The 288358-nt window shown below is 35.2% G+C and overlaps 2 protein-coding genes across 6 annotated transcripts; one reads left to right on the top strand and one right to left on the bottom strand.

Annotated features, from left to right (window-relative positions):
- Positions 1-13958: 13958 nt before the first annotated feature.
- On the bottom strand, positions 13959-186616 carry LOC149785160 (low-density lipoprotein receptor-related protein 4-like). The gene is made up of 36 exons (XM_089978939.1): positions 186484-186616; positions 127711-127848; positions 91518-91637; positions 88102-88215; positions 85961-86074; positions 81745-81867; positions 80696-80824; positions 75721-75837; positions 74424-74540; positions 72581-72832; positions 71765-71995; positions 69493-69649; positions 66034-66251; positions 64611-64787; positions 63354-63479; positions 61516-61724; positions 59610-59797; positions 54706-54913; positions 53305-53494; positions 51246-51377; positions 50524-50661; positions 49778-50036; positions 48429-48588; positions 46177-46402; positions 44219-44356; positions 43047-43224; positions 42231-42343; positions 40047-40152; positions 36011-36105; positions 34649-34797; positions 31992-32136; positions 29923-30039; positions 28331-28471; positions 23489-23579; positions 21723-21867; positions 13959-21002 (listed from the first exon to the last, which is right to left on the bottom strand). Exons 1-36 carry the CDS (start codon positions 186527-186529, stop codon positions 20874-20876), a joined length of 5436 nt encoding a protein of 1811 aa, XP_089835065.1. The 5' UTR covers positions 186530-186616; the 3' UTR covers positions 13959-20873.
- A 34246-nt stretch (positions 186617-220862) lies between these two features.
- Positions 220863-281668, top strand: LOC149785161 (centriolar satellite-associated tubulin polyglutamylase complex regulator 1-like). Of its 5 annotated transcripts, none has more exons than XM_089978943.1 (11): positions 220863-221271; positions 222425-222527; positions 223433-223563; positions 225048-225132; positions 230173-230258; positions 237942-238134; positions 247933-248042; positions 252563-252617; positions 262230-262343; positions 269184-269216; positions 278523-278660. In XM_089978943.1, exons 1-10 carry the CDS (start codon positions 221214-221216, stop codon positions 269194-269196), a joined length of 948 nt encoding a protein of 315 aa, XP_089835069.1. In that variant the 5' UTR covers positions 220863-221213; the 3' UTR covers positions 269197-269216; positions 278523-278660. The 5 variants fall into 5 exon arrangements, with proteins under 5 accessions (XP_089835069.1, XP_089835070.1, XP_089835066.1 ...); XM_089978944.1 differs by lacking the exon at positions 262230-262343 and adding an exon at positions 265098-265199; XM_089978940.1 differs by lacking the exons at positions 262230-262343; positions 269184-269216 and adding an exon at positions 265098-265199 and having other exon boundaries at positions 278523-281668.
- Positions 281669-288358: the final 6690 nt, after the last annotated feature.

Genomic DNA, 288358 nt, shown 5'->3' on the forward strand with positions numbered 1-288358 from the left:
CACATCTACAGAAGGATTCTTAGCCTTGCAACACATTGCACTGTCCTTATCGAATACAGCCCAGGATTATATCTATCTTTCCATCCAGCATCAGTCTGGGTGTTATAAACATTAATGGACCAACATCAGATTTGGGTGTATAAACATTAATGGACCAGCATCAAATTTGGGTGTTATAAACATGAATGGACCAGCATCAGTCTTGGTTGTTATAAACATTAATGGACCAGTATCAGTTTTGGGTGTTATAAACATGAATGAACTGGCATCAGTTTTGGGTGTTCTAAACATTAATGGACCATCATCAAATTTGGGTGTTATAAACATTAATGGACCAGTATCAAATTTGGGTGTATAAACATTAATGGACCAGTATCAAATTTGGGTGTATAAACATTAATGGACCAGAATCAGTTTTGGGTGTTATAAACATGAATGAACTGGCATCAGATTTGGGTGTTATAAACATTAATGGACCAACATCAGTTTTGGGTGTTTTAAACATTAATAGACCAGCATCAAATTTGGGCATTATAAACATTAGTGGACCAGCATCAGTTTTGGGTGTTATAAACATTAATGGACCAGCATCAGTTTTGGGTGTTACAAACATTAATAGACTGGCATCAGTTTTGGGTGTCACTGGACAACAAATTTTTACAAAAGTCATGTTACTGAAATAAAATTAGTCAATTCTTATCAATTTTTATGTGCTGAACACGAATATGACAGTCAAATTGCAAAATTGGCTCTAGTTTTTTTGTAATCTGCAAGAAATTAATGTTTACATAACGAAATGCATTCCAATAGTAAAAGGTCAGCTGTAATAGCCTACCTATAAAAAATCAAGTCATTGACTACATCTTAGATTTCTTCGCCTGTCTCTTGTACAGCTGTTCGGGAGCATCTCTGAGGAGTGTCCAGCAGTAGTCAGCCAGCATTGTAGTGGACCATTTTCCCTGGTATCTTTGTTCCATTGTTGCGATATCTTGATGAAAACGTTCGCCGTGTTCATCACTAACAATACCACAGTTGCTAGGAAAGAAATCCAAATGGGAATGAAGGAAGTGAATCTTTAGAGACATATTGCAGCCAAGTTTCTTATACTTCATCAACATGTCTTCTACTAGTTCCTTATAGTTTTCTGCCCTAACATTTCCGAGGAAGTTTGTAGAAACTAGGCGAAAAGCATTCCATGCTTGTTTCGCGTCACCTTCCAGCAAGTTGTTGAACCGGTCATCTTTGAAAAGCTCTCGAATCTGAGGACCCACAAAAACTCCCTCTTTAATCTTTGCTTCGCTGAGTCGAGGGAATTTTTCATGCAGGTATCGGAATGCTGGCAAAGTCCGGTCAATGGCTTTCACGAAGTTCTTCATCAAACCTAGTTTGATGTGAAGGGGTGGTAGCAAGATTTTCTGAGCCTCAACCAGAGCTGGGTGTTGGATATTCTTCTCTCCAATGGCTACATTCTGCCTGTGAGTCCATTCCTTCCTCATGTAGTGCATTTCCCTTGCTCGGCTATCCCACTCGCATAAGAAACACATGTATTTTGTATATCCTTGCTGCAGTCCCATTAAAAGGGCAACTACCTTCAAATCACCACAGAGGTGCCAGCTGTACTTGTTATACTCAATGGAATTCAGTAGCTGCCTTAAGTTATCGTATGTCTCTTTCATGTGGACAGCATACGCTACTGGAATAGATGGAAGAATGTTTCCATTGTGCAAAAGCACAGCCTTGAGACTCAGTTTCGAAGAGTCCACAAATAGTCTCCATTCTTGTGGGTCATGAGTGATTTTTAAAGCATTCATGAGGCCCTCAATATCGGAACAGAATATCAGATTACTTTCCTTTCTGAAGAAAGGCTCCAATTGCTGGTGGCGCTTTCGATATGCAGTAATTGTGACATCTTCCTCTAGAAGATTCCATTGTTGGAGTCTTGATCCTAGCAATTCTGCCTTGTTCTTTGATAAGTCCAAATCACGAATCAGGTCATTTAGTTCTTCCTGTGTTATTCTGTGTGGGGTTGATGATGCACCACAGTGAAAATCTGGATCACTGCATGCTGATGGACCAGGAGAAGAACAGGTCGACTCACCTTTGTCTTCGTCAGATGAATCAAGAGAATATTCTGCTGGAGGTTCTGGAATAGGAAGTCCCTCACCATGTGGAACTGGTCTCAATGCAGACGGAATGTTTGGGTAGACTATTCTCGACTTCTTTCGCTTCGTTATTCCGCCGGAAAGAGGAGGAACCAAGCAGAAGTAACAGTCATTTAGGTGGTTGCTTGGCTCTCTCCACACCATTGGGACTGCAAACGGCATTGATGACCTTTTGCAATTCAACCACTGTGAAAGCTGTGTTGTACATGTAGCACAGCATATATGCGGAGCCCAAGGCTTGTCTTGGTCACCAACCTTGCATCCGAAGTAAAGATGATATGCCTTCTTCACTTGAGAATTGATACTTTTCTTCTGGTTGGCAAATGTCACTTCCCCACAAATATAGCAAAAATTGTCCGCGGTATTAACACACTTTCGAGGCATTACTGTTCTTTATTGTACGTAAATGGATAAAATAATAAGTTTTATGTAACAGTAGCTTGAACTGTCTCGCACAACGTCTAAAATATTTTAAATGCTGAACCTATCTGATTGGGCTTTATATAGTACACTGCTTACGTCAGCTTCAGCAGCCGCCTGGCATTAGTATAATAGGCCTACACATGTATAGTACACTGCTGACGTCAACTTACTTCAGCAGCCGCATGGCATTAGTATTGCATTGCATCAGAAAATGATGCAATCAACTGTGGATGATGTGAGCATGATGGTATTATGCAATGTTACATCATTATTCCGGATGTTGCTGCAGTCCTACTGGAGAAATTTACACAGTGAAACATAGAAAATGAGGTATATGAATATCTTCAAAACGAGAGCCAATACAAATTTTTCACGGTTATATTCGTGTTCGGCACACCAAAATACTACAGATTAGGGCCTTTTCAAGTCAGTAATGATTTCACTGTTGACCAGTGTGTTATAAAGATTAATGGACCAGCATCAGTCTTGGGTGTTATAAACATTAATGGACCAGCATCAGTCTTGGGTTTTATAAACATTAATGGAACAGCATTGGTTTTGGGTGTTATAAAGATTAATGGACCAGCATCAGTCTTGGGTGTTATAAAGATTAATGGACCAGCATCAGTCTTGGGTGTTATAAACATTAATGGACCAGCATCAAATTTGGGTGTATAAACATTAATGGACCAGCATCAGTCTTGAGTGTTATAACCATTAATGGACCAGCATCAGTCTTGGGTGTTATAAACATTAATGGACCAGCATCAAATTTGGGTGTATAAACATTAATGGACCAGCATCAAATTTGGGTGTTATAAACATGAATGGACCAGCATCAAATTTGGGTGTTATAAAGATTAATGGACCAGCATCAGTCTTGGGTGTTATAAACATTAATGGACCAGCATCAAATTTGGGTGTATAAACATTAATGGACCAGCATCAGTTTTGGGTGTTATAAACATTAATGGACCAGCATCAAATTTGGGTGTTATAAACATGAATGGACCAGCATCAGTCTTGGGTGTATAAACATTAATGGACCAGTATCAGTTTTGGGTGTTATAAACATTAATGGACCAGCATCAAATTTGGGTGTTATAAACATGAATGGACCAGCATCAAATTTGGGTGTTATAAACATTAATGGACCAGCATCAGTCTTGGGTGTTATAAACATTAATGGACCAGCATCAAATTTGGGTGTATAAACATTAATGGACCAGCATCAGTTTTGGGTGTTATAAACATTAATGGACCAGCATCGAATTTGGGTGTTATAAACATGAATGGACCAGCATCAAATTTGGGTGTATAAACATTAATGGACCAGCATCAGTTTTGGGTGTTATAAACATGAATGGACCAGCATCAAATTTGGGTGTTATAAACATGAATGGACCAGCATCAGTCTTGGGTGTTATAAACATGAATGGACCAGCATCAGTCCTGGGTGTTATAAACATGAATGGACCAGCATCAGTTTTGGGTGTTATAAACATGAATGGACCAGCATCAGTCTTGGGTGTTATAAACATTAATGGACCAGCATCAAATTTGGGTGTATAAACATTAATGGACCAGCATCAAATTTGGTGGTTATAAACATGAATGGACCAGCATCAAATCTGGGTGTTATAAACATTAATGGACCAGCATCAGTCTTGGGTGTTATAAACATTAACGGACCAGCATCAAATTTGGGTGTATAAACATTAATGGACCAGCATCAGTTTTGGGCGTTATAAACATTAATGGACCAGCATCAAATTTGGGTGTTATAACCATTAATGGACCAGCATCAGTTTTGGGCGTTATAAACATGAATGGACCAGCATCAAATTTGGGTGTATAAACATTAATGGACCAGCATCAGTTTTGGGCGTTATAAACATGAATGGACCAGCATCAAATTTGGGTGTTATAAACATGAATGGACCAGCATCAGTCTTGGGTGTATAAACATTAATGGACCAGTATCAGTTTTGGGTGTTATAAACATTAATGGACCAGCATCAAATTTGGGTGTTATAAGCATTAATGGACCAGCATCAAATTTGGGTGTATAAACATTAATGGACCAGCATCAGTCTTGGGTGTTATAAACATTAATGGACCAGCATCAAATTTGGGTGTATAAACATTAATGGACCAGCATCAGTTTTGGGTGTTATAAACATTATTGGACCAGCATCAAATTTGGGTGTTATAAACATGAATGGACCAGCATCAGTCTTGGGTGTTATAAACATGAATGGACCAGCATCAAATTTGGGTGTTGTAAACATGAATGGACCAGCATCAGTCTTGGGTGTTATAAACATGAATGGACCAGCATCAGTCCTGGGTGTTATAAACATGAATGGACCAGCATCAGTTTTGGGTGTTATAAACATGAATGGACCAGCATCAAATTTGGGTGTTATAAACATGAATGGACCAGCATCAGTCTTGGGTGTATAAACATTAATGGACCAGCATCAGTCTTGGGTGTTATAAACATGAATGGACCAGCATCAGTCTTGGGTGTTATAAACATAAATGGACCAGCATCAGTTTTGGGTGTTATAAACATGAATGCACCAACATCAAATTTGGGTGTTATAAACATTAATGCACCAACATCAAATTTGGGTGACATACTCTTGAATGAACTGGCATCAGTTTTGGGTGATATATACATGAATGGACTGGCATAAGATTTGGTACTGTAGGTCATATGGGGAAATGGAAAACAGCAAGTGAAATGTGGATCAAGAGGTTAGAGTTCTAGAGGTGACATTCATCACTCTTTGGACTGTAAACTGAGATTTTTTTGTGTATGCTCATAGGAAAGCATGGACGGCTTAGTCCTGTTCCTAAATGTGCATTCCATATTAGTTGAAGAAATTTAAAATAAAGTTGGCCTACATATAGGACCCTATCGTAGACTTTTTTCTTCAGATACTTTAGCAGATTATGATTACCTTTGGAGAACTACTTCTACCCACAAATCCAGCCATCTCAAGCTAATCATTTCAATTAAGAAAGCTAAGAATGTCTTGCCCAAATAGGTGGCACTTAAATAGTTATCTCCCTTGATGCAAGCATTGGCACCAAATTCAATGAATACTTAAGTTACTACTTTCACTTGTGCCAGATAGCAAGTTCTCTCCTGACAAGCAGCCTTGCAATCCATCTATGTTATTTTTGGAAGTTATTCTGCCACAAAGCAAATATTTTTCTCATCAGAGGGAAGTATACTCCATCTATAATTTTCATGACCATTTCTTTTGATTACAGACTTTTCTGTCATTTGTATTAAAAAAATATGTAACTTTGTCATGAACACAGATATAAGCACCTGTTGTACACACTGCTTGGGTCAGTAGTGCATCCTCTCACGTTGGTGTAGCTTTATTTTATGTGCAGGTACTGTGTGTACTACAGACAACTCTAAGTACAGTAAAACCTGTTATGAAAGACTGCCCCTTCTGCCAACCAAAAGCAGTCTCTCAAGACAGGTGGTCTCTCATAAAAGGTGTGTGAAAATGGACTGGTTTTCAGGGTCAATAGTTAGCATTGTTGAAAAATAAATAATACCCATACTCACTGTACATGTATCATATCCTTTATTCATAAATCTTGTTAAATATTGCATGCATTCCTCTCAAAATATCTTTATATAATAAAGATATACATCTATCAAACAACGAGAATAAAATTTATATTTCAGCATCACATTAATATGTACAAAAAATGAACAGTTAGATATGATGTATATATCTTATTCTATACACTTATTCACTTGTTTTTTAAGAAATCCATTATACTTCTTTGTTGACATGTTTTACTCAGCTGTTTGGCCTGAACATGTATCTCAATTATTGCCTTTTCCTGAATCAACTTTCCACTTACTGGTATGTTTTTACTCCTTGCAACACAAAACCACTCCCATACTCACTTGTTCAGATCTCCGTAAACTGTCCGTCATGCCGTGGCATATTTCCTCTGTGCTTGTGCACCTTTCTGCCATTCATTTCTAATGGACTCCTTGTCTTTGATTACATTTTGAACTTGCGTTTTACCAACGCTTAAGCTGACTGCTTTTTGCGAGCAGTCTCCCCTTTTTCATTTCTTTCAATGACATTAATCCTTTCTTCCAGTGTTAAAATGTTTCTTTTTTTCAGCGGAGGTTCTGCCATTGTTATTAGTGTTGACATTATAAAGACTATCAGTTTTGATCAGGTTTTGGGGAAATGTGGAATAAATATATATTATGTACCAATGAATGAAACCAAAAGACATAATTAACTCATCAATAAACAATACATTTATTCTGAGACAAAGTTTAAATCAACAGCGTTATAGCTCGATAAACAATGGTTGCGACCATCTGCACCCAGGTAAACAGATGGTGGCTTGGTGAAACACTAACAAAAGAAATAAAAATTAATTTAAACAAAATCCGGAAATGATTCTCACTTACCAGTATTAAAGACAATGAGCTCATTCACCCTCCAGGCATTATGAATTAACTGGAAAGACAAACGATGTACTCAAACGTACACTGAAGTCCTGTCAAATGATTTCTCACTGGGACATGAGGACTACCGGCATTTTGTGAGTTTTCATAAAGATAAAGAAAAAATACAAACCTCTAAATTGACTGCGTATATCCATCATTACTCCCTTTGATGTTACTGTTACTGGCTATTCACAGGACTTCGGCACTACAATGGCGGTTAGTGACATGTACTTTAGCCTGGTTTACTGCAGTTTACAAATGACACCGTACGATGGAGTTGTAAATTTCACAAAACTGGTACTGTAGCAAGACAAATTCTTTTTAATTACTTTATTAGAGCAATCTTTACTATTTATGCAATCTTTGTTACAAAGGATTAAATGATGGTTAGAGGTGTTTATCTCGATTTATGGTTGTTCAGCTATAGTGTTATTTAATGTGCACTTTGTTTGTATACTACATTTATCCCGAGCTCTAGTGTTTACAAAGGATTAAGTTAAGGTCAGTGGTGTCAATCTGTTTTGTTTTTTTGGCTATGCAGTCGTTCATAGCAGTGTCAAAATGCATATTTTGCCAAGAAGTAGCTGGTCATGTTCAGCAGGTGGTCATTCATAACAGAGCGTTTATATAGTAAAATCGATCCGTGCATTACGATTGTGGTCAGAAATGACAGGTGGTTGCTCATAGCAGAGGTCACTCATGACAGGTTTTACTGTAGTAAATTATTGTATAATTTCTGCTGCAGTCAGGTACATAGTTATCTATAAATTGTTTTTAGTCCCAGCATCCACTTCATAGATCCTAAAAGTGAAGCTTTGGTGATTTTACCTGTATAGGCAGCCTATTTGTCCTTTCCTACCAGTAAGTTTATATCGGAATTTATTTTGTAACATAATCTTTAAGTATTAATAGCCATGCTTCAGTACTTTATCTGTATTGGCTGCCATGTGGGCCCTTCCTACAGACCTATTTTCATGTTGTGTATAGCACTGTATGGAACCTCTCCGGTGGCCTAGTGGTTAGAGTGGTTCATGGGTTTGATGCCTGGCTGAATCATACCAAAGACTTATAAAAAAAATGGTACTAACGGCTGCCTCGCTTGGCGCTCAGCATTGAGAGGTTCTAGGACTGATCAGACTGGTGTCAGGATAATGTGACTGGGTGGGACATCATGCTACATGTCTGCAGCATGATGCCCCACTGCTAGACATCACTATTAAATGCCACACTGCAGACATCGTAGCGATATGACTGAATTTATTCTTAATGCTACGTTAAAAATCCAAATCACACACGCACATAGCACTGTATGTTCACTCTCCGAGTTCATAAACGAGGACATGTGCCTGGCTACACCTGTACATATTGTCTTCTCTGTGTTTGTTGAAGCGTAAGCTGTGTAAACATTGCAAACACAGAACGACAACCACTGTACAAGTCTAGCTTGCTCCAGTTGCCACTCCATGAACACACATCATTTATGAACCACTTGGACCAAAGGTCAGTGGGCTGCAGGACTAGGGGCACAAAAGGGACATGTGCAGAAATTCACCTTCAGGGATAAAGATGCCATTGGAGTACTTACTGACATCACTTGGTGAATTATTGACTTTTCAAAGAATTCTAATCAGCCACAAAGTGATACAAGTTCCCTTGAATAGTGACAGCAACAACTCCACCCTCACTACCTCAACATAACACACTTTTTTTGATGGAACCAACAGACCTAATGCCACATAGGTTCATTGGTCAGTCTTTACTGACTACATTTCAACAAGATCAATTTCAAATCAAGCCACATCATGTAGAGTTGCACATAAGAAGTATGCTTTCATTCTGTGGATCAAATATCCCTTAGCCCAACCCAACATAAGGAAGTGGACAACATCGTGCAAGATGAACTGGCACTGTTCTATCGCAACTGGACTCTGCCATGTCTCAGATTGCAACAGGTCATCACCAGTCAGTCTTACCCTTTAAGCCAAAAGATGGTAGATCTTTGTCCACTTTGCCTACTCTGTACTACATAGGAATAATAATGGACCATTTCCACAAGTCACTTCATGTGCCAGTGCTCATTTCAGTGCCCGAGTACACACAGAAGGTTGATTCACTTAATTCTTATACCTTTGGGACTCAAAGGGTTCAGTTATTGATCATTTGGAAATGACTACCGGTATATCTCATTCAGGACCTTGTGAAAACATCTTGGGCTGCCCTTTTAGGCAGTCTTCATCAGCTACATCTCAGATTGCACAGGAGGCATTGACATTGAGATGACAAAGTATGTTCACAATCTCCATATTCTTTGCAAGATCTCTCTACGACAAAAGAATACTGGCTTCTGTGTGTCAATCAAAGAAGTCTTTTGCTTGTTGCCATCCTCCTCCTTCGTCATCAACAGTCTAAAGTTCTACCATCAGTTGACTTACTAAGAAGGACAAGCTGGCATCTAAATTGCTACCCACAGTCTGGTTGTTTTGAGCTGCTTACACACAACTTAAATGTCAACAGATTCTTTGATTACATTTTAGCAGGAGGCTTTATAAGACCTACAGTCCAGCGTTTCCATGGACATCCCAGCAGTAGAGACATTCCAGCCTTGGGTATGTCAAAACCCTACTTAGTATGCATGGACTGAAAGTCTTCTGATGACACACAACAGTTGATGTGGAATGGCATAGCAGTGGGCTCTTTTATGTATATTTCATTTCTATTGTGTTTAATTTTTGTCCATGATGGAATGGCATAGCAGTGGGTTCTGTTACATATATTGTGTGCTTAATTTTTGTCCATGATTATGGTTTGTGTCTGATTTTTGTCATCATTCTAAGAAGTAAGCAAGACGTTTAATTAAATTTGAGTTCAAGACCTTACCTTGTTTAGGTCAATAAGAGAGGAATCATTTTTTTAAATTATTCATTGGAATTATAAAGTGTTCATTGACTGTTTGGAATAAAACGCTCTAGTTTAATTACTTGTATTGTGATGATGTTTTGGATAACATAATTGTTTTATATCAAGACGATAGGTACATCTGCACATTCAAGATTATTGGAATTCTTTCAAAACATTCTATTTTTTGGACTTGTAATATAACATTTAGGATTATTTGGGGTTTCAAAGTGCTATAAGTCTTTGACTTTTTACTTTTTGTTCTAAGGTGTTGCATGTTTAGTCTCAGATAAACAGTAACACAAGAAAGAGTGAAAACTAGCTTTGAGAATTTAACAAATTATTTATTTCCCTGGAAATATACTGAAAAATGAAAAAATAAGAACTTAGTTTTAAGAATCAAATCCAAAAGTAATCCAAGAATAATCCACAAATAAAATCTAAGAAGTCCTAATATTGAAATGTTCTAATGAATTAGAGTCCCAACGAAGAATCCAAGATTGAAGGCGATAATGTATGCTGTATCCTGTTCAATGTCTACAGTTCCTTGTGGAAACACAAAGAATACTCCTTCGGTTTTGGAAATCCAAATAAATTTTTTTAAGAAATGTCTTTGTTCAAGAATTCTGTATGAGCACAAAAATATTTCCGGAGAAACAAATTAATCTTTTATAATCCAATTAATCTGAAGAAAACTTAACATATAACTCGAAAACTGGCTACAACAGAAGGAAACAACTTGACATCAAGCGTTTCTAAGCCCAGACTGTGAGATCTTTCTCAAAGCATCACTATTATAACTAATGCGCAATTTTGGAAATGCCTAATTGCAAAATAGAGGATCATGTGATCATGTTTACATATAAAAAATCAAGTGGCCCCAGTATGACCTTGATAAGAACCAATCATTTTACTTGGAGACAAAAGTTGTTTACTTCACTAAAACTATTTACATGCCTAGGGTCACCTATTCAATACAGCCTCGATCTCACTCTTATTATTCCCACAATAAAAATAAATTAAGAAAAGAACTTGTTCATGTGGCTGTTACTAATTTTGAAGTAAGGTCAGGAACTAGGTCAGCTTTAAGTGTTTACCAAAAAAACTGTCAAAGGTCAAACTATTTTCTGGAAAACAAATCCAAATCAGGTAAACAAGATTATATTATAATAGCATGTAATAGAATATAAAACAATTCAACCTGACAAACAATAAAATTAAAATAAATATAAATTAACTCAGATATGTGTAACAAAGGAAATAATCATTTGATGAATTTGACTAAATTTGTTGGTTTTGCTTCTTTCTGCTACTTATAGACCATAGAGTCTTAACAGTTCTCTGTTGGACTTGGTCTCAGTGGTAAATTCCAACAAGCAAAAAACAAAACCATTTATCTCCCACATTAAATCCCACAGGGCACTTGTGTATACCAACATCCTCGAGATTAAAGCCATATTGAAACCATTTCATTGGTTGCATGGGGAGCTACATGGAAAGGGCATTCTCATTCTGTCCATAAATTGGAATGGTGTGAATACATACCCTTAGCAGTGATATAAACAAAATCGTAGCCCAATGCTCTGGGCCTCTCTAATTTCAGACTGGGCCCATACTATATTCTAAATGAGGTGCCTGTTGGGCTTGTCGAAACACATCTTATTTGCCTATCAAACTTTGGATCACGCTGAAGAACCAATTTTCAGTAATCATCAAAAATATTTAAAAAACAATTTTTAGAACATGCCTGTTACATGTAGCATGTATAAATGGTAATCATGGTTGGAAAAATTACCTTTGAGCAGTATAAACAGCGGCAATTAAAAGGCAAAGAGTCGGGTATAAACATATCACTTAATTGGCTGACAATAGCTGTGCGATATTTGAAGACTACAGTGGGTGAGCCCATTGTGTTAATTTGCATAGGTAAGATCAGGAAGTAGAACAACCCTATATAGAAAAATAAAGAGATGCTAGATGCATGTAGAAGGAGAAACGTTATTACATATAATTGCCTTGAATGAGAATGTTTAAGCCCCATGTATTATAAATTTTTGACAAGTTTGTGAAAAACAATGTTTCTTTGAAGTTGGATTTTTACTACATATGAAGATTTCTATTGTCAGAATAGTGTTTACGTGGGAGTTGTTCTTGAAGCAGATTTATGAATCAATTAGCTATCAGTAAAGCACCCCCCCCCCACAACAAAAATTTCAACTCCTGGTTGACAGATTTTTACTTTGTGAAGCATGCCAGCAAAAAAATAAGGGGAAGGGGGCCAATTAATTATTTGTGCCTACTGCAAACATCAACATAAGTCAACTTGGTTCTGACCAGGATTTGCTCTAAGAATCCAGGAGTCTCTTCTGTTCAGGGACTTGCATTACCTTCAAACCCTATACTGAACACAATTGAATTCATATTTGAACTGTAGCAATAGCAATGTTGTGTGACAAAGTCACCAGCCCAGGGCCTGTGTCTAAAACAAAAGTTTTTGAGTACAGCTTAGCTCCAACTCTCCAGTTCCAAATACAGAAATCAAGAGAATCGGTGTTGCCTCATCCTGATTGCTTTACTGAAATGGGAAAAATCATGGATAAATGATCAAAGTGAAAATCCCATGTATTTTATCATCTATTCAAGCAACCATGATGGCTGGTGTTTCATTCCAATCCAAAGTTGTCTGGATCATATTAAACATGTCCTCCACAACAAACAGTTCTCTTAGTAAGTGGTAGGAAAAAAAAATCACTCGAGCAAGAAGGCCTTTCACATTGAAAGTATACATGGAGAAATGGAGAATTTTCTCACAATGGTGAGTGTTAACAAAGTTAACCTCCGAAGTCATCAATAGCTCACTTCCTACTTTGGCTCAATGACAATAACAACTACAATCACAATAAAAGGTTACCATTGCACAATCTTACGACATGCTGCATCATCATGTTGGACAATACATAAAGACCTATCTGATTTTCTGTCAGATTTTAATTTCACACATCCAAAGGCGTTGGCTCTGTGCCCAACGTGAAATGTATCCTGTTTGTATCCAGGCTGAATAAGATGCAGTTTGAAGCACTCAAAGGATTCATTTGTTCACCTCATGTAAGACCTGCTTCCTACATTATCTATTGATAGCAGGAAGAATCAGTGAAAATGCTTGCCTTGTTGGTTGGCCCAAGCTACGTAACAGTTCCAGTGGAATGGGTAAGTGGAACTCGTGACAGCCCCTGCTGAGAACAGGCTGACACTAATGGGAAAGCATTTTTTGTGGTGAAATCTTTTTTCCATACTGGATCTTTCATCGCAAGGTTGTCTGCAGGACCTAGTAATAGTTCTTAAGTGGTACCTGAAAAGAACTGAGCCAGTGCATCTCAAAGATGGCAAGGACAACTCTGTCTATTGCTGTCAATGGCTTGCTGATTCCTTGCTAACTTGGTATTTCACTGGCTACATACTGTGCAGTGACTGCATGAAGTGAACATGCCTCACATCAATTTCAAGAACAACACAAGCCAGAAAGACCAACTCATAAATATATCCATATCTTTAATTACTGACAATACAGAATAGCTATAAAAAAAGTCATACCAGGGGCCAGTATATGGAACTGTCCCCTGCCACCTATGTGAGCAGGTAACTTGTAGTATTTTTAGTTCAAAAGGATAGCCAGGGAGGAATGGATTTGTGAAGTAGTAATTGTTTCAAGGTATTACGATCTGGTTTTATCAAAGTAACCTAGTTTACTAGGAAAGAAAATTGGTTTTCATGATTAATTTAAATAAAAACTAATACAAATATTTTTGTAAAGCTCAACTTTACTGAACCTGAAAAGCAGTATATAAAAAACTTTGAGCTTAATCTAGGGTGTTGATGGATGTATGGACAAACAAGCACATGGACAATGAAATGACTGCTGCCAAGCTTCTGCCAAGACAAGCTTGATCATAAAAGGTAAAACAAGAAAATACTTATTGATGTTTTATTGAATCACAGCTTAAAATTGTACAGGAAGAAGACAAAATGTCAAGTACAGTGCACATGAAGTTAATTGCTTGTACATGCTTTGGATGTTAAACATTTAGTATGCAGTTAATGAAGATGATGCAATGCAAGTCTATTTACTACTTGCAAGATGAAAAAAGTTATTATCAATGAGAGCCTGTACAAGAAAGCTCCCCAACGTGGTTGTTTGTTTTGTTTTTTGTGGAGAAAACTTAAGGTGAACAAGGTGAAATTTACAGTTTTATAGAAATGTCTTTTCTGCACTTCAGAAACAGTATGACTAGTTGATGTTACAACAGAAGAGTGTGATGGAAAGATTTTTTTAACAAATCATGAACACTGATGTAGCTTGGTAAATAATAAGAAAATGCTATGGTAACCAGAAAGTTGTAAATTATAATTCATAATAATGGAACATCTAGATTCAGTGGTAAATTGAACTGTATGAATTATCAATAGAGATTTGGATGCATACAATCACAGCTGTAACAGGTTCTATTAATTAATGTTTGTAAATTAGTTGTTCTAATTTTGGAGAGAATTTGTCTATTACAGCAGTTTCAAAACCACCTATATGGACAATGTCCATATACAAGGCAAGACAAATATAACAATAAGCTGACCATGGCTCACGTGTTAAGCCCAGCCATGTGCTATATTCCAAATATAAATGAGTGGGTTTAAAATGGTACTGAATAAGTCAATCTATGGAATGGACAGATGTACGAATATGTACGCAGACATCAGAGTTATCACTGTTAAAATTCCACCTTGAAAAGAAAAAAAAGAATTACTTTTCCATAAATAAATTTTAACATCATTTATTTGTAACAAATTTAGCAAATCTTGGAAAATTACTAACAGTCATTTTTGTTGTTGTAACCCTATGAACAGATAATGGATACTCTCATACAAAGCTTTGTTGACACGAGATGAATTTGATTGCCTATTTTGAAACATTGGGAGACTCAAAGTGCAGATATAACAAAATCTCTTCTAACAGTGAGGGATATTTAAAAAGAATTGTAGACAGAACACCAATATCAGCGTTTCCTTAAAAATAATAATATCCAAGTCCATGCAACAGCATCGTGGCCACTAATATATAAATCTGATGACAAACTTTCAAAATGTCTGTCTGGATATTGGTCAATATTTATAACACATTTCATCAAATGATTCTGGCCTTAATGAAGATTATTTCACTCGCTAAATTTGCCACAATTTTAAGATTATTAATGTTTTTTACAAAGATTCATCTGTTGAATAATATCAGTCAATACAAACTGGGTAAAAGAAGCATTCATATTGTTATGATAGATCTTTGCTGTGTATGAAAATACACCCTTCTGTAAATAGCACAGACCCAGCTCTGCCATTATGCAGTCAGCCAGGCCTTCAGATTCTATGCTGTTCACATGATATCGTATGTGAAATTAACAGCAGACCCAGATCTGTTGGCACATCTGGACATGTACTTTTTGAAAGTGGATGCAAATTACAGATGAGCAAATCAGACATATCACAGAAAGGCAGAAAAGCAACTGAGGTAGAAGAGAAGATATACAAATTCCTCTTTTTTTATTTGATGAAAAGAACGTGTAGCACCCAATTCTTGGGTTTGTTGTGTAGTAAGACTGTATAGTAGTTTATAAATATTTCCCTAAAATTCAACAGAAAATCTATGATATAAGTTTATCTCAGATATAAAAGTTGTATTCAGAACCATCATGTGCTTCCAGTAATTCGGAATACTATTTTCTGTCCATATATCAAACATTGGGTTTTTATTATCACAAAAGGTCTCTAAAAGAGGAGACACTTGAAGGAAATTAGTATTATTGGGTTCAGCCCAAACAAAAATGTCCTGAAGAAAGAAACCATTATACTCAAACCTTCTTGAACTACAATACCTAATTTGATAATAATATATGATAATAATATATGTTTGTTTCATTCAAAGGCAATCTCGGAATTAATATTTATTTTTTCTTTAATATTTGTAAATATAATAGTTACACCACTGGCTCAGATCAATTGCAAAACATCAAAGCTTAAAAAAAATTCACCTGGAAATATTTCAGTAGAGAGATGCAGCATAAAAAGGGGAAAATGGAGAAATTGGTGAACAAAAAGACTTAAGCAATCAATAATACCATACTAAACTATAAAACTTAGTCCAAGGCTAAAGTAATCAATAATACCATACTAAACTATGGAACTATTCATACATTATGCAAAAGGAAAGTGATCTAATCAACACAAACTTGATTATGAGTACCATAAACATGTTATATGCCCACCTTATGTTCATTATTCCTCTATGTAGAAAACTTAAATTTTATCTGTAGAAACCATCCTTCTATTTTCAGTCACATTGACCCAAAAATGGATAGGTTTCTTCCTCACCATAACTGCAAGCCTTCAACAAACTTTTGTCTTTCAGTTCCAAAATGGCTTCTTCCTTATGCTAAGTGCAAGCCAGCCACACGATTTGAGGTATTTGATGTAAAACTAATGTTACTGTGTGTGCAAACCTTTTTTCTTCAGTGACCTTGACCTTTCAACTACAAAATAAATTCAATTTTCCTTAACCCAAGTGCAAGCTATCCATAAAGTTTGGCACCCATAGATGATGGGTAACAGGTTATTGTGCAGAAACCATTTTCTCCTTCAATCCCAGTAACCTTGACCCCAAAATCAATAGGGTTCTTCCTGACCCTAATTACAAACTTTGGCTACTGTAGTTGGCGCAGAAACCATTTTTCTTCTTTTAGTCAGTGACCTTGACTTTATTTTTACCTCCAAATTCTTCCCTACTCAAATTACGTGCAATCAATAAAGTCTGGTAAATGTTAATTGTGGGGAGCTAAAGTTATTGAGCAGAAGGGAAATGTAATGGACAGGAAACAGAAAAATGGATGAAAGTCTTTCACCAAGAGGAAATCAATTTATATCTGAGAATTGCCTTAAAAAACATACTGTGTGATTTCACAGGGCATCTTTTAATAAATACTGTACATGATTATGCAATAGCCGCTTTTGAATGCATTTCCAAGGTGATTTCTGCTCACTGGTACCGATCACAGCTTTTGTATGACTTTCATGTTCCTGTTTGCTGAGTATATGATTCACAGGGAGTAAAAAAGACCCAACACATAAGACCTAAGTTAAAAGTCATATGGAATGGCCAACCTGTATTTTATGATGCAAAATGTTCAATGAAAGGAAAGTATTTTTTTCCCACAGTGAAAAGAAATGTAAAACTTTTTTTCACAGTTGTAACCCCAAAAAACTTGAGACCTACATCTGCTGGCTATCTATCGACATAAAATTATTGTAGCTATGCAAACTGCGATAGACACTAAAAACTGGAAGGTATATATTCTAGACATCATTAAAAAGCAAGAATAAAACCTGTATCTACATATGCTACAAAATCTATATATATACTAAGTACAATATTTTGAAAGATTAATGAAAAGTAGCACCCGTTTTTCTGGAACTTGTAAAACTTAAATCGTATATTAGCATTTAAGTACATGCAAAGCATTACAGATTGGGATATGGCAAATATATAGATTCCAGACTGATTACATTAAACAGATACTTCATTTGAAATAATATCAATCAACCAAATGGCACACTGTTCATGTGCCTTATGGTTAGTTTCAATGACACTTTGAAAAACAGAAGCTAGTTAATTAGGTAAAAGTATACAAAGTCGGCCAATAGAAAAAAGCAACTTTTGCTTTAATGCCAGATATAAGTAGGTAAACCTCTTTGTAAAATGTATGTTACTAACAACGGGCTAAAATGATGCATGTTCAAACCCTTTGGGCTTTAAAATTACATGCGATATTTTCACTGTAAATCTAAATACAGAATTAACAGATTTGGTCATAAAGAATAATTATTTACAAATTACACAAACTATTAAAATTAAAAAAAAAAAACTTGATTCAATGCTTTGTATTTAGCGACTTATGTAAATAATGAAAAGCAATGACTTGCTAGATTCTAATGAATGTGTAAAATTCAGCAGGATGGAAAACAAATTTGCATACTGTAGGATTGTATTTGCCATTAGGTAAATTGTCTTTAATAATTTTCAATTGGTACCTTTATCAACCTTTTGCTTAATTTGATAATCTAAGATCTTTTCTGTAGTCAGCATTCAGATAGGTAATAAAATCATATTAGTCATTTCTTGGTATAAAATTTACATTTCTTGGTACAAAACAATAATGCATGAAAACCACACTATAAACAAGACCTATCTTTGTTTAATTTTAATATCCCCAACACCACCATCCCACATTTCCAGTTCTAGATGCTGAAATCACATAAGTATTCCATAGCTAGAACCCTAAAAATGTGACCTATAGCATCTACAACTGACAACTACATTCTAAGTTTCTAAAACAAAGCATCCTAACGTGTTTTTGTAATAGTTGTCCAAGATCTGAACAGGTATCCTTAAGTATTTTCAACAACATGTAACTTTTGACCAGAGAAATTAAACTTGTATCATTTGGATTAGATAAACAAGATCACAAAACATTACTAACATAGATCAACTACCTATCATAACATGCATGAATTAAAAAAACTGCAAATACAGATGTTGCATTTACTACTGTGAATTGATAACAAATTTGCAGGACAAATTTTTGTGGATTTCAGGGTTCCTACAACCACAAGTTTAAACAAGACACAAAGTTCTTTCTGTGGAAACAGTAGGAACCATTGCTTATTCCTCAAATTTAAGTGTGAAGGAAAATGTAATATTTTGTAAAACCATAAAAATTGTTGCCCATGAAAATTCACAATATATTTTGGATGTTACTAAGACAAACCTTGCAAACACAACCTTGGAAACTAAAAACTTTCTAGCACGACCATGGAGATCTAAGTTTGTTCAAACTAATGAGGTAGAATTGTTTGTTGGGGTTTTGGGGGGGATATAATTTCGGTATTTATTTCCTCTTACATCTTTATACATTATAAACACAAAAGATATAGGTGTAAATGGTTAACTTTACGTCAAAAAGGAAATTTAACTGCAATGGTTAAAAAGCATGCTAATTCCTTCTGATATCTTTTTAAAATGTGAATGTTTCTGTTTAAACTTTGTTAAAATCTTTCTTGTCTGAAAACCCCATATTTACTGACATAAATTGCATAATTTAAAAATAATTCCATTCTAAAAGTATAACCATCATAAAACTTGGTACATGTATTATCTGCTGTCTCTCCCCCCACCCATAAATATGTAGAATGACATTATCACAATGTACTAACATAAGGATTCTAGTGAGGGAAATTGGGATGGGTTATTCTCTGATCCTGTGGAAAATAAATAAACACTGGAGTTCCCACAGGAATGTTGGGGTTTTTTTTGCAGTTTATCTAATGATACATATTTTGTGGAAACTCATTATGTGTGTGGAAACTCATGTGTGCCATTTCTAATTTGAAATTCTCTCATCTGAGAAATGATCACCACAACCCATTTACTCAATTTAGAAACTGTAACTAATATATCTGAGGTCCTCATTTGTTCAATGTACCCAGGATCTTCAAAATGTAGGCATAGCCCTATTTTGCAGTGTAATTAAAATGCAAGAATACATGAATTTTTACAATGAAATATAATAATATAAAAATGTTTCAATTAGTTTAAAAATATCTAAGCTATGTTTCAAAGATCATAATGCATGTGAAACAATGTATTCATGTGGCATTCACACAAGTTACTTGCATCTGCATTCGGTTAAAAAATATGATAAGCAATAAAGATCCAGTGCAAATAGTAATATTCAAAACTGCACCTTTTTTTTATATATGGAATCCATATGTTTATGAAATTCATCAGTCTCTTTCAAATATCTTTCATCTGATTGAGCTCTGCAAGTCATGATTTCACATAGCAGTGCCTTCACATGGCAAGTCATTACATGCCAAAACTTCACATAGCAACTCTTCACATTTGAAATGGATCCAAAATTCACTTATACAGCAACTGCCTTTTTATTTTCCCCCTGTGTGAAACGAAACATCCTTGCTATACCATTCTGTACTGTAATTTAAATTAGGCAACTACACACTGATAAACATAATGTGGGTATCACCAGCTCAGTCAAGAAACAATATGTATTGAAACAGATACCATTGTGTCAGCTGTCCTGAAGATCATTTCCATGAGATACTATAATATCAATCTTGAAATATTAAGAAAAACGAATATGGTCAATATTGTTTTCATCTGCAAAATAATAACTTTTGCTCTGAATGCAGAAGTGACTGAAGAGATCTGAAGATTCACTTTTATGGCAAGTGCACAACACCCTGGGAATATGTACTTTATAACCTTACTTTTTTATTAATATAATTCGATTTTATCATACAAGTTTCTGTATACTTGGGTCGAGATATGATATATCACCAAAAAAATATCACAATATCCATTATGTATTGCTACATCACCAGCAATTATACTTGTATCATTTTAACAGATTATTCATATTTGTACAGATATGGCATACTCGAGTGCTGGTTACATGGAAATCTACTTGGTCTTGATACATGATCCAAATGAGCATATATATTCCATCTCCTTTCTGGTATGGCCAAGCTGATGAATATCATTGTGGTAGGAAACCCATTACAATGTACACTCCTGGCTCACTTCTGAGAATAAGACATCTCCATACCGGTCCATGGGTGCTTCAGATTAAACTCTCCATCTTTAAAACAGGCCAGCATTCTTCGGTGTGCTTACCAGTCTATATTGAATAACCATGCCCTCATCAGATACTCACAGTTCACATATTTTTATTAATATTACTGATCTGATATTTTGTGCAAGGCTTGTTTCATATCGGAAGGCACTCTTTTAATCTACCTGGTGAAGGTCTGCTACCTGAACTTTTAAATAGTGCCTCCATTTCAGAGTCTGTTAAAGTCTCATCTACTGAAGGGGAGTTTGAAATTAAAACTCTCTCCTGTAAAAAATAAAATAAATAGAAGTGTAAAAATATTATTGATAAAATTACATTACATAAGTAAGATTTGTGACATACCAAGTCATGGAATTTTAGATTTTTAATATATTTAGCCGTAGCTGATTATCAATGAATCATAGTTCACTTCTAGACATAGTGCTCTGCTAGTGATAGTAAAAAAAATAATTTAACAATTATTTTTTAAGTTATTTTCTTTTCCACTTGAGAAGGAAGGAAAACTGTTATATCCTGAAATATTTATTCAAGGAACACAGCTCTCAACATGGCTTTGCTAGACTGGTACAATAAGTTGTTTCTTTACCTAAATATAACTGAATTATTCATAGGTTTCATATTGTTATCTGCTGGTTTTTATTATGTTTGCAAATATACCACTTTGAAATCTTCCTTTACTGGTATACAATTAAATGCCTAAAAGACAGTTGTGAAAGAAAACTCATCTTGAAAACAAGTTACAGAAATAATTTCAATTTCTTTTCTACAATGAAAGTCAGACTTCATCTTACAATAACCTATTATTGACAATTCTCGGTAAATCAGAATGCCCGGTTACCCATCCAACACTGGTTCTTTTTCCTAGTTAATATCACTTTCTCACTAGTAAACCTATATTTATAGTGAACTGAATAAGAAATACTAAATTAAATTAAAGTCGCAGTTTATTTCGGATCAGAAATATTTTGGGTCATTTTTACTTACAGATTTTTTACTAAATCTAAAAATGTGCCACTCCCTGGGTGGCCTGTCAGAGTTAATAGTTTCCGTACTAGTTTGTTGATAACTTGGATTTGAAAATGAGGTAAGTGCACTGAGCTCTTCCCCTGAATAATGTTTTCTCTTTTGCCTGAAAAAAACAACAAAAAATATTTCATACATCAAAATCTTATTTCAATATATCTTACATATAAAATCTGTAATACATGACGAATAATTTTTAACAAATTTCTGTCTGGGTAGGCTAAAGATTAAATTTATAAATCTGAAATGAAATGTTTGCAAGTTTAGGATTCTATTTACCATATGTTCATGTACATCAAGTTACAGTTAGTACTCTCAAGGACAATCTTGTTTTCCTAAGTACAAAGATACCTCAAACACTTTAACCGAATATGAAATAATGATCTGATATCAACATGTGAAATATCAACAATACTAAGCATCATAAAAATGATATAAAATAAAAAAGGATTACAATGACTTTACAAGCCCACTGAATTTTGTTTTGACAATAGGAATGAATTTCTTATCGGTAGCTGTACACTTTAGATGATCTAGCATAAAACCCTACTGTATATACCCACGTGCAAGTTGGATCCAATTGCAAACAACATGGACCTTGATCTGCTGCTGAATAATATGTCTGTATGTCTGGGTCTATGTTGTTGTTTCTATTAATTAGTTCCAGCAAACAACACAGACATAAATCTACTGGCACATTATGAGCTGGCAGATCTGGGTCTATGTTGTTGGTTCTGTTGATTAGTCCTAGCAAATAACACAGACATAGATCTACTGGCATATTATGAGATGGCAGATCTGCATCTATGATGTTGGTTCTATTAATTAGTCCTAACAAACAACACAGACATAGATCTACTGGCACATTATGAGCTGGCAGATCTGGGTGTATGTTTCTGGTTCTTTCGATTAGTCCTAGCAAACAACACATAGATCTACTGCAACATTATGAGATGGCAGATCTGCATCTATGATGTTGGTTCTATTAATTAGTCCTAGCAAACAACACAGACATAGATCTACTGGCACATTATGAGCTGGCAGATCTGGGTCTATGTTTTTGGTTCTGTTGATTAGTCCAATCAAACAACACAGACCCAGATCTACTGGCACATTATGAGATGGCAGATCAGGGTCTATGTTCTTTGTTATGTTGATCAGTCCTAGCAAACAAGACAGACATAGATCTAATGGCACACAATGAGATGGTAGATCTGGGTCTGTGTTGTTTGTTCTGTTGATTAGTCCTTGCAAACAACACAGACCCAGATCTACTGGCACATTATGAGAGGGCAGATCAGGGTTTATGTTGTGTGCAGTTTGATCTGACTTTTATGTCAGTATTAACAGCATTTATCATATATCACTTGCCTCAATTTTATTTTGTAACAACTGTCCATCAAGTTGCCAATGCCAATGGTAGCATGTTAAGTTTGCAAAATTTATCTGGTAATCCTTACCTGTGTGCATCTGAATGTATTAAACTCATAATACAATATGCCATTCACTGCTAGCAGATTGTGACATATAGTATGTCTGAAAAGAAGTGTAATTTTAAAAAATCACTCAGACTAGTAATTCTGGTTAAATGATACAGTATGGAATATTAATTTAAAAAGTGTTACATGGTAAGATAATGGAACCTTATAAAACAGATCTTCCCCTGGTTGAAATAAATTTTCCAAAACATAAAATGAATTTATAATATGAAAGCTAAATTAACTTACCGTCTCCATATAAGAATGATGAGTACTAGACCTGCTAAAGCTACGACTATAACCACCGCCAAGGCTATATATGCTCCTTTTGAGGGGGTACCTGAAATGTACAAGTAATTACCAAAAATAAGGTCAAGCATGTTGCTGAATGATTGTCAGATTCATAATGATTCATCCAATGATAAGAAAAATCCATCAGAGTTTATCAAGAAAAGCAAATGAAATTAACAAAAACTTTACTGCAAATATTCTGCGACCATAACTCAAAGATAAAACAGGGTAAGAGTGTATGCTGCAGAATGAATTATCTCAGCTTCAAAGTGTCTCATCACCAGCAAGAAAAATCTATCAATGGGTTAAAGAAATACAAAATAAGAAACCTTTGACCAAAACCTTAATGCGATTTTCCATGACGGTGACCCTGACACAGACCTGCCAACTCTGACAAGATCGTCTCATTAAGGCAGTTGAATTTTTCTGTAAGTTTGACCAGTTTTCGGTTAGTTATAACAAATATCATAAACTGCTGTTGTAAAGCTGGAAAACATATTTAAAAGTTCCGTGCTCGAAACATGCAGCAACGATAAGCATTATGTTCAACTGATGTTTGTAAAGTACACATAGATCTTATTTACATCTAGTACATTTGTACAAACTTCAGTTCCAAACCCTATGCAGCTCAAGGTTTGTTGCTATCTCTCACCTTGATATAATTCTTGGAATTTTTTCCCATTTCACACGACGACAATTATATCTACCACCACAAGACTAGTATTAACAAGTGATGTCCAATAAATGTAATTGTGTCCCTTCCTGCTTTTATACACAAGAATCTGAATATTCCATTTTATTCTGTGCTGATTATTGACACTTTTTAAGAGGCTTATTTTCTGATATTTCTTCGACATGCATCACTTGTTGGACACCATTTTTGAAAAAATTCTATAATCAGCAGAAGCTTTGCATGAAAAATGTGTACTTAAAGCGTCTGAGGTACTACTGTAAAGCTAGTCTGGTTCCCTGACTAATTCTACTAATTCAAAAATAAAACCTGGGTCCAAATTAAACATGAAGGGATCAAATATAGGGATTTTTTGGCAGCAATAATTTTTCCATAGTTTTTGCGTTTTGTCCATTATGTTTGTAATATAAGGGTCGTTTTCATAAGAGTTATGGCAAAATCGTAAGGGTTGGCAGATCTGCTGAGAGCAAGGTCAAAGGGGCAAGCATTCATGTCACCAAATGAACTATATCAGCTTCATAATGATTCATTCTGCATATTAAGAAATTCCAGCAAGGAGTTTGGAAAAATGTATGCAAATAGTTTTTTATATATAACAAAAGCATTAACACAAATTTACTATGTGACCTTGATCCCAAGGACATAATTACTAATGCCAAATATGATGAGAATCTATCAAAGAAAACTGAGTAAATGAAAAAACCTGAACCAAAACCCTAATGCAAAGTGTCTATGACTGTAACCTTGATGCTAAGTTAAAAAGAAGGACAGAGCATATCATTCAGTGAATTGTCTTACCTTCATAATAATTAAATTCATGCTAAGTTTGATGTGAATCTATCAAGAGATTTAGGAAATCTATGCAAATGAAAACCTTTTAACACAAACCCTAAACTATTGACAATGATGATGCCACTGCCATCACTGTCTGAGAAGTCATATCTTGCTTTCCACTAAAATGTAGCAACTTGTTCATTTTCAATCAAGACAGAACACTATCCCAATTTGCCAGTTACCACTAAAATGTAGCAACTCTTTCATTTTCAATCAAGACAGAACACTATCCCAATTTGCCAGTTACCACTAAAATGTAGCAACTCTTTCATTTTCAATCAAGACAGAACACTATTCCAATTTGCCAGTTACCACTAAAATGTAGCAACTCTTTCATTTTCAATCAAGACAGAACACTATCCCAATTTGCCAGTTACCACTAAAATGTAGCAACCCTTTCATTTTCAATCAAGACAGAACACTATTCCAATTTGCCAGTTACCACTAAAATGTAGCAACTCTTTCATTTTCAATCAAGACAGAACACTATCCCAATTTGCCAGTTACCACTAAAATGTAGCAACTCTTTCATTTTCAATCAAGACAGAACACTATTCCAATTTGCCAGTTACCACTAAAATGTAGCAACTCTTTCATTTTCAATCAAGACAGAACACTATCCCAATTTGCCAGTTACCACTAAAATGTAGCAACCCTTTCATTTTCAATCAAGACAGAACACTATTCCAATTTGCCAGTTACCACTAAAATGTAGCAACTCTTTCATTTTCAATCAAGACAGAACACTATTCCAATTTGCCAGTTACCGCTAAAATGTAGCAACTCTTTTATTCTCAATCAAGACAGAACATTATTCCAATTTGTCAGTTACCACTAAAATGTAGCAACTCTTTCATTCTCAATCAAGACAGAACACTGATCCAATTTGCCAATTACCACTAAAATGTAGCAACTCTTTCATTCTCAATCAAGACAGAACACTGATCCAATTTGCCAATTACCACTAAAATGTAGCAATTCTTTCACTCTCAATCAAGACAGAACACTGATCCAATTTGCCAATTACCACTAAAATGTAGCAACTCTTTCATTTTCAATCAAGACAGAGCACGGATCCAATTTGCCAATTACCACTAAGTACCTACATCATTGTACACTGTTATGTATATTCGATTTAATTTATATCTGATTTAATTGTTGTAAGTTTTAAAATCTTTCTAATATTTAATTTTATCATATGTCAAAATAATGTAGCTCTGTTTACTAGGAACTCATACTTTTTCCAGAAAATAGTTTGCCCTTGACTGTTCATTTCTGTAAACATAAGGCTGACCTGGTTCCCAACCTTAATTCAAATTAGTAACAGTCACGTCAACAAGCTCTCTTTTTAATTCATTTTATTGTGGGAGTAATGAGAGTGAGATCGAGGCTGTATTGGATATGTGATCCTTGGCTTGTAAATAGTTTTTAGTGAAGTAAACAACTAATCTAACACTAGCTCCATGTGACTTGCCAATTACCAATAAGCACCTACATCACTGTACACATATTTCAGTCAAGACACTAAGACTAATCTAACACTAGCTCCATATGAGTTCCCAAATACAATCAAGCATCTACATCAATGTACACTGTACATCTCAGTCAAGACACAAAACACTGATCCAACATTAGCTCCATATCAATTGTAAATTGCCACCAAGCACCTACACTACTATACACACATGCAATTTTCTTCCGCTCAAAAAGTATGCACTTTAACTTAAAGTTATGGGTTACTGGCTTACTGAAGTAGAGTTATCTCTATCAACCAATTAAAGAAACCTCTTTTTATGATGTTTCTGATATTAGCATCTAAAAAATGTGCCAAAGATTATCACATTGTGCACAATTTAATACTAAAGACATCTAATTCTAACTGATCAGAAAAAGTTTCATTATATATATATATATATATATATATATATATATATATATATATATATATAAAAATTATAAAATAAACAATACCAACACGTAGAATGTGTGACCGGTTTCGCTTTAATGCTTCATCAGACTGAATTCAAACTGAATTCAATATCTTGCTTACGTCATTAAATATGTTGTTTCTAAGTGATGAATGAAATAAACAATATGACATAAACAAGATGACGTCATAGTTTACATTTTTAACGTAATCATCTTATACTTTAACGAATAATTTACATGGAGATGTGCATATACAGCAAAGATTAATGATATCTTAATACATAAAAATATATAAAACTGGATCTTAAAGATACATATATCTCTACTGATAACTATATAAAAATTTAAAGAAACCTCTTTTTATGATGTTTCTGATATTAGCATCTAAAAAATGTGCCAATGATTATCACATTGTGCACAATTTAATACTAAAGACATCTAATTCTAATTTATATATATATATATATATATATATATATATATATATATATATATATATATATATATATATATACACACACACACACACACACACACACACCAAGTGTCAAACAAATATAAATAACAGATTTTAGTTTTGCTCCAAAAATTAAGTGTGAATGATGGATGGATGGACAAAAACAAAAAATATTAAAACTAAAGAATTCCAAATGGAAAAAGACAGAAAAAGACCAAAATCTAACATGTCTTTAATGTTTCAAAGTGATACAGTGAATGATTTTGGAGTTCTTCTGCAGAAATAAGTGTGAATGATGAATGCATGGATGGATAAACAATCAGATTTAAAAATTAAAAATAATGGACTGAAGAATTCTGAACAGAAAAAAACTGTATCCACTCTGCTGCTGTAATATATGTACAAGATGTGATAAAGATATCTTTGGTTTTGAAGATTTGCCCAGAAAATGAGAGTGTGGATAATGGCTAACGATGGAAAGACAGACAAAAACAATAAAAATATTAAAAATGAAGAAATGTTAATGGCAAAGGGCACATCTGGATCCCAGTCTAACATGTGCACCAAATTTCACAGATAAATCTTTAATGGTTTATGAGTTGTGCTCAGGAAACAAGAAGTGGGACAGACTGATGGACAAAAGGACAGACAGATGTAATTCTCTTCTATATCCAAACAAAACATGCCATACTTATTAGAGTTATGTAGTCTCTCATTCAAATCATACACACAGTGTATGAAGTAGGTTTTACCTCTACTTCAGTGATGGTTATTATCTTGAACCACAAAGGGTAAGTCACAGTTTGAAGGGAGTGGGGTGGCAAGACTCAAATCCCCAGGCCTTTTCTAATATAACAAGTCTGTGCCCGAGTATGTATACTTGACTTACCTGACTGTTGTTTATTTTCTTGCTGTTCTTTTGTAGTACACAGCTCGAGTTCCTCCTCCTGGGGAGTACACATAAATGGGGGCCATTTAGGACTAGCCCCAGGAGGCTGATTGGTTGGAACAAAATTTCCATCGGTTGGAACTGAAAAATTTAGAAAAGACCTATGGTGAAATCTCATTTCTATAAAGGTCATCAACGAGACTTCCCTGATTGGGTCTTTATATAGGGGTGTGTCGGAAATTATCTTTTTATGCAGTTAATTATGTACTGATTAATAAACATAATAAAATGGACTTCTTGCACCTGACTTTCACAGGTTTTTATTCATATGTGATTGCAACAGTAGAATTGAATGCATGTGTCATTATGTTTCACACATAGAGATACAACCTAATGTAAAATCCAAAGGCAAAATTTACTGCTCTTTGCTATTATTTTTAAAAGGTATGATCTCAAAGATGTTATTACCATTCACATGACAGACTTTAAATAAAAATTATATAATACAGATGTAAAATACTATTCATCTTGATTTGCTGTCGTCATCTGTGCTGTTGCCACAACTGGATTATTGAGAGGTCACACTCACTTTAACTCCACCCTGCTTGTTTATCTGACAGAAGCACTTTTGTTATCAAATAATCAGAAAACATCCTTGTAAAAGAGAGTCAAGCACATCGGGGAAGGCACATGAATGTTCAAAAGTGTGGGCAAGACATAGATGATTATATAAAAAGTCTTGTCTACAAAAGACACTAACATGATGAGTTTTCCAGTGGATATGTAAAGAATTAGCAAACTGCATGTAACAGAAATAAATCCTCATTTTCTGAACTAGACACATCAGGGAAGGCACATGTGCCCTGAAAAAAGGCAATACACAGGTGTATATAAAACAGATTAATCTGTTACATTTTTCCCACATTATTTCTCCAGCTCATCTGATGTGTTTACTGCTACTTTAATGGAGTTCCATTTCTGTACAGCACTTTCTTTTGTAGGTAATTTGTAAATATTTATTCACTTTGTGACTGATCATGTAAAAGAACAAATATAAATAATTGTTTCTTCTGTTAAAATATTTGCCAAGTTCTTAAGATAGATAAACTGTCTGGTTGCAAATCTTTTCCTTGAAGGATGAATTTTAACAGCACTTTGAAGACATCAATAAATGTATCATGACATGGAAATGGGGGGCTATGTGCCTTTCAGAAGGACATACTAAGGCAGACAACTTTAGCTGAACTGGTATGGTACTGACCAATCAATCAGATGTCTAATGCAATACCAACTTGTATATTGCTTCCTTTTGAAACATTTGAGCAGACCATATATAATTGTTTACAAGACCAACTGCAAATTTCAACGCTGACTCTCATCTGCTACTGCATATTGCAATTGCTCATCTGGGTCTGTGTTGTTTATTAGGAATAATCAGCAGACAAAACAACAAAGACCCTTATCCACTGGCACATGATGTGTCAGCAGGTCAGAGTCAATGTTGTTTACAGCTGGACTCGACATACAAGTGAGTATATATGCTTTTAAACTGTTTAGAATCCCAAACGAGGCAACAAAACAGGAAAGCTCACCTTGAAAGCAAGGTCTGTTGGGGTCAGGCACATCAGGACAGGCACATGTATGCCCTGTGGGGTTGGCAAAACACAGATGTGTACAGCCACCATTTCTATCTGAACAATCATTCATACCTACAATGGCAAAAAAATGAGGTAGTATTGAATGATGAGTGTTTCAATTAAAAGTCTGGAAAATAAGCAAATAAACTATTAATTCTAGGCACCATCCACAAAAGTCATGATTTGATCATGCCAATAACAATAAGGTATATATATCAATCATCACATCAGAATTATACCATAAGCATACCTGAACCAAATACATGCACACAGAAAATAAGGACATTTCCATCAGCATAGTCAAACAATAAATGTTTATGTCCATTAAAAACACTGTAAGTAAATGAGTGATTGGTATTCAGTGTAGACCCAAGAAAAAATATATTCATATACATGTCCAATTCAACAGCAAACAAAATAGACACAGATCTGTCATTTCATAAAGTGCAATCGGCAAAGACCCAGATCTGCCAGTGCATAAAACAATGGCAGATCTGGGTTTGTGAAGCTTGCACATGGACTTGACTTATAAAGAAGTATGTATGGTAATGCATTATGTATTCCTTCAAAGAAAGGCAAAATAATAAAAGTCATGAATACTAATCTTGTCACTATTTTCTACCATCATGACCAGCAAAGTAAAATGCTGATTTTGTTTTTTCTTTAAAGTGTTTGTGTGATGAGTAGATCATGTTCCAGTCTGACTCTAAATCTTTAACTTGAAAACGGCAAAATTTAACTAGCTTTCACCTCAATCAAATTAAACTTCTGACATCCTCATCATTAGACAGGTAGCTAGATTACTACTGGACTAGATTTTTTTTTGTAAAACATGTATGCCCACAATGATAAAAATGTCAAAGTACTACAATGTTAAAATAGTTAAAAAAATGCAGAACAATGCATTAATGGTATGAAAAACTAATAAGTCCATTTTCATATGCACTCAAACATACATGATACACTTTATTTGTCTACTAAAATTACTATTTGCTTTTATAATAAAACATTTAACTCTAAAAAGATCATAAAATGTTTACAAGGCTTAAACATATAGTAATGCATGAAAATTTAATCAGGTCATCTACATATAAATACAAATTTACCAACAAACTTACCTATATACTTGCTTACAAGTTAAAATGGCACACAACAAACATACCAACGTGCCACTGAATACTGCACCTGCAGATCAGGTTCTATCTTGTTTGTTCTACTAATTACTCCTAATAAACTGCACAGACCCATATCTTCTGGCATATTATGGGACAACAGACCTGGGTCTGTGCAGTTTGCAAATGGACTTGACTTATAAGTGACTATATACAATACCTGATGTGGTTTTTGTTTATTTGTGTTAAGAAAGTTTCCTTCTAAAAATGTATGTTCATAAAGTTCAAAATATTCTAAAATAATTTGAAAAACTGGAGGAATGAAAGGAAAATGTAATGAGATCATCTACATATGCATATAAATATGGTAGCTAAATTGCATTCGTTAGAGTTGAATGGATTTTGTGCAATCTTTCTAATAGAATTCTCAGGACAGACAGACACATGGATTGAGGAAGTTGGAACAGATAGAAATGTTAAGATACCTCTACTGCAAACATTTGGGGCATAAACAAAACGAATACAGTAACTCACACAGTTTTCATGCATAACGTTTACCAAATCTAATGAGAAAACTCTTCCGCAAAACTTCTATTACTTTCGCTGCAGCATAATTCTATCATATACATGTATATTGTGTCCACGAGAACATGTCCAAAATTATTTTATTATAAATACATGTTAAATTTACAGATTGGAGAAAATATAATGATAAACTTTACCTTTAATTATCATCAATTTGTAACAAAGAGCATAAAAGATAAAAAGTGGATATACAGAGTTATTTCAACACCAGGACCATTTTTCAAAATATGTTCTCATTTAAAGCCAGCAAGCACACTGCACCTTTAAATAACAAACAAACAATTTCATTCTTGTCTGCCATTGGATTCAAATGAATAATATTCTCACCAATTTGTCTGGAGGGTGTGACCACCTCAATGTCCATTAATCCTTCCAGAAACCTCTGTATTATGATAGCATCTTTCCCTGTGTTTTTGTTGGCCCGCTGAATTACTTCTGTCTGCCAGTCAGTCCAGAAAATGTAGTCACCAAACTGAAATCATCATGATAGTGATGAACAGTTACAAATGAGCTCCGACACTAATTAAATAAATTGCTGTTTACTGTTTTCAAAGATTTAACAGAACATGAAAAGTTAAGATTTCAAACACTGTCACAAAGAAAACTGTGAATGATCACTGCACAGAATGTAGTATTGAGTGTTCTGCCACTTAGCAAACTATCAGAGATGATGTCAGGATTTTATGTCCAGAGGGAAGCTCCCCCCTTGTTAATCAAATATGGGGGAGGTTTTAAAAAAAGGTGAAGGAGGCAATAGCTATGGTTAAATATTTACCTAACAATTCAATATCCATCTTTCTTTCTGTTCCATTCTGTGTGAACTATATTAAAATCAAAATCTTTATAGATGCCCCCTCTAGTTGTACAAGCATTAATCTGTTGATTTTTTTCTCAGCTTAATCTGTTCCACATCTCTGTATGAATACTGTACTGTGCTGACTGAAGAGGCATATACACAGCTGGCTTACTCAGCTTGAACAAGTTGGGAAATTGTTCTTTATGGTTGTTATGTACAATTTTTTGTCCATAGCTCACAGGTATTGTCTTTTGGATACTTCTGCTCCAAAACAAAGATTTTTCACTAACATGAGCTCAGCCAAAATTTACTTTCTTAAATCAGTGCTTTGCTGACTATCTTATCTGCTCCATAATGACAAAATAGGGTTTGAAGTCATTCAGTGCTATTATGTCCTTTATAAGATGGAGATATTTTGATCAAATAAATATCTTTACTTTTTACTTTTATTTTTGATTCTATCTGTTCAATTTATTTTGAACCTTATAGGGTTATATAATTTTGTAGCACAAGACCCCACAGGGCTAAATTATTTTTTTTAAAAAAAAGAAATGAAAATTGCACTCAACTTTTGAATTGTCTAATTTTAATTAGGATTGATATTCTGCTTTTCTTCATACAATTTCTAAATACTGCTGAAAAAGGGTCCGTTTTTTCCATCAATTAGATACATTGGACTCATATTCAACATCTTTTTTTTTGTCAAAATCACTCACTGATATCTTCATTAACACTTTCCCAGCTCAAAGAATCATATAGTTCATAACTTCAAAAAATTGTTTTCATCATCATCATCATCCGCCATTATTTGCCTGACGAGATCGTCATATGAAGATGCACCACATTGAAAATCAGCCATTTTGGTGTTCTAGGTAACCCATATTTTAAACATGCATTTGAAAAACTTCTTTGATGCAAATTCAAACTATGACAGAATGCCTGTTTCAAGGTCCAACATGCCAATCAAATTTACTTTTAACAACCATTCATGTTAAGTCGAAAAACCCAGATGTTTCAAATGTCACAAAATGAACTACGATACCTCTGCCAATGGTGTGACATTTGTTGCAACAAGCACTTTAAGTGTTAACAGTTAAATAAAAATTGTATACTGCACAGAGTGCACCACTTTAAATTAATTGTTCTCACACATCATTACTCTCTATGTGCACCAATTTGAACACATTTTCCCTGATTCCCACATTCACATGTCCAGGAAGCATCGATGAACAATGGATGCTCATTCATTCATTGTCAAGTGTTCTTCCACAAAGCAAACTATGAATGATCATGCCACAGAATTCACTGTCCTGCTTTTTCAGAGATATTGGTTGGAAAAATCATTAACACTGTGTTGATGCTAATGACACATGCTCACCACCTCACATTTTTATTCAGTAAAGGCAAGAAAATAAATTATACAGTCAATTAATTAAAAGTATAAAATCAGGAATGATTTCTAATATAAATACCTTGAATAGACGATCTCCCTTTTACAAATGCTGTGTATGAGATCACAGATTAGAACAAATTGGAAAGAAAATATATGAAAAAACTGCAAATATACATAAATAACAACCTGCAATTCCCTTATTTTTAAAATATTCAGAAAATATAAATGAAATGAAAGTAGCAATGATTAAAATAGTGTGGACCCCATTTATAAGAAATTAAGTTGTTGTAAATAGATTTAATTCCGACATACAAATTTTCCTGTTTTCTAGGAGTTCATTTGAAACAAGTTCGTATTATTAAACTGTAATGGAATATTTTGCTTGTTGTTAACAATAAAATACCAAACTTTTTTAATATCTTTGGAAGCTGCAGTAGATCAATTGGCAGAGCATCATACTAGTAACCCAAGGTCATGGATTCGATATCTGCCAAGCTGGCTACCTTGATATGTCCTTGGGAAAGGCACTTACCATCTCTTTCCTTGGCATGCTAGATTGAGTCAATACTGTATTAAAAGCGCCATTAAAACCCACAAAAACAACAAAATATTCCTACCATTATTGATATGACTATAACTGCTAAAGGTTCTCTGGCATCATTTTATGTGCCCAATGTTGAAGCCACATCTACTTTTTTTGCTGCAATGCAAAATAAACATAATGTAACCGTTTGCCTTCGCTTTTTCCTTCCTCTACCAACCAACCTACAAAAGAATAAGACCTAGAACTCTTACCACAGTTAGTCCAAAGGGGTGAGCCACATGGTCTATGAGTGTTACTCTGTTCTTTCCATTCAAGTCTAATGTTTCAATCTTGTCCAACTTTGCATCCACCCAGTACAGTCGCTTGGCCTGATAGTCAATGGACAGACCATTGGGAAAACCTAAGATGAAGGAAGAAAAGCATTTAAAATAGAAACAATAGTCCAAATGATACTCTACTGGGCGAAAAAGAATTTCAAAGAATTCAAGATAAGACCATTTCTTCCTTTTAACTATCAGGTGTTGAACCATTTCTGATATTCTTCAGCAATAACAAGATTTTCAAAACTGCTGCTGTGATACATGTATTGGATGTCAGCTTGGCACCATTTTCATTTAGGACAAAGTGGATATTACAAGAAGTCTTTTGGTAGTGACAAGATTTTTAAGACGGTTGACATGGCATCCATATTGGAAGTATGACTGCACCATTTTCATTTGCAACCAAATTGATATCATAAGACCACTGGTGAAAACCCCATTTTGATATAGCCATTAATTGGGGAGAAGATGTAAAAAAAATTTCATGATATGACATTCCATTCAGGAGTAGCAAAAACAAAATTTTAAAGATGGCTGCTATGGCATTCAGGAGTGGAAGTGATAACAACTGCCTTCAACATGAATGACATGGCCAAACTTGTGCTTTTGGACAATAGATGACAAACAATTGGCAACAGACTATCTCATAAGCTCTTCTGGTCTATGACCAGTAGAGCTGAAAACCTTAAATTTATCATGTCAATAAATTTTTTATCAATACTGCCATACCAACCTACCAATGAACCCTCATCCCCTATCCTATGTTATCCTGAACTTTTGGACAATATACCTTTAAGAATAGTTCTAATCTATTAATGTACTAATCACGATAACAGTCTAATGGTATATAAAGCAACAGTGTAATGCCTCTTAAAAAAGCAATAAGGTTTGAAATGGAAGCTGGATGCGTAATGTCCAGACAAACAAATAATATCTTGGTGATTGATTATTTTTATAATTTGCTACAGCTGTCACTGGCAAAACAAAACAGATTACTTAAAGTTTGACAAGGATATTCCAAGACTCTCGACTCTCAAACTTGATGGAATGAAAAAAAAATCTATTTTTCAAAGTACACGCAAGATGGCAAACAATAAAGCATGCAAATAATTTATTGAAAAATGTGTAAAACTTAAAACAACAAACTGGGTATAATTCAAAACTGATGAGAATGTTATGGGAAATTAAGTAATGAATATGAGATCTGGGACTAATGAAACCACAGGATTTTAGAAAACAAGGCACAGTTTTCTCAAGTTCCATTATATGAAAAATTCTTATAAGTATTCTTACCAAGGTCAGTGTCAACAATAACTTTTCTATTGGAGCCATCTAGGAAAGCTTTTTCAATCTTTGGCACAACTCCCCAGTCTGTCCAGAACATTAAACTGAAAAGACATAGAGTATGGATAACATGAAGACTCTATTCAAGTGACTGTGTACATGTCTCTAGTTACAATCTCAGGCCTTAAAAAGTAATGCTGAATGTAAAATATGAAGCAAACCATCTTGTGTGCATCCTTTGGTGTGTAAATTGTCATGGTTTTGTTAAAACTGACATATCTGTTGGCAAGGCTGGTGCTGGATTTAAAAAAGTTGTTGCCAAAAAAAAATTACCAACCTCAATATTTTGTCGGCAATTTTATTTTAAAAAATATCACCATTTTCATAATACAGTACTATCCGTTTATCTCAACATACATGGGACCAAGCCAATATTGCCAACATAAGTAGATGTTTACGTAAGTTGGGGGGGTCTGAAAATAAATTGAATTTTCACATACTAGTGGAATTTTTAAGAGATGACCTGTTGTCAGTGACATGAATTTTACACCGGGGGAAAAAAAAAGGAAATTTTGATTAAAGAAGGACAACTAACCTGAAATATATTTTTTTATCGACAACTTATGTTTGTGTAGTACACTCCACAGTGTGTTAAATAATATACATGCATATGAAATATCCATGAATTCGAGTATTAGATCATGTTAGAAAATTTCTGTATCAGTCAAATCCCATTAGAAAATACAACTAAAACATATATATATATATATATATATATATATATATATATATATATATATATATATATAAAGGTATTCCTCGTTTGATCTATTTTCCATTGTCAATAAACACATTTCATGAAACAATTCATTCTGATATTTATTTTCCTAGTAGCACGTGGCTGCATAGTTGTTTATATGCTACATGTATATGTACTTAAATTGGCCTAGATTTTGGTCAGCCAGAGAAAACTACCATGATGTAGAGGCTACCAAAGGGAATGAGGCTATTCATAGGGAAATGACACTATGTGAACAAATTAAAAGGTTTAACATTCTTGCGAGATGTCCCATCTTCATTTAACTTGATGGCCAGATATATATTGTTTCAAAATATTGGAACCTTAATTTGGGTCTTATGCTGCCACTGGTAGATATTGTATGCATGACTTTGTTTTTGCTTTAACAGGAAACTTTCATGGCATAATAAAAATGTTCCAATCACTTTTATTTAAGTTTATTGCTGTCTTCCTTCTCCTTAAAGGCCCTTTCTGAAGGACCAAACAAATGCCTGTTTGTTATTACCACGGCAACATCAAATAATTGCAAAACACTGATGGAGACAGAATGTTTTTTCATATGCTTAGTACTTATACAAAATGAAAGATGCTTCAATGGTAATCAGTTTTCTTTGAAGTTTAAGCAAAACTATTTTTTCTGGTATGTTTTTCAACAAGAAAAATAAATTGCACCTGACTGGTAGATTGGTTCCTGTCTTTAGAGGTGGTCAATTGTAGCTAGTCAGGTAGCCTGATTATTTGGGTTATATTACAGCAAAGAGTATTAAGGCCAGACATCAACATAAGCGGATTATAATATAACAATGCCGAGTAAGGGTGGTTTGTCAATATGAACAAAGGATTTGTTTATGTAACAATAGATTCCAGTGCAATTTTATATCCAAATTTGTGGCTTCCTGTCATGGTGCCTTTGAATATCTCAACTCCAAACCCAAGACTGTATATATACCATTTTCAACAGCCAAAAATGTTGTTGCGTTTCAGTAAAAGCAGAACAGCTTGCCATGGGTCATGAAATCTGTGGTTAATGCAACCACAAAATCCTTTACAAAAATTGAACTAAATGAAAGAAGTGAATATACAGATCTTTGCCTGAAGCATAGGCCATATGACAAAACTGACGGTGAAACATGGATTGCAAATATTTTGAGGTCAAAGATACTTATACTCTAGCTGTGCCATGGTATAAATGCAATGATTTATCCAAGAGTTTAACACACACACGAATTCCATCTCATTTTTAAAAGGGTCATTTTCAATTTTTGAGGATAGGGCAATTTTTATATGAGAACATTATCTAGTAATAGACCCCTTATACATCTCTTCCTCAATAACTCACAATTAGATAACTTTCAAAATCCCCTTATAATGTGGTGTCAGGCATGGTTCCAATCTTTTTCAAGAAAATACCAAAAGAATTGGCCCCTACTTGTTAAACATGATGAAAAACCGGTAAATGAAGTTTGATATTTTGCTCATTTTATTGTTGAAAATGGCAGCTAGTGCCTGAAAATTGGAATCAACATTAAGAAATAAATACTATAAAAGTTTTGGCAAGTGAAATTCATTTCTTAGTTCCATCTTTTAATTCAGTTTCATTGTAATCATCACAAATGTGACATGCCCTCTTCTATTCCAACATGAAAAGTGACAACCTACTGTAACAGCTATGTCTGCAAGCGTTTCTGTGTAAATCCAATTAAGCATTGACCATGTTTTTATAGTAAAACAGTTTCAATGATGATAGTTGTTGTTTCACAAATTAAATGTCCATAGTTTCTGAAAAAAGGAAATCTTATTTTGATATGAATCAGCAATAGCACTCAAATATATCCATATTCACATGCAAAAATCATGTGATGCATGTTCAAAGTAATATTTTTAACAATCATTCATATGTTAGTTGTCTTTAAAATAATGGTAATTTATACAGAAAAGAAAACAACTTCATTAGAAAATGCATTTTACTGACAATTCCCAGTTCAATCATAAAATAGTACTGAACCATGAAAAAGTCGCACACACTCGTGCATACACACAACTTTCTCACTGTCCATGTCCAGCCAACTGGCATCCTCTTTTCAATTTTTCATAGGTCCCTCAGAATCATTATGCTGAAAACAGGGATTTCTTAAATTAAGAGGGGATTTATCTCATGTCACAGATAAAACACTGTAAGCTCCAATTTGCCTACTAACGATTATTTCATTCTTCTACAGTAATTAGGAAACTTGTAAAAACAACCATAACTCTGAATTTTGTTTTAAAATTATTTTGTTATCTGCAGTTAGACAGGCATATATATTCAATGCATCACAGCACAGAATCGCAGAATAAAATATTATAGCATAAATATTGATATGCCAATATAACACGAAATAACATCTCACCATAACTGTATCACAATATCTAATCTCAAAAACTATATTACATTATGAATGTTGGCATGTCTTACAGTCTGAAATAACAGGTCACCATCATAATTTCATAATATCTCACCTCAAAAACTTTAATGATATCATAAATAGTGTATGTCCTACACTGTGAAATAACATCTCACCATGTTACTTTGCAAAACATTTGAGATACAGTCTTTGCACATTTATGATTAAAAAGATATCTTCCATGTTTATGTTGATCAAGAGTCTATGCACTTTCATGATCACAAAATCTCTCATGTTTATGTTGAGTAACAGTCTTTGCACATTATGAAGAAAAGAAGTCTAACTGATGTCCATGTAAGAAATTGTCTTTGCAATTTCATGATTTCAAAAGAAATCTCGATTCATGTTCATGCTGAGAAAAAGTCTTTGCACTTTCACAATAAAAAAAAATCTCATATTTCATGCTGAGAAAGCATCTTTGCATTATTATGAAAAGGAAATCTAATGTTCTTGTTGACAAATACTGTCTTTTGCACTTTTATCATTAAAAACAAATCTCACTTGTGTTTATGTATGCCACTTACAGCAAGCTGCTTGTGGCCATGTTATTATGAAACTCCTTTCATAAATGTTATTTCCAATGACCACCCATAACAGACCTTGGGAATTTTCTTGGGCAACTGGCCATGAAGCTAGGAATCATCATCTTGGGAACAAAAATAAACCAACTGATTTTATCATTTTCTGGAGTAAATTTCTAATACCTGGACTTCTGCTGATTCAGGATATATGTTTAATTGGGACACAGACACATTACTGGCTTCAATGAAGCCCTTATACGAAATGGATCCCTATATCGTACCCTTTCTTGGGATAGAGGGCAATGGCTCTTGGTTGATCCAGATCCTCCTTCACCAGGACTTTGCGGCAGGACCCATCTAACCATGCCACTTCAATAACATCTCGACCTGAAAAAAATGAGCAGAGAAATATAGTTTTACTACAACTAATTTAAACAACTACTGTTTTGACAAAAGATCATAAATGAGCACACTGTATTCAGCATCGTGAAAATTAAACCCATTTTATCTGACAATCAAGATTTACTGATTTTCATGATTTTTTTTTTAATATTAGCAAAATTAAATTGTCTTTAATCTTTTTTTTTAAATTATAAAAACAGCTAAACTAATAGTAATTTTATAACCACTGAGTATTATTTGATTTCTTAATATTTTCCATCATTTTCTTGATCCAATGTGAAAGCAACCATTTAAAAATTTCAACCAAACTATGTTGATATAATTCGATCTAACAAGACTTGTCAACATATAAGAATCATGGTTCCCACGCTTTTCTAAATATAAATTTCCAGGTCTTTTCCAGGATTTTCCCAGGATGAAAATAATTTGTTCATGGTTAACAAATGACCATTACTGAATGGAATTAAAGAACATTTTGGATTATAAAACATGCATTTTCCAAATCTGAAGATGTTTCTCTTTCAAGACTACAAAACATCTAAGTCAGAAAAGATGATCATGTAGAAAACCACAAGATGAGTCACATGAAACAAATTTGACTATATTCCCATAAGTTGGCATTTAAAGCCATTTCAATGTACAGAATACAAATTCTAACTTTACTTTGCTGACCTGCATTATGTTGCTAAATGGAAACAACATAATGAGCATATATTATTTTGCTTCCTTTCAAACCTTTAATTCTTAAGAATTCAAGAGAAATATGTGTGCATGTTATACAAAGCAAAGATTTCCTATCACAGTATGGAAAAAACCCAACAAATGCAAAATATTATAATCTTATCTTGTAATGAAAAAAGTTAACCCTGAATTTATGTGTGTCAATAAAATCTCAAACAAGATTTTTCAACCAACCTAAACTTCTTTAGACAATTTGGTTAAAAATTCCATTGTTTAAAGACATTTACAAATGGGTTGATTTAAATTTAACAAAAAACCTTCAAAATTATATATTGTTGTATAAACAAGGACTGAATTTTCTGTAAAATCAACTTGTCTTCTTGTAGTTTAATAAACCAGTCCCAAACCTGTACTGACACAAGGGCTTTTATCGTTTCTTAATACATAACAAAAGGGATGACAATTTCCAATTTCTCCTGCATTCCATTTAAGATCTGAAACCAATGCTTCAAGCTACATGCCACTGTGTAATAGTTTCGCACCTAAGTTCAGCACAGAGATTTAAAATTTTTCTAATTCGGATTTCCGCCGAATATTCCAACCCCATTTTTCACATTTGGACATCTTGGATGGAGTGTGGGTTCAGAGCAATTACATAACAAAAATTTGGAATCTGCCGCCATCGTAAGATAGCTTACCAGTGGACTTAGCAAATTTAAACTAGGTTATATCGACTTATAACTGAATGAATTAATAGTCACATGACTTCACAAATCTCAAACAACAACATCCGAAGTCCAATAGTCACGTGATATCAACAACAAACTCCTTTTTAATGTTGCTGTACAAAATTTCAATTATATTAAATGAAAGTCTGATACCAAGCATTGTTTAAAAAATTATAATTCTACCACATATAAGATTACGTCTCCACATACAAGAAAGCATAATGCTCTGAAAAAGAGTTTCTAGACATACTTTATAACTTCTTGTTTCACTCAAATGATTTCATCTGAAACAACGGAAAACTCTCCATGTGACGGGCATCAGATAAATTCTACAGATCTGACCAATGATACCTTAGGATCTAAACTGAGAGACAGATTTAGTCTCACAATATTTTCAGTCCGGTCTTTTTTATCACAGGACTATTATTGACTGAATGTAATGTAATGCATGACTGTTAATGTTTTCTTGAAAGAAGAATGCCATAATTCAATTAAATGAGCTCAGTTTTTACCCCTTCTGAATGAAGCATGACCCCGCTAAAGCAGCACACACAAATGACCAGAGGTCAAAGGAATAATCATGTAATAGGGGAATCATGAGAAAGCGTCAAAATTGTACTGACTGGTAGACACGTCATGATTCAGCTGTATTACCTGTATCAGTCCAGTAGAGGTTCCTGGCAATCCAGTCTACTGCCAATCCATCGGTTGTGGACAGATTGTGAGACACAATAGTCTCCATGTCCGTGCCATTAAGGTTTGCTCGTCTGCAATACAAACGTATTATGGTTAGCCAACTTCAACTGATACTGTAATAAAACTGTTGCCTTCTCAAGAAAAAAGCGGTTCCTGTTTTATGATGCCCCCTTTCAATTCAGGACACACCTAATAAGAGGCCAATTGCCCTGCATCATAGCATATTGTTACCATTTTGTTCCCTTGCAAGAGACCATCCTTCTAATGAGGTCATACTAATATCAATGAATGGGTTGTCTGTTAAGCAAGGGACTCTGTGCATGATGTATTGATATTTAAAGCTATTAGTTAAACAAGTTTCTTAAAGAAAATGTTAATTTTGCAGGTCTGCAGTTCTTTATTTGCTTGACTGTATAAATTTCTTTTTGGACAGTTTTCAATTTACTAATTACAATATTTTAATTAACTTTCATTTACTTCTGCTTTAAGTACATTTAGTCAATATCAATGATATCAATATTTTCAGTGGATGAAATCCTCAGTAAAAAGACTGCATATCAAATACTTCTAAATCTCTAAAACCATCTTCCTAAGGAAACTCAAAGAGACAAGCCACTTTAACTGAACAATAACGTATACTATGATCAAAACGAACTAACATCCCATCTACAAGAGCTAACAACATTTTGGATTTACTTTGCACCACTTTTCTTGCCGAAGGTAGTTTTACTGTTGTGTGTAATGTATATTCAAAGAAGACAACTGAATCTTTACCTAATAACATCCAACTGTACATCAGTGAAATAGAGTTTTCTGTCCCTGTAGTCATAGTCAAGAGCAATGACATTGTGAAGGTCATTCAGTGGCAAAAAGACATCTGTGTGGTCAGGCATACTGAGGGAAATGCGTCGTATGCTGTTTCGACTGGCAAATAACAGGTACTCCTCGGGCACTATGGTGCGGAAAAAAAATGATTCCATTAAGACTGAAAGAAAGATGATCATTTTCTACCCAAAACATGTCAGAACTTATTGAACTCTTACAGTGGCACTATGGTGGATAGAAAATGATTCCACTAAGATTGAAAGAAAGATGATCATTTTCTACCCAAAACTTGTCAGAACTTATTGAACTCTTATACTGGCACTGTGGTGGGAAAAAATGATTCCATTAAGATTGAAAGACTGATGATCATTTTCTACCCAAAACTTGTCAGAACTTACTGAACTCTTACACTGCTTGTTATCATGATATTATTCAATTACGTTTTAAAGTAAAACACTCAAAATTAAAATCCTCAAATTTCAGTCCTGTCTAAAAAAAAGGGCGAGACAGATCAGTTAAAATACACTTCATCAATCTAAACAAAGCCTTGCCAAAAATTTCTAATTGTAATCTTTCTGTTTGAAAACATGCATTTCCAATAAACTTTCATCAAGCGCATAAATGTAGTAGAAAATGGGATATATATAGCTATGGTCAATGCTAAGTGCAACACCACAGCACTGAACTAAACAATTAGTTGTTCACTTTGTGATTAAAGTTTGTTTCAACTTTTATGGTCAATGCGAAGTGAAACACTATTGCACTGAACAAAAAAAAATAATTGTTCACTTTGAAATTTGTTTCAGCTTTGACAAGTCCTAATAACACAATGTAGATCAAACATGGGTAACTTTCTGCAGGGCACAGGCCAGATAAATGATTTTTAAAGCCACAATCAATGGACAAAACCAGGTCAATGGCTTGATCTGGCCTGCTGACCTATCTTGCCCACCCCTGATGTACATGGATATACAACTGGTGTTTATTTCCTTTCAATAGCATGCACTTACTAAAGCTAAAAAGGGTCACAGAATAAGAGTATTTTATAAATAATTATAACTAGGCCATCACAAATGACAGATTTATCCTCTGTCATGCATCAACCTCTGAACGGTACTCACTTGATTCACATGTCCTCTGGTCTGTACGGAGCTGTAACCCTGTGGGACAGGCACAACTTGTACCATATGGATTGGGTAGGCACATATGACTACAGCCACCATTGTTCTTAGCACACTTGTTTACAATCCTGGCACTCACTGATATGAACAAAGTGAGAAAAGCTTAAATTTTAATTTTTATCCAAAACTTAACAAGACTGTCATCTGCAGTTTCTAAAAAAAGCCTTACCAACAAATGATGTACCTTCAAAAGCCAATTTACTACTTTCACTCAATAATACAATGCATGTGGGATATCAGTCTAGGAATTCATAAGCTAATTTACTGTTTTTAATTGATAATACAATGCATGTGGGGTATCAGTCTAGGAATTCATAAGCTAATTTACTATTTTTAATTGATAATACAATGCATGGGGGGTATCAGTCTAGGAATTCATAAGCTAATTTACTATTTTTAATTGATAATACAATGCATGTGGAGTATCAGTCTAGGAATTTATAAGCTAATTTACTATTTTTAATTGATAATACAATGCATGTGGAGTATTAGTCTAGGAATTTATAAGCTAATTTACTATTTTTAATTGATAATACAATGCATGTGGAGTATCAGTCTAGGAATTTATAAGCTAATTTACTATTTTTAATTGATAATACAATGCATGTGGAGTATTAGTCTAGGAATTTATAAGCTAATTTACTATTTTTAATTGATAATACAATGCATGTGGAGTATTAGTCTAGGAATTTATAAGCTAATTTACTATTTTTAATTGATAATACAATGCATGGGGGGGTATCAGTCTAGGAATTCATAAGCTAATTTACTATTTTTAATTGATAATACAATGCATGTGGAGTATTAGTCTAGGAATTTATAAGCTAATTTACTATTTTTAATTGATAATACAATGCATGCTGGGTATCAGTCTAGGAATTCATAAGCTAATTTACTATTTTTAATTGATAATACAATGCATGTGGAGTATTAGTCTAGGAATTCATAAGCTAATTTACTATTTTTAATTGATAATACAATGCATGTGGAGTATTAGTCTAGGAATTCATAAGCTAATTTACTATTTTTAATTGATAATACAATGCATGTGGAGTATTAGTCTAGGAATTCATAAGCTAATTTACTATTTTTAATTGATAATACAATGCATGTGGAGTATTAGTCTAGGAATTCATAAGCTAATTTACTATTTTTAATTGATAATACAATGCATGTGGAGTATTAGTCTAGGAATTCATAAGCTCATTTACTATTTTTAATTGATAACACAATGGACATGCAGCATCAGTCTAGGATTTCATGCATACAACTGTGAATCTATGATACTCAATTGATTAAAAGTGAGTTATGAGCCAATATGACATCTGTTTCTGACAATGTCATTCACATTGCTTTAGAGCTGAAACAAATCTAATTAACAAGTTAGCTACATTGTCTTTTTCATGAGGAGATATGGATTTGGTGTTATTAATAGTTTCCTTTCCTTAATTGACCCAAAGAAGTACCTGTGGTCAGCATGACTGACTGTTGAGTCTACTAGAGGTGTCACTACCCACTAAAATTCATATATTTAAATACATATTTTCTGTTCAAATATTTGTGAACAATTATTCTAATTTGAATATTCAGTTATTCATCTCAGCTCTAAACTGCTTATATTACTTTTAAGTATATTATCATGCTGAGATTCACAGATGTAAAAGTAAAATAGTGAAATGACCTAGATCTAACATTACATTCTATTAGATACTTTTTTCATGTGTTTGTTTAGTGTATAACATCATTCATGGCATTATGACACGATATCACACTTTTTATAAAATAAGAAAAACAATATGGATTACTTTTACTATTTTGTTGTCTAGTATATTTCATATGTTAAAAAAAACTTATATTTTTTCATATTATCTTGGTAAATCATTAGAGTAATTACTTACCAAAATCATCCATTTGCACAGCATGAATGTCCATCAGCCCTGACAGCTTTTTCTGGACTGGTTCTTTAGACTCCTCCCCAGTGTATTTATTGGCCTGAAAAATGGAGGTCTTCTCCCAGTCTGTCCAGAAAATGTAATCCTTCCATACAGCTAGACCATAAGGATGAATGACTGAGGACACCAACACTTTACGATTTCTCCCAAATAAGTTACATGTCTCTATTTTCTGAAACGAAAAGAAGGAACAACATAGCAATGGATTGACAAATTACGATGCACATGAACTATTGAGAATGAAACTGTTTACTGTTACATCTAAGTCTTAAAATATAAGACATGAGATATAAATATCTCTTGAGCTTACAAATCAAATCCAAATTAAATGAAAAATGTTCATTAGCATCTCCATATTATTCCACCCCCACCGCCAAACCCCATGTCTAGTAAGGGAATACATTAGTGATGTTAATGCTTGCCTAAAAGTGGACTGTAATATCACTGCATTTTAACAATATCCTTACCAAGTGCCAAGGCCAAGGTTACAGCTCATGAAAAATTCCTTTCTTTTCTTCTTCTCAATCGACCATTACCATCAGACCATTGCTATTTATATCTGACAAACATGCATTGATCGAAATGGACTTATCTTAAGGACACAGTTGATTACAGTAAAAATGCTACTCTGTATTAACATCCTGTATTGCAGTGAACTGGAAACAGATTTACTTTGTCCAGGGGCAAGTCTAAAGTTCATATTATTTTGCTCATATCATCATCCTGCCAAATCTTGCAACAGTAGTAAAAAAAACCACTAACAGAATGAGTGATATTTAAAACAAACAAAAATAAATGCAACAACTTTGATAGCATATGATTGCAAATCTCCAGGCTTTTCAATACACCAAACTCCCCTACCATAGGCAGTGATAAAGGAGTCAAAAACTTTAATGTGCAATATATTTTGTATATGTTTTTTTTTAATATGGATGTGTATATAATACTGTGATGATGTGGTAAGGGACAGCTGGACAGATGGAGGGTATCACAATATCTCCACTGCAAATTTAAAAAAACTGAGCCCATTAATAAAATCTTATGATGGTTTTTACAAGTTGAGCATTCCTGAGAATTAAATTTTAAAACATAATGTGCCTATTTAATGGACAATTTCTGAGAATGAAATTATAAAACATTGTACATATTTAACTATATATTCCAGCCGTCTCTCAAACCTTACAGATGACAGTACCCAAAAGACTAAACTTAAAATTACAGTATTTCGCACACGGTATCTTATGTCAGATGTACCATACATGCTGGCCTATAGGTCAATTCCAACTGCAAACTACACAAACCCTGAACTACCATCCTGATCTATACTGTATAGATCCATGGCACACTGAATCAACTTATAAGCAAGCATCAACAGTACCAGAGAGTAACTCTGTAATACACAAGATACTCTTTGGCAATTTGCACAAGTGACTGACAAAATGTGGGTTATGTGTGTAAATTTTATTAGTGCTGATTAATTTCCAATGCACTCGAATTCATTATGAGTTTTCTATTAAATGCATATACATGCACAAGAATCACTTTTGTCTTGCCCATGTTCAAATAAAGTTTTAGTGGATTACTTTGTCTAGCCTATGTTCAAATATTTTAGTTGACTGCTTTGCCTTGCCCATGATTGTTCTTTGATGTTTGTTATATCATTCAGAAACTTTATCGAAAAGTTTTACACAAAGTCTTCAGTTTGTTAATGACAACGACAACACTGCATTTCAGAGAAGAGATACCTATGTTTTGCTCTCAGCTTTTTCAGACCTTAGATACATAGAACTATGTACATTTTGAATTTTTGCTTATGGAGACTCAGCATACATTAAACTACATACACATTTTGATTGTTTTGATTTCTGCTCTCTGCTAATTCAGACCAGGCATACTTAAAACTACATCTGTTTTGATTTAGCATGGGGATATGTGTCAAGGCCATCAGACAAAATGTGTTCTTATGCCATATCAATCAAGCCCTTTCTCCTAGTTCAGTAAAAAGTATGAATGCAACTATATAACTTTCACATACACCCTCTTTTAGATTCAGTGCATCTAATATAAACATTCAGACATTACCGAAAACTATTAGTTCAAGTCTGGATGTGTGATACGGAAATGCATACTGAACATCCATATCAAATGCCAAATCAACAATGCAAGATATAATGGTTATGAAATAAAATAAATTATACCTCAGTCCTGGCATCTGCCCATATCAGTCGATCTGGCTTGTCAACTACGAGTCCATTTGGCCAGCCAAGATCTTCCATCACAATAACAGTCCGTTCCTGCCCATCCAAATAGGAGCGTTCAATTTTTGGAAACTTACCCCAGTCAGTCCAAAACAGGTACCTGTAAAGAAATTGAAAGTTTATGTAGAGTCCATCTTCCAAATTATAAAATAAACTGTGAAATGTTGGTCTTGGTACAACATAAATACAACAACTCTAACAAAAGTTAGTCTTACTGATTTTCCAGCTGCATGTGTACTTTGTCAAATCACTCCATTGTATCATCCAAGATATGTTCAATCCGTACATTTAACTTTTCTGGAAATTCCACCATAATGTTCTTCCAAATTAATTCCTAGGCCTTTTCTTTACATCGTTTCTTATGAAAGTTTGAATAGTCCATGTTAGTTGCCCTGTGAGGTCTGCATTCTCATTGAGGATGTCAATTAACAAAATCATCTATATCAGATTTCAAACTCATCTTAAACTTTTCCAGAGTCTCAATTTCCTCAAGTGTGGTTGCCTTTTTTCATAACTCCTGCTGTGTTTCCTTTTTCTGTCTTTCCTCATCAAGGTGCATCTCATAACTATTTCTTGCAGTTACTGCCAAATCTAACAGCACCTTTGAAATTGATACATTCTGAACCCCATCAAAGGTTCAATCAAAACTCTGTGCAACCAATTGTTTTATTTGCATATTTTCAAGATTTAATTCTGTTGACAGCAAAATCTATAATCCATAATGACTTAGCCTTGTTATGACACAAGCAAACATTAATAATAATTTAAATAAGTACAGAAAACAAAACACAATAGTAACAAGACACATATTAGCAAAATTAAAGGACTTTTCATGGGTTGTCAATGCAAATTTAAGGAGTTTTCAAGAGCTTTTTCCACTTTGTCTAATTCTCAAGGGTTTCTCAAGACCAGACATCGAATTCAAGGGTTTTGCAAGACCAGTGTAAACCACAAAACATTGAGAATAATTATTTTATATTGGCAGTTCAAAGAAAGAAAATCCTGTGTTACAAGGTCTAACTTAGCAATAGCAGTGCAGCACTTTGATCTAATTAACCTTTTGTAAATAAAAACATTCTCAGCCAAAAAATTAAGAAGACAAGTAGTCTTCAAAAGAATTAATTTTTAATGTAGATATATGAGAGGTATAGACCTGAATCTCTCCATCTCAAATCATTTTAAGTGTCTTAATTCTGAGTATAAAGAAAACTGATCTGGTTACCCTGCCAGATTTGGGTACCATGACGTTATATCCAGAAAAATCCTCAGCTAATCTGATGACTACTAACCCTGCCTCATAATAAACAGCTATAGCTCTGGGTTTGTCAAGATCCTCCCAGAACAGGATCTTCCTCATGGATCCATCCAAGTTGGCCACCTCAATCCGATTCAGGCCTGTATCCGTCCAATAGACTTTTCGTCCAATGTAGTCCACTGCCATGCCATCGGGAGTGTCCAGTCCATTACCTATCACAGTCTCTACCTGTGACCCGTCCAGATTAGCTCGCATAATTTTGTCCAAAACTGTATCTGTCCAGTAAACCTTCCCTGGAATTGAGTGTGTGTATTGTCATGAAACTAAACTTATGCAGCAAAGACAAACTATAATATCCAGATCATATTCTTGCCATCCAATTACCAAATCTTATTTCTACCATCCAACTGATCAAACTATATTCTTTCCATCTAGATCCAATCTTACTCTTACCATAAAATAAAAAGAAATTATTCTTTCCATAAAATTATCAAATCTTGTTCTTACCAACCAAATATAAAATCTTATTCTTACCATCCAAATATAAAATCTTATTCTTACCATCCAAATATAAAATCTTATTTTTACCATCCAAATGTCATATCTTATTCTTACCATCCAAATATCAAATCTTATTCTTACCATCCAAATATCAATTCTTATTCTTACCATCCAAATATCAAATCTTATTCTTACCATCGAAATCATCAAACTTTATTCTGACCATCCAAATGATCAAACCTTACTTTTACCATCTAAATTATCAAATCTCATTTTTACCTTCCAGATTATCCACACTCAAAGCTATTGCATTTCTCAATTCTCTGATAGGCAAAACCACACTGGCATAGTAGGAGACATCCAGAGATATTTTCCTGATGTCAGTTCGTCGGGCAAATATCAGGAAGTTGGTCATATCTGATAAAAATGGAAATGGAAGTAGTCAAGAAAATGTATACCTGCAACATTAAAAAAGGATAATGTCGAATATATAAGGCATAGCAATCATATACAACAGTCATTTTAATCTCCTAAACAGGTGTCTACATGCAAGCACACAGACACCTGTACTATTGTGGACATAAGCTAATGGAAATGCATACCGACGCTCCACCCACCACCCCAACACTCAATTATATGAATATGGCATTAGTTATCCATCCAGATGATGATGATGTAGAGTATTAAAATTAGGACAACTTTATGACACTGCCTAAAACTCAAAGCAAATGGCCAAGTCTGCTTTTTAATATCATAAATGTTGCTTGTTAAAGTGGAAGATAAAGAAGGCTATTATGAGTACTTTACAAAGCATTTAAACAATAACAGTTTACAACCTAACACAACAAAGAATAATATCACAAGGATATACTAACTTGGATGTTAACATTTGACTGTCTTCCTGGTATTATTTTCTGGCATACTTTTTTACAAGTACAATTCCGTCTGGTTGCTGATTATTATTCAGGTGTTATTCTGTACGTGCATGAGGGAAACCTTACCTTTCTGACAAGTCTTTCCGTCTTCCATCATTAATACTCCTGTGGGACAGGCACAGGTGTGACCACGGGGTAGGGGTGCTAGCAGGCACAGGTGACTACACTGTCCGTTGTTAATCTCACAGATGGTTGAGACTATAATATGAATTACACATTTAACACAACTTTTGCAACAAAGAGTTAGTAATTCTTTTCATACTGGATACATTTTTTCACCATTCTCTATTCATTACATTCATTCATTTTGACCAATAATGGAGATATTTAATAAATGAACAGATATCATTATAACCAAGCTTTTTACATGCTGAAGACCAAAGCAATGCATTTTTACCCAGAATAACCTGTGAACTATTGTAAATGGACATATCTCTGTGTTGAAAGTGGAGACTGGTCATTTATGCGAGACGCCCCAAGAAATAGCTCATACACAATTTTCTGAAAAAGCAATTATTAACTGTTTGTTTTAGCCAGTATTCTGAAATACCAGTATTTATTCCCCATTACATTTTTGAAAACTTATTACTAAGATTAGATGTTGCAGAATAACTCTTGAGTAATGTGACACATTTTGTTTATACACCTCTGCCTCAATAACTCACACACAACATAGTCCAAAAATGAAAAATAGACTACAGCATAAAGTAGGGCATGAATTACCGAGGGACCTCTGAAAATTAAAGATAAAGGACATCAACAGTAAGGGGTTGAATACTCATTTATTAATTGTACTGCAAATAATTTTCAATAAACAGATTTTACTAATTAAGTTCTTCATAATTTTTTTTCTGTATAAACTACCTTTATTTTCAATATATTCTATCTCTCAAAGATCGGTTTTCATCCACTCATATTTGTACCAGTGAAAATATTGAGTATTACACCACCACGTTTTGCATGTGAATGTGGCTTACATTCTAGTGGTACTGTAGATTCAGAATAAGACTATTTTTTTTATAAAAAGAGTGATATTTATTTTGAGAAACAAAAATGTTGCAAACTAGAGATTTTACAATAAAACTGTTATATTAGTAAAATACTGATGCTGTGATTTGTTTGCAAGTTATAGAAAAATTTCTGCTGATACTTGAGTAAACCTCGAAGTGGCTATTCAGGTATTTTGAGTTTACTATAAACTTTGGAACTTTTGCTTTTCCATAATGAACCCTACCTTTCATGCACTTAGTACAACTTAAGCTTTTATCTATGTTATTGCTGATCACATTAGCAAATGAATATGATAAACCACTGAATATGGTTAGTTACATTAATTGTTACAAGTACTGACAGTGTTTTTGTATTAGATTAGTTAATTGAAATGGGTCGACTTAACACACAACTGTGACAACTAGCTCTAACATGTGTGAGATTTGCATGCCTTTTAACTTTTTTGGTCTACCTCTTTTACTTGATTCAATACAAAAGACTAATTAACATGATAATACAATGCAGGTCAACTTTTAATTAATTCTAACACTATAACTAACACTTCTGCAAGTCAAAGCTCAGAGTACAAGCAGTATTAAGTTAGGTTCTTAAAGAAATGCTGTGGGCATCGCTGTGGTGGTTGTCTGACAATTTTCACATGTGAATGCAACTGGGCACATTTATGATGATTAAACCGAATTATAAGATAAAGCATGAATTTCAATTTATAACTTAATCTGCCACTAGACATTACCGACACTGTAACAGATTGATATTTCATCATATGCTGTTATATGCAGTATACTGAAAACTGCTTTTTTTTAAATAACAGAAAATTTTACCAAATAGTCAATTTTTATTACAGTTGATGAATAATTTTAAATCAAATTCTGGGGCACTAAGCACAGCTTTGGACAGTAAAATGAGCTCTATTTAAAGGTTTCATCTACCAATGTTGATTGTGATTTTCTTTTCACATTCAACAAATAGGGGCCATATTTTTTAGCATTTTCTGACAGACAGAAAAAAAAATGGGTCCACACCTTTACCCCATGTTGGAAGTGGATAAATAAAGCTGTGTCTGCATTAAATCAAATTGTTCATTTTTGCTGTAAGTATCACATAGCAATCTTACTTGGCTGTCGGTGTCTATGGAAGACTCTGATATCCATTACATGGCCAAGGTTACTCTGCAGAGTTTCACGGCCAGAGCCATTTTTCTTGTTGGCGGAGTGAATTCCCTTAGTCATCCAATCTGTCCAGTACAGCTTATCCTCATACAAGGTTAGACCAAATGGACGTGGCAGATCCACTGCTATAACAACCTGAATTTGAGAAACACAAATAATCATTCTACTATAACATTTTATCTGGTCAATGTTTTTGAAGCTATCACTTCCTACAATGTATATACCTGACTAATCACTGAATTACATATCTTATCAGTCTCCTTATTTTTAATTAAAATTGCTGCAAGTGGACTCAGTGCTGATTCTAATTTACACAAACCAAAGTCCTCAGCACCCCCTCCAAAACCCAGTCCATTACAAAAACTAAATGCTTTGACTGCTAAACCAATGGGTAAATCACCATTTCTATTAAAACTAATCTACTACCTTCACCTGAGCGTAATATTTTGTTACTATATCACACAAAATACAGCTTGCAAAGTTCCAGCTTGAAAAAGTGTAATCTGTTGCCCATGGTTAACAACGGACTCAAATCTTTGGGCTAAGAAACTATTTCCCAGTGCCAGAATGAGACTAATTGGTGGGAAGAAGGGAGAGGTATGTACAGAGGTAAAAATGTATTATGTTTAACAATCATTTTTACTTACCATTTGTGCTAAATAATATAAATCAAAAGAAACACTTAAGTTTATGAAAATATCTAAATATTTCTAAGCCTGATTCAGCAAACTTGTTGTATTAATTTGTTTTCTCAAAAGAGTGTGACTTCAAAAAAAGGTTACTACTGAAAACTTGTGACATATATCGAGTTGCTAGTCCTATCTTCCTACATTTACAGAACGAAATATGAAATGAATTTGTTTAATTTTACTAGTAATCAGCCTCTAAACCTCAAAGAATAATAATTGGCTCATAGCTAGGGTACAGATGCAGGCAATTTCACTTGATTTTTCGAGCTTGATGTGTACATTTTCAGCAGGAATCTCATAGACTGAATCATAACTGCAAGCATAAATATTCAATAAACTGACACAAAAGTGGATCAAAAGGCAAGAAATGTACTCGTTTAAATTGTCTTACATTGCTCTTTGAACAGAAAAAGACACAACAGATGATTCTGTACTTAAAATACGACAGGCAATAAGGCACCTATTTTACCTGATTTGCACCTTGGGTGGACCCTGGTTGACAGTATAAGGTTGATTGTATTTTTCAAATTGTTTTTTTATGTCATTCACCTCAAAGACCATCTAAGACAAACATACATAGGAGCCACAGAAGTTTGAGTTTCTAGAATTTGCATAAATTAAATTAAATCCGATTTAAAGTAAAGTGTGTTCACTCACTTTGCGATCCTTCCCATCCTGTGTACTTGATTCTATATGGTTTTTCCCAGCATCAGTCCAGTATAGCCTAGGTGTAGACTCCTTGTAGTCTATTGCTAGTCCATTTGGCCATTTCAAATTCTCACTGATCAGGACAGTTTTCATCAGGCCATCCATCCCTGCCTTCTCGATCTTAGCATTCTTACCCCAGTCAGTCCAGAACATGTATCTACACACAGAAGAAATATCAGGTTATCATAGAGCGGAATCTACCTATTTGTTGATGAAACAGACTAAACATTCTGAACACACATAACTACAAGCCAGAATACTAAGCATCAAATTTGTTATAAGGACACTATCAACCATACCTGCCAAAACCACAAGAGGTAATATAAATGGACAAAAAGCTTAATCTAAGCACAGAGTGCAAACTGCCTATTACACATCATAATTACAAAAATGATATTAAACATGTACATTGATTTTCTTTAATCTGTTAATAACGTGCATATTATTTTGTTTCAAGTTCTTGTCACAAACTGGCCTAAATTCAAGCTAATTAGTACAAGAACTCAGACACATTTACAAAGTCTATTAATAACACACACTGTATCTAGAATACACGTGAAATGTTCCATTGCAACTGATTATAAATCAACTCAACAAATCTTGTAACACATGCTTATGTCCTGAACATGAGCCCTGTATTCCATTGCTGATGTATTCTTCTTTTAAATTTCTGAAGCTCTCTAAATATTTCTTATATTCAAGCAGATTCTCTCCTTAAACATTATTCACACTCATTTAACATTCATGAATGTTAAATAGATGTCCTTCTTAACATTCTGTCTAATACCGGTAACTATCATGATTATTTCAGTTTACAAAAGAATGCTGCCATCTTGATTCTGTCTAATAACTATCACGTTTATGTCAGTTTACAAAACAACACTTCCATCTCACTGCGACATTCATAATTTGTTGTTGTTGTTGATGTTGTAGGGTTTAACACCATTTTTCAGCACATGATAGGCTATAAATGGCAGCCAGTATTAATGGTGGAGGAAGAACCCGAGAAAACCCTGGAAAGAACCACTGACCCATGAGAAGCTACTGGCAAGCTTTCTCACATACCCATACTAGTCAAATCCGAGACTCAAACCCACGCAGACAGAGGTGAGATGGCAGTGATTTGTAATGGAGAGCCCTTTAGACCACTCAGGGCCCCTCCATTCATAATCTGATTTGGGGCAAAATAGTACTGTCTTTCAGTACTAATATGTCTCAGGCTACAAGTGACTCAAACTATGAGGTACAGACAGATAAGTCAACAAAAAATTCTCAACACCCTAGATCACTCACCCTACTAACATCTGCCGAATACTAAATAGTCAAATACATGTCAGAAGTTGACTAAGAAAGCTGGCACAGAGGAATACTGTTTGTATACGATTTCACAATATTGTTGCATATGTATTTTCTATCTCCATCAATATTTTACGGTACATGAAAATAATTTGTCCAATAATGAAACATATTTATACCAGGATGCTGTCAAAAGTAGTAAAATTCCAATGAACAGCTTTGCAAGATAAAAATTTCCGTATTTTTCTGTTTTAGTAATTTCTGCCAGATTTGATGGTGGATAGGCAACACTAGCATAATTATAAATCCCATTCTGCTAAGGTACTTTCTGTCAAATCTTGACAAATTCTGTCAAGTGTTTTTGTGGAAATATTTTTTCTTCAAGGTTTTATATTTTACTAAGGTGGGCCTAAAAGATGGCAGATCAACATCCATTGCATATACTATAAAGCTCTTGGTGCCATGATGTTTTCTGTCCAATTTTGGTTCAGAAATGTTCAGTCGTTTTTGGAAAGTCATTTTAACTTTTAACTTTAATAATGATGGCAAAATTTATGAGTCAATTGATGTAATTCATTAAAATGTACAAATCCATTATGATTATTTCAATCCAATTTTGTTAGGCACTTTTTAAGAAGCTGTTATTAGGTTTCTTTATTTTAAGTAACAGCAGTCATATCCAAAGAATGATCAGCCATCATTTGTACGAATTTGAAAACCTGCCATGCAAATATGCACTTGATCAACTTTCAGAAAAATGTTTTAATCATTTTTGTTTAGAAAGATGAATTTTAAAGGTTGTTTTATAACTAGTAACCACAGCCATATTTATTATGAAATGGTATAATTTGTACAAAAATGAAGACCCTTTATGCCTGAATGCTAATCTCAAATTCAGTCCAATTCAGATGACCAGATCTGATAGCATCCTGGCATAAATGGCTTTCATTTTTGTACAAATGAATCTGGTCAAATTATACTGACAGCAGCATATAGCCAGTATTGATTAAACATGCCATCAAACATATACATAAAAGACCATTCTTTTTTAGGGGATTTTTAGAAGAACTTATTTAAAGGTTTTTCTATTTTAAATAATGGTAGCTATTTCTGATGACAGACCAGCATCATTTCTATAAATCTGAAAGCCCTTCATCCCTGGATGTTATCAAATTTGGTGAAATTACAATTAGTGCTATCTGAGAAATTACGGAAAGTTTTTATTTATTTTTAGCAATGGCAGCTACATTTGACAGCAGACTGGCATTATCTGTACAAAAAATAAAAGTCCTTAATGTAAGCATAATTTCTGGTAAATTTAGTCAAAAAATAAAAGCCCTTAATGTAAGCATGATTTCTAGTAAATTTAGTCAAAAACTAAAAGTCCTTAATGTAAGCATGATTTCTGGTAAATTTAGTCAAAAAATAAAAGTCCTTCATGTAAGCATGATTTCTAGTAAATTTAGTCAAAAACTAAAAGTCCTTAACCCTTTACCTCATAGAGCATAGTGACAAAGTGCAGCACGCTATAAATAGAACACCTGTTACCTAGCAGACCGCATCCGCATAGGCATGCCTGTGAATTGTTAAGCAATGTAGTGGTGTTACGTTTAACAGCAGTTTTAACCATTTTACGTTTAAGGTAGACGTCTATTATATATGGAAAAATTGAAGAGTAAAGTCCGATTCTTATAGCTGTGTAATTATTTTTCACAGAAGAATATTTAATGTGCTTTAAAATCGAGAGAGAACTCATTCACCGTCATGTCCGTGAGGCCGCGTGACCGACCGTAGCTGCCATTTCCCATACTCGAAATTTACACGTTTTTCGTCTGCGTCTACATCACTAAGTCATCTGAATTTGATAATCAATAAAAACTAATTGCTGCTTACATAAATATCATAGCCTTTACCAAAGTTATTGAATCTTTCGTGGTTGAGATTCTACTCGTGAAAACTTCGTAAGTACTGAATGAAATCCTGCCTGTGAACTGTTAAGCAATTTAGTGTATGTTACGATTAACAACAATTTTAACCATTTTACATTTTTGGTGCACATATATTATATGTGGAAAAATTTAAGAGTAATGTCCGATTGTTACAGCTTTGTAATTATTTTCCACAGAAGAATTTTTTTATGTGCTTCGAAATCTTGAGAGAACTCGTTCACCGTCATGTCAGTGAGGCCGCGTGACCAACCGTAGTTGCCATTTCCGATACTCGAAATTTACAAGGTTTTCGTGTGCGTCTATATCACTAAGTCATCTGAATTTGATAATTTATAAAAACTAATTGCTGCCTACATTAATATCAGAGCCTTTACCTAATTTATTGAATCTTTCGTGGTTGTTATTCTAATCGTGAAAACTTCGTACGTACTGAATGAAATCCGCGGCTGCCATTTTGGAGAGTGGAGATTACGACCCAGTTACTTTAAATAGCAGATATCGACCAGTGCATGAATAGCGACCACGTGATCTGACGTAATTGTCATTCACAAAAATGAATGTAGTATGTAATAGGGGGGTTTTCCCCGAAGGTGGCGCTACGAAAACTATCTCAAAATGGCTGATGTTTACAGCAGGCGTCAAAAGGCGCTTCTATGCGAATCTTGCAGAGGCGTCAAAAGGCGCTTCCATGCGAATGGAGTAGAGGCGTCCAAAGACGCTTGTATGAGGTAAAGGGTTAATGTAAGCATGATTTCTGGTAAATTTAGTCAAAAAATAAAAGTCCTTAATGTAAGCATGATTTCTGGTAAATTTAGTCAAAAAATAAAAGTCCTTCATGTAAGCATGATTTCTGGTAAATTTAGTCAAAAAATAAAAGTCCTTAATGTAAGCATGATTTCTGGTAAATTTAGTCAAAATAAACTGCTTTAGCTTTATAAAGATTTATCCCAAGTATGAAAAAAATTCATCATGGGGTTTACGCAGTACAAGCAAATGAAAAAAAAATGGACCAAAACCTTAATGTTAATTTTCTGTGACTGTTTTCTAGACTCCAAAGTCAGAAGTGCTAGTGACCATGCTGTAGAATAAATTGTCTTTGTTTCATAAAAATTTGCATTAAGTATGATGACAATTAGGTGGCTGAACATGAGTTGCATGTAAATGATAAACTGTAACCGAAACCATAATTTTTTTTAAACAATGGCAACATTGATGGTAAATTGCTGCTATGTCTCACTTCACAACCAAATCTGCCTCTAATGTGAACTGTATTCAGTAACAGTCCACTCTGAGCAGAAAATTCATCACAGGCTCCGAAACACTGCAGAAAAATAGATCTATTATGCAACCATCTTTCTTCAGTGACCATTTTTCTCACTTTCCAGAGGAGGCTGCTTAAGACAGCTTTGATTGTATCTAATACTTTAGCAGTGCCTTGAGTCTTACCCTGAGATGGGATCGACAATGATATCGCAAGGTTGGCAGTGCCTCAAGTCTTACCATGAGATGGGATCAACAATGATATCGCGAGGTTGGCAGTGCCTCGAGTCTTACCCTGAGATGGGATCCACAATGATATCGCGAGGTTGGCAGTGCCTTGAGTCTTACCCTGAGATGGGATCCACAATGATATCACGAGGTTGGTCAAGGTCCTCCCAGATGAGTATGGACCGCATGCTGCCGTCCAGGTTGGCAACTTCAATCAAGTTCATTTCATCTTCTGTCCAGTAGATCTTTCGACTGCCCCAGTCAAGCGATAGCCCAGCTGGACTGTCCAAGCTTGACCCAACAATAATCTGTTACAAAAATAAAACTTGTTTCATTCTATATAACTTAACTCATATTCTCCAAAGCATTTGAGCATGAAACTCTAAATGAGCCTTAAGAACTCTATGTCTCATCACTGCAAGGTCTAGCAAAAGAAATCTACCTAACTGAAATTAAACAGGCAAGATGAACACATCAAACTACATATGATAATTGCTGTTGCTCAAATTCTCAATAAAGTCATCAGTAACTTGACAGCAGCATGATGTCCTCTACATAAGATCCATAATGATTGGCAACAGCAACTCCTCCCAGCATGAAGAAGGAATGTGAGCATCGAAAATTATGAACCTGGCTACTTGAACATTTATCCAACAATTCATTTTAAGCATTAAACCTGACAGATTCAAAATGATTTTTGGTTGAAATGTGCTTCCAACAGACTTCTTTCTTTTCCTCAGTGTACTATGCTAAGTCCATCAAGAAAAGACAGCAAAGGCATGATTGTCTTGCGTTGATGTCTTCTACATCCCATTTTGAATTTCTGTCAAGACAGTAAATCAAGTTGCTTTTGTAAAATTAATGTCTAACATGCTTAAGCATTAATATTCCATTCATACTGAAGTTTACCACTTGGAAAACTTCAAACATTCATAACACAAAATTGAGAACGTATACTCTCTTCAGTCTCACTTTGCATAATATTATGAAACAACTTATTTAGTGAATTTCTGTTTCATTGGTTTAACGTAACACATTTTCTTCAGTCCTTTTTAATTTCACATTAGTTTTATACTTCACTAATTCCTTCAATGCATGGTATGTGGCCAATACAAAATGCCAAGCAAATTGATACCCACAAATAATGCATATGCTCATGGACAAGTCCAACTGCAAACTGCACATACCCAGATCTGCCATTGCATAATGTGCAAGCAGATCTGTGTCTGTGAAACTTGTTAGGACTAATGGCAGATCTGGGTCTATACTGTTTGTAGTTTGACCCAAGTTATGAGTGAATATATACAGTCAAATAACATTCACTTATTTACCACATTGCATAAAGGCTTCTGTGTGTATCAACTACTTTACATTTTAACTTGTATTTGGTTAACAGTTACCTATAGAGCTTTGCATTTTATTTATTACCAACTTAACAATTTAGCAAATGAAAATCTGAATGTATAAGAAGACGCCATTGTTATTTCTGCTTGTCAATGTCAGCTGATTGCTTCTTCTTAATTTTGCTAGACTGGTCTTTACTAAAAGTGTCATGAACCAACCAATTATAGCTAGGAACCAGTCAACTTATAGCAAGAGTTAAGGGTTAAGTGGACACCATGTCTCACTGTAAGAACAGTACCATGATATAAATTAAATAATTATAAAATATGAATATAAAATTGTTACCATACACAAAAAGGAAGAAAATTCTATCATAACCCAGAAAGCAATACCATTTTCTCACCATCTCCTTACAGAGGAAAGAAAATGAAAGTACTTCAGAATGGAAGGCTGTTTATGTCTATTGCTAACACATATCAAGTCTGTGCATAATCAATTGTAAGTACAGAAAAATCTGTCGGAACAAAACAGTCTAGGGATCTCAAAATCTCTGCATCAGGAGTTATTATCTACAGATTAATTTATTTACACAAATTTTAGAAATGATCTATTTAGGAAGTATACTTTATCTGAAGAGTCCACCAAAGAAGGTTTTATTATACCAGTGATTAAACATAGTTACCTCTTCATTGCTCCCATCCCACTTGGCTCGACTGATAGTGTTGGCTCCCACATCTGTCCAATATATTGTATCATTTGTGCTGTCGAAGTCCACTGCAACTGTGCTCTCAATGTTACTCAGTGGAATCACGACATCAGACTGATCAGGACTATTCAGAGTGATCCGCCTCACATCAGATCGAGTCGTAAATAACAAGAACAGGTCAATGTCTGAAAATGAGATTAAAAGACCAGTATTCAGAAAAGTGCTGACTTCAGGAAGGCATGGAGCATTGTCTATTTTTTCCTACTTCCCTTTTTATTTAATGTGGCTTGTGTTAATGATCCATTTCTTGTGCTGCAGCCAAATAACTCTCATCCTATGCAGTCACAAGTATTTTAATCTCTGTACAAGATTTAAACCTTCAAAGTATGTCACTGACTTTTAAAATACTGATTTGTCAGATTCCATCGGCAAAGCATCAAAAGTAAAGCCACATGTCTGGTTTATAGAGCTGTGATATTTAATTTATTGTTTTAAAACCATGTTTTTTTTAATCATGCGTACAAATGAATAGCATCAATCACAATTAGCTAATAAGCAGATAAACAGTCTTATTTTAAAAAACAGAAAACAAACAAATTGCAAAGCATACAAGCTGAGATTATTTATAACTGAAATGAATTTCGTCAAAAAGTGCAAATCTTGCTCACAAAACACTTGAAATCTTGATGACATAAACCAACTAAGTTTGATCAGAATCGGATCAGAAATAGTTACTAAAAAGCTTAGCCAATCAGGAATCGGATCAGAAATAGTTACTAAAAAGCTTACCCAATCATTTGTATGCTCACCTCATTAATATGTGTTGATCTCGACTCATTAATTGAATTTATCCAAGATATTGAAGATACAATCTTACCTTGCAAGACTGATCAATGTATTATCAGAAAAATGACTTCTAGAGTGGCAACATGATCAGCCAATAGATGCAAGGTTAACTCATTATTATGCATGGACCTTGCTCATTATCAGTTTCATCTGTAATCTGGATCATTTAAACATACATAAATATATATTTCAAGTCTGATCAAAATTGGATAACAAATATGGCCTCCACAGTGGAAACAAGTTCAGCCAATCAGATGCAGCATCACCTCATTAGAGTGGTAACAAGCTCAGCCAATCAGATGCAGCATCACCTCATTAGAGTGGTAACAAGCTCAGCCAATTAGATGCAGCATCACCTCATTAGAGTGGTAACAAGCTCAGCCAATCAGATGCAGCATCACCCCATTAATATACATCAATTCGCTCTTTAATGAACTTGTGAAGGATCATGATGATACAATCCAAGCCTGAGCAATGTTGTTATCTTTCATTGCAATATCCATTCTTCATATACAGCCGGATGTGCATCCACCAAAAACATACCAATTTGGGAAGTATCACTGTGATTACTTCTGAATCTTTTTCAATGAATCTAAGATATTTGACTTACATCAGAAATGCAAAAGTTCAATGGCATTTAGTGAGCTTGGAGACAATGGAAACAAAGGAATCAATAGCAACAAGGGAAACCACAAGCAATGTACACACAACACTTATCAGCAGATCTTGACTGAAGATCTGCATGTACATACCAAATCTGATAAATACAAATTCAGAATTCAGAAGCTGGAAAGCACCAGGCACTTTTACACAAGAAATGCAAGCTATGTTGTGGACTATCCATCACATGTTTTTATATTATCATACAACAGCAAAAATTTTATGTTTACTTCAAGTTTCAGTATCTGTTGCAAGATGGCCATTTTAAATGAGAACATAAAAACAATGTTTATTTATTAAAAACTTACTTTCAATGCATGTTTTCTTGTCCTCCTTCAGATGCAATCCTGTGGGACAGGCACAACTATAGGATCTTGAGTTAGGAAGACACAGGTGACTGCAACCACCATTATTTCTCCCACAGTGATTTCTTGCTGCAATGAAACATTTTGTATAATTTTGCATAATTGCTGAGTCATTTGTGGACTAATGACAGGTACAGCAGTCCTGAATCAACTTTTGCTGTTTTGCCCTACAGCAAACTGATGCAGTCAACCTAGGTACAATGTAGTTCCAACATCTGTTGTAGATGAACCTGCACTAGACTGGTATCCAATTCATGAAGTCTACTCCATGTCACTTCCTGCCATAACAGTTGGGATATGCCCTGGTTTTATGATATACCAGTATGCTGGGAAAAACTTCAACCTTCACTTACTTAAAGTTCATGCACACAACGTGAAAAATTAACATGCCTGCCCACCGGTCACTCCAAGTTAATGCTGGAAATATATTTATTTTCAACAGTATCAATTTGGTAGTTTTAAAAAAATGACATTTTTTTGGTACTTCATGAATTTGAGATGAGTTCCTGTTATCTCCACAGAAGCATCATTGTTCACTGGGTCTTTAATTTCATGTTTTGGGGCAATGATAAAGTCAATGAAACTAGGCACCCCATGAAAAAATAGTGAATTTTCAGTATATTGCAAGTTCCAATGGACCACTGCCCAACACTACTGCTGACTAGGTACAAGTCATCACATAATAACAGTATGCTCCAAGTTCCATAGGACTACTGCCCAACACTACAGTTAGCTGGGTGCAAGTCACTGCATAATAACAGCTGCACTAACAGCTTGTTGGAATATTCAGGCCTAATGCTCCCACACCTACAGTACAAGTCATACAGGCCATGTAAGCAGGTGATAGTGACCATTTCTGTTATGGGTGTAACTTTTTGAGAATTTGATTACACATACTTTGAAATGGAGATTATTAAGTTTATTTGGCTGCTCAAATATAAAGATTGCTTGCAACATCATTATCATATATACTCAATTACAGGTCGACTGCCTTACCTCCCCCCACCAATCCCCCACCCGTTTTTTTTAAGGCTGTAAAAAGCTAATTTCTCTTTGACCCTCCTGTAAATCAGGTATAATTTTGCAAGTCAGATCCAGCATAACGGGTCATCAATGAGTCAAAGCTGCACCTTGGAAAAATAACCTGGAATTTTAAATTCTCATGCCTCAGTCCTGAATGGCAATCAATAATCTACATACCTGGTGGCTGCCTCTGTGGATGAAGAGTGTGGATATCCATAGGGAAATGAAGTCGGCTGCTCACTGTTTCCACATCATTCCCTGTGAATTTGTTCGCTTTATTGATACTCTTTGTGTGCCAGTCTGTCCAATATAATTCATCCTCAAACAAGGTCAGTGCAAATGGATGAGGTAGACCTGTATGGAAAGTAAACTCAGTTATACACCAGTTACTACAATACCAAAAACCATGATGTAAAGTGTAAGCAATACAACTAGAGCAGTATTAGGTGGCAATATGACTTTTATACAACAAGTTCTAATGCATAAAAAAATAACCAGTCATAACACATGACTGCTATGAGAGTGCCAAAAATGAAGATTAACAACTTTAAAATTCATCTTTATTCATTAAAATTTTTTATTGACACAGTTTTTAACAGATGCAGTTCACTAATAAAATGCCCCACCTTAGAAACTGAAAAATCATTTTATGAAAATGCAGAGCAAGAATTTCCCCTCTGTGTGAAATCACTGTCTCCAAGTTAGATAACTCCATCGTGTCCACCAGAGATACCAAAATTCTGATGGCTCTGGCTTGTCATTTTGTCTCAGAAATTATCAAGGTAGCTAGATATTTGTGATAAAATTATTTAAAGGAGGCTTGGAATAAAAAAGAAAACTTAATATACCGAATTATGAAACATATCAGAAAATGTGTAATGTTCTTTTTTTAACAGATTTGCTACTGCTTCAGTTTTTGTTTTATTATTATAATTATAAAAATTATTCTAAATTATTATAAAATTCCAAACTTAACTAGTTTCCTATCAAGCTCTTTATTTATATATTTTCTTTCAGAAAATTATCCTAAGGAATTTCACATAACAAGAGTATTTTATTCCACTCTACTGTTTTTGAAAATTTGTCATTGACAACTGACTTACTAGCTTGAAAACACATTCAATTTAATTTACTTGTATTTCTGATCAAGTGCAACAGTAAAGTGTTAATTGATCGATCTTTGTCCAAGTCCTGAAGAGTGATAATAAAAGTCAGCTGTTGATACTAGTATCCTTTCTCTGTTTAAGTAGGGCCAAGATTACACATATTTTGTTCCAAAGTCTGATATTTGCTGACACACTGACAAAACAATATAGTTAAAAAAACACATGGCAATATCTACAGTACAGATCATCAGGCAGTTGTTCAATTAAAGGGTTCTGAAAATAAGCTTTCACACCTTAGTCTTGTAATATGTAGCTATTGTGCTTGAACAGTTGGCAAAACATAATGACCAAATGAAATAATTATGAGCACATTTATGTCAAATTCCTAGAGTGTCAAGTTAGCAAATGGTCATTTGAAATCGTGTGTAGTCAAGTCCAACAAATATGGCCATTTGGACTCTCTGCTGCTGGTTACAATCCTATTAATCACTCACCCTGGCTGATGACCGTTCTACGATTTTTTCCATCCAGTCCAGCACATTCTATGACATGGTGCTTGGCATCTGCCCAGTACAGTTTGTCAGCAGCATAATCCAGGGTCAGACCATTTGGCCAGAAAAGGGATGTGTTAGCAATGGTGCTTCTTTCTGATCCATCCATACTGCTTCTCTCTATCTTTGGAACACTTCCCCAGTCTGTCCAAAATATGGCTCTGGAAAAAAGTTAAAAGTATTGATCATTCTATCATAGTTCCTATTTCATCAACTATAAAGTAAAACCAAGTCAACAAAACTGCGAGTTTTACCATGAAACCTATCCTAGCAGATACCTCCATATAAAGATCACCAACTTATAATGAACAATGATGCAACTACTTTCTTCCTAACATTTTAACCTCTTTATAAAGGAAAGCTGCCAATAAAGGACAAATAACCTGAGGTTGTGATTCGCTGCAATCTGAAAAAAAATGCAATGCTCTTTTACTAATTCCAAATTTTGCTGGCAGACCTATAAAAAAACCTCAAACGTATTCTGCAGACTTAAAATGCTGAAAAATTTGCCTAATGCATCTACCTGCATGTCTTATGAGGCAACTAATGGAGGCAACCATTATGTCCCAAGGCATGACCTGTGATTCTCTAAATGAGAAGATCTAGGATTGTTTTCAAAATGTGTATTTTATATTTTAAAAAAGTATACTTAACATTTTAAGGATTTTACTCTTTTTGATTATGTTTTGGTTTTGTGGAGACATAAACTCACTCAGCAATGTTAAGCCTAGATGTGCAACATCAACCCTATACATTTACATACATACAAATCAAAATCCCCAACATATGAATATTTTATTGCACTTTTATGACACAGCCAGATAGAACTATGATATTTCATTATGTATAACACATCCCAAAATACCAAAAAGTGTAGACCCAGAACTCCCCTTGCACAATGCAACAGGCCCCTATTTCAGAAAAATTCTCAAACATTTCTCCTCAGTTGGAGACTTAAATTATGCTTACTTGAAACAAAATCAAGATTTTTGTCTGAAATAGAGAACGTGGATAAGACTGCAAAATCACATTTTAGATTTAAATTTAATACACAGAAACCATTTTAATCATGAAAAGAATTAAGAAATTCCTCAAACGTGAGGAGATTCTCAAAATTTCCTCAGAAAAGACAAGACTCCTTTACAGATAATTCAATATTTTTTATGACTGTTCAGTGGGAAAAAAACATCAGTTTTAATAAACAAATAAAGGTTATACAAAAATCTCAATTTGCGAATAAATGTTGAGATGTTAAGTGAAACTGGTCCAAAAGATTAGGTTGTATTTTGTCCATTTCACGTACGAGTACAAGTAAACACTCAAGACCCTGATATGCCATCACATTACAGGACTACAAATTAATCCATGCTGTTCACAGTTAGGTAAATCTAGTAAAAAAATGTATAGCAGATATTATTTGCAGACTGGTGATTTTGTTGTTATTGTTGTTTAAAAGTAGGGAATTTCAATTTTGGCTAGTAATATTTTTGTTGGCTGTGGACTTGTACAGGTTGTAATATTTAATGTGGCACATTCTGTTGGAATTTTATTTCATTATTTCACTCTGAGATAGCTAATGCACCAAAATTTCTTCACAAAAAAATTTTTCCACTATACACCACAGTATAAAAATTCCTGCTATAACATTCCCACTATACACCAGTTAAATCCTGCTATACAAATAGTTTATAAAATTCTCACCACATACTACAGCATTAAAAATTCCAACTATAAACTACAATATTAAAAATTCCCACTACACACTGCAGTGTTAAAATTCCCAATATACTTAACACTATAAAAATTCCCAACACATGTATGCACTGAAAATGCCCACTATACACTACAATTGTTATGGGTTTAGGTTCGAATAATCAGTAACACAAGAAAGAGTGAAAACAACAAGCTTTGAAAAATATAACAAATAATTTATTTCCCTGGAAAAATACTGCAAAAATTAAAAAATATGAGAACTTACAGTTTCCAGAATCAAATCCAAAAATAATACAAGATTAATCTACGAATCAAATTTTTTGAAGTCCTAATATTAAAATGTTCGAATGATTCCAAGTTTGAGTCCTGAGGAAGAATCAAAGATGGAAGGCAATGACATATGCTGTAGTCTGTACTGTGTTGACATCTACAGTTCCTTGTACAAACACAATAATGTGTCCTCCGGTTTTAGAATCCAAATAAAATTTTCAAGAAATGTACTTGTTCAAGAGTTCTGTATGAATACAACAATATTTCCAGAGAAACGAATTAATCTTTTAGAGTCCAAATAATCTGAAGGAAAATTAACATATAACTCAAAAACTCCAAAATTGCAATACTTCAATACTTGTCACAAAAGAAGAAAACAACTTGACATCAAGTGTTTAAAAGGCCAGACTCTGAGATCTCTCTCTCTAAACATCACCATTAATACTAAGTATTTTGCAACTTCAGAAATGCCTAATTGCAAAAGAGAGGATGACATGATCATGTTTACATGTAAAAGTCACACAGCTCCTGCGTGTCCTTGATAAGAACCAATCATTTTACTCAGAGAAAAATTGTTTACTTGACCCTCAATCAAGGCCAGGAACTATGTCAAAAATAGAAACAAGTGTTTCTATTATTAGGTATCTAAGGAAAACTCAGGTCAAACTTGAATTTTCTGGAAAATATCAAATTTTTAGTAAACAAAATTACATTATATTGACAGGTAAAGAAAATAAAAAGACTCTAAAACCCACAAACAATCAAATCAAATCAAACACAACTTAAATCAAATATAAATTAAATCGAATATATGTAACACAGTATTAAAATTCTTGCACTACAGCATTAAAAATTCCCACTATACAATAAAGTGTTATAGGAATTTCATCATTTATTTTTTTTTAAGGAAAACTCCATTTTGACATCAATGTGTGCCTTTCCAATATTAGTTGTGGGTTGCATTTAGTTGGTTGGTTGTTTGGTTATTTGTGGATTTTATGGCACATCAGCACTGGATGGCTATACTGCATCACTGAAAAGATTCTATGATACAAAATGTATATATCATACTTGTTTATTCGCAACGAGCAAGAATAATACAAAAGCACAATGGCGATTGGTCGGTTGATTGTGGATTTTATAGTACAGCAGCACTTTAAGGCTCTATAGCAGCTGTATCTTAGTAGATGCAACTAACAATGAGGGTAAATGTGCCCATAGAGTCAATAGTTTAATGTAATATATTATATCTTAATACTTGTCATCAATTAATCAAACTACATGCAAATTTTTTAATTTAATGATCTCGTTAATAATGACAACAAGCATTTGCCATCAAATTCTTTAACAAAAAGCCATCTCAAAATAAACAGGAAATAATTATCAATTAAATTTGTGCAAATAACTTGTTGCACTCACCCTTGTCCTGGATGAAGGACAATGGCTCTGGGTTTTTCCAGCCGTTCCCATATTAGCACTTTTCGCATGTTTCCCTCCAGGTCTGTTACTTCTATCCTGGATGTCCCAGAGTCTGTCCAAAACAGTTTTTCATGGATCCAGTCCACCGCTAAACCACCTGTCAACAGTTAAGATCTGTAGCATGATTCTTGTTCAGATATCCAAGGCACGGAAACATTTTTGCACCCTCTTGATAAATTATGGCAGATAGTCTGCATACAAATTTCACAAAATAGTTTCACATATCAAACTTTAGAATTAAACCTTAACAAAAGGATATTAAAGGCACCATGTCTCTTACTTTCTCTGTATCATCAATGCTAGTATTAAACAGGGTCTTAGCTGAATTGGGAGCACAACAGTTCAGTTGGTAGAATGTAAGATTCTTAATCTAAGGGTTGTGAGTTTGACACCCGAGTTTGACACCCAACCATGCAAGCCTTGGTTGGCTGGCTTAGTATGTCCTTGGAAAAGGTACTTAGCTCCCATTATTTCCACAGCATGATATAGGCAATAATGAGCAAAGAATTACCATTAAAACCACCACCAAAATTGAAGTTACCTAAAGAATTGGAGCACATAGTCTTCTATAATTTGTGTGCTATATTGCAGTTTATCTCGTGCTAGCATGTTTGCACAAGAATGTCAAATACATATTTTTAAATTAAGACCTTGTTTCGAGATAAGACCTTGCTTAAGAGACATGACCTTGTTTTGGTGACAAGACCTTGTTTATAGATAAAACCTAGCTTCAGAGACATGACCTTATTTTGATGACAAGACCTTGTTTGTTGATAAGACCTAGTTTCAGAGACATGACCTTGTTTTTGGTGACAAGATCTTGTTTATAGATAAAACCTAGCTTCAGAGACATGACCTTGTTTTGGTGACAAGACCTTGTTTATAGATAAAACCTAGCTTCAGAGACATGACCTTGTTTTGGTGACAAGACCTTGTTTATAGATAAAACCTAGTTTCAGAAGCATGATTTTATTTTGATGACAGGACCTTGTTTATTGATAAGACCTAGTTTCAGAGACATGACCTTGTTCTGATGACAAGACCTTGTTTATAGACAAGTCTTTGTTCAAAAAACGAGACATTATTTTTTTTAAAAAGACCATGTTTGGAGTTAATATCTTTTTTTGGAGATAAAATCTTGTTTAGAGACAAGACCTGCTTCTGAGATAAGACCTTGCATCAAGACAAGACCTTGTTATTGAGATAAAACCTTGTTTATACATAAGTCTTTGTTTCAAAAACAATACCTTTCTTGGAAGATAAGATTATGTTTTGGAGACAAGACCTGGATTTTAATTGAAGCCATTTTTTGGATATAAATCCTTGTTTAGAGATAAGACCATGATTCTTAGACAAGACCATGTTTTGGAGGTAAGACCAGTTAGTACCTGTTTTGGAGAGGGACCTTGTTTAGATACAAGACCTTGTTTCACACAAGAGACCTTGTTTTGGAGATGAGACATTTTTTAGATAAGGCCTAGTTTGGAGACAAGACTTTGGAAGCATGCATATATGTGTTTATTTGTATCATAAAGTGTTCACATTTAGCTGCAGCGTTACTTCACCTTACCATACTGAAGCCATAATGAGACACAGAACAGAAAATTCATTGAACAATATCTTTGGGAAATATATCTGTACAATGTATGATAGACTACACCTAAAACTTGTATTACTTAAGACATAAAAATTTATGAAGGCAAACAATTTATTCTACATCTATCATCCTTCTACATACCTGATAAATTACACTGTAAACATTCTGACTTGCATCATTTAAAGTACATAAAAACATGCTAGGAAATGAGTGTTTCTTTCTATCCCTTATTTAAAAGGTCACCCCTCTCAAATGACCACTTTTGGATCATCCCTTAAGTGGTCTCTAAACAGAGGTTTTTACTGTGAAAACACTACACTTTCATGGACACTGACTGTAACATCAAGGACACTTGATCATTTTTAAATTTGGACAAAAGATACAAAATATTAATTTTCCATATTAGTATAAGAACAAAACCACTTCATGAACATGGAATGTTCAACATGTCATCCAACATGATTAAAAAAACAGGTACTTCAAAATCTGGATTTGAGAGGGAAATTTTATCTTTCCAAACAATAGGCTTTTGATGCATTCTTATAAGTTCAGACCATCTTTCAAAGAGAGCTTTCTGTACAGAATAACAACATAAACAAGAAATCAGGTCATTACCTGGACTTTCCAATCCAAATTTAACAACCTCCTTAATCTCACTCCCATTCAGATATGCCCTTTTAATCTTGTCTAGGGTTACATCTGACCAGTACACATAGCCCTTGTCATGGTGGAAGTCCAGGGCTATAGCATTCTCCAGTCCCTGAAGGATGGAATCATACTCAGATCTGTCTGGAAGAACGCGTCGGATGTCCACACGGTTGGCAAATATTAGGTACGCCTTCTCTCCTGTACCAACAAAAACAAATTACAAGATATCAATATTGTTACATGACTGTGTGAATTATGAATAACAATAATCAAATAAAAATGTGATCAAGTTGGTTGAGCTGGACCGTTATATCAGTCACATGGCAGAGTAACAAGCTAGTTACAGATGATCCCTAGCAACAGGCTAATTACAAATGATCCCTTGAAACAGGCTAGATAAAGATGATCCCAAGCAACAGGCTAGTTACAGATGATCTCTAGAAACAGTCTAGTTGCAGATGATCCCTAGAAATAAGTTAGTTACAGATGATCTCTAGCAATAGGCTAGTTACAGATGATCCCTAGCACCAGGCTAGTTACAGATGATCCGTAGCAATAGGTTATTACAGAGCAATGATAAAACTTGTGCAAACAGATGGAAGGACAGCAGATGATGGACACATTTATGCTCTATAACAAGTAGAGCTAAAATGATCTAACAAACTCATAATGTGCCTACTACATGTTTAACAATCCTCTGTGTAAATAACTGAAATTTCAGCCCAGAAACCATTTTGCTTCTTTCTGTCAAGAATGACCTTTAACCCCAAAATCGGCAGCTACCTATTGCCTTGCATCCTCTTCCATCCGGCTTGAGTGTGTACCCTGCTGCACAGGAACAGTCATATGACCCAGGAACATTTTTACAGATCTGACTGCAGGTTCCAACCACTGAACACTCATCAAAGTCCTCACATGTCTTCCCATCATCCCCAAGTAGGTAACCACGGGGACAGATGCACTTGGCCCCAATTTTTGTCTGCTGGCAGGTATGTGAGCATCCACCATTATCTGAACCACAACTGGCAGCAAGGTCTGGAAAGGTTACATCAAGATAAAATTTGGACATTCTAACTAAAAGCAACTTTATATTTTTAAAGGTGGATTTGATTTTGATTTCTCAACAAAGAAAACAATTGGAAACAATATATATAAATGTATGTGTATGTGTGTGTGTGTGTGTGTGTGTGCTCATATCTGGAATATTATAGTTTTCCTAAAAGAAACTGATCTCCTTAGTGTAAATGATTATTTTCACTTTTCAGACATGTTTCCTGGGGTTATATTGGCTCAGTAAAATCTCCAAAACATTTAATAATTTGCTGATGACAACCCAAACTAACTATACCAGATTTAGCGGTTATTTCTGCCATTTCAACTGGCTAGACTGGTTCCTCCTTATTGTACTCAAATTTTTAGTGTATACAAGTTTTTAAGAACAAACCCTGAAGAAGCTGAATAACAACGGAATTTAACTCTTGAATAATCAAATAATGCAGCATCCTGACATGCTGATGAATATTGTTGCAAGTACAATCTTCTAAATAGGGTACTGTACTAAAAATAGGACTCACTATAAGGTCCTTCATGATAAAGACAGTTCCTGTTAAAAGGATCCTATTTCATTAAGTTGAAACAAAATTAAATGTATGTGTGTGTGTGTGTTTTCTGGATTTTTTCATGTAGCTTTAACAATTTTTCAGACATATCGCTACGATGTCTGCAGTGTGGCAGTTTATAGTGATGTAATGCACTGGGGCATCATGCCGCAGATATGCAGCATGATGTCCCACCCAGTCACATTATCCTGACACCAGGCCGACCAGTCCTAACACTAACCTCTTAATGATGAGCACCAAGCGAAGCAGCTGTTAGTACCATTTTTGTAAGTCTTTGGTATGACTTGGCCGGGGATTGAACCCACAATCTCCCACATACGAGGAGAATGCTTGAACCACTAGGCCACCAAAGTGGTTATTAAATGTAATGTTCTTCATTATAAGGCAGTCTTACTATAATGCAGTATACTCTATAGCTCCTATGGAAAACATTATACTGAGGGAGTGCTAAATCATGAACTTCATTATATGGCAGTCTCACTATATGGCAGTATACTCTATAGCTCCCATAGACAGTGTTATAATGAGGAAGTGCTGTATCATCTACTTTATTATAACGCAGTATCCTCTAAGGCTCCCATGGACAATGTTATAATGAGTACTGTATTGACAACATGAGCTTAGCCATACAATGTCAAGAGTACTGCCCTGTAGAAGACTGCCTCTTCACCTAACCTCAATATGATGTCCTTCCTCTATAAATGATAAGGAAACTTGGTGTTATGTCCCCACTGTATAATGCTGCCAGTCTTGGTGTATGATCAAATATCTCTGTCTATAAAGCTGCCACTCTTATGTTCTGTTCTTTTTCTTATGTCTATAAAGCCAATAGACATGGTGTATATTCCTATATTTATGTCCATCAAAATTCCAGTCCTGGTGTATGTTCCCATACACATCTATAAAGATGCCAATCTTGGTATATATTCTGACATAACATACAAATTCAATCTTTAAACTGACTTGAATCACAATTTTAATGCCACTGTACATAAATTTGTACTTACGACAATTTGTCTCATCTGAGTTGTCTCCGCAGTCATTTTTCATGTCACACACTTTCATATTACCGATACACTGTCCATTGTTACAGTGATACTGGCCTGAAGAACAGGTGCTGGAACCTGCAAGATCAAGAAATAATTATTGCTGTACTTTGTTATAATGTCATCAGTGACATTATAAATAGCTAACTGACTGAATTCACCTGTATAATTGTGACAGTGATTCACTTGGTGTTTATTTTTCAGTTCTTTTAATTCTTAGTAAAAAAAAATACAATAGTTCAATATTACTATCAACAGCCATCTCTTATCTGTGTCTGATCCTTCCAACTCTTATTCACAATTATATTTTACCTCCCTTTAACAGCCTGCTCCCTTATTTGTTTCATCTTGTACAAGGCTGATGAAGATTGGTTTTAAAATACTATACACTGTAGTAAAATACCATACAATGTTGTTAAATATGTAGCAAAGTCCTATACACTATAGTAAAATATAAAACAATGTGGTAAAAAACATACAATTTAGCAAAACACTAAAATACTATACATTGTAGTAAAATACTATACATTGTAGTACAAAATACTATATACTGTAGTAAAATAATAAACACAAGTAAAATACTATGCATTGTAGAAAAATACAATACACTGTAGCAAAATACATACAATTTAGCAAAACACTATAAGTTGTATCAAAATAACAGACACTGTAGTAAAATACTATACACTGTAGTAAAATACAATACATTGTAGTAAAATACTATATACTATAGTAAAATACAATACATTGTAGTAAAATACTATATACTATAGTAAAATACAATATATATAGATGTAATTTATGTTCTGAACAGCATGAAAACATTTGTAAATGATTCTACAAATGCAGCATTTGAGGATTTATAAGTAAGTTTAATAATGTGATCAAAGTATACTAAATGCTTAAAAAGTTTTGAACAAGTTAACTCTCGAGAATAAATATTTATAAATAATAGTGCTTTGTATAAAAATAAACAGGTGTTAACTTTTCACTCACTAATGTCAAAAAGTCTCAGTTTAAGAGATACCTGCATGTCTGTATGTTTGCACTATAACTTTATTCTTTACTACTATTCAAAATGCATCAGTTTCCAACATGTATTTTGAATCACTCTACAAAATCAATGTATCCAATTAACTCTGTAATCTCTGTCTTAATTTCCAGCAGGATTAAAGTGGGGGCAGGTGGTGTGTAGGTGGTAGGATTTGCCCCCTCCCCCAAAAAAAAGAATTATATGAATCCCTGTACAACTACTGACCACATCCAATTTCATCGCTGTTGTCAGAGCAGTCATTGTCCCCATCACACTGCCATTTCTTGCTGATACAGTACCCATTGTTACACTGAAACTGGTCATGTAAGCATCCATTGTATGCTGAAATACACCAATTCAGAATATAAACGTTATGTCACAAATATATCAAGTGTAAGCTGTGAATGTAAACTGGTACATCAAAAGTATAACTAAACTATTAGCCATGGTAGTAAACTGGTATAGTAAAAGTATATGAACTATTAGCCATGATAGTAAACTGGTACCTCAAAAGTATAACTATTAGCCATGGTAGTAAACTGGTATAGTAAAAGTATATCAACTATTAGTCATGGTTGTAAACTGGTACATCAAAAGAATAACTATTACCCATGGTTGTAAACTGGTATAGTAAAAATATATCAACTATTAGCCATGGTAGTAAACTGGTATTATAGTAAAAGTATATCAACTATTAGCCATGGTTGTAAACTGGTACCTCAAAAGTATAACTATTAGCCATGGTTGTAAAATGGAATCTCAGAAGTATAACTATTAGCCATGGTAGTAAACTGGTATAGTAAAAGTATATCAACTATTAGCCATGGTTGTAAACTGGTACATCAAAAGTATAACTATTACCCATGGTTGTAAACTGGTATAGTAAAATTATATCAACTATTAGCCATGGTTGTAAACTGGTACCTCAAAAGTATAATTATTAGCCATGGTTGTAAACTGGTATAGTAAAATTATATCAACTATTAGCCATGGTTGTAAACTGGTACCTCAAAAGTATAACTATTAGCCATGGTTGTAAACTGGAATCTCAAAAGTATAACTATTAGCCATGGTAGTATACTGGTATAGTAAAAGTATATCAACTATTAGCCATGGTTGTAAACTGGTACCTCAAAAGTATAATTATTAGCCATGGTTGTAAACTGGTATAGTAAAATTATATCAACTATTAGCCATGGTTGTAAACTGGTACCTCAAAAGTATAACTATTAGCCATGGTTGTAAACTGGTACCTCAAAAGTATAACTATTAGCCATGGTTGTAAACTGGAATCTCAAAAGTATAACTATTAGCCATGGTAGTATACTGGTATAGTAAAAGTATATCAACTATTAGCCATGGTTGTAAACTGGTACCTCAAAAGTATAATTATTAGCCATGGTTGTAAACTGGTATAGTAAAATTATATCAACTATTAGCTATGGTTGTAAACTGGTACCTCAAAAGTATAACTATTAGCCATGGTTGTAAACTGGAATCTCAAAAGTATAACTATTAGCCATGGTTGCAAACTGGTATAGTAAAAGTATATCAATTATTAGCCATGGTTGTAAACTGGTACCTCAAAAGTATAATTATTAGCCATGGTAGTAAACTGGTATAGTAAAATTATATCAACTATTAGCCATGGTTGTAAACTGGTACATCAAAAGAATAACTATTACCCATGGTTGTAAACTGGTATAGTAAAAGTATATCAACTATTAGCCATGGTAGTAAACTGGTATTATAGTAAAAGTATATCAACTATTAGCCATGGTTGTAAACTGGTACCTCAAAAGTATAACTATTAGCCATGGTAGTAAACTGGTATAGTAAAAGTATATGAACTATTAGCCATGGTTGTAAAATGGAATCTCAAAAGTATAACTATTACCCATGGTAGTAAACTGGTATAGTAAAAGTATATCAACTATTACCCATGGTTATAAACTGGTACCTCAAAAGTATAACTATTAGCCATGGTTGTAAACTGGAATCTCAAAAGTATAACTATTAGCCATGGTAGTAAACTGGTATAGTAAAAGTATATCAACTATTAGCCATGGTTGTAAACTGGTACCTCAAAAGTATAATTATTAGCCATGGTAGTAAACTGGTATAGTAAAAGTACATCAACTCTTAGCCATGGTTGTAAACTGGTGCCTCAAAAGTATAATTATTAGCCATGGTAGAAAACTGGTACCTCAAAGTATAACTATTAGCCATGGTAGTAAACTGGTATAGTAAAAGTATATCAACTCTTAGCCATGGTTGTAAACTGGTACCTCAAACATATAACTATTAGCCATGGTAGTAAACTGGTATAGTAAAAGTATTATCAACTATTAGCCATGGTTGTAAACTGGTACCTCAAAAGTATAACTATTAGCCATGGTAGTAAACTGGTATATTAAAAGTATATAAACTATTAGCCATGGTTGTAAACTGGTATCTCCAAAGTATATAAAGCCATGGTTGTAAACTGGTATAGTAAAAGTATATCAACTATTAGCCATAGTTGTAAACTGGGATCTCAAGAGTATGTAAAGCCATGGTTGTAAACAGGTATCTCAAAAGTATATCAACTATAGGCTATAGTTGTAAACTGGTATCTCAAAAGTATATAAAGCCATGGTTGTAAACTGGTATGTCAAAAGTACATCAACTATAGGCTATAGTTGTAAACTGGTACATCAGAAGTTTACAAACTATAAATCATGGTTGTAAACTGGTGTATCAAAAGTATATAAAGCCATGGTTGTAAACTGGTGTATCAAAAGTTTATAAAGCCATGGTTGTAAACTTGTGTATCAAAAGTTTATAAAGCCATGGTTGTAAACTGGTATGTCAAAAGTACATCAACTATAGGCTATAGTTGTAAACTGGTACATCAAAAGTTTATCAACTATAAACCAAGGTTATAAGTAGTGTAATCAACACATGCCTTGTAATGGAAAGGCTAAATTCACAACAAAAATTCAGAATTAACTTTTCACGAGAAACTTTTGGAAAACAAGACCTATGACTTAAAGACTATATCAAAGATTCAAGTTCAAGATCTCATTTGTACTCTTCATGAGATACTTAGATATCTGAGACAAATTTCTATTTGTCTATTTGTTTTTTTACCTTGATTTCTGGCTCTTAAATATTACAACACACAACATACACAACTGTCTCATTTCTTACAAAAATTTCTTGAGAAATTCAAATAAAAGCAAAATCATTGTATAGAAAATACATGATTATATTTAAACAAGCTCGGTTTGGTGTTTTAAAGCACATCAACAGATAAAGCAGTGTTTTATCTACCCATGCGTCATGCGTCAAATATGTCGACTTTTCCAATTTGACACACAAAAATCATTGCTGGTACATAAATTGACGCACTCCAATGTTATGTTTTGCCTATTAACAAAAAACAAAGGTTCAGTCTAAAAATCGTCGCCAGTATGTAAATTGACGCACCCCAATATTATGTTTTGCTGATTAACATAAAATTAAGGCTTGGTCTAACTACTTTAATGGCTAGATTACAATTCTCCCAAACAGGGAAACGTGCACATCAGTTTCTTACGCTAATGTTATCATAATACATAGGGTTACAACTGAGTGTGGAGCCTGGAGCTGACCTTATGTGAACTGTAACTGTCACATCATTTGAAGCAACAGGATGTTAGAACTGTATAATCACTCCATCCAAGAAAGAGGCGGGGAAAACAAACGTGTGATTTTAAAGTGATTCTCACAAGAAATTATTATTTTTTGCACGTTTGTTATGCAATGAAGCAACAATTTCCATTCACTCAGTTGTATGCCTTGCACTGTTCGAAGATCTGTTAGCGTTCCACTGAAAATGACGTCCAACGCAAAAATATTAAAATAGATTTGAAACAAATGAAATTATCTTTTAGACCATGTTTATGACTGATGATGATAATAGTATTGTTACTGAACTAGTGAAGCCTTCGTCATCCAAAGATGAGGTAACAACTACTCGTAAGATAAAACATAATTTGTGCAGCAATAGTTGAAAACACAGTGGGAATGTTTTCAAAAAGAAGTTAAGTCAAGTGAAGAATGTGACTGAAGATGCCTGTATGTATTGTCATATATGAACATAGGCTAAAAAAAACTTCATCACAAATGTGCAAAAAACAATAACTTTTATATCAGTAGACTGGCAAGGCATGCTGGGTTGCCAGAACACAAACTGCTGATTGAAGGGCCACAACACCAGGCAGATTTGAATGAAGGTTTACAAAAACATTCTTCCAAATAAGACATAGCAGTGAAAATGCAACTTAAGTGTGTACATTGGCTGAGTGTGGAAGGCATCCCTTTTATAAATACAAATCTCTACTTAATTTAATACATGACAACGGCTGAAGAAATCGATGCCATTGGCATTTTGAAGAATTCTGTCAATCAGTATGACTTTACTACCTATTCAGTGTTACTGGAGAGCCAATCAAACGTTGAGGATAGTCTTATACGTGACCTGCAAAATTCGTCATTTGTGACAGCAGTGGCAGATGAAAGCGCTGACATAGCCAACAATAAATGCCTTGTCATTCATATAAGCTCAGATTATTTCTAATGATATGAAACCATCAACAACAATTTTTTAAAATATATGTAACATTATGTAACTAATATTTTTGTTGTGTATTTAAACAATATAATTTTTTTTTAAACTACTGAAAACTGATCATTGGCTTAAATAAGACTCACAGGTTTGGATTTTGACTCACTGTTTTTTGCCTTGATGAGTCAAACGACTTACATGAAGCCATTTGTAGATAAAACACTCTAAAGGTTATATTGTGATAAAAATTACTGTTAACAAATCCAAAGTTCTAACTCTTGAGCCCTTGTTACTCTGTCGAATAAGAATATTCAAAGAATTTGCAAAACTTTACCATGTACACCAGATTTGTGATGGACTTTGTACATTAGTTTACTGCATGTACACCAGTTATGAGACATGTAATAGAATTATAACAATAACTGTAAATAAACTAGCAACATGTACAAAAAATGAGATATGTAATACAATTTTAAGAATGACTATAAATAAACTAACAGTAAGTACAACAAGTGTGAGATATGTGGTGGAGTTATAAGAATAATTGCAAAACAACTCAGCAGCATATGAGGTGTGAGATACATGAGGGAGCTTTAAGAATAAACTCACAGCAGTTTGTCTCATCCGATTTGTCATCACAATCTGGTTCCATGTCACATCTCCATGTCTCATTGATACACACACCATAGTTACACTGGAATTCCCCCTTCTTACAGTTATGATGTCCTGTAGGTTTGTCTGGAATGAAAAGTCATAGAATACAAATAAATATCTTTAGTGTTTGCTCCCAGGATCTTTCATTGTTCCTTGCATAACCAAAAATGTTGGGTGATATTATTTTCATCTTTCTGAACAGGAATTCTTCAATTTGAAAACTACATTCAACAGAATTTACTTGTAGCTTAATCCTACTGTGTACAACATTCAAAACAGTGTTGACAGTCTCTCTTGGAAACAAAATAACCCCACTGTTCAACCTAACATGTAAATGCATTATATAGGACAATCCAGAAAGTTTCTGGACACTGTCAAGCACTTATTAGGTGTTGTTAAGTACATGCAGAACCTTATAAGCTTTTTGCTATGTAATATCATGTCACAGCAGGTCTATCGTGACACACCACTACAGGCAATCATGTCACATAATATGAAGTATTTATCTGCAATTAAATTGATTTTTCAAAAATCCACCTTATGGTTTCTCCAGAAATGTATTCACTTAAATTATATGAAAAGAAATTTAAATACGATTAACAATGTTGTAAATGGGAGGAGAGATATATAATAAATAATAAAATTTGTACAGTTAAATGTTGTAGTCTTGCCTGAAGCACCTGGCACTCACAGGCTCTCTCCTATGTACTTGTCTTACCAACAATATGCAACAGTACAAATACTATAATCTTTCAGTATTTCCTTGGTTTCATAAATTTTTACTACTTAAAACTGCAACTGACTGCTGAAAAATAATACCAAATCAAATCAATATAAACTACAGCTACCTCCTGACAGTAAGTAGCATATGCCACCCGAGACTCAGATGAAAGGAGACAACATTTCATTACTGTAGCCAGATGAGCAAAGGAACACATTACTTCATTAAAATAGTGCATATGGTTGACATAAATTCCATCTAAAAAAAAAGACCAGACTCTTACCACATCTTTCATCTTCACCATCTTCACAGTCCACCACTCCATCACAAACTTTCTTGGACGGTATACAAATGTGCTGCTGCAGGCACAGAAACTCACCTTCCTGGCATGGAATTTTATCTTGGTCTGCAAAACAAGTAAAATTGATGATGAATTCATTTATTTTTGTCAGCATAAATTTTCAAGGTCTTGCATAAAAAAAGGCTACAATGTTTAGCAATATTTCAAAGAAATGCACACTAAACAAAATGATGCCATTCAATCAACCTTATCTTAAACTTATCCTTTCTGCAAATCTGCAAGCTGGGCTTACAGCTAATAAATATTTATATGCAAGCCACTTAAAGTATGCACACTGTACCTCACTCAGCTTGCGATTGTTTTATTTGCTTAACATCTTTTGAACCACTCATTATGACTGGCTAAATTTGTAAGACCTGTCTTTGTTTAACGCATCTGACAATTCATGCAAAACATCCTTAGGATCATCAAAAACATTGTTTTGCACTGCTACATATATGTAAAAAATGAAAATAATTATAAATGCAACCAGTTGCACTGCCAGATACACTCCCTCAACATGTTGTAGCCTATGCCAAGAAATTACATTTTTGCTGGGACCTAAATTTGTGGACTGGAGGTCAACAGAAATATAACTGTTTACTGAACTTTATATTCATGGTTTGTAACAAACAAAATAATATGAAGGTTTTTTTTCCCTTGAAAAATTGGGAATTCACTTTATTACATCCATTGATCTGCTTGTGACTAACCTGTCACCAATTGTTGACTAATTACAAACCACCTGACCTGTCACCAATTGCTGACTAATTACAAACCATCTGACCTGTCACCAATTGTTGATTAATTACAAACCATCTGACCTGTCACCAATTGTTGACTAATTACAAACCACCTGACCTGTCACCAATTGTTGACTAATTACAAACCACCTGACCTGTCATCAATTGTTGACTAATTACAAACCATCTGACCTGTCACCAATTGTTGACTAATTACAAATCATCTGACCTGTCACCAATTGTTGACTAATTACAAACCATCTGACCTGTCACCAACTGTTGACTAATTACAAATCATCTGACCTGTCACCAATTGTTGACTAATTACAAACCATCTGACCTGTCACCAATTGTTGACTAATTACAAACCACCTGACCTGTCATCAATTGTTGACTAATTACAAACCACCTGACCTGTCACCAATTGTTGACTAATTACAAACCACCTGACCTGTCACCAATTGTTGACTAATTACAAACCATCTGACCTGTCACCAATTGTTGATTAATTACAAACCATCTGACCTGTCACCAATTGTTGATTAATTACAAACCATCTGACCTGTCACCAATTGTTGACTAATTACAAATCATCTGACCTGTCACCAATTGCTGACTAATTACAAACCATCTGACACTTATGATGCAACTGCACCTCTACTGGTTAGAGCGTCTGCCTCAGATGTGGGAGGTTGTGGGTTAAAAACCGGCCAAGTGATACCAAATGCTTACAAAAATGGTACTAACAGCTGCCTTGCTAGGCGCTCGGCATTAAGAGGTTAGTGTTAGAACTGGTTGGCCTGGTGTCAGGATAATGTGACTGGGCGGGACATCATGCTACATGTCTGCGGCATGATGCCCCCGTGCTAGACATCACTATAAACTGTCACAATGCAGACACTGTAGCGATATGACTGAAAAATTGTTAAAGCTATATTAAAAATCCTAATCACACACACACACACACACACCTCTACTGCTTTCTTGTTTGTGCCAGTCTCACTGACTAAACACTGACACCTGGACGATGTTTTGCTATGTACCATGTACAAAGTCATTTTGCTCCAACTTTTTTCTTTTCCTTACCAATTTTGGCAAACTTTTTATGTATGCAAATTTTCACACCAAAATCTTAATTTTTAAAGAAGCTGAGTAAGTTAAACAGAGCTGATGGTCTGCTAAAAAAACTCCAAGATAAAATTTGGTTTATTGAACCATAATATCATACAATAGTGACTCACTGGATGACAACTGTCATCTATCAGAGAAAACATTACTCAGACCAGCCAACCCTAACAAGACCTTCTCAGTAAGGCAGCCGATTTTTTTCCGTAAGTTAGATTCATTTTCAGTAAGATGTAACGAAATATCATGTCCTGCTATTGTCAAGCTGGAAAATGTGCATTTATAAGTCCAGACATATGATTCAAGACAGTCCCACAATGTAAGACACCTCCCAATATTTTTGTTTTTGGGGTTAGCATCTTACGGTCATAAAAATGCACATTCTAATATTGACTAATGTCCAAAAAGAGAAGTAAAATTTTCAGGAATATCTCACACATTTGGCAGCCCATATTGAAGCTTTTCTATAGATTAAAGTCATATTGCCTTAGTCAGACTTTACTTATTCTGATGTCTTTTTTTCTAATAAATTCAAATTCTCACAGAAGCAAATGGACATGTTTTCAAGTTCCGTTGACCTACATTTCAGTTGGCTGAAATGCAATGGAAGATAGTTTCATTTTGTTCAAGATACTTATCATCCTTTTAAAAAAATAAACAAAAGCTTGATCAAGCAGATGTTTTGCATCATAAAATACACACAGTTTAAAGTGTTTAAGGTAGTCTGGTAAAGTTTCCCTGACCAATTCCACTGTATCTAATATGAAACCCAATCTGAATCAAACAAGGATAAGATAGTATCAGGATTTTACCATAAACAATTTTATTTCCATAATCTGGGATTTTATTTCCTTAAGGGTCATTTCCATGATATTTACTACAAAATTGTAATGGTAGGCAGGTCTGAGTACTGCAGATCTAATTTATGTCAATCATTATTTTACCAGATACAACAGCATTGAAAAACCTAATTTTATGCAAATCTGCTATGTTGTCAGATTATATCCATCTTATACTCATGTGCTGGCTGTTTAAACTTTATTAGGTTTTTTGTCTTTTTCATCTTCTGTGTTTGTTCACTGGATGCCATTTTTAGAAACTGTTATACAAGCAACAACAAGATAATGCAGGCATTTTGCATGAAAAATATGTGCAGTTTAAAGCATCGTTTCTTGTATTCTTCTAAAGTTTGAATGGTTCCCTTATGAACTCCAATGGAATTTAACATGAAACCCAGATCAAGTTCAAATACTGACAAAATAATATATGACTGTAACAATTATAGTTTCATGAATTTTACTTTTTTTATTCCACAGGCCCGTAATGCAAGGGTCATCTCAGAAAGACTAACAGTCAAATAGTAAGGGTTGGCAGGTTTGTGTCATAAAAGACACCAGTTCTGCGGATCTAATTTAACATGTTATGTTGTGAGAGAAAAGAGTACTGCAGATCTAGTTGGTCAAATCTGTCATAAAAAACAAGTACTGCAGATCTAATTTGTCAATCTGTGTTGTAAAAGACAAGAGTACCACAGAACTAATTTGCCAATCTATGTTGTAAAAGACAAGAGTACCAAAGAACTAATTTGCCAATCTATGTTGTAAAAGACAAGAGTACCACAGAACTAATTTGTCAATCTGTGTTGTAAAAGACAAGAGTACCACAGAACTAATTTGCCAATCTATGTTGTAAAAGACAAGAGTACCACAGAACTAATTTGTCAATCTATGTTGTAAAAGACAAGAGTACCACAGAACTAATTTGCCAATCTATGTTGTAAAAGACAAGAGTACCACAGAACTAATTTGCCAATCTATATCTTAAAAGATTAGTGCAATCTAATTTGTCATAATTTTATATCAATCAATGTTGTGAGAGACTACAGTATTGAAGATCACATTTTATTTCAATGTATGGTGTGAAAGACAAAACTGCTGCAGATTTAATTTTATTTCAATCTCTAATGTGAGAGATGACAGTACTGTAGACATAACGCTGTCATCACTAAATTCTACCCAATATATGTTATCCAGACTTGATGTCAAAATCAATATCTCAGATCCTATGATATTTATATTTCTGTGATAGTCTTGCTGAATTAGATAAAATGTTTAGCTTGTTAATATTTTATACTTGACATTATGTCTTGATGCAGATATGTAGTATGATAGAGACATCTCAAATCCTGAACACTGGAAATTAAATTCTAATATCTGGTTTAGTGTGCAACTTCAAACCTGGCATTCAAACCAGTCTGGTATTCAAACTAGTCTGGATTAGAACAAACATACCACATCCTTGTTCATCTGACAAATCTGCACAGTCTGGATCTTTGTCACAGACCCAGAACTGCTCGATACACATTCCATCGCCACACTGGAACTGACCCTGATTGCAGCTGTGCTCTGAAAACAAATACAGATATGAAAGGAAACCTCACAACCATGCTTTGAGTGAGGACATGTGGTAGATGTGAACATGATTTCATTACTTTCACCTTGCGCCAATTATTATTGTCAATTTTAAATATTTTTCCATGAAAATGTTAAATTTTTCCCTGAAAATTTTCAGCCTGAGATTCTAATGGAATAGTATAACATTTATCAGTGTATATTTTGACAGTGTCATAATCCCTAGCATCAATATTTGTCTATACTTTTAATGGTCTTATTTACCCCTTTGTATCATATGACTACATTGCTATTTAGGCTCATTATTCCATATACATTTTTTATACTACACATGTATGTATAATAACATCTCATGATCTCACATTATCTCATGACAACATGTGATGTAAATGGACAACATCTGAGGCATCCAAATGTATTTACAGTTTCTTTGATGTGCCTTCATAGTCCATAAAACTGAAAACATCTTAAAAGGACAGGACAAATTTAAACATATCACAGTTTACTTGATTTGCATAACAGGTATGAACTTGGTCATCATGCACATTTAAGAATTTCTTTACGTTTTATACTTTTTATTAATCTTTATCATCACTTTTTATGTGCATCTTACACGAGAGGCTGTCCTTTGGAACAGCCATAACAGGAATCCAGTCTAATAATAGTAACTATGTGCCTTCTATGGATGAATTGGTGCAATGGCTAAGGTCAACACTAGAATTCTGTGTACATCATGTCATCATGACTGGTTAAATGCAGGTGGCAGCCAATTAAATATTTTCCATGGCTGTTGAATCTACTGATTAACACCTGCATGGTAATTCATCCAAAGTGAGTTTTTGTGAACTTTTTAAGTTAAAAAATGTTTAATCTCACTTTATAAAATTGTGGAAAAATGCAGCAGAAATCAGACCAGCTCAAACTGCCTGGAAATCCAATAATTTGGACAAAACTAACTTGATCAGACTGGCACCATATCCATTTAGAACGAACTCAACATCATAAGAAACCTTTTGGTGAAAGACCAGACATTTAGGAGAAATAATGATGGTCATATTGGAAGTCACATTGATACCATTTTTACTTATGACAAACCCAACATGATAGGAAGTCTTTTCATGAAAACCCCATGCTAAAATCACCATTCATTCTTGAGTAATGATAACAAGATTTTACAAATAATTTGCCGAGTAGTCTAAGAGGTTAACCTTTACAAATCAGTGAATGTTCACCTTTGTTGTGCGAGTTCTAGTCTCAGTTTGGCCAATGTGGATATAAAAGAAACCTTGATAGTAGCTTCCCATGGGTCAGTGGTTTTTCCAAGGTTTTGCCTAAGTTCTTCCTCCACCAAATAAACTGGCCACCATGTATAGCCTATCATGTGCTGAAAACGGTGTTAAACCCACAAAACATGAACCACACTCATATGACATGACCAATACATTCATCATCTGGGTTACGTAAGTAATTTAACCACATATGAGAACAATTCCGAATCAACCCAAACAAATATTACAGCAGCAATATATGACTTGAGTCGGTCATAAATATCTGATAATAAGGTCTGAAAGATTTCACAAAAATCAGAAAGCCAGGGATGACTTAGCACTAAATGCCAATCTTTTACATTTATATTTTGATGTTTGAGGTATAAGGACTACTGTTCAGATCTGAAGGCTTTGGACTGGATATGGTCATTAATATGACATGAATCAGAATTAACTGCAACAGAAGTCTCCAGATCTGAGCCCTGTGGGAAGCACAACCAGAATTAACTGCAACAGAAGTCTCCAGATCAAAGCCCTGTGGGAAGCACAACCAGAATTAACTGCAACAGAAGTCTCCTGATCAGAGCCCTGTGGGAATCACAACCAGAATTAACTGCAACAGAAGTCTCCAGACCAGAGCCCTGTGGGACTCACATACAATTTTATAAAGTTTTGGATCTTGGCCCTACATGCAAGAAGTATCAATGTTAAGTATTAGTTTCCATGTCCATAATCTTCACAAAAGCTACTTACGACAGTTTTCATCAGACATGTCTGCACAATCGTCATCTCCATCACATCTCCATTTGGCAAGCACACACTTCCCATTATTACATTTGAATTCATCTCTGCTGCAGTTCTTAGGGGCTGTGATGACATGAAAAGGAGACAATGCTATTTCTGGGTGACCACAAACATTTCATGAAAATAAAATAAATTTTCAACCAAATTCCATAAAAAATCCAAAATTAAACAAAATTACCATAAATGGTACAAAATATACCCACTATGTCAAATTATTTTGCAGAAACCATTTTTTTTCTTTTAGTACAAGCGATCTTGACCTCTGACCCCTTGTGTTTCTTATCTCAAATGCAAGCCATCCACAAAGTCTAGCAGTGATTTGTGGCATAGGTTTTATGTCATTTCTTGGAGTCCCAAAGCCCTTGACCAAGAACCTTTTACACCCCAAAGTCAATAGTTATTTTCTTTGTCTCAAAATGCATGCCATCTGTTAGGTTTTGCGGAAATCATTCTTCCTTCATGCGATTTCAGTGACATTGACCTCTGATTCCAAAATAAATGCCTTCCTCATCTCAAATTCAAGACATAATGAAGGTCTGGACAAAGAAGATGATAATGAAATAACCATATTGAATGGAAACCATTTTCTTCTTCGAGTTACTGTGCTCTTGCTCTCTGATCTTTCGACTCCAAAAAATGTGCTGTACTTATCATAAATGCAAACCATTTACTCAGTTTGGTCAAGGTATCAAGTACACAAGTCAAATTAATGTATGTAAAGTTATCCTTTTGTCAGTCCCTATAACCTTTGACCTTCTGAACCCAAACTCAAGAGGTTTTTTCCCTGCCCCAAATGGGCTACTGTACTTACAAAGTTTCAAAATGGCAGTTGGTAGAGAACTCAAAATATTGTGTAGAAATAAAATAGAGAACAGATGTAAAGACTGAGAGAAAGACAAACAGACAGATAACATCATAACATTACACGGTCTGCTGTATGGCAGGCGTATATAAGAATTTAAATGCCACTGCATGTAAAATTCATTTTCTTTTAAGAACAGTTGGGCAAAGCAAATTCATCTACTCTGAAAACAGATAATATTTAATGTAACCTGCTGTTTAGAGGTACTTTAAAATCACAACCTACATGTAATTCAAATCTAAACACATTTTCATATGTACTGGCTATTAACATTTCTGAAAAGTGTTTTTTTAAAAATCCATAAATTTCAAAATGACCAGAAATATCTGCAAAAATACCAAACCCATTGTAAATGTGCAAATAAGGCGAATTTATAAAAAAAATCAACTGGTGTAGCTACCTTGATATATTAAACAACTTCAAGAAATGTGAGATTAATATCAGGTTTCATTATAACAGACACTGTAACCACAATGCAAAATATGGACCAGGTTTCATTATAACAGACACTGTAACCACAATGCAAAATATGGACCAGGTTTCATTACAGCAGACACTGTAACCACAATGCAAAATATGGACCAGGTTTCATTATAACAGACACTGTAACCACAATGCAAAATATGGACCAGGTTTCATTTTAAGTCACAGTAACGAGGAGATCTAGATCAGGTTTTGTTATAACAGACACTTTAACAAGGAGATCTAGATCAGGTTTTGTTATAACAGACACTGTAAACACAATGGAACCTAGATCAGGTCATTAAAACTGACACTGCAACCACAATGTAAGCTTCAGATCAGCTTCTGTTATAACAGGGTGAGATCAAGATCTGGTTTTGTTGTAACAGGCACTGTAACCAGAATGAGATCTAGATCAAGTTTCTTTCTGAAAGACACTCAAACCATGAAACAAGTTCGAGATCTGGAATAGACAGTGTAACCACAAAGTGAGATCAAGATCTGGTTTTGCTATAAAAGGCACTGTAACCAGAATGAGATCTAGATCAAGTTTCATTATAACAAACACTGTAACGACAATAAAACCTTGATAAGGTTTTATCATTACAGACACTGCAATTACAATGCGTGATCTAGATCAGGTTTAATTATATCTGACACTGTAACCACAATGAAATCTAGATCAGGTGTCATTATATCTAACAATGTAACCACAATGAAATCTAGATCAGGCGTCATTATATCTAACACTGTAACCACAAGAAAATCTATATCAGGTGTCATTATATCTAACAATGTAACCACAATGAAATCTAGATCAGGTGTTATTATATCTAACACTATAACCACAATGAAATCTAGATCAGGTGTCATTATCTCTAACATTGTAACCACAATGAAATCTAGATCAGGTGTAATTATATCTAACACTGTAGCCACACTGAAATCTATATCAGGTGTCATTATATCTAACAATGTAACCACAATGAAATCTAGATCAGGTGTCATTATATCTAACACTGTAACCACAATGAAATCTAGATCAGGTGTCATTATATCTAACATTGTAACCACAATGAAATCTAGATCTGAGGTGTCATTATATCTAACACTGTAACCACAATGAAATCTAGACCAGGTGTCATTATATCTAACACTGTAACCACAATGAAATTTAGATCAGGTGTCATTATATCTAACGCTGTAACCACAGTGAAATCTAGATCAGGTGTCGTTATATCTAACACTATAACCACAATGAAATCTAGATCAGGTGTCATAATCACAGACTTTGTAAACACTATGAGATCCAGATCAGGTTCCATGATAATAGAAACTGTAACCACAATGACATCTAGATCAGATGTCATTAATACGGACACTATAACCATAATGAGATCTGTACCAGGTATCGTTATGACAAGACACTGTAACCACAAAATGATCCAGAGTAGTTCTTGTTATTACAGACTCTGCAACCACTATGAGATCTGGGTTTGGTTTTGATACAAAAGACAATGTAAATACAATGAGATCAGGTTTTATTATAACAGACAATTTAACTACAAAGCAAAACTGTTACATAATGCAAGATTACAAGAATTATCAGTCATATCTTTTTGGAATCACAATTTCCTTTCCTATTAAGTGTTGGCATTCTTGTAAGAACACTCAAAAGTAAAATGTTGCTAGGTCTAAGTGGTTTACATGACTGGTACAAGTGTCTATTCCTCGTCATCTGCCAAAATTCCATCTCACTCAAAATTATTGTTTCATAAAAAGTTATTATTTTCTAACTGAATTTTTTTACAAGGCATTTTTATTTTTATATAACTGTCCTGAATTTCATTACCAGAACTAAAGTCTAGACTTTGAAGTCCTGATCCAATTATATGCTTGGCTCAAATTTAGGTTGGACATAAACTGACCAATCAAATGTCTCAAATCCCTACAGTCCTGATCCAATAAATAATAATGAATTTCAATCAGGTAGTTCAATCCATTATTGACCTAACTGAAAGATAATTCATTATGTACTTACGACACATCAGTTCATCACTGTCATCACCGCAGTCATTGTCTCCATCACAAACCCACTCCAGTCGTGCACAGTGCTGGTTCCAGCATGTAAAGTGGTCAGCTGGACATTGTGGAGAGTGTCCTGAAGCAAACAAAACAAAGCTCTGAACATCTAACATATCCAATACAACTGTTAGCTACTGGGTCACTCTATGTAAAATTCTGCCACTGAAAACAAAGGGTAAATTTGTTTAACATAGGAGAATTATATAATGAAGAAATAAAGGTAGATCTTGAAAATATGATGCATGATTTTTCAACTGAATTTTGGGTGTAATTGTTTAGAAATTAGCATGTATCCATACTTGTGCAACATAGTATAGACTATCCCCTGGGCAAGGTTCTTTACTCTAAAAATGCCTTGACACTAAAATAATATGCATCTGTTGCTATGCCATAAAACACCAAAACCAAATCAAATCAAATATTCTAATGGTATTTAATACATCTCTGTACTACAGCATACAATCAAATAATGGATGGTTCACAACAAAATTAATAAATTAACAAGTTAACCAAATGTAAATGAAAAAATACAATGCTCATTGTTAAACACGTGATTAATTGTTCTTTATCCAGTATTCAAATATTCAAATTAACAAGGTTCCTTTTACGGTCTGGATGACATGTCATAGAGAAGTTTTAAATAAAAGGAACAACAAAGGTTGCAGGTTCAATACTATTTGCTGCAGTATCATCAAAACATTTTCTCAATGAACTCTGAAGTAATAAATTATTCAGACAAAATCTAATTATGAAATACAGCAATCCCTCATAATAAGACCTTTCATTATAATGTCATTCCTTTTATAAAGATGGCATATCCATGCATCCTGTTAAATTATTTAGTAGTTAAATATATATAATGTACTACAATGTAAGGCAGTCTCACTATGATGTGGTATACTCTATGGCTCCAATGGACAGTGTTATACTCAGGAAGTACTTTATGTATAATGCAATTCATTATAAGATCGTCTCACTATAAGGTGATATATTCCATGGCTACAAAAAGATAGCTATAATGAGGTAAAATTATATTAAAATAACTAGACTTTTGGCATTTTATGTGCGATGTAAATCAGCATTTCCTGTCTCCAAAACTAATTTCTGAGGAATCTACATTAAGCAACAGCAAATAATTACAAGCTTGACTACAAACTGAGGAATGTTTAATTGACTGAGTTTTTCTTGAAGATAATTACTGCATGCCAAATAGAAATAGAATATTTAGTTGTAGCTATTTTAAGATGAAAATAATTTCTTTATGAGACTTCATTAATCTTCTTTCTAAAATGTTTCCTGATCAGTAGGCCACACAATAAAGAACTTACGGCTAGACATAGGATTTATCAGCAGGCCATACAATAAAACCTATGACTGACAATAGAATTGATCAGTAGGCCACACAATAAAACCGATGACTGGCAATAGAATTGATCAGTAGGCCACACAGTAAACAACTTATGGCCAGATATAGGATTTATCAGTAGGCCACACAATAAAACCTTTGACTGGCAACAGGATTAATCAGTAGGCCACACAATAAAACAACTTATGGCTGGCATTAAGTAGGCCACTAAAGTGTACCATTAATTTTGATTACACAGTAAATTAACAGAAAGCTTGCACCACACACAGGAATCTGGAAACTGGTACAAGTGACTACTGTTAATTTGACTTCATAGCAATGTATCTTTTTACATCCCTCTTTTTTCCATCTCCAGAAGAAGAAGAAGAAAAAATTGGCAATGAGTTATATCTTGCTAAACTTTCTCTGCATGTCCTCCAGAAATCAAATCCAACTTATTTTTGACAGAGAATCAGTAATAATTGGAAACTTTTTATCTGTCTGAATATGTACAGTGAGCCAGAGCCTGAGGAAACCAACAAGAAAATCAAACTTTGTTCATCACATGCCAGTTTCATTCGAGAAAACAAAAGGTAAAAAAAACTCCAACAAAATGGGAGAAAAAAAGAGAGTGCTGACCTGAAACAAAGCACCAATTTTCTGATCCATCAATACATCAGTTTATCAAGTTATTTCCCAGATAATATATCAGCATAAAAAGTCTCCTAACAGACACAACACTGCATATAATGGCATAACTTGCCACTCCATATGTTTCTTGTATGATCAGACAGAAGTAAGTATAAACATTAATGACTTTTTCACAGGATTGGATGTTCTGTTTCTTTTCTAGGTGAGAGTAAGAATGCAATAAAAAAAGTTATCATTATCATCTACAGCAAGCACCATTCTACAAAAGCTTTTTGTTGAACAAAAATCTCATTTGTGCTGGGAGACAGGCAGATATATATTGCCTCTTTTTACCAGCAAGTTCTTTTCAAGAAACTTCTTGGAGGGTACAGTCAATTATCCAAATTACACAAAGATATCATCCATTCAAATAAAACATGGCAAAAAAATTATTTACAGACACATTCCACAACATATTCACTGAAAGACTGACCCAGCACTACGTTTTGCTGTCATCACTGTACTAATTAATTTTCTTATAAAAATTCCTTAATTTTTCTGAATTTTTATGAAATCTAGTGCATCAGTTCATGTTATGTTACTATTTATGATACAATACACATGTACACAAGCATCCCTAAAAAGAACTCATGCATTAATGCCTGGAAAAAAATTCCAGGAATGCAAAACAATAATTTTGTTCTGTCCTTTTATTCTTTTTAATTACTGAGTACTGCAACCATCTCTGGTATTCTTGAGAAACTTAAACATGTTCACAAGATACCTCTAAGCGCAATGTAAATTTTGTTATAGCATTTTACACTGAGGTCATGAACTGAAACTCACTGAACACTGACGCGATATACCTGCATGTCTAGTTTGGTTAAATGTTTAATTGATATTTTGGAGGGTAAAAAGTTATTCCTGTTGCATATTTGAAGTATTCATCAGTTATATGAAAAAACTGAGTTTCATAATAATCCATTATACTTGTACTATCATGTGAACAAGCACTGCAGCTAAAATCCATGTCATGACCTTTTGACCTTAAAATCCATGTCAAAGTGCTGACTATTAACATGTTCATTTAAATGCTACTGTATAAAAGGTCTGGTAATAATCCACTTCAATATGTACAAGAAAATTCCAAACAATGACCTCAGATTTGATCTAAAGGTGAATTAGGTTTGGTTTTTAAAACTCCACAAAGTAGAGATATGTTGGCATTTGATCAGTGCCATTTTCATTCAAAACAAATGAAATATTGCAAGAGTGTTTTAGTGTAAACCCATTCAATCACAGTAGTGATAACAATATTTTTTATACAATGGTGCCATGTCAGAGGGCACATGCACACCACCTTGATTCAGAACTTGATACATATTACCATACTAGTATGTTAACAAGACCATCCATTCAGAAGAAGTAGCCATATACAGGTAATGATTTTCCACATGGCCATCAAAGCAGCCATTTTAGAAGATAGAACAGCATTGTTTTCATTTAGGACCAACTAGACACTGTAGCAAGACTTTAGTGAAAACCATGTCCATATGACTATATATATAAAGGATTGGCAATATCATGGTTTTCAAGATGGCCAACATGGAGAGTAGCATTGTTTATATTTAAGACTAACTACACATCAATAGAAGTCTTTTGACAAAATCCCATTGTTGATATGGTCATCCATTCAGGAGGAGTAGCAATAAAAAGATTTTCAAGATGATCATGGTTGTCAAATTGGTACCCTTTTCATTTAGGACCAACTAGACAGCAAATGAAAACCCCATATTAGGACAACAGGATGCAATAACAGATACATAATTCAATTTTTCTTGTTACCCTTTGTGTAGCCATTTTTGACAGGATCATGTACAGACCATTCACTGAGCATTGTGGAACCAAAACACTTTGTGATGGTCAAATGGACACCATGTTCCATTTTTGAATTAATATCATTCAGTATTACTATATAAATGAAACCAATACTGCTATATAAGTGAAAATCAATAATACATACATCTTACTTGTGGACAAAACACACATGTACAGAATTCAATTTTTTAATACACAATCTATACATTAATTAGTGTTAAAATAATAAACCGATCACCGACTGTAATAGATCCATATATCAATCATATTTGTTTATATGTTGATTCTCTTTTGATTACTCCTTGAAGTTACCTGTTCTGACTAGTTCCATTTAGGAACAATTCATTTTTTTATATTCGTTGTTTAACCATGTGTGCATCAGTCTGTTCAATCAATTGTTGAATTAAATGTGCATGAGTATGGTGTCAGATTCATTCATCACACAATTACAGCAAATAAAAAAACTCATTCATTAAATTTCATTCAACGTCTTTGCTAAATCTAATTTCAAACCAGCTTCATCCTGTTACAACTGAATTGCTGATTTCATTTAGGCATCTTATGCTTCTTAATTAAAAATAATTATCATGGAAATTTAAACATCTGAACTGGATAAATTAACATCAACTAAAATACTGAAAAGTACCGCTTAAATACTCTCAAGCAGCTAATCTGAAGGTTGTTTTGGGAACAGTGCAGTGCTTATATATTCCAAGAATTCACATTCCACAAAAATATAGAAGAAGCCAAGCTTAAGTACCAATCAAAACATTCTTTTAAACCCTGCCTCAATTATCTTAAATTTTCTTTCATATTACTGAAATCTAAGTGAAATTTTCCTGCACTGCAAAAGTTTTGAATATCTGAGACGATTTATCTTTCATTTCCCCATCACTTAAGCAATGTGCAATAAATCACATGTGAAAACCAGGCAACTGAACTGTCAGAGAGGATTTTCATCTAAAACTGCAGCTACTTTATCAAGATTGGCAAAGAATAAGAGATAATTGGAAAACGTTGCAACGGATATGATATTTTACATTGGAGATAAGATCTTGTAACATTTCACATCAGTCTACTTGCCAACACATGTGCCAGAATGTAGGATCAAGAGTAGTGTAAATGGCATAGTAAAAACTTGCATAGTTTTACATCATGGGCTATAGAAGATAATGTTTGACTTGATTCAAACAATATTCACTAATGGATCATGGTAACCTTCACAATGGCCTTGTCACCTGAAACACTACTGGCTCCTTTCTTCCCCTAAAAGGCAAACTATTATGTTAAGAAGTTTAGGGAAAGAAACTGGTATCGAATACAAGCTGAAATGTAAAATATATTTTCTCTATTAGGCTCAATATGACCTTGATCTTTTAAATATCTTGTCTAAACATCAACAGCTTATTTCCTTTCCATAACAGGTCGAGAAAACTTGGAATACTTGGTGCCAATATGTCATTAGTAAACTAAATTATTATATACACAAAATGTTTATGTTATGTGAAAATGACATAGTGGTGTTAACCTTTTGACCCACAAATCAACAAGATCTTCCAGCCCAATTTCATGCCATCAAAATTTGGTACAAATCTCTGGTCTTCAAGACTTCTGTACAGAATATTTTGTTCTTCTCTAGTTCTTGTGTAGTTTTTGTGACCTTGACCTCTGATCCTTTGACCCCAAAAATTAATATATTTATTTCTTGTCCTAAGTACATGCCAACTATAAAGATGTCTAGAGACAAGTTCTTTTTCAGAAACCACACTTAAATCCTTTGTGACATTGACCCTTTGACCATTTTAACTACAATCAAAATTTATATTTTACCCAGATGGAACCATCCACCGAATTTGGCGAAAGTATGTGATCTACAACTGAAATCATTATGCAGACATCCAATTTTCTTATGTTCCTTGAATCACCATGATCTTGATATTTGACCTTTCAACCCCAAAATTGAAAGGATTCTTCCTTGACCCTAGTGCAATCCATCCACAATGTTTGGTCCTGGTATGTTGTTTAAAACTACTTAACACATGGAAACCCCAAAACAGATTCAGAGAGAAGGACTGACAGGCATTACTAATATATCACAAATTGATGATAATCTCTAACTAATGCTAAGCAATAATCATTCAAACCTATATAGAAAGATTTTCCAAAAACTATTTTTAAAAGTAAGCCTGGAATGATAATTTTGTTCAAATAAAATAAAAATGATGACAGCAGATTTTCCATTCATGTAATATTTCATACAACTGACCAGATGTACTAAAAAATTTAAAGCCATCTCTAATAAAAAACCAATGGCAGAATACATGATTAGACCATAGGTTTTTCTTTTTCAGTCAAGGTTTTTCTTAGAGCAATATTTATTTATTCAAGTGCAATGCATTTCCTATTACACCATTATGGGTGAGGGTGTGGATAAGAAATCTATCTTGCCAGACACAAGTTTAAAGAGGGAAGAGGAAATTTACTTTGGCAAACAAACTGTTTATAGAAATGATGCAGGCCAAGTCAGCATTCTTTCAAATTTGGTTTTCCTTCATGCCCCATTTACTTAAATGCATTTCCATCTCATCTTAGCATGATCAAGAGGCACTGCAGGAATCAGATACTCAAACCAAAGAATGATTTCAACTCTACTGTACACATCAGTTCCATACCAAATTGCTTAAATTGTCAACAGGTAGAACTAATGCCACAGAAGCCTGCAGTTCATAAATTATTACATTGGGGGATAAAGAACACAACATTTACTGGAGGCTAGAAACTTCAAACTTTACCTTTTATTTGCTCTCAGTGTCATTTTCACATTAAATGGAAAATGATACTGCATGCTCCCTTCAGCAATGGTTTACCCTCTTTCAAGGGATCTGATATGTATGGGTGTGTTGTATAAACCTGCATGATGCAAGCAGAAGCAGAATGCCTCTGAAGAACTATTTGTTTCTAAATGCTCCATTTCATTTTAAACTCATCATGGCCACAAATCATCATGACAAGATGATAGAATTTAGATGAGGAACTAAAAAACATTTCCAAATGGGAAAGTAGCAAAAAGATGTGTGATTCTGAATTTCTGAATGCACTAGATTTCTCTGGAAATGATGTTTGTATTTCTGCATATGCACCATTACCAGCACATCTAAATGTGTATTCCAGTTAATTAGATATCCCCAATGCATTTTCCAGTTAATTAGATATCCCCAATGTATTGAGAGGGCATGCATTGCAATATGATAGACCAGGAAGAAAAACTGTAATTTAGTTGGTAAATATTTATACATTTCTAGGTTTTTAAAAAAATTCAATATTTGTAAATGTAATTATCCACCTAGTTCTGTATCTATCCTGGCAGCATGCACTGTTGATGGCTGCATACAATAAAATTATTAGCAACTTCGGAAATATTCTAGTAGGTAGGTAGGTAGGTAGGTAGGTAGGTACATATGCACTAATTAAAAATGACATGCCTAAATTTTGATGTAAAACATAAACTGCATTATTTTGGTGGAGCTGTGGTAATTTTGTTGGTAAACCATTGGATTCATAATGCACATGTCACTGGTTAGGCATCCACCCAGGCTAACCCTGGTCTGACTACATAAGCATCCTCTGGGAAAAGCACTTAGCTCCCATTTCCCTTTCCCAACCATGATATAGCCAATAATGTGTTAAAAGTGCTATGAAAACCAACATACATACATTATTTGGGGGCTATGTGTGTGTATCAAATATAGATACTGTCAAAACTCATTAAAATATAACCGCCTCCTCCTGCCCCTAAAAAATGTCCCAATCTGTTTTGACTTGATTACCTCCTGCCCCTATAAATGCCCCAATCTGTTTTAACTAGATTACCTCCTGCCCCTATAAATGCCCCAATCTGTTTTAACTAGATTACCTCCTACCTTATAGGCATGAATAATTAGGTGTCACAATTAATCAGAGAACTTGGCAATATAAATTTACTCTCAGAGCGACAAAAGCCCTCTTTTTCTACATCTGAAAAATGAGAGAGAGACCTACAGATTAGAGCAGTCAAAGCTGCAAACAGGTCAAGCATTGCTTACACTGACAATCAGCAAGTGAAAAGTGAGCCAGGAGGATATCCCATAATGTTACTCCCCGACTAAATACACATCAAGATTTACAGGCAACAATGCAACCAAAATGAGATGATATCTAAGGAGACAAATGCAGTTTATGCACAGATGATCGAACACACACATGTGGACAAATAATCAGTTATCATTTGGGTATCACTTTATGTCTGAAAAGAACAGAGCAGTGATTTCCCTTGATATGTAGGGACGTGATGTGTGAAATGCTCTCTTGGATTTGTTGGCTACAAAATGGAACCCAAGTGTCCAAAAAAAAAAGGAAACCTAATGACAGCGGAAATCATAGCTTAGAATTCAGGGGTATAAAAAGATACCTCTAAACTCAAAATTATAAAATGGCAATTTCGAGGGATAGTGCTGCTTAATTTAAAGAATTCCTATGCAACACAAAATTCTATCTAATTTAGGCCCTAAAATATGTTGTTGCTCATACCATGCTCAATAACTCTTTGACCCTTTTAGATGCAGTAATTTGTGATTGGACCACTCATCTGCTTAGGGAAACATAGGTCTGATTTATAAACAAACAATGTTTCTGTTAAAATCAATCAGAAGATCTGATCTATAATTTGTCGAGCAAACTATTAACTGGTTTCAACTCAATCTAACTAAAATCAAGACAGACACTGCAAAGAGGTAATGTTCTGAGACTCCTCAATATACCAATCAAACTACAAACATCACATTTATAAAAGTGAAGAATACTATTTAGAATGTAACATTTCAAAATGATCATCAACTCTAGCATGAAATGCAACACTTTATCTGATAGGTTACTAAAAATAAGTGGACTGGGAATTCCCAAGGTCGCAAGAGCATGAACCTATATTGGTGTCTGTGAGGTCTACTAATTATAAGGTTGAATTCAACTAATACTAGTACTTGAACTTATCTCTTCAAATTGAAATTCTGATGGCAATAATAATAATAATAATAATAATAATAATAATAATAATGCTTTATTTACAGAGGGTGACTCATTAGTCAAGGACTATTCTCCCTTGAGGCCCTTGTCTGAGTTCCACTACTGAGTTACATGAAAATGTCTGCATGCATCAGGTGTATGTTTTGTTAAGGTGACCTCTATATGATTACCTGTTGTCTGCAGAAAATGAGGCAGCAGTAACAAGAACCTAATCAGGTCACTCACTGCATATAAATATCAAATTTGGTCTTGTTTGGCTTAATAATTCTTCAGCTTTCTTGCTAACAAGAAAGTGTGCTGGGCAGATAGCACAAAACCAATAAGTCTCCCACCCTTGGGAGGGAAGTTATAAACATGCCTTCTAAATTTCTTATTTCATCTGTCTACCTCAAGATGTTTTTGCTTAATCATGCAAATGTTTCTCTGCAAAAAAGTCCAAATAATTTAACAAATGTTAAGAAAAAATTAAAAATTGCAATGAGCTGAACATCGTTCATGTTCATAAACTGACAAATATACTTGCAAAAAATGTCATTATGTTGGGGAGTGGTTGTTTCATAATCTTACAAATTTATGAAATCAAGATTCTGAGACCTGCTACACAAAGTGGGGAAAAAAGCCTTGAGGAAAGAATTGTTAATGTAGTATAAAATTTTGATCATAGTTTAATTCAATTAATATCAACAATTCATACATTATGAAAATGGTGTGATTTTGGTGGCTGTTTTTAAAAAATAGAATATAAAACATTCCAACACAACAATAATGCTGATTTTTTTTACTGTTTTATTTCATATGGGATTAAAACCAATGCTATACATATTGGCTTACACTGCAAATAACAAAAACCCTGATCTGCCATTGCAAAATGGTCTATATTGATTATTCTAATGTGTGCTCCTAACAAACTGCACAGACCAAGATCTGCTGGCACATTAAGGGTCTGTGCATTTTGCAACTGGACTGGACTTAAAAGTAACAGCTATTACCATTATTTGTCAACAGCATCTTGAATGCTGTGGCATATTATAATGGCACCTCTAATATTTTATAGAGTTTTGCTTATGTCAATAACATAATCAGAAGGCTACAGTGATAAAAAAAAATTACCTGAAGGCTGCATACAAAAAAATCAAAGGTTCTCCATCCACTGATAAATAAATTACCAGCAGGATGCATAAAAGAATTTTGGTTCTCCTAAGAAAGCATATAACTGCAGCTGACAGATTATGGATTCTGAAATCTTTTAGGATGTAAAGCCAGCATCAAGTATGCAGAGCTTGGAACTTGTAAAAACCAGTAAAAATGCTATCAAAATGTGAAGGAAAAGTCTTGGCATGATCAAGAAGACAATCTCAAGAAGCTCCAGGCTACCATACAAATCAGAGACTGACGCTGAAAGCCCACTCAGATGGCAGGACAGCTTCAATAATCTTTACAAATTTCTTGAAAGCTTGTCCAAAAAAAAATTGCTCTTTCTCTTCAAGGTCCAACATAATTTTGTGCCCAGAATCAAGATGCTGCCAAAATGCTGGGTTGGGCTACCATATATTAAAGCCACCTAGTCCTGTGGGCTACTGCATAATATCATGAAGTGTTCTATATATTTTTTCAGAAAGATCCTAACAAAACTCTTTCCTAAGTTAAATAATGACACTTAATAAGATAAAAATTATAGTCTTAAAGTTTAAATGTCACATATTCAAGTGGGAATCTGTTCTGGAAGAAGGACCTGATATTTTGAGTAACAACCAAATGGATGATAATATAAGCAATCATTATTTATTATATCCCTTTGATGTTTTTAATACCCTGGAGTGTTCCAAATAGCTATCTGTATGCGAAAGTTGATATGGTTTATTGCATCTTTGACAAACAATATCGTCTACTTGACCAATGTGTCAGTGGCAGAGAATAGCCACGGAATTCAGCAATTGCTATTGCAACAACAATGTATAAAAATTTAAAACTTTGCAAAGAAACTATATATTTTTTAAAATAATAATCACTCACCCAACAAGCTTGAATCAAGAATAAGAATTACGTTCTAAATGATTCAAATCCAATTTATTTCAGTACACCAGATGAAAACTATATAAATTCAATTGATGCAATGAAGCAAAAAAGTAAGTTTAAAAGAAAGGATATTTATGAGAAAGTCAAAACTTGTGTAAAATATTTTCAAAATAAGAGGGTTCCCAGTATCTTCTCTTATTAAACAAAAGTACGCAAATTCATCGAGGACTAGCAGTCAGTTATCTGCCCTTGAATATTCAGAGGCATGCCACTGCTACTGGTCCAGCAGCTGATATACACAGATATAAATGTATGTCCAAAGTATGTTTTGTTACCAATCACGAAATCAAAATTTGGTTTGATAACGATTCCTCAGTTGAGTGAAGATTTAAGGGGAAAGATTTATATATTAAATGCGTTTCTTGGCACGTGTCGATGTACAATGTCATTCATGAAAGCAAAAGTATCATTTCTTCAGAAACGGGTGATTTTATGATCCTAATGTGGTTCCATGATGAAGCGCACTAACCATTATACCTCAGCCAATGGGTCTAATTTGTAAGAAAGTATAATTTTACCTCCATAACCTGAAATATCAAAGACTTAAAACTTATTTATACTCTTTGAGTGAACGTGTCATGTTTTACTTCAGCTGGACTTCAAAGTTATGCCAGCAAAATATTCCACATGTAAGTGAATTTATTTTTCCCATCAAGCTCTCTTTTAATTTTTTACATTTTTATTCAGATGTACTTATTACACTCACAATCAATTATAAATCAATATTTAATCATTTACTGACTTCCACAATTTTCAAATTTTACTCTTTGGGCTGGACCTATCATTTTTTCAATATGAACTCTTGTCCTACTTATTTTTCTGTCATTTAACCCAGGCACAAAATAACACACATTTGGTATAATTAAAGACATTTTAATCTCACAATTCACCTGATTGATTTGAAAATAAAACTCACATTGTGGAACTCAAATGTACATATTAGTCTAAGTATTAAATAAAATTTCACCACTTTGAAGGCCATATTTAAAACTCAACAGTAAATGTACACTTCCCTAAGAAGAGTTTTTCCTTGATTAAAATGATGACTATCTTTTTCAAATTCAATGAAAACTTACATAGAAATGTACTTGGTGTGCACCGCCAATTAACCTTCAAGTCAAGGACATAAGTATATTTACATTTACAGGAATGAAACATTCATAACTGAAATGGTCATAAAGTTGAAATGTTTTTTTTAGTCACATTTCAGATCTTAGTTTCTCGATAAACAGTATTCAAAGTGAATGATATTGCATAACCAATATATTCTGAATTCAAATATTAGAACTAAAGAATGAATGTTTTAATCATGTTTATTTCCAGCCATGTTTAGATTGACCAGACAGCCTTTGGTCTGTTCAAATTCTGATAGAATGATATCTGACATAACGAGAATGGAGTTAATGATCTGTTCCCAGTAGGACAAATGACAGAAAATTTAGGTTGTCTCTGTTATTTTGCAAGGGGAAACAGCTCCATGGACGTATCCACAGAAGTATCCACTGATGTATCCATGTACCTACTAATCCAAGTATCTACGCACTTACGTATCCACCTACCCACACAAAGTTTGAGGGCTGAAAAGAGGCGAGACAGTAGGGAGGTCAGAAAAGAGAAAAAGCGAAAGGACCTAGAGGAACCACCAGGGTGAAGTTGGAGTGGACCAGAATAAGCAGGTTATGAAGTTGTACAAGGCAGTTACTTCAATCGTTCACTCGATTATATGATTAACTAATTCTATCATTTAAAATGGATCAGCTATTTAGATAAATATATTTGTGTTTGATATTCGGTGAAAGATTTATTCCAAAAAGACGTATATCTTCCTAATGTATTATCCCAATTGTTTATGTAATTGATTAAATTTTTGTTTTTCGATGTATGGGGGCTCGTGTCATTCTGTATTATAAATCTTCTCATATCTCTATTCATTCCATCTATAAGTTTCACCCTTTATTTTAATATTTACTTGATCTGGGCAACAATACCGAGGGCGATCACCCTCTAGATAACGATAGCCAAATAAAGCGGACACCTGGTAAGAAGGTATAACCTCATAATACCACACCACCAGTAGCAACCGCTACACTGAACATTTTGCTCTGTGTGTGTGTGTGTGTGTGTGTGTGTGTGTGTGTGTGTGTGTGTGTGTGTGTGTGTGTGTGTGTGTGTGTGTGTGTGTGTGTGTGTGTGTGTGTGTGTGTGTGTGTGTGTGTGTGTGTGTGTGTGTGTGTGTGTGTGAGAGAGAGAGAGAGAGAGAGAGATTTGGATTTTTAACATAGCTTTAACAATTTTTCAGTCATATTGCTATGATGTCTGCAGTGTGGCAGTTTATAGTGATGTCTTGCACTGAGGCATCATGCTGCAGACATGTAGCATAACGTCCCACCCAGCCACATTATCCTGACACCAGGTCGACCATTCCTAACACTATCCTCTTAATGCTGAGCACCCAGCGAGGCAGCTGTTAGTCATTTTGCTTGTGAATACTTATATATAATCGAGGGACATAAGGGAGATTGTTTTTTGCAAACTACTGGATTACCCCTGCATAAAAGACTTTATTATTATTATTATTATTATTATTATTATTATTATTATCATTATTTTGTTTCTTCAAAATGTAGAACACTAGCAGTTATTACAACATGCCATTGGTATTAATCAATCACTCTAAAATACGAATTGGCAATAGGTTTTAATTTCGTCAGGAAGAAATATATACATAATCTAAATGTAAACTGATCACATTCCAAAAAGTATTGTAATTTAATCACTTACTGCACCTAAAAGTGACTCAATGTAATTGAAGTCAAAATGTTTAAAACTGCTATTGTAATTTAACTGATTATATTTAAAAGTAACTCATCCCAGCTGTGGGTATAAAAACATACTGGGTCAGCAAGTCCAACACTTTGAAGTTGATTCAACCATGAATTTCTGCATATCAATGCCAAATACTTTGTCAACAGATTAACAGAAAATGACAATGCAAAACAGTAGAATTGAAAATGGTTCCAAAATTTGTTCACTGACCTACCAAGCTTACTAACCATTCATACAGAAATATTAATTCAAACTCTAGCTACTCCTGATCACTGTCTGCTCTGTGACGATACAAGATTCCCTTCAGAAACTTCTTCTTGTTGTTGTTGTTGTTGTTGTTTTTGTAGGGTTTAACGCCATTTTTCAGCACATGATAGGCTATACATGGCGGCCAGTATTAATGGTGGAGAAACAACCCAGGAAAATCCCCAGAAAGAACCAATGACCCACAAGAAAGAAACTTTTTGTCTCACAGGTATAATTGATAGAACAGTGATCTCTTCAATAAATATTAAACATACTGAGCTAAGAATCAATCCATCATTTATCCCCGAGTACAAAAACCAAGGTATCCAAATATTTTATGATAACTGTTTCAGATTCATAAAAGCATTTTTTTTAAATACTGGAAATTCACTTATCTGATACGCAAACATATTAAATTTCACAAAACTGTAATGTTTTTTTAGTTAGCCATGGAGACAAACATTACTGATGCTTTATTCGCACATATAATTGAAACATTGATCAATTTTGATGAAATCTATCAGCCTAAGAGTCCATCTCCATTTACCTCTAAAGCTGCTGGATTATTCTTCAGCGGTCAGGATTTTGCATCTGGAGTTGAACAATTAGTTCGGTAGCCATGCAGTATGGCATCATTATGCAGTCTATCAAAGTTACACTGAAAGCTCAAATAATACAAAATGTCCAAGTTCATACCTAAAATTCGATTAAAGTAATCACTATCATGACTGTATTGTTTTTTTTTTGTTTGTTTGTTTGTTTTTGTTTGGTTTTTTTTACGGTTTCTTTTGCCTTTCTGTTTTTTTACAGTACAGCAATACAAGTTGGTTATTTAGTGTCAAGGCAATTATACTAAAGTGCCTTGCCCAAAGAGACACCATGGCAGCCAACATGGTCCAGTCTGATTGTAGGATTCGAACCAGCACCCTTCCAGTATGATGATTACTCATCCGCAACAGCTCCTTAAGACTGGGCTGAAACATCCTATATAGTGAAAACTGTAACCCAGTGTCAAATAGTAAACCAGTCTAAGCCTTCAAGTTAAACAAGCTTAAACCTCCTGAGGTAGTTAAGTAATGTTTCACACACAGCACAACTTAAGACTGGTTGGTGATCAGACATTCAGAACGCCTATTTAGCTGTGTATAATGTATATCCAACTGTAATCAATCTCTTCATCTGCCAACATTACCATATATACTTGCTTATAAGTCGAGTACCACTGCGAACAACAAAGATCGAGATCTGCTGTAGCATAATGTGTCTGTAGATATGGGTCTATGTTGTTTGTTCCACTGCAATTACTCCTAACAAACTGCATAGACCCAGATCTTCTGGTGCATCATGCAATGTTTGATCCGTGCGCTGTTTGCAGTGGGATTTGGATTATAAGCAAGTACATACGTTATGTGATTGCATCTCTGGATCCATGCTGCTTGCATTCAGGTGTACATTATACACAAGTGCATACAATAAATGATGACAACTAAAAGCAGCTCAACCTTCAAAACACTGACTGAATACAAAACTTGAACAAGTGCTCAGATTTAACAACATCTGATGTTATACCAACCCGAGTGGGGTTGGAATTAAGGATATTTTGTCATTAAAGCCTTACATACCACTAAATTTCAGTTGTACTGAGATATTCAATGTATTATTTTTATGTGATAATTTTAGATCAAAGTTTTGTTTCTTTGCTCCCTTTGTTTCTAGAAAACATGACCTGCTGGTATAAAGGTGAAGCTTCGGATTCAGGACTATGGGGCCTGGTAACTTGGGATTCAGGACTATGGGGCCTGATAACCTGGGATTCAGGATTATGGGGCCTGGTAACATGGGATTCAGGACTAAGGGGCCTGGTAACATAGGATTCAGGACTATGGGGCCTGATAACCTGGGATTCAGGATTATGGGGCCTGGTAACATGGGATTCAGGACTATGGGGCCTGGTAAGTTGTGATTCAGGACTATAGAACCTGGTAACTTAGGATTCATGACTACAGGGCCTGGTGTTGGTAGACAGATGATACTCAGGATTTCAGATTACAGGGCAGATAGTTAAAGCTTGAGAATTTGTCAATTACAGATTGTAAAACTTAATTTACCCGTTTTGATCATAAGTGGCTCTTTCCAAGAGTGATACTTCTCTTGTGTAACCTGTGATTCTAGCTAAAGCAGCATTATATTCAATTATATGATCATGTGATAACTTGGCACCTGAACAACCCAGTCACTAAGTGCTCTTACATTCACTCCTACTGATGTAAATTCATCCCCATAAATATTCATGCACAGGATTTATATGAAGTAATATTACCATCCACTCATAAAAGGAAAGTTTTCAACAACATAAAATCTGTTATCAATGCACAGTACTTCACACAGAATAATTATGCACTGTCATTAAACTAGGAACTTCATAACTCAAGTACACCAGAGAAATTGGTGACTACCATTAGGCTTTTTATTTACCTATATGTATTAAGCCTCTAAAGTTTCTTTCCTTTATTGCAACATCCATCCTTACTGTCAACGCAATGACATTCCAATAACATCTTCATCAACACCTGTATCAACTCTTTTCAGTGCCAAAGTACTTTCTTGTCAGGATCTGTTAGATATTGAATTTAAACAGATTTGTTTAAAACTGTACGATTAGCTATGTGTAACATTAATAAATTTAACAAATACATGATTTGTGTCAATGAACCATTGGAGATGTAGCGGCTGCAGAAGGATATAACTCTATTAGCATACGATGTTCAATTCTGGTACCGTATATGCTCGTCTGTAAGTCAAGTCCAACTGCTAACTGAACAAACCCAGATCTGCCATTGCATAATGTATCAGCAGATATGGGTCAGTAGAGTTTTTAGGAGTAATCAGTAAAACAAACAAACATTCACTCTGATCTGTTGGTGCATTATCCAACAGAAGATAAGGATCGCTGTTTGCAGCTTTACTAGATTCATAAGCGAGTATTTTATGTGGTAGTTAAGGCAACAAATAGCATGCAGCCAGAAATCAGCTGGTTTGTTCCATACCTATCAACAGACATCAATCAAATTGGTTCACTATAAAGGATTAGTTTTAATTCAATATGTGTAAATGAAAAGGAAATTAAATTTGACTGTAACTGGAATATTTTCTCAGAATTAGAGCTGAAATGAATATTCTGATATTCGCATGAGAGTAGTTTTTTTCAAATATCTGAACAGACATTTTGTATTCATAAATTGATTTTGTTTACCCAGAGAGTTAGGCAGCATTTTGTAAAAGAAACAATTAAGTCAAAATGTAATGCTGAATTTATTAGTCTATAAGTTGAAATCTTTAAATCACCTGAAATTCCACAAACACGGTAATCATTTCCAAATCCTTAATTGTTTAATTGTCACACTGCTCACTTCATCACCATTTCTGTTCTTATCTTCTTGAAAAGATAGTGTGTAACATAGCACAATGGTGAAGAAAAGGGTATAGAATAGAGGTCGACAAAGCTTTTACGTATCTGTCAACCAGTGCTCAAAAATTGTGAACTGTTGTCAGATATTCCTTCTGTCAAAAGTTGTTGTAGTCAATCCTGAAAAACATGACCAATCATACCCAAATCGGCTTACATCGGAAAAACAGTTACGTATTGGTCTTTTATTCAAGTTTTGAAGTCACTACACAGTTATGGAATTACCAATATGTCTAAAATCTGACAATATCTTTTTCTTTATTTTCTTTTATCATTTAAAATATCAAAGCATGTTTTAGAGGTGAGAGCTTGCTGTTACAATAAAGATTTCTGCTCTCTTTACTTGCAACATTGTGCATTTGCATAAAACCTAAAGCTACAAGCATACAGTCCAAAATTATTTTATCAGGAATCATTTAATTTTTCTGCCGATGTTTTATTTAAAAATATGACCAACTGTCTACTGGGAATCCCGCATTACTCACGAAAACAAATGGTCTACTCCTATTTTACTTGGTTAAGGCTGGGATTCTTAAAGTTCCCATTTCACACTTATTGCAACATACATCTTCTGTATAAAATTTCAGTTGACACAATTATTTATATAGTCTGAATAATAGTTTCTTATCCCTAGGCAGAAGACCACAATGTTCTAGACATTTTATAGACAGTCAAAAAGCCATTCCCCCACTGACTTGTTAGGAATATACTTAAGAAAATTCAGGACACCTGCAATCAACACATCCAATTTTATGAATTAAATTGACCATGCCAATAACAAAATTAAATGTTAACATTGTCCACAGGGGCTCATATCGTTGCTTACAATTGACCTGTCATACATGTACTATATAATAACTACAAGGAAGGACACTTGTCTCCTTGCTTGCATGACCTATTTTAGAATAAACACTGATATTTCAAGATATGCTTTGTATAGCTTAATAAATTTGTTACCAATATTTAGCTCAGGCATTCGACTGCCAAATCATTTTCCCACGCTACCGCTCGACATGGCCCTGATCATGCCCGCTTAATATTCAAGTGAGAACAAACTGAATGAAATACTGTCCTCTCATTGGTTAAAAGAAAATGACGTCCTGTATTTATTTATAACTTATTTTCAGTTATATGATATTGCATAGACACAGAAATTCCACATTCCAATATCATTTTGGTCCAATAAATTGTGTACCCGAAATCCTGGGGCTATCAGCATGCTGGATTTGTGTTGAATTCACATCTTGTTGGCTAGTAAATATTATCATAACTTCTTCTCTTGGCTTTCTTTCTTCAAAACATAACTGTTAAAATTACAACAAAAAGAAGATTATCAGACTCATAACAAGGGAGACAATGTGGGATAGCGATTATTTTGCCTGACTTGTAACTGCAAGGATGCAGATTTGAATCCTACCACTGCATCTACCCAAGTCTATTACCATGGTATCTATTTGGGACAAGGCACTTTACAAGTGCCCTGGAACTAAATAACTTAACTGTATTGCTGTGCCATAAAACAACAATAACATCAACAACAACAACCTCCTGAGGGAAAACAATGCCTTAAGCCAAACGGTTCAATAATTTGAAGTGACCTCTTTGGGCTACATAAGAAAAACTGGTTCTTACAATAAAAAAAGCCTGCCAGATTATCAACTGACTTTGAAATCCATCTTACCTAGATTGTATTATATGATAAAGAGAATTACAAATGTGGCATTCTCCAGATCCATTTGAGCATAAGATAATGAGATACTGACTATCAGAGTAAACAATTAAGCAAGAGGTCTAACTAGACCCCAGACTGTGCACCTGTCTGGCATATGGGTGTCAAATGCAAGAAATCTGAGTCTGAAGGAAGCCTACGGTCTGAATTTCTTTGAACTCTGTTGATTTGTTCTGAAAAATGTTACTTCATGGTCTCATTTGTTTTCAGTTCCATCAATATCTGATAACAGATCAGAATATAACTTGTACAGAACCAAAATGCATGGATGCATTCTATCAACAAAAACACAAACCAACACAAATAAGCTATCTCCTAACCACAAGTACAAAACATCCGCAAAGTTTGTTCCTGATCCATAACACAGAACTAGTTACTGTGCAGAAACCAAAATGGACCTAACATTATATGGTTCACTCCATCTTCAGTGGATGTGACATGATAAAAGGGAACATGATTTTGTCAACTGGGATTAAGGATTTGCATGGCCCAATGAACCAGTTCAGCAATTAAGAATTTTAACTGTTTGTTATACATGTAACTATCAATGTATTATAGGCACTGTATGTGAACAGCATTTAAATTTAAATACACTGGCAGATGTCTAGGGTCTATGCTGTATTTTTTTAAAAAAAATCATAAATGGAACTGACATTTTACTGAAAATCTAACTCCAATGATGTAAAGAAACTAAAAGAATTAGTCTGAAAAAAATTCTCAGACACTGTAATATGGACTTCTCATCTGAGCTTTACTCAGAAAATGCACATGCTGCATGAAAGAGAATGAAAGAAAATGTCGCCTTTGATCCACCCTTTGTTCGTACCAATATAAAACCGATGCTGCCCACGCCACATCCTATATTCAAAGATGATCAAAGTGTGCAGCCCAACCTGGTCTGGATGCATCACTACATAATGAGAAATGTAGGTGATCATTTAGCCTTCCCAGTAATTTGTTCCCCATGTCATACAACCACTGTTTAGAGTAACTTCAGCATTACTGTCCTCTGTCAATGCCATCAGATAATTATAGTTGCCCTCACACTTGGCCAGGGCAAGGTTCTTGTCCCTATTTAGGTCCGCATAATATGATTGCATTGGTCAGGGTTAGGTTCTAGTCCCTATTTAGGTCCCCATAATACGACTGCACCAAGCCAAATGGTTTTCAATGAAGATGTAAACATACCAGTTAAGCTTGCAACACGTCTTGTTTTTCACCACATTAAAGTTGGGGAAACTTGAAATAATTACCCGACTCATTAACGCCAAATGCACAGTTGTTCTGGTTCTGTGAAGTCATCACAGTTCCAGGTAGACCCTGACAAGCAGGTGGCTATAGAAATATACAGCTTCATAATGATGCCATGTAATGTACTCACTTTATAAAACACAGCTGAAACAAATTGAACAATTTAGACCCAATGTAGTTTTGGCAAATAAATTTCTGATCCAGAATAGAGTTTGTATCTGGATTTTAAACTTCATCTCACTTGATCCCAATGTAACCAGTCTATATATTACAAGGACAGACAAACCTTTGTGAAAGTTGGGGTAAGTCTGAGATTTGGGGAGAAATGGGGGCCTTGAGGTAAAGATCATATGGGTCTAAAAAGGTAACAACAAAAAAGAGAAAAGAAGTCCACTGAATTTTCACCCAATTTGCTCATGCATGGATGAAATAGCCAACCCAAAAATACATCTTTAACATGACAACTGGTACTATGAAATTCTCTCTGAATCAGATGTGCTGAAAGTACAAGAAAATTTTGTCTTCAACGCCATCTCAAGTGAAATGAATGTCTTTGATGAATTAATAATACTGTTAGGCAGTGATAAGAAAGTGCAATTCAAGTAATGACTGATTCTTAACACAGAACATAAAATGTTACTGAGAAAGATGTGCATATATGCAGAGTTTCACATACACTCTGATATCCCAGAAGTATGCAGAAAATTCTTAGACACTATTTCAGTGTTAAAAAAACCCAAAGGTTCGAGTGTTTTTAGTAGAACCTTTAATTTGTTATCCTATACATTACAGATGTGCGATGCTGAACACTATTCCGAGAAAATCAGTCCTCCAATCAATCTGATATGTTCATTTAATATTTTTCCCAACTGACATGGTGGTTACAAGAACCAGTAAATTTATCATTTTAAATATTTCCTTCTTTTTTCCTGAGATAACAGTAAAGTCTGATCCAAATATGCATGTTGAGAACTAAACTTAAAGTCTGAAAATGGTTTGTCTGCTGCAATGTTGTGGCCATAATAATCACTGATCAAAGCAACATGCGACTTGTACCTTTGAAGAAAAACTAGACACTAAAAATACATGTATTTTCACAAAGAATATATTTTTGATTACAGGTAATAAATTCAGTACAAATGAATAACTTCAAGACACTTCATGAAAATGACACCAGAATGACATTCATGAAGGAAACAATTATCCAGATATCACCTACTTCACACGAAACACACTTTGTGCAATGCCAACCTGAATCTTCATCAATTATCAATGTTATACAGTACAAACTACTAAAAATTGGGACAAAAATATTTGCAAATAATAACTCTTCAATTAAACATCCTTTACTTAAAGCCAACAATGGATTAAAGGTTAAAAAACATAATAAAAAAGAGAGTAGAGAGATGTGCAGACCAATGCTATTAAGAAGATGTAGCCGGGTCAAATAATTGTATGAAGAGCCCAACTGCAAACTGTACAGACCCAAATCCACCATTGCATAATGACATGGCACATCTGAGTCTGTGCAGTTTGCTAGGAGTAATCAGTAGAACAAAACAACAAAAAACCCTGATCTGCAGGGGCATTATGCTATGGCAGATCAGGATCTTTGTTGTTTGCAGTTTTACTTGACTTCTAAAGGAGTATATACAGTACATAAACCAATTACAGAATAATGTCTTAAAAGCACTGGTGCATGATGAAACATGCTGATGACAAAGATACAAATTGGACGACTGAAACTAATATTTTAAAAATAAGTCAACTATCTGTCTTATATATCCTGTCACACCTGAACACTTATAAAATATCAAAGATTTTATATAAAAGGTTTATTGTAGTTTGAATTTTCTTTACTCAATCAAGTCTTCCCCATCAACTTCAATGCTTTTATCGAAGGAGACGAAGCAAGACATACAACACGACAAGGTGAATGATTATGCTACAACTTTTTAACATTTGTGGTAATCATTATTTTTTGGCGAGATTTAACCTAGGTGCATCAGTCACTGGAGTGCACAGTTGAATCAATTTCCTTATAATGAGCTCTTTACCAATGCAAGACCAAAGATCAGTCAATTTCCTCAGAAAGTTTGTAGAATTGCAGCTACTATCCTTAAAAAAAGAAACACTGATATGTTCTATGCAACAGTGTATATTTTACGTGTTTGTAATATGTGTCAAAGCAGGGATGGATGGGTATGCGCTACTTTATTCAGCATTCTCTCAAAATATGGCTCTTCATTATAACACTGTTCCTGTCATAAGGACCTCCATTATAATACTGCTCCTGTCATAAGGCCCTCCATTACAGCACTGCTCCTGTTATAAGACACTTCATTATAACAATGTTCCTGTTATAAGGCCCTTCATTATCACACTGTTCCTGTTACAAGGCTCTTTATTATAACACTGTTCCTGTTATAAGGTCCTTCATTATAACACTATTCCTGTTATAAGACCTTTCATTATAACACTGTTCCTGCTATTATAACACTATTTCTGCTATAAGACCCTTTATTACAACACTGTTCTGTTAAAGGCAAGTATTGTCATGGATCCCATTTCATTAAGTTGTAGTTGCTTTTGTTGTTGTTTTGGGCTTAATGACATTTTTCTGCTCACGGTAGGGTATACATGGCAGCATGTATGACTGGTGCAGGAAAAACCTTGGAAAAACCCATCAAAGAACAACCAAGCCAAGGAAAGCTACTAGCAAGATTTCTCACATACCTACATTAGTTGAGCCGAAGACTCGAACCCAAGCAGACTGAGATGGCAGTGATCGGTAAAAGTGAGTGCAAAATTAGACCACTCAGCCACCTGGGGCTCCTTAAACTGTACACAAATGATATGTATTATGTATTTCCAATATCAGGCTGCCTCTACAAGTTGGCTCTCATGGACAGTGTTATGAGGGAGTACTTTATTTGCCAATGAGCTAATTGTTTCATCATTAATATTGGCATAATGTTTACATAGGTCAGTTCATGACAAAATCCTGAATTGAAATAATTTTGTTCTTTATTCATCACATAGGTTATCACTTCATTAAACCTGCAAATTATGTTCAATATCACTTGACTAGAAAACATTCCAGTACTTCATGATGCTACATGTTTTTACACTCAAGCAGTTGTATCAGTAACGATGAATATTTAACACTGCCAGACTGGTAAACAGTCTTTATATAATCTGTCATATTCTTGTGGAATCATGAAAAGTAATCTAATCAGAGACAATTTTCAAATATAAACACACTAAGTAGTTTCCAGTTGAGAAAATTGAAAATTGAAAAATTAAAAGTACACGATTTATCATGAATGTTTTCTGAATGGTACAGCATGCTTTGTATAATAAAACTTTTTTCAAAGACCATTGCTGTGAGAGACCCACCAGTCTGAGTCTTAACGAGAGACCTGATTCTCAGTGTACCGCCTAATTACTACTGTATATTAAAATGTTATGATTGGTCAGAAGAAACTACTATTTTTGGCAAAAGGGGTGATCTTTGAAACCACGATTTTTGGGGGGCAAAAGGAATAATCTTTGAAAGCCACCATTTTGGGGGGCAAGGGGGTGATCTTTGAAACCATGATTGTTTGGGAAAAAGGGGAGATCTTTGAAACCATGAGAATGCTCCGGTGGCCTAGTGGTTAGAGTGTCCACCTCAGATGCAGGAAGTTGCAGGTTTCGAACCTTGGCCAAATCATACCAATGACTTATAAAAATGGTATTAAGAGCTGCCTTGTTCATAATAGCCCTTGCTTTGCACACAACAATAAGAGGTTAGTGTTATGATTGGTTGGCCTGGTGTCAGGTTAATGTGACTGGGTGGGACATGACGCTACATGTCTGTAGCATCATGCCCCAATGCTAGACATTACTATAAACTGCTACACTGCAGACATCATAGCGATATGACTGAAAAATTGTTAAAGCAACTTCAACTATCCAAATCACACACACACACACACACACACACACACACTTAAAACCACAATTTTTGTGCAAAAGGGTGATGTTTGAAACCATGATTTTTTGGTAGCTGGGGTGATCTTCTAAACCAGAATTTTTTTTTCTCACAACAGATCTTTAAAGACTGGTTCTAATGTACCTTCACTTAATAATCCATGATTTAAAAATATTTTTCAATTCAGTTTCTGTTAGTTATAATGGTGCTCTTAAAGCATTACTGACATAATTAGCATGCCAAAGAAATGGGACCAAAGTGTCCAAGTGTTCAAAAATGAATAAAACATGCAAAAACTGCTATAATGACCAGAAAATCTAATCATCTACATATGTATACAAATAAGCTAACTAAATACATACAATCCAGATGTCTATGACAAAAGTTTACATCAAAATCAAAAGGTGGTTTAGACGGATTTCAATTCATCATCAAAGGAACCAACAGCCAATCCAGACAGCTGCTTCTGAATTTTCTTTTTATGCCAGCTATGAAACTACCATAAAAGTATGGATGGATCACATTTTAAAGGCGGAATTTGCAAACCTGCTGATGGGGACAGAGTTTGCAAACCTGCTGAACAGGATAGGTCTGCAAACCTGCTGATGAGGATAGAGTCTTAAAGCCTGTTAATGGGGATAGAGTTGGCAAACCTGTTAGTTGCAATAGAGTTTGTAAGCCAACTGGTTGGGTCAAAAAGGGCAGGACTATTATACTTCATGTTACACATGAACTGTGATTGGTCTAGAATAGTGGAGTTAAAAGGAGACATGAAAACCCTAAGCCTATGGAGTAATCAAGAGGTGATGCATATTGTCTAGACCAATTTCTAAGCCAAGGTCTACAGCCAATTGACTTTCCCAGGCAAGTAAATAGAGGTCAGCTTGTACAACATTTCAAGATCTGCCTGTCAAATCAATCGGCATACCAAGTATAATTTCTTGCAATTGGAGACCAACTGCAAATTAAATATACCCTGATCTGCCATCACATAATGTACCAGTAGAGCTGGGTCAAAGTAGTTTGTTTTAGGAATAATCAGTAAAACTAACAACATATACCCTGATTTGCCACTGCATAATCGCAGATCAGTTCTATGTTGACTTAACTTATAAGTGAATATATATGGTATCTATTACATACCCTTCTCTCAAGTGGCCTAAGTGGTTAGAGCATTTGCCTCAGATGCAGGAGGACACGGGTTCAAACACCAGCTGAGTCATACCAAAGACTTATAAAAATGGCACTAACAGCTGCCTCACTAGGTGCTCATCATTAAGAGGTCAGTTAGGACTGGTCAGCCTGGTGTCAGGATAATGTGACTGGGTGAGAAATCGTGCTACATGTCTGTGACATGATACACCAGTGCTAGACATCACCATAAAATGCGACCGTGCAGACATCATAGCGATATGACTGAATGTTTTTTAAAGCTATGTTAAAGATCGAAATCACACACATACAAACACATACCCTTTTGATAAAATATGCTTGACCTGGCATTCTATACAGCTGTTCAATCCATATTTCCATATCATGCACCCAGATTCGAACTACTACTTATATGCCTCCTCTGATGTCAGTACACAGATACTTTCGATGCAGTGAATCAAATTTTAATAAATCCCAGTTAATTTTGAATTTCATTCACACAGTAAACCTACGTATATTTAGAAAGGGAAAAGGTGAACATAATAAATACTAAACCACATTCATGTTTTGTACTGAATCGGGGGCGGGGGAAGGAGGACTAATTTGATATGGTATATGAATGTGTCTTGGCCTGATGGCCTTGGTGTATCCTTAAGCCCCATCAAACTTTGTGCAATATTAGAACAAACCATACAGTATGCAATTCTGTGTATATATTTATCAGGTATTTACATAAACCAGCTAGCAAATCAGATTCCAGGTAAAGACAAGCTTTCTTTGCTACTGCATGTATCGTAGCTAAACTCAACTGAGACAGTTATAAATTTTCTCCCCTTCCAGGGAACCAACAATATACTTTTTAAGCAGGGGTGGTGGAATTTTCTTTCAGGCCCTTACTTTTTTCTGTTTATCTCAAGTTTATTTTTTCACACTCATACAATGGATATTGGTTCTCTTTAACTACAGCTGAGATGAATATTTTTTTCAAGCAACATGTACATATTTGGGTGCCAAAAGATTTTATATACAAAAAAATCTCAGACCATCACCTCAAAAATTATCTGATCAGTCACTAAAGTGAAGTCTTTCCAACAATTCCTAGTGAAAATGGTAGGCACAACGTATGGGTTGATCTTTTTTAAAAACATTTTGGGAAAGTAGGGATATTATAAGAAAGATGTATGTTGTATGAAATTTATGTACGTTAGTGAAATAAGTCCAATCTTCCTTTATTGGACCTGTGCTGCTATCCTCTTAAACTTGAACAAAAGCATGGTCTTACACACACTGTCTCTTTTGTCCAGGTTGCCTGTCTTCATCAACACTCATATCAATATCACTGAGACCATATCTCAACTTTTTTTCACTGTAGCCATCATAATTTTTTAAGGTATAGACAGTTCACCCATTTTGAAAAAAACCTAGGCAGTTTGATAAAAAAAAAGTAGGGATAAAAAAAGTAGCTGCTAGAAAAACTGAAAGAGGGGTCTTGGTTTTTAATGGATTCTGTACAAATCCCACTGCTTCAAATGGGGGGGGGAGGCCACCAGACGGATAACCCCCCAGTTTCCCAAACAAAATAAAAATGTTTCATGTGTTGATGTATCCCCCTGAGGTGTGTTGTATTGTAAATTATTCCAAAAAGAATTCTGATCACAAATTTAGTTAAATACCAATTTTCGATGGGGTACTTATTTTCCCTAGTGTGTTCTGAAGAGTTGTTCATCCAATCTTGGTTTCAATATCCAGTTCGGAATCGGGGCCCCAAGTGGCCAAGTGGTCTAAAGCGCTCACCGTTCCAGATCACTGCCATCTCACCTCTGTCTGCGTGGGTTCAAATCTCAGGCTTTGCTCACGTGGGTCTGTGAGAAAGCTTGCCAGTAGCTTCTTGTGGGTCAGTGGTTCTTCCCGGAGTTTTCCAGTGTTTTTCCTCCACTAGTTATACTGGCCACCATGTATAGCCTATCTTGTGCTGAAAAATGGCGTTAAACCCTACAACAACAACAATTCAGAATCCCTTCTCTTGTCTATTCAAGCCATCTTTGCTAAGGACCTCCTATGTCCTGTGTGTGCTATGTGTATACTGCTATATAATTTGTGTGCTATAGATTTTTATGTAAGGACAGCATTATTTCCAAATTTTGTCCCAGTTGTCTTATCAATTAATATCTCGTTTCAATAATTTTAAAAAAAGGGAAACAATTTTTATCTTTGGAAACTATCAAAATTTGTTTCCTTTTTTCTTTTTGAATTTCTTTTATGTAATTTTGAATCTATTTGCTGTTAAAAATACAAGCCTAATGTTTTAGTATATGTGGTATAGTGAGATGTTTCTCATTTTTCTATTATTTTTCCAATGGTGGATCAGCCATGTCCATTTTGAGGGGTCGGCACTATCTTTATTAAACTCGTGCTCCTCCTTATGGGTTGACAACGCCTCTCCTACTCCTTGAATTTATTTTCAAGTCATCTGCACTCTCCTGATAAGGAGTTCTGTAAACATGTAAAGCATGTGCTTTTTATATATAAAACTGTATCACAACTCAAAATTATCTGAAAGGTCCTAAAGTTCAAAGAAAAAAAATGTTATTAGTTGGTTAGTATGGGGAAATCTATTGGGCATTATCTGCATAAAGAAATACATGTAACCTAAGAAGGCGCAAATTGCAGTATCAGGTATCTACTTAAGTTGTACTATGTTCCTTCCATTTTTAATTCAGAGTGTCATGTTATGTCCTTGGTATATTTACCCATGCTTAGGGTAATTGGCTTCTAGCACAGGTGTTATTAAGATGTAAACAGGTGTAAAACATGGCCTTTGAAGTAGCTTAATAAATCTTTTTACACCTGACATTGTATGGGAAGCCTTACCTGAATAAGTAAACACAAAGATATAGAAAAGTATTAGATGTAAAAATCAGTTAGGTCATTAACCAGCAAAGATTCAATTAAAAAAGTCTTCATCTAATCTACTGAAAAATAGGTAAGCATCAACCATAAAAGAATGTCTGTAGCTTGAGAGTTTTGTAACGAGTACAAATTAAATTTTTTAAGTACAAATCATTTTTAAGTTTATCTGTCACGTAAAATTCTTTCCAATTAGCAAACTCATGCTTATCCAACTGAGTCACCTGCACAAAAAGATAAACATGACTGTCAGATATAAAAGTTATACTGAAAAACCTTGTATATGTATATACTGTGTGTAAATGCAACAATGAGTGAAAGAAGATGTGTGTGTGTGTGTGTGTGTGATTCAGATTTTTAATGCAGCTTTAACAATTTTTCACTCACACTGCTATGAAGTCTACGGTGTAGCAGTTTATAGTGATGTCTAAGCACTGGGGCATCATGTCACAGACATGTAGCATCACGTCCCATCCAGTCACATTATTATGACACCCGACCAGGGCTGACCTAAGTCCTAACACTAACCTCTTAATGCTGAGCACCAAGCGAGACAGCTGCAATTACCATTTTTATAAATCTCTGGTATGGCTCAACCAGGGTTCGAACCCATGACCTCACACATCTGAGGTGGATGCTCTAACCACTTAGGCCACTGAGCGGTAGTGAGAGAAAGAGACTGAAAGATTCAAACTGAGACAAAATGAAGATGAAATATAGTTCTCAATGGAGATGAATTAGATCTGAGGTTTCTTTCTTGACTTTGGGTTATTTGCTTTTCATTACTGAAGTGTCTTTATGATTGGTGAATTACTGTCTTAGTGTTGATATATTTAGTGTGGCTGACCTTACAAAGGTGAAAGTAAACTTGCACTTTAACATAACTGGTAACCAGTGCCAGATTATCCATTAAGCAAACTAAGCACTTGCTTAGGGCACAAGGACAAAAGGGGCACAAGAAAAAAATCAAATTAATCGCTGATGATAAAACTGAATCAATTATATAAGATCTTTTCAATCTGCACGTATGAGAATTTTAATTTAGAGTGATGGCAACAACACTGGTATTTTCCCACCTTATTAACTTTTAATAGTTTTTTTTTAGTCTCACATTTCGTAAGGGGGGGGGGGCACCATAATCTTTTCAGTGCTTAGAGCCTTAATCTGGCACTGCTGGTGATTGGTGTAGAATTTAGTTTGTTCTAATATTCCAAAACCTGGGACCTGAAGTGTCAGTACAGATATTAGGCTCCACCCCTTGTGTTTTTTTAAGTAATTTAAAGCATTTTTATCATCAAAGAAAATGTCAAGTGCTGCCTATAATACAATACAAAACGCACAAATGTTGGTGTGTGTTGTAAAAACACACCTATGAACAGACATCATAGATTCATCAGTACCAGCAAATTCATGTCTGCATAACATTGGTACCTCAAAGTGCACTGTGTGGGTGTGCAAGTAAAATTTACAGCTGTCACCTGTGGCATTATACTGTATGTTATTTTTTAAACATATAATAAATATATAAACATTTACTTTTTTTAAACACAAGTAATAATCATATCTTTGAGGTAGAATCTCTCAGATACAGGTCCACTTAATGTTCATTAACTAATCCAAGATGTAGGTAATACATCAACCAAAGTGTATTTTCTTAGTGTTCATAATCACCTTCTCAGGGATAAAAAGATACAGTACATGACTGAAAAGAGACAGCCATAATGAAAGCCTAATGGGCGAAGATAGCATAATATACACTGTACCATCATCATTACCATATATACTCAATTACAAGTCTAGTCAAACTGCAAACAACAAAGACCCTGATCTACTACTGTAGCATAATGTGCCTGCATATCAAGGTCTATGTTGTTTCTTCAAATGATTACTCCTAACAAACTGCAGAGAACCAGATCTGCCTTTGCCTCATGTGACGGCAGATCTGGGTTTGTGCAGTTTGCAGTCAGACTTGTTTTAAAAGGGAGTATGTACCAATACATGTAGTTTGACACACAGAGAGCCTGAAGCTATGCAGGCTCAGAAAAACCACTCCTCCTCTTGTCCTGATAGGGTCAAGTCAAACTTTAGTACATTTATGTAATTGTCCCAGTAGATTTGGATTTACACCTTGAGAAAATATCAGAATGCATTTTTCACTCTAAACAAGCACTGAAGTTCAACATCGCTTAACATTTGGCATTAACTGATTATAAATAACCTTTGCCTAAATTGTCTACTTGCTGTTGGTAGAGAAAATGTTGCAAAGGAAATGACTTGTGTTTCTTCACACAGATACCTGACATAAGCTTGAGACTGAAATGGACAAATATTATGAATATATAATGCAGTTTCACATCTAGCCCACAACGTCTTAATTGTGTTTGCAGGTGCAGTAATACATTTCTGTAATTATGGCATCATTTCGATCTGCAAAAACGTTTCCTTTCAACAAGTTATCACACATCTTTGTCAGATATGTAAGAAGTTAAGAAACAATTTCCAAATTCTTTTCATTTTTCATCTGGTAAGGCAATGTTAGTGTCTCAGGTCAATGGTTATTTTCAGGACTTTATTGATGCATTGGCATGTCAAACCTAGGGAATATGCAACCAGTATGTAATTACTTTTTGCAAGAAAAATGTTTCAAAATTCATTCAAATGTGTATTTTAAGTGTCATAGTCAATTCCCACCAATTTTGACACAACACATGCTGTCATAATCTATTTGTATAGTTGATAATGTAGAGACAACAGCTGATTGGTCAAAATCTAGTCGGCATAATGACATACAAGGGTTCCATTTCTTTTGGCCAATAAGAAATCTTCCTTTCATGGCACCCTTGTGTAGCTTTCTAGAATGGTGATTTAACCAAAATGGACAATTTTAAAGGCAAGTTGGTAAAAAACCAAGACAGTTCAAATTTTCTTTCAAATGACATTTTTCTTGTGAAAAGATAATTCAATAAATATCTGCTGGCATCTTTATTTTGGTGTGAAAATACATTAATAAAGCTGCACATTCTAATAATACTGTGACATAGAGCAAGAGTAACAATTTCTGTAGTTCTTTAGTAAAAGCCTAAGTGCAGTGAGAACTGTACCATGTTGAGTATAAGAGGACAGGGAGAGTAACTCTTGCAACTCAACTCCAGGGATGGGTGCTTAGGAAAATGTTTTCCCTGAACCCCTTCTGTAATACTGATTATTACAGCAACAAATCTCCTTCCCACTACACATTACCTGTGTGAGATAGTACAAAGTCTGTTGCATTCCTAATAATATAACCCAGTATTTAAAATACACTAACTTTTGTTTGTCAAACATGTGTGATAAATTTTCCATGCACTCACTTTATTTATTCTTTGTCATCTATCTCTAAACTTGGCAACAAGTGCTCCCTACACAGGTGGGATGAGTACTATTCCCAACAGTGCCAAATCTGACCTCCACAGGTGGTCTATAATAAACACACTACTATTGACTGATCTTCACCTAGAACTCACCTGCATTGAGGACTATGTCCAAGTTATGAACTTGGGTATATTTTCGCTACATGTTACCAGAAACATGGTTTGGCCTGGATCATGATGGAGATATCTGGTGACTTTGGTTCAGCTAAATTCAAAATCATAAATCCCTTTCCTTTAATCACAATCAAAGGTAACACAAGTCTCTTGAAGAAACTGATCTTAAACTGGCTGAAAAGAACTTCCAGGATAAGTTGTTGTTGTGGTTGTTGTGGAGTTTAATGCCATTTTTCAGCACATGATAGACTATATATGGCGGCCAGTATTAATAGTGGAGGAAGAACGCAGGAAAACCTCGGAAAGAACCACCGACCCACGAGAAGCTACTGGCAAGCTTTCTCACATACCCACATTGGCTAAATCGAACTGGCGCAGACAGAGGTGAGATGGCAGTGATCTGTAAAGAGAGAGCACTTTAGACCACTCGGCCACTCGAGGCCCCAGGATAAGATACAAAAATTTCTTAATTTTAGCTCCATTTTTAAAACCATCTCCAATATTCTTCAGCAATATCATGGTTCTCAACATCAGCTGTTGTGGATGTAAGATTGACACCATTTTCATTTAGGACAAGCAAGATATCAATTAAGCCCAGCAAGATATCATAGAAAGCCTTCAAATGAAAACCCTATGTTGACATGATTTTCTGTTTTGGTTAAGTAACAATAACAAAATTTTCAAGATGGCTGCCTTACTGGATATCAGATTTAGCATCCATTTCCATTTAGGACCAACCAGACATTATAAAAAGTCTTTTGGTGAATGTACAATATCAGTAAGGCCAGTCATCCAAATAATAACAAGATTTTTAAGATGGCCATTGTGGCAATCAAACTGAAATGATCTGCACCATTTTCATTTACATCCAACTAGACATCATAATATGTCCATCACTGAAAACACCTATGATGCTGAAATGATCATTCATTCAGGAGTAATGATAACATGATTTTCAAGATGACCCATGTGCCTGCCACACTGGATATATCTGAGAAGCACCATTTTAATCTAGGACCAACCAGACATCATAAATCATTCAGTAAAACCCCATCCTTATAGGACATTTAGATGGAGTAGCAATAACAAGATTTTCAAGCTGACCACTATGATGGCCATATTGGACATCAGATCTGTACCATTTTCATTTAGGACTGACTAAACATCATACGAAGTCTTTTAGAGGAAACCCCATGTTGAAATGACCATCCAATCAGCAGGACTTAAGTACATGTAATAACAAGTTTCAAGATGTCCACTGTAGTGGTCATATCAGACACCAGATCAGGACCACTGTAACAAGTCTTCTGGTGAAAACCCAATATTAATGATTTAATTCAGGAGTAGTAGTGATAACAAGATTGTCAAGATGGCCAATGGGCAGCCGTACTAGACTTCAGATTGGCACCATTTTCATTTAGGTCCAACTGGACATGATAAGAAGTCTTCTGGTGAAAACCCCAAATCAATATGACTTTCTGTTCAAGAAAAGTAGCAATAACAAGATTTTCATTCAGGACCAACTAGCCATCATAATAAGCCATCTTATAATAAATCTTCTGATGAAAAACTCCATGCCAATATGATTTTCCATTCATCATAAGTAGCAATAATAAGATTTTCAAGATGGCTGCCATAGTGGCCATATTGGAATCACGTTGGCCCCATTTTTTTTATGATCGGCTAGACCAAGAGATGAAAGTGTGTGTGTATTGTTTCCTGGCAATCCTCCAAGTAGTTTAAGCGGAGAACTGATGACTAACGTGTTTTAACTGATAGATGGATGACAAATAGATGATGGACAACAGACAAACCCATAAGCTTTTCTGGTATATGACCAGTAAAGCCAACAACACACATGAACAACAAATTAAAGGTGAACCACTGTTCTTGTCACAGAACCTTTTGGCACTCACAACATGCAGTATAGGTAGTACACAGGTAACTGGTTGTGTTGCATTTCATTAATCAAGTTTTTGAGTTTAATAAATTTTTATTTTTAAATATTTAATTAGCCCTGTCTATTCTGAAATAACCCTTCCTACAAATACAATGAATGCAGATGAAATTAGTACTCACCCACCCTACTCACCGTGGCATAGGCTCCTGGAGGCCAAGTGGTTTTGCACTCACCCAACCTACTCACCATGGCATAGGCCCCTGGAAACCAAATGATTTTGCACTCACCCACCCTACTCACCACGGCATAGGCCCCTGGAGGCCAGGTGGTTTTGCACTCACCCAACCTACTCACCATGGCATAGGCCCCTGGAAGCCAAATGATTTTGCACTCACCCAACCTACTCACCACGGCAAAGGCCCCTGGAGGCCAAATGATTTTGCACTCACCCAATCTACTCACCACGGCATAGGTTCCTGGAGGCCAAATGATTTTGCACTCACCCAACCTACTGACCATGGCCTCCTTGGTGTGAAAAATGGGGGTCAGACTGAGTAAAAAACATACTTTGATATCAAAACTGGGGGTCAAATTAAAAATTTGGGGATCTCTGAAGCGCAAATGATGGTAAAGGGAAACAATGGTGTAACACTCCCCTTGTTATAACATGGTAGTTGGGGCATAAGTGGCAAAACATTTACATAATCACTACGTAGTGACAGTGATACAAAATTTCATAACTGCTTCTATGTGTATGTGAGGTGGCGGGGACAAAACAACAGTGAAAAGTATAGTATTCATTTTAGTTTATGTAAATTAAATGTTTTCACTTTATGGTATTTATACATTTAATCATCAAATAATAATGCTATATTCCAACCCATACATTTGATAAATCAATTCATGCGAGATGGTAAATTTGGTCCAGTGGTCCATAGCAGTGCAAATGATATCCGGAATCCTATGCTAGTTCAGAATATAGACCAGGCCTGCATGTGCTCTCCTGCATGTCACTGGGGGCAACAGATGGAGACAAGTGTCACTATGGCTCAGTGATTAGCATCCTGGATTCACAACCAAAAGGGTGTGGGTTCAAATCCTACTATAGGATCTGCTGGGATCAGCAATAAGTTGAGGCACTTTACTCCCACTGTTCAGCACTAAATAACAACTGTATTGCTGTGCCAAAAAACACGAAACCAAAACCAGGCAGCGCAAAGAAGAAAATCTGAACTACTGGAAACAAATGGATTTTTTTTAAAAACTAAACTTTTGTAGTTTATCATAAGAATCAAATGGACAATAAACTTTTACTCACTCAATTTCAGGTCCAATCATACAAAATAGACATACATCAGTAAATACACATGTATATTTGTTCTGCTAAATTGTACAAATTCTTCACATCTTACCCAATTACTTTTGGATATGTGGAAAAAAAGGTAGTTGACTTGATATACTTCAATAACTGATATTACGAATTTGTCCACTGGAGTAAAAGTTGCAGAGAAAAGATAGTATTTTGTAATATGGAATTAACTATGATCAGAAAATGGAAAGGTTTACCACTGATTATTGTCCATGTGTGCCTATTTTCATGTATGTGCTGTAGTCAGCCAGATTTGAGAGCGTTTTTGTTCTTAAAACTTTGAGACTTAAAACTACTGCTCTCCAAAAACAATCCCTCAAGGCTTATGTAAACAAGTACAGGGATCAACCTGACAAGCCTAAATATCCCCTTTGATTTAAGAGGATGAAAACTAAGTTAAAAGTAAGCTAAATAAACGGGGTTCTCACAGCTCTGAAAAGAACATAAATATGGACTTTTTTAATGTATCTAGTTCATCACAACCTCTATCACCCCCCCACTTCTAAATAAGTCTAACTATTAATGCTAATGTGTAACTTTTTCTTGTTCTTTTCCTACACTAAATGAACTCAATCTTGTGAATTTTATTCCACCATGAGAACTATACATCTTGTGGATTTTCCTGATGTGTGCATGTAAAGCCATACAAACATCTACAGAAATTGGACAAATTCGGTACAGTAAAGGTTCTGATGACAGCACATAAAAAAAAAAATATGTTAATGAATATTGCATTCTGGAAGAGCAAATAAGATACATATAATTTAGACTGTTAAAAAGTTTTTGAGAGAACTTGTAGGAAAAAAGTGTACTTACTGCAGCCTTGTTCATCCATGTTGTTGTCACAGTCCTTACTGCCATCACAAACGAGTCTCTGCGGAATGCATTTGCAGTCACCACAAGAGAACTGGTGTGCTGCACATGTGCAGCTATTATCACCTAGTGATTCGACAGCTGAAAAATAGAATTTTATTTTCTTATACCATTACATGTATAACATTGAATTATATTTTCTTATACCATTACATGTATAACATTGAATTATATTTTCTTATACCATTACATGTATAACATTGAATTATATTTTCTTGTACCATTACATGTATAACATTGAATTATATTTTCTTATACCATTACATGTATAACACTGAATTATATTTTCTTGTACCATTACATGTATAACACTGAATTATATTTTCTTGTACCATTACATGTATAACATTGAATTATATTTTCTTGTACCATTACATGTATAACATTGAATTATATTTTCTTGTACCATTACATGTATAACATTGAATTATATTTTCTTGTACCATTACATGTATAACATTGAATTATATTTTCTTGTACCATTACATCGTATAACATTGAATTATATTTTCTTGTACCATTACATCGTATAACATTGAATTATATTTTCTTATACCATTACATGTATAACATTGAATTATATTTTCTTGTACCATTACATGTATAACATTGAATTATATTTTCTTGTACCATTACATGTATAACATTGAATTATATTTTCCTGTACCATTACATCGTATAACATTGAATTATATTTTCTTGTACCATTACATGTATAACATTGAATTATATTTTCTTGTACCATTACATGTATAACATTGAATTATATTTTCTTGTACCATTACATGTATAAAATTTAATTATATTTTCTTGTACCATTACATGTATAACATTGAATTATATTTTCTTGTACCATTACATGTATAACATTGAATTATATTTTCTTGTACCATTACATGTATAACATTGTATTATATTTTCTTATACCATTACATGTATAACATTGAATTATATTTTCTTATACCATTACATGTATAACATTGAATTATATTTTCTTATACCATTACATGTATAACAATGAATTATATTTTCTTATACCATTACATGTATAACAATGAATTATATTTTCTTATACCATTACATGTATAACACTGAATTATATTTTCTTGTACCATTACATGTATAACATTGAATTATATTTTTTTATACCATTACATGTATAACATTGAATTATATTTTCTTGTACCATTACATGTATAACATTGAATTATATTTTCTTATACCATTACATGTATAACATTGAATTATATTTTCTTATACCATTACATGTATAACATTGAATTATATTTTCTTATACCATTACATGTATAACATTGTATTATTAACATTGTATTATATTTTCTTGTACCATTACATCGTATAACATTAAAGAATATTACATTCAATTGTAATGTTGTGCAATGTGATGAAATTGACAAGATTTGAACTGAATAACCATATATATACATGCTTTCAAGTCAAGTAAAACTACACAGACCAAGACCGACAGGCATATTATGTGATGGCAGATCTGGTCCATGCAATTTGTTGGACAAAATCAGCATAAACAAAATAAACCATGATCTGCCAGCTCATTATGTAACAGCAGATCAGGGTCTATTTTATTCAAAGTTGGACTAGACATACATGCTACTATATATAGTACAGTACCCTTTATCATTGGTCACTATCCTGTAACTCAATAATGCTAAAGTGAGAAAACCTGAATTGATGCAGCAATTTATTTCCTGCATCAAAAATTTTGCTTTAAAGAATTTGCACATAAAAGTCTCACATAAATATGCATGTCTTTCTAGAATTTCAAATTTTTTTCTTTCTAGCCAGAAGAACTAGTCGATTGAGAAATGTAGCAGTCATGCTGAATCTTCACTAGTCTTTCCTACAAATGCCGACAAGTAACAACTGCAAATTTGCCAACCAACGGAATATTTAAATTATGAAAGTTACTAGCCCTCCTGGGAATTTACTGGCCTCTGTGCAATACATCCATAAAGACTGGTAACTGTAGATGGTGTAGAAGTCCAGTTATTGTTTGAAAACCATTTTCTTCTTTGACCAATGTGGGTATGTGAGAAAGTCACCAGTAGCTTCCATGGGTTGATGTTTCTTCCCAAGATCTTCTTGGGTTCTTCTGCCACCAAATATACTAGCATCCATGTACATGTATAGCCTATTATGAACTAAAACATGGAATTGAATCCCACAAAACCAAACCAAACCTGTTATGCAGAAGCAATGCTATTTCAGTCATAGTGACCTTGACCTCTAACCTTCTGGTTCCAAAATCAAAAGGGTTCTTCTTTACCCCATGTGCAAGCTGTCCACAATTGTTTGGTGGAAGTAATATACAACTTAGGTTGTGCAGAGGTCTTCCCCACTGGATACTGCTTGCAACAATCATAAAAAATAAAGTTGCAGGTATTAATGTCTTTTATGATCAGCAATTATACACATGATTATAGAGAGGGGATCTCAAAGAACTCCAAGATTTAATGCAAGGCCTAAGTCCTGGGAGGCTGAGATGGACCCTTGGATCATGAGTTGCATATAAAAATCTATCTTTCCATGCTCAGTTAAGTGAATATCTAGTTTTAGGGTGGGTATCTCAATGTTTCTATGTTAGGACCCTGGGGCTATTAGTTCTGGAGACATGGAAATACATTGGGGCATAATATAAAAGTCAAAATCCATGATGTGTTGACACTGGGATCATCAATCACTGATGCCAGTTCTCAGACATGGGATATGTATACTTGAGAGTTTAAGTTTATGTAAAATCACCCCTATCCCCTCTAGCTCAATTCCCAGGACTTGATTCCATAAACTGGTACAATATGACTATCACTTCATATGTCTAACTTCAGCAATGTAGTTCAAGGATATTATAAATGTAAATATATGGACAGACATATAGATGGGCTATCACAATATCTTAAAACCACATGAATAAAACTTAACTTAGTGCAAGCTTTGTTTCAGAAGTGTAATGTCCGCTTGTGTATACTGACATATCCATGTGACTTGCTGACAGGTATACAATCTTATATATAGACGGAAGACAAATATGATGATTATGGTTCACAACAAATATTGACAGAATACCTCTTCACTTTGGTAACAAACTGAATGAAGCCACAAATAAATACCTTCGAAGACCGACATTGTATTAAAACATACTCCACAATTTATTTTAATAATGTATGTACATTACAGTTACAGAAGCACTTTCACTGTAAAATGAATTACCTGTGTGTGTTAACTAAAAGGTTATATCATTGGCAGAAGAAGGATTTTTTTTTATCCAACCACAAAAACAGGTGACCCTTTGTCATAACCTGAATAAACACTTCTCTTTTGACTCAGTAGGACAAGCAAATACAAATCCTGCTTTTATTGTTGGCGCTTGTTTGCCCAAGTACTAAAACTAAATGCATGGTCTAAACTATCTGAGAGGGAGAAAGAGTTATTTAACAAGGGTTCTACAGAAAAATATGCAACAAATGCAGCTCATGCAATGTAAACCATGCAATGATGATATCCTTACATCATTCACACCAACTGCTAGTCCCTTTTACAGCTTCTTTCTCTCTTACCTGTCCAGGCCAGAAAGTTGCGATTCAGCCACGGTTGTGCTGAAGGGACTGAAGTTTGCAGCTACTCCATCTTACAGACTCAAACCCCAGTAAGTAAATATGGTTTACAACAGTTCGGTGATTGCTATGTCTAAAATTAGTTTCTATACTCTCATTTTGCAAAGATTTAATAGCTAAATCTGGGAGACCACAATCACTGTTCATGAAAAGGTAAGTAAGGTCAACAAAGTGAAAAACCACAGCAATGACATGGGGAAGAAAATCTATTTTTTTCAAAGAATAAATTAAAGATCTCAATGATGTCATGGAGTAATTTCTTTTCAAAATTGTAAATTAATTTTATTTTGTAAACACTTCTTGGCTAAATAATAGCAAAAGTTTTAAACATTGAGATATACAGTTTAATGAATCTGTAATGAATTTAATGCTGCAGGGCCTAATGCTCTGTAACTGTGCTAAGCGGAATTAGTCTCATGAGAGGGTTTTTCTTTTCCACATTTAATTAAACTCCAATGCTTCTAGCTCTAAGTGCCAACCCCCTGTACTGTTTTACTCCAGCTTTTAACTCATAAAGCCCTGGTACTGCATTTACGTGGCAGGAGGTAGTAGCCTACTGTCGAGCTCTGTAGTGTCAAGGTCATGTACGATACACTAAAGAAGTGGGTGGTATTATAAAAAGGTAGACAGATGTAGCTCTACAATGATACCCAATAATCTGGAAGTTCTAGTTGCACTACAAAATATGGAGGGAAAACCTAGTTTTTTTACCTGACTGAAATTGACAAAAACCTCCACGAGTTAATGAGTTAAAGGATCCTAGACAACTACAGAGAAAGCATTCCCTGAAGACCCTTTTCAGAACTAAACTTATGGTCTGATTGTGTTAACTGCAAACCATTATCTAACCCTAGTTTGTATGGAAAAATGCACAAAATCTATGTTCAACAACCAAATTATAGCCATATACCCGCTGTCCACACACTCATTTGCAACCTTTAATGTGTATTTGAAATTCAACAAATGTTATATTAAGTGGGAAATTACTTGTGTAGAATTTATTCTTAAGAGCTAATTAATTCCAAATTAAACTGAAACCACCAAACTCTACTTTAAACACTTTACATCTACTAAGAGAACTTTAAATTTCACAACAATTGCTATGATTAGACTAAAGTTTGACTATTGAGGGAAACTTTCTATCACTGATTTATAGCTAGTCTACAAACACACAATCCCACCCTAAAAATGGCTTTGTTTCAAATTGCCTCACCCTGCACTGTAACCTAACACCATTGTTCCTGACAGGCTGCAGATAAATACCATATTTTACAGAAATCACAGCCCCTAAATTTAACAGGAATTAAAGATTTACTCCTCTATCATAAACATACAATTGTTAAATTTATCAAGAGAATTTAAAAAAAAAAATTATAAACAAATTTCTGTTCTCTTCTAAACCATTATAAATAGCACACCACCTTAAATAATTTAATTTATACCTATTATACAAGATTCAGCTCACACTTCAATTGATCCATCTGAAAGTCACTGCAGCTTTAGACTGAAGGCATGCAAACAAATGTCATATTATTTATTTCTTTACTTCTTTACTTATTTATTTATACAAATTCTTTTGTTTTCATAAATTTTCTTGCATCACAATACCAACATAAACTGTGTCTTGAATCATTCTACCAACAGAAATTGTGTCCTGAATCATTCTACCAACATAACTTGTGTCTTGCACACAATACCAACATAAACTGTGTCTTGCATATCATACCAAAAGAAATTGTGTACTGAATTATTCTACCAACAGAAGCTGTGTCTTGCATATCATACCAACAGGAACTGTGTATAGAATCATCATACCAACAGAAATGGTGTACTGAATTATTCTACCAACAGAATTTGTGTCTTGCACACAATATCAACAGAAATTGTGTCTCGTATATAATACCAACAGAAATTGTGTCTTGAATCATTCTACCAACAGAAATTGTGTCTTGCATAATACCAACATAAACTGTGTCTTCCACATAATACCAACAGAAATTGTCTTGAATCATTCTACAAACAGAATTTGTGTCTTGCACACAATACCAACAGAAATTGTGTCTTCCACATAATACCAACAGAAATTGTGTCTTGAATCATTCTACCAACAGAAATTATGTCTTGAATCATTATACCAACAGAAATTGTGCCTTGCACATAATGACAACAGAAACTGTGTCTTGAATCATTCTACCAACAGAAATTGTGTCTTGCATATAATACCAACAAAAATTGTGTATTGATCATTCTACCAACAGAAATTGTGTCTTGAACATTCTAACAACAGAAATTGTGGCTTGAATCATTCTATCAATGGAGACTGTGGTCTTGATTATTAATATTCCAACAGATAAATTGTATCTTGCATATAATACCAACAGAAATTGTGTATTGATGTTTCTACCAACAGAAATTATGTCTTGAATCATTCTATCAATGGAAACTGTCTTGCATATATACAAAACTACCAAAAGAAAAATTGTGTCTTGCATATAATACCCAAGAGAAACTCTGCTGAATCATTCTACCAACAGAAATTGTGTCTTGAATCATTCTACCAATAGAAAGTATGTTTTGCATATCATTCTACCAACAGAAACTGTGTCTTTAATCATTCTACCAACAGAAATTGTGTCATGCATATAATACCAACATAAATTGTGTCTTAAATCATTCTACCAACAGAAACTGTGTCTTTAATCATTCTACCAACAGAAATTGTGTCTTTAATCATTCTACCAATAGAAAGTATGTTTTGCATATCATTCTACCAACAGAAACTGTGTCTTTAATCATTCTACCAACAGAAATTGTGTCTTTAATCATTCTACCAATAGAAAGTATGTTTTGCATATCATTCTACCAACAGAAACTGTGTCTTTAATCATTCTACCAACAGAAATTGTGTCTTTAATCATTCTACCAATAGAAAGTATGTTTTGCATATCATTCTACCAACAGAAACTGTGTCTTTAATCATTCTACCAACAGAAATTGTGTCTTTAATCATTCTACCAACAGAAATTGTGTCATGCATATAATACCAACATAAATTGTGTCTTAAATCATTCTACCAACAGAAACTGTGTTGAATCATTCTACCAACAGAAACTGTGTTGAATCATACTACCAACAGAAACTCTGTCTTTACTCATTCTACCAATAGAAACTATGTCTTACATATCATTCTACCAACAGATATTGTGTCTTGCATACAATACCAACAGAAATGGTGTCTTGAATCATTCTACCATGAGAAAGTGTGTCTTGAATCATTCTATCAACAGAAATTGGGTCTTGCATATGATAGTAACATAATTTTAACAATTTTCCATTATACATTTAATTCCACCCTCATCTTAGATCAAAAGAAACATCATCTTGTATACAAAAAAATAAAAAGCAAGCACATGTGTGCCTCTTTTAAAGCTAACTAAAAGACAAAGGTAACAATACATCTAAAGGCATTGATACATAAGACAGGAGGTTACAGGTAATCCAAAGGCACTGATAGGTAAGAGAGTGTGTAACTGAATACTGAACATCTCTGTATATGTATATAGTTGTACTGCTATCAAGATAGAGTAAACAGGGCAAAAACAAAAAACACATTTGTGCTACATTCCACTGTGTTTTCTGTTTATTAGGTTGTCTTGAATATAATGAATTACAAGTTCAGCTATTTTTAACTGTCAATGTAGTAAGAAACATAAATGTAGATATAAAACAACCAATGCATCTTCTGTAGATCTAATATTTCACAGAACCCAAAATTCCGATGCTTGGCTTCATAAATTCCAAAAACATTTTACAAGCTCAGAACTTTAATTTTGGTACAGATTTACAAACTGAAATAGCAGGGATAAGCAGCTGTCATACTGGGGAGGGGTTAGAGATGGTTTTTAAGATCTTTCCAGCTCACTATCAAACAGATTTGTCTATTATGACGACATACAATACTGTCCCAAGATGAAAGTTCTCACAACAGGTAGATGCTACGGGAAATGAGTAAACGAGAAAGTTTGCCCCTTAATTTTAGAAATAGAAATCATCTTATTTTAATAGGCACACTGCTATAAGATGATATCCTCCTAACCTTTAGATTACCTACCTTGTATACCTATTTAAAAAATGTATCAACTTACTCACCTCTAAGTTGTTTGTCTGTACAATTTGTGGGTGGACGTATTTATGACTGATCGGAAAATGTCACCAATACTTGTCATTTTAGGCAAGAATTTTAACATTTTCAGTGTAAAATGACTGAATTTTCAATTTCTTAGCTGATATTTTATACCGGTAATATAAACTGAACTGAGCAAAAAAAGTAGACCATGATAAATCAATATACATTATACTATTAGTAATTAGAAATACTAAATATATGCATATACTGTATATGTATTATTCTGATCCATGACAGGCTGCATTTAAACCTGTTCCCCATGTCTTCTCAGTTCAGTTTCCTCTGATCCTTGCCACCCATTTTTTTATATACGGACATTTAATATGTCCAATTATCATAAATGGGGCGGCAAGGGTAAGACGTAACTACAATGAAGTCTTCTATCCGTAACCATCTATACTCAATTATACATTCAGTCCAAATGCATAGATGTGGTTCTGATGCTGCATACCACACCGGTAGAACAAGGTCTATCCCCAAAAAAATTGTAGTCATCAGCAGAACAAACAACATAAACCCTGATCTACTTGTGCACTGTATGATGGCAGATCAGGGTCTGTGTTGTTTGTGTTTCGATCTGACTTGTAGGCAAGCATAATGGCACCATATCGAACTTTTACTATGCTTTCTGACATGGGGTCAAAACCTGTCCATTTGTACATATCAAAAGGTGCATGATGTCAGGTTATTCTGTTCAAGACCTGTGAGCTATTTATACTATAAGACAGCCAGATAACATAAGCATCAAACCAAAAACAAAATTTATTTATTGCATATTGCATGATTATGACCAAAAGTCAAAGGTATGGTTAGCAATGGACTTATGGTCATTGTGAATCAAAAGAATAATTTCTGAATTGCTTGCACTTGTCTGGATCTATGGTTATATGTAAATGTATACAAGAGATGGGATGGGAACTTATAACCATATGCATACAACAGCAGTGATTACTCTAATGGAACTAATGACAGTCACTAGATGACCTGATAAGTGTCAAATCTCAAGATGAAAAGAAAATAAGGTCAGAACAGCATGAAAAGAAAACATACCTACACAACTCTCCATCATACAACAATACTGTAAACTATATCAGCTTTCCAATATACAGTTTGGAGAGGGAGAAAAATATGACTGCTGCCTCATTTCCACCAGATATGACCAAACTGCTATATTAGAGGAAATGTCTTCCAAATCCAAAGATCGGGCAGCATGTTTTCTTTTAAAAGTGTCTCAACTTACCTCTACATAGACTGGCTCCTAATTACAATTTTCTGAAATATTTCTTCTCAACTTCACTTACATGAAATATAATCTATCCATTATTGGGAGCTGTTGTAGCACAGCTGGTAGAGTAATGAACTGGTAATTCAAGGGTTGCAAGTTTGGTAACTGCTTAAGTCAGCTTAGATCAGCTGCCTTGAGTTTCTTTCCTAATGGCACTTAGATCTCGTCTCTTAGACATGATTTAGTCAATAATGTGCTGAAAGTGCCATTAAAAAGAACAACAACAATAACACATGTGGTACAAATATAAAAAGTGCATAAAAAAGGACCTCTTTTATTCAGGTGTCCTCAGATAAACCTTTCCTATGCTTAAAATTCCTGGAAAGATGTATATGGACAACACTAATTTAATGTGATATTTTTAAAAAAATCACATTGCTTCATAGAAATCAATGAGTTCAAGGAGGTCAATGTCTCCTCCAATTTACTGCAATTTAAGCAAACACTTCAAGGGGGAAAAAAACACCTTCCAAATCCAAGTTCCAAGTAGAAACAAATCCTATATAAGATCACAGAGATACAGCTGATAACACCTGTGGTTGGCCAGGAAGGCTTATGGGATACCTAAAAGGACATTATATCAGGTCAAAACAGATTGAATTTCCCACAAAGTATATTAGTTTTCACTTTAATCCCTGCATCAAAAGACCTGATTTTCAATTATCTACATTTTTAACATCTGCTGAGATAAAATAAGGTTAGCAGTGGCTCATGAATACAATTTTGGAGAATCTGCTTTTAATATTTACTACAATATGTCAAACTGAAAACAACAAATATCCTGATCTGCCATAGCATAATGTGCCTGCAGACCAGGGTATATGCTCTTTGTTCTACTGATTACACCTTACAAGGGGCCCCGAGTGGCCGAGTGGTCTAAAGCGCTCTTCGTTACGGATCACTGCCATCTCACCTCTGCCTGCGTGGGTTCGAGTCTAGGATTCGGCCAATGTGGGTATGTGAGAAAGCTTGCCAGTAGCTTCTCGTGGGTCGGTGGTTCTTTCCTGGGTTTTCCCGGTTTCTTCCTCCACCATTAATACTGGCCGCCATGTATAGCCTATTGTGTGCTGAAAAATGGCGTTAAACCCTACAACAACAACAACAACAACACCTTACAAACTGCACAGATCCAGATCTGCCAGAACATTATGAGACAGCCGATCTGTGTCTGCACAGTTTGCAGTTGGACACAACTTATAAGCGAGTATATATGGTATGTTAAAGTCGAGTTCGATATCTTCCTTTCATTGAGATAAAAATAGCATATTTGAATTTTAAGTTATACAACTCTACTTTTTAAAGGTATAACAGCAAATTTACCCTAACCAGATATTGCAAATAAATCTTTATAAATTTGATGCCCATCTAAAATGACAAATGTCAAAGCAAAAATAACCAAACAAATAAAACTCCACTTATCAAGATACAGACTGTCAGTTAGTTTTACATTATGTAATGGATGAATTCTGAGATACAGTGTAATGCTGGCTTGCATGGCATTTTTAAAACATAACCAAATCTAAACTATTACACATTCTTTACAGTTTGTTTTCTTTAACTATTTTACTACAGCATGGTATAATTTCTTTCTAAGACCTGATAAATATGCATAGATCTCACTCATAACTGAACTCATCAAGGGTCTTGCTCGTATAAACCAGCTTTCCAATAGTGGTAAAAAGCTGAGCCAATCAGATACATTTTTGCTTTTGTTGGTTTTAACAACACTTTCAACACATTATTGTCTATTTCAGGCTAAGTGCATTTCCCAAAGACACAATGAAGGCAGCCAAACCAGGCTGGCATGGGTAGGTATCAAACCCACAACCCATGTCTAACACCTGAGACACCACAATTACAAGACTATCTCATAGATATGCAGAATATGCTCATTGTAAACTTATCCAAAATGTGATGTTATAAGACTATTTCACAAGTTGGGTGAGAATCTGATCAAAAATAGAGTTGCAAGCACAAGAGTCTGACATTTTATCAATAAAATATGAAAATTATTTGCAACGACATGAAGAAACCTTAATTGTACAAAACATATACACAAGAAATGCAAGTAAGACCCCATCCACTCCTTGAATATATTTATGCAACAGACAGAGTTATTTTGTGCTGTCACAAATTTTGGTTTTGTATTTTATTGATAAAATGTCAGAGGATGCTTCTAGTGAGTTGACAAGAACAGCCAATCAGCAGCAAGATTATTTTATTAATATGCACAGACTATTTAAAAAGTATGACCAAAATCAGATCAGAAATAAGCGTTAGAGCTGACAAGCTTAGCCATCAAATGCACAGTCATGTTGTTGCTGTTGTAGGGTTTAATGCCATTTTTCAGCACACGATAGGCTATACATGGCGGCCAGTATTAATGGTGGAGGAAGAACCCGGGAATACTCCAGAACGAACCACCCACCCACAATAAGCTACTGGCAAGCTTTCTCACATACCCACATTGGCCGAATCCAAGACTCAAACCCACACAGAGGTGAGATGGCAGTGATCCGTAATGGAGAGCGCTTTAGACCACTCGGCAACTCGGGGCTCATTTCAGTCATGATGTTGATATGCATGAGTTTAACACATAAGGCAAAAATAAATATACATGTATATGTGTGTTTCCGGTCAGCTGACCATCCATGTTTTTTACTGCCAACAATAGCAGTCCCTCCACCTTGGGTAAACAAAAATAATAACAAAAATTGAGCTGGCATAGCCCAGTACTTGAAGTGCTTTTAAGTACATTATATCTACTAAGCATATATATATATATATATATATATATATATATATATATATATATATATATATATATATATATATATATATATATATATATATATATATATATAATGTTTGAAAAAAACACCTACCCTAATTTTATAACGAGTGCAATAGGAAACATATTTCTGGAGAGGCCTCATCACACTCAACCAAGATCTTGCTAACATAGACCTATTTACCAAGTTTGATAAAAATCAAACCTATCTAAAGACACATATTCCAAGTTTGGTTCAAAGCAGATAAGAAAAATGGTAACAAACAAATGTTGATGGTCAAAAGAAACATGATACATGAAGGATACAGGGCCTTAGCTTAAGTTTACTTCACCATACTGACAGGTTAACTAAACTAAATAAATCATGTGGAACAAAATCAATCAAATGTATTTAAAGTGCACATGATATTTAAAAGATTTTTCCTTTTTAAACTGAGGAGGAATTTCACCCCGTAATTTTCAGTTCTAGAATAGAACCCTATTTCAAGCACTCAAAAACTCTGCAAAAATAATGAAATATGTCCTCTGTATGTGTAAATATTAAAATAAAACACATTTGACAGTTTGATATGTCTATTTACCAAGTTTGATAAAAATCTGATTAGAAATACAGCCTCAAGAGTGGCAACAGCTCAGCCAATCAGATACCATATCACCTCATCAATATGCATGGTTCCTGCTCATTATAAAATTCCAAGTTTGATCAAATCTAACTAAATATACGGTCCTCACACAGGTAAATTCCAAGTTTGATCAAATCTAACTAAATATATGGTCCACACACAGGTAAATTCCAAGTTTGATAAAGTCTAACTAAATATATGGTCCACACACAGGTAAATTCCAAGTTTGATAAAGTCTAACTAAATATATGGTCCACACACAGGTAAATTCCAAGTTTGATAAAGTCTAACTAAATATATGGTCCACACACAGGTAAATTCCAAGTTTGATAAAGTCTAACTAAATATATGGTCCACACACAGGTAAATTCCAAGTTTGATCAAGTCTAACTAAATATATGGTCCACACACAGGTAAATTCCAAGTTTGATAAAGTCTAACTAAATATATGGTCCACACACAGGTAAATTCCAAGTTTGATCAAATCTAACTAAATATATGGTCCACACACAGGTAAATTCCAAGTTTGATAAAGTCTAACTAAATATATGGTCCACACACAGGTAAATTCCAAGTTTGATAAAGTCTAACTAAATATATGGTCCACACACAGGTAAATTCCAAGTTTGATAAAGTCTAACTAAATATATGGTCCACACACAGGTAAATTCCAAGTTTGATCAAATCTAACTAAATATATGGTCCTCACACAGGTAAATTCCAAGTTTGATAAAGTCTAACTAAATATATGGTCCACACACAGGTAAATTCCAAGTTTGATAAAGTCTAACTAAATATATGGTCCACACACAGGTAAATTCCAAGTTTGATCAAATCTAACTAAATATATGGTCCTCACACAGGTAAATTCCAAGTTTGATCAAATCTAACTAAATATATGGTCCACACACAGGTAAATTCCAAGTTTGATCAAATCTAACTAAATATATGGTCCACACACAGGTAAATTCCAAGTTTGATAAAGTCTAACTAAATATATGGTCCTCACACAGGTAAATTCCAAGTTTGATAAAGTCTAACTAAATATATGGTCCTCACACAGGTAAATTCCAAGTTTGATAAAGTCTAACTAAATATATGGTCCTCACACAGGTAAATTCCAAGTTTGATAAAGTCTAACTAAATATATGGTCCTCACACAGGTAAATTCCAAGTTTGATAAAGTCTAACTAAATATATGGTCCTCACACAGGTAAATTCCAAGTTTGATAAAGTCTAACTAAATATATGGTCCTCACACAGGTAAATTCCAAGTTTGATAAAGTCTAACTAAATATATGGTCCACACACAGGTAAATTCCAAGTTTGATCAAATCTAACTAAATATACAGTCGTTACACAGGTAACAAGTTCAGCCTATTACATACAAATCAGCTCATTATCAAATTTTTTTCAGATGTAAATGATCAAAGCTTTCCATAATACTCTGATCAAAAATATAGCTTCAAAAGTGGTAAGAAGCTCAGTCAATCTGATGAATGATCACCTCATTTTGTAACTTGTGGATCTCGCTACCTGTGTAACGTTTCCAAGATCCTGAAGATACAATCCCATATTACATGGCCTCCAGAGTAGTAAAAAGTAAATGTTGACAAATAAACAGGCAGAATATGATGGTCATAACATAAACTCTCATGGCCTTGTGGTCAGGTAACTAAACATTAGAAGCACGGGGTCTTGTGGCCAGGTGAACTAAAGATTAGAAACATGGGACCTTTTGTGGTCAGGTGAACTAAACATTAGAAGCATGGGGCCTTGTGGCCAGGTGAACTAAAGATTAGAAACATGGGGCCTTGTGGCCAAGTAAACCAAACATTAGAAGCATGGGGCCTTGTAGCCAGGTGAACAAAACATTAGAAGCATGGGACCTTTTGTGGTCAGGTGAACTAAACATTAGAAGCATGGGGCCTTGTGGCCAGGTGAACTAAAGATTAGAAACATGGGGCCTTGTGGCCAAGTAAACCAAACATTAGAAGCATGGGACCTTTTGTGGTCAGGTGAACTAAACATTACAAGCATGGGGCCTTGTGGCCAGGTGAACTAAAGATTAGAAACATGGGGCCTTGTAGCCAAGTAAACCAAACATTAGAAGCATGGGGCCTTGTCGCCAGGTGAACTAAACATTAGAAGCATGGGGCTTTGTGGCCAGGTGAACTAAACATTAGAAGCATGGGGCCTTGTGGCCAGGTGAACTAAAAATTAGAAACATGGGGCCTTGTAGCCAGGTAAACCAAACATTAGAAGCATGGGGCCTTGTAGCCAGGTGAACAAAACATTAGAAGAATGGAGCCTTGTGGCCAGGTGAACTAAACATTAGAAGCACAATGTTCCAAAATTTAAAGATAGAACTTGTAAAATCTCTGTACTATAAATGATATAACTATCTGTGCATGATTTGTTCTTCCTAGAATGTCGTTAATTTGGCTTTTAGTGATGAAACTCATGAGTAAACAACACAATGTGCCTATTTATTCCTCATCTTTGATGGAAATCAGTTTTTAAGTTGAAAAGTTGAATGTTACAATTATAGAATCAACAGATACAAAATTTGGGTTGTAAATCTGAATTTCAAGTACAATACTGAGGTTGTTATAATTACAGAATTATCAAGTGCAATTCTGGTTGTAAATCTATTTGAAATGAAATGCAGGTCATTACAATTTGACAATTGTTAAAAATAAAACTCTGAATTACATTTTTTTAAAACAATAAAAATCTTTTTCACAATAAAAATTAGGAGAATGAGAAAAAAAGGTATTCACATCATTATGCCCAAGAGATGACTTTTACACAGAGCATTAAGCTGAGTCAATTTGTTTGAAAAGGTCTGAATGTTGCTTAGTTTAATAGCACTTGGCTTATTTAGATACAGGAGATAGGTGCCTTTCCCAAGAAGACACCAAGGCAGTTGACCCTGGCTGGCCTGGGTGGGTATCAAACCCAGGACTACTGGATTATGAATCCAATGCTGTACCCAAAAAAAAGTAGTATGAATAGGCAGTCACGCTGTACAGGACTTGCTGCCACATGAAGAACAAGTCCTTTGAAACAAGATGTCTCACCGGTGTCCAAATACATGTCAACATACCCCTTGCTGAAACAAGGTGTCTCACCGGTGTCCAAATAGATGTCAACATACCCCTTGCTGAAACAGTCTCACCTGTGTCCAAATACATGTCAACATACCCCTTGCTGAAACAAGGCGTCTCACTGGTGTCCAAATACATGTCAACATACCCCTTGCTGAAACAAGATGTCTCACCAGTGTCCAAATACATGTCAACATACCCCTTGCTGAAAGAAGATGTCTCACCGGTGTCCAAATACATGTCAACATACCCCTTGCATCTGACTTTCTGACACAAAACTTTAACATCATGACATTTAACTAGCCAAGACAGCGCAGACACTTTACACTTGCTGCAATATTATCTCAAAGTTTTCATTTGAATTCCACAATAAATGTTGAAGATATATGATTTCTAAAAAAAATTAATATTGTTGAAGATAATGAAATTACCATGGGTGAGATAAAAGTGACTATTGCATCTCACCATGCTTACACTTGTGAGACACAACTGAATGAATCAACATAAGTTTTCATTGACCTGAACAGTTCCTGGTAAAAAAAAATGCACGAATCTACAAATGTATATATGGAACAGACATCTGGACAAAAAAAGCATAGGAAATGCACTGGAAACTTGATTACACCATGTGCAACAAAAATGGCACTCACATTAAATATGGTCTTTTCATTCATTCAAAGCTAATAAATAAATAACTGCCAACACATTCCTGTACCTTGTACATCACATAAAAGTTTCAAATTCATGCAGTAGTTGATACCAGCAAGCATGAAAAATTTGTTTTCAAAGAAAATATCTGTAAAGCAGTATTAACTTCACTGCTGGAAGGTTTGAAGATTTGACCTCTCTCTTATTTTAACTGCTGATTGCATGATATATCCCAAAAGTCTGCACTTAGAAATCTTCTGGTTATGATATTTCTAGCCTTGCTAATATGTCAAAGTTTTAATGAAGTAGGTTGTGACATTTAACAAAATCTGAGATCCATGGTTCAAGTTCAAAATCTGAACTTAAAGCATGATGAGTTTACAAAGAGGCCCAAGTGTGATTCATATCACTCAACTGCATAGTTTAAATAGTCCCATATGATATGTACTGAAACTGTTTATAGGAAAGGAAAACTGTTGCCACATTGACTACCATATGTATTTGCTTATAAGTCGAGACAAACTGCAAACAACAAAGATCCTGATCTGCTGAGGCATCATGCTCCTACAGTTCAGGGTCTAAATTGCTTATTCTACTGATTACTTCTAACAAACTGCACAGATCCAGATCTACCAGCTCATTATGTGACAGCAACTCTGGGTCTGTGTAGTTCGCAGTTGGATTGGTTTTATAAGCAAGCAGAGACAATATTAATGATACTGTCAAATATCATCTTTCCTAGGATAAATAAATGATCACTTTCTTGGCATAGAGAGGACAAATCACTCTTTTACAGCCAGTATTCTCCTTTAGATTTCCCTCTTCCCCTTGTGACTAAGCCGTTCAAAAACCTGCAACTGTCCAAAGTTGCCTCCCTAATGAACACATGCTTTACCTGGCATTATGAGGCAAGCTGATCTGCAGAGTCAGCATGGGTCTGACCTTATTCCCTTAGGTCACCACCCCTGAAGTCATTAATTGGCAATAACTGAGATCCCCACCCAAGGGAGCTGCAGAGGCCAGGTAGATAAGGCACTGGGCTCATTACCAGAAGGCTGTGGGTTTCACTCCCACCATGCAAGAACCTCATTAATATGTATGGATTTTGCTCATGATCAAACTCATAAGATTTGGAGAATAAGCTTACTAAATCACATTAAAATCGGATCAGAAATATGGCCTACAAACTGTTAACAAGCTCTGGTAATCAGATGCAAGATCACCTCATTAATATGCATCGATTTCTGTTGTAAAAGAATTCATGAGCTTATGCATCCAATGTCATCAAAATCTGATCAGAAAAATGACCTTTAGAGTCTTCACAAGCTTACCCAATCAGATGCAAGATCACCTCTATAATATGCATTGCTACAGCTCAAAACTTTACATGTAGATACCAAATCTTACCAAAATCAGAAATATGGACTCTACAGTGTTAGCTTGGCCAAAAAAATGCAATATCACCCCATTAATATGTGTGGATCATGCTTATAAATAAACCCATATGAGGTCTTGACCCCACAAGTCCCGATGGTATAAGCTCATGTACCAAATCTCATAAACATCTGATCAAAAGTATGGCTCTGGAGTGTTCACAAGCTCAGCCAATCAGCTGTATGATCACCTCTATAATTAGAGAGGGATGTCAATCATAACAGAACTCATTCAAGAGCTAAACCTGATCAGAAATTGGGCTTCAAGAGTGTTCACAACAACAGCCAGTCAGAAATATGGCCTCAAAAGTGTTCACAACCCCAGCCAATCAGAAATTGGGCTTCAAGAGTGTTCACAACCATAGCAAATCAGAAATATGGCCTTAAAGGAGACTAGAAATCAAAATTTTCCTTCTACGTATGTAATTCTCTACAGATTTTAATTCGACTGGCATGTTTATAAATTAAATATCGTAAGCGGGTAGTGATTTTATTGCATGGAAGATACGACGATTCCGTAAATTGCCGAGTTTTTCCGAGTTTTAATGAGACGACAGATCACGTGGTTCCGTGACGCAATACTAGCCAGTCCTCGAATACAAACATAAACATTGGCGAGCGAGGCAGACGGAAGGAGACCACATTTGGGTTGCACATTCAAAACTTGAATCTGCAGTCTGATATAATAGTTTATGTACTGTACTGGTCAGTGTTAAAAGAATTTGTTTAGGCACAGACCCCGGGCAGGTGACTTAAATAAACTCAAGCCCTGACTGAAATTCCACAAGCCCGGACAGTTCATACCTGTCAACTCTCAAGCCGGGAGAAAAACCTCCTGATTTTGGGGGTATTTCCTCATCTACATCTCGATCTCGTAATATCTCTAAATTTTTCGCAGCGAAGTCCCGATAATTACATTATGTCTGTCAATTTTCATTTGTCAGAAGAAGAAAAAACCAACCCCAAACCGTTTATAAATAGATATAACGTATGCAATCCACAGTCTAAGCTGCCACACTGCAGACATCGTTGTGATATGACTGAAAAATTGTTAAAGCTACGTTAAAAATTCAAATCACACGCACACACGTCTAAATCCGGCACTGGACGAAATAATTAATATCACACAACATTTTTTCTTCTTTTTTTTTCTTCTTCAGTAAATAGAACGTGAAAATTAAACATTATTCAAGTAAATTTCAGATGTTTTTTAAACAGCTACAACAGTACTATAGTATAACAAAATTAAAAGAATACAATTGTCACCAATTAGCTTAAATGAATGATCACTGTGAAATTTTCTCTGCAAACAAAAATCGCATCTCCATTTCCGCCAAAGAAACTCGGCCAGTTAACACATGACATTCCTCGACCGTATATGTAAAGTTTAATTACCATAATTAAATTAAAATGAATAAAACAAAATATACCATGCAGTATATGTGGCCCTAAAGAACTAATTCTGAATAAATATTTTGTTCAGCAAACAGTGTTACATGCATTAAGACTTAAACCTGAAGTCCATGGCATCGTAAGTAACAACAAAATAGGCATCGTTTATTTTGGCAATCAATTGCTGGTGCTTACACACACACACACACTGTCGAACAGGGTTTCTTTGAAGTATGTCCGAAGGGCAGTCCTTTTCACAAGATCAATGCAAGGATGGAATATGTTCATCAGTCACATCGGCTTTATTGTGATGTGATGTGATTTTGATTTTTAACGTAGCTTTAACAATTTTTCAGTCATATCGCTATGATGTCTGCAATGTGGCAGTTTATAGTGATGTCTAGCACTGGGGCATCATGCCGCAGACATGTAGCATGATGTCCCACCCAGTCACATTATCCTGACACCAGGCCGACCAGTCCTAACACTAACCTCTTAATGCTGAACGCCAAGCGAGGCAGCTGTTAGTACCATTTTAAAAGTCTTTGGTATGACTCGGCCGGGGATCGAACCCACGACCTCCCGCATCCGAGGCGGACGCTCTAACCACTAGGCCACCGGAACGGTCACATCGGCTTTATTGTTTGCGTACTTAAATCAAAACTTTAGCTATTTTGCAATTTAGCCAGAGCTGACCAGAATATGCAAAATGGGCTTGTCCTGGGGGAATAATAAGGCGTATCACATGGAGAAAAGGTACGTCCCATGGGCGCTCGCACATTGGGGCAAGGGGTTGGGTCAATAGCCCGCCCCCCGCCCCAGTTTCTATTGTCAGCCATTTAATGTGAAACTTTGACCTCTTTTCTTTTAATCGCTGTTATTTAAACTGCCCAAGGAATAATTTTATATCAGTTCCAATCATTACAGATTACCGTTTATGCATACTACATGTATACAATGATTTTTTTTAAAATTTGTAATTTTTATAAGATTACTTTAAAAATTGTGTTTTCTCGAAACACGACAGGTTTAGAATATTATTTTTGGCAAAGCCTCCATTTGATTAAAATCAAATCTAAATTTCACCTTGGACAGTATTGATTTGATTTAGATTGTGCCATGTTAAGGCATGCATGTCAACATCTTGAAAATACATTTACTAATTTCACCAGCGCGATCAAAGTTTCCTCAGGCAAACAATTTTTGTTTCGACAAGCCTGACGGGCACCTCATTTTGAATACAGGATGGGCCGGAACTAAAACCAGAGGGACCCAGGGTGTCGGGCTATCCGATTTATTTTTAGCACTGCTGGTGTAGATAAAAGATCTGTGAATTGATTGTTGCATTTTGTGGTCACTTACTCGGCCTTCTGCCTATTTTCGTAACTCGCACTTTCAACACTTTTCCCAGGATTTAAAATATTCAACGTTATGTCTGGAACAGAGCCAACTTTTTGTCTAAGCCTAGCATTTGCGTATCCTTGAGCTGCCATTTTTTCAGAATCCCTGTCGTAACAGTTCTTTGAGAAATGTAACGAGCACATAGGGCTGTATGGTGTTGCTTTGAAATCGACTCGTCTGTAATAATGTATCCATTCTTTCAGTATGCCTTTATCTTTCGGAAAAGAAAAAAAATGTTGTCCACTGGCTTTTCTTAATGTTTTATTACACCCGTAAGCAACGCAAAACGGTATTGTCTTTTACTCTGGCAACTCCCACTTGGGCTGCTGGAGTCGCTACTATGACGTCACATCCCGAAAGTAACCGAATAGGCGCGGAAATTTTGCATACGAGGTCACGGAAATTCAGCTCCTAGAAGATAGGCCAATATTTTAATATTGGCATTTCGGTCGCAGATGATACTTCAGAATAAGGTTTACTGCTATAGTACCTTTATTATTATCCAATATTTCCATTGGTTTCTGGTCTCCTTTAAGTGTTCACAACCCCAGCCAGTCAGAAATATGGCCTCAACAATGTTCACAACTTCAGCCAATCGGACAAAATGTTACCTCCTTTATATGCAATGGCGTCTTATGATATAAATTTAACCACTCCAAATCTGATCAAAATCTGATCAGCAACTACTGACAGACAAATGATGCAAAACAGACAAAAGGCCATACCATATAAACTCACTTGGATTTGGCAAGGCAAGCTAAATAGGACACTCCAGGGGTTGAAAATTCCCTAACCCATCTAACCCAACAACTAAAATTCATTGTTTGATAAGTGAAACTTCATGCATGTAGCTAGGTTTAACACTGAAAAGAAGAAAAACAATTTGAAATTCTTCACAATTTTCCTTGCATCATCCTTGCCATGCCTGTTAGGTCAAAACCAGAATTGTCGCCTCTTGCAGATTAACCCATTTTGTCTGATTTTATGATAGAGATAAAAATAAAGAGGTATTTATCTTGCTTTCTGTTATCTTCCATCATCGACTTACAATGCATGGAACCAACAGTAACAAGTGTGGTGCAACAGTGCAACATCAACACCAGAGGTGCAGCTGATGTGTAAGAAACTCCCATGCTGCAGTACTTGAGAGAACTCAGCTTATTTTTCAAGTAAGAAACAATAAAAAAAATTGAAATGAGGTATATCTATTTCAAAAGATAAGTATCTATTTTCAATGTTGCAATTTAAACTTTAATCCCCCTGCAATGGTGTCACTGAGATTTTTTGAAATTGAAAATAGAAAAAAAAATTGTCTATTGAAATGGATATCACTTTTCAAATCATTATTTTTTAATTAGACCTGGGGTAGTAACAATGATGACCCAAAACTAATTTTTTTTAACTTTGCCTAAACTAGATTTGTGTTTGTATAACATGCCATTGCTGGCAAATACACAAAACATACAAAAAATAATTTAAAAATCTGAAACTGTGCTATACCTGAATGAAAATATAATCCTGTCATCTACATATTCATCAAAATATATGTACCATATTTCATTTGAATATCTATAGTGATTTTTCCTAATTATGCTAACAAGTTTTTGTCCATGGTCTAAAAATTTAAAACTATTTATCAAAAGTTAAAATTATTGTAATGGCCTGAAAATCTAATTAGACCATCTACAATTACATGCAGCTATGTTAGCCAAATTTCATTTGCTTACAATGTGTAGTTTTTATCTCTCTCACTAGAATAGACCCTGCTTAATACAGTATAATTATACTAAACACTATACTATACTATATACCATACACAAACAAATTAAAAATATAAAATAACTCTTAAAATTCTGCCTAAGGAAAATGAATATGCAAGTTTGTTATAAAATATTACCTGTGGAAAAATATACATAACATGAAATGAATTGCCTTTTGTTAATGTTGTCTACCAGTTCTGACTGTTAGGTACACGTAATTTGTTCAGCTTTGTTATACAAGGTACTGTATTTTATTTTAATTAATGTAATTAAAAATAAAATTACGGTTTCATGCAACAACAAAAATTATTAATCTAACTCCACCCTTTATAGACCTGTCAAATTGAAATTAAATCTTTTCCCAAGTAGTTCTGATTTTATCAGGTGATTTCAGAAGAATACACATTTGTTATACATATGGCACCTAATTTTGAGGTTCATTTCTTTTCGTTTGACTGGCATTATCTACTAAAATGGGACTGAAGGCTGACAGCTTGTGAACAATGTGCAAAATATTTCATCTTCAAATTTTGATCTTGATATGATCTGGGACACAAAATGTACCATACTACCAGATACGGTGCCACTTACATAATTCCTAAACTACAACACACAAAAGCACATGCAGAGTATGCAATAGGTAAGATTAAAGAATTAAAGACTTCTTGTATCAATCCAAGTTTATCTCAAGGTCTAGACAAAATGGCAGGCTATAAATATTGTATTTTATCATAGAGTGACTGGTAACGTGCTGTAAGAATAAACAAGATACAAGTTCAAGAAATGGATGAACAATATAATCTTTTTTGAGTTGTGGGGAGGGAGCTGGGATTTTCTTTCCAACAGGGATATTATTTTCTTCTCATATAATAGTTCCTTTCTGCTACAAACCAGAGCAAGAGTATATTTTTTAAAAAGCTATTTTGGGGACTGGGAATGTTTTAAAAACAAGAATCACATGAAACTATGTAACTCTACCCTTCAGAAATTAAATGGTCAGTCCCTAACAGTGGCTGTCTTCAGAAATTAAATGGTCAGTCCCTAATAGTGGCTGTCCTTTTAACAGTTTTCATTTATTCAAAATTGAAATCCAAAATGTAAACTGTCATCTTTCCTAAAGAACACACTATTTTTATAGGAATGTAAATAATGTTTTTGCACAGGGTCACTAACGTTTGTGGGCAACCAGCGCCAGTTTTTGTGGATTTTATGATTTATATACACCACAAGCCCAGTGAACAATGATCCTTTAATGATAACAACAGGACTCATTTTCTGGTCCAAGATTGTAAATACCAGCAAAAATGTCACTATCCCACAATCAATCACGTAAATTGATATCAAAGAAAATAAATGAATTCCCATTGGGCCCAATAAAAAAAGTACATATGGTTCTTGTTACTCAACTGACAAAATCTTTTCCTTCTGACCCTACATTCTTGGGTGGAAAAAAGATTTGGAAAAAAGAAAAAAACTTGGGAGAATTTCTTTTACAAAGAGACATAACTTATAATGACTAAAGTTAAATTCAGGATGCGAATGATGTTTATTTTCTAGTTTAGGCTTCATTTAAATCCATCCAGACCAACAACAAAAATTTTGGACCAACCTACCTACCCTAATTTTTCTTCAATGTGACCAGATCCAAATATGTTTTTATTTGGCGATATAATAACTTTACAATCTGAGATGGGAATCATTTGGTATAAACTAGTGAGATTGGAATCATATAACTACCAAGACAGGAATTATAAGGTATAAACTACAGAGAGGGGAATTATATGGTATAATTATATGGTATAAACTACTGAGATGGGAATTATATGGTATAAACTACTGAGACAGGAATTATATGGCATAAACAACTGAGACAGTAATTATATGGTAGAAATTGCTGAGGTGGGAATTATATGGTATAAAATAGTGAGATGGGAATTATATGGTATAAACTACTGAGACAGGATTTATACAGTATAAACTATTGAGATGGGATTTATATGGTATAAATTACTGAGATGAGAATTATATGGTATAAACTACTGAGATGGGAGTATGGCATAAACTACTGAGACAGGAATAATGCATAAACTACTGAGACAGGAATGATGTAGTGTAAACTACTCAGACAGGTATTATGGGTACAAACTACTCAGACAAGAATTATAAGGTATAAACTCCTGATTTTGGAATTATATGCTATGAACAACTGAGACAGGAATTATATGGCATAAACTACTGAGATGGGAATTATACGGTATAAACAATTGATACAGGAATTATATGGTATAAACTACTGAGATAGGAATTATATGGTATAAAATAGTGAGATGGGAATTATATGGTATAAACTACTCAGATGGGAATTACATGACATAAACTACTGAGATGAGCATTATATGGTAAAATTACTGAGATGGGAATTACATGGTATAAACTACTGACATGGAAATTATATGGCATAAAGTACCAAGAGAGGATTTATATGGTATAAACAACTGAGATGGGAATCATATGATATAACTACCAAGACAGGAATTATAAAGGCAAAAACTACTGAGACAGGAATTATGTGGTGTAAACTACTGAGATGGGAATTATATGGTATAAACTACAGAGATCAGAATTATATGGTATAAACTACTGAGATGGGAATTTTATGGTATAAAGTACACAGTGGGGGAATCAAATGGTATAAACTACTGAGAGAGGATTCAAATCGCATAAACTTCTGAGAGGAATTTTATGACTGAGTGGAAAATCATATGACGCAAGCTATTCTGTGCTATAGTACATTCTTCATCTGTCCAATATTATAATATGGACAGCTAATATCATCTGGTACATGAAAGATTTAAAAGTGTTTTTCTGTTTTAGCAAATGCAGCAATGTGCATATCAGCATCATTTGTGTGATTTGAAAGCCTTTTATACCAGGATCCTTTCTCTCACATTTAGTCACATTCTGTTGATTAGTTTTTAGAAGTAGGTGGCTTAACACATTAACCCCTAGCGATGAGTTAACGTGGCAGGAGGTAGTAGCCTACTGCAAAGCTCTGCAGAGTCATGATCATGCATGATACACTAAAGTGGGTGCTATTATAGAAAGGTAGACAGATGTAGCTCTACAATGATGCCAAATAATCTGGAATTTCTATATTGCACTACAAAATACAAATTAAAAAAAATTTGGACCCAATTTTTTTCCTCCCAAAATTCTAAATTTGACCGTGGTCAGAATCCAATTTTGTGTCCGGATTTTAGACTTTTTGGTCTCAGATCATAGGCAAACCAGTATGAACTGCAAAACAGACAGATGAACCTTTGCAAAAAAGTAGGATAAGATGGGCATTTGGAATAAAGGGTGGTCTCGATACAAAAATAATGTCTCAGTTTAGCAAAAGAATTAAAAAATAAAAAAAAAAATTATTTTATTTTTAAAAAAGTCCATCTTTTACCCTTCTGCTCATGCACGAGTCAAATCGCCAATAATAAACGATGTTTCCAACACAACTAGGCAGTATGTTATTGAACAATCACCTGGGATTTGGTGATCAGGCAAAAACGACAAAATCCTCCAGGGGTTAATGTGTTAAAAATGTTTTCCTATTTTAAGTAATGGCCGTCACATTTGATGGTTCCTCTGTGTCGTTTGTTAAAAAGTTAAATTGCACTTTATGCCAGAATGCTTTCTGCCAAATTTGGTTAGATTATGTAAAGTGGCTTTTGGGAGGAAAACATCTAAAGGGATTGTATATTTTCAGTAATGGTGGCCATATTTGATGGTGGATCTGCATCATTTGATGCATTTGTCAAGTTGGTCAAATTCCATTTTTAAATGAAGCTATTTAAAGGTAATAATTTTTAGAAATGGTGGCCATATTTGATGGTCCATCTGTGTCATATGCACAAAATTTAAAGTCATTATTGCCAGAATGCTCTCCTGCCAAAGTTAGCAGAAATTGGTCCAGTATTATTTGAGAAGAAGTTTAAAATAGCAATTGTTGACTGACACATAACAGAAGATTGTTGATGCAGGGCCAAATTTAAGATTGCCTCGCCTTACACCCAGATGAGCTAATAAACCATTCTTACTGTCTGTGTAAATTGTCCACTGTGAAGCTGGCCTTTGAAGGGCCTTTTAACAAGCCTCAATTTACTGGTAATTCATGTCCAGAAATGCACCTGTTAAACAAAGCCTGCTTATGTTAATTCAGTCTAGATAACAAAACAGACACCAACTTCATGACTTTAAGTTGAGTCTGGCGCTTGAAGAATGTAAACAGTGTTGTGATAACTGAAAACAGGAGAATATCTTCTCAACATTATCAATTCTTAGTACACTATACTTCTCATTCCCAAAAAATTTTATTATAGGATTTATTTCAAAAATTTGACTTCTTGCTTCTTTTTGTTCACAATCTGCCCAGCCTATCTAACAATCTAGAACCAGTCTCATATTGGCTTTCAGCATTCCACTATGAACAGACCCTTTAAATTTTCTTTGATTTACAGGTTCTGTGGAGATAAAATGTTGATACAAATATTCTGTATGGAGCAAGAAAACATAGCAATAAGTTTAATCTTAGAGCAATAAAGAGCTAATGGACCAAAAACATTTACCAGATCATTTTGCTGTTTTAGAGATTATCTGAAAATTACTGTGTTGCTCTTGTTTCAATGAAAGATTCCATATTCAAAGTCTTCTCAAGTAAAACTATGAGCTCCAGTGTTGCTATAGCAGAGATTGGCAATGCATTGTGTAAATGTGTTATGCATATCACGTGATACACAAAATGTAGGGCAAACAATGATAGCAGCTGATAATATAGGTGGCGCTCTACAGTTTCATATTTTGCATAGGGTTAGGATTTTAAAGAAAAAGAATTTCCCCGGCTTTCCTCACTGGTTATACTGGCTTTTTAAAAAAGACCTTGTACATCTTAGGTACAATTCAAAGAACCTTTAATTCCCTTTAATTTGGTGCATGATTGATGGGTGTACTATGGGTTATAGAGTATACAGCTTGGCCTTACTTCAGATGTGCACCTTTCAAAAAAGTGCTAGCTCTACTTGGTCATTTTCACTTCCTGAACTTCAGAGGTAAATTGTATAAAAAAAGAGCCGATAACTTTTTTTACATTTGATATGTTTGGTAATTCATTCATTGCACTTTCAGAAGCTGGTATTGTCTAGTCTGGCAAAATTCATTTTCCCTATTTTAATAGCTGCTATGTATAGTGTACTTTAGACTAATTCAGGCTGATTTTTTAACACAAGGGAGCAGTCATTTTAGTTAGCAGTGTGCTTAAATCATGTAAAATTTCCAAAAGTACAATATGCAAAGAAATATCATCCACATTACATTAATGTAGCATAGAGGTATGCCAACATTCTCTCCATTGTGCATGTTTTAAATGTGAACTACTTCACTTTACATAAGTCACTCTCTCAAAAGTATATATTAACTGGTCAGCGCCCCCACAGCATGTGTAAGGAAATACAAAACAACGGTATGGAACTGCATTTTTATTGCAGTACACTGAACTTGAAATATAACTTAGTCATTCAAAATTCCGGTCAATTTTTGTAGAAATGTGCAAACAGATCTCCATCTAAAAAGTATACTAGAGTTCTTTGAACATATTTAAAAATACTTGTGCAGTTATCTTCTCTCCAAACAAATGACAAATTTGACCATGTGATATTATATAGGATGCAAGTACATGAACATCATTATGGTCATGATGTGCCAGTTACAGGTAATACCAATATGTCCTGCAAGTGAATAACAACCTTTTTCTACATTTTTTTACAGAACATTCAGGCAATATGTTATTAACCCAATGCAGATGCCAGCACCTACTTGCAATTGGGGGGTGGGGCCAGTCCTTCAAGCTCTAAAACAGGGGTCTCAAACACGCAGTCCATCGGTCACATGCAGCCTACCAAGCAGCATCCTGTAGCCCACAAAATGATTGGTATCACAATGTGTCATGAGAGATAATGAAGGTGGTGTGGCCCTTGGGCCATAAAAAATCCCATCATGTAGCCCTCAGGGTAGGCTGGAGTTTGAGACCCCTGCTATAAACCATAGATGATAAAAACGTTCTTTTCATTTTTTATTTTACCTCGAAAAACGCGTTTTTTTTAAGTTTTTTTATTTTTTTGCGTTTTTTATATGACGTCATTCACACAAAAAAGCGAAACCATATGCAGTGCAAGAGAGTGCGAGATGTAGTGTTTGTGCATGCAAATCTTTGCCTAAAGGAAAAGCTGGACAATATAAATTATATGGAGGAAACCATAGAGTGGTCAGATCAGTCATATGGTGATAACAACATTGAGTGAAAAAAATTGCAATGTTATTTGGACTACAGCTTAAAACTTTTGACATTTTTTCATATCTGTATCACTGAAACTTTAAAACTGGTATGTAGCGTGTAAATAAGTAAAATATTAATTTTTGTGTTGCCTAAAAACTACTGGAACGTTTTTTTGTTTTTTATTTATTGAGAAAAAATGCGTTTTTTTATGTTTTTTATTTTAATGTTTTTAAAATCTATGCTATAAACTATCTTAAAATTACAACTGACAAAATAATTAACTGGAATGCTGCATATAATAATAATAATAATAATAATAATAATAATAATAATAATAATGTTTAAACAAGCTCATTTTGTCAACTGACCAATCTTCCATGAGGCTTTATATATATATATATATATACAATGTACAATTTTTACAAGATAAGGTATCTTTCACCAACAAATGCTAAGGAGCAATTAAAAACTAGACAACTGATCTAATGCTATAGTAAAATATCCACAAGGCTTGAAGGACAAGTACATACAGGATTCATACAAAGATTACCATAGTAGTGAACATGTGTAAAATAATATAGGTGAGTACAAGATACAACGTTTTCAATAATAGTACTGAATTAAACAAAATCAAAGAAATTGTTTTTTCTGTAGATGTTGCCTAATTAGAAGCTGTCTAAAAGTTGGGCATGAGTCAGTTGACTTTATATAAGGTGGTATTGAATTCCATAGTTGTCTCCAGAAAAAGCAAAACTCCTCTTATAAAACTAAGAATATGACTTGGGTAAATACAACTTGTTGATCTCAGTTCATATATATGTACATTTTCAACAAATTTAAAGTTACAATTAAGATAATCAAAAGCAAATACATTTAAGAATTTACAGACTATTAAACCCTTTTGAAACCATGTTTTCTGCTGAATTGGAAGCCACTTGAGGGCTTTAAAAAGATTTTTAAAAAGAACAAACTTAAAGACCTAATAATGTTTCCTACCTGAAATATTCTCAGCATGTTTTTTATTTTTTAATGTTTTTCTAATTTCATGTTGTTTGTTTTTGTAATAATATTATTATGTTTCTCATCTTATAGGTGTTGTCTAATGTTGTAAAGCGAATAGAGCTTTTAAAGATTACGCTATACAAAGTCCTCATTATTATTATTATTTCTTGATGTTGTATCAGCATCAAAAATAACTCCAGCTGCTCTTTTCTGAAATTTCAATAATCTTTTCTGATCATCTGTACCACTATTTCCCCTGACAGAACAACACTATTCTAGGTGTAGGTATATTATATTTTTCTCTGTTCCTGAGGGAGATAAGATCTTATTCTGTTCAAGAGATTAAGCAATGAGTTAACGTTTTTAATGACATTATGAACTTGCGTTTTCTTGCACAAGATATTGCCTATCATGATGCCAAGTAGATTTTATTTTCAGACTGATGTATATATCCATTTCTTTGAAATAATTTTTGTCAGCTTTTAGTCTTGCTCTACCACCTTATAATCATGGCTTTTGATTTGGCTGCATTTACATGTTCATGCCATTGTGCTCACACCAGTTATTTATTTTTACCAAATCTATTTAATTTTGTGCTAATCTCATTACATAATATCATGTCATCTGCGAGCATGTTGGTAGTGGATAGCTTAATGTGATATGGTAAATCACTGATTTACAGCAGAAAGAGTAATAGTTCAAGAACTGATCCTTGTGGAACACCTGACTTTATCAGTTTCTTATCTGAAAGTTTATCTAAAATAGGAAATTACTGTCTGGCCTCAAGATAGGTTTGAAACCAAGTTAAGCTTTCATGGTTAACTTGATATATGCTGAGCTGTTCCAGCAGTATTCTGTGATTTACAAAGTCAAAAGCCTTTGTAAGGTCAAAAAACACTGTGCCTACAAGGTTATCTTGATCTATTGATGTTAACCAATTCATCCACCATTTTCCAGTTTGTGTAGTCTGGCATGAATGTCCTTCATGGAAGCATGATTGTCGTGAATGTAGTAAATTAAGCAACTCAGGTAATTTCTAAATTCATTATAAACATGTTTTTCTAATATCTTTGAAAGTGATGATAAAACTGATATAGGTCTATAGTTATTCATATCAGAAAGATCTCCCTTCTTATGTACTTTTGCCAGTTTTAGCTTGTCTAGAAAAATACCTGTGGAAATACTTATATTGAAAATATACACAAGTGAAGGTGCAATCAACTGAGATGAGAGTATCAGGAATTTAGCACTTATATTATCTAGACCTGGAGCTGTTCTGACATCAAGTTTGTCTAATTCATTTAAAATTAATTCAAGGTGTTCTGAAGCACTTTTCTTTGCTAAGTTTTTTGAGTAAATATGCTCAATTAATTCATCATTGGAGAATCTTTTATGAGCAGTGAGATTCACAAGTTGTTCCTTTATATTAATCACAAAGTAATCATTGAGTGCATTTGTAATTTCAACAAGTTCTTGCTTAATATCACCATTTTCATCACTAATACATGTAAATAGCAGGTTATTGACAGATTTCCCTCCTCAAGACATTGAAGGTTTACTATAGTTTTCTAGGGTTCTTTTTTGTAATACAATGATATCTTAGTGGAATAGCATGTTTTCCTTGCCTTCAGAATCAATGACTTGACTCTATAATCTGTAACTTTTGGTATCTTTTAATTTATTAAATCTATCCCATGTCTTAAAAGCATTCAGTATATCACCTGTAATTCAGTTTGGTTGATTTTCTTGCAGGAGTCTCTTGAAATTAATAGGACCATGAGTGTTTAAGGAGTCAGTAAATTTATCTATCCAGATGTCAAGAGCTTCTAAAGGTCATCAAAAGATTCAATTACTAACCAAGGGATCTTTAAGGAATATTTGTGATTTGAATCTTTTTTGTTTTTTGAGACTTAATATATTTGTGATGATAAGTTTTACTTTTTTTATGTTCATGTACAGCATCTAGGATAATGATCACTTCTAGAATATTGAGGAACTGCAGCTTCTATAATATTGTCAGCATTGTTATAATAAATGTGATCAATTTGGGTTTCAGAGACCTCTCTTACCCTAGTTGGTGTATAACTAGCTGTTGATAATTCAGGGAATTCATGGTTTTAATTCAACTCTGATTGGTGTCATAAAGCGAATTGTAACTTAAGTCAACCACTAGACAGACTTCAATGTTTTCTTACAGAATTTCAAGCTTATTTTGAAATATAGTATACCAGCACAATCAGTGGTTGGTGGTCTATTATTATAATATACAGCCTAATACAAATTGTTTTTGGACATTATGTCTCATTTCTAGCCAAAATATTTCCATACAAGTTTCTTCAAGATCATATCAACATTTGAAAGAAAATGCAAACCTTAATGTAAATGAGAAGTCCTGTGACCACCCTTTTGGAAAATTTGTCTTTTCTTTGAAAACTGATGTTAGGAATTTTAAGTTTTCATCATCAAGAAAAGGTTCATTAAGATGGTTTCACTGAATGCAAAATTATCAATTACTATTTTGGTGGTTTTGAGATGAATGATTTTCACTACCAATACATGAACATTCCTCTAAACAAAATTCAATACAGTGCCCTAAATCGTGACAAATAACTCCTTTTTTAAGAAGATTTTTTAATGAGTCTTGAAATAGCATGTTAAGCAGTTATCTCGGTAGCAGTTAACAAATTATATCAAAGAATATGTACTATTTAGCAAATTGTTTCTCAAAATGAAATACTACTGAGAGATGTTTTGAAAATTTCCACTGAAATATTTCACAAGATTGCCAGAATTCAATCCATATTCACCTGCTTTCGGACCTTAATAGTTAACCATTTAGCTAAACAGTCTTCCGCAGGACAGAAAGAGCCGGTGAGAATAGACAAGAGATTTTTTCAAGATGTTTGACTGACAAAATAAGTGAAATTTTAAGCCATTTATCAAATAAGGAGAAGAAAAAAATGTTTTCTCCAATCAGTGGTGCCCTTTATTCCAAATTTGTAATAACAATTGTTCATTGCTGTTTTTCTACACGCATACCCAGTTGTACCAGGTCTTATGAGCCAGATGTATAATAATCTAATAGTCAAATTTTATCTTTTGATGTTGTTTAACATAAATCTGATTTACATGAGCATCCCATGCACCTACAGTACTCCATTACTTTTAATGTTTAGAGCAGAAGTGTTTCAAATTCAGCAAATGGCTACCAACAACCTCGCACTCATGAGCGTTTATTTATAAATTAATTGAAGGTACTAGAAAATATAGACTAGTTTTCAAAGTGATTATTTCTATAAGCTAAAACGTAATATTTGCAAGCATATGTATAGAGACATCATTGGTGTTAGTCACCTAAAATAATCAGCATAGTTGGCATGTTGGATATTCAAAAGATTTTTGGTGGCAGGCAGATGGACAAAAGGAAGAAAAGGAAGAAGAAGGGTTCAAAATACAAACTGAGAAAACAAAATTCCAAATAAGTGAAACATTCGACAGACATGAGGTGCTGAATTGGATTGGCTGGAATATCACAAGAACTACAGTGTGCCATTTTGTCAACTTCATCATAGTACTCATCAGTATCAGATTGAAAATAACCATCCGTAGTTTGGGACTATACGGAGTTAATTTAAGATAAACACATTGTGTAGAGCATGAAAATGAATATGTGCTTGAAAAAGAAAACATTAAATGTACAGATCTTGCCAAATTACTTCAACAACATCTAAGACAAACTTGAGGACTTTAGTCTTCAGAATTATTCACAAGTGAAATTAATGCAGGTTTAGCAAAAGTTTAGATTACTTTCAATGAGGGCGCTAGACTACAGTACAAGTCACATGGGTCATGCATGCACATTTACTCATTTCAAATTAAATATAAATCGCTCATTTGAAATTTAACATTGATTTTCTTAAAGACTAATTCAATCCTGATTATTGAATGCCCTGCAAGAAACTTCCAGATGAAAATTATTTATCGCTATGGACTTTTAAAATGATGGCCATTTACTGAACTTGGGTCAAAATAAATGCGCACTGAGTGGAATGGTCACAATCAAGGGTAGTATGAATTTGTTTATCAATATGCATAGTTTTCATTGTGAGATCACAATACGTGACATTCAATCCAGATTGTACTGGATCACACCTTTAGGTTCATTTTGTCCAAAAATGTCTAGGTACTTCTTGGGGCATCCAAATAATGACCTTCCAAAGCAATATGGATGCATATACAAATCCAAATGAAGTAAATACTTGCCACTTAAAGGTACAGTATGTAGAATCAAATTCTAAAAAATGAAACCCATTACTGAAATAATTGGTGCTGAATGCTCTCATGACCCTTGTGACTTGTACTATAAGGTATAACGGTACCAATTGCGCAAGTCCAGGTGGGCGGAGCTTAAGGTGTATGGAACATTGTATTCAGAATTAAAGAACAAAACTAGCTGTGATTGGTGCATTATGTAAGACTTGTACTTTCTGTTTGGCTTAAAAAAAAGTTGAGCCTCTTGGCAACATGTGAGTTTGTGTTAATTTCTATCTAGATCATATTTTGTATTTTTTATGATTTTTTTAAAATATGGTACACATGACTGAAAATGTGCTTGTTGTGACTAGATAACTCTTACCCCTGTCTAGTTCCAGTAGAGTTATCTCTCTTAAATGCAATGGAGTACCTGGTTATGTCATTGTCAAATTGACAATCTAGCATTGTTCTATATGACAGCGTGTGACATGCATGCCCAAGTAGGACAGAAAGTATATTTATTTCACAAAACATTAGCATTGAGGTATATGGAAAAACAATTGGTACCGTGATACCATAAATGAAAAAAAATTTGAGCTGTTTATATATGTGTTTGATATAAACAGATCTCGCTTATACAACCTGTTGAAGATACAGATATAAGCTTTTTAACCAAGCTGCAGCATAACCTTTCAAAATTATGTTTCCAGAGTGGTAACAAGTTCTGCCAATCAGATATTAGATTACACATATCTCATGAATATGTGCAGATTATGCTCCTAATCAAACTTGTCCAACATCTTGTAAATATGCAACTATTTTGCAAGCATGATCAAAATTTTGGAGAAAAACTGTATAGTTGCCAGAGTGTTGACAACTGAGCTCAGCCAATCCAATGCAAGATCAAATCATTGATATTTAATGTGTAGAACTAATTCATAATCATATTCAACAAATAAGTTCCTTAAAGATTTAAGCCAACAGTCTCTAGAGTGATAACAATCTCATCCAGTCAGATGTAAGATCACTTCATATACAGGTCTCACTCGAAATAAGAAATATGAACATCATCATACTTGTTATGTATATTTAATTTGCAGTTTCTTAATTAGTCTCTTTTATTATATTTTACTGGTAATTTAATATTGTTTATTGGACCTGACCTTGTCCAAAATAAAATTCTTTTTCTACCTGACCTGAATCATCAATTTTGGTTTTTGGTAAATATATTTATCTCTATATGAGTCTGGAACTTTGGAAATTCCCCATGAAATGCTAAGTCTACTTGATGTTTACTGTTTTTTGTTATAAATTTAAAAACAGACTTCCAATTAAAACTAAGATTTTATCTTGTAAACATTTGGAGCCTTCCAGAAGAAAGATTTCCATGAGGTAATAGGTTTTTATTTTAGAAAATGCTAACTGAGACACGAGGTCAAATAGATGACTATATAATCTTGTTTTTCTTGATATCATTTATTTGTGCTTTAAGATCTTAGCAGAATCAATTATATTATTGTTGTGTCCAGTAGTTCATTTGGTCATTTGGGATGGAAACTATTTATTTAAATTACTAATTCACTGGAAATACAAAGTGCTTTTGGAAAATAACATTGATGGAAGCAGAGATTTGAATTTATACCAAAATTTCAAATATGGATATAGGTCTTTGATTGTATTTTTGTGATCCAACAAAAGACTGTTGGCACATCACCAATACAAGAGTCACTATAGGCACATCAACACTCTAAGTGTTTGATTTAATTTGGATTTCCACATAAGTTTATTCAGAACTTTAATCGTTAGGACTTGTGTCTGTAATTCTAGGATTATTTTGGGGTTTAATTTGCAACACCATAAGTTCTGGGGTGTTTGTTTACATTTTTTTCACTTTGTATTCTAAGGAAATGATTTCTTGAATTTTACAAAAAGTTTGCTGCTTCTCCTTCTTTTCCACAACTTACTTTAAGACCATAGATAAAAACTAGCTATAATGAGCAAAAACAACAACAGAATCTGGCTCATAGAAAAATACACAGTCACACACGCACGCGATAATGGTTGGTACATTCAATGTATGTGTGATTTGGATTTTCAATATGGCTTTAACAATTTTTTCAGTCATATCACAAGACGTCTGCAGTGTGGCCGTTTATTATCATGTCTAGCACTGGAGTATCATGCCAGAGATGAGTAGCATCAGCCCCCCCCCCATTAACATTATCCTGACATCAGTCTGACCAATCCTAAAACTAGTTTCTTAATGCTGAGCCCCAAGCGAGGCAGCTGCAAGGAAATTTTTTATGTCTTTGGTATGAACCTACAACCTAGAGAATTTGAACCTACAACCTTTGGCATCCAAGGCAGATGCTCTAACCACTTTAAGGTCACTGAAGCAGTCAGTTGGTACCTTGAGTCTAACAGCCCATACCTATGGATTATTCTCACACAACTTGTCAAGTTCATCAAAACTACATGATTTGCAAAACTATGTATGTGAAGCATTTTGGATTGAAATACTCCCTCATGCTTGCTTTTGATTTGGAATGAAAGCACTGTTGGGAAGGAAAGGAGAACAAAAAAATTTAAAAAACTTTTTAAGTGTTTTTTTTTCTTCTTCCAATCTTGTAGGATTACTCTTGACATGTAATGGGATCCGAAATTTGAGATCATAAATTATTGTAGGTCTGTACAATTGCTAAAAATTGAAATCCAAAAATATGCTTTTTTTGACACTATATTGCACTCAGTGTATAACTTGACAATTTAAACATTATACTGACACACAAAAGAGACTTTTAATAGCACATCTTAATCAAGGTATAACTTACAATATCAATTCTATGTCAATATTCTCCTTTTTGATGGGATGAGGACTCTTTTCAACCTCCAGGGTTTACTACTGTTCTTTTGTGTGATATACTGACTTGAACTGTAAATGATCAAACATGAATAAACAACCAAGAAGCAAAGAATGGATCATGTATGTGATTACATTAACAAATCTTGAACACTGATATGTATTGAGATAAGCTCAGAAGGAGAATTCAACCTGACAATTATGATCTCCTATTTCCAATACGAATTTTGTTTTCTCATATAACGTACTGTGTTGCCATCTAGAAACGTTTTTGGGGATGAAAAGAAAACAAACAAGAGTACCATGAATGGCACATTTATGCCTGTCACCATGTTTACTAGTCCTTTATGTAAGCACTTATCACATTAGATCTAAGCTGCAGAAACCATATTTTCTTATTTGACTTACCATTACCATTATCTCTAACCTTTAGACCCCAGAATCTATTTCTTTATTACCTTATAATGCAAGCAGCAACCCATTCCGATGTTTGGTTAAAGAACTTACTATCAGACAAATGTTATTCTGCAAATTCAAGTTTTCTTCAACCACATGACCATGACCTTTCCGTTTTTTTAACCACAAAATCAAAATTAATAACAATTTCTAAAAATTTAACTGGACCCTAAGACATGCAGTTGTCAGTAATAATTAACCCTCCTCAAAACCCAATAGCCACAGGCTGGTGGTAAAACTGACCCCTAAAAGGCAACATTACTTTGTGGGAACTATTTCTGTTCTTTTTGCCACAGTTACCTTGACCTTTTGGATTCAATATCAGCAGAACTCCTCCTTACCCTAAGTTTGGTAAGTACAGACAAAAGACAGCTATTGTTATTGTGCAAAAACCACTTTTATTCTTTCAGGCACCTCATCCTTGACCTTGACCTGCAAGTCCTTTCCCACTAAATCAGCAGGATTTTAATTTACCCCACATGCAAGCCATCCACAAAGTTTGGCAGCTGTTGATATTGGACAACTCAGTTATTGTATGGAAACCATTTTTTCTTCTTCCAGACACAGTGACCTTGAAATTTTACCTCTTGAACCCAAATCTATAGGGTTCTTCCTTAACACAAGTGCAAATTATGCAAAATGTCTGTAATGGTTGATGTAGACAACTTGAGTTATTGTGTGGAAACAATTTATAAAAAAAGTTCTATGGTTGATGGACAACATCATAGTAAAATGTGCTCCACCTTATGGCAGGCATACAAAAAAGGGGTAATCCAAATCTGAAACTCATAGGGTCTTATCACAAAAGTCAGGAATAACTAACCCTTGACAGGACATACACAGCTCCAACTGTTTGCTTTTTGTTTTAGAGATTAACTATATAAGTGTAACTACCAATGATATACATTTGGTACCTACATATACTGTGGTGTTAAAATAGCTGAATTTACATAAGAATCTGTCAACATACAAGTTCCTAGCCTCTGACATTTTTATGTTTCTTCTCAACTGAAAATGCAAATATAAACCACCAAACACTTAAATGATACAAACACCAGAGGCACAGTCCAGCTTATCCTTAGACTGCTGTAAAATAAAATCACTGATAAAAAAAAATAATTAAAAAAGTATTTGTGAATACATTTTTTATGGCACAAAGTTTTATTGTGTTACCATATTACATACTGTTTTCCTGTACTCAATGAGCAACCTGGTTGTTTTATGAGCCACTGAATTTTGTTTCTATCATCGATTTTGTATGACAACAATTAGGTTAGTTTATTGCCAGTGGCAGAGGTAATTTGTTATTTTCTAAAACCTTTCGACAACAAAAATGCCAAGCCTCATTTAAAAGCTGCATATGTTTGGAGAAAAATCTCCCCATTAAATTATAATCTGATGAAGATTACCCTACATATCTGTAAATCCAGTTCAACTGCAAACAACAATGACCCAAATCTGCCTCCACATAATGTACCGACAGACCTGAGTTTTGGTTGGTTGTTTTACTGATTACTCGTAACAAACTACACTGACCCAAATATATCACTGCATAATGTGATGTCAAATCCAGGTCTATGCAGTCTGCTGTTTCTAGCAACAGCCAAAGGCAATAAAGGTGCACCATTGTTTTTATTTTTGTTTGCTTTTTATTTGGTTTTACACCAGTGAGCTGAATAGATTGCTTTTATAGTCTATATATTTCACAATTATCAGACAGTATATACAGTACTTCACATCTCTGATTTCATTATATCGGGAATGCAATCCATAACTGTGAAACTAAACATTTGCATTTGCAATAAAGTCATTGTGCAGTTTGCAGCAGGATGCATCTTTTAAGCAAGTATTTATGGTTTTAATTATGCACACTTAAAGTGTATCATTCATCTAGTAAACAATGTTTTTTAAATTGTGTACAAACATATAAAGGACTTTAGTAATCAACTGCGGTTCTTGTTGTAATTGAATGATTTTGCAATCTTGCAATTTTGCATACCAGGAGTCACAACTAAATATATATGGGGAAAGTCTGTTGTTCTTTTTAGATGACAACATGGATTATACATAGAACTCTAACCTAATACCACATCTTTGCTTTCATACTTCTGTATTCTGTCTTAGTAGTTTCTGGTTAGATAAAATCGCTGCAAACACCACAAAAAGACCATCTTAAGCTCATCTTTTTGATCCGTATTTTCTTATCAAAAGAACTGTGGTGTCACACTTCATTTGACTGCCTGATCATAACATATCACTACATGAACCTGTGACCACAAAAGCAGATTACTCTTGCTATTCAAAGGGGACTTTTTTATCAGCTCGCAGAATCTGTCTTTGATGGTCAAACCCTGAAGAAAACTGAGTTGTAAAGACTGCAGGAGTCCCTGCCTTAACAAATACCAAATAAAGAGGTGATGACGAAGCACCTTGTAATTAAACAGTCAGAAAAAAGAAACTGAATTTACAACTACTCACTAAACATTAAACAATTCTCACGGTGTTATTGCAAATTATTTAAAACCTGCAAAGCACCTACAGCAATGGATTCACCTATACAAGTACGTTCTAATATGTATGCCTTAATTATATCTTTTCATATTTGTTCAGTGTCATTACAGGTATAAACTTTAAAAGAATGACATGGTTGAACTACTTTAAAACAACAACATCAAAAATTGTTGGTCCAAATGCAAATTGCAGACTCAGATCTGATGTCGCATAATGTACCAACACATCTGGATCTGTGCAGTTTGTTGAGTAATCAGTAGAATAAACCATAGACCCTGATCTGCAGAAGCATGATGCAACAGCAGATCAAAGTAATGTTATTTGCAGTTGAGACTGGCTTATAAGCAAGTATACTGTACTTTCTTTGATTAATTATGTGACATTATTTCTGATTTGAAAAGCTTTGAAAGAAAGAACATAAATGTTTTAAAGAAACACAAAACATAATCTGAACAATGATAAAGCTTCTAACCCACCCCACCCCACTCCCACCCCAAACCCTTACAAATACTGGGTGAACTGCAGATTTCATTAAAGATCAAGACTTGCCAAGTGAATAAATCATGAGACATCTTGTACATCTGGACTAAAGGCACCCTAAACATTTTAGTGTGAAAACCAAGAGAAAAAGGAGAATAAATGAGGTTTGGATTATGGCAAATTGAATTAGGTGCTATATCAAAGAATGCTCCTACAAGCAATAATGAGAAAATTACCCAACCATTACCAACATCTGAAGTAAAAACCAAATGTAACACATCCATGTGCCCCATGGCAAATAGCTGAGCTACATCATTAAAGCCAAACAAAGCAACATACAGTAATTTTATGTGTATAATATGACAATGGCAATCACTGGTACACATTCCACTGGTTGAAATGGGACTTTCTGCATGAACACTCACACTCTCTCTTGGTCTCTCTCTCTCACACACACAGCATATATATATATATATATATATATATATATATATATATATATATATATATATATATATATATATATATATATATTTTCTTCTCATGAATGTTGGTATAAATGCCTTTAATACTACAAAGACAGATAATCACATTAAGTGGGGGTGGGGCTAAGATTATGTGATAGAGAAGTTACAAATAGCTTGAAACAAATATTCTTGCTGTGATTTTTAGAAACAAAATATAACCATTATGTTAGTTAACAAATTATAAAAATCTCTTTATATACAGACATGGACTTCATATTTTAAATCTTCATGTGCCAACTATTTGTTTGCAATGTGTTTCAATAAAAATAGATTCATCATCCTGGCTGTACTTTTTCCATAGTATATTCTGGAAAAGGATGGAATACCATGGAAAAACCTAGAAAACAGTGGGAAAATGAAATATTTTGCCGAATTTAGCATGGAAACCCTGAACACTGTGCATGGAAAATGCTGGACATGCCTGGAAAACCATGGACATTTTGGACTTAGAATTGTTTCAGCAAGGATAACCCTGGAAAGAAATGGACAATTTGGACATCGAATTTTTCCGCATTGAAAATCCTGGAAAAGTGTGGACAGTTTGGATTTAATTTTTTAAAATATATTTCTGTACAGAAAACCTGAAAAGAACTTAGTCAATTTTAAAGATTGGCATTTAATATTATTTATCGTTTCTTCTGTTCAATTAATAGGGTTAGCCATGCAGAAAAATCTCAACAGTTCTCATTGGGATAAGATTATTTGATAAAGAATTTCTTTAAAGAAGTTCTTGTAAACTGCAAATCTGAACCTTGTTGACAATGTATGCAATTATGGTAGATTTTGCAAGCTCATGTGTGCCATTTGTTAAATCTTGTGAGACAAGGAATAACTAACCAAATTTTCACATGTGCAGATTTTGAGCTTTGATTCCAATCTGACACATGATAAATTTGTTCTAAGTTGGATTTTCTCACATGTGTTCCACATGAGCAATTTGGACTTAAATATTCTGTGCAAATGTTGGATATCTGGCATGACATCCAAACTAATGACAAATAGACATTTCACTGGAATACAATATTACTCTGGACTTTAAAAATTTGGTGCAAGGTGGATTTTGGACTTGGTCTGATGTTAACTATGAGAAATAAGTTTTTTTTTACTTCCTATTAAAATATATTCTACAAAATCATACCCTAGTGAAAATGTGACTGGAATTTCAGTGAAATCACAGTGAAATTTCAGTGACGTTCACTCAAATGTCCTTTTCTCACCAAAATTATGGTATTTCACCACATTTCTGTTAAATTTCACTGAGATTTTGCAAAAATTTCTTAAAACATTAGAGATTTTGTAACTGTAATATCGCTGACATTTCAATAAAAAAATATCAATAAAAAATATTACTTTGCTGATATAAAAAAATTATTCTATTTTAATATAATTTACTTTTTGTTTCTTGTACAATTTGAATGATTTTCAGCAACATGTATATTTCCTGTTTCTGACAGCTATAATTTTGTTGATTTTGGGAACAATGATTTCTTTCCACATCTTTTTCCTTATTATTTTTATTTTTATTTTTCTAATCTTTTTGTTTTTGTTTAACTTGAATTGGATGTAACTGCCCTCAAACAAGATTGTTTTCTTTGTTTTCTGTTTAAAAGCAGAACTTCACTTTTCTCTTGACCTGAATCTGTTTTTTCTCACGGACCTTTTTAAATCGTCTCTGCAATGTTTGTTTTTAAAGCTCTGTCCAGTCCCATTCTGCAATCATCCTTTTAATAAGCATTTGTTCCGTATATTATTTAACAGATACGACTGATGTAAAGAGCTTTCTGATTGTCAAAAGTTGGTACTTGCCCAAATGAATCTTTGCGTTGCGTAAACTGATGGGAATGAGCATGCTAATGTCCATTACAACCATTTCAAAAATGTACGGCAATGAGAATAGCTTGAATTCAAAGTCGAAGGGAATGTGATTGATCAGTCTGTATGAAAACTAAATGCCAGAACTAACATTTTACGATTTGTGCCATAAAGATTTTGAACTACAATTAACAGCTTTACAGTAGTGGCTAACATGCCATAAATAGACAAGGAATTGAACCAGGACGATTTCAAAGTTATATAATTCCAAACTTCTTCTTCCAATAATATGCAGGGTTCCTCTGGAACATACTCGCACATGGTGTTAACTATGTACATGTGAATGATGGGAGGTCCAAGTGCAGCTAATTTAAACGGTTAAAAACATCTCAAGTCTGGAGCTAAACAATCCCCATAACAACCCCCATTGTAAAAGCATAAAGGAATTGATTCACGTCCAAAATTTAAGGAATGACAACGTATAGATCATTGGTGGGGAATTGTTGACAGTATTGCCAGATACCCACAGGCAGAATCATCCATCAATATCATGAGTGGTATTACTGTTCACAATATCAAAATATTCTAGTTGTGTTTGAATCCAGAGTAAAATAAGAGTAATCATATCACGATAAATGTTTGTCAAGGCTGCTTATGGAACAAGGACTGGTTGCCATGTATAACCCATAATATGCTGAAAATTGGCATTAATCCCACAAAAACTCCACCTGTAAATATTGTACTTATATCAACCTGAGCAGTGAGTATCATAGTTTGTATATTCAAAAGTCAAGTCGGCATAGAACTCCCATATCTCTTGGAGGTCATATAATTTTAACAGCTGTATAATTTTGTTTCATCTACATTGAAATATTACTCCGCTTAATAAAGTCCTGTTCAATTCACATCTACTGTTTATCTGAAACCTTTTGAAATGTCTGAAAAATTACTGACTTAAGTAAAATACTATACTATATAGGTCAAAATTTAACTTTGGTGAAATCTCGAAATCTCTTTGCCAAAATCATTTTTAGTCAGTCATTCCTTTTTATATCAAGGTCAGTCAATTTTTTTAATCACACTCATAAGCAAACAACCACATTTGTTCCCTTTATTACTTACAATACCTGGAGAGAAAAAAATCCAGTATTTGCCCTAAACTCTCAGATTACAACAACAAAGCAATCAATTAACAGCCTGTCATGTATATATGCTAGCCTGAATGACATTATGTGGCCACACATTGCTGCAACAATTGCTGGAACAGTTCCTGTCTCCACTAAATTGGTTCTGGCTGGTTTCTGTTACAAAATTATCTAAAATAGTATTTTTGAATTAGATGTATGTTAAACCCAAATGAGCACTTCTCCTAGTCCTACATGTAGGACCTTGATGCTGATATTTATGTTTTAGGTGTCGGGGTCTTATACTGACTAACTAACAGCGCTGTGTTAAGCATATTTTGATGTCGACCAACATAACGAAAATCAAATTTTCAGGAATATCTCACACAACTGGCAGCCAATACCTATGCTTTTCTACAAACTAAAGTCACAATGTTTTAGTCAGCCTTTGTTTTGATGTCTTTTCTCTAATAAATTCAAATTCTCAAAATGAAATGGACCTGTTTTCAAGTTTCGCTGACCTGCATGTCAGTTGGCTGGAAAACGATGAAAGCCAGGAATGCCAAAATCAGGTTAAATTGAAATATTATTCTTTAATGAAATGAATAAAAATATATTATGCTTACTGGAATAGCAAGCAACATTTCGTTTTGTTTAAGAAACATAATCCCCCACATTAACCTACTTAAATAAACTTTGGCATATCTCGACTACAGTCGCATTTCAACAAATTCAAATGTATGTCAATGGAACATGAAAATGCGTCCATTTGCTAGTGTCAGATTTTGATTCCACCAGGATAAAAACAGCAGAATAAGTATATTAATTACATATCAATTTGTAGAAGAGTGTCAATATGGGCTGCCAAGTGTGTGAGATATTCCTGAAACTTTGATTACTCGCTCCGATGTCAACAAACACCATAACACGATATACAAGCCCTTTATTTGGGAAGTAAGACATAGCACTAAAACAAAAACGACATGTGCTACATCTTACATTGTAGGACTACAATTCACCCTGTTCTGCTCTCATTTTTCCCTGTTCTGTCCAAAAGGAGAAGTCACTTCTCCCTAAAATTCAAGTCTAGCTTGACCCCTGATTATAGTAACAATTAAACTTCCAGTTCATAGATCACAATAATTATGCTTTGATTTATATTCACTGCTTACTGTTTTCAATAGAAGCATGGTATAAGGGGCATACATGAGGATAAATATTAATAATTTACCAGCCAATCAACATATTGAATTAAATTTCAACATTCCATTAGCACGATTGATTTCTCAGGAGAAGGGGACCCTGGGTTTTGGGCTATCAGACATTTTGAGCACTGAATGTCATTCAAATGGCTAATATTCTACCTTTTCCCCATATACATGTAGTGTACAATATTAACAGATGAGATGAGGACCATGTCAGGGTCTCAGCAAAATGAAAATTGTCTTGTAGGGAACTCTTGTTTTCATGAACAATTTTCATGGCCTTCCAGCCTAATATTAGTTTTACTGGGGACAGTATTCAGGATTTATCATGCAATATTCCATGGTTTTCCATGCTAGAATTGTCCATGGTCTTCCATATCTCTTTTTTCCATGCTTTTCCAGCCTACCTTGGACAGAGCCTGAAATATTAGTCCAAATATTCTAGCATTTTCCAGGCTAGAATTGTCCAGCATTTCCATGTCTTTTTTTTCCATGCTTTCCCAGCCTACCCTGGACAGAGCCTGGAATATTAGTCCAAATACTCCAGAGTTTTCCATGCTAGAGCTGTCTCATGTTTTCCGTGTCTTTTGTTCCCCACGCTTTTCCAGCCTACCCTGATATGAGCATGGAATATTAGTCCAAATGCTCCAATGTTTTCCATGTTTTTTTCATAGAATACAATGGAAAATCTACAGCTTGGATTACTACCCACCCACCACAGAATACAAAACAAAGAAAGTTGATCCACACACCAGTATCAAAAAAGACTATCAGTATCCAGTGCACAGCCCAATTGGACAAAAAAAAGGTTATCAGTATCCAAACTCCATAGTGTATAAAAAAGGCTATTAGTATCCACACAACATACTCTACAAAAAAGGGCTATCAATATCTATGCATCATACTGTACAAAAAAGGCTATCGGTTTCCACACACCATAGTGTACAAAGAAGGCTATCAGTATCCAAATACCATTCTGTGCAAAAAAAAAAGGCTATCAGTATCCACACACCAAGGTGTACAAAAAAAGCTATAGTATCCACACACCGTTCTGTGCAAAAAAAGGCTATCAGTATCCACACACCAAGGTGTACAAAAAAAGCTATCAGTATCCACGCACTTTACTGGATAAAAAAAGGCTATCAGTATCCACACACCATACTGGACAAAAAAGGCTATCGGTATATACCAAGTAATACAAGCTTGTAGTGTTTCCCGCAACAGGCCTATAACTTTGTATTAATGGATATGAACCCTCAAGGCAAGTGGAGAAGGGGACAACCAAGAAACACCTGGCGACGCTACCTTAAGGCAGACATCACTATGATGTTTACTCAGTCTGACCCCCATTTCTAACACCAAGGGGAATTTAGACTCCCAACCTTGCATCCCTAGGGGATACACTGAATGACTTAATTTTACCTTCGATAGATATTTGTATGAAAATGAAACAGATACTATTATGATTCCAAATCATCTTTATTACATTAATCCTCATCAATGCAAACTCCTCTTATATTGGGACTGGCCATTTCATATTTAGAATTGTGGATTATTTTGATAAAAAGCTGATGGTCCAAAAAAAACTTGAAATAAGGCTCTTTCTCTAATTTTTATTGTACATAAATATCTTATGCTATATACATCATTGCAGCAGATAAAATGTATCTTGTGATAGAATACAAAATACAAAATATATTGGTCTGAACGAAAATTCCACCTCCACCCAATTATGTATATGGTCAGTCCCTAAGATTACCCACTGATGGTCCTAATTTAAACTTAATGTATTTATCCAATTATTAGCCCCTTTTTGTTCATAATCCCAACTCTCATTTTTATAAAAATGTGGCAAATATTTGCAAAGGCCCATCTCCTTCTCTTGGACAAAAAATAATATGGCAATGCTCCTTGGTCTAATCATGGCAATACATGTACTGTTAGTAGGTCTACACAAAGTTAACAGATAGTGAACACATTGTCTTTATTCACCAATGCAAACTTAATTACTGATGTAATTACAATATTATGTTACAGATTCCAACAAATACAATGCCCTCAGCAGACTATGAGACTACAGGGCTAATAAAAGTGTCAACATGTCATGAAGGTGGATCAACACATTTTGTCCAAAGCTGAGTAAGGAACAAACCATTTCATTTTCAAGGTTACAAAGTGCATGATTATTATTTTTACCAAAACATGGTGGAAAAGACATTCTGAATACATATAATCATGTACGCCCTCTGTCTCTCTGAAAAATACAACTGTACACACACACGCAGTTTTCTATAATTTTCAGAACAGTTTATAAAATACAACTGTACACACATATAGCTTTCTAAACATTTCAGAACAATTCACGAACTAAAGGCATCCATGCAGGCGAGTGAGTGAGTTTAAGAGGAAGGGGTAGCAGGAAGGCATGATGGGGAGATAAATAAAAAATGAAAGCAGATGCTTACAGAAACAATATACAAACTAGACCAGTCATAACTAACAGGTCAAACAATTTTGCTGAAATTTTAACAATACAAAAAGCACCTAATGAGCATAAAATACAAGATGAATACAACACATGCCATGGTATATATAAAACACACAAAGTGAATCTACATCCTCCATATATTCAAACTTTCACGAATACTGAAAGAAAATCAAGAAAATCTAATAATTTGTGTGTTAAATCTAGGTGATTTAATTTTGTATTTTTCCCCCCACTTTATCTATAGGAAAGGCTTAGCTTGATATCAAGCATAGACATCAAATGCACACTTTGTAAATTGTGTACAACTGATGTTAAAGTAACTTTATATACCAGGACAGATTTAACTCAGCTGGATAAAGAAGAATAAGTTGGATTCTTACTTTAAGATGACTAACATGAATGCTATTTATTAAATCATTCATGCAGTGTGTTATCTTGCTGTGTCCCAACTGAGGATTACTGAAATATATTTCATGTCCCAATTGAGGATCACTGATATATATTTCATGTCCCAATTGAGGATTATTTCAGTGGTAGAAGGATACTGTATACGGAGTAAACCCAATGAGGAAGCTACATTGCCTGGGAATGTACAGTAGCCGATACCCTCCATACTTTTCAGGGTTCATACAGATTTTGAGAAACAAAACTCTTGAACTTTTCATAAACTGGTCATATTTTTAAAAAATTCATGACCAACCAACAAGCAAAACTTCCATACATAAGAAGTCAACAGAAAGAACAGTAATTAGCATAAGTGAACATACCTTTGTGCAATCCAAGTGAAAACCACTTTGCACTAGTAATCGCACGGTTATTATATAAAAAAATGTCATTATTGCTGTTTTATTGTCTCTAACACATTCCTCACCAAGTTATGCCACATTCATGATGTAGAAAATACAGGATCGTCGTTGAACAGATTTATAAATTATAACTAATTGCTCTTCAAACTATAAAGTGGTCAGATGGAGGCAAAGAAATAACTAGCCATAATTATCTTGTAGTTTGTCAACTTTATCTGCATTATCATGTTCCAATCTGTTCATGGCCTCTTTCTTCTCTTTAGCTATCTGAAAAGTATTTATTATTATATATGGTTAAATTCTGCACTGTTAATAACATTCCAAAATCTCTGATGACCATGACTGAATCTTTGCACAAAAAAAAGGTGGCTAGAATATGAATTGGACATGCAAGCATCATCACAGTGTACAAATGTCTGGTTCATGAGTTACTTCCCTTTATTTGCTTACTGAGAAGACATTTTTAAGGCCATCATACCTTATTGACGAACTCCAATATTTTACATAAAATTTATTTTTAATACAATGGAAATAAAACATGATAAAGAAAAAGTGGACTCCCATTTCAACCAAATTCACAAACCTTTCAAGACAAAGTCATTTTTCACAAACTTTCCTGAACATGGTGTGGGCCATCTGAAATTTCACAAACTTTCACTATCTGTGCAAACCCTGATAAACCTTGATAAATACTTAACCACCATGCTTTTCAGGTTGCATAACTTTTAACAGAGTGGTATCAGAATTTATGACCTGTTGTTGCACAAGGAATTTCAAACTTGGGGTAGATTCATCAAGACAACCGCACTCTGCATGTATCAAGAAATGCCATGAATAATATTCCAACTGTTCCTTGGCCATCACTCAACTGATATAAACATCAAAAAAATGTATGGAGAATACTTAAAACCAAACTTTCAAAAGTGTTGACCAAAAATTAAAACAAGAAGTAATTTCAACAATGTTGTCATGGATATTTGGGGATCACTGGATCCAACTCTTATAAGAATTATCCAAGTCTTTACCAATATGACTACCATCTGTCATTAAAGCGAAATAATCAATTACAAAATAGTAGAACTTGAAAGCACCATTTGCTTCTAAATTTCTTTGATACCATGATTATACATTACAACAAAATCAATATTATATCAACAACACAGGTATTGTCTATCACATCAGGTGAAGTGTTATTTCTTAATAACCTGCTACTGTAAGTAACTCTAAGTATGACAAGAGATTCATTTAGTTCAAACAAATATTAACTACCATATACACCTGCTTATGTAATGGGTCCAACTGTAAAGCGCACAGACCCAGATCTGCTGGCACATTATGTGCAGTTTGCTAGGAGTAATCAGTAGAACAAACAACACATACCCAGGTCTGCAGATGAAATATACTATGGCAGAATAACATCTGTATTATTTGCAGTCTGATTTGACTTATAAGCAAGTAATACAGTAACTACTGCACTTATAAGCAAGTATCAGTAATTATTGCACTTATAAGCGAGTATATACAGTAACTATTGCACTTATAAGCAAGTATATACAGTAACTACTGCAATGATTCTACATCTAATACTTCAAACCAGATGATTCTGCACAGCCGATTCTGATGGAACCCATTTGATCAGCAGGAAAACCCCAATGATACGCATTGTTAATATGATTTTTTTAAAATCTTTCAATATATACAAAGTATTTTAAAATAAATTTCACATCAATCAATCAAGAAAACAGTCTGAGCTGTTGCAGTAACACCCATACTATCTGAAGCATCTATCCCATCCCATACTCTTTCAAATTCTTTAATTCTCAAAAAATGGGTGTTTCCAGATCATCTCTCTTTTGTTGCCAGTACAGCATCTAATTGAGCTGGTTTAGACCAGTTCTTGAAGTATTTAGCACATTATATATATATATATATATATATATATATATATATATATATATATATATATATATATATATATATATATATATATAATGTTTAATATCAAAAATCCAAATAAAATTTACAAAATTGATTTTGTACATCTAAATGGGCTGGTTGAGACCAGTATTTGATATGCTTAGTACATTATACTGTATACACTAATCATTACAATATATATATAATGTTTACAAAAAAATACATTCCTAACTTAATTTTAAAAACAGTACAATAGGAAACATGTTCCCTTTTTTTTGCCTGTCTTGTTTAAACAAGTAGCTTTACATTTTAAATGGGGTGGGGGACTGGGATTTTTGAGACAACAAATTTCCAGTATACAAATAGATTAAACAAAACACACTCTTTCTCTGGCTTTGTAGGGAAAATCAAACTAATTCTATCCATCATATTAGTTAAAAATACTTTTGGAGATAAAATATATAAACAAATCCAGGCTGAAATGAAAATCCAAATTGTTGTGATAATTTAAAAATGATCCCTATTTCACTGTACTGTCCTTAGAGTCAGACATTTTGATTTTGATAACATTCTTACCAGGTTGTGGCAAACACAGTTCTATCAAAAGAGGGAGCTGGGGGGAGTGGTGGTGAACTGGGAAATTTGATTTGTAACCTCAACCTAAATGTTGGGGGCAATCAATATAACATTTATCACTACCTTAAAATACATACATCAAATAGATGTCTAAATGTTCAAAATAAACAAACAAGTTATTAGCTTAAACAACAAGAAACCACTGCTAAGAAAAATAGCTACAGAAGTGGTCCAAATGTGATTAGGTAGAAATATGGCTGATATTGATGACAGAGTCATGGCATTAACATCATGAATCTCAAAACAGCATTTATCAGAAAGTTAAATATAAAACCAATGGCACAGAGTAATGTCCCTGTCTAATGTAGCTTAACCACCGGTCTCTGTTAACTCAAATACTCCTCTACACCATGCATAACACAGATAAAAGGCCAAATTCACAACCAGGAACATAAAGTGTGTGAAGATAAACAATAACTATGCAACAATTATACTGACATTGTGTCATGTGAAAAGTGTATTACTTATTGGAATAGACAATCCATTATATTTTTGTGAAATTTTTGGGTGCACTTATTTCATGGTATCTGGCATGCAATTTTAAGTCAATTCAGCCATAATACATATAGAAAAGAGCTGACACCGACTTAAAAAAGTTCATTTTCAACGCCAGTCTCAACTGGTCAGCTATATAAATTTTTAAACCAACAAAATCTCATCATACAGTTGTTGTACTCTATAATGTACAAGCACCAGATTTTGCAGTAGGTAGTCAAACCAAATAAAATTGGGGTAAACCTTCCCCATCAAAGTAATCAACAATTGCATTGGTGATCTTTATTTTAGATAACAGCCATGAAGCATAGGAGAAAGTGAAATGTCTCTTTCCTCTACAATTTAACCCAAGGGCTGACTGCAGATTTTTATCAACTACGCAAAATTGATGTATGCCTTTTGTGAAAACAATAATAAAGGAGACAAGATGTTTACAAATCCCTGTTCAACTGAGGTCCAGTCTAGTCAGTCAGACTGTAGGTCTGTGCATTCTCATATCACTTAGACAAACTGATAAAGCACTGTTAATTTGAGGCCATGGACAGGGTACCCTATTGTACTATTCATTTAATCTAACATAAGAACATATAAAATAGGCATATATTCTGTTTTACCTTTGACAAAAGTTTTTAATTTGCTCTATTTACCCTACCAACTGACCCATCAAATGTCAGCAGTGATTGCTGAATAAGACCAAATTTAGTATACATGACTTAGACAATTGACCACATTTTAGTTGAATAATACAGCAACACTGAACAGCAATATCTAACAAACCTTAAGGGCCAAATATTATGAAATTTATTGGTTAAATCCAATGCCATCAGCTATAAAATGTCAAAAAAGTTAATCAAGAAAACTGAATAAAATTTGGTAAACTTGTATAAACCATACCTTCTAAAAGAAATTTATTAGGACACATGCACTATTACAGAGTTCAATCTAGACAGCGCCATTGGCGCACTTTTTACGTAAATGGCATGCTTGCAATTGGTCAGTTGGCCAAACTGAAGACTGGCATTTCAACTAGCTCTATTTTTTCAAATTCCCATCATCATCACTTTTATGATCTTAATATCAAATGCTGCAAAGCTGACACACCGATCTTTTCGGCACTTGTTCCAATAGTCCACTGTAAATAGGAATTTTTTTGTCAGATCAAAGCTCTGAATAGATTCAGAATATTGGAGAAAATGAAGTGGATTTGATAATTTTTTAGTAGAAAGTTCTCAGAACTGAAAGTAACCAAACCAGAAACTGTTACAAATATTTGCCATGAATTGTCAACAGAGCCTGAAGCCATCAGCAGAATTAAGAAAAAATGCATTGACACATGCAAAAGAAATCCAATCACCAATGGTTGTTCCAACTCACAATATTTTTTCTTGTTTCAGAGCACAATCATTTGACCTTTATACTTTAGTCAGTAAAATTTGTGCAACATATGTTCATTTATTTTTATCCTCTGTATTTTAAATTGGCCCACTCACACTGCATGACAAGGCCAAACTGGCCCACTCACACTAAATGACATGGCCGAAATTGGCCCACTCAGACTACATGGCAGGGCCAAATTGGCTCACTCAAGCTACATCACCAGGCAGGGCCAAATTGGCCCACTTTACTCCAAACCTATATTGAACACCGATTTTATATAAAAGTTAAAAATATCAACAATACTGCATGCAACACTATTACAACTGTTCATAATAAGTAATATGTATACACTAACTGTTATAGGAGTTAAAAATAATCAATATTGTATACAACGAACATTACAATAGCTAAAAATAATACTGTATACAACGACCGTTATAATACATGTAATTAAAAATAATAAAATCTGTAACGCAATGACTGTTGCAAGAGTTTAAAAAAATAAAAAAAAAGCATACAGGATTGAAAACCCATTTAAGATATTGAAAATGTTGGTAAATTTTTTGCCACACTGTGCACATACAAGACACTGGCATCCATTGTCAACGCTAGAGAAAAACATCAGGTGACCACCCCTCAGCTGGATATAGATTTGAATATATTCATCAGCATACAATGAAGAACTGCAAATCAATCGCAATATGATATTCATCACTTAAAAGTCATGCCGTTACAAACAATTTTCTTTCCCTATGAAGATATCAGAACCATTGAAGTGGCCTTATTTTATGATTTATAAATGATAGCAAATTACACCCAATATGCTGCTTTAAAAAGAGCAGATCTATTATAAGCTCATTCATTACAGATGTAACAGCATGCCTTAAGATAAACCTAAATATATAATCTAACACACGTATTATGTGTACTTGCTTAAAGGTTAAGTCTACCCGCAAACAAAGATCTAGATCTGCCATAGCATAATGTGCATGCAGATCAAGGTCTGTGTTGCTTGTTCAACTAAACACTCCAAACAAACTGCACAGACCCAGATTTGCCTGCTCATTAAGCAACATCAGATCTGGGTCAGTGCAGTTTGCAGTTGTACTGGACTTATAAGTGAGTATGGGCAGTATAACAAAGGAATGAAAATTACATTTGTTGTCTATAAGGAGAAAATGGTGAACACCTGCCTGTGTTTAATAGTCATCTATGTTTGCGTTCAAAGTACATGTTGGACACCTGAGATTATTGACTGATTGGTCTCAATTACCATGGCCAAACTAAATTTACTGTGCAGAAACCCTTTGTTCTTATTTTTAAATACTTGCCATCTGTACTCGCTGATACATCTGATCTTAGACAACAAATTTTATCTGGGTCTGTGCAGTTTGTAAGGAGTAATCAGTAGAACAAAAAACATTGTCCCTGATCTACATGCATATCATGCTACAGCAGATCAGGATCTTTGTTGTTTGCAGTTTGTCTCAACTTATAAGTGAGTAATAATGGTATCATGACCTTTGGACCACACAATTACATTAATAGGTTTCTTTCTTACCATAATTATAAGCTATTCACAAAGTGTGGCAGAGAAACTAGCTCAAGAACAAAAGCTATTGTTTAAAGACCATTTTTATTTCATAAACAATGATCTTAACCTTTGACATTTTTACCAAAATCAATAGGCCACTTCCTTACCTTTTAAAAGTGCAAGTCATCCACTGTCTTTGGTCAAGTTATGTGGTTTCAAACAAAAGTGCTAATTATAGAAATGGAGAAAGTAGGGCCTAGGGCCTAGTGGCCAATGCCAGACCAAAAAGACGAACAATTTTTAAAAAACCCAAAAGGGGTCAGAAATACCCTAGCCTGTGTTTTGTTTACAGATTTATTCATTTCTGCAACAAAAATTCAATTTTCCAACATTTTTTTACAGTCACTGAAGTCAAGCTATAGTACAGTTTTGTCTATTTTCCATGTACACCCAAATAAGCATGTCACTGTATAGGCAGGCCTCCATTATTTCTCCAAAAACTTTTACACACAATTCCTTGATTATAATGTGAGACTTTTTTTATTTTTTTATGTATATATATACAAATGTTAGGTAACCAAATCTGATCTTCCATGGCTCCCCTAATGTGAGACAGAGGTACAAATGTTAGGTAACCAAATCTGGGTATACAATATAAAACTGAAATGTACAAAAAGTATCAAGACAATGTAACATATAAATCATTGCTATTCTTTTTTTTCCCCACAAGATGCTGTTCTTTTTTTATAAAAGTTTTTCACAGAATCTGTATTGGATTTTACTTAAGTGTTCATGTAATAGCTATGTAACATCTAAAAAAGTGTTGTTAAACTACAAACATACTTATCTTACATACCATATAAGCCTTTCAATATAAGATTTGTCATTGAAAGCATTTATGCTCGTTTTTATTTGAATGCATAACCTCTATATGATTGTTTTAAAAACTATACTTGTTAATATAATATCCATATTTACCATTATCCTGTCAGGCACTTTGAGCCAAAGATTATATCTTATAAACTGAGTGTCTTGAAAACAACTTGTAATTAAGGTCTCCCTTTAACATGCTGTTTACATTTTAATTTTAGGTGTTCAGTAAAAGTCAGTAGAAAATCTATACAGACCTTGTGTTATGTGTTAATTTACAAAACTTGAATCAACTGCCTCAAATGCACTAACAAACAAGGTGTGAAAATTACAGATTTATTATATTTTTTTACATCTGACTATTGGTCTATGTTAACGTTGCGAGACTATAGTGATAGAAATGTGTTTATCTTCATTGTCAAGCACTAACTGCACCCAATTCTCACAAAATAAGAAAATATATGTGTACTTATATGAAAGTGACAGTCGTATCATATTAACCATCAACTCTGTGGGCTTGCACAGAATGATGACATGGTTAATAATTAATTAAAACAGGGTGATCTAGGTATTAAACATCTGGCCCTACCCTTCTACAATTCTGTGTTGAAGTGATAGCATACAAACAAGGAACATCCACTGTTGGCTTTCTTGGGCATCAAGTATAAGCATATTTACTCGCACCTGCACAGGCACTTGTATACCCTATCTAACCCTTTAGTACTATCCCTACTATGATGTTTTCAGGATAATCATACAAATCCATTCATCTGTTTATTATCTACAAAAGGTAAAAGTGAGGACATTATTCAGTACAATATGGGAACATATAAGGAAAATAAAATATGGGAGACAAATGAAACATTTGAAAGTACTAGGTAACTCTAAGGATTATACCTGTCAAAATGACACCTGGACACTTGACTTTTATATGACTCAAAGGCAAACAGAAATCTGACAATAGCTGAGCTGACCCAAGAATGATAGATCACAATATTGTTGCTATAATGTACAGTCAACCTTAATAAAATTAATTCAAGAGTTCTGAGGAGATGCACTAGACACTGCTCTCTTTCTCTCTTATATATTTACTCAAAGCTCCAAAGCTCACACTAAAATACAATCAAGAGGCAAATGAAAATTAAGCACCTATTTCTTTTGTCCAAGTATGCTAACCAATATATCACAATAACGACAGGTTTAAAAAAGAGGTGTGAGGCATTGTCCAGTCAAACCCCATTTTTAATCTGTTAAAACAATACAGTACCTTTCTTCATTTAAAAGCTCCTCAAGTACCCATTTCAAATGCCAAGCACATACCAAGTTTCTCATCTTATCATTTTAAGTAAGATTGTCTCAATTTGTCAGGTGTTTTTCAGTTCTATCCATGTGACTGCATTTTAGACACACCAGTGAGCATGCATTTTATAAAAGACAGCTTGTAAAACTGAACAAGCCTTTGGGGGATTTGAGCATGCCACAACATATGACAACATAGTATCACAATTTCAAGCTCATAAATTCACTACCAAGAATCTTGCCTAATATTTTCCCAGTGAAGTTGCTGCAAACAGCTGGACCATAAAACTCAACATTAGATTCTGAGTCATATTCTAGTCTGGGATATTCATTAATCCATGACAGAAACTTTGGTACAAATTTTGTACAGTCATAAATAGCTATTTTTCTTTGAAACATGTTCCTTAGATTTACCTGAAAAAACTTCAAGTTTTCTTTTTTTTCCTTGATATGCTAGAAGACCATTCTCTCGAAACATAAAAAAACCCACATGAAAACAAGACATTTTGTAAAGATTTATTTACACTCACAAAATTAATGATTTTAAGAGTACTTATTGTATTCATTTGCTTAACAAGTATCACCTAGTCGACCTGAAAGTCTGTGAAACCCATATCTGTACCAACATTATGATCATGTAAAATATAAATAGTAATTTCCTATTTATCAAAACTTGCTTTAATTAGTAAATATTCACATTATCATATCTGCACAAGAAAAATATGAAACTGAAAATATAAAAGTGACTGCAAATTTTAAATGGCAGCCAACCAAAACAAATCTGCTATGATAAATTAGCAGTGCTTTAATAGTTATATTGATACTCATCAATGGATCAACCTTTCATTTCAATCAAATGAGTACAGGCAATGAAACTTCTGAAAGGCACTTTATCAACATCCATTTCTGATATGAAATGATTAAATCACAGGAGTCGTTTCATTGTTTTTTTGCATGATTATACTGACGATCAACTTTAATGAACAATATCATGTTTGACACAGAACAATTACGCTAATGCAGTTGCCTCTGTTGCATTCAAATGACAACATTCACATAAATGTGGAAGGATAAAATGAAATGAGACAGCCAGTGATTCTAACTAAGGTAACTATTCCTCCAAAGTGATAAAAAGCCAGGCTAAAAAAAAAAATCTAATAAGTCTGTGCAGTATAGTATATGAATGACTCAAGGCCAGGATATGCTGAAAATGCCTTAAGTTAGAGTTGCTGACACTCTGCAAAAAAGCCATTTTAAAATGCAACGAAAACATGAATGAGAGCTCTCTTTAAAACAGCACACACCCTTGAAAAAAAATGAAAAATCCACCTCCGATATAGAAATGTGCTGCACTCCTGGAGAATAATAGTCTTAAACTTGATGCTAATAGATAGTTCCCAAATGACATCATCATCAGCCATATTTGTGGTATGCTGACAGATTTACCATTGAGTTTATATGGTGTTTGGATGTTGAAATAAATTCATTGAATCTCAAGATATTGTTACAAAAGATACATACATAAACAGAACGCAAACCAGGATTTCTCTATGCATCTATATTTGCATTTATAAATAGATTTTGCTACAGTATGCCTTGTTCAAAATGGTCAGTTTTGGTGATCGCATATTGGAGAAACTGCCAGATTGCCCATCATCCAGGTAAAATGGGCAGAAAATTGTCTGCTAGTGACCTTATCGGGAAGCATCTGTTATATGAAACAGACTCAGGGCAAACGAATTTGTTTTGTCAGTTGATGATATAAGTTACGGAAGGTCTAAATTCAGTAAATTCCTTTCCATTTTTGCCATGGAAGTACTGATGCTACCTTATTTGAGTACAAAATGGTGTAAATAAGATACCTTGACAAAAACAAAAGCCAAAATATTAGTTTTGCATCTTTCACCTTCGATCAGCTGTATGTAATTTCTCAACTAAACATAAACTGTAGATTAATTAAGTACTCATATTTTTGTCCTTGGATATGCCAAACTTAAATGATTGGACACTGAAACTAAAAATGACAGATTCAAATTAGCAACATAAGTGTCCTCTTTCTTTCCATTCTACAGGCAAAAGTAATAATCCTTTTTGACCACCCACCCATAAAAGGGCTCCTCAGTGTCACAACCTGAATCGTTGATTGACAAATGTTTGAGGCACATCGAGGGAATGAGTGCATGATATCCTTCCATGAATACTAATTGAGTTTCTTCCTTTTTTAAAGCAACATTCAGGCGTAACTTGTTTACATGTCAAAATAAAGATACATTTTCGTCGTGTGTGAAACAATGATGCATTAAAGCAATAGAAACGTCAAGTTAACTTAAGATGTATGGCTTGTGAGACCCCCCCCCCAAAAAAAAATACTGGCGCCTTGCTGACTGTTGTTAACACTAATCAAAGTAAGAAATTAGCAGAATCTATAAAATATCCAAAAACGAATAATAATTGCTGCTTACCTTCTGAATATATCCATAGAATAGCACAAAAGGCCAAGGCCTTCATTTTCTGCACACTAACTTCTGCATCAGTAACTTCTATATAACATTCCACCCTAAGGTTGTTTACAAAATGTATCGAGCACTAATCGACAGCGTGAGAAATAGGTCGGTATGACAGTTGAGTTACATCAAAAATGCTCTTAACAGATAGAAACGAAACGAATATTAAACATTTTGTGCCTAGAGTATACGAACACCAGAATAATGTTGCGTGTTCTTTGTACATATATCCATCTTCGCTAGCCAAAAGTAAATAATATATATCCTTGGCCAGTATATAATACTGTAGTATTGTTGCTTACAATTTACCAGTAAATAATGGGCCTGACACTTTTTAAAAATTTCCGCCTGTAAATAGGTGTACAAAAGATCTTGCTCTGATTTATGTCTATGGCAAAAAAACCATCGTAATGCATCTGTTAAATAATATTTTTAAAAACTTATTTTCAGGTCATAGAACATCATAAAAGTAAATCGCTCTACCATCCTCACCGCCAGCAAAAAATATCAAATGATCGTTACTTATAGCAGCTGAATTTGTTATGTGTATGTTAATTGTTATATCAGTTGTAATCTCAGTTCTCTGACTAAAGTGGAACGATTAAGAATACAGCGACGCCCTGTGAAAAACATTGTGCTGACATCAGAAACCATGTTGATAAAAGAAAAAAGTGTTGACGCTGAAGCTTACAATTAAGTAGTAATAGGGGGTTGTATAGAGAAAATGGAAAACCCAGTCAAAACGGTTGTATAGAGAAAATGGAAAACCCAGTCAAAAAGGTCGTGGGGAATTGAACATGGGGAATATTGAGACTGTATAGCGACAAGGGAAAGTGAGATTGTTGTGTAGGGACAATAGGAATGGAACAGGTGAGGTGACATCACGGTACTGAACATTGTAAACAATGTGGCCTGGGGCTGACCTCAATCGGACCATATAGCGGGGGGAAAAAACCAGGAACATTTGGCGGGGGGGATATGGACATATATAACACAAACATTATACAGACATAGATTGATGATTATCAATCAATCATACGTAAACTATAAAATCGACTAAACAATTTTAGGCAAGAAAGCAAATCTTTTTGAGGCATATGAGTGGCCCTGAAAAGGGTCTTTGATTTTTATGTTGACATCATTCCGCTAACATAGAGGTCATCGTATAGGTCTTCTCTTCCTCAAACTTCTTCTGACTTCTGAACTGTAGATGAGAACTCGCTTCAGACAGCATTGTCTCCCCACATAAATTCTTATTTTCCAAACGCTCGTATCGGTAATCCGGATGATTGTCCACGATGATTTCACTTACATGGGTAAGTCCGTACGGAAGAGCATCGACGATACGAGAGTAGATGATAGAACATTAGTCCATATCTTGTGACGAGAACAGGTGAAGGCAATGAAATGAACATCGGTTATTCATGGCGGACGAGCGAATCGAAACGGATTCAGTTTTTGTCACCAATCCTAACACGCGTTACAAATTTCAGTCACAGTGTGGAGTCTGTCTTCCAATCCGAAGAGAGCTGCCTGTGACGTCACATTCACTATATAGATGCGCTAGCGTCTGTGGGAAATGAATCAATGCCACAAAACGATGAATTGGGGGTGTACCGGCAATGGAGACGAGAAGCGATGGTATATCAGCGGCTACCAAAGTCAACACAGTCTTACTTCCAAAAGAGACCAATGTCAATTGAGATTTAATCGATTTTCTTTCTTCTTCGCAGAATTTGTTCCAGTACCAGTACCTTCGCCACCTGCTACTTCTTTACCACACGTCGAGGTTTTTAAACAGAGACAGAAAGAAGAATTGGAGAAATTTTTACAACAACAGAAAGAAGCAGAAAAAGCTTTTCTCCTTCAACAGTAACTGCGAGAAGAAGAAGAGGAAAGAAGGAAACGACAGGAAGAAGCAGCAGAGAACAAACAAGGTCTAAGAGAGAAGGAGGAATATGAAAGTCAAACGGTGACAGTACTCTTAGATATTTTGGCAGAGTTAAGGAGTGTGAAACAAATGCAGCAGACTTCTTTATTACGACCCAAGAAAAGAAAAAACCTTCCTGAGATACCACCCCTAGTGATTTCTACCAAATCATTGACAGGAGCAAGACCAGCACTAGGCATTGGCCGTAGCAAAGGCTTAATGCAGTTAAAGCTGATTACGTCCCGTTCCTGAGTTTGTATTTTAAAAAACAAACACCCAACGGTTCTTTTCAGGGCAACTCACTTCTCTCGAAAAGAGATAGTATTCATTTTTGCCAAAATCAATTAAAACTCAAAATCCCCTTTTTCTTCCATGTTGTACGTGACATGATGTGTGACATCACGAGTGAAGGTCCAAATTCTAAAACAAAATCAAAACTAAGAGACACTTACGTTCTCTACCTGGTTTATTCTGTTAAAATGTACAATCCAATTAACAACACAACACTTTAAAAAGTTCATAGACTTATTCTGTGCCTCTGTTCACTCTCCCTGTTGTTGTTTTGTGTGTATGTGGAATTTCTTCACTTTCACAGGTTTTTCCTCTTCTGCCTCACTTTCTCCTCGTATTCTTCTCTTCTTTATTTTTCTCTTTCTGGAAGTGTCTGGGTTATTCCTTTGGGAGGATACATCTTCTTCCTGTTCCGAACCCCTCTATTCCTCTTGATCCTGTTTTCTATATAGGGAATTCTGAAGACCAATGTCCGTTCTCTTAATAATGATAACAGGTATCTTGACTTTTGTCTTTTCTGACACCCGTCTTGCTTTTTTGACGGTCTGGACACTCGGTAGCCCAATGCCCTTTCTTCTTACAGATATAGCAAGTATCTTGACTTTTATCTCGAAAGGAGGGGGAGTATTCCGTCGGCTTGTCTGAAGAAGAAAAAAAAAAAACTTTCGTATGACACCTCGCAAAGCTCTGATCAGAAGTTCTCTTTGGGTTCTTCCATCGTTCTGGTCGGTTTGAGAGTGAAATGATTACCGGGAGAAAAGACACTGCCCATTTATGTAGGCAAGACCCTGGTTTTACATGGATATAGGGACCCATCGTGTTTAAAATTGTAGTCATTTGACTTTTTGCAGTCAAGATGAAACGATCGCATCATTTCATAGACAAAGCAGAAGAAAGTTAGAGGCAGAAACGTGATTTATCGCCTCGCACAGTAGCTGAAGTCTTGGCTCAAGTTTATGCCAGCGATTTTGAAGATGACATGAGTGAGCCATAATCCAGACCCAGAGAGTCTACACCCATCCAAAGTTCACCACCACCAGTAATCCATGAAAAGTACTACCAGATGTGTTTAGCCTGTGTCATCATGGTGGGACAAACTTATGCCGACAAGAACGACACGACAGAATGGAAAATAGCCTGGAAAACTATCGAAAAATTGAACCAAGCCAAACAACGAAGTGAAACAGAACTCTTGGTACAGCAAGCGGGGCTATCAAAAAACACGCCTTGCCACATTCCTGAAATGCAAAAAGTGCAAGACCTCTTAGCTCAACGCTACACCTTGAAAGTACACCTTCAAGAAGTGCGCGGACCTTTGTTGTTTCGAGACAATGATTTCAAAGAGAGAAAATCGATTCACATCTATCATCACAATGAACATTTCGATGCCATCACCAGTATCGCGAGTAGTTAGGGGGGTCACCCTAGCCTCAATGGGAATTAGCATTACAGAGACCCCTGGGTCACTCTAGCCTCAATGGAAATTTAACATGGAGAAAAATCGTGGGTCACTCTAGGCTCAAGGGGAATTTAACATGGGAAAAAGTCTTGGGTCACTCTAGCCTCAAGGAGAATTGAACATGGGAAAAAGTCTTGGGTCACTCTAGCCTCAAGGGGAATTGAACATGGGAAAAAGTCGTGGGTCACTCTAGCCTCAAGGGGAATTGAACATGGGATTTTTTTTAAAATTTAAATTTAAATTTAAATTTAAAAAAGGGGTAGGCAATTGAAAAGGCATTCTCTTTTCGAGAAATATGGCTGGCCCTGAAAAGGGCCTTTGGGTTTATGTTAATGTATCCATTAACATAAAGGGCACCGCATTGGTCTTCTTCTTGTCCTTAGGCTGAGTCTCACTGTAGGACCGTAAATCAGGACTCTTTTGAGGCATCCTTGTCTTTCTACGTAGATCCTACGTATCCACATACTGGTGTTTGTCCTGTGGACAACGGTCCACTTGGATCGGACATACATGGGTATGTCCGTCCGGAACATCATGGAAGACACAAGCGTAGAAGATTGCACATCGGTCCACATCTTGAAGCGACGAGAACAGGTGAATCAATGCACTGAACTGCGTTTATTTATAGGTAGAGGTAGGATTGAAACGGATTGAGTTCATTCACCAATCCAAACACGCGTTACAAAATTCAGTCAGCCCGCATCCAATCCGAAGAGAGTAGTCTGTGACGTCAGTTGGTCTATATAGATTCGCTAGCGCTTGTGTGCAGTCAATCTATGCGACAGTGATTCAACATGACGGAAATTCAGAAAACGATCCATTGGGGTGCACCAACAGGGGAGACTGCCCAAGGGAACCCGGACTTACTTTCAGAAGAGGTGAATTGGGATTTTGTGGATTTTCTCTCCTTGCAAGAATTTGTTCCGGAACCTTCGTTACCTTCTTCATTACCGCAAGTGGAGAATTTTAGACAGAGACAGAAAGAAGAATTGGAGAAATTTATACAACGACAAAAGGAAGCGGAACAGGCTTTTCTCCTACAGCAACAGCAGCAAGAAGAAGAGGTAAGAAAAAAAACAACAGCAACAACAGCAAGAAGAAGTAGCAGCAAAGAAACAGGAGGGTGAAAATCAAACGGTCACGGTACTGTTGGACATTTTAGCGGAGTTAAGAAGTCTGAAACAAATGTATCAGACTTCCTTATTACGACCGAAGAGAATACGACCTTCCCGAGCTAAACACGTCAACCCTGTGACTAATCCTACTGTACCACCCTTAGTGATTTCAACCCAATCATCATCATCAACATTACGCAGTCCAGAAGTAGGCCTTGGCCGTGGCAAAGGCTTAAGGCAGTTAAAGTTGATTGCTTAAACTCACCCCTACACCTAAATAAAAAGGCCCTTTTCAGGGCCACCCACATTTCTCGAAAAGAAATACAATTTCAATTTGCCAATAACTCAAAAAAAAACCCCACCCATTTTACCCTTATAGTACGTTTCTTTGTATGAGTGCGTGAGTGTACTTTCTTATTTAAAAATCACAACTCAAAGACACTTAACTTGTATCGTTAATTTATTCTTTTATCCATTGTTACAATGCAATTCACAATTCACAACACAACACTTTAATTAAAAGTTCATTGACTTCTTCTTCTTTCTCCTTGTTTAGTCTCTCTGTTTTTTTAATTTTTTCACCGTCACACTCTTTTCCTCTTCTTCCTCCTCCTCGCTTTTTTCCCTTCTTTTTTTCTCCTGTTTCTTTTTCTTCATCTGTCTTCTTTCTTCCTCAGAAGAATCCCTCTCTTCCTCTGAAGAATCCCTCTCTTCTTCTGAAGAATTCCTCTTTTCTTCTGATTCCTCTTGTTTCTTTTTTGGGCAATCTGGAGACCAATGTCCTTTTTCTTTACAATAATAACAGGTATCTTTACTTTTGTCTTTTTTAGCCCCTGTTTTCTTTCTTTTTTGACGGTCTGGACACTCTGAAGACCAATGCCCTTTCTTCTGACAGATATAGCAAGTATCTTGACTTTTATCTCGAAAGGAAGGAGAGTAGTCCGTCGGCTGGTCTGAAGAGAATTTTCTAATGACTCCTCGCAAAGCTCTGATGAAACGTTCCATCTGGGTAATCTCTTCCATCGTTGTGCTCGGCTTGAGAGTGAAATGAATAGTGAAAGGACAAGACACACACCCTTTTATATCCGCTGGTCTGCCATGACTATAAATTAGTCTATGGTGTTTAAACTTGAGTCATTTGACGTTTTGCACTCAAGATGAAACGATCCTATTCATTCGAGAAGAAAGAAGAAGAAAGTAAGAGGCAGAAACGTGATCTATCGCCTCGAACCAGGGCTGAAATCTTGGCACAAATTCATGCCAGTGATTTTGAAGAGGACATGAGTGAACCAGAATCCGAACCCTTTAAACCAAGTTCACCACCCTTAGTCAACCCTGAAAAGTACTATTCCATTCGAGAGACGGAAAAGCGCTCCTCTAGAAAATTTAGAACCACGGCTTACACCTACACGGTGAAGTTTAAAGATTTCAAGGCCGACGTACCATTGGAGAAAGCAGAAGGGTTCATCACCGAGATGTGGGATTCTTTGCTCACCGCACTCAAGCGACAATGTCAACCCAAAGAAGACGATCGCTTGACACTATCCATAGATCACGACGGTTTGAAATCCCCTGTTTGGATCGAGTTTAGCAGACCCGCAGAACTAACCCCTTCCAAAGTCATGGACAAGATTCTACACGTACAACAATCTAATGACCAGTTTGACATCACCGATGGTAAAGCCACACTGAAAATGGCCCACGTCTCTCCTCCTCAAGGGACTGGACGCAAAAAGATGTTATTGGTGGACGACCTTCGCAACACCAAAACAAGTCTCGTCCGAATTAACAACCCTCAAGACCAGATGTGTTTAGCTCGAGCCATCGTGGTGGGACGAAGCTATGCCAACAAGAACGACACGACAGAATGGAAAAGAGCCTGGAAAACTATTCGACAATCGGACCGAGCCAAACAACGAAACGAAGCAGAACTCCTGTTGCAACAAGCTGGTCTGTCCAAAGACACACCCTGTGGCATTCCTGAGATGCAAAAATTGCAAGATGCCCTAGCTCCACGCTACACCTTGAAAGTGCACCCTCAAGAAATGCGCGGGCCTCTGTTGTTTCGAGGCCAAGATTTTAAGGACGGAAAATACATTCACCTTTATCATCACGATGAACATTTCGATACCATTACCAGTATCACTGGATTCCTGGGATATGTTTATTATTGTGAGAAATGTGACTATGGTTATAATAATCGAGAGCAACACAAGCATTGTGGATCGAAATGCCCAGGATGTTTGGCCTCTCCACCCTGTCTGAGCGAAGAACCAGTGCCTTGTTCGACTTGTCTGCGCACGTTTGTCAGCCCTACCTGTTACCAACAACACTTGAAGACGCAAGGTTCACAGAAGAAATCTGCTTGTCAGGTCCTGAGATTGTGCCCTACCTGTGGACAAGGCATACTTACCAATAAGGCCAAGGCACACGTATGTCGAGGAAAGACAAAATGTCACATTTGTCACCACATCGTGGACTTGGAACACCAATGCTACGTGCAAAAATACCAACCCCCACCAGAGAAAGAGGACGGTCACAAGAAGAAAGGCAATTTCATCTTTTTCGATTTCGAATGCATGCAAGAGACCGGCATTCACATTCCTAATTTCTGCGTGGCTCATCGAGCGTGCGAGAAGTGCATTCAAGAACCTATCTTCAGTCATTGCCCTCACTGCAGCAAAATTCCCGGAGGGCGTGAAAAAATCTTTCGAGGACCGAACACGTTAGCCGATTTTGCCCACTGGGTCTTAGATCCCATCGACAAGACGTGGAGCCAAGAGGACATCGAACGTTACGGAGATTGTCATCGTCATGCCACGGTGATGGCTCACGATTTCTCCGGATACGATGGACAGTTTCTTTTGAGGTACTATACGGAACATGGCACCGAACGTCCTAAAGTCACTTTGAACGGAGCCAAAATCATTTTCATGCAAGTGGGACAAGTACAGTTTAAAGATTCGATGAGCTATTTGGCCATGCCTTTGAGTCGAATGCCTAAAACGTTTGGAATGACAGAAATGGCTAAAGGGTACTTTCCACACTTTTTCAATATGGAAGCCAATCAACGCGCCGTTCTACCCCATTTACATGAGGCTCACTATTACGACCCCGACAACATGCGTACCGAACAACGAGAAGCTTTCTACGCTTGGTACCAGGCTCACGCCTCGGACCCTTTCGACTTTCAAGAAGAAATGCTAAAGTATTGTCGTTCCGACGTGGACATTTTACGACGTTGCTGTGGAAAATTTCGAGAACTGTTCATGGAACACGGAGGGGTCGATCCTTTGAAAGAAGCTTGCACCATTGCCAAAGCGTGTTCCTTAGTGTACCGACAACGATTCATGCCTGAAAACACCGTAGCTGTCATCAGCCCTCAAACGACCCACTATGTCAAGCGTCAATACTCGGTCAAAGCCCTACGCTAGTTACATTACTTGTGCGACAAGGAAGACAAATGGATTCAGCATGCCCGCAACGGAGCAGGTGAAAAGACCATTGGAACGTATTCGGTTGATGGCTGGGACTTAGAAAACCCCAAGATCGTGTACGAGTTTAACGGTTGCTTATTTCACGGATGTCCCGTCTGTTACCCTGACCGTAGCACTAAAAATCAGTTTTTACAACCAACCATGGAAGACTTGTACGAGGACACTTGTCAGCGGCGCCTAAAGTTAGAACAGCAAGGATACCAAGTGGTGGAAATGTGGGAACACGAGTACGATCACCGTATGAAAACCGATCCCGAGTTTAAACGCCTCGTGGAAAGTTACCAGTTCATGGACCCGCTGAACCCGAGGGATAGTTTGTACGGAGGAAGGACCAATGCCACCTGTTTGCTGTACCAAGCCGACGAAGAGAAAGGAGAAGAAATCAAATACTTGGACGTGTGTTCGCTGTATCCCTACGTGTGCAAATATTGTCGCTTTCCTGTAGGGCACCCGCAATTGCTGACGGAACACATCGACCTGAAAAACATTCGACAATACGAAGGCTTGATCATGTGCAAAGTTTTGCCTCCCACGAACCTATACCATCCAGTCTTACCTCACCATTGTCAAGGCAAACTGATGTTTCCCTTGTGCCGTACTTGTGCCGAAACGTGCAACCAAGATCAGCCTTGTCAGCACACCCAGGAAGAACGGGCCTTGACGGGAACCTGGGTCAGCGCAGAATTGTTCAAAGCTCTGGACATGGGATACCAACTGTTAGAAGTGTACGACATTTGCCACTTTCCCAAGACACAACAATACCACAAGGGTGATCCCAGTCAGAAAGGCATTTTCGCTGACTACGTGGATGCCTTTTTGAAACTGAAACAAGAAGCCAGCGGCTATCCTTCCTGGTGTCACACTCCCGAAGACCAAATACAATTCAAAGAGAAATACTATGAACAAGAAGGCATCTCTTTAGACCACATCGAGAAAAACGAAGGCAGGCGATCGTTTGCCAAAGTGATGTTAAATTGCTTGTGGGGTAAAATGGCACAACGACCGTGTTTACCCAAGACGGAATATTTGACAGAACCTTCCCGCTACTTTCAGATGATTCACGACAAAACCAAATACATGAAACACGTGGACGTCGTTCGAGAGGATTTGATCTTGGTCAATTACGAAGAAGATCTGGACTTTGTACAAGACGACCCTTTTGGAAATGTCATCATTGCGGCTTACGTGACAGCCCATGCTCGCTTAAAATTGTACGAAGCTTTAGAACTGTTAGAAGAACGCGTCCTGTACTTTGACACGGACAGTTGCATTTACATCCATCACCCGATTCAACATCACCCTAACATCGAAGGAGACCGTTTAGGAGCCTGGACAGACGAGCATCCCGACGACAAGATTCTAAGTTTCGTCAGTGGCGGTCCCAAAAATTACGGCTACGAATACCGGGACAAACAAGGAGAAGTGCACACAACGTGCAAAGTGAAAGGACTGACTCTGAATCATCGTACCAGTCGAGTGGTGAACTTTGGGGTATTGAAAGAAGCCTTACAATCGGGAGAGGATGGAAACTTTAAAGTGACCGCTCACCAACCGAACAAGATTGTACGTTTACCCACTCACCACATCGTCAGTCGACCCTTGGAAAAAGTCTATCAAATCGTGTACCAGAAGCGAGTGCGACTTCCCAATCATTTCACCTTACCGTATGGACACGTCGGTATTGGTCTGTATATAAAAAGGAACCCTAGGCAAGATCGATAGTTCATTGTGACTACCAAGACCGAGCGAACAAGATGAATACTTTCAGAGAAACACATAATAAGTTGTTTAGAAAGGCACAATTCAAGTGTGAGGCTTCGGAAGTGGAATGCGATTGTGAGCCTTGCGATGGGTACGATGCTGTACGTTGTGACCTTAGTGATGCCGTAAAGCATCATGGGAACTTTAGTGTCACTGCCCCTATCATGGAAAGGGATGCTGTGCGTGCCAAACCTGAGGGATGCGAAAGTGATGCCGCTCGTCCTCTTGGACATTTTACTGAGTTTCGTTTTAAAGGGGAATGTTCACCTTCACGTCTACCCCCCTACGGATGTCATCCAGCCCTGAGCAAACTCCTACCCGTGTCACTCAACCCTCATCGAAACGAACCTGTGAAAGACGAATATTCGTTCCCTGTGCGTTTGTCGGAATACTGCGACTTTGAAAATCGTCTTCAATCGTTCAAAGGAAAATGGCCTAAGTATCTGGGAGGACCGACCCCCGAAGAATTAGCCAGAGCCGGATTTTTCAACTTGGGCGAAGGGGATAAAGTCAAGTGCTTCAGTTGCGGTGTGTCACTTCACCACTGGGAACCACATGATTCGGCCTACATAGAACATGCTCGATGGTCGCCGACTTGTCATTACTTACCCTAGTGGGACCGAGACATTAAAGTAACTTACCATGTCGTTGACGAAGAAGAAACCAGATTGGCTAGGAGTCAAATGTTGGACATCACCGAGACCAGTATTTAAACTTCATTTCAAAAACGATATTGAATCATTGCCTAAAGAACTGCAAGAGAAGATTTACAAGGAAGTTTGGCAGGGACTTGCCAGAGTGAAATCTCAATGGGTCACTGTAGAACTTTTGTGTCGAGAAATTCATAAGAGGAAAGTGAAAAAAGTCAACCAGTGTGTTAGATTTCTTTGGGTCAAGGGTGCATTCATCCTATTATACCGCTTTAGACCGTTTACATCAAAAGAGTTCAGTGACATTCTTGGACGTTACCCTGAATGGCAGTGGTCAGAAATTACTCACTATGTGGATTACTTTTGCTCTCTATGAGAAGATTGTGAATTGTACGGACTGACTTATTCATGAGTACTTTACAAGAGAACATTCGTGCTTTGCCTGTGGAATTGAGAGAAAGGATTTACCGAGAGCTGGTCAAAATACAAGTGAAACGTAAAGAACAATTGCATCCGTTACGTCACCAGATCTTTAACCACTGGTACCTGAATGGTATAAGCAAACTGATTCGTCAGAAATTGTTTCAATGGTCAGACATTGTTCAAAACTTTGAGGTCGCTAATGATCGACATGTTCATAATTATGGTTACTTCGAGATTCACCTAGTGCAACGCATTGAGGAAGACAAGTTAAAGGATTACCAACATTTGTTACGTGGAATCTACTTAGCGGAAGAGAAAACTTCTAAACGAACTCTGACATTTCGGTTACAGTATGCAAGATTTAGATTCCCTACTGGAGAACGAAGATCTCTGGATAGAAAGTACGTGTATTGCATCCGAAAAAAAGAGAATATAAAAACAGGCTGCCATGCCACGGCTTATGTCACATGTCATTGAAAAGATTCCGTGGAAGGAACTCAATGACCATATTCAAACCGTGGATCATTACCATCGATTATTACAAGAACTGTATCCATTCAATTTGGGTCGACAAGTGGTGTGTGTCTTAGTGACTTGTTTTCTGCGATTTCGTTTACCAGCCGATTCTTTGTGGACTCTTTACGATCAGTACTTACCACCTCAATGGCCTTAAATGGTCACGAAAAACTCCTTTTGCTCAAAGCCTTGCGTTTTCATCTGGATACTTCTCGACCTCTACGGGAAAAAAAGATTCGTCAACTTTTAGCTACCCAAGACGTGTATGACGATGTGTGTGTAGCTTGTGACTTACATCCCCATTGGACTGATGTCCGTGCCTGGAAAGAATGGGGTTTTGAGGCTTGGACCCAAGAAGTGGCCCAGTATGCACGAGAGTTGTTCAAGGAAAAAAGTTACTTTTCAACCCGTGTTAGTGACGGTGCCAGAAGAACCCGTCACCCAGGACGGGACTGTCGTGGACAGGCCTGAAAGACCCTTTCGGGAGGACACTTGTGTGACCTTACCCCCTACTATAGAACTGGTTAGAACATTACCCAAAACATGTTGTTGTACAGACACTTGTTTTTATTCCACGTTAATGGTTATCATGTGCCTTTTATTCTTGTACTTAAGCCTTTGGCTTTTATGTATTTTTGTCTTTCGTATTCATGTTTGAAAAAAAACATTCAATAAACGTGTTCTGAAAAAGTATATAAACTCTTGTCTTGTTTGTTTTTCGTGTCACAAGTGACATTTCTCACACAATGGCTACCTCTGCTGTCTCTGCTCCCTCTTCCTCTACTGTCAAAGTCATCGACGAACACTTAGATCGTGCCAGTTGGGAGGCTTTGTATCTTCGCCATCCCTTTAACATGCTCATTGCTGGACCTAGCGGTTCAGGCAAAACCGAATTCGTCAAACGTTTGATTGAACATAAACATCATTTGATCGATCGGCCACCTCAACGGATCGTGTGGTGTTACAAAGAGTGGCAATCGGCGTACAACCTCTTGCGAGAAAGTCAAGGCGATTCCATCGTGTTTGTGGAAGGCATTCCTAAAGAAGACGACAGCATCGTCTCTGACTCCCGTCAAACCCATTTGGTCATTTTCGACGACATGTTAGGAAAAGACGAAGAAGAAATTAAATTGTGGTTCACGCGCAAAGGGCATCACCGTAATGCCAGTGTCATTTACATCACCCAAAATTTGTTTCAACAAAGTAAAGCCCATCGCACCATCAGTCTCAATGCGCATTACGTGGTCTTGTTTAAAAGCCCTCGAGATAAATCGCAAGTACAAGTCTTAGCCAAACAGTTAGGAACGCCTTGGTTGACTCAGGCGTACGACGATGCCACTCAAACACCACACGCCTATTTACTCGTCGATTTGAAACCTACGACTCCCGAGGATTTGCGATTTCGTACCCACTTGTTTCACCACTGGTGCCAAAACGGAGGGCCTGTCCTGTACACGTCTCCGTCCTCGACTTCATTTCACTCCCCATAAAAAAAAATCTATAAAAACCTCAGACCCTTTTTCGTCTGTCTCACACAGTGTGAACATGACATCCCTTCAGTCGCATCTTCCCGTCAAATTGATTCGTGCCTTGTATGGCATCAGTCGAGAAAAAAATCCACAAACACGAGCCCGTGTCTTAGAAGCTAGTCTCAAAGAAGTCTTACGATGGTTCACGGTGACGGCACGTCAATTACTCCAAGGAATCATTCAGATTCCTCATCAAACCAAACGCTTTTTCGATTGAAACAAAGTCGCTTTGGTCCAACTGGCCGATCCCCGCATCGACACTCAAACCAAAAAACAAATCATTTTGAAACCTGGAGGGAGCGGTACTCTAGGAGGGGTCATCATTCGCTCTCTCTTAAGATGGGATCCTAATGCCCCCAAAGTTATCCCCAAGAAAAAAGTCCAACGAAGACCCAAGAAGAAAAAGACAAGGTCCCCAAGGAGAACTTCTCCAGTGGCAGGACCCTCCTCTGACCAGACACCACCACCCCGGAAAAAAAAGAAGCCCCCAGAAAAAGAAACAGAAAAAAGTCCCCAGAAAAAGAAAAGTCCACAGAAGAAAACTAGTCGCAAGAGAGGCACTTCGGCCAGGACACAACCTTACACTCGCAAACCACGACCTGCCACAGCGGTGACTGCGTCTCCGGCAGCCTCACGTTTATCCACTTCTCCGTTAATGACACCCAGAACTGAAGAGTACTTGGAGACGTTGATCACACCAAGAACTTCTCCGTTGATGACCCCCAAAAGAACTTCCCCAGTGGCAGGACCCTCCAATTTAGTGGCAGTGGCTGCTGCTCACAAAGTACCTTCTCCCAAAGTCAAAGTCCATGAAAGATCGGGCATGTTACAAAGTTTACTGGATTTGTCCAAGCAAGAACTGGCTCGATTTAGTCCGTTACGTACCCCTGCACGACGTGTCATGCCTGTCCTCAAACTGATACGACGTAAATACAATCAGTGGCGACGCGTTCCAGTATAAAAAAGGCCTGTGACCAAGTAGGGTATCAGTGTTTTTTTTGGTGCTCCTGAAGACTCAAAGATGTCACCCTCCAGAAAACCCCAAGGAAAGAAAAGGAAAGGACTGCCACCACGTTAAGCCAAACATGGGGACATGTTATCTGTCCTGTCCAAAGCTTCTCCACCCCTACGAAAAAAACTCATTCAAACGGCCTCCAAAGAGGTCATCGATACCGTGTGCGAATGTTGTTTGAACGTTTTGAAAGGCACGATCCCTTTGTCCAAACACCAGAAACAATGTTTAGGCAAACATCGTCACGTTCTTCGGAAAATGGTTCAAAAGAAAATTCCCATTCGTCAAAAAAAGAAGATGTTAGTGCAACGTGGAGGCATTTTACCTCTCTTGTTAGGCCCCAGACTGAAAGGAGTTTTGGGAACCATGTTGGGAGGACTGGTGGGAGCAAGATAAAAAGGCCCTCGGAAGTCCCAAGATCTCAGAATCGACCCCTGACAACCCATGGAAGGACGAAAACTAGCTTTAGTGCCTTACAAACGATGGATGGAATACCATCGTTGGCAAGAACAACGCACCCCGCATTTACCTCCCAATCCCCATTTGAGCGAGATGTCCCAGTTACAACACGAATTGCAGTCCTTGATGGATCGCCAAGATTTGTCCGAAACAGAAAAATCGCAAAAGTACGGTCACCTCTTGCAACGACTGCAACTCTTTCACCAGAAAGCTTTAGACGAAACAGCTCTACCCACTCTGAAAGATTTTAAGACCTTGATGAAAAGTCCAGCACCATCACCAGTTCCAGTACCACCACTACCAGTGACCAGGACAGAAAAAGGAGAAGAAGAAGGGTTTCAAACTCCACCAGAAAAAGTACGCAAGTTAACAACACCACCTACCTCCAGAATTGGATGGATTAAAAAGATGATGGCCACCCCTTCTTCATCACAAGAGAAAAAGAAAGTGAAGACAGAAGTGAAGACAGAAGTGAAACAAGAACCGATATCCCCCGCTCAGACATCCTCCTCTTCAACACCTATTGCCGGTCGCACACGCAAAGCATTGCAATCCAAGAAAATACCCCAAGAGAAAAAGAGTAGCATTCTCCAAGAGTGGGTGTCTTATTATCCACCCAGTTTTGATTCTTGGATCGACGCTTCGCAAGTCATCGACTATAAAAAGAAGTGACCATCATGCCCTTTCACACAGCAGACGCAGCTACGTCGACCACTCCTCCTTCACCTAGTTCTTCTGTGCAAGATTTACAAAAACAACCCTTGTGGGTGTGGTGCGGAGAACGTGTGCCTAAAACGCAAATCGTCTTTTTCTGCCAAATCTTCGTGGTGTATTGTGTCATCGGGGCAGCCATCGCCAATTTGAGTTTGCAACAAGGAGACAAACAATTGTGGACCATTTTATTGAGCAGTTGCATCAGTTACTTGCTTCCCAATCCCTCCCTGAAATTCTCTTCCAACGGGAACCTTGTGTACAGTGCCAGTGTCAGTCACCACTCCAACAACAATCAGAACCCCATTTTGGGCGGAGACACGCCTCTGACGTCCACTAACCCCTCGGACAGCCACAGAACTCTGGAATTATGAGTCACCAAAACCAATTTTACTTAACCTTACCCAGTGACAGTTCCATGGAGGTCTTTCCCCACAACACGTTGTGCTGTTACACGGCCAAATTACCTCAGGCCATCCCCTTAGATCACGAAGCTCATTGGGAAGTGGCTTTGGTAGAAATGATTCACCCAACACAAATCAAAAACATCACTGAAACTCAAAACACTTTTGACGTCGAAATTCTGGACCCAGCACTGCAGCAAAAGATGACGGGCAGTCCTCAACATAACTCACATCTTGCAAAGGAGCTATTACCCCGCAGCAGTGGCTCTTCTCCTCCTCTTTTCATTTATCGCTTTAAAATTAATTCAGGCCATTATTTTAGTGGTCGACATCTGGTGGAAGCCATCGATGACAAATTCTATGCAACCTTTGACAAAGTTCTGACCAAAGAAGGTAAACGTGTCACCATCGAGTACCACGAACTGTCTCACCGTCTACTCATCAAATTTGAAAGTGAGGAAAGAAGTATACGTATTAAATTTTGCCCTGAATTGTATGACATTTTGGGTGGAGACCTCAATATGGTCACGGATAAGCTGACCCAAAAAATTGAGAGAGCAAAGATTGACAACAACATGCATTTTGCAAGGTATTTTCGTTACCCGGTAGAACTGAACCAAGGACTGAATTTGATCTTCGTGTACTCCGATGTGGTGGAGTACAACGTGGTGGGACACACCTCCGTACCATTACTGCGTGTCATTCCTTTCAAAGTAAATTCTGCCACGGTCACTGACGAGGAAAGTGGGAACACTTACCACGTCCACCGCGAATTTGTCCATCCTCATTATTTGCCTGTCAGCAAGTCGTATTTGGACACGGTCAACATTGCTATAAAAGGAGATTTGGGACAAAATATTCCATTCACCAAAGGAAAAGTCACGGTGAAACTCCATTTTCTAAAACGGTTTTCTCACGACTCGTAAGTCATGTATCCAGTGTACCGAGGGGTTGCTCGACAGCGAGGACACGGTTTAGGAGATATGTTAAAATCTGCCTTTCGTTCGGTGGCCCCAGTGTTGAAACCGATGGTGACACGCGGATTGCACGCCTTGAAAGATGCGGCACTGACGCAAGGCAAAGAATTTCTCCAAAATGTCATCATCGACAAACAAAACCCTAAAGAAGCCTTCATGAGGGCTGGCAAAAATGTGTTGCTGCAAACAGGTAAAGACCTTTTGGGCCGACGAGACACACCTATAAATGCCCTGCACGCTACCGAGTCAGGCATTCAGCAAGGACAAGGTAGAAAGAGACGACGACGAAGAAAACACCCTTTCACCAGACTTCAAGCGAGAAAGGCCAAGAAAAGAAGAACCGTTCGAGACTTAGACGTTTTCGATTATTGAAACACAGAACAAAATGATGCACCGAGAGTCTTGCGCTTGTTCCAAGACGGAACTGGATCTGTTTGCCATGCCCCCCACCATGATGACGATGCAAGAATCCCAGTGGGTGGAATTTCACCCCGTCTCCTCATTGACCGATTCCGCTCCCATCGAGTTTGAAATCAAAGGACAGCCCGAAGATTACATCGATCTGAATAGCAGTTACTTGTACTTGAAAGTCCAAGTTCCAGATAAAGATGATGGTGAAGTAGATGACAGTGAGAATATAGCTCCAGTCAACAATTTCATGCATTCCTTGTTCAGCTCAGTGGATTTGTACTTGAATAACAAACTAGTCAGCAGCAGCATGGATACTTACCCTTACCGTGCCTACCTAGAAAATCTCTTGACGTACGGAATAGATGCCAAGGATACTCATCTCAATGCCTGTGTGCTGTGGGAACCTGACGAAGCGAACAAGTTCGACGCATTGGATGGAAGCAATTCCGGCTTTGAGCAAAGAGAAATCAAAATCTTAAAAAAGAAGAGTTTAGAACTGATGGATCGTTTGCATTTGGACATGTGGTTGCAAGAGAAATATTTGCTGAACGGGGTCAATGTCCGCTTGAGACTGAATCGCAGCAGTACCGCTTTCCATTTGTTGGCTGATTCTGCTAAGGCTCCTAAAAGCAAAATCGAAGAGGCCAAACTCTACGTACGACGCGTGGAAGTGTTACCCAAAGTAGGTAACGACATCAGTCAAACGTTAAGCAGAACAACCGCCAAGTATCCCATACGACGTGTGGAAGTGAAAACGTTCACCATTCCCAAGGGACAGCATTCTATGATCGAAGATCATCTGTTTCAAGGACAGTTACCCAAGCGTTTAATCCTTGGTATGGTCTCGAATTCAGCCTTCAACGGAGCCTTCGGTGAAAATCCTTTCAACTTTAAACACTTCAACGTGAAGAAAATCGAAGTCAGTCGCGATGGCAAGACCTTGTGTACCCGACCTTTCGAACCTGACTTTAGTGACGAGAAGATGAATTACTTGAGATCGTACTTGTCCCTGTACGAAGCCACCGGCCAGTTAGGAACCAACACCAGTCACGGCATTACGTACGACGATTATGCAGGAGGCTATGCTTTGTGGGCTTTCGATTTCACTCCAGACCAAGGCAGCGACGAGGGACATTTCCACCCTATAAAATCTGGCCAGATTCGTGCGGAACTTCAGTTTGCAAAAGAACTACCAGCAATAGTGAACGTCATCCTGTATGCAGAATTCGATAATACCATAGAAATCAACAGTTTGAGAGAAGTCATTATAGATTATTAGAAGCCATGGAAGACTGTTATCCCTCTTTACCTAGTGGAGAAAGTTTGGACATGAAATGTGAGGAGACCGTGGAAAAAGAAGAAGTGATCATGATGAAGTCGAGATGGCCAGAACAAGAAGCCCATTTAGTCTCCTGTTTTGCCAAACACTTGGTCGAAAAAATGACGGAATTGATCAAGAAAAATTGTTATGGATGTCAAAACGATCATCCCAGTCAAATTCAACACGATAAATGCCTGATGTTGAGTCAAGAAGAAAAATTGGACGAGTATCTGGACGAAGCTTGGAGTCTCATCTCGAACAAAGACGTGTTGCATCAGTGGTATAAAGACTTGCGTGAACATTCTTGTCCACCATTAACCACTCAAGAGATCCATCGTATCGAAGCTCTCCTGAATCAGAGTGAGGAAACAGAACGAATAACCGTTTATTCGTCAGACATTTTCAAGCAAAAAGTCAGGATCGAATTGACGACTTATTATTACCAGTGAAGAAGAAGAAGAAGAAGAAAAACTCACAAAACAATGGATACCTGGGAACTTTATTACCTTTTGAACCACAGTTCGTACACGGCTTCTTGGAATCCTGTCGTCTGTGCTAAAGATGAACTCCCTCATCGCAAACCTAAAGACCATCAAGCTTACGTGATCAACACGGACGACAGTCATCTCCAAGGAACCCACTGGGTAGCCGTCTACTTTCCTCAAGAAGGATGTGTGGAATATTTCGATTCGTACGGATTGCCCCCTTTGGAAGACGATATCATTGACTTTATGAGAAGAAATGCTCAGACTACCCGATTCAATAACGTGAAATTACAAGGCACAGATTCCTTGGTGTGTGGACAGTACTGTGTGTATTTTCTGCATCATCGCAGCCTGGGCTATTCCTTAGAACATTTAGTGACTCATTTTGATCCTCGTTCTTCTGCTAGAAACGATGTGAAAGTAGATCGATGGTTTTGTGACCATTATGCTTATCTTTTGTCTCAAGCTAGGAAACGTAGTGTCCATCAATGGCCTAATGATTTCCAACAGTGGAAATCACAATTTCATTCACAACGTTATCAGCCCTGTTTAAAGTAGATTGTCAATTGAGAAAAAAATGTTTGTGATTTGAAAAAAATTGTTCGATGTTAACATGTTGGATTATTGTTAAAAATGTTAGAGTTGTTGTTTAGTGTTAAGTGATTTTTGAATAAAAAATGTTGTGTTTTGAAAAAAATTGTTCGATGTTAACATGTTGGATTATTGTTAAAAATATTAGAGTTGTTGTTTAGTGTTAAGTGATTTTTGAATAAAAAATGTTGTGTTTTGAAAAAAATGCCTTTGTCTTTTGTTTTGGCCTTAAGAATGTTGGATTGATGCTCTTTCATTTCTTACTATCCCTCTCATGACACTCACTGAACGTTGCGGCTCGAAAACCGTGTGGGGGATGTTTTCCTTCACGTCCGCGCTTTGACTTTAAGAACAGGGGTTGTTTCCAGTCTAACCATCCATTGTCGACTCATCCTCCTAAAAAGATGTGCTCCAAACTAGCTAAGCTCAACGAAGCCTACGTGAATTTGCATAGGGTCAGACACAGTCTGATACCGAAGCCAGAAGAAATAGAGAATGTGAGAATGTTAAAAGTCACTGAAGACCTGATAGAAGAGCTCTTCAGAGAAGAAATGAACAGGGAAAAAGAAGAATGGACAGAGAAATACAGACTTCAGAGACAGCAGCAACAGCAGCAACAACAGCAACAACAACAACAGCAGCAGCAGCAACCTGAAGCTGACAGAGGCTTTGTCGATTGTCGTATCGACACCAAAGAGTTCTTCTTCTCTTTCCGAAGAAGTAGACCTATCGCCAGAAAGTCTATCCTCAGAGGACATCGCATTCTTAGAAACTAAAAAGAATGCCATAGCAAACAAAAAACAGCCCTTTTCAGGGCTACCCAATACTCTAGAAAAGAAATAACCATCAATTTGCCAATGTGTGTATGTAGAGTAGTGTGAATATAAACACTAACTCTTTATTGATAGTGAGAGTGTATGTGTTTGTGTGTTTGTGTTTGTAACAGTTCACGTAAGTTTGTGTGAATAGTAGATTAAAATAATGTCTTTTTTTGGTGTTTGAGGTGTATATTTGGGGTTAGATTGGATTGCTTTGCGTATGTAAATAGTCTATTGAAGTGATTTATAAAAAATTTTAAAATAGTGATGGGTAGCATAAAAAAAGTGAGTGAGTGTTTCTTTTAGGTCCGTGCGTTGTTTCTTTGGTCATGATCTAGGTAAGATCAATTTTATGTTTTTAGGGGGATGTTTTCCATCACGTCCGCGCTTTCAGTATAAATTGAAACTCGCTCGGCAGTCTAGCTACCCTTGTTGATTGATCAACACCACCAGAAGAATGAACACTGTTTCTTAGCGTATGTGGAGAGTATAGTTAGGGTTTTATTATATGAAATGAGAAAAGTGGGGATGTTTTCCTTCACGTCCGCGCGTTGTTTGGTCATGATCTAGGTAAGATCAATTTTATGTTTTAGGGGAATGTTTTCCTTCACGTACGCGCTTTAAGTATAAGAACCCACAAAGTTCGATGTTGGAACCATTCTAAGGAATAACTGAGACAAAATGACTCAAGTATCAGTTCTATTTAATCTATTGAGAGACATCTATTTCTGGATAATGGATGTAGAATATGTTTTAGGAAGAATAGAAGAGGAATGGAGGCATGGAGATATGAAAGACTTTGTAACGAGTCAAGTTCAAGGCCTAAAGACAGCAAGAGATATCATAGCAGGGATGATTGAAGAAGAAGTCAATAAGTCAAGAGGCTTCATTAACCCACCTTACTTCAGAGTGGGAAGTTTGAAGGAAGCACTGGATAATGTCATCAAAGTCCGGTGCTTCCTAGAAAAGATATTATACTGGACAGAGTGGAGAAATGTAAAATGGGGATTGGAAAAGGTGAAGAAAGGGGAAGATCTGATGAGAAAAGTAATGGAGGAAGAAGTAGAGAAGATTAAAGAGAAATGGAGGGAAGAAAGAAAAGATGTGGAAAACAAAAAGAAACAGGCAGAGTTTGAGAGGTTGAATCAGAATTGGATAAAAGTTCAGGAAAAGTTCAGGACTCTAGGTCATCCTGACTGGATGCCAGAAAAGGAGAAAAAGAAGACAGGAATAGTGACAAAAGTGAGAAGATGGTTGAAGAAGTGGAAATGTTAGAAGAAACCCAAAGGCCCTTTTCAGGGCCAGCCATATTTCTCGAAAAGAGAATGACTTTTCAATTGCCTACCCGTTTTTTAAATTTAAATTTAAATTTAAATTTAAAAAAATTTTTTTAAAAAAATCCCATGTTCAATTCCCCTTGAGGCTAGAGTGACCCAAGACTTTTTCCCATGTTAAATTCCCCTTGAGCCTAGAGTGACCCACGATTTTTCTCCATGTTAAATTTCCATTGAGGCTAGAGTGACCCAGGGGTCTCTGTAATGCTAATTCCCATTGAGGCTAGGGTGACCCCCCTAACTACTATCGCGGCATTCATGGGATACAGTTATACCTGTGAGAAATGTGATTATGCCTATAACAATCTAGAGCAACACAAGCAGTGTGAATCGAAATGCTCAGGATGTGTGGCCTCTCAACCCTGTCTGGATGAAGGACACGTTTGTCAGTCCAACCTGTTACCAACAACATCTGATAACGCAAGGTTCACAGAAGAAAAGTGATTGTCACCTGCTGAGATTGTGCCCTACTTGTGGACAAGGTATACATACCAATACGGCCAAGTTACACATATGTTCAGGAAAATAACGATGTCAAATCTGTCACCAAATCGTGGACTTGGAACACGAATGCTACATTAAAAAATAAAATTCCAAACATCAAGAGGAAGACGATAACCAGAAGAAAGGCAACTTCATATTTTTCTATTTCGAATGTATGCAAGAGACCGGCATTCACATTCCTAGTTTCTGTTGGCTTATGGAGCTTGCGAGAAGTGCATACAAGAGCTTATCTTTAGTCATTGCCCTCAATTCAGCAAGATTCCTGGAGAACCGAACACGCTAGCCCATTTTGCCCAACGAATCTTAGACCCCATCGATGAGATGTGGAGCCAAGAGAACATCGACCGTTACGAAGATTGTCATCGCTATGCTACGGTGGTGGCTCACAGTTTCTCAGGATACGATGGGCAATTTCTTCTCAGATACTTTACGGGACAAAGTACCAAACGTCCGAAAGTGACTTTGAACGGAGTCAAAATCATACTCATGCAGGTGGGACAAGTGAAGTTTAAAGATTGAATTATTTGGCCATGCCTTCGAGTCGAATGGCTCAAACGTTTGGAATGCCAGAAATGGACAAAGGCTATTTTCCTCACTTTTCAATACCGTAGCCAATCAACACGCCGTTCTACCTCCGTTTTCCTGAGACTCACTACTACGCCGACAACATGCGTACCGAACAACGAAAAGCTTTCTACGCTTGGTAGCGGGCTCACGCTTTGGACCCCTTCAACTTTCAGGAAGAAATGTTAAAACATTATCGTTTCGACGTGGACGTGGAAAATTTCGAGAACTGTTCATGGAACATGGAGGGATCTATCCTGTGAAGGAAGCCTGCACAAGTGCGATAGCTTGTTCCTTAGTGTACCGCCAATGATTCATGCCCGAAAACAACATGGCTGTCATAAGCCCTCAAACGACGAACTTTGTCAAGCGTCAATACTCGGTCAAAGCCCTACGCTGGTAACATTACTTGTTCGACAAGGAAGACAAATGAATTCAACACGCCCGCAACGGGGGAGACGAAAAGACCATTGGAACGTATTCGGTGGATCGCTGTGACTTAGAAAACCCCAAGATCGAGTACGAGTTTAACAGATGCTTATTTCACGGAAGTCCCCTCTGCTTCCCTCAACTTGACACCAAAAATCAGTTTTTACAATGAACCATGGAATAGTTGTACGAGACCACTTGTCAGCGGCGCATGAAGTTAGAACAGCAAGGATAACAAGTAGTGGAAATTCGGGAACACGAACACGATCACCGTTTGAAACCGATCCCGAGATTAACGCATCATGGACAGTCATAAGCTCATGGACCCTCTGAACCAGCGCGACAGTTTGTACGGAGGAAGGACGAATGTCACCTGTTTGCTGTATCACACCGACGAGGAGAAAGGGGAAGAAATCAAAGACTTGGACGTGTGTTTGCTGTATCCTTACGTATCCAAATAATGTCGCTTTCCCGCAGGGTACCCGCAATTGCTAACGGAACACATGAACCTGGACAACATTCGACAATACAAAGGATTGATCAAGTGCAACGTCTTGCCTCCCACGGACTTCTATCATCCTGTTGCAACTCACCATTGCCAAGGAAAACTGATATTTCCCTTTATACTGTACTTGTGCTGAAACGTGCAATCAAGATCAGACTTGTCAGCACATCCAGGAAAAACGTGCCTTGACGGGAACGTGTGTCAGCGTGAAATTGTTTAAAGCTCTGGACCTGGGATACCAGATGTTACAAGTATACGAAATTTACCACTTTCCCCAAGACAGAAGAGTACTACAGAGGGTAACGAGACTCAGAAAGGCATTTTCGCAGACTACGTGGATGCCTTTTTGAAACTGAAACAAGAAGCCAGCGGCTATTATTCCTGGTGCCACACTCCCGAAGACCAAAATAAATTCAAAGAGGAATACTGGGAGAAGGAAAGCATCGTTTTAGACCACGTGGAGAACAACGAAGGAAGGTGATCGTTTGCCAAAATGATGTCGAATTGTTTGTGAGGCAAAATGTCACAGCGACTGCGTTTACCCAAGGCGGAGTATTTGACAGAACCTTCACGCTACTTCCGTATGATTCACGACAAAACCAAATACACGAAACACGTGGACGTCGTTCGTGAAGACTTGATCCTGGTCAATTAATAACAACTAGACTTTGTAGAAGCCGAAGAATTTTGAAAATGTCATCATTGCCAATTTGAGTTTTCAACAAGGAGACAATCAATTGTGGACCATTTACTGAGCAGTTGCGTTAGTTACCTTCTTCCCAATCCTTCACAGAAATACTCATTGAACGGGAACAACTGAAGTCTTGTGTCCAACGTTAGTCACCACTCCAACATTCACCACCCCAACAACCACAACAATCCTCTTTTAGACAGCAGCAGAACTCTGGAATTATGAACAACAACAACAACAATTAATTTTACTTAACCTTACCCAGTGGCAGTTCCAAGGAGGTGTTTCCCAACAATGCTTTGTATTGTTACACGGCCAAATTACCTCAGGTCATCCAATTGGATCACGAACCCCATTGGGAAGTGGCTTTGGTGGAAACCATTCACCCTACACAAATAAAAAATATCGTCGAAAATCAAAACAGTTTTGAGGTCGAAATCTTTAATAATCAATTGCGACAATATTTGATAGAAAACAATCCTACAGATGCCGCTAAGGTTACTGATGTTTCACGTCACACCTATATCTTGTTCATTCGTTCAGGCTATTATTTTAGCGACCAACATTTGGTGGACGCAGTTGCTGTCAGATTTAAGGCAGAGTGTGTCAAAGCCTAGGACAAATTCAAAAAAGTGTCACGATTGAGTACCATAAAGTGGCTCGTCGCCTAATGATACAACTTCAGGAGGAAAAATTGATAGATATTGCATTTAGTCCTGAAATGTTTGACATTTTGTGTGGTAACATGAAAATGAAGAAGCGAAGAAAAAAATGCGAAATAGCAATCGCTTCCGACAACCAGTGTTTTGCAAAGTGGTTTCGTTACCCGGTAGAACTGAACCAAGGACTCAGTTTGAAGTGGTTTCGTTCCCCGGTAGAACTGAACCAAGGACTCAATTTGATCTTTGTGTACTCTGATGTGTTGGAGTACGACGTGATGGGACACACCTCAGTACCGTTACTGCTTGTCATTCAACGTTCCCTCTAAGCGAATTGGAGATGTGCGCGCTATGTGCGATGCAATGTCCAAGCATTACTGTGACTTGAGCAAAATGTTATGGTTAATTGTTGTTTGTTAGTTGTTTGAATAAAAAATGTCGTTTGTTTTCAATTGTATACATGCTCTTTGACTTCTCTTAATCCCTCACCACAAAATCAACTATCATACCATTCGAACCCAAGAAAAAAATCGTAGAGATGTTTTCTATCGCGTCCGCGCTTGAGCCATATAAAGCGAAGCAGTCTCCAGTCTGTTCATCTAACAAAACACTACAACAGCACGAATAAGAAAGAAAGAGGGTATCACAGAATGAAGACGGAGTAAAGAAGAAAACGGACATCGACTTTCAAATTGCCAATTTATATGAGGTTCTTCCTTCGGCTATTAAAGACTTCTTTCGATACAAGCTCTATACCCACAACCCTAACTCGATCCTTTGTATACCACCAACAAAATGAAAACCGAAAGTAAACACAGCGTGACCCAAACATGTATAGGGTGCCTGACACCCAGCTGATTGTCAACATTTCGGAAAATCAAAAGTACACCATGTACACCAAATTCCAACTTTAATTAAAAATAGTAATGAAATTACACAACTCAAAGGATTAGGAAAATTACACGAGTGACTTACACACCATTGGAATAGATTTCTGTCCACTAGTACAACTGGACTTGAGTCCCGCGGGCCCCTTGTCTCCTTTCCTCGGCCGGACATGTTTATAAATTAAAAAGTGCGACATTCGCACATAAAAGCGGGACTGTAGTGGTTCCATTCCTACAGTCCCGATCAATTGAAAATCTCGACCTTCGAGATTTAACCAGTCGCGAAAGCACTACTTGCGTAGGCGATTTAAATCCTTTAATTGATTGATTGATTGTCTGTCCATCCATTGTTGACTCATCCTTCTATGTTTCAAGACTAGCCAAGCTGAACGAAGCTTACGTGAATTTACATCGTGTCAGGCAAAGCCTGATACCCAAACCTGAAGACATAGAGAATGTTAGAATGTTGAAAGTGACCGAATACCTGATAGAAGAGCTCTTCAGAGAGGACATCAAGAACAAAAAATAAGAGTGGACGGAAGAGTACAGACTTCAGAAGCAGAGAACACAGAACATCAGCAACAGCAACAACAGCAGGAGCCAGACAGAGGATTTGTCGACTGTCGTGTGGAGATGAAAGAGTTCACCTTCTCTTTCTGAAGAGCAGACCTTATCCTGTGGGAAAACCTGCCGCCAGACGGGGGCGCCATCTTAGACGATAAAAGATTGCCATAACTCCCCGTCCACAAAAACAGCCGTTTTCAGGGCTACCCAAATACTCTAGAAAAGAGATATTAGTTCTATTGACAACTGTGTGTTAGTAAGTTTAAAAATAGAAGTGTGTATATAAGCACATCGACTCTTTGTTTTTCTGTCGAAAATAAATAGAAGTGTGTCTATAAGCATTTCTTTTCCGTGACTTGTCAAAAAATAGTATGTATGTGTTGGTGTTTGTAGTTAGTGTTTGTAAGTGAAAAGTGAGTGAGTGTTTCTTTTAGGTCCGCGCGTTCCATGTTTTTATGATAATATCGGTCTTGTACGTTTTGGTAACGGGATGTTTTCCTTCACGTTCGCTCTTCACAAATATAAAGCGAAAGCGTTCGTCAATCTAGCTACCCGTCGTTGATTCAACAACTGAAAGAAGATGAGCAGACTCACCAAGCTTCCTGAACACCAGATGCACCTGGAATATGCCAGACGTCTCCTGAACGAGCTGGCCATGAAGGCAATCCCGGAAAGTGCAAGAATTGAAGAGGAGGAGGAGGAGGAGAGGAAAATAAAGAAAGAGGAGGAAGAAAGAATGCTACCATACTTCATGCTAATGCCTCTGTGTGAGGTCAAGCCTGAAGTGAGGACGCCTCCAAAAGCCACAACAACCACTACAACCAGTACCAGCACCACAGCTACTACCAGCACCATAAGTGTGTGTGTGTGTGCGTTCGCGTACGTTTGTGTCGATAGTAGATTTTGTGTTTTTTTTCCTCTACCCGTGTGTGGATAGTAGATTTGGTGGTTTGTAGATAGTATATAATAGTTTTTTATATTCCCGTGTGTGGATAGTATATTTGTGATTGTTTTTTCTTCTTCCCCTGTGTGGATAGTAGAGTATGTGTTTGTATGCGTTCGCGTACGTTTCTGTGGATAGTAGATATTGTGTTTATTTTCTTCCTCTGCACGTGCGTGGATAGTAGATTTTGTGATTTGTGTGTAGTATATACTAGTTATTTCCTTTTCCCGTGTGTGGATAGTAAATTTGTGATTGGTTTTTGTTCTTCCCGTGTGTGGATAGTAGAGTGTGTGTTTGTATGTGTTTGTGTACGTTTGTGTGGATAGTAGATACTATGTGAAATGAATGTAAAGGATTTTTCCTTCATGTCCTTGCTTGACAAATATAAAGTCAAGAGCTCGTCATTCGCGCCATTCAACATTGAATAAACCAAGATGGCAAGTAACCACCTTGAGAAAATGAAAAAGCTGCAAGACGATGTGGATACTTTGGGCATGATGGAAGAAATGCTGGTAAAAATGGATGAAAAAGTTTCCTCTTATAGTTCATTAGTCTGCAGCGAAGAGAGCAACAAGTATAACAGAATTGTAACTAGCGATGGAACAATTGATTCCCACCCAGGCGTTGAATGCAACAAAAGGCCTATGCCTTTTAATTGCCTCCGGCTGGAGTTTAAGAGCGTAGCAGAACATAACTACACTGCTCTTAATATAGGAAACTAAAGAAAAAACAAGAAGAAGGCACAGGAGTCGTCGTTGAGGGGGACATTTGCAACAACAGAGGGAGTAATTAGTGGAGACCCAGTTAGTGAGCAGCCCACTGGTCACGACTCAACAAGTAAACATCAATCAGCAGCCGACAGAGCCAACTAAAGAAACTACTCCACGTAAAGGAGTAGTAGAACAACATGGGGCCAGGTCGTGACTGCACTACAACAAAACACAGGAAACATTTGCGAGAGTAGCAGCTTATGTTCCTGCAAGTAAGGCAATATTACCAAGCCTGAAAGCTAACCGTGAAACAGCTGACACAGTTTCAGCAGATTTAAAAATGTCATCTTTTAGTGAAAGTCAAGAATAAGATACTGTCGAAACAGGAGACGGCGAAAACAAAAAAGAAGAAATAGGAGTGGAGGTGGAGGTGGATGAAGAGGAAGAGGAAATTGACCCCGACATCAAAAGATTTAAGGAATGGGACTAGGACCAGCGTTTAATGATGTAAAGAAAGCAGGCGACTTTATAAACGCTGTAAAGTATCTTGCTTGGAGATCACTAGAGACCTACAAACCTAGACCAGCACAGTCGAATTATGAGGTCAGGATTCTCACCCAATTCTACCAACACGCCTACAATCAATATCCACTCTAGCAACTCGTTGAAGCTGCTAATTATTTGTCTGAAGTTCATGGATATGCATTCCCTAACATCACTGGACAAGACTCACGTAGTGCGGACGAATGTAAGAATGCAGAAGACCGCTGTGGTACCTTCTAGCTATAAACAAAAACAGCCCTTTTAAGCGCTCAAAATTGCCTCATTTTTACTGGGATTTCATTTTGACTTGAAATCCCAGTTCGATAAAACCACTGCATTGTCTTGATCTTTTTATCCACCGCTTAAAAATTAAAAACCATACACCTAATAGTGACCAAACTCTTTTTATGTCTTTGAGACATTTTTGTAATTAGAAATCTGTAGACACAAAATGTAAACTTTGTACTAGAATTATTAGATTAGCTAGGAAGTAGGAAAATTTTAAGACTCGTTTGATTTTAACAAATTGCACAGGTGGATAACACAATGTTAGTAGTTGTATTATCCATTAAAATAACTGGACTAGATTTGTTTAAGTACGGGCTAGCGTTTTAGGGCTCTTTGCGTTTTCGTCTGCTGACGGATACCGTTCCTCCTTTGCCTCTCCCGGACCTCCTGTACCATGACGGAGATGTGGAACAATTTCCAGCCCTTTAAACATAGGTGTCCCGATGTGACGTCATAGTAGCGACCAATCGCAACGGGCGTCACATACTTCTTTTTAGACACCAAGCTCAGTAGAACAGACTGATAAATCTTTTTGGAACATGAGTGCGTGTTGGGTCCATTCCCACTTATGATAGCCCTCCATTCAGATCGTTAGGGACTTAAATTGTCCCACGACCTGAGGCTAATTTACCAGTGCTCTTTGAGCATAATAATGTGGGGGGGGGGGATGAGGCACGAATTACTTCCCCCACGAATAATTATCAGTGCACGGTGCGGACATTAAACAGAGGCACATGGAGTATGTACGAACGCCTCAATAATTTAAACAGGAAAGCTTATAGCCCCAATGGAGTCAAGATGGAAATAAATAATTTGAGAAAGTCAGAGGACATGTTAATGGAGATGATGAAAGAAGAAAAGGAGGAGGAGGATGAAGAGGACAGAAAACAAATGAGGGAATGGAATGGAAAGATAGGAAAGGAAGAAGAGAATGAGCAGAGGAAGAAAGAGGAAGAGGAGAAGGAGAAAAATGAGAAGAAAAAGAAGACAACATCTATAACGAAACTCAGAAGATGGTGGAGGAAAAGAATAAATTAGAAGAACAAGAAGAAGAAACCCAAAGGCCCTTTTCAGGGCCACTCATATGCCTCGAAAAGATTTGCCTTCTTGCCTACATTTTTTAAAGTCGATTTTATAGTTAACGTTGATAGATCTATGTCTGTATGTTGTATGTGTTATATATGTCTAATTCACGTCAGTCCCGCCCCCCCCCCAACTCCCCGCCAAGCGTTCTAGGTTTGGTCTAATTGAGGTTAGCCCCATGCCACATTGTTACCAATGTTCAGTACCGTGACGTAATCCTCACCTGTTCCACTCCTATTGTGACTATACAACAACATCACTTTCCCTTGTCGCTCTAAAGCCCCAATATTCCCCATGTTCAATTCCCATTGTCGCTATACAGCCCCAGGGGGTCAGTAAAAACCATGTCGCCATACAGCCCCGTGACCTTTTTGACTGAGTTTTCCATTGTCGCTATACAGCAGCCCCCTATTACTACTAATTTACAAATTACACTAGGCAGGGAAACTTTGTGTGGGGCGCTAAAAACAAGATAGTTATTAGAGAGAGAGAGACTGTAAACCATCAAACTCACTTACTCAACAAACGAAACAATATTTAGTGGATTTGAGACATTGCATGAAATTCAAATAGAAAACAAGCACGCTTCTGAAAATCGTAGGATGATTCCCAGTCTTACAAAGGAATGCATGTACTTCACACTTTAACGTACGCTAGTAAATAACTAAAAAAATAATTTTTTTTTAAAATCCGAACTTTTTTCAAAAGTTCATTTGACCCGAATATCTTTCACAGCATCCCATTTCACCATCACGTTTGCACGCGTGAGAAGTGTCAAACATGTGATTAAATGATTTTAATTATAATTATGTTTGTAATATTCCAAGTTATTTAGTAACAAATTCAATTCTTTTGTTAATAATAATAATGCGTGAGTGTGTGTGTGTGTGTGTGTGTGTGTGTGTGATTTAGATTTGTAACGTAACTTTAACAATTTTTCAGTCATATCGCCACGATGTCTGCAGTGTGACAGTTTATAGTGATGTCTAGCACTGAGGCATCATGCCGCAGACATGTAGCATGATGTCCCACGCAGTTACATTATCCTGACACCAGGCTGACCATTCCTAACACTAACCTCCTAATGCTGAGCGCCAAGCGAGGTAGCTGTTAGTACCATTTTTGTGTTTTTGGTATGACTCGGCCGGGGTTCGAAATAATAATAATAATAATAATAATAATAATAATAATAATAATATGACGATGATGATAATGAAGATGACAAATATAGAAATGGAGTTGCTCTTGTACGCTATGAGAAAAATAAGCATCGATATAGCAGCCAGAATCATGCATGGAAGCTCACACTGTATTCTTCTTTAGAGAAATTAAAGGGTGTTTTGACACTATGCAAATAGAAATAAATTAAGGGAGTGAGGTTCAGAAAAAGTTCTTCAACTCTACAAAAGAAATCTCAGTGACTCTCTAACATCTGTCAAACATAGCTAATTCGCAGGGTTTTAAATTCGTACACGGTTGCAGAAGCCACCAAGCATGTCTTTGAAGAGCAAAATAAGGACACAGACCTGATTGACATAAGTGCCAACAATGGTACGCTGACGACCGATTTGTATGGTTTTATCTGACAATTGCTCAGAATTCATTAATATAAGCAACAACAATAGTACACGGATGATTATTGAATCTGGTTTTATCTAAGACGTACGCAGAAGACGTTAACAGAAGGGCCAGCAATGGTACACTGATGACCTCTGTATCTGTATATGTACATATGATAATAGATTTCATGGTGGTAGTCTTACATTAAATAACGTTCAACAAGGTATTCACTTTCAAATCAGCAAAAACGACAACGTAGATTGTCCCAAAAATTATATTTATTTTATTTCTGCTAGTCGGGGAACGATTCTACACAATTAGCTAAAATCAATTGTGTTTTAGGCTTGATGAATGTGTTAGAAATAACTTTATAACGAGATATGAGTAATTAATTGTAGAAATAAATACAATGTTTGCATCAAATCCGATAGAGCCTGAATATAAGGCCATATCTGGCTACATCGTTACTTTCTGTCACACTTTTCTCATCAACATGACTTCTATTAGAAATGAGATTATCCTGATAATAAATGAGATAAGTGGTTGGAGTTACTTTTGGTACTGTGTCAAAATACAAATAATTTATTTACGATGGATGACTGTAGCAGTCATGACGACGCAAAATAACCAACGTTACCAAATACATCTTGCAACGTCTGTTTAGGTAATTGATCCAAATTACAGTTCTACAATCCAAGATATCAGAAAGGTAAATTTTCTGTGGTGTTTTACAGCAAGGACAAAACAAGGAATGGTTTGCCTGCTCTGTATGATCGACCTTGTATTCCTTACATTGTGAATAAATAAAAAACATTGTCACATTTCGAAATCGATTATTTTTAATCACGTACCGTTTATTTTGTTTTGTCAGTATGGAATTATTAAAATCTGATATTACCAAAATAAACTTCTTGAATGGGAACGCCATTCGAAAAATTATCATTGAGAAGTTCAGGAATTTTCTCATTCATTTGTTGGAAACTAACTTTGGTGTCAATAAGTGTTACATTACCGTTTACGTCACTGTCATTATTTTCTTTCTCAACATAATACCTCGTAATATATTATCAGCAAGTTTTGTTTACACATGAATGCTCCGTTCAGGTCGGCGGAGTGGCGGTAAGGGAAAAAATTCCACTCCAGTGATACGGAAAGAGAAACGTTTAAATAATAGGAAAGAGTATAGGTTCACGTTAACCCTCTTTTATCAGAAACTTCTTTGAGTTTTAAATGAGGAAAGTGGAATGAATCAAGCTCATAGAAGAATGTGACACGGAATCTTAAAAAAAAAGACAATTGAATGTCCCCAAACCCCATCTTCTCTACACGCTAGACTGTTTTTCTCTTTATACAAAACAATAATAAAAGGATTTTCAATTTAGACAAGTGTCCTAATGGATCACCATACTCCCCACAAAACTGTATCAATATTAGTTGTATTTTCTCTGCTGAACAGCCGCAATCCACAGTTTATAACAAATAAGATCCCTACCCAAAGATTCTGCTTCTTATACAGTCAGACTTTAGATAAATTAAAAAATTACCCATTGATGCCTGGATATAATTATTTGGTAACTCTAACATATAATTTATCAAGAAACTTCGCGATTCTCTGGATAATCCATGGACCAACTTTCCCTTTCGGTTTAATCCTGTAATTTCTGAATTCGTTCCGTCAAATATTTTGTTGGTGTAACAAAACACCTATTATTTTGACAATATTATTCTTTGTTATATTAGCGGTATTGATTTTACTGAACAAATAAAAGCAAGCTGCTCTTTAACTATGAATAACATAGACAGGAGACTGGTTTAAATATTTTTGGTGGCGCGCGACATTTTCGTATTTTGCATAAGTTAGAATTTAAAAAAAAAAAGACTTTCCCCGGGTTTCTTCACTGCTTACACTGACTTTTAAAAAGACTTTGTATATCTTAGATATAGCTCAAAGAACATTTAATACCTTTATTTTGGTGTATTATTAATGGGTGTAATAAGGGTTATAAAGTATACAGCTTGGCCTTATTCCAGATGTGCATCTTTCAAAAATGTGCTAGCTCCACTTCATAATTTTCACTTCCTGAACTTCAGAGGTAAATTGTATAAGAAAAAAAGCCAATAACTTTTTTTTCACATTTTATATATTTGGTAATTCATTCATTGCACTTTCAGAACCTGGTATTGTCTAGTCTGGCAAATTTAATTTTTCCTTATTTTAATAGCTGTAACGGATAGTGTACTTTAGATTAATTCAAGCTGATTATTTTAGCACAAGGGAGCAGTCGGGTTAGTTAGCATTGTGCTTACATCATTTACAATTTTCAAAATTACAATATCCAAAGAAATGTCAACCATGTTACATTAGAGTAGCATAAAGGTATGCCAACATTCTCTCCACTGTGCATGTTTTAAATGCATACAAGTTCACCTTACATACTTCACTCTCTCTAAAGTACATAATAACTGGTGAGCGCCCCCTTCACAGTGATACATCATTTTAGTACCAGATGCAATGAAGCAAAGACAGTATCAAATATATGAGTAGAAAAACAAATATGATAGTATGTGTCTTTTGTCCAAAGTTTTGATGGGATATTGAGTTAATTATCTTTATTATTTTAAAAATTGATTTACTTTTGACGTTAAGACCTGAATGATTCGGAAATTATTTACGTATTTAAGATTATGACTAGCTCTGTAAATTGATTATAAATAGTGTCCGCTGAATCATCAAGTGGTGCACAATACTCCTTGTGTATCATTTGTTTCTTTCTGTTTCATTGAAAATACCGTACAGACTCTTTAATTTGAATCAGTATTTTAAATCATTGAACTACAAGTATATTTTCTGCTAAAATAGTCGTGGAAGGCGCATAGCTTTTTCGAGTCACTAGGGACGCCTTGCAAGTTCGGGCAACAATAACTAGTCCAAATGTGATATGTCTTACATGTAGGACTAAACAATAGCAAGTTCACCTTCATTCATCGGTGCTTTCTTCATATCCTCCAAGTTTAATATGATGCTGTAGGTTTTCATTATGTAGGTGACACGTTTGGTTCCAGAATGTCTATGTCATTTTCAGGAGAAGATCGTTTCTCTATGACGGCAGAGAGATACTTGGGTAGGAATACTAATTGTCAATATGGAATTATGTCCTGTAATACTATAATTATTATCTCTCCCACTTCTGTATTCAATTCTGTATTTTCACGTAAAATTCTATATTTGCAGCAAGATAAATGAGCATATTTAGAGCTAAAACAAATCCGGAAAATACTTCTAAGTTATTTTTTGCTGAAGAAATTGTCCTCGACGTTATTCAGATTTCTTTGAAGTTAGTCCCCTGTTCTTCCTTGACAACAATGACAAACCCTTTGTGATGCATTAATGAATCAGATTTGCTTTGTTGTCAGATAGAGTAAAATAGTGTACAGAACGACAACATGTAATTTACTGCCACAGATTAGTTCATCCCAATCCTACCGTTCTCTTAAGTTGCTGTATATGATCAGCCAATGAAAGTGAGTTAAATTCACGAAAAGATTGGTGGGGTGGAATACTAAATAGTGAGTTTAATCTTCTAAGCTTCCATTCTGGAGCAGTTGCTTTTGTGTGTAAATTCTGGATATATTGTATCCTGTGGTACAAAAGAATTATATATTTTAACTCATGGCATTGCCACTCTTTAAAATATTATGCTTTTTGTACCATGCAATAAAAATATTAAGTACTAAAATAGGAAAAGAAAATATTTTGTCTAACAGCTCTCATGTAGGTAACAAACTGGTAACATGTTGATGTTGGCATCATTATAAATTATACATATCAGCAAGAATAGTCGGAGGACGACCAGTCAAAATTGTAAATAAATTTTGGTCACACAAAATTGTTGGAAATGAAATCACACTGTGTAAAAGAGTTCAAGCTTGAAAAGTAATATTCTAACTCCATTTATCCATGGGTCAAGTCCTTTCACAATTAATAAATGATCCGTTACATTAAATGTATACAAGTTCTGGATTAAGAGAGAGTAAAGCCTTTGAAAAACCAACAACAAGCAGCTGCCTGTCAACAGAGACCACTTTTGTGCAATGCTAGTACATTACCACCATTAAAGTTGTGATACAACAGGCACTATAAAATGTCATTTGTAATAGGACCATCTAACATTTGCATCAGTCAGACATTGTTAGGTGCTGTGGAGTAGTTTGGAAGACTTTGTTCAGAACTCAGAAGATAAAATGCAACAATGTTTAACAAATTGTTTGTTTTAGGGAAGCACAATGTACTGGTTTATTTGGAGGACAGTATAGCACAGCTATTAGAACACAGAGAGGAAAACCCGAAACTCAACCCCATCAAATTTCTTAGTGAATAGTAAGTTTCATATTTGCTCAGTAATTTATATTCTGTCACAAATATAGTAGTAGTATTGTCATGCTGTTACAAATATGTTAATTTAGATCAGTTGTATTGACAATAAAAGAAAAAGTGTTATTCACTATTAAAACATATTTAAATTATTTTAGTTGGTTTTCCTCATTTTTTGATGTCATTAAAAATAAGGCAAGTTAATAGACTTGTGATGAGTAACATCTGTTAAAGCTATCTGAATGCTCACAAGTTTAAAACTATTTGACTGATTTGAATATTTACAGTTGTTTATGCTAAGATTGCTCTTTAGTTTCATAGTATTTATTTCAAGGTTTCAGTGTCACTTTACATATTGTATGTTATTTGTTATGACAATGCATCCTTTTCCTTGAGTTTTCTGTTACAGCACATTTCAGTCTACTAACACAATATACTTATTTATAAGATGGTTTCAACTGCAGATAACATAGACCCTGATCTGCCAGGGTCTGTGTTGTATGCTGTACTGATTGTGCCTAACAAACTGCTTAGACTCAGATCTACCAACACATTATGCAATGACAGATTGGGTTTATGAAGTTTGTTGTTGGATTGGACATATAAGCGAGTATATATGTTGTTTTATTTGCATCTTATTTCCTCAATCAAAAGTCTGGTCTGAGACCCATTAAAACTATGCCAGTTTCAGTGTTTTTAAATTTTTGACCTTATGTCATGGATATCGCATTTTTGATTATGCAGTTCTACATATCTGTTAGTTTAACTTATGTGCATATGTGATTCACTATTCACCTAGAGAATAGTCTCAAATAATTGTAATGACTAAAATTCTGAAATTTTAAATTATATATAAATATTTTATCATGCACACAATAAAATATATTTTTTCTATATTTTTATTTTCATAGTTTTGATAGTTTGAGAGATGGCAACCACACAATGTTTAGAGAGTATGCCTTCATTAAGGTTACACCACACAACAGGGCATCCTTCATCCGTCTGTTTTGGAAATGCTTCAGACAGATTGGCAGGAAAGGAGGTATGTGGATGACTGTTTTCATGATGCACATCAGGTAGAATTTGTTGGGAAAAATTATACTATTTGATTAGGTGAATGTGTGATAAGTTTGGCATTTGAAAACCAAAACCAGATTTATTAGCAGTCAGAAATATAGAGATTTTAGGAAATCTTTCTTCGAGAATTATTTTGATCTGCAGGTCAGGTGGAGTTGGTTTTTAATGGAACTTGGAAAATTATTAGGTATATTATGCTGAGGAAATGGGAGTTAAGTTCCTTTCGCAATGACACATAAAGGCAAATGACCTGGGCTGGCCTGAATGGTATCAAACAACTCGCATGACTTGAATTATGTATCCATTGCTCAGCCAACTGAACTTCCATGGCCCAGATGAGGCATTGATGAAGAACTGGATTTTATTTACATATATCAAGTAATTGTATAAAACAGTTTATCCTTTTTAAGAAATTCATAAGCTAAATAAATGTCATATTAAACTCTCTTGGATGTAAATGAGTTTGTTCATTATTGAGTATAAAATTCTATAATTCTGTTATATTCTATTTTGCTACCCTTTCCTGTTAGAACAGCTGTTTGTACATCAGTGCATTTGTGCTATTTTTACTTCTGCTCAGAAACATATAACTTGATTTTCATTCAGTACTTTATAAAGATTGATATCTTTAATGCTTACATTGAGTTCTGGTCCCTACATCATAAATTTGACTTAAATCTTTCTTGAAAATATTCTGGCCGAGTTAGCATTTATTGAGTTTGAGTAAGACTGATAAATCTGGAGTGACATAACTTTATTGAAATGCTGAGTAAAATGTAATGTTGGAGTGTCCAGGTTTCAGCATTTTTGGTTCCAACCTATTTCATTATAAGGAATTTTTGTTTTTACCTATATATATATATATATATATATATATATATATATATATATATATATATATACCCCTCATATATATGTATATATATCTTCTATTTTATATACCTTGTACAGAGTATTAACATTTTTATTTTTTATTTTGTTATACTAGGTGCTTCAGTGCAGAACATAATTTCTTTTCAGACACAGCCCCAGGACAAATTGCTTTAAAAAAGTCACTTCCCCATATCCTGTTATCCCACAAGGGCCTTACTAGTTTACTGTAATTCTGATACAGTGTTACTATACTTTAAATGAAAAAGACGAATCTTAATGCCTTATATTGACTCATTTTATTTCTTTATATAGCTCTCAAAATAGTTGACTTCAAAAATTGTGTTTGACCATGTCTTCCAGACTTTTTTGGGATTGGATGATGTTTTGTCAAGGTCCTGGAGTAAACTTTTACTCTATACAATGATGATGTTTTATGATTTGAGTTATGATTCTTGTTGATTTAACCTTTGTAATAAACATGGACATTCATTGCCATCAGTAAATATGTCCAGTCTGTTGGAATGAAAAGAAAAACATTTTGTAACCATTTTATTTATTTTTTGTTTTCTTTTTCAGATTTATTGAGTATTCAGGAGTATCATTCCCTGGTAACATTACTTTGCCCCGACTTTCCTTATAGCACAGTACAGAAGACAGCCAGGTTTGGGATGTTCTTAGCTTCAGTTTAAATTATTAAAATGAGGATGCCATTCAGAAAGTACATGTCAGATACAATTCACTTTCACCATTTTTTTCTAAAGAGGAAGTTTCTCTCTCTCTCTCTCTCTCTCTCTCTCTCTCTCTCTCTATATATATATATATATCTGGATATGCTCATGAGGATGTGTGGTAATATGGAGTGAAATAATCTGTTGAGAAACAGTATTATCGTATAGGTTGGAACACTTTTAATTCTTTCCCTACTGAGACTTGAACCCAAGGCCATGAGTTATGGTAACAATCACTTAATGACTTATTAGATGAGAGTTAATTGTGGGGGGCATTGTACATGTGTGTCTGATTTGAATGAATGCTTATACCATTGATTGTTCCATCGATTTTTGGGGATGTTTGCATGGTCTATGCGATATAGGTGTTGGTGCATGCAGGCAAGGTGATTAATGTCATAACCTGCTGAACTGGGTTTAAATCTCAGTAGGGAACATGTTCAAATTCTCTCAGCTGTATGAAAATATTTTTTTCTCAATATACATGTGTGTGTCTTGAAGACAAAGCAACCAATGGTGTGAAATTTATATATATATATATATATATATATATATATATATATATATATATATATTCATACAGGGGGCTCCATGCTACCAGGTGAAGTGGGTGACTAAGTCACCTAATAACTAGAAACTTTGTCTTTCTCTGTTAGGAAAGCAAAAATGACAGCCTTGTAATTTGTTAGATGTACATTGAGTGACTGCAGGGTTTGAGATGCTCTGTTGCCTTAGCTAGTTATTTCTAGTGTAATGTTGTAGCTCAAGGTGAAATGTTGGCATCAAGCCATCAAATAGCTGGTGTTTATTTCAACTGCATTGACAAACAAACGTTTGCACATTCACAGACATGTGTTTTAATAGTTGATTGACCATTAGCCCCATCCCAAGTAAGTTATAGCAGAGATGTTTTATATATGTCTCTGGTTATTGCAACTATCACAAGGTCAATTTCTGCACGGTAACATTTGGTGATACAAAACATACAAATTTGTGTTTTGAAACTTAAACAATAGTATGTAAATAGCAGTTTGTGTTTTAAGAACAGATTCTGTGACCTGAAGATTTTAATTGCCACTTGTGCATTATTTTCTTCATAAAATCAGGTTGAAACCATAGTGAACCCGTCAGGCGGATATTGCTGTGTCTGAGAAGTACCACTTTGTTAACTTTGTTGGATTGTCTGTTTTCATAAACATTTGAGCAAATATATTAAGGAAATATATTCAACTCAGAAAGCAGAGTCTAAATATTATGTTATTCAAGATTTAGCATAAAGATGCAATTATGTAGGTCCCATGTGGGACAAGGCTATGTTGTGGAATTCAAGAAGCACTTTAAGGTCAAAGTTGTTTTCACTCATTTGTATGAAAACTACAGGGGGAAAGAAGCAGAGCAAAGCAAATACTATCTAACCAATGTGGGGCCCTGAGTGGTCTAAAGCGCTCTCCATTACGGATCACTGCCATCTCACCTCTGTCTGCGTGGGTTCAAGTCTCAGATTCGGCTAATGTGGGTATGTGAGAAAGCTTGCCAGTAGCTTCTCGTGGGTTGGTGGTTCTTTCCGGGGTTTTCTCGGGTTCTTCCTCCACCATTAATAATGGCTGCCATGTATAGCCTATCGTGTGCTGAAAAATGGCGTTAAATCCAACAACAACAGCATCTAACTAATGCCAGATGCTACTACACATAGGTTGACAGAAAATAAAACCTTAAATTTGGAATCCTGTCATTGGACTGTTATAACAAAGCTTGAATGTGAATGGTTACATTAAGAAAGCCCCTCATTTAAAAAATGGATGTATCCCAATGTTGGCTGTTTCAATTCGGTTGAAAAGAAGGGTTTAGTTCATTCATATACTTACTTCAATACCTCATTGAGTTATCTATTGAATAGTTATGGTAATGTTTTATCAGCAGCAAAGAAATTGAGACAAACAAAATGGTATGAAGACACGTGTGCATTTGCTCATGTACACATTACAGGTGTTGTTTCAAACAAGATTAAAATATTTTTCAAGTGCCATTTTATGGTAAACTTTCATAAAGGACAAAATAATATTTGTTTAAGGGTAGTTGATTTAGCATTTTTACTAACTTGCAATCACAATACTGTAATCTAGTTACTCAGTTATAATTCATTATAATGTATAGCTTCTTCAGGGCTCTTAAGTTGATTGGCCAAAATACACTGCATATGATTATGATAGTTTTATATGCATAAAATATATGTTTATAATATACATACATTTTGGAAAGTTTCATCTTAAAAATAAAATATTGCTTAAAAACAATGTTAGATGCTGATATGCATACTGAGAAATAGAGAGCATAATTGAAATAAGAGAATGAAAACACATACATTCAATATATATGTATATATATATATATATATATATATATATATATATATATATATATATATAGATATATATATATATATATATATATATATATATATATATATATATATATATATATATAAAGAGGAAAATATTATGCTGTGGTCAAGCAGATATCTAGCCACTGTGTTCCTCAAATCTCGTTAAGCCATACCAACAGTTGCTATTTTTAAGTTGCTGTTTTTTTATTTTATTGAAACTCCAAAAACAACAGGAATCATCATATAATATCTTTCTAAAATGTAATATGTCTCTTTTTCCATTGGTTTGAATGTAGATATTATCTGTGCATTTTTCCGCATCACATGTGAAATTCTCCCTTGCATTATATATACCCAACTGGGAACAGCAGTGGCCCAGATCTTCCATTACATAATGCTGTGGCAGTTAGGGTCAGCTTGTTTAGTGCATATATTGTACTTAGGGAAGGTACATTTTTAAAAATATATGCCAGGGTACTCCGATTACTCCAAGAGTTCACATGAAAAATTATACACAATTGCATCTAGAGGTGACTCCTTTACATTAAAAGTACCTTTTCTAGGACCCAAGTATATTTTAATGGAATAGACCTATGTGTGTCTTTTCAAGGATCCAAGTATATTTTAATGGGATAGACCTAAGTGTTTCTTTTCTAGAACCAAAGTATATTTTAATGGGATAGACCTAAGTTTGTCTTTTATAGGACCCAAGTATATTTTAATGGCATAGACCTAAGTTTGTCTTTTATAGGACCCAAGTATATTTTAATGGATTAGACCTATGTGTGTCTTTTCTAGGACCCAAGTATATTTTAATGGGATAGACCTAAGTTTGTCTTTTATAGGACCCAAGTATATTTTAATGGGATAGACCTAAGTTTGTCTTTTATAGGACCCAAGTATATTTTAATGGAATAGACCTATGTGTGTCTTTTCTAGGATCCAAGTATATTTTAATGGGATAGACCTAAGTGTTTCTTTTCTAGAACCAAAGTATATTTTAATGGGATAGACCTAAGTTTGTCTTTTATAGGACCCAAGTATATTTTAATGGGATAGACCTAAGTGTTTCTTTTCTAGAACCAAAGTATATTTTAATAGGATAGACCTAAGTTTGTCTTTTATAGGACCCAAGTATATTTTAATGGGATAGACCTAAGTTTGTCTTTTATAGGACCCAAGTATATTTTAATGGGATAGACCTAAGTTTGTCTTTTATAGGACCCAAGTATATTTTAATGGATTAGACCTATGTGTGTCTTTTCTAGGACCCAAGTATATTTTAATGGGATAGACCTAAGTTTGTCTTTTATAGGACCCAAGTATATTTTAATGGGATAGACCTAAGTTTGTCTTTTCTAGGACCCAAGTATATTTTAATGGATTAGACCTATGTGTGTCTTTTCTAGGACCCAAGTATATTTTAATGGGATAGACCTAAGTTTGTCTTTTATAGGACCCAAGTATATTTTAATGGGATAGACCTAAGTTTGTCTTTTATAGGACCCAAGTATATTTTAATGGGATAGACCTAAGTTTGTCTTTTATAGGACCCAAGTATATTTTAATGAGATAGACCTAAGTGTATCTGCTTTTGTGAGAGCAGTACTTACTGCACAGCTCAAAAACAATGTAATCAATCAATTATGATATCACTGTTATAACATCACTTGTTAAATTTATTGTATCAGTATGAATTCTGGGATAGATGGGTTATACAATGATATGATTGCAGTATTTGTCTCTTATCAAATGATGGGAAAGAAAGATGCTTATACAGTTTAATAATTGGAAAACAGTCCTGTGAAGAAAATGATAAAGTCAACATAATGTATACAAGCTCTAGTGAACTTTTTAGTGAATTATGACCTGCCATAAATCAGATGTGGAGTCTTAATGTTGCAGAAAACTGATATGATTTCAGTAATAGACGATTTTGTAATACTGAGAAAAAAAATTCCCTTACCAAGGTAGACTTTTCTTTTGGAATTTGATCAGAGCAGACTTGGATCTTGTGCCTTTGCAAATTTGATGATTTTTATATATTCAGTCATTAGTTTATGGGCAATTAGTGAAAGAAAACTTTTTCTCATTTTTTATATTACATAATGACCTTTTCTTGGGGGTAGATTTTCAGCTAAGAGTAGCACACAGAAATCCACACAGACTTACACATTTTTCACTGATATTGAATTTCTTCAGTACTTTGTTATGTGCGAAAATAAAATTTTCAAAGAAAGGCATGGTAGCTTAGTTTGTAGAATGTCAGACATATAATCCAAGGGTCATTGGTTCCATATTCCCATTCAGGCCAGCTATATTGGTTGATTCTGTGTATCTTAAGGAAAGGCACTTAGCTCCCATTTCCTTGGCATCATATATTCAAATAAAGTGCTGTTTAAAACCAATTAATTTTTCAAAAGCTCATCCTTAAATTAGTTTATGATTTCAGTTGAACGATACAGACCCAGACTCATTGATGCATTTTGTAATGGCAGATCGGGGTCTACATTCACAATTGTTTGAGCATGTTGCACAGTTAATGATGATAATATAATCAAGTAATAACTAAATGTAAATCTTTTTTCAGGATAATTCTTTTGGATGATGCATTAGACTGCCTTATCTCTTTTTCTGATTTCATCTTTGCCTTCCAAATTCAGTTTTATTTTGAAGGTAAGCGCAGTAGTTTTACAAATAATTTTCTTAATATGGAAAATGTATTGTCAATCTTCATTTAGATGTGAAATGTTTGACGATTCAAAGAAATTTGATGAACGTTTCCAAAACTATTGTTAAATTTACCCAGTAAAGATATAAGTAAACCTTTTGGCCAAAAAAAAAGTTTGTGTGGTTCTTGTTATCTGACCATATCTATTTGTCATTGCCAACCTTCATTTGTTTTGGAAAAAAAATTGAAAAATAATTGGGAAGAAGAAAAAATTAACAAGTGATATGATTGTAATCCAAGTTGAATTCAGGATGCGAACAATGCATATTTTCTAGTTAATATTTCATTTAATACTTTATGGATGAATAAAGTACCAACCCACCTGCCCTCATTTTTTTCATTGTAACCAGAACCACACATTTTTTTATTTGGTTTTATCACATTTCAGACTCCTTTCACTTCGGCTAACCACTCCGGTGGCCTAGTGGTTAGAGCATCTGCCTCGGATGTGGGAGGTTGTGGGTTTGATCCCCAGCCAAGTCATATCAAAGACTTACAAAAATGGTACTAACAACTTCCTTGCTTGGTGCTCAGCATTAAGAGGTTAGTGTTAGGACTGGTCGGCCTGGTGTCAGGATAATGTGACTGGCTGGGGACATCATGCTACATGTTTGCGGCTTGATGCCCCAGTGCTAGACATCACTTTAAATTGCCACACTGCAGACATCATAGGGATATGACTGAAAAATTGTTAAAGCTATGTTAAAAAGTCCAAATCACACACACACACTCACTTTGGCTAACCCTATAATCTCAATCACACATTTCTAATGAAGTAATGTCAATTTTCAAATTTGTCAATGTTAATGATTTTTGTACACATAGTTCCAAACTTCTTTAAATGTAATGGACTCCCCTTGGTCGGCCAGATAGTGTCATGAGATGGTATTTCACATGGTTCAAACAACTTTGAAAAGTTCTTGAATTTGGGGAATTGCCTTAAAAAGTGCTTGAATTTGGGGAATTGCCTTAAAAAGTGCTTGAACATTAGTGGATGACTTGAAAAGACATGGAATGTTGGGTTTGTCTTAGGAAGTCCTTGCATTTGATAATAGTTGGTTAATAACTTTGAAATCTTTTGTTTTTAATTTTAAAAAACCTAATTAAATTTTGCCAAAACCTTCTTGAATTTAATAGAGGAATCCAAAGTGTTAAAGTTAAGTAAGTAATGTCGGTTTTACTGGTCGTAGATCAGAGGAGCTTATAGAGTTGCCTATTGACCCTCATCTATTGCCAGTCATCCGACATCTGTCCAGCAGTTTGGTATTGCTACTCTTAAATTATTTAGAAGATTGCCATGAAACTTTGCACATCAATTCATACCAGTGTTTACTAGGTCATAAATGAAACTGGTGCTGCTCAGACATCCAGGTATCTCTGCCACAGCAGCCATCTTTACAATATTATTGCTACTCCTTCTGAATAGAAAGTCATATTGACATGGGTTTTTCACCAGAAGACTTCTTATACTATGTCTAGTTGGTCCTAAAGAAAATGTTGCAGATCTTAAGCATATGAATTATTGTCTTTAATTCTACTGAATGGATGGTGATATTGGCATGATGGAATGGTGTCTAGTTGTACTATATGAAAATGGTGCTGATCTTAGGTCCAATATGGCAGCCACAGCAACTAATTTGACAGTCATATTGCTCAAGGATATCTTAGATTGTTGCATCACTCAACCATAAACCAAAGATGTATCTAATAAAATCTGGTTTTTGTCTGCTTTGGGAGTAAATACAGAAAATTATATTTACAAATAACTCTACCACCATGAGTCAGTTGTGTCATTACTGTGGTATGTCAAGTAACATGCTGTCATAGCTGGGCAAGTAAATCTTCATTCAAATTCTGATGGAAAGTCAATACATTGGACAGGTGGCAGAAGTATGGTGTCAACTGAGTGTTTAATGAGTGTTTGATTGCAGCAGTTACTTATCCTGCTGCTATTACCGTAGCTAACCTATTTTTGTACTGAAAACTCGCTGTTGTTGTTGTTGATAGGCTATGCATGGTGGCCAGTATTAATGGTGGAGGAAGAACCACTGACCCACAAGAAACTACTGGCAAGCTTTCTCACATACCCATGAAAACTCACTGTCCTTTTGATGTGAGAAAGGACAGTGACCTTTTGCATACCACTCTTTATGTCATATGGTAACGCACAGAAGATAGATATTACCTGTCAACTTTTCACAGATGATAACTATGCAAGACATCAGAGCAGGGTGGGAGGAGGGTATTCAGCAATAGCAGCAGGTTTTAAGTCCCCAAAAAGCTACATTTTAATAGCAGCAATTACTTAATCTGCTACTATTACATTGCTGAAATTGTCAGTTAGATGGGTAGGCAGATGCTGTCTTCAAACTGATCAAAAACAAGAGAAACTGAGATGTACTCACCATAGAGGGAGAGGTCCATCTATTAAAGATTGATGTCTCTCTGTGCCATAACAGTGTGCCCCAGAGATAACCAAAAACTTAAGATGTGTTGCAGTGCTCTACCTTCCTAATGGGAGAGAGCAATCTCTCCTGTTGTGATGAACACCCTCCAAAAGGGGAAGGTGCAACCCATGGTTGCAGTGCTCTACCTCGCTAACTGGAGGGTGCAACCCACTGCTGCCATGCTCAGCCTTCCTAATGGGAGGGTGCAACCCACTGTAAACCAGAGACAACCAGTGTCAATAGACCAGGCATGAATATCACTTCATCTTGCAGAAGCTAGAGCAAGTAGGAACACAATTGAGTGTGTGGTTTTGAAAGGAAGCTTCACTCAATGGTTTACATGGGGCTTGGTTAATGACCATATGAAACAATATTCCATCTTGGCATAAGGGAGCAGAGACAGGTCTCTGCAGCTAAAAAATCTTTAAAGGATCGTCGAGGTCTGAATCTGAACTGATTCTATGCCCTGAGAGAATTTAAGGGTGTTGGAGAAGGCAACTTGATAGCCCTTGATAGTGGATACTGAACATCTTTTGGTCCTAAAAAGGAACGAAAGGAAATCAGCAATTGAAGTTGCATAGGGGCAGATAGGAACATGTTCCTACTGCATCAATCACAGAAGATTCTCCACCCAGCATCATAAATCTTGGATGTAGAAGCTCTCCTGACCTGAATGATTGAAATGGCAACTTGGCCTGAAAACTGTTCTGACGGAGAGATGCTTGAGACAAGCCAGGCATGAAGGAGAATGTATGGGCTGTTGTGAAGGAATCCTTAGTGTTGTGACAGGGGATCCCTGCTGTGAATTAGAGACCAGGGTTGGTCAATCAACAGGTCTAGGAGATCGTTGAACCATGATCAGTGGGAGGATGAAGATGATCTGAGCAGTAAACTTTGCAGAACTCATGGTAGCAGTCAGAAACGTTGGAAGACATAAGCAAATATGCAATCCTACTGGAAGCTGAATGTATCTACTGCCCATGCTGTCTGATCCAGGTCAGGAGACACATAAAAGGGAAATTTGTTGAGCCTGGTTGCAAACAGGTCAACTATGGGTCTTCCACAGAGGGAGAACAAGGAACTCTGTTACTGAGTTGTAAAGAGACTATTCTATGAGGATTGCTTGATCTGCTCTGGACAGGCTGTCCATGAATATGGGAATCTTGCCCAGAATGTGGCAAACTCAAATAACAAAATTCTCTGAGGCTGCCCAGATGAAGAGGTTCCAGACCTCCATGCAAGAGAAGGGGCATGTGTGCCTCCTTGACATCAGATATGCTATGACAGACATGTTGTCTGAGGAGGACATGCAACATCTGGACCATATTCTGCACCCTTCAATGCTATTAATACTGTTTCCATTTCTAGGGTGCTGAAGTAGAGGGACAATTCAGGCCGAGTTCAAGAACCATAGAGAATTATGCTCTCTGGCTCGTAATGAGCACCCCAGCCAGTAACCTGACACATCAGTGAACAGGTAGGAGTGGGGATCAGGTGTGTGGAATAGAGACCCTTCCAGGAATCTGTTGCAAATCATCCAACAAAGCAATGGTGCTGAAAATCTGGTCCTAAAGGGATAAGGATTGATAGAGTATCTTTGTGCAGTTTCCACCTTGCAAGAAAGGAGGATTGTAGAGAATGCATATAGAGACATCCTAAGGAACCAATTGGCAGTGGCATTTAGAGTTCCAAATAGGAAAGATCCTTTTAAGAGGGTTATGCTCATAGCACCTCTAGGAGAGCCAGGATTTGATCTACCCGATCCAGAGGAACCCAGGCCAAGTTTGGTTTGTGAGGAATTTCATCTCCACAAAGTCCTGAAATGGAACAAGTTCCAACTTCTTGAGGTTGGATAAGAGACCCAACTGAGTCACAGTGGACCAAGAGCAGAACAGATCCTAATGAAGGGACTAATCTTGGACATTGTGAAAGAGCCAGTTGTCAGAATACTTGAGAATTGATGTTCTCAGTATTTGTAGGTAGGGTGCTACCACTCCCATTATCTGGGTGAAGACTTAGGGTGCAAGAGAGGTTCCAAACAGCAGAACCCAGAATTAGAAATCTAGGCAAGAACAGACATATTGCAGTGTGGAGGAAAAATCGCTGTGTGCAAATGGGCATCCTGTAGGTCAATGGAGACAGCCCAAAATATGAAGAACATTCCAGATTGAGCTGATTGGGTCAGTCTTAAAGGATTCCTCCAAGAGAAACTGGTTGAGGAGGGAGAAATCGATATGATTCAAAATTTCCTGCATTTCTTGGTGACTAGAAAGATTGGGGATTAAGAGGGACACTGATCATCCAAGACCCTCTTGACTGCCCCTTTCTGCAAATGAGTGTGCATCTCATTCTTCAATTTCACCAGAATGGACAGGGGAAAGAAATGGTGGTCATTGATAATGGGGGTTGTTCCCAAACTGGAGTTGATAACCCTTGTTACCATGGAAATGACCCATCCATGGTCCATTATGCTTGACCAAGCCCCTGAGAAGAGGCATAGGATAGTACCTACTGGGACATGCAGGAAGGGGATGCATGGCAGGAGAGGGGTTAATTTTCTAGGGCTGTCTCCCCACTTCCTTTCTGTGGTAGGAAATGCAGGAGGGTTTGAGAACTTTCTTTTTGTTCTGCAGTGACCTGGGCATCTTAGACCTGATGAGTAAGGAGGTGGTTTAGCAGGAATTTGGAAATTGGACTGGGGTTGTGCCTGTTTGAAAAATTTGCAGATGGTCCCAGAGGGCTGTTTGCCTAATCTCATTTTCTGGTCAATATTGATGGACCAGGAATGGAGATGGAACAGCAGTGTTGGTGATCCAGCAAGTCTTGAGAAGCCACAATAGGAATGAGGCCTCCATAGAGGGTCTCTGCTTCTAGAGGAACAGTCCTTGGAAGGTCTTTACTGTGGTTAAGCAATACCTTAGAGGAGTCCAATGCAGCTTCACAGTGGATGTGTAGCAAGTCCACCAATAATGTAATGGCAGCAGGGAGCACATACCAAGATGTCTGGCTACAGTATCCAGCATGCATTGTAATGCAGCTGGATTGAAAGAGGCCTGTCTCAGCATACTAATGGAAGTAGCTGAGAATAGGTTGACATGAGAAGCTAAGGTTACAATTAACGAGTTTTCTGCTCCATGTCATCAATTGATTTGATGGGAAGGCATGCTCAGGTTCTCATGGATATATCTACTTTGGTCACATCAGCGTCCAAAGGAGGAGGTTTCATGGGCCCCTTCGGGAAATGTACCTAATAGTAACTGGAAGAAGAAATAAGGGGTCTCAACACTGAGGGAGGAATAGACCACCCTCTGTATTTTGGCCTTGTGAAAACCTCTGTGATATTTCCTCAGCCATGGATGAATGTGGGAGAAGTAAGAATTCTGGTTGTCTAAAATGGATAGGATCTTCTTAGACTGTGTCCGATGGTTTGGGGCACAAGTCCAGGGTTAATGCCTCAATTACTGCCATATCAAAGGACCAGACCTCTTCTTCCCCATCCAAGATGAAAGGGTGGGCCTGAGTAAAGGTGTCATTGCTGCAACTTTTGTCTTGAACTCATTGGGGTCTATGAGGATAGAAAGTGCATCATCATAATCTTAGACAATGACACTCCAGTTTGGAGGGTGTCTGGGCATCATGATTTCCTTTGATGTAGGAGGTATAAGAGCAGTCTGTGCCATGGTCCCTGGTTCATCATAAGTTTATATGTCTACTCTAGGTAATGTAAAACCTTCAGCCTTCTGAGGGGAAGCCACCTGGTGAGGAGATGATGATGGGACACAAGTCACAGCATCACTTTCACTATGAGGGCAAGGTCCACTAACCCATGGGTGCATAATGGATCAAGGTCGCTGAGCTGAAAAGCCCCACATCCCCTAAGGGTCCAGGGGTAATTGATAACAGGGAAACATAGATGCAGTTCCTGTTCCTAACCTGAGTCCTGTGTAGTGATTGCAAATCCTGCACAGGGTGCGATGTTAGAAGGTGGAAAGAGGGATGCTTGGTCCTTGCCTTGTCCCCATACCATGAAGCCAATGAGTGACAGAAGACGACGTCATCAACTGATTTATCACTGTGTACATCATGGGTGAGATGTTTTGCCTTCCTAATAGAAAGGGGCAACATGATGTCAGAAGCATAATATGTATTGTGGTACTCTGCCTCCCTGATGGGAAGGAGTGATCCACTGATATGGTGGTCAGCCTCCTTCAAGGGAGGGTGCAACCAGCTATCATGGTACTCTACCTCCCTAACTTCAGGGTGCAACCTGCTATTGCGGTGCTCTACCTCTGTAATGCACATCCTGCCATGGTATAAGTATTGTAAAATTAGTTTTACCCCCAAGAACGACATATATCCAGCCTACAATAAAAATAATTGAGAACTGTATCACGTAGTTATTTGATTTGTCATTTGGATGGTTAAGTGGGTGTGCGTTGGCTGAAACACATGACAACAGCATCAGCTACAGAAACAAATGCTATATCCATTAAAATAATAACATATTTTGCTTCAACTAATGAAAATGTTATTAAAACTTTTTTTAAAAGATCACAGATATTTAATACTTGTAAAATTTCTTGGTAGTTTGTATCACAGCTGTTATAAACTCTGTTTTTTTATCCCTGCTGTAGTTACATAGCCTGATATGATATTATTTGTTTGCAAGTGTGATTGCTTGTGATAATTTAATATAGTTTATTCATTTTTTATGCCTCTAACCTCCTCCAAAAAAGTTGACTTTAACACAGCAACATTCCTAAAAATGAGTAATAATAATTGAGTATAATTGGCAACAGAGTTATGTTACTTGATGTCTGGATGCATCTTGATCTGTGCAATACAAAGTAACCAAAATCTCGGTTGGGTTTGAGATACAACTCATGACCAGCTTCATGTTAGATGAAGGATGAAAATATTTATGGATACGTTATCATGAAAGTCTTCCTGCATACAGAGCATTTACTTTCCATAAATTCTTGAAAGTACAGTATTGCTATAGAAATTAATTACTGTTATATTTTTTTTTTGTTTTTGAAGAATTGCTATTACATATTAGAAAATAAAGAAAATATTTTAAAAAATTTAAGATATTGATCGTCAGTCATGATAAATAATAATTTTTTTTAGGAGATGAAACGTCATGTTTTTGTATGCATAATGTGTGTTAATTTTCACCAGAGTTCCTGGACAAGTGTTATGAGATCTACCAGTCTCTACTGCAGACAGCTCACAGCCCCCGAAACCCAGTTGTGGTGCCCTCTGGGGCTGAGGAAACCAAGATCCACCAGAATAGTCATAATCCCAGTGATGGAGTTGATGCTATGCAGTATTTCAGAGCTATCTACCCCCTGTGTGACAGATCAACATTCAGGTTTGCCAAAAAATAAGCTAGTAAAGCCTGTCTTTAGAGACTATCTTTTCTGCCAACAAAGATAGTATCTCAAGAGAGCTGGACTGTAAAAAGAGGTCATTATATTATGTGACAAAATTGGACTGTGGATTAAGAATATGGTAATTAATGGCAGGTGGTTTCCAAAAGAAGTGGTCTTTTTAGTGAGGTTTTACTGCTTGCATTCCTTAACCGTATTTTCTGCATGCCTTCAGACAGCAAATAATAATTACTTTTCTCTGTCTGAAAACATTTTAACATATTATATTCAATGACTGAAAACATGAATAACAAATTAAATGTATGATTTAAATTGTCAAATTACATTTGTATAAAACTATGTTACTCACTTGTACATAAAACAAATCTCAGTGTTAAAATCAGAACTGGAATGGTCCACACTTTATAAATGGAGGGAACTATCAAAATGAAAGTTATGTCGAAAATTTTTTGAACACTTCCATTGTGATTAAGACTTCGACTTGCATCCAGTCACATACCAATTCCAGATTTTGCAGTCCAGTACTGAAACTTCTATAAGAATAATTGCAGACTTAATTATATTTGAATGCTTAAAAATGTCCAACATACAAAACACATGTTTTAGTATAATCATCAATATGATAACTAATTTGAATGCTCATCTCTTTTAATCAAGGGGACATAGTCTTCTAGTGCCTTTACATCTGAGATTTCTAATCCACAGATGAGTAGTATAAAAAGTTGTTAATCATTATATCTGTGTCAGAAAAGTAACAAATAGTGGACTGTGGTTCTTGAATTATTTTTAGTTTGGATCATAACGTGTAACTTACCAAGAATATTTCTGATTACAAGCCAGCTATTCACCAACTTTCTTAAAGTCAAATTTGTCAGTCTATCTTTTCTTATGACTTCAGAGTAGCATTTGTGTCTGAAAACTTTAACATAAATACAATTCTTTTAAAATAAAGTTCAAATATTACTAGGCAAGAAAGAAATTATTTGGGCCATAAAGCTTGGTGTCCAAAACAAACATGTCCAAAGACATACAGAAAATACACTAGTAAGCTTGGGAGTAGGATTGTTTTATGCAACCTTAAGGCAGCCATGGATTGGTTCATCTCACCTAAAGGGAGCCATGGTAGGTTCATCCCAAATAAAGGAAGCAATAGACTGCTCGGATCATACTTAGAGTACCACGATCAGAGCACACCTCCCTGCTGCTCTGTACCCTACACTGGCTATCCATTCGATCCAGAATCAAACACAAAATTTGTTCTCTGTGCTATGTTTCACTGTCGGACTGTAGTCATACATATCTATCCGACTCACCCATGTGTACACACCAACAAGATACTTACGCTCCTCTTCTGACAATCGTATACTCATTATTCCCACTATGAAAACAAAGTCATATGGACAGCATTCTTTTGCATACCAGGGCCCAGCAACGTGGAATGAATTGCCCACTGAACTTAGACACAGTGATCCCATTCAAGAGTGCTCTCAAAACTCACTTATTTTGACTGCAAGAACAAACTTAAAGACCTAATAATGTTTCCTACCTGAAATATTCTCAGCAGGTTTTTTATGTTTTCTAAATTCATGGTGTTTGTTTTTGTAATCATATCATTATGTTTTTTATCTTATAGGTGTTGTCTAATGTTGTAAAGCACTTAGAGCTTCTAAAGATTAGGTGCTATACAAAGTCCTCGGGGGCCCCGAGTGGCCGAGTGGTCTAAAGCGCTCTTCGTTACGGATCACTGCCATCTCACCTCTGTCTGCGGCGGTTCGAGTCTAAGATTCAGCCAATGTGGGCATGTGAGAAAGCTTGCCAGTAGCTTCCCGTGGGTCGGTGGTTCTTTCCGGGGTTTTCCGGGTTCTTCCTCCACCATTAATACTGGCCACCATGTATAGCCTATCGTGCTGAAAAATGGCGTTAAACCCCACAACAACAACAACAACAACAAAGTCCTCATTATTATTATTATTATTATTATTATTATTATTATTATTATTATTAATTCCACCTAAAAAGGAGCTATGGATTGGTTCATGCCACCTAAAGAGAACCATGGATTGGTTCATCCCACCTAAAGGGAGCCATGGATTGGTTCATCCCACTAAATGTGAGCCATAGATTGGTTAATTCCATCTAAAGAGAGCAATGGATTGGTTCATCCCCCCTCAGGGAACCATGGATTGGTTCATCCCACATAAAGGGAGCAATAGATTGGTTAAAATCCACCTAAACTAAGTTTTGGATTGGTCATCTCACCTAAAGAGAGCCATAGATTGGTTCATCTCACCTAAAGGGAGCCATAGATTGGTTAATTCCACCTAAAGGGATCTATCCATTGGATCATCTCACATAAAGGGAGCCATGGATTGGTTTGTTCCACTTAAAGGGAGGCATGGATTACTCCATCCAACCTAAGAGTAGCTATGGATTGCTTCATCCAATCTAAAGGAAGTCACAGATTGGTTCATTCAGCTTAATTTGAGCCACAGCATAGTATGTTCAGCCTAAAGGGAGCCATGGATTTATTTCAACCTAAAGGGAGTCACAGATTGGTTCATCCATCCTAATGTGAGTTGCATATTCATTCATTCAGCCTAAAGAGAACTGTGGATTGGTTCATTCTGTTGTGTGTATTTAATTTGCATTGTTTGTTATTCAGGTTTTAAAAAAAAAAGTTTTCATTATATGTTATTGTAATGTAACATTGCATGTCAGATTTAACCATGTACAAAATCAAGTTTATTTTCTACTTGACCGGAATTTTTTTTTCCATTCTGTAAACAACTAATACATAGCTAAAAGTTCTGTGTTAATGGGTTTAATATTAGGATTACTATTAATAAAAGTTAACATGTTTATTTGGGTCTGGGTCTAGGTTGTTGGGAATCCCCTGGCAAACCTGACATAGTCCAGGTTTTATATTATAATTATAGTAACAGACCTTCTGATTATAACTAACATTTCATTTTGTAAACATTTAGAACTTCCCATATATAAATTCTCCATTGGGTAATAGTTTTTATTAGAAAATATTTATTGTGACCTGATATCAAGTAGAGGACTATATAATCTTGTCACTGGACAAATTAGTCATTCTTGCTTTAAGATCTAGCAAAATCAATTGTATATTATTGTTGTGTACAGTATAACCAGTGGGCTGAAATTTATTTCTTCAGATTGTTTCATTCAGGTGATTTTTCTCTAGAAATACAGAGTGCTCATAAAAAATAAGATTCTTGAGCAAAGACATTCAGTGGAATCTATTGTGAATTCAAACCTGGAATTATATTACTGTAATTCAACAAAAGACTATTGGTACAACACCATGATACAGGCCAGCACAGGTACATCAACACTTTCAGTGTTGGACTTAATTTAAATTACCACTAAAGTTTATTCAGATCTTTTGTCACAATTTTCAGTTTAAAAATATAAAATTTACATTAACTAAATAAATATTCATTCAATTATGATTACCTTACACATAGTACACATAGTCGTCATTAAAAAAAATTAAAAAATTGAAGTAAACATCTTGAGTACAAAGAAGCTAGAATTGGCTATAGCCTGTCATGTTGCATAATTATAACAGTCATCAATACATTATGTATCTTGATAATATCATTTGTATATAAAACTTACAGGATGACATAGGTACTTCGCATGCAAACATTGCTTGTATCATTGCAGAAATCTACAGTAAAATGACAAAATTACCTGAACATACTGACACAAATTTCATTTCTTTTCATCTTGTATTTGTTCAGATACACAAAAATAATTTAAGAACTTTTTATGAACTTCAAGAAAAGTTAGATTAATCATAATTCAGTCAGGTAAGTGATAATTCAGGGGGGTAAGTATGAAAACAAACAATGCTTGGGTGGGGAAAAAACAGACTATTTTCCAGAGCAAATCAAATATACTGATGATGGTCTAAAATTCTTTGTGAAGTGTAATTTAGAAGGAGTATTGTAGCTGTTGTTTAAATATGGTAGGAAAAACTGCAGGGTTTAAGCTGCAATTTAGCATTGCAAAAATATTATTGAATTGATGAATGTCAATGTGATCATTGCAAATTCATGACAGAAGTTCATGATCTTTATCCTGTAATATTGTTGAGGTGTTCACTTATTACAGCCAGATCTTACTGACATATTCTTGGCATGTAATGCCCTGGATTGAGTTTGCTTATTACAGCCAGCTCTTACTGACATATTCTTGACATGTAATGCCCTGGATTGTGTTCACTTATTACAGCCAGATCTTACTGACATAGTCTTGGCATGTAATGCCCTGGATTGTGTTCACTTATTACAGCCAGATCTTACTGACATATTCTTGACATGTAATGCCCTGGATTGAATTCGCTTATTACAGCCAGATCTTACTGACATATTCTTGGCATGTAATGCCCTGGATTGTGTTTGCTTATTACAGCCAGCTCTTACTGACATATTCTTGGCATGTAATGCCCTGGATTGTGTTCACTTATTACAGCCAGCTCTTACTGACATATTCTTGGCATGTAATGCCCTGGATTGTGTTTGCTTATTACAGCCAGCTCTTACTGACATATTCTTGGCATGTAATGCCCTGGATTGTGTTTGTTTATTACAGCCAGATCTTACTGACATATTCTTGGCATGTAATGCCCTGGATTGTGTTCACTTATTACAGCCAGATCTTAATGACATATTCTTGGCATGTAATGCCCTGGATTGTGTTCACTTATTACAGCCAGATCTTACTGACATATTCTTGACATGTAATGCCCTGGATTGAATTCGCTTATTACAGCCGGATGTTACTGACATATTCTTGGCATGTAATGCCCTGGATTGTGTTTGCTTATTACAGCCAGCTCTTACTGACATATTCTTGGCATGTAATGCCCTGGATTGTGTTTGCTTATTACAGCCAGCTCTTACTGACATATTCTTGGCATGTAATGCCCTGGATTGTGTTTGCTTATTACAGCCAGCTCTTACTGACATATTCTTGGCATGTAATGCCCTGGATTGAGTTTGCTTATTACAGCCAGCTCTTACTGACATATTCTTGGCATGTAATGCCCTGGATTGTGTTTGCTTATTACAGCCAGCTCTTACTGACATATTCTTGGCATGTAATGCCCTGGATTGAGTTTGCTTATTGCTGCCAGGTCTCAGTCATATAGGTTGTTGGCATATAATGCTGTGGATGGCGTTCATTAATCACAACCAGATCTCATTGACATAAACTGTTATATATAATGCTGTGGATGGTGTTGATTTATCACAGCCAGATCTCATTGACATATATTGTTTGGCATATAATGCTGTGGATTGTGTTGATTAATCACAACCAGATCTCATTGACATATACTGTTTGGCATATTATGCTGTGAATGGTGTTGATTTATCACAACCAGATCTCACTGACATATACTGCTTGTCATATAATGCTGTGGATGGTGTTGATTAATCACAACTAGTTCTCACTGACATATACTGTTATATATAATGCTGTGGATGGTGTTGATTTATCACAACCAGATCTCACTGGCATATACTGTTTGGCATATAACGCTGTGGAGTGTGTTCATTAATCACAACTAGATCTCATTGACATATACTGTTATATATAATGCTGTGGATGGTATTAATTTATCACAACCAGATCTCACTGAAATATACTGTTTAGCAAATAATGCTGTGGATGGTGATCATTAATCACAACCAGATCTCATTGACATATACTGTTATATATAATGCTGGGGATGGTGTTGATTTATCAAAACCAGATCTCACTGACACATACTGTTTGGCATTTTATGCTGTGGATGGTGTTCATTTATCACAACCAGATCTCATTGGCACATACTCTTTGGCATATTATGCTTTGGATGGTATTGATTTATCACAACCAGATCTCACTGACATATACTGTTGGTATATAATGATGTGGATAGTGTTCACATATTACAGCCAGATCTCAGTGATTCTCATTTACATATTATTATATGTTTGCATTGTAAAATGATTCAAATTGCTATTAAAAAGTATATTGTCAATGCAAAATGAACATGACAGAAATGACCAGAATGTACTGGTTAGCACAGGAGTAAAGAACCTTAGTAAATTTGTTTCATCATAAATATTGAAGTGTTTAACATTTCTACATAAAGACTGCCTGTTATGCAATCATAGATATCAAATTTATCAGTGAATACAATTTTGGATAGTCCCTTAAATTAATTATAGCAAAAGTGGGATCCATAGAGTATGCCATCATGTGGTGAAACTGCCTTATAATGAAGTACATGATGTGTGATGTGATTTGAATTTTTAACGTAGCTTTAACAATTTTTCAGTCATATCGCTACAATGTCTGCAGTGTGGCAGTTTATAGTGATGTCTAGCACTGGGTCATCATGTCGCGGACATGTAGCATGATGTCCCACCCAGTCACATTATCCTGACACCGGGCCGACCAGTCCTAACACTAACCTCTTAATGCTAAGTGCCAAGCGAGGCAGCTGTTAGTACCACTTTTGTAAGTCTTTGGTATGACTCGGCCAGGGATCGAACCCACAACCTCCCACATCCGAGGCGGACACTCTAACCACTAGACCACCAGAGCGGTCAAAGTACATGATATATATACATTGGCTGTGACAAAACGAAATGGGTTCCAGTACCATACTCTCTTTGTAATAGAAACTATGTTTTAATGAAGGACTTTATGGTGAAATTACATTTATAATTAGTTTTCCTTGGCCAAGAAGTAAGGTGAAGTGAAATAATTCAAACAGCAATGACAAAGCAAAAATTTAGACAGTATGATAGGATTCATTATCAGACCAGCATTTTTGGAGCAACAGTATATTGAGGGAGTCTGTAGTGAGGTAACATTGTATTGCCAATGCATGGTAGTAAATGATGTTGTCTTCATTATGATGATGTCATCTCTATTTTGATGCCATCTGCATTTTAATGATGTCATCTTGATTATAATGATAGTAAATACAAGATCCCATAGAAAATTCATGTCATCTTGATTATAATGATAGTAAATACAAGATCACTGCACGCTCAGCCATTTAACATGCTCAGCCATTTAACAATGTCATCATCAGCAAGGTGCAGAGCATGCAGTCCACCAGGAAACTTTGTCAGTGGACAGTTGTCCACAATGTGTGACATATATGAAGAGCTCCACAGCAACAGGAGGAGTTAGTTGCCTGCCCTATTGGACAAGGTTGACTGCACAATGACCCTGTCCTGTCCAAAAGCAGTTCTGTGTGGTCCACAGATAACGTGGAAGGTTGAAGCCAGGAGGGCAAGCAGATTGCTCAGCTACGAAGGAGCACTTTACTACATCTGTTGAGGACCACTTGACACTCCATGCCGAAATAGCTGTCATATCTTCCGGCAACAGACCTAGCCAGATTGGGCATCTTGAAGTATGTGAGGTGATGTCCATATACAGTGGAAGTTTCTCACTGGCATAGACCTTAGCCGACACTATTGTGGTTGCTTCCAGGCAATGTAGTTGTGGAGGAGGAATGTTGCTGAGTACTGGCAGCCATGGTAAAGGAGTAGGACATTGTGTTCCAGAGATTATGCACATTGTTGTGTTGAGCTGGACGTCGATTACCTTAGTGTGGGATGATCAAGCCCATACAGGAGCACAATACTTGGCTGTCGAATAACAGGGCCAGTGCTGATGTCTTGAGTGTCTGAGCACTAGTGCCCCAGGTTGAGCCAGCCAGTTTGCAGAGTAGGTTGTTTTGAGTGCTAGGTTTTGCTGTAGTTTTCTGAAGATGGTTGTAGAATGTCAGTGATCTGTCCAGTGTCACACCAAGGTATGTTGGTGTCGGGTCATGTTTTATTTGCTGCCCATTGAGGAGGATACAAAAGCTCACTGTTCATATTTGCATTGTTAAGGGGGAAGACGCTGGAGACTGTCTTTGTTGCGCTTGGCTGTAGGCACCATTTCTTGATGAAGTCCATCATATTGTCCAGGTCCTTGTTCAGTACCCCCTCAAGCTCAGCAAATGAGTGACTTTGGGTCCAGAGAGCAATGTCATCTGCATACATGAGCTTGCGTGACTGTGTTACAGTTTATATACAAAATCCTATAGTAAAATGTCATCTTGATTATAATGATAGCAACTACAGGTTTCCTTAGTAAAATATCATCTTGATTATAATGATAGTAAATACAGGATTCCTTAGTAAAATATCATCTTGATTATAATGATAGTAAATACAGGATCCCATAGTAAATTCATGTCATCTTGATTATAATGATAGTAAATACAGGATCCCATAGTAAATTCATGTCATCTTGATTATAAGGATAGTAAATACAGGATTCCTTAGTAAATTCATGTCATCTTGATTATAATGATAGTAAATACAGGATTCCTTAGTAAATTCATGTCATCTTGATTATAATGATAGTAAATACAGGATTCCTTAGTAAATTCATGTCATCTTGATTATAAGGATAGTAAATACAGGATTCCTTAGTAAATTCATGTCATCTTGATTATAATGATAGTAAATACAGGATTCCTTAGTAAATTCATGTCATCTTGATTATAAGGATAGTAAATACAGGATTCCTTAGTAAATTCATGTCATCTTGATTATAATGATAGTAAATACAGGATTCCTTAGTAAATTCATGTCATCTTGATTATAATGATAGTAAATACAGGATTCCTTAGTAAATTCATGTCATCTTGATTATAATGATAGTAAATACAGGATTCCTTAGTAAATTCATGTCATCTTGATTATAATGATAGTAAATACAGGATTCCTTAGTAAATTCATGTCATCTTGATTATAATGATTGTAAATACAGGATTCCTTAGTAAATTCATGTCATCTTGATTATTACGATAGTAAATACAGGATTCCTTAGTAAATTCATGTCATCTTGATTATAATGATAGTAAATACAGGATTCCTTAGTAAATTCATGTCATCTTGATTATAATGATAGTAAATACAGGATTCCTTAGTAAATTCATGTCATCTTGATTATAATGATAGTAAATACAGGATTCCTTAGTAAATTCATGTCATCTTGATTATAATGATTGTAAATACAGGATTCCTTAGTAAATTCATGTCATCTTGATTATTACGATAGTAAATACAGGATTCCTTAGTAAATTCATGTCATCTTGATTATAATGATAGTAAATACAGGATTCCTTAGTAAATTCATGTCATCTTGATTATAATGATAGTAAATACAGGATTCCTTAGTAAATTCATGTCATCTTGATTATAATGATAGTAAATACAGGATTCCTTAGTAAATTCATGTCATCTTGATTATAACGATAGTAAATACAGGATTCCTTAGTAAATTCATGTCATCTTGATTATAACGATAGTAAATACAGGATTCCTTAGTAAATTCATGTCATCTTGATTATAATGATAGTAAATACAGGATTCCTTAGTAAATTCATGTCATCTTGATTATAACGATAGTAAATACAGGATTCCTTAGTAAATTCATGTCATCTTGATTATAATGATAGTAACTACAGGATCCCATAGTAAATTCATGTCATCTTGATTATAATGATAGTAAATACAGGATTCCTTAGTAAATTCATGTCATCTTGATTATAACGATAGTAACTACAGGATCCCATAATAAATTCATGTCACCTTGATTATAATGATAGTAAATACAAGATCTCCATAATAAAGACCTTACTGTGTTGTGCTGTATACTGAGTTTACCATATGTGTACATTCCAGCACTCCTCCTGCTGATGGGCTGAAGGAGATTCTTTTCAATGTTCCAAGGGTGTCCTTCTATGGTTTCTTGATGGCCCTGGCCAAAAGTGAATCTATCAATGAAAGCATAGGTAAGAAATGTTATTTTTGTATTGTCCAAAGTAAGTTTTGGGGTTTTAGGGCTTGCCTTGCTTGTGGGAAGTCATAACCATGGTTGTGACTGGTATTCTACAAAAAACTTAGTTTTAAAATTATGAAAATGTGACATGACTGCCTGTTTTTGTATGTCTTTGTTATTTGCTTTTAGAGTGTCAGGGATTAATGTTAAAAGATATAGCAGTTTTAAACAAAACCTTGATTATGAGGAATATTGTCTACGTAGTGTGTTCTAAAAAGTAATTCAAGTTCACAATTTATTTTTCGTCATCCATATTTGATAACCTGTTACAGTACCAGGAAACCAACCATTCCAGATTTTTTGGAATTATTATAAATTGTTAAAATAAATATCACATTTCAAATTTAACTGATGAAATTCCAAAAATGATTTTTTAAAATGGGAATACCTTTTGAGTCAGAGGTTTTTATAATGACACTGGTAGAATCATTCAGAAATATAAAACTATACATATCTGTGTGTGTGTGTGTGTGTGTGTGTGTGTGTGTGAGATTTGGATTTTTAACATAACTTTAAAAATGTGTAGTCATATCGCTACAATATCTGCAATGTGGCAGTATATAGTGATGTCTAGCACTGGGCATCATGGCACAGACATGCAGCATGATGTCTCACCCTGTCACATTATCCTGACACCAGGCCGACTAGTCCTAACACTAACCTCTTAATGCTGAGTGCCTAGTGAGGCAGTTATTTGTACCATTTTTATAAGTCTTTGATATGACTCTGCTGGGGTTCAAGCCCACAACCTCCCACAGCCAGTTTGGACTCTGACCATTAGGCCACTGTAGCGGTCTATACATATCTCATTCTCACAGACAGAATATTACTATTCTGCCATATTGGCTCATATAAAGAATTCTGTTTAAATTTATTCCAGCAAGATTTAATTCCCTTGGGTTATCATTTGGAGGATGAAGAACTTTCGTATTTAAAATTGGTGTCCAAAAATTGTTGTCTTATGGTTTTGAATTTTTTTACTCATTTAATTGAACTTTAAAAATGGTGATTTTGTTCTTTTTGTATGAAATTAAATTTGAGTTGACCACTGTTGCTATGTTTTAGCTTGTTGCAAGGCATATCCCTACCTATTGAAAGCTGTTTATGACATATAGGTAAACATTATCATACCATGTCACATGAAGACATCTTTATATTCATCCAGTCAATAATTGTTATGTAAATATGTACTGGATATACTGGGATCATCCATTTTTCTGGGATGGACCAAGAAATGCTGCAGCACCTAGACTGGTACCCTGTCTTAACTTCAGCTTGTCTGTTATGGCAGTACCAATGGCATTGTCCAAGTTGGGACAGGTCACATGATTTTCCAGTTATCTAGTTGGTCATTTGAATCACCTGAGTATAAATGAAATCTGTATGTCTTCACAGTGAAGCATCATAAGCAGATGAATAATGTCACTTTGATGTAACACGACAGACAACCTTGCCAATTTGGCATGTAAATATCCAAATGTTCCCAGTCTTGCCTTACACTTTAAACACTGCTCTGGATATCTTCAGTGACTGCTACCATTCAGGTGATTGTCTGATTTGTATGATATTGTCTATCACAAACAGTTTAAATGTATGACGTTGAATATACTGTCATAATTCTACGCAAAACTATTTTTATAGACACATATAATTTACCAGTTTTATTGTTTCAAGAAACTGCTTACCTGTCCATAGATTGATTTGAGACAGGGGACCAACCAGTGCAGTAGGAAGACATACAATGGAAATACCTCTATCCTTTTCCTTCATCCTTTGTAACTAAGTGATAGACTGGTACATGGACTATTTTATCAACACGGAGTAGAACACATTTTACATTGAGAGAGAGGAATAGGATGTCGGAAGTTAAACAGATGACAGCATAAAGAAAGGAGAGGTTGGGGTAGCTGATGTTGCCTTTCACATATGAAGGCGCCCAATGTCAGAATTAAACTCCATAGCCATCAGCATGTGTACATTTTCAAACTCACAGGATAATGGAGAAACAAAATCAGTTAAAAGATTGGCATGGCAAGGGTGATCATGTCTGGACTATCTACTTTAGGATCATACAAACTCCATTCCTGCAGCACATGACAATCTCTCAGACTCGTGATTTTCAACCCTGCAAAGAACCCACATTGAAAAAATCGGAGATGTTTAATACATAAAGCAGTAGTAGTTATATTCTAGATAATGTGTTAATGAACAGGAAGCAGAAAATGAACACACAAATTCCCCACAAGTTCACTGTCTATGAAATTTTTTAATAATGCATAAAAACAGAGCCAAAAGAAAATGGACAGTTGCCCTTGCAATTATTGGCCAATACATATCTTTAACCTGACAAGCACAAACATGCTTCTCCACTAGACAAAATGTTTCTCCACTACACAAACCTTTCTCCAGTAAAATCATATCCTTGTACATACTACATGAAATCATGCATCCTTGACATCACTGTTGCATGATAAAGCTTGGATGTTGATACAATCAAAAGTTTTCCTAGAGCTATTATATGAAACTATTGATGCTACGAGAACATTGCAGTTCATTATTTAGTACAACTCAAGTTTATTGTTTTTATTGTGGCCTTCAGAGTGGAAAAAACTTTTGACAACTTTAGGTATTGGATGTAGCAATAATTTACCCACAGGACCTCATACTGTAATTAATATGCTTGTCCATTTACAAAGTCAAAAAGTCAATGTGGAGATTTAATTTTTTATTGAAATAGGAAAATATATAAGCCATGATTCCTGATATGCATGCTGATGGTTTTGAACCTTTGCAGCACCAGTTTATGTCTCTTGATAGGTTTTAATAATTAAGGGTTTGCCATAACTTATTAATTGAATACTGCCCAAAATGCTTAGAGAATATGAGGTATGGGGAAATAACTCTCAAAAGACCTGGGATTAGGTTCTGCAGTACAGTTTCATAATTTGCATAGGGTTTAATTTTTTAAGAAAAGATTTTCCCAGATTTTTCTTGCTGGTAAAAAGACCTTGTATGTCTTAGTTAAAAGAATTTTCAATTCCCTTGATTTTGGTTGATGATTGATGGGTGTAATTTGATTGATGGTTGTAATTTGGTTGAATTTAGTCTATAGCTTGGACTTCCTTCAGATATACACCTATCAAAAGATTAATTTTCACATCCATGACTTCAAAGTAACTTCCTTTAGTTTTTGGTTTATTTTATGATTCATTTATTGCACTTTTCGAAGCTGGTATTTCCTGCACTGGCAAAATTCATTTTCCCTTTTTTTAGATAACTGCTAAAGTTAGTGTACTTTGGTCTAGTTCAAGGTCATTTTATGAGCTCATGGGACCAGTCATTTTAATCACCTATATGTTTAGATAGTGCAGGATTTGCATAATTACCACACATCAAGAAATTTCTGTCGCAGTACATGAAAGTAACTTAGAGCTATGCCAACATTCAATTAGTGTGCATATTTCAAATGCAAACAACTTCACCTTATACCTGTCCCTCTTTTAGAAGTACAAATAACTGTGGGGTGTAACCTTAGCTGTTGTTGAATGAAGAGATGTCAATCTTTAGGACACATGGTACTAATGATATGGAAAAATGGGAACCAGCCTGGAAATGGATGAACATAAAATAGAGGATATATGGGTTTGGCTGACCGGATTGGTTAATAATGTAAGTTATATTTTAGGAAAAAGAATCTTTTGAGAGCTTATCCTAGTTGTAAGTGAAAAAAATAGAGACATTGTTTTATTGATTGAATTTCAGTCCTTTAACAGTCTTGAGTTTGGAACATTCATTACTAAAATTAGCACCTGACTCTTTGGTATGGAATTGAAAGCACATGTTTCAAACACATGCAGGTCCAGAAAATGCCACGGCTCATATCTTTTCCTCTACACAGAAGCTGACATCCAGGTTTCATCTATACTGATAAATATAGGTTTATTCATAAACACTCAAAAATTTTAAGTTATTGAATTTTTAATATCATGGTGTTTGCATAGGTTTATTATGGGAACTGAATTAATACTGTGAGTCCTTACCTTCCTTGAGGAGGGAATAGTAGATTACACCCCCCCATTACCCCACTTCTTCCAAGTAGTGAACTCAACGTATTAATTAAACTTCATGCACAGGATAAGGAGGGCAGTTTCTGATGTATGCAATGTCAAAAGGGTGTGCAGCAGAGTGGAATTTTCAAGACATTTCAGATGTTGTCTGTATTAGGCTGGAAGATGGAAGATAAAATTCTGTTGTTATTTTTCTGTATTTCCTTTGTGTGTCTTTGCATATACATAGCTACACCACTATTATGGATGTGTTCTATCGTACTAACCATGCAGAACTTCATCAGGTCTGTGATTTCGTATTTTATACGTGAGAAATTTGAACACATTTTTAATGAAGGCATGATGCCACACAAAAAAAGTAGAAATCACATTGTTGTCATTCATCTTCTTTTTTATTTCTCTGTAGGAAGACTTCCAGCAAAGGCCGAGCTGCTTGAGGGATCAGATTCCGAACTTACATCGTAAGCACGTCATTTTATGCTCCAATTTTGCTCCCCCCACACTACTAGCTGTTACTCACTCTGCCTGCACAGAAATATTCTCCTGGAGCATGTATATATTCTTTTTCCTGTGCTACTAACAGTTTGGTGATCTACTTATGCTGACTTAAGCTAGTTAAATATTTTGATAATTTTTAAACAATTATTTACACATGCTTGTTAACCATAATTTTGTAGTTTTATAATATAGAAGACTAGCTCATATATTTATTTACAATTTATATAGTTTTGTAACATAGCAGTTCATTGCAGGATTGTGACATGGAAATGTTTTTGAGGTTTCTTGACCATTTTGATTTGTTATGTAAATATTTTTGTAAAAAGTAAGTAAAACAAAGATTTCTTTTTTCACGGTTTTATATTGTTTTATTTTTGGTACTCTAGTATTTCCTTGACATGATTTCAGAATTTCAGAAACTGAAGATCTTGTCATTTTAGAATTCCTGGAAGTGTGTAAAATACATATTTCTAAATGATGCCAATAAACTGGGGGGTTTCTTCTCAATCTTTTTATCTCATTTCCATGCTGCATGTAGTTGGGTAAAATACTAATACCAAAATCTGTTATTTTAGTATAAATCAAAGTCTGATTTTATTTTAGAAAAAAGTATTGAATGTACTTTTATTCAAGGCAATAATAGACTAAGAGTTTGACGGATTTGTCTCTGCCAGAATATATGTCTTCAGGCTTGATCGAGAAGAGTCTCTGTGTTTTTTTGTTTTTTTTAGGGACGCAAAAGCCAGTTTTAATATAAATGTATACCTACTTGAAACTCATTTTATCATGTTTGACATATTTGTTTCTTTCAATGCTATTGATTTTTTTATTCAGTTTCTTTTAAACTTGTATTTATGGGCTGGTTAAATTTTGTTTGAAAATTAATTGTGACACTGAGTACAATATGATAACAGTAAAATGTTATAGTGCATTCAAAACATTTCTTGTTCATTGTAACAAATCAATTTTTAACATCATATGATGAAAATTACATTATGTTACAAGAATACAACTTCACAGAATGTTGGTCAATGAAATTGTAAGAAAATGATGCAGTGCAAGAGTACAGCTTTGGCTAATTTTAAGCCAGTAGGTCAGCTGATTGGTAGTGTGATCCATGATGATGACATCAACAAAAAATAAGCAGAGGTTATAAATTTCACTGGCTTTTAATGCAAGCCATATTGAGAGCATGGCACTCTCACTGCCCAGTTTAATTGGACATGTCTATTCATAGCGATAGAATGGACAATGTTTGTGCCCCTTTCTTAGTTGATAAAAACTACAGTGATCTCTCACCTTAACAAACTTTGGTATCATGAATTTACAGGTCCTCTCACAAAATGTCTCCAAGTAAAAACTCTGCTCAGATTTTGCATGCTGATTATTTTCAACCACCAGTTGGATAAATTAAGTGATTCTACATTTTAAAACAAGTATTTTATTTTGGGGCTTAATTTGAGATACCATCCTTAAATTTAACTTTATTTAAACAAAATTCACTGGCACACAAAATACTGAACAAAGTACGTATTTAAGTTGAGATATTTTATGAAAATGGAGCCAGATGTATTAAATACTCACATTTGATGCCAAAGGACCCATCATTGTTGATAACTACATGTTTTACTGAATATTTTATTATGATGAATGATTTTGTATGGATCTCAAATCACTTGTTATGTTGATGGACTATTTTGCTTTTAAAAAGCAGTCAAAGAAGTTGCGACAAAATGTTATGATTCATATTAATTTTTTATATATTTTCCTTATTTAAATTATCTTGGTGTACTTTAGTCTTTCAACATTAATGTCCATTTGCCACTTGGAATTCATTTACCACTCAGAATTTATTTACCTCTCAGAATTCATTAATTCTGCACTGTACTTTAGGAAAGGATGAACATAACTGTACTTTCATCATCTTTAAAATTATCTGTTCATTAATGAGTTATTTCCTTATATAATAAAAATGGTGGATACTTATAAGATAAATATAGTTAAACAGATTTTTTTAGTATTTTCTAGTGATTTACATCTTTTAACCATTTTAAAGCTAAATACGGCATACTGTGAATCCCTTCAATCTCAGAGGTACCAAATTTTGTGTTTTGGCTATAAAATCCATATTTGTGAATCTCCTGTATTTGTCTTTTAAAAAAGAAACAACCAGACAAACCAAAGACATAAAATATTGGGCAATGATGTGTGTGTGTGTGTGTGTATATGTATATGTGTGTGTATATATATATATATATATATATATATATATATATATATATATATATATATATATATATATATATATATAATATATATATATGAGATTATACTAGCATTCGCTTCCACACATTTTCAAATTTTCAAGCAAGCAGGCTTAATCCTATTGCAGTAATTCTATTTACGTGACAAATTATTCTATGCAAAGACTTAGAATAATTACTGGGATCTGCAGACATGCTTTTGGTTAATAGGATTGTGATTAGGTCTTTGTCAGTGTTCTATAAGACTGCTGTCACAGTTAGGGACTAAGAAATAAATTGATGACAACAAACCAAACTTGTATGCGACTCACTGTACATTAGTCAGTATTATCAGAGGGCAGTATTGCTCTTTGATGTTTTCAGAGCACATGGTTGGGGGGCCTGCTGTCTCTTTAATGGCAAAATGGATCGTACCACTGTTTGTACTAGCCACTTGCAGCTGTCAGAATTTTCAGTCATGGCCCAGACTATTGCTCAGTTAGATAAACAGACGTACATCGAAGATGTACTCTCAGATAAGATCTCAATCAATCTGAAGACATCCATCCTTAAGCCAGTTAGCACAAAATGAATTATCTCCAACATGACAAAGTATCACTTGTAACGGACTTTGCTAAACTTGACTTTGAAAATGCTGGACTGATCTGCTGATTGCATATTCAACAGTCAGTTGTATGTATTAACTGTATTGAGTAATAACATTGTGGTCTGTTTGCTCAATGGAACAGTCAATAGTCATTGTAATAAAACAAAATGCAGTGAAGTTGTTGTTGTTGTGGGGTTTAACACCATATTTCAGCACACGATAGGCTATGCATGGCGGCCAATATTAATAGTGGAGGAAGAACCCGGGAAAACCCCGGAAAGAACAACCAACCCATGAAAAGCTACTGGCAAGCTTTCTCACATATCCACATTGGCCAAATCCTAGACTCGAACCCACGCAGACAAAGGTAAGATATTAGTGATCAGTAACAGAGAGCACTTTAGACCACTTGGCCACTCGAGACGCCAAAATGCAGTGAAAAAATTGTTTTAATTTACAAAACAACTAGTGTTTGAATCAGACTTGGTAATTGGCTTTCACATTAATATTATATATATTCAGTTTTGAACAGTATCCCATGGTAATTAATGCAGTTTTTTTTAATTGATCCTTACACTATGTTAGGGATAAATAATGACTTATATTATTAAAGGATAAGTGCTTACAAAACTTAAAGATTGTGATTGATATCTAATTTTCATGAACTTTATGCTATTATGTTTCTCAGATTTTTTTATAAATAGATATAATATGTACTTTGGAAAGTAAAGAAGTACTTAAATCATGGGTAATTCTGCACTTAAAGTATAGTCATTATTATATAAAATTTTCATGAAATTTTGAATGTGAAATACAGTGGTCACCCTCTTATATGGCCATCCCTTCTACATCAGATAAGTGGCCTTGTAAGACGGGTGGCCTTTCCAGAGGGGGACTAATTTTTTTGTGAGAAGTATATGTAATGTACATAGTAAGAAAGCTACATACTTCAAAGCATTTAATATCTTCATTTAATATCTTTGTTTAAAAGTAACATTAATTATTAAAAGGTTCTTCTTGTTATAATAATAGACTTATTTCAACTGAATATACATTAATTGTTATTATTCTTGGCATAAGTACGATATGCAAGCGTGTATTGTTGTCATGTACATTGCAAGACCATTCAAAAATGTCATTTAAATCTTGGTACATAGATAATTCTCTTTCCATTTGCTCCATTCTCCCACTGCTGGTGAATAATCTCCTTATTGGTTATGATGTTGTTTATTTGAGTCTTTTCAACATAAAATTGTTTTATTCAAGTCTTTTCTACATAAAAATGTTCAGCAAATCCCCCACCCCACCTCACCCAATGTTGTCGAGTGGAATAACCGACTTTCTTTTAAAAAAGTATGTCTCCGTTTACGTGATGGCATGTTAATGTTTGGTAATGATTTATTCGGATGTTGCTAACTGTATGGGGTTTTATTATGCAAACAAAACTTTTGTTGAGTGGGTGAAATGCCTTCTTCATAAAGGAAGCAATAAATGTGTTGTCACATGTTTTGTTTGGTCTTTGCCTGGCACCATGTTTTGTTAAGGTTAATTTCTCTCTGTGTGTGTTAATGCATGAAATATCTATTTTTAGCCTATGCTGACCCTGTTATGGTCTTGACAATAACATCTGGTTGTAATCCTCAAAGAGAAGAACTCAACAGATATGTGAAGCCCACAGCTCTGTCATAATATTGTTGAGCCCATTTCCTGTAAATGCCGGCTTTTATAGACAATGATATAATATTAATCTTAGTGTTACATGTACTTTAGTCAACACTTCTTTCAGTAATGGAAATTTGATATTGTGAGACATGTATCAACGATAGAGATAATCTGATTACTTACCTTATGTCACAATATGAATTAATTATTGGTTCTGGATACATTTGAAATAAAAAGTGGATGCTTGTGAGGGGAACATTTTACATTTTTGTACTAATACGCTGGCCACTGGTTGTGTTAGAGGGGTGGCCGTTCTTGAGGGGCACTCTTGAACACAGACTTGTCGGTGCCAAGGGATTCTGGCCATAAGAAGTAGGTGGCGGCTGATCAGGGGGGCATTCAAGAGGGGGACTACTCTAAATCATAACTGGTTTCTATTGTTCCTCATCTTTAAAAAATGCATCATGGCATGTATTACTCAGCACTATAAATACCACTGGTATTAAAACAAGAAAATAGACAAGTGATCCTTTATTTGTGACTTTAAATTTGTGATCTACCTTTCTGACAAAAATTACAAGATTTAGTACTTCATGAATTTAAATAGATTCACAGTATATTGTTGACTAATAATATTGAATAGCTTTTGTGCCAGGTTTAAATTGATATGTTTCACCTAATTGAAATTGATTTAATTGTATAACAGGTAGAATAAGAAATCATATAATCTAGGATCAAAGATAGTTGTAACTTTTGAATTTTGATGACCTAGATGTTACATTTGAATATATTGCTAAAAGGTTTCCATAGAAGTGTGAGTGATAAAGTTTCCTATAGAACTGTGGATTAGAGACAGGATTCCACAGAACTGTTTATCATTAAGACAGTTTTCCACAAAACTACGGATTAGAGATAGCTTTCCACAGAACTTTGAACCAAAGAGACATTTTTTAACAGTGCTTTGGTGGTGGGCTTTCTTCACAAGTAGGGTTTTTATATGCTTTCACTTTTGGCTTGAGGTGATGTAAATTCCAGTGTTCTACACTAATCACTCATGTAATGTAATGTAGACAAACAGCAAGATTGTGTTTAATTTGCAATTTTTGAAGTGATGCCTTTGTGCATTGTAAAAGAGTTAACCACTGTCCAAACCTCAGAGTTCAAATGAACTAAACTGAATTAGATTTTATAGAAAATGTTACAAGTATTGTGATTTTTTTTTATTTTCATGGTTATCTGGTGTTATGGTTTTGCAAAGAGTAATATGTTCATCAGAACTTATATAAATTGATTGAGGAAGACTGACCTACTGTTTTCACAGAAGATATCATTGTTCATTGGTTGTTTACAATTTTGTTCAGGAGCAACAACAAAAATAAAAAAAACTGGTTCTCAGTGAAAACTGGTGCCCAGTGAATAATAGTAAATTCACTATATTTAATTTACGGTAAAGAAAGAAACTGAAATATGTCAGTAATAATTTTTTTTCTATGGGGCATAGTTAAGGGTTTTGTTGAGTTTTTCTTTGTATTTATCCCTAAATTAGGTTATTATATATTGTTTAGCTTTAAGGTGGAGTGTATTTATGCTATGATATATATCTGTCCAGCTTTCCATTTTTGCTTTCCACATGATGTCCTTAGTTATAAACCACATAGTTAGCTGAACCAAATTTTGTGATGGCTTGCTCTTAGAGTGACAAAGAAAAGTACAGATTTTGGAGTGACAACCCCAAAAGGTCAAGGTTGCAGTTAATCAAACAAAAAATATTGTTCTACACAACAGCTTCAGTACCACTGCTTTAGTTCCATAACACATACCCTGGCCAGATGCTGCAAGATTCCATAACACATACCCTGGCCAAATGCTGAAATATTCCATAACACATACCCTGGCCAAATGCTGCAAGATTCCACAACACATACCCTGGCCAAATGCTGCAAGATTCCATAACACATACCCTGGCCAAATGCTGAAAGATTCCACAATATATACCCTGGCCAAATGCTGAAAGATTCCATAACACATACCCTGGCCAAATGCTGGAAGATTCCACAATACAAACCCTGGCCAAATGCTGTAAGATTCCATAACACATACCCTGGCCAAATGCTCAGGATTCCATAACACATACCTCAGCCAAATGCTGCAACATGCTTCCACCTGGGGTAAAGAGGAAAGCTGTTGATTTTTGGATGAATATCTGATGATACCAGGACTTAATGAGGAGAAATGGTTTTGGTATAATAATGATAATAATGTCAGTTTGAACATGGCATGCATTTAGGTTAAAGAAGACACCTGTTGATTTCTGAGTGAAAGGCTGAGGAACCAAGACTTAAAGAGGAAAAATGAATTTAGTTCTTCACCACTGGCCCTGACCAGACCTTGCAATTTTGCTTGCACAACGGGTAGGAAAAATTCATGGAGGCAGTAATTTCAAGAAGTAAATTGGCTTCTATGCAATATATTTAGTTCTAAACCATATTCCTTGACCAATTTGTGGAATGTCTTTTGGTTTGAAATAAAGAAGAAAGCTGAAGATCATGGTCACTGTAACACCAAGAAGAATATGATTTCTACATGATCACTGTAGTTCAAGTCTTCATGCTGTTACCCAACTGTAACACCAAGAAGAATATGATTTCTGCATGATGATTGTAGTTCAAGTCTTCATGCTGTTACCTAACTGTAACACCAAGAAGAATATGATTTCTAGATGATGACTGTAGTTCAAGTCTTCATGCTGTTACCTACTGTAACACCAAAGAAGAATATGATTTCTACATGATGACTGTAGTTCAAGTCTTCATGCTGTTACCCAACTGTAACACCAAGAAGAATATCATTTCTAGATGATGATTGTAGTTCAAGTCTTCATGCTGTTACCTAACTGTAACACCAAGAAGAATATGATTTCTAGATGATGACTGTAGTTCAAGTCTTCATGCTGTTATCTAACTGTAACACCAAGAAGAATATGATTTCTACATGATGACTTTAGTTCAAGTCTTCATGCAGTTACCCAACTCTAGATTGCTAGCACTTGTGATAGGAAAGATGTCTTTTGATATTAGGATCAAAGGTCAAGATCAACTTGAGACAAGCAAGAGAAATAGATTACGTAAAATTACATGCTATAGGAGAGCAACAAACTTTAATGTTTGGCTTACAATTACAGGAACAATATAAGCCATAGATGTGGAGTTTGACAGCTTAAAGCTGTGACAATAAGGTAGGGAAAGAAAATAATATAACATTTCAAGTCATCGAAGTATATCATTTAAGTCACTGACATGTATACTCTGTAATCATTAACATATTAATACTCTGACATTTAAAATTTAATAACTTTGTAAAAATCAGGTAGTGTGTCTTTTCTAGCTGTATAATTGCATGTCTTTTTTCAGTCAAAGATATACTTTATATAGTTGTGTACAGGTTGAGTCTAACTGCAAAAGACATAGACCCAGATCTGCCACAGCTTAATGCACTTGCAGATCAAAGTCTAAGTAGTTTGTTTTACAAATTACTCTTAACAAACTGCATCAACCCAGGTATGCTTTATGCAACAGCAGATCTAGGTCTTTGCAGTTTGCAGTTGGACTCGATTGGGGTCTGTGCTATTTGTTTTTGTGCTGTTTGTTTTAGTACTGTATCAACGGAACATTGCATTATACAATGGCAAGTTTGGGTCTGTGCTATTTGTTTTAGTACTATATCAACGGAACATTGCATTATACAACGGCAAGTTTGGGTCTGTGCTGTTTATGCACAGTAGGCACAACAGACAAAACTTCAATTCCCTTAGGACACAAGAGTTACTTTCCTTGACAGTAGGTCAGAGGTCACTGGATAAAAACTGCTAGATCTGAAAACAATTTTATTGAATACACTATTGAGAAAGCAGAATTTTATGTTTTGTAAATCCTTGTTTTAAGGTAAAATAAGACCAATTCCATGCATATGTTTGTTTATTTAAATTTTTTCATGCATTTCAATAATTACCCAATGAGAGTAATGCATTATTTTCCCCAGCGTGCTTGGACCTGTTGCAAAGAGATGTGCGTCTTTGGTTCACAGAAGGTATTGACTGCTGTATATATCCAATGATATCAGTATGCATATAGCTACCCTTCTGATGCAGTTTTTCTGGTTTAAAGTTTTACATCAACTTTTCTCAGATTTTTATTTAACACTTGCATGGTATCAGAGAAATTTAAATGAATGATATTTATTTTTTCACTTGTTAAGTTTCAAGTTCCAGGCTGAATGCATTCTGAATGTCAGTGAAATTACATAAGTATGGAGCACGACATTATGACTCCAAAATTTGGCTGAAAATTTCAGAAGGAATTTTTTTAAAATAAATTTTTAATTCTATGGTCTTTTTCATTTGAGCTATATATTCTATGATATTAATTGATGAACATTAATAATTCAGTATTAGATCGTATAATTTTTAATATATCCATATTTCTCCAGTTTTGTTGAATTTAAGTATCAAGTACAGAATCCAGGCAAAAAGTGGTATAAGAAAAATTTAAATTTGACACTGACCAAGCAAATAAATTTGACATTTAAGTGACACTGACCAAGCAAATAAACTTGACATTGACACAAGTAAATGTGTTTGACATAGACCCAAGTAAATCAGTTTGACATCGACTCAACCCAGTCAGTTTGACATAGAACCAAGCAGATCTGTACATAGGCTCAACCCAATCAGTTTGAAACAGATTCAACCTGATCAGTTTGACATAGAACCAACCAAACCTGTTTGACATAGACCCATCCAAATCAGCTAGACATAGACTCAACCCAATCAGTTTGACATAGAACCAGCCAAATCAGTTTGATTTAGACCCAAGCAAACCTGTTTGACACAGATGCAATCAAATTATGAAATTTATGAAAGTCAGTGCTTGAAAGTAGATAAAGTAGATAAATCTGTCAGTATCTTCTTATGTTCTCATTGTGCAACATTTAATATAAGGATTTGGAAGGTTGCCCTAATTTTATTAGAAACCAATCAACATAGGTAGTACTCTTTTTATTTACAGCGTTCTTAATGTGAACACTCAATCATCAGTACAGACTGTGTCCATTTTATCTTCTTCTGTGCAACCTGTTAATAATGCTTCTGGTAATTATAAGGATGAGGTACCAGTCGAGAGGTATGAATGTACTATAGGTTTCTGGTTGGATATCAGTTGAAATTTGTGGTAGTTGTGAACAAATAATGTTAGATCTAAATTATTATCTGCTTCTTAGTGGTGTGGCTCTTGACTCTTCTAGTGGTGGATTTAAATAGACTCTTTTTCTTTCTCTAGGATGGTTTTTTCTTTAATGTTTTTCAAAATTAACATTCTTTTTGTTATTCCTGATATCTGTTGGGAGTGTACTTCATTTCAATTCCTACACCAAATTGTAATCTTTTTTAAGTTTCCTTTCCATATCACTGTTTTATGATACCTTCTTTTCCTAAGGAGAGTATATGGCCATGCACTTTTTTCTCCAGTTCAAATTTAGTCTCAAGCATTATGTGTAGTTCACTGGTGCTGGTGTGAGTAGTTTTATTGACTTGCCTTCAAAGAAATGGTGTGAGTAGTTTTATTTTCTTACCTTCACATAAAAGGTGTTGGTGTGAGTAGTTTTATTTTCTCACCTTTGCATAAAAGGTGTTAGTATTTTTATTGTCTTGCTTTCAAAGAAATGGTATTGTTTGTTTTATTTATTTTTATCTTCGAATTAAAGGTGTGAGTACTTTTATTGACTTGCCTTCAAAGAAATGGTTTGAGTAGTTTTATTCTCATGCCTTTGAAGAAAATGCAGGACATATGGATCACTTTTGCAATTGCATTGGTGACAGCATTAGGTTTCTGCATTCAGCTCAGTGTTCCTGACATTGTTATATGTAGAATAATGAAATTTGATAGTCTCTTCATCTTACTGTGTATGGTTCACCATAGACAAAAGTAGGTCACAATAACCTACATATATTATGCTTCATTGATTGCATAAAGGTTTAGCATAGTTTTTCTGACACTGTTGAATGTATAGTTATGACACTTGATGGGTGTGTTCATTTTGGAAGGTACTGCTCATTATGGTCAAAATCAGGTCACAGTGAACTGCTTTTTATCCTCTAGCAACTCTTAAATGTTTCATGCAGGTGAATTCAGTGCAATTCTTGTTTTAATTTTCTTCCTTTGGCAATGTTATTGGACAGGTAAATCAAGAATAATTTTCTATCATTTATCAGTGGATGTCCCAGATAGCTGAGTGGCCTAAGGCATTCAGCTGTACAGATCGCTCTGTAGGACTCTCTTCTTGGTTCTTCCTCCACCAAATACATGGGCCACCATGTGCTTAAAAATGACATTGTACCCACAAAAACAAAAATTAAAAAAAATTATGTGACAGTATGTCCTGAGATAATTTTTTTATGATAACCTTTGTCAGTTAATATTTTTTTGTATTTCCCATGAAAGGTAATGTGAACTTCCTAAAATGTATGCTGTTCTGACTAAAATTTCTAGCTTTGTACAGATGGCCAGTTTATGGAGGTTCTGCTTGTAGTAGAATTACTAGAATCAAAATATTTGACAAGTCTTAGAAGAAGATCAGGTTACAGAGGGTACAAAAAAATTAATTTGAATTCACTGTATGAATTTAATAAATCTTGATTCTATTTTGGATAAAATGTATAGACTGATATAAATTGATCATAACATGGTTATAGTTGAAAATTAATGTGTTCAATACTTATTTCATTGTGCTTTGTTTAAAGTTTTAAGTTTGTTTATTTAACTTGGACTCCACAAGCAGTAGCCAGTTTTTACCAATTCTTTTTATATGCACATTGTGACTCATGGTGGTTTAATGGTTATAGAACACCACACCTGTGACCATAAGGGTGTTGATTTAAATACTGCATAGACCAGACCAGGTTGGACACTGTGCTGTGTCCTTTAGCAAGGTACTTTACTCCAGTTGTTTCAGTATGATGTAACCTTTGGGGTGTTTATGTACCATACAATGCCAACCAGTCCATAAATCTTGATGGTTCTGATGTTTACATTATGTGGAGATGGAAGCAGTCCAAGAACTCACAGGAAACCACTTACATTGGATGGTCAGCTGCACACCCATGTATGAGTTGGTCCATATATCAAACCTGGGACTGCTGTATTGGAAAGCAAGCATCCTACTTTTGTACCATTCAGATCATTGTTACAGTGGTTGACAGTGGTTAGAGCATCAGCCTTGGATGCAGGAGGTCATGAGTTTGATCCCTGGCAGAGTTGTACCAAAGACTTACAAAAATGGTACCTACAGCTGACTTACTTGGCACTCAGCATTAAGAGGTTAGTGTTAGGACTGGTCAGCCTAGTGTCAGGATAATGTGACTGGGTGGGACATCATGCTACATGTCTGTGGCATTATGTCCCAGTGTTAGACATCACTAAAAAACTGCCACGCTGCAGACATCATAGAGATATGACTGAAAAATTATTAAAAATCGAAATCACACACACACACACAGTGGTTGACCCATCCTAATAGGAAAGGAATTCATTTGAAACCAGATTTGTTTTGTAAGGAAAAGGACTCATGTAGATGAGATAGTCCACTTAATGGATGCCCAAGCAGCTAAACGTAATGTAGGAAATCTTGAATTGTTTTATTTCAGGGCTTTAACAACTTGCTCATTAACCATAAAAGTTAACCTCATAAAATTATGTGATATTATATTCACAGTCTTTATAATGCATGTCTCAAATTTTTGTCTGAGCAGTGCAAATAAGAAAGGAATTTCAAAAAAGTAATTTTTAGTAAAAATAAATGAATACAGTAATTTTTCTACCATTCTAATATTTGTAAAAAAAATGCCAGCAAAAGATAAATATTTCAACTTTCATTTCCAGAGAGGTGAATATGAATGGTACAGCTGATGGTGTACCAAATGTTGTCCCAGCTTCAAACATTCCTCCCATTCTTAATCAAAAGAATGGAGGTTTGGGTCGAAGGTAGGGCAGTGTTACTTTAGTTCTCCTTGTGTGCTAATTTAACAATGTCCTTGGTAATATATTAATAGCAGGCAATGGGTGGATGATCAAACATGACAAGATTTTAATTCTCTTGGAATTCATATTTCCCTGTACCAACTGCATTTAAAATGACAGGCTGTGAAAAAATTTAAGTAGTTGTCATAAGATCATGAAATTACATATTGTGCAATTTTTGGGGAAATATTTTAAAGTCATTTTTTTTTAAAGTAAATTTTCACCAAAGGAAGTTATTGGTTTTGGAATAATACTTAAATTTTAGACAAGTCTAAGTTACTTGAAATTTCATGGTCTAAGGACTGAATTTGTTTGAATCCATATGCCTGAAAGTAATGGTAACATTATTCATTCAAGCTGTCTATAACTTCTGTAACTTTTCTTTGGAAATGGTCTTCTCTCAGTGGTAGTGATCTCATTTGTGGTGTTCCTCAAGGGTTAATTTAATATTAAGAAATGGTGATGGTTGTGATGGCAACATTAATGTGGTGATGGTTTCTGTTCATATGTCTATATTACAGGTTAGTTGGGTCCTGGCATAACTTAGTAATGTGTATTAAGTTAGTATTGTCAGTCATTTGAATTATTAAGTCGTAGCTTTATCATTGATAGCAGAAATTTATCATATCAAGGTTCCAGTATAAATTTATCTTTAATACCTTTCCAAAAAATGTAATATCTGACATTAATAAATTTTGCACAAACCTTTGACCTTTTGCTAACTCTCTTGCACATGGTTGCCAGGCTATCACAAAATTTTTAATTTCCATTAGTAGCAAAACTTATGTTAAAGAAGGAAAATCAGTCTTTAAAATATCTTATTTAATACGATTTAGAAGCCAGTGTGGAAAATTAAGTACCATAAGTACTTATGCATAAGTCATGTCCAACTGCAATCAACATAGACTTTGATCTATAATGTGCCTGCAGATCAGGGTCTATGTTGTTCATTCTACTGATTAATCCTAACAAACTGCATAGACCCAGATCTGGCAGTGAATTTTAAATGGCAGATCTGGATTTTAGCAGTTTACGCCAGCAGAATTTACTTCTAAGCAAGTACATACAGTAGTAGCCATTGAACCGCTCTGGTGGCCTAGTGATTAGAGCTTCCACCTCGGATGCGGGAGGTCATGGGTTTCGATCCCCGACTGAGTCAAACCAAAGACTTACAAAAATGGTACTAACAGCTGCCTCGCTTGGTGCTCAGCATTAGGAGATTAGTGTTAGGACTGGTTGGCCTGGTGTCAGAATAATGTGACTGGGTGGGACATCATGCTTCATGTCTGCGGCATGATGTCCCAGTGCTAGACATCACTGTAAACTGCCACATTGCAAACATCATAGCAATATGACTGAAAAATTGTTAAAGCTATGTTAAAAATCCAAATCACATCACATCACAGTAGCCATCGACTATATCACTAATGTGTACACATGTTTGTGGTTTGCAAAAATGTCAAATTTTGTACCAATTATATCAAGATAAATAACTAAAGGTATTGGTAGTAATGTTATTATCAGTAATGTATGTATATATGTAATTTATTAAACCTGTCTCACACAAACAACACAAGAAGTGGCATTACTTTTCTTTGTGTGTGATTTGGATTTTTAATGTAGCTTTAACAATTTCTCAGTCATATTGCTACAGTGTCTGCAGTGTGACAGTTTATAGTGATGTCTAGCGCTGGGACATCATGCCACAGACATTTAGCATGATATCCCACCCAGTCACATTATCCTGACACCAGGCCGACTAGTCCTAACACTAACCTCTTAATGCTGAGCGCCAAGTGAGGCAGCTGTTAGTACCATTTTTATAAGTCTTTGGCATGACTCCGCCAGGAATAAAACCCATGACCTCCCGCATCCAAGGCAGACACTCTAATGACTAGGCCACCAGAGCGGTCACTTTTCTTTGTAGAGAAAAGTATAAATTGATTTAACAAAAATGTTTGACTAAAGTTGAAGTTGGATCGTACCATGGACTTAGTTCTGGGAAATAAAATAGTCTATATGTACACAAGTCTAATACCATGGATTTAGTTCTGGGAAATAAAATAGTCTATATGTACACAAGTCTAATACCATGGATTTAGTTCTGGGAAATAAAATAGTCTACATTTACACAAGTCTAATACCATGGAGATAGTTCTGGGAAATAAAATAGTCTACATGTACACAAGTCTAATACCATGAATTTAGTTCTGGGAAATAAAATAGTCTACATGTACACAAGTCTTATATCATGTATACTTTATTTTAATTCATTGTCCAACTGCAAACAATATAGATCCTGATCTGCCATCACATAATGTCCTTGGCAGATCAGGGTCAGTGTTGTTTGTTCTACTGGTTGTTCCTAACAAGCTGCATAGACTACTAGCATACTATGCAATGGCAGAATATATATATATATATATATATATATATATATATATATATATATATATATATATATATATATATATATATATATATATAGTAAGTATAGAGATATAATTGGAAGATTAACATGAATCTCTAAACTTTTTAAACTTATAATAATTTCCTAACTCAATTCTATGGAGAAATTTATACCCAATCACTAGCTTGATACTGTGGAGAAATTTATAACCAATCACTTGTTTGATATTATGGAGAAATGTATAACCAGTCACTAGTTTGATGCTATGCAGAAATTTATAACCAATCACTAGCTTGATATTATGGAGAAATGTATACCCAGTCACTAGCTTGATATTGTGGAGAAATTTATATCCAGTCACTAGCTTGATATTGTGGAGAAATTTATAACCAGTCACTTGCTTGATATTATGGAGATATTTGTACCCAATCACTAGCTTGATATTGTGGAGAAATTTATAACCAGTCACTGGCTTGATATTATGGAGAAATGTATAACCAGTCACTAGCATGTTACTATGCAGAAATTCATAACTTATCACTAACTTGATACTGTGGAGAAATTTATAACCATATAACCAATCACTTGCTTGATACTATGCAGGAATTTATAACCAATCACTAACTTGATATTATGGAGATATTTGTACCCAATCACTAGCTTGATACTGTGGAGAAATTTATAACTATATAACCAATCACTTGCTTGATATTATGGAGAAATGTATAACCAATCACTAGCTTGATGCTATGCAGAAATTTATCCCCAATCACTAGCTTGATGCTGTGCAGAAATTTATAAGCAATCACTAGCTTGATACTGTGGAGAAATTTATAACCAATCACTTGCTTGATATTATGCAGAAATGTATAACCAGTCACTAACTTGATACTATGCAGAAATGTATTACCAATCACTAGCTTGATACTGTGGAGAAATTTATAACAATCACTTGCTTGATATCGTGGAGTAATTTATCCCCAATCACTAGCTTGATGCTATGCAGAAATCTGTAAGCAATCACTAGCTTGATACTATGCAGAAATTCTTAAATGTTATGGTAATCAAAGAAAATGCTTATGTTTTTCAGATGATTAGCCTATGTTTGAACATAAATTCCACCTATATTTTGCGAAACTTTTCCATGCTTATACCGCTGTTTTGAAAACAAAATAATGTTAGGCTGGTGTTCTGGACTTATCATGGAAGAAATACTATAGCTGTTACTGGTAATTTCTTTACTGATCAGGATGGCTCAAGTGCCTTATATTCAGCTTAAAAAGCTGAGACAAGCTTAATGAAAGCACTGATTCCATTCATTTGGGAATTGTAATTACAGAATACAGATTGCTGAAAAACAATTTTGACAAAACAATCTTCATGAAAATTATTGCATGCTTCTAGTCAGATTACTGACTTTCATCATATACTTTTTTGATAAAGTGTTTAACTAGTTCTTGCATTTGTTTTCTAGCAATTTTAGTTAAGTGCAACATGAAGATGAAGTGGTGCACTCATTCTTGGTGCATATTTTTCAGTGATGATATTTAATTGCTGCAGATATATGTTGAGTAAGTAAGAACACAAGCACTGTTTTGCTCATTTTAAGTTTCCTCTGTGTTCTGGTTTTGGACTATAAATTTTCAGTATATGGTACTGTTGGAATCACTGGGCATCAGAATGTTGAAGGCATTCTTTAAGCACATTGTTATAAAAAGCATTTTTTCTTTGTAAACAGATTTAGATATTCTGTTGTTTTGGGTCATACATATCTGATTATGTTGGTGATGGAATATGAATTGTTCAAAAGAGCAACAGTCCCTTCAAGGGACTCTTGTAGTACAGTGTTTTAGATATTCTCTTGCTCTGGGTCATCTATGTCTGATTCTGTTGGTGATGGAATATGAAAATGAATCACTCAGTAAAGCACCAGTCCCTTCATTAGGGACTCCTTCTGTACAGTATTTTAGATATTTTGCTGTCTTTGATGATACATATTTCATTCTGTTGGTGATGGAATATGAATATGAATTGCCCAGTAGAGCACCAGTCCCTTCACAAGGGACTCTTGTTTTACAGTGTTTTAGATATTTTGTTGTCTTTGGTTGTATATATCTCAGTCTCTTGGTGATGGAATATGAATATCAATCGTCCAGTAGAGAGCACCTGTCTCTTTTTTTAGTGTTTTAGATCTTTGTTGTCTTTAGTCATACATATCTCAGTCTGTTGGTGCTTGAATATGAATATGAACATAAATATGATTTGTCCTCTTGGTTTGTGATTTTTTGAATCTGTGATAGATTTGATAAAGATTTGTTACCTTTGGATACTTTGGTTAACTGTTCTTCATGGGCATATCAATTTTGGGTATAACAATCTTGCATGTGATGATTTGAATCCATTAATGCAGGGTTTTTGGTGGAAGATTGAGTTTTACTTTAAAAAATGGATGTCTGTAAAAGTAAAACCATTGTCAACATCTCATGTCATCAAATACAAGATTATTATAACCATTTTGATGCACTTTAATATTGTTGTAAACTTGCAGAAAATGTAGTTCTTTTTAGCACTACAATATAGAGATGGTCACACAGTTTCTATGGTTATCTAAATGTTCTATGGTGTATAGTGGATTTTATTGCTGAAGATTTTGAAAATCACCAGTCAGAAAGCACACTGCATTTCCATGTGTTAAAATCTCTCATTTATTCATCAATTTAAATTCAGAGTGCTTTGAGTAGAAGACAGAAGTTCACATTTTATACCATAAATCATCCAGCACTACCTAGTCATTAGGAATGTGGTTTTTTTTACCTATTAATGTTGCATTTATTGCTCTGTAGAATTTTGAGGGATTGAAATAATGATATAGTTTCTACATGTAGTGCTGTTTATACTCTTTTTTATTGTCTTATATTATGGAAAATGAAAACCTATCTTTTTATTATGATTATATTGATAATTATTTTCAGTTTAAATAACAAAAATGGCATAGTTGTTCAGAACAAATGTCTTATTTCCGGGTTTTGTTATTGTCTGGTTTATGGCTTATCAACTGTACAGAAAATGATATAAGGAACAACTATAGTCCAATCTTCTTTATGTCGACATACAAGACATTACTTAATCTAAATACAGTACTCCCTCATTATAACACAGTCCATGAGAATCATGGAGTATACTGCCTTATAGTGAGGTGCTGTATAATGAAATACATGATACAGCACTCCCTCATTATAACACTCTATTAGAGCTATACAGTATACTGCCATATAGTGAAACCACCTTACAATGAAGTATCAGATACATTACTCCCTCATTACAGCACTGTCTATTGGATCCCTAGAGTATACTGCCTTATAGTGAGACTGCCTTATAATGAAGTACATTATACATAACAATGTCGGGGCCCCGAATGGCTTAGTGGTCTAAAGTGCTCACCGTTATGGATCACTGCCATCTCACCTCTGTCTGTGTGGGTTCAAGTCTCAGGCTCAACCAATGTGGGTGAATAAGAAAGCTTGCCTGTGGCTTCTTATGGGTCAATGGTTATTTCCGTGGTTTTCCAGGGTTCTTCCTCCACCATTTCTACTGGCTGCCATGTATAGCCTATCTTATGCTGAAAAATGGTGTTAAACCCTATAACAGTATCAACAACAACATAACACTGTCTGTGGCAGCCATGGGGTATACCACCTTATTGTGAGATTTCCTTATAATAAAGTACGTGATACATTATAACACTGTCCATGGCAGACATGGAGTATACCACCTTATAGTGAGACTGACTTATAATGAAGTACATTATACATGTCATTTCGCTGACAATGAAATGGGTTCCATTATCATACTCTCTTTATACAGGAACCTGGCTATAATGAAGGATCTTACAGTGAGGTCATGCTGTATGGTATTTTTATATTGCAGCATGCATGTATTTTTTTCACAGTATTAGTAGTATCTGACTATAAGATTTTACTTCATGACATAAAATTAGTATTGACGTAAGTTACTATGACAGTTTATAATTTTACACATCTTGCCAAAGCTTTATATATTTTATTAGTATGTACATTTTTTTATTTGCTAATGTTTACAATCTTATTACAGATATCTTTATAATTATATATGATATAACTTAATTATTTAATTATGTGTTGTGTACAGAAAAATAAAGCGTGGAACAAAATTACCTTTTTGAATTTCAATATTTTGTTAAGTGCATGTAATATTTTCTGTCAAGACATTTTCAGGGCTATTACAGTCAGTGATATGATATAATTGTATTTAAAGGTATTGTTTGACTTCTATATTTACATATATAAAAAAATAACAAACAACAATATTCATAAAGAGTATCATAGGAAATAAAACTTTATTAAACTTTATTTTATTTCAAGAAATTTTAAATTCATGATAATTGAAATACAGAATAATATGAAATCCTCATCATGAACAGAAGTGATGTTTCTGATTATAGCAAGCATGCCGCACGATTTAATGCCTGCTTCTTTCTTTCATGAGAAAAACCATGCAATTCCAGTAAAAATTAAGGATGCCACATCATAAAAAAACCTAAATCTAGCTTAGATCAGCATCATGGCTGTTTGCAGTTAGTGAGACAGTATTTCTTCATTACATAATTTGCTCTAAAATGTCTTACCAGGAATATTCTCTTCATAGGTCACTGTTACAGAGATATATTGATTGGATTGTAAAGCAAACCAGGCATATGCATTTATTATGTTTGTCCATCTGTCTGTCTGGGGGTCAACACTTGGGTTAAAATTTGTGTTTGGGTCAGTAGACACAAATGCCTGCAAAATCAAGCAATGTGATAATTACATATGCTTCATGATTTCTGGATGATGATGATCTGTATTTCATGCATCTTCCACCAGTAATTTTGCTTAGGTTTTATGTTTAGTTCATTTTTTTCCATAGACTATTGCCAGCAGAGTTGTTTAACTTAATAATTTTTTTTGTGGAGATAAGAACCATTCTGGATTTAGGAAATTATTATTAATTTTCATTAACAATGCCACATTCCAAATTTAGTTTAATCAAATTCCACAAAGTCATCATTTTGGGGGGATGATATTCAGAGTATGTTTTTTATAAGGGCATAGGTATATGGGTAAATAAATACTGCAGCACAAAGACTTTGGGCTGCACAAAACATTGACTGTCCAAATCTCATTGTCACAGATGAAATGAGACTACTAGTCTTTTTTGCCATTAGGAATTCCATGTAAATATTATTCCAGTAAGATTTAATCCCCCTTAGGTGTTCTTATAAAAAAAGGAATAACTTTCTTATTTAAAAAGTGATTGCTGCCCAAATTTTTGAGAAAGAAATTTTTTGTTATTTCATTTTGTTTTGAAACAATTATTAAATTTATATCCACTGAAACCAAATTTAAAGTTGACCATTGGTGTTATATTGTTGTCCTTTGCTTCAATGTTCCATATTTATTAATGCTCAGTGTATGTCATGTGTAAACATTACAGTGTTGCAAATTAAAACATATTTGCATGCAGTCAGTCAGAATCATAGTGGCATAGATATAAAATGGACATACAAGTTTGCCCACTTGTCCAGAGTATGTGCTATTATACATGGAACGCCCCTGGAACTTTCCCTGCAGGAGACAATCCTCTTGTCTCTGTCACTAGCTGGATGATTTTATATCAAGTTTAGTATAAAATCCTAAATTATTATTTCTATGTAACTGTATTGAAATTCAATATCTACATGTTTGTCTATTCTTGTACATTTTTGTGTGTATTGTAAATAAAAAATTGTTTTGTTATTTATGGTTTGGTATTATTCTTTCTAATGAATATGTGAGTACAGGAGAACAGGTCTTGAAGCATGACAACAATGTTGCACAAGACGTGACTTTATTCTTCATACGTTTGTTTAAAGACAAAAGTCAGAAAAGTTTATTTTTTATTTGTCATGGAGTTGTACAAGTTCACAATGTGAAACTTTCTGTCAATTTTTGAAATTTGTAGAATTGGCTAGATATGTTAAGAAAATTTGTTCTGCAGTTTAACCAAAAAATATGGTGACTAAGAACAAATTAGATCTGAAATTTTTGTATGTAGCTTAAGTTATATTTCAAAACAAGTACTGTTTATATTGTATTATGTTAATTAATAAAATATATATTTATGGTTTTCTTTCAGTTTATTGGAAAATATTTCATTACAAAAACATGAAACTTAAGAAATATTTAATTGCAAGAAATGTTCAACTTTATTTGCTTGAATGATAGAAACTTAAATGCCACCTAATAATAGACTGTACAGACTCCAGTTTTTAACTGTGGACAGTACAGATTCCAGGTTTTAACTATGGACTGTACAAACTCTTGTTTTTAGCTATGGACTGTACAGAATCCAGTTTTTAACTATCAACTGTGCAGACTTCAGTTTTTAATTATGGATTTTGCAGACTTCAGTTTTTAATTATACTAAAATAAATTTTATTTGCTGACTGACAGAACTCATTAAATGATTTTTGAAGATCATAATCAATCAATTAAAATGTGATTAGTTGCTGCATAGCAATATTATTTTTGATTAAGGTGCCTGTAGTTTTAAATATTGACAAGTTGACAAAACTGGACAAATGACATATTGTAAAAACAGTTCATCATTGTTTAAGTCCATGCTTATTATTCTATTCTTTTGAATTTGGACAGGAAGCCAACCTATGTGTTATACACATGTGGTCCACATCTGGAATTATACTAGTAATGTGTAATGAGAAAGCCTGTGTGTGAGTTCGGCTGATTGTAATAGTTTTCTATGGGAGCCCAATAGTGCCAAGTTGAGTGATTAAAAAAAAACAAATTTTGCAAAACTTCACAATAAATCTTTTGCTAATGTTCATAATAGTTTTGGAAATATTTGCAAGAATATTGCAGATATGTGTAAGTATTTGCAATACTTTTGTGAATATATGCAGTAATATTACAAACATGAACAATATCTGGGGATGTACACAATTCCTTTGCAAGGACACCTAAAGGTATGCAAAAATTCACAATAATTTCATATTTTTGCCATAATTATGCAAATCTTGACATGTTTTTGATAGGCTATTGTCATTTACATTGCATATGTATTATGTGTATATATCCCTGTGCATCTTTATGTATGGATGGATATGTGTAGGTATATATTTATGTTGGTATGGATTTAAGGTTATTTGCATGAAAGATACACATTGTTTTGTAACAGTATGTATGTATGTCTGTATGTATGTGTGGGTGGTGGGGGTGGTGGATGGATGGATGGGTTGGTGGGTGGGTGATTGGATGGATGTATGTATTATGTGGTCATTTTAATGAGTATATGAAGTAACTTGATCACAGACACCTCAACTAGTCATAAAAATACTATATGTACATACACACATAAATATGACCAGAGACATACATACAATCATACATGACAGTTCTGGTGGTCTAGTGGTTAGAGCGTCCACATTAGGTGCGGAAGGTTGTGGTTTCGAACCCAGGCTGAGTCATACCAAAGATTTATAAAAATGGTAATAGCAGTTGCTTCACTAGGTGCTCAGCATTAAGAGGTTAGTGTTAGGAGTGGTCAGCCTGGTGTCAGGATAATGTGACAGGGTGGGACATCATGCTATTTGTCTCCAGCATGATGCCTCAGTGCTAGACATCACTATAAACTGCCACACTGCAGACACCACAGCATATGACTGAATGTGTTTTAAAGCTACATTAAAAATCCAAATCACGCACACACACACACACATACACACACACACACACACACACACACACACACACACACACACACACACAAGGATACATAATTAATATACAGATATTCCTATCAACCTACCAACAAATATGGCAAAAACTCAACTTAGCAAAATTTTGAATATTCAGTTCCATGATATTGTGAATTTTCTCATACACATGCTGAAAAATATATTAATGGACATGAACAAAAATGTATTGTGCATATCCATAAATGTATTACAGATATGTGTAAGGATATTGTGAATATTTGCAAGGATATTGTGAATATTTGCAACACTGCTTATATTTGCAAATGTACTGCAAATATTCACTTTGGTATTGCAAATATTTGGAAAGGTGTGTATTTGCAGTATTAAAGAGAATATTTGCAAAAGTATTGCAGATATTTACAAACATATATTTTTGTAATGTCTCAATTTGGCATAAATGAACTTCCAAAGTTTCCTTCTTTTAGCATGCATAATTGTTTTGTTTCAGTTTTGAATTCATGTTTAATTTTTGTAATATTTAACTTTTTGGTTCTTCATGTTCAAAGACTTTATTTGTTGATTCTAAGTATCAATACGGTCTTTCCTAATAAATTAAGTTAGATCTTCTTCAAGGTCACCAATACCTGTCATCTGAATTCTCCATTATGAAGTTGCTATCTGCCCTTGAACTGCTTCTCCTTATGATAACTTAAGGATATTAAGGGAATACAGCATGGCGATATATGGATAGTTGTTGTCAAGGACATACATTCAGTATCAATGTCAAACTCATATTAGAGTTTGGTACATACAGCATCCTGGCCAAAGTCATACGTGAGTAAGGTCCCACATAGATTCGAGGAATTTGGGATTTGTTGCAGCATTCACCTCTGACAAATCTCTCTAAAATGTTGGTCCTCAAGTAATCATTTTATTATTTGTGTATATGTGTTTCACGAACTTGTTAGCATGTTGGAAACACCAGATGTACTGAAAATTTGGAGGACCAGGATCTAGTTCATCGTGCCAGTTTTTAAGCAAACTTAAGTTGAACTATAATTTTCTAACCACTGCAAATTTTGTAACTAATTCCAACATTTTAACTTACTGTCTAAATAAAGTCTAGTCTCTGCAGAACAACCTCCTTTTTTACTGGAATTGGAGGTTTAAAAAAATCATAATTGATTACATACAGGAATTGAGGTTTTCTCAAAATAACAAATCCTAATTTTTGCCTATGCTAATGGGTGACCAGAAGACCTTATGCAATGCATAGTCAATCATTGTCTGTTAAAAATAACTTGGCATGTTGATATATTTAAAATGAGCTTAATGATCTCCGTGACGTTAGGTTAAAGGTCAGAGATGATGAAGAAATGTTTTATGCAGCAGTTATTTTTTGAAAATGTTAACTTGATACAAGAATTTTTTGTTTATCAACTTTGGTTATTTTGAGTTTCTCAAGTATACCATCTTATGTACTCTGCAGTTAAAAGTTATAAAAGCCAAGTTAGAAACATACTTATCATCAATTCATAAAAATCTTTTTGGCCAGTCAAGTGCCATTTCATTCAAGGAACTCTTCCTACCTCCCCCCTTTATGTTTTAGATCTAAACCTGTGTATATCAAAGATTTGTTTTGCTTTTGTGGCAAAGTTTTAACCTTGTCATGTTCTTCCAGACAAGTGATTTTCTCAGCCCTGAATGGTAAAATATGACAATAGGTAAACAAATTTATAGAAGTTGTTTTATGTAAAATCTATTCATCAATCAGTTTGTTTAGAATTAAGATGACCTGACTGTATTTTGTTGAAAGAGATGTGACTGGATGGACATCTCAGGGGAAGAATATCTCACTTCTATTATCTCAGTTATCTAATGAGTAGAAATCTCACTGGAAGGATATCTCACTTAAGTAATCTCATTGGAAGAGTATCATACAGGAAGCATATTGGTGTTCATCATTATTTAATCACTTAAAAGAGTAATCTTGGAAGAGTATCACACAGTAAGCATATTGGTGTTCTTCATTATTTAATCACTTAAAATAGTAATCTTGGAAGAGTATCACACAGGAAGCATATTGGTGTTCATCATTATTGAATTGCTTAAAATAGTAATCTTGGAAGAGTATCATACAGGAAGCATATTGGTGTTCTTCATTATTTAATCACTTAAAATAGTAATCTTGGAAGAGTATCACACAGGAAGCATATTGGTGTTCTTCATTATTTAATCACTTAAAATAGTAATCTTGGAAGAGTATCACACAGGAAGCATATTGGTGTTCATCATTATTTAATTACTTAAAATAGTTTCATCCATTGCTAATTCATGAGAGGTTTGGTTGTCAGGTGACCAATAAATGAGATATTTATACTGAATTTTATTGTCAGATCAAGTTCCTTTATGTACACGTCAAAAGTATGGATAAAAACTTCATCAAGACAAATGATGAGTACAAGCACTTGATACTTTAAAATAAGAATTATGAATTTACGATCAGTTATTTACCACCACTGTATTTTGTTTGAGCATTGTTTTTATTTCAGGCACATTCCAGTTACCTGTCTATGCAGCAATGCTCTGGCACAAATAATCAAAGAAACATTGCATGTTTTATTCACTGTAATGCTTTGCATGATCTTTTTCAATTTAAATTAACGTGATTCTTCCATAAATTTTCCATGCTTGATGGTAATCCAATCCCATAGGGATAAATTTGTTGGTAAATATTTCCTCAAGAGAGCTATTTCTGAAGAAGAAAACAACTTTATTGGTATCAAAAGATTGACAGAATACTTGTACATTTCATTGTTTACATTTTGGGACTGTACCATGTAACATAACTTTTTGTTAGATGACTAAGCATCAGATTATAGAAAAAGAACATTTTTCAAGGTATAATCATTTCATAGATATGGCTTTCTGGCATGATAAGCTTGCCTTTGCTAGTTATATCAGTTATCTTGCATCAGGTTTTAACTATAAAATATTTTACTAGTTCATTTGAAAGATAGTGACAAAACATACATGACATTTAAAAATCTGATTTCTTGTTGCGTTGTGTCTCAGCACTGTCTCATTTAAATGTTGACTCTTCCAGCCCTATTATTAGAATGAAAGGTGGAAAACTACGACTAGAACATCCTGTGAACCATAACCAGCCTGGGCCAACAGTCAATCAATCTGGTGTTCAAAGTGCAAGGCCAACCTCTGCTGCAGGTGGGGAGAACAAACATACTGGAAAAGGTTCCCTGTCACAACGCTCCAGACGGAAGAAAGAAAGTTCTGATGAAAGCAGTGATGAGTCGGATGATGATGACACATCTTCTGATACAAATTAAATTTGCTCAGTATTTTTACTTTTCAAAAGAAACTCTGGATTTAAAATGTAAACATTATTGTACACTGGAGTCCATTTTAAAAGAAACTGATTGTCTGATTATTAATGAGATCTGACAGGCACTGGTAACTATTAATGTTCTGATTATCTTTGGAATTCCTATACAACAAAGCATTCCATTTCATGTTGCAGAAAGTTATCATTAGACATATGTTCCAAATAACATTTTTCACACTCATAAATGTGAAAGCTCTAATTCAGTGGGTAAAACAGAAGGTCAGCAGAACATGACCACATATCGGTGTGCCAGATTTTATGAGTTGATGTGCAATCTAAATTTTTTACAGTCTCAAGCACAATCTCACCATTGCTTAGCAGTTACAAGAATATTCCTGCCTTAAATAGATAACATGACCTACTTCTCCACTATTTATCCATATGTAGGTTACCTAATTGGATTTTCATGCCATTATAGCGATTTTTCCATTTTTACACATTGTTAACTTTTTAGAATTGAAAGTTTTTGGAAGATAACCAAGCTAGTATGACTATGCAATAACCACTTGAAGCTAAAATTTTGATAGGCTTATTTGTATTCATATGTAAATGATTGATCACATTTTCATGCCACCATAGAGGTTTTTCAGTTTTTGCAAATTTTTATAAACATTGTGGACTTAGAACATTTTGTATACAAATCTGCTTAGCATGGTACAACAAAACCAACTTTGAGTAGACAAATGAAATATGGCATGCATGTTTGTATGCATACATAGATAACCTGGTTAAATTTTAAGAAATTCAGAATTTTGAACTTTTGGGAATTTTTGGGTATGCATTAAGGTATATATATATGTCATACAAACTTAAGTCTATTACATGTCATACAAACCTAAGTCTGTTACATGTCATACAAACCTAAGTCTATTACATGTCATGCAAACTTAAGTCTATTACATGTCATGCAAAGTTAAGTCTATTACATGTCACACAAACTTAAGTCTATTAGATGTCACACAAACTTAAGTCTATTACATGTCATACAAACCTAAGTCTATTACATGTCATACAAACTTAAGTCTATTACATGTCATGCAAACTTAAGTCTATTACATGTCATACAAACTTAAGTCTATTACATGTCATACAAACTTAAGTCTATTACATGTCATACAAACTTAAGTCTATTACATGTCATGCAAACTTAAGTCTATTACATGTCATACAAACTTAAATCTATTACATGTCATGCAAAGTTAAGTCTATTACATGTCACACAAACTTAAGTCTATTAGATGTCACACAAACTTAAGTCTATTACATGTCATACAAACCTAAGTCTATTACATGTCATGCAAACTTAAGTCCATTACATGTCATGCAAACTTAAGTCTATTACATGTCATACAAACTTAAGTCTTATACATGTCATACAAACTTAAGTCTATTTCTTTAAGTGGGAAGCTATTAAAGTTATGTAAAAATCCACCATTTCACAATTTGTATATCCGTAAAAATCCACCATTTCACAATTTGTATATCGGTAAAAATCCACCATTTCACAATTTGTATATCCATATAAGATGTTGATATTAATTGCCTTCATTCATCGTGAACCATTAAGATATATACAAATTTAAGCTTGATGTCTTTAAATCTTTCATCTGTGTTGTGACATCTAATCTTACAAACGATTGAAGCAAAATATTTGTATGTAAAAGCTTAAAAAGTTAACCTTACAGTTTTGTGCTTGGAAGGAGATGAAGATCAAAGTTTACTGAAATTTATATGGCAGTGTATTTCTTAATTATATAGAGAATGGTAAGACAGGAAGTTAAATCAGAAAGAACATTTACGATATTCAAGACACATTCATTATGGATAGAACATTTAGGATGTTTAATTAATACACTTTCATTAGGGATAGAACATTTAGGATGTTCAATACACATTCATTAGGGATAAAACATTCAGTACAGGTTGATTCAGAGACTTTCAAAAGAACTATAAATCTCAAATAGTTCATACTTGTGTTTTTGTTGAAAAGAAAAACTTTGACAAATATTAAAAATACCAATATGTTATCAGAGAGAGATAGAGAGAACTGAACTTGTGATTGTACAATACTAGAGGCAGAACTGGTTGATGGCAACACTTGTTGTTTGTTTTTCTTTCATTCTTTTAAATTCTTGCATGATCTGTTTATATTTATAATTGTGCAACTGTTTTTATTGTACATGTCACTGTCAACACTAAGCTCTTTATGAGTTTACCCAAGTACTAACCAAATTTTGTCTCATACAGAGCAAGAATGTGTGTGTGTGTGTGTGTGTGTGTGTTATAAGAAATAATACCCTGTATGATTAAAGGGACATAATCCATTAAATATCTATCCGTTATGTCAGTTTGAAACTGAAGACCAATAAAGATTTTGTGTGAAATGTTATGCATCCTTAGGTTGTAACTTTACATTAGACTTATGGAAGAGTGAATATCTTTCAACAATGTAATATATATATATATATATATATATATATATATATATATATATATATATATATATATATATATATAAGAAAAGATTGGGGAAAGAAGAAGAGAAGAAAAAGAAAAAAGGAAATGCTACAAAAATAATGTATTTTTATATACTGTTATGTGTGTCTCATTCATTTCACACATTTCTCTATTTCTTTATAATCACACACTTTAAATAATTATTGATTTAAATCATATTAGTTCTTACACTCATTCCAAAATAATTTTAATTTTCTCTTTAAGTTTCACTTGATGAATGAAATGTTATGTGTTTTATATTAGGGACAGTCTGTTCTAAGTTGGAAGAAAATGTGGCTAATCCACTTACATTTCTAATATATGCAATAAAATATATTTAAAACCAAACCAAACCAAGTTTTCATTCCTTAACAAAGACATCTTTGTATTTCTGTTCAAAAGAAAAGAAGGATACTCAGCAGTGAAAATACATTGATTTATCATGACATGTATGTAGTTAGGACATATATAATTCTGACTGTAAAACAGATTGACATACTGACTGTATTGATTTATCATGACATGCATGTAGTTAGGACATCATATAATTCTGACTGTAAAACAGATTGACATACTGACTGTATTGATTTATCATGACATGCATGTAGTTAGGACATCATATAATTCTGCCTGTAAAACAGATTGACATGCTGACTGTATTGATTTATCATGACATGCATGTAGTTAGGACATCATATAATTCTGACTGTAAAACAGATTGACATGCTGACTGTATTGATTTATCATGACATGCATATAGTTAGGACACCATATAATTCTGATTGTAAAACAGATTGACATGCTGACTGTATTTATTTATCATGACATGCATGTAGTTAGGACATATATAATTCTGCCTGTAAAACAGATTGACATGCTGACTGTATTGATTTATCATGACATGCATGTAGTTAGGACATATATAATTCTGACTGTAAAACAGATTGACATATTGACTGTATTGATTTATCATGACATGCATGTAGTTAGGACATCATATAATTCTGCCTGTAAAACAGATTGACATGCTGACTGTATTGATTTATCATGACATGCATGTAGTTAGGACATCATATAATTCTAACTGTAAAACAGATTGACATGCTGACTGTATTGATTTATCATGACATGCATGTAGTTAGGACATCATATAATTCTGATTGTAAAACAGATTGACATGCTGACTGTATTGATTTATCATGACATGCATGTAGTTAGGACATATATAATTCTGCCTGTAAAACAGATTGACATGCTGACTGTATTGATTTATCATGACATGCATGTAGTTAGGACATATATAATTCTGCCTGTAAAATAGATTGACATGCTGACTGTATTGATTTATCATGACATGCATGTAGTTAGGACATCATATAATTCTGCCTGTAAAATAGATTGACATGCTGACTGTATTGATTTATCATGACATTCATGTAGTTAGGACATATATAATTCTGACTGTAAAATAGATTGACATATTGACTGTATTGATTTATCATGACATGCATGTAGTTAGGACATATATAATTCTGCCTGTAAGATAGATTGACATGCTGACTGTATTGATTTATCATGACATGCATGTAGTTAGGACATCATATAATACTGACTGTAAAACAGATTGACATACTGACTGTATGTGAAAAGTCTTTGAAATTTATTGTTTAATAACCATGTACAGCTCCTACTTTCATAAAATATTTAAATTTTTATTTTTACAATTTGTCAATAAACATATAACTCATGTAAAATATACATTTATGTTATTATGTGATATCTCACCATTTCATTTATAAATATTTCTTTATTACTTTGCAAATTCCTCTGTAAAAATTATATTGTTCAAATATTTTTGCCAACTGCAATCTTCAAAGTAATTTGCAGACTGCAAACTTTAGCGTACAGATGATGATTTGGAGTTATCCAATATGGCTGACATTTATCCAGAATTTCTGAGGGTCAAATATAATAAATACAGTGTCACTGCGCATATAGATCCACAAAAGTTTGAGTTTGTAAAACAGATATTGGATTCAGAATCTTGCATGACTTCATGCAGCTCAAGTGTTCAAAATGGTACTATCTACAGAACACGAGATAAAAACACTGTGACAGCTACAATGGATAAGACGACTGTCCTACACATGCAGGGGCTGAACTGTTTCACATTGTTAGATCATATTATCTGTAAATGTAGACAGGATGAGAATACCCATGATAAAAGGCAGTTATGTGCTGACATCTACACCTGTAACTAGATGTAGTACCAGGGGCCCCGAGTGGCCGAGTGGTCTAAAGCGCTCTCCGTTATGGATCACTGCCATCTCACCTCTGTCTGCGTGGGTTCGAGTCTCGGATTTGGCTAATGTGGGTATGTGAGAAAGCCTGCCAGTAGCTTCTCGTGGGTCGGTGGTTCTTTCCAGGGTTTTCCCGGGTTCTTCCTCCACCATTAATACTGGCCGCCATGTATAGCCAATCGCATGCTGAAAAATGGCGTTAAGCCCTACAACAACTACAACAACAAGATGTAGTACCAAACATAAAACAGCTCCTAAAGTTTTTGACCTAGATGACTCAGGCAATAAAATTAACACCCCTCCAGAGTGTCAGGCAATTACATGCTTCATAAATCATGACCATTACAGTGATGGCTTAAACCATAATGATTTCTCAATGTGTGTAAATAAAAAAACATTTGGGAACTTGGAGGCCCAAATCCAAGAATTCAAACTACAGGTAATGCTATTAAGTCAGTACAGGGAAGGATTAATGAGCAAGTAACTTCATGTGAAACATCAATTCAGACAGACTCCCAAATAAAAAAAAATGTCAGATTCTCAGACACAGACAATCCCAATACGAGCCAAAAGAAAATTTAAAATGACCATGCAAGTAACAACTGATACCCAAAGCAATCCTGCATTGCAACAACAGTACCCCCCTCAGTCATGTGTCACACCTGCAACATCAATAAGTGTACAGCCATGGTCCTCAGCTCAGACAGTTCTGTTGCCAGCACCAACAACTGCATTTCTCAGTGCTCAGACAAATGTGTCAACATCAGCTCAATTAGCTCAAACAACTGAGACACCAATTTCAGCACCCCTTCCTGCAAGAAATGTGTCTGAAATACAAACCACCAGAGTCAACACATGAAATCATAAGCCAGAAAAGATAGGACTCTAATAATTGGCTCCTCAGTATTGAAAAGTATAATACTAAGAAGACTTTTTAAAACAGATGTACAGACTCTAAGAGGTGCAAAAATTGACAACATCACAGACAGAATAATGAATACTGACCTAACTAAATACAACCAGATTTTAGTAGGTGGAAATGATGCCAGTGATGGAAGGTCACTAAATCAAATCAGAACAGATTTTGAAGGTTTACTGTATGCTGCTAGGTATTGCAGCCCAGATACATGTAAAATAATGATATCAGGACTACCTCCTCATATGGACACCAGGGTGAAAGAAATCAGTGATCTGATAATTTACCTAGTATGTGAAGACTTCAACCTACAGTATATTCCACAATACAGTCTTTCTTTCTTCAGAACCAAGATGTCAACCTAAGCCTCTACCATAAAGGCAAAATTCATTTAAGTAGAAAAGGAACCTCTCAACTACTAAGAAATATTGACATGTATGTCCCCATTTTCAGGCACCATAATGAAGAGTACAGTCTCTACTTTGGAGAAACTGGGCATGTGACACAGGTATGCCATCATGGCAAACAGATTGCATGCCTCAGATGCCATAAATTTGGACACAAACAAAGACGCTTTCAATCAATGTATTATACATGCTAGGAAGCTGGCAAAGAGGAGAATGCCAGTGCTTCATTTATAAAAAAAATCATAATGTACATAGTGAGACTCTTGACTCTAACTATTCAATGGATATGATTGTAAATGCAAATATTAATGGATTTTCAGGGTCTGTATGTGACTTTGAAGACACTAATATATATGAGCATTTTAATATGGAAATAGGATGTCAGAATGATAAAAGTAGTATGGAGACAATCTCGAAATAGGATGTCAGAATGATAAAAGTAGTATGGAGACGATCTCAGTGAGTACCCTATTGCATGATGACATACATATAATTGATATAAACCTAAATACAAAAAAAAGGTCAATTAAATGTACAAGGTATAGTGGGAAAAATAGACCAGATTAAGTAAATGTTGTCTTCCAAGGAAAATAATATACATGTTTTAGGATTCACTGAGACCAGATTAAATGCTAACCACAATGATAATCTATTTCACTGTCAAGGCTACAATAAACCATTATGCAGGGACAGAGAGACATAAAGGGGAGGTCTAGTATACATTAGGGAAGATACAAATGCAAAAAGGGGACTTGACTTGGAGTCGCATAAAATTGAGAATATCTGGGTGGAAATTTCTCAGAATTTTGCAAAATCATGCCACCTTCCTCCAAAGCTAATTGAAATTATAACTTTTTGAAACAAATGGAAAATATTCTTGCACAGGAGAAAGAAACATACATACTCGGCAATATAAATAAGGACCTTCTTAATACTCTAATGAGGAACAACTGGATGGAATTTACGGAATCATTAGGCCTAGACCAGAAATATCAAGTACTCTTATTGATCACATTTATACCAACCTACCAGACAATGTGGCTTGTGTTAATGTACCGAATGTTGGTCTTAGTGACCACTATCCTACTTTTTTGACAAGAAAGGTTAAATGCAAGAGAAATAAGAAAAATACACACAAAATGATCACTTAAAGATCATTCAAAAATTTTAATGATGAACAATTTCTCTATGACCTATATAAAGTTCCACAGAATATGATCCAAAATTTGGATGACATAGATGAAGCTCTGAGGGTGGACTAATTTATGGATGTAGTCTCTAAGCATGTACCACTGAAAGTACATCGAGTAAAGAATGATATCCAATCTAATTGGCTTACTACTGAAATCCTAGATGCTATGAAAACAAGGGACCAATTCAAGGCTATGGGAAACCAAGCACCATATAAAGTATGGAGGAATAAAATAATAAGTATGATTAAAAAAGTTATAAAAACATGTCCATGACTCATTCATGTCATATTTAACCAAACACTTGCTGTTACACCCAAATCAATTAGGCTTTAGACAGAAACATTCCTGTGAAACTGCCCTGCTATCCCTAAACAATAAATGGCTTCAAGCACTTGACCAAGGTAGAATAATAGGATCTATATTTGTAGATTTCAGGAAAGCTTTTGACATGGTGGATCATGAAATCATTTTGAAGAAACTGAAAATCTACCAATGTGATGAAAGCACAGTTAGATAGTTTACTTCATACTTATGTGAGAGAACACAAAATGTTTATATAAATAATGTTCTGTCTGAACCTGGAATAATTAGATATGGAGTACCACAAGGCTCAATTCTAGGTCCATTACTGTTTAATTTATTTATTAATGACCTACCACTTTTACTAAGGGACTCGATATCATCTACAGATCTCTATGCAGATAACACAACATTGTCAGACATCCAATACACAAATTATGAACTCAGAATTTCTTTACAGAATGCCCTAAACAAACTGGAAAACTGGTGCACATGCAATGTCATGGTGGTAAATACTGGTAAAACTAAAATATTACTTATCATGGCAGAAAAGGACAAATCTTGATAGTGATGAACTATGTCTGACATGGAAGGATACAAATTTGCAAATGGTTTGTCATGATGGACTACTTGGTGTTTTGGTAGATAATAGCCTATCATGGACTGAACATATCAAACATATCAGTAAAAAATTCAATTCAGGTTTATGGCTTCTCAGTAGGATAAGACATTTTTCTCCCTGAAAGGCACAGAAAACCATTTTATACCGGTTACATACAACCCTATTTAGACTACTATAATACAGTATGGGGTAATTCAAATGATAAAAACATAGGAAAGCTGGCACATCTTCAAAAAAGAGCGCGTGGGCTTATATCATTCCAGAAAGAAAGGAAAGAAAATTTAGCTGGTAATTTAAAAATATTACCTATTAATGACCGAATCCATTTGAGAAAAGCCAAATTAATGTACAGGATATCCAATAATAAATCTCCTGAATATATACAATCACTATTCCAGTATAGGCTACCTGGTAATACTCCCCACCTGCAATCCATGTCTACCAATCAGTATAACATTCCCAAACCAAATAAGGAATTATTTAAACAAAGTCTTCAGTACTCTGGAACTTTGCTCTCGAATAGTATTCCAGTTGAGATTAGAAATGCTCACTCAATTTCCTTCTTCCAAAGCAGATATATCCAGTGGCTTCAGAGAGCAACTAAAATAAATAAATTCCTTTGTATGAGGGTCTCAAGGTAGATTAGTTCTTAGCTAATTGTGTTACCCTCTTTAAATAAAGTCATTATTATTATTAGTAGTAGTAGTAGTAGTATTACCCATCACCCCCCCCCCTTCACACTGTTGATGTGCACCCCTTTCTTAATTTGTTCACATGCTACTTGTGTTTTTTGACCCCATTGTGTTGAGTTATCAAGGGAAACATGTACATTGGTGGAATATTGTTTAAATATACCCATGTGGGAATGTTTGGATTCTTATACTTTTGAACAAATATGTTAACAAATAAATACTCTGGAAAAACCATCTACTATGCATTAATTTCTGAATATAAAAAAAATAACCAACAACCTCACATGTAACTGGTCTCTAGTGTTTCAACAGTGTTAGGGTCTGGAAGCTCGGGTGGATGGATTGTGCAGGAAAGGAGTAATTCTGAAGATGTTGATCTTTAGTGACTGTCAGACCAGAAAAACCTGTTGATAGTCTAGATACCTAAGAATGTAAATTTACTGATAAACAAAAATATTAAAAGGTCCCAAATATTACCAGAACCCAACAGATTAAATTTGGTAGATAATTCACCTCTGTACCAAAAAACTGTTCTGCTTATGGAAAACAACATTACTTACATAAAAAAAATCTTCTACCTAAATGTTTCAGATACACTGCCATTATTTTGTTT

This window comes from Sinohyriopsis cumingii, chromosome 13 (assembly GCF_028554795.1).
Source record: "Sinohyriopsis cumingii isolate HCF-2022 chromosome 13, ASM2855479v2, whole genome shotgun sequence".
Taxonomy (NCBI): domain Eukaryota; kingdom Metazoa; phylum Mollusca; class Bivalvia; order Unionida; family Unionidae; genus Sinohyriopsis; species Sinohyriopsis cumingii.

Excerpts from the sequence above, each read along its gene's own strand:
- LOC149785160 (XM_089978939.1), bottom strand. The coding sequence starts at position 186,529 with ATGAAGGCCTTGGCCTTTTGTGCTATTCTATGGATATATTCAGAAG. Across the intron at positions 48,589-49,777 it reads GCTGTTTATTATGAGGCAGG|GTACCTGTTTTGGACTGACT; the intron begins GTTAGTAGTCAT and ends ATTTCTTTACAG. Across the intron at positions 40,153-42,230 it reads CCTCTACTGGACTGATACAG|GTCGAGATGTTATTGAAGTG; the intron begins GTAATACAGCTG and ends CATTTTTTTCAG.
- LOC149785161 (XM_089978940.1), top strand. The coding sequence starts at position 221,214 with ATGTCTATGTCATTTTCAGGAGAAGATCGTTTCTCTATGACGGCAGAG. Across the intron at positions 248,043-252,562 it reads ATCTATCAATGAAAGCATAG|GAAGACTTCCAGCAAAGGCC; the intron begins GTAAGAAATGTT and ends ATTTCTCTGTAG. Across the intron at positions 252,618-265,097 it reads TCAGATTCCGAACTTACATC|AGAGGTGAATATGAATGGTA; the intron begins GTAAGCACGTCA and ends TTTCATTTCCAG.